A 239169-nucleotide genomic window follows, 5' to 3' on the forward strand; every position below is an offset into this window, starting at 1 on the left:
ATAGGTCTCAAATGGGGCTGGGAACATGGCAGTCTCCCTGGTGGCAGATGAGAACCCCTTCTCCCAGGCAGCCCTGAACACAGATGACTGTTTCATTCTGGATCACGGCACAGATGGAAAGATCTTTGTCTGGAAAGGTACCGTAGCGATGCAGGTGAAGCTGGTTATGCATACGTAGGATTTGCATCCCATTACTGATCCCTGTTTCTTTTGAGCTGGGTAGGGGAGTGGACACTTGATGATGGTGGTGCTTTTCAGGGCAAGTTCAGGTAGTGCAAACAATCTCAGAAGAGCACTCTCACCTGAAATGTTGGGTGTTAAGATACAGCATCTTTAGTGTACAGAATTAAACAAAGGGTTTTTGGAACCAGGACGAAAAAAAAAGAAATGTCGTAAGTAGAATGGCAATTGTGTTCTGTCATTGCAGAAAAGGAAATCAAACAATTTTCCTTTGCTCTTTGGCATCATCTTCTAGCTGGCAGGCTGTGCACTTCAGATGTTGCAAAAGGATGAAGTGCCTGTGACAGTTTTCTCTCTGGGTACACAAAACTTCGTAAAAGTTGATCCCTCTTCTCTCCATTTTCATTAAAGGCAGGAGTGCCAACTCTGAAGAGAGGAAGGCAGCCTTGAAAACAGCTTCTGAGTTCATTGATAAGATGAGTTATCCAAAGCATACCCAGGTAAGGATTTATTTATTTATTTTACCTTTTCCATGACCTCTCAAAATGGTGAAAAAGAGAAGATATAGGTAAACCTGCCTTTTTTGCTCTTAAAGTGATGATTCTAAGGGTCCCTTAGTCTTCCCTTCAGTCTTCCTCAAAACTCACCTTAGACTGAGTCTGAAACCTATAGCATATTCTGAGACCCAGGCATAGTTACACAAAGGCTTAAAGACTGACTAACACTGGCATGGAAGAAATCAATTCTTTCAAACTAGTGGTTGCAAGCAGCAGAAAACAGATGGATTGTGATGTCTCTCAATAAAGAGACATCAAAAATTACCATCTATATGGTAATAACTGGAGATTTTATTGATAGCTGTGTCTCAGTGAGACCTGACTTGGCTCTTAGTACTGCTTCTTGGCACCCAGCACTTCACTGTTGTATTGTCAGAAGGGTTGTACCAGGCAATTCTGCCAGCTTGAAACCAGAGCTTCTATGAAGCAAGGAGTAGCCGGAGTCAGAGCTCTGTGGGATGCGGGGGAAGGCTGCTCGTGATGGGCTGGCTCATTTGTTTCAGATCCAAGTCCTCCCTGAGAGTGGTGAGACACCTCTGTTTAAGCAATTCTTCAAGAACTGGAGAGACAAGGACCAGACAGAAGGACTGGGACAGGCTTACATTTCTGGTCATGTTGCCAAGATCGAGAAGGTTCCTTTTGATGCCGCCACTCTTCACACTTCCAAGGCCATGGCTGCCCAGCATGGAATGGAAGATGATGGCTCTGGCAGGAAACAGGTGAGCTGCCTCAGAATCCTTTTGGAAGGTTTCCAGAATTGTCTTTGCTACTACTGGAAGAACAGTGAGACAGATAGGACAGATAGGAGCCTGAGACTCACTGCGGTTTCGTAAATACTGAGGGAATTTTTAACATCAGAAATACCAGCAAGGTCTTGAGAGCCCTACAACCATGTGGTGTAGATGAGCTGTTATTTTCACTCCAAGATTGCCCTGAGGGCAATGTTTCACCCAACGGTGTGTAGCCAGACTTTCTCATTCCACCTCCTCCCTGTTACTCTAGCTGTTGCCATCACGCATGGGATGGGTATCTTTGAAGCAGTGGTGAAGATGGGTTTGAAAAGGCACCTGGGCTGGCGGTGTTAGTAGTTTGGTTGGCTTTTGTTCCAGTGTTTCTCACTGTTCTGATAAATCTGATCGAGGTTTGAGAGCTCACAATAAAGTAAACTAAATGTACCTTGCTTCAGGCCCGGCTGCAGGCTGTGGAAATCTGATGGGCGGGAATGCCAGGCTTGTAGTGGCTTTCCCCAGCAGGTGGGGCTGCAGGACTGTAAATTTTAGGAAGCCAAATTAGGGAAGAAAATGGAATACAAGCTCTGTTCAGGAAAGTCTGTTTATTTTGCTTTCATGTTTCACTCAGAATATTTCTGTTCCTTTCCCTTTCTGTTTTCTAGATTTGGAGAATAGAAGGCTCAGAGAAAGTGCCAGTGGATCCTTCAACATATGGCCAGTTCTACGGAGGGGATAGTTACATTATCTTGTACAATTACCAGCACGCTGGAAAACAGGGACAGATCATTTACACTTGGTAAGAAGGTTTTCCTGGTGCAAGTCAGGAAACACTGGGCCTAAGTGGTGCTCTGAGTCTTCTTTGGAAATGGATCACTGTTGGTTCCCATTTATAGAGGATCCTTAGGAAATAAGGTTTCACTTGGGGTAGTATTCCCTTCCAAAACACTACCAGAACTCTGAAATGTTTTGTTTTAAATTTTAATGGGTGGAATTACTGTGCTAACATCTTCCTCCTCCCCCCATTTTTTTTCTCCCTACTAGTAGTTACTCCCTTCTTTGGATCACGCTGTACACTTTTTGCAGAGTTTCTACATATGAGACCACTGTGACTGTCTTTTGTTATTTTGCCACCTTGGTTGGTGGCTTGGGACTCTTACAGTTCCCAGACCATACACTTAAAGAGGGCTTTTTCAGTGGTTAGTCTCACAGTGGTGAACTTCTTGCTTATCAGAGGGGTCACAGGCAAGCTCCGTAACTGAAATCAAAAAGGGTGCGGTCTGTGTAGGTGCTGCATGTGTATTTCCTGCTAACAATACCAACAGGAATGTTTTTAAGCCAGCTGCTAGAAGGATAATGTGAGATAGGTGCAAAGGTACTAAATAATCTGTGCTTATTTTCTAGAAAATGTCCCCATCTCCCCCTGTAATCAGTGTTACAATGTAAGAGAGTGAATTTCTTCTTCATGTTGAATGAGGTGCTGCAGACATTGGGTAGCAAAAGTTTTTCTTCTGCCTTTGTTTTTATAAGCTGCATGTGTAGGGAGGGAAAGCGTTACAAATACAACTCAAATTTTGCCTTGTCTTTCAGGCAGGGTGCTCATTCCACTCAAGATGAAATTGCAACCTCTGCATTCCTTACAGTGCAGCTGGATGAGGAGCTGGGAGGCAGCCCCGTGCAGGTGAAAAAAAAAACACACTAAAACCAACAACCAAACAAAAATCCAACAAAGCAGAAAAGTATACACTGTAGGAATAAATAAGATATAACTGGTTTTCTTATACCTTTTAAGTGGCAGTGAGCCTTCTGCTAACACCAGGAATTAACAATCTGCATTTCATACCAGTTAGTGCAACATGTTGACAGACAACAGAGCTTGGTGAGAGAAGAAGGAACACCTTGGATATATTTAGCAATGTTTTTGCAAAAGCAGCTGGATTGATGAATGCAGCAAATTTCTGGAGTTAGCTAAGTTATCTATTTTTCTTCTTAACTTAAAGTGAGAAAAAAGGCATGCAACAGAAAAAAGCCCTTGGCATTTGAGAGAGGAGTGAGAAGCAAACAAATAGTTCACAAGAATGAAATAATATTTCAGTTAGATTTTTCTAAAGTGAATCTGGAAAGAATTGAAAGAGTTAAAAGGCTGAGAAACAGTGAGAAAGCTGTTTTCTGATATGTTTTGGCAAATGAAAGAGGACATGTTTGTATTTCGTAGGAAAAGTGTAACTTGCCAAAATATGTTGTCTACCCTGATAACCATCCTAGCAGAAGGAAAGGGCTTTTGGGATCCTCTCTGTATCCTGTTTGATACTAAATGTCAGTGGAGAAGTCCAGTCACTAAGTTGTGTTGCAGGTGTTACGGAGAGGCAATGAGCAGCCTTTATAAAACAAGAGGTTTTTCATGGCTGTTACTTGTTACCTCTATGCCAGTCGATCACCCATCAATTAAAATGAAATGGCAACTGTGAGAGCTCAGTTTAAATGCTGGTCTGCTTTTGTGTGGAAGTTAATAGCTAAGTTCCAATGACCATCTGGATGCTATAGGAAGATTTTTGGCTGGAAGTATGGTGACAGAAGCCTTTTCTAGCATATCTGATGCTACTCTTCAGCAGCAGCTTAAAACTGAGTGTTTTTTTTTTTTTTTTTTTAATTATTTTTATTTTTATTTTCTCTAGAAACGAGTAGTGCAAGGAAAAGAGCCACCTCACCTGATGAGTATGTTTGGTGGAAAGCCCCTGATTGTTTACAAGGGTGGAACCTCTAGGGGAGGTGGCCAAACCACACCTGCAGAAACACGGCTGTTCCAAGTCCGATCCAGCACCTCAGGAGCTACTAGAGCGGTAGAGGTATGTGAAGAGCCAACTTCCATGTTGCATGCATTGGCTGTGATGGGGACATGAGCCCTTTGACAAGAACAAGGGCCAGATTGAGCTTTCTGATGTAAACTGTAATATACTTTGAAACCTTGATAAAGTGTTAAAAGATTTCTCTTTTCCTATGAATAAGTAGTAATAATCATCACCTTCTAATTAGTTCATAAATATCACCTTGAATAGGCTGACGTTGTTTTCTCTGAAGTCCACAACAGATGTTAACACCTGCATACAATAACGCTTTTCAAACACTGTTGAAAACCATTAAGATCTGGTGCCAGATGTACTGTTGAAAACCATTTGGATGGATGTTGTGCTGGATGTTGTGACTTGTTCTTAGCCTGTGTGACCATGCTGCTAACCCTATATGCAAATAGAACCTGTGCCAGGACACAGGTTAAGAGCCCTACTCCTTTGAAAAAAAATGCACGCACACACAAAAACATGCAACAACAAAGAAAGGGAATGAATCCTGGTCTACAGCTATCACAGAATCATATTATAAAATGGAGTGGGTTGGAAGGGACCTTAAAGTTCATTTAACTCCAACCCCACTGCCATGGGCAGGGACGCCACCCACTAGATCCAGTTGTCCAAGGCCCCGTCCAGCCTGGCCTTGAACTCCTCCAGTGACAGAGCATCCACAACTCCTCTTGGCAACCTGTTCCAGTGCCTCACTACTCTTACAGTGACGAATTTCCTCCTGTCTAATTTAAATCTATCCTCTCTTAGTTTAAGACTAGTTCCCCTTGTCCTATCATGACCTATCCGAGTAGAGCGCCCTTCTCCATCCTTTTTATAAGACCCCTTTAAGTATTGAAAGGCTGCAATGAGGTCTCCCTGGAGCCTTCTCTCCTCCAGGCTGAAAATCCCCAACACTCTCAGCCTTTCTTCATAGGAGAGGTGCTCCAGTCCTCTGATCATCTTTGTAACCCTCCTCTGGACTAGAGCTCCATGTGAGGCAGGAGCACTGTTCTATGTCTGCAGTAACTTCCTAAGTTTCTAGTGTCATGATGGCATGTCTTTGTTGATGTAGGGGAAATTACGTTAATGATTCATCAGCCTCAGCAACAGGGATGGTGCTCTCTGACAGACTCCTCAGCAAATTCTTAAGTCTCCTGTCATAACCACGAAGACTGGCAAAATGACAGCTCCAAGCATTCTTGCCATAGGTCATATGTATCTGTAGATTAAATGCAGAAACACAATTTGTTTACTCTTCTCACATGACTAAATCTAACTGATTACTCAGATATAGGCAAATATACAACATATCTCCTAACTTCACATGCTTGTGTGGAATATCTTATTTGAAGTGTGTTTCAGGACAGATGCTGATTTTTATTTTGAAATAATGGGCTCTGCATAGGGAGTGATTATACCTGACACATGCAATATTCTTTCTCTTCAGCTGGATCCTGCTGCCAGTCAACTGAACTCCAACGATGCCTTTGTCCTGAAAACTCCTTCTGCTGCTTACCTTTGGGTTGGCCAAGGAGCCAGCAATGCCGAGAAATCAGGGGCACAAGAGTTGCTGAACGTTCTGGGAGCTCGCTCAGTACAAGTTTCTGAGGGTAGAGAGCCAGGTGAGGGAGATACGTGAAGTCTGAGATCATTTCTGTGTAGCTGCACTTTCTCAATTATTATTTCATGTATATTTTGTCTCCCAGAACAAGGAAATGTACACATACATGTAGACACAGAGTGGTTTCTCTAAGCTAGTACCTTCGTTGTGTTTAACAGTGCACTCATGTTTGTAGGCCTTTGGGAATTTGACATAGGCAGAAGAGTGCTTCAAGTCCTACCCAAGCTATACTGCCACTGTGTTTTCCACAATCAGTTGAAGCATCAGTATATCACTCTCTTTTTCAGAGAATTTCTGGGCTGTTTTGGGTGGCAAAGCTCCTTACCGTACCTCTCCCCGGCTGAAGGACAAGAAGATGGATGCTCATCCCCCTCGTCTTTTTGCATGCTCCAACAAGAGTGGACGCTTCACAGTGAGTATCTGGGAAGACAGTCAACTCAGCAGTCGTCTGACAGAGCTGGGGGTAACTTCATCTCAGTCTGCTCTGAGTCAACTGATGGGCTGTTATACCTTATCTTCCTTTGCAGTGTAGCCTCCAGAAGGAAAGCAACAGCACCATTTTTTCTGCAGAGACAGCAGCTAGTTCTATAGCACTGTTGTCATCACAGCAACTTTCTGAACCATTAAACTGGTCCTCCCCTGGTTAATAACCAGCAAACTCCTCAGATTTTAACTCATGAATGTTTCTATTAACAAGAGGCAGCGTTAAAAGCCTTATGCATGAATTAAAGACGGTTTTACTAGGTAGACAGAGACTGATTTTGTGTTCTGTGGTGTAAGAACACTTCTGTAACATAGTCTGAGCTGCATGGTCAAAGACTGTGCCAAAGGTATGCACCTCATTGACGAGAGGTGAAGCCAGAGCCCACGTAACCTGCATTCTTCCTGTAAAGGTAAAGTGATGCTTGAACTATATTCTCATCTTTTAACTTTATATTTTTCAGATTGAAGAAGTTCCTGGAGATCTGACTCAGGATGACCTTGCTACAGATGATGTTATGATCCTTGACACATGGGATCAGGTATGTCATGTTTACCTCTGAGGAGGGAAGTAAATACGAACAGTGTGGCTCTAGATTAAGAGACCCAAATTGCAAGAACTAGCAGAGTTGTTTTACTGTGGAGTCCTTCCACCTTCAGGCCCGAGAACAAATCACCTCACTAGCAATGTTGAAGAGAACTTAGACCCAGAACCTTATAAAAGAGCCAGTGATTCAGAGATGAATTTTGTGTCTGTTTTATGTAAGAATGTTCAAACATTAGCAAATTTTCCTGATGTTAAACCGGTGTATAATTTGTTCATGTATCTAGAATTTACTGCAGATAAAGTGCAGTCAAAAAGCTTTTTGTCAACTACCAGTAGCTTTAGCCAAGTCAATAAGCCACGCACACCAGGAGGAATTTGTTCTTGTTCTGTGCCATACTCTGGTCAATGAGCCCTTATTCCCTCTTTCATAAAGATACTGACTGTTGCTGAAACAATTCACGTGATTATTTGTTTTTATTTTTTATTTTTAAATCTATAGGTCTTTGTATGGATTGGAAAAGATGCCCAGGAAGAAGAAAAGACTGAGGCTTTGAAATCTGGTACCGTTATGACATTTTATTCTCCGAAATAAGTGTTTGTTTTGTTTTCCCATTATCTGATCTTAAGGCAGAGAGAAACTTATCTTAATCATGACATGACATTCAATATTGTGATCAAAGAGACCACAGATAGAGAAAGGAGGATCCCAAATATCAGCATAAAGAGGTGCAGCATTTAGACACACTGTGCTCAAACCCCAACAGTGAAAAAATACTCTTGCATGGATAAGTGGCTGTAGACTGCCACTGTATTGGAGAATTTTACAATCCCAACATCTGCTTTCTACCTACAAATGTCACTCTTGTAACAGGTGTAGATAAAACCAGAGTGAAAGCTTGTTTTTTGTTTTGTTTTGTTTTGTTTTTTTAATGACTACAGATACAATCTGAAATTGTATCTCTAGCATCCATTAAGCTGTAGTTAATCTGTTTCCTCTGTTGCTCCATAAGCTTTGGACTCCATGTGATTTTTCTCCTCCTTGTGCCTTTTACAGCTAAACGGTACATTGAAACGGATCCCGCCAGCAGAGATAAGAGAACTCCAGTCACGCTCGTTAAGCAAGGGTTTGAGCCTCCAACCTTCTCCGGCTGGTTCCTGGGCTGGGATGACGACTACTGGTCTGTTGATCCTCTACAGAGAGCAATGGCAGATGTGGATGTCTAAGGAACAGTTTTTTTTTTCTTTTGAAATGGAGCAAGTATAGTGCCTTCAATGCCTTCAAGGGCTACTTCTTCTTGCAGGCAATGATGTTAATAGCCAATTAGCTGTGCAATAAGTACCAAAACAATCGTGACCAGTCATATTGCTCTACTCCTTGCTTTGATTATATTTAATACAATAAAGCTTCTATGGAATAGAAGAAGAAAATGGTGGGCTTTGTTACTAAGAGGCAAACAATAACAGACCCTGTAGATCCCACATTTTAACTTACTTGAAAAAAATACACCTTAGAAAAATAAACCTTGTTTGTGCCATTTCTTGCGAATGCACTTTTGGTAAATGTTTACAGAAAGGACATGTGTGGGGAGGGAGGGGTAGAGATAGTTTACTTTCTGCTCCCCAGGACTTTTGGCATTTAAGATCCTGAGAAATTCACAGTATCATTCTCTTTTAGAAAGTCATACGATAGTAAATAGCATTTTGTTTAACTCAGGATGAAAGGAAAAAGCATGTCCCTCTCATCAACAACAATTCACAGGGGTGGCCAGCAGCAGTGAGGAGATGCACTCATCCTCCCCAAGGATTAATGTCAAGCTGTGCAGTAGTTTTGTTCCTAACAGCAAGTGTGTGAAAACAATGATGCTAATTATTACATCTTTGTTAACCATATTTACTCCCCCGCCAAAAGTCAAGCTTATATTAACTGAAATACTAACCAACACCTGCAACCGGGTATGTTGATTTTCAGTACAGAGGAGGAAAGAGAAGTTCACAGCAAACAGGCCAGTGACAGAACAAGGGCATTTAAATAATTGATCTCAGCTTTTTGTTTTCATTCTTATCTCCCAATAATTAAGGATCAGATTACAAACTTGGGTGATAGCGGTAGCCTAAAGAACATCCCGCCTAAAGAACATCCCTGCCACGCAGACTAATTCTTACCTCATTTTAATCTTTAATTACATTTACTGTACAGGTGCAAAATATGAATAAAGTTTAACAGACTTGTAGCTCAAGACTACATGAACTGAAGATTATGCTTCTGGTATGAAGTATAAGCCTTTGCATCACAGCTAATAGTACAAGTCTGCTCACATCAGCATCAACAGGTAAATCACTTGTTTGCTTAATATGTATGTGGTACAGAATCTTCTGTTAAACAACCCCACTCTAATTAAGATACCATGTTTGCTAGGCTAGCAGGTTTTAGACTTGGATAAAATGCAGTGTTTCAAGTATGTTTAAAGTTAGGTCAAGAAAAGAAGTCTAATTACAACAGGAGTCACAATTTTGGTTATTTTTCTTTTAATCATTTTTTTGAGAAGATGTACAGATAAAGGCAGACACAGTGACTTTTCTAAGAGTTAAAAATCTATATAGGTACAACACCGTAACAACTGTACAGCCCATCAGTAACTGCAAGCATATTGTATCCTTAACTACAGCATGCCTATGCCTTCCTGTGTGGCAGAACAGAGCTGGAAAGCTCCGTTTCAGGAACATTGGCTAATAATGGTTTCTCACAAATGGGGGACTATCTTAGGGAGCATGAGCCTGATTTTTAGAAGTACCCAGTATTCACTCCTATGTCAAATTCTCTTCTTTCTCCTAGTGTAAACTAGAGAACAAATTCGTATGACAACACTCAAGATGACTTCATCACATATAGCTACACTCTAAGAGAGTGCAGTTAAAGCTGTTTCACTTCTTTTACAGAAGTGCAGACCCTTTTATTAAAAGGAATACTTCTCTTTCCAAATGGTGGATCATCTCCCCATCTTTACCACAAATGCTTTTATATACTTGTTGAAAACAGGATTATAGAATAGATTATAGCATAATATCCTATAGCAGATTATAGGATGTAGTTTTCTCACCTAGTGTAGTATGGATACATGTTTATGTAAGATCACAGCCTACTTTTACTAACTTGGAGAGATTTTCAGTTTCAAGTATTTTGATTGTCCATATTCATAAACATTGCATATGCATTTTATCACACAGTATAACAACAACAAAAGGGTTCCTCAACAAATCCCCTCTGCTAACATTGCCTTAAGCTGTAACAAACAATTCAGTGCTGCAAACATTCACTGCAGCGAAAGAAAAAAGAATTCCTTCTTCTCACTGTATCTCTAGCCTCTTGCGCTTATGATGCCCTTCAGCAAGTCTATGGGCAATGGAAAGATGATGGTGGAGTTCTTTTCTGCAGCAATGGTGGTCAAAGTTTGCAAGTAACGCAGCTGAAGAGCAGCAGGTGACTCTGTGATAACCATGGATGCCTCTTTCAGGGCCCTGGAAGCATTCATTTCACCCTCAGCTGCAATTACCTAGAAATGGAATTAATTAAATGGAATTATGACACAATGATAAACTATAAGTTTGTCAGATGACTTCAGCCTTAAGTCATAAATAAAAGATATAGCTTATCACTTTGATCAAGTGACCTCCCCTTACTGTCTTCTTTCATTGGTTCTGCCTTTTCTCTCCCTTAGATATAAGCTACTTCTGTTTGCCTTCAAGGCCCTGTATGCCTCTTTTCCATTCCATTTACAAAAATTGGCAGTGTTAAGTCTTGAAAATGCAACACGTTGAATTTGGTGTATTTTCAGAAAATCCCTGCTTTTGTGCTTCTTTCAACACAGCCTCCTAAAAAAAGAAGGTACTCCCCATACATCTCTCCGAAAAGGGCTTGATGGATGAATGGTGTGGTTCTTTACTGGGGAAATACCTTTTTATTCCCTCATTATTTTTTAAATACGTGCTCATCAGGAACAGATATGTGGCCGTGCATTTCTTCACAAGCAAGGCTCTTCTGCATTGGGACGATATATTCTGAATATTTGTAAAGGACAGCTAGATAGTGAATAGCACTTTTAACAGGTAAGTTATTGAAGTTATTGGTGCATGTCAGTGCTCAAAATTGTTCTGTTTAAGATGTGATCTAGGAATGTAATAAAGAATTGGAATTCTGCGTTTTTAAATGATAGCCGCAAGTTCAACATGAAACTGAACAAGCACTTAACAAATCCACACAAATCCTACCCTGCATTCCTAGTTGCCACAAACCACTTTTGCAGAGAATCTGCACTTTCCAAAATACCACATTAAGTTATCTATGAAGGAAATAAATAAATAAATAAAAGTATTGATGTTATTACCTTAGCTCTTGCCTCCCGCGCAGCTTCTGCTTCTGCAGCCATTGCTCTCTGCAGCTGTACAGGTAATTTCACATCCTTGATCTCCACACGTTCCACCTTAATGCCCCAATCATTTGTTGCGTCATCAAGCGTAACCTATTTAAAGCATGACAATTAACTTAAGCCATCTAATTGGCTGCAAACAAATGTCCAAATTTGAAGAAAGACTATCAAACCACATGAACTGAAGAATGAGAATTCCTGGACTGTCTATTTAATGATTTTAGTATTTATGGTATGCTTTGATAACTGTAAAAGCATAACTGTTGTAAACAACTACTTAAAGGACAGCTTTATGAAAGGAATTTAAAAGCTTTATGAAAGGAAGTCTGTGGTGTAATTTCCTTCAACAGTAGAGTATAACAATCCAGAAAATGCTTCCTCTCATGAATTCCTCATTCCCGTTTATTAGCCCCACTGGTCCATTTTTTTTGTACTCACTCATTTGTGTTTGACTGACTGCCATCCCAATAGCTGTGGATAGGGTTTTGCCTAAAGCTCCAAATCAAAACTTGACTTATCACTTATAAGGTTAAGAAAAAAAAAAAGTCCCGACATGTAAGTTATCCATGGGATTACTGTATAACTGATTGGGTAACTGATTGCTTAGATAAAGTTCCTCATACCTGCATGCTGTGTGCAATTTCTTCACGATCAGAGAGAATCTGAGAGAGATTTTTGGTCCCCAGAACATTCCTCAAGGTAGTCTGTGCTAGAAGACGCGTGGCTGAGCCGGCATTTGTGACATTTGCTACAGCAAGGACAGCGTCCTGAACTCTGTAATAAACCACTCCGTCTACATTAACTGTCACAGAGTCCTTGGTCAAGATCTAAAAAGCAACGAGAGAAGCATGTAATAATTAAGCATACACTTATTGAACATAATGTTAATTACATATTTATTTTACTGGGTAAATGCCTAGTTTTTTCCAGGGTAAAGCAATTATCATAAAAACCACAGGTCTTATACATGTATGGTACATATAAACATGTCTACATACCGATGCACAAACCTTCCTGCACAGCTCTTTCAAGCTAAGACTAAATATGGTACTGGAACACTCCTCACTGAAAAATTAATTCCATTAATTTTCCCTTTACATTTTTTCAAAGTCAATTCTCCAAACTCACAGAGGGATTTACAACTCGTAAGAAACAAACAAAAAAATATCGAGGAATAATTTGCATCAAAACATGTGCTTTTAGCTAGGCAATTTTAGCCTGTTATGCTGAAACTAACAATGTATCATATCTAGGTGGGAAAAAAAAAAGTAAACAAAAAAACAACCCAAAAACACCCCATTTCAGTGAGGCTTATAATATCAAATGTATAAAAGTGGCAGATTGTAGAGGAACACAAGAGGTATGCATAATGTAGGACCAAGCTAACAGGCTCTAAGAACATTAGCAATCCAAAAGTTATTTTGTTTAAATGCAGAGATAAAAATACAGGACCATTCCATTCAAAAAGTGTTCAAGTACTCTAGTTAAGACCACACCCTAGAAACATTTTTGAGAGGGGCTCATTTTATGTTTCTGTACAGGGAACAATAGGCCAATAAGTATCATTGCAAATACAGGATATATGAGATCTTTACTTGTATTTAACTTCAGTCACAAGACTGAAGATTTAGCAGGCACATTTGTGCAGGTGTGTCAGCTTATAAAACAAGGGCAAAACAGGCAACCTGTTTAAAAAGCAGGTGAGGGAAGAGGAAGTGTATTTCAGCTGTACTTTTGAAAGAAGAGCACAAATGAGTTTTCCATTCTACAGGTGTGACTGCAGCTGAAGGCAATTCAGGGATCATTCCATAGGAACAGCCAAGAACAGAGACTCTTAACACCGCAGTGACCGTGTAAGTTAGTTTATTGAATTGCAAAAGCTTTGTGAATGAAAGATGTCAGTGTATCACAAAGCCCAGAGAAACAAAGGGCCACACCCATGAGATATTTTAGAAAACACTGTAAGGTTTGACTGAATTATGTCTAGCTACTTAAAAAATTGGTTTTGCTTATCCAAAAGCAATACATTTCAGCTGCATGGCTGTCAGCCTTACTTCTACATTTCATTAGAAATGTTTTTATCTAGCAGTTCATTTTCCTTCTTGGAGGTGCTTCTGATTGAAATGCCACCTTACACTACTAAATTATAAGTGGTGATACGTGTTGATTTCTAGAAAAGTTGTAGAGAAAAATCAGACTTGTGAACATCCTCAGAGCTAGATTCAAGTGATTTACTGAATTTAGCACCTGCATGTTAAATAAAAGATGTACTTGCACAGATAAAGACAGATATTCCTGACAGTTTAAAAGAGGGTAAGTGACTGAAGAAGCTATTGTTAATATTAATTATATTTTAGTTTAGTTATAAAGATACTGAAATAATGCACATGACCATGAGAAGAGGTGTTCTAATTCTGTGTTAGAAGATTAGGATCTTATTATTTGACAAGAGTGGGGAGTGAGATACTTAACCTTCAAGAGTTTTGTGCTTCCACAATCTATGTTAGCAGGCTTTTCATAATAGCATGTGAAAACAAAGAATGAGTAGTGTGGACAGAACTCAAGTACAAATAAAAATATATTTTTGCTTTCACCTACTGAAAACAAGCAAACCTGAACCTCCAAACATAATTTAATCAAGTCAAAAGAAAAACCGTAGAACTTCACTAATGGTACATCTGCAGTTGCAAGCACATTATGCCTGCCATTGATTAGGTTTCTACCAATTACCCTTTCGAGTATGCTATGACAGCTGCCATCTGTCTAAATCTACAACTAATGATGAGCAATAAACTGGCTGGCAAACACGACAGGAAACAGATGCACTAGACAGGTTGCGTCAAGTATCTTTGTCTTGCAAAACATACCAGATACATAGAGGATACAGTTATAACAGAAACACACAATTGTTCGATGACATTTTTAGAAGGCTAGTTTTTTGTTCTTTTGCTATCTGTTGGCATCACTTAGTTCAGCTAGGTCGCTACTACTGAGAGATTCTGCTACGAGATTAAGATGTCCAAGTAAAAACAAGCAAGTAATGACAAGAAACTTTTTGTACTTTAAAGCCTCCAAACTGGAAGATACCAGACGACATTAGGTGTAGTCACCTTCATATGTTCCTGCATGTAGCAGGACATGGAAGCAGCGCATACACAAAACCCATGTAAGAGAGTGGACCATCACCTTAAGTTTCTATTATTAGCTTTTGGCAATATTTTCATGCCATTATTTTAGCTTCTTCATACAACTAGTTTAATTGGCAAGGAAAAGATCACTGCTTCTTTTGGAAATTGTTCAGATTTTACAGAAATGACTAGAGAATGCTGCGTGAAGTCTAGCACTCCTGATTCTAAACCTCTCCCATTCTAGCTCTTAGGCAGTATTAAGTTATCTTATTTGCTCCTTAGAGGACAGCATAACTTGTTTTCTTTCAGGGATCTTCTCTCATGGCCTTTAGTAATACCACTCAACATGTATTCGTCACAATACATTTTCCTTGTACAAATAGAAGCAAGAAATCTACATGACAACTACATGCTACCCAATACTGACAGGGCAAAAGGAAAAACAAAGGAAAAACACTTTAGCAGATACAAAGGCAATTGCAAACTTACCTCTTGGGGTGGAATATCAAAGGAGATGGTCCTCATATCAACTTTGATGAAGCTGTCTGTGCAGGGCAGGGCAAAAAACAAACCTGTACAAAAAAATCCATCAGACAGGATGCAAAAATGGGTCATTAAAATAGATGGCACTAGCTACAGAAATAAGCTTCAGTCCAGCCACTGTAGCTGTACAGCCCTCTTCATAATGAGCTCAGCAGCATGTTCACTGGTGGCTTTCATGCCAGGATAAGATTTTAAGAAAAGTATGCTGAGAAGCTTTAATTTATTCAGCTCTAACTTATTTAGAGAGCTTTAACAACAACAAAATCACCAAACACCAACCCAACCCAAAAAATAAACAAAAAACAAAAGAACTGCTAAGAGCTACTTTTCAAACCTTGTCCTACATAGTTACTTGTGGGGCCTAAAATTATCAACCTCCTTTTGTTCTGGTGGGTCACTATTTCTTCAACATTACAGCACTATGAAAATATCCCAAAATCTAGATTAAAATGAAGGGAGAAGTTATTGCCCCTTTTAATCACTTTGAACATCAGGAGCAATAGCTGAAAAACACATTCTTTCTCATGAGAATTTTTAATATGCACAGAAAACTTTTCAAAATTAACATATAGTTTAATTGCTTCTATTTCTTTTTAAGAATGATATGGCTTTCAACCCATTTTGGCTTTAACTGAAATGCAAAACTTTTGTTTTTAAAATGGCACACTTGATGCCGCTATTCCTCACTTTCTATTCTGTGCTTTTAATTCTACCTGAAGACCATGCATTAACTAAGGAGATCTGGGTAAGGCTCACAGATAATTAGCTTACTACCTTCCCCATATAGATAACGTATCTTGCCACTGAAGTTACAAAATGCTTGAGAAACCCATTCAGAAGCCTAACTCCATGTCTCCAGACAGCTATTATTTTGCCAATGACTCAATTAGCACAAATATTAAGAATGCTCTCCAGGACATACCCGGTCCCTTTGCTCCGCCTCTGATGCGTCCAAGTCGGAAGATGATGGCTCGCTCATATTCCTTTACAACCTGTAATAAATAGTTGGATATCATGCAAGAGTTTCCAAAAGCTGCATCACGAATTACAAACCAAATATACAGCAACCTAAGACAGTCTTAAGTCTCTTATCTAATACGCATCGCATTTCATTTCTATACTGGCTGCTTTTGAGAGTTTTAGCCTAACCCTTACTTTTAAAAAGCAAACAGAAAAAGGAACAATGAGAAAAATGTTCCAGAAGAAATATTCTTCAGACTATAGCACCACCTGTCAATAGCAGAAGCAACAACACTTCATCTGGGCAAGACCAAGCACTGAAAGCAGCCATCGGAAATATCCTGGCAACAAGAAAACAAAGCGCAGTAGATGTGATCCAGCAGAGATTTTCCAATTCTAATTCTGATGGGGTATATTGGGAAAAACAAAGCAGGAGTTATTCTCTCAGGTCTGGAAACATCAAGCTCGAGGTGTTCACAATGACACATTCTCTAAGAATCTGTCATGTACACACATGCATATATATGCACATATTTATATACTTCATATGTACACACATACATATATAGAGATCTTAATACTAAAACAAACAAAAACAAAAAATAAAAACAACAAATAAACAAACAAAACAACAATCCTCCAAGATTAACTATGAGTTCTTACAAATTATTTTGATATCCCAACTAGCTTATGTACAAATGACAACTGGGTAGACAGTAAAGATGCCCATGCAAAAATCATTTTGACTAAACACTGTAATAGCACTTTTCTCTTTGATCTGAAGATTAACATACAGAAACATTTCTGCTATAGTCCAAGAGAGAATAGATTCACTTGTGTTTAAAATAAATATGATAGTGAACAATAATAACCACTGGGAAGCACCTGTACTGCTTAAAGTTTTAATCCAGCTTAGCAGTGAAAAATTTTACCTTGATGCACATCCAGATCGATATGGGAAATGTAGCAAGAATTAAAATATAAGAAATTATCACCAGAATCCATCCACACACACCAAGGCCAGCATTGGATTGATCTGGAAGAAAAGAGCAGAAATTTTCAGAGTTTTAAAACAAAGAATGCTTGTTAAGGAGAGCACCTACACTGGGATATTTACTTTGAACAGTCCTTGAATAAGTCACTGCTAACATTACTCTTACTGCCAAACTCATTAGGTTTAGATCAAGCCAAATTAAAAGGCAAATTCTGCTTTTGTTTGCACTGCTCTCAAGTTGCACAAGGTAGCAGAGGACAGGATGTGCTTCAAGTCACATTCATGCAGAATTAAGTATGCACTTTCACACCCACACCTGGAGCTAACAGATTTCAATACAAGCTTTCAAATGCTTCCTTCTTCCTCAGCATTCTCTAGCAGAATGACATACAGGCAGCAGTAGAAATCCTGTTCCTTTAGGAGCTAAAGAAGTCAGAGCAACACTTGCTTCATAATGAGTGAGCTTGAAATACCCTGTGGCCCGTCTAGCAATAGGACATTTAAAATTTGGTTTATATTCCAATTGTCATAGATGCAGATCTGAGAAAACCTGCACTCTCAGTATTGCTTGATCTAGGAAGTAGCATAAGAGGTAGTGAAAGACTACCTGACTGTAAAATAAGGTCTCTGTAAAAAATTTCTTGTCCAAAGACTCCTATTGCTTAGAAAATAGACACGCTAGTGCTCTGTCAGGAATGACACCGACTGAAGGTATTTCTAGAAACACCAAACAAGAGCTAGTGGTATCAAATACTATACAGCTAAAAAAAGCAACGTGCCACGATTTGTTGTCAAGCATTCATGAAGCGATAGGAAGTTTCCCTTCCTGCCAGTTAAAACTCCCAACAGGCTGCCAGGAGCCCACTGCCAAGCGGGGACATCCCAGGGTGAAACACACAACGATCACATTCCTGCTAGAGATACTGACATCCATCCTTCTCACCCCAGCTGCTAAAAAGCCAAAGGTATGCTGCCAAAAAAATCCCTGCAAAGCTCAGAAACACACAGCTCACATTTAGATAAAAGAAAGTTGCTTTGGGGTCACTCTTCCCAATTTTGCTGAACTGTAAATACACCTTTACAGTGCTACAGATATGTGATCATTATCCTAACTTGATCAACACCACAAAAGGCGTGGAGTAATTACCTACCTCACTGCATTCAGCAGCTTGCTTAGCACAGAAATTCAATTAATGAGCCTGCAAGTTTCTGTTTAGTTCTACCTGGTATTATACAATAAATTCTGCCCTGTACTCACCAGAAACAATTATAATTCCATTTTTACAACAAAACTTGCCAATGGTAAGAAATAAGTAAGTCTCCAAGTCTCTACCCTAACAGAGATTCTGGGCAGAACCCATTTTGTTATAAAGCAAAATCTTGACTTTGAAAAATTCTAACAACTCCAGGTACGGGCATAAGCACTTTGTGGTGCCCACAATTGAATTCAGCCTTGAATGAAGAGGGAAGTGAGACAGATGAGTCATTAGATAACCCTGAATGCAAATAATAGCAAATGCTTTGCAAATTCAGATCCGCAACACTTGACTGAAGTCACAGAAGTCATCAAAATAATTGGGAACCGATATAAAAGTTTCCATTCCTCTTTTTCCCAGATTGTGAGCCTTTCTGCCATTGAGCCTTTCAAGTAAGACAGAATACGGAAGCGGTGGAAAGTAACTGTTGTCTCACGTGGTATCTTCAACTCGACAAAGTTACTCAGACCTGAAGGCCATTGGTATCTTATCCCTTTCACATGCCAGTGTAATAACCCTCAGGGAGGCATGTCATGTTGTGTGTCACTTTAAAGTTCCTCTGTGGAAAGTTACCTAAAGATACTGCCCTGCAATTTCCTGTTACGTAATGGAAATTCCAGCTTAAAGGAGTCATTTCCAGGTCTTCTGAGGAAGCCACAGAAATGCATTACCTGGAATACTTCACACCCATATGTACTGTATAGGTAGCTGTTGGCATTAAGCAACATCTATAAACTCACTACTGCAGGGAAAATTACCTCTTGCTTTGCAACAAGGTGTTAGCTAACCTAAAACCATAAAAAGCCCACACTGATTAAAGAGGAAAAGTTTCCTTTTCTCTTTCATTTGCTAATTTTCATAAACCTAAAGGAGCCAAGGATCCTGCTTCAGTTCTACTCTACAGCTTACCATCAAAGCTTCACTGCACCAATTATCTGCTCATACTTGAACCACACCGCTAAAAGAAGTATTTGTACATTTGCTTCCCTGATGAACCCAAAGGTGGAAGTTACAACTCAAGTAATGTACAATTTCAAGATCTCAAGTAAGCACATTTTATTGAGCAAAAATTATTGTCCAATCATCCAGTATATTTCACAACATGTGAAATGCTGTCTCGTGAAAAACCATATGAAATACAGGAAGCGTGTTTGGAATCCATGCAATGAGCTTATTATTGCAATTCTTGAACATCTCATGCATGGAATTTGGATAACTTCAGCAACTGGCCACTTGTCAGCTGCTCTCAGTCAGGCCCATCAACACAGCACTCTACATAGCAGCAAGTTCAACAGCACCAAAATGAGACTGACAGGGACAATGCAGGTGGAACGCACAGCCTCAGATGCACCTCTTGTGCATGATGCATATCCCTGATCACCCAACCTACTGAAAAAAAAAAAAAAGATTTTGCACAACACAAAGTGCTGGCTTACAGCAGACTTCCTCCCAGCCCTCCTTCACTTTTTGCTTTCACCCATTCCATACGGGCACCCTTCAGTGGAGATAAAATGTGTCTTTGTTTTGGCAGGCAGTGACAAGCAACAGCTCGGGGAGATGCTCTTTTCATAAAATGTCTGCAAAACAACTACAGAACTACTGAAGACAGACTTGCAGTGTATTTTGCGATCTCGAGGCAAAGCAACAATAAAAAGGCCTGTCTAATTTCCTAGCTGCATCTGTAGAATTCAAGATCAGCAAAAGAGAGCTAGAATGAGAAATAAGGAAAATTGGTTCTGTACTGGGAGTTCTGCTTGGGAACACTAAAGAACTGGGTTCTGCTTCTTGACAGATCCCCATGTGAGATTTCTGATACTGTTATATGATTAAACTCATAAAGGGGAGATGCAATTTACTCCTTCCAAGGGGAAAAAACAAACAAACAAACAAAAAAAACCACCTTATTTAACATCACACAGTCCTTTTTTTTTTTTTTCTTTTTTTTTTAATTTCCAGTGACTTTAGCTTCTCAACTTCTCTTCTTTGCTGCTTGATTCTCCCAAGTGCTGAGTTACACGCCCCACAGCTTCAGTTCAAATGTTATCCACTTTTTCCGGACTCTAACAATAGTCTTGCTCTTTTGTTATCAAGAAACTCTAAACTCAGACATGAATTTTATCAAAGAATCCTATTTGTGGACAGTCTGCAATAAATTATGTATCTTTAGGAAATAAACCACAAGGGAAAAAAAAAAAAAGAAAAACATCTTAATTGAATTAGCCTTGGACCCCTTTAAGGCTGACTGGAACAGTTACTGCTGCTGTATCCAGGAATCATCACTTGACTCATCAAACAGTATTAGCAATTTATTACAAACAATTAGTTCCAGGAACTGAGATGAAAGGGCGAAGTTCTCCTATGACCGCTTTAGGTGTGGCATGCCCTTCACTGGAGATCTATTCCCTTCTGCAGAGCCTGAGCACACACAAATGGAACAAAGGCATCCCTGTCCAATTGCAAGAATGTGTACAACTGCGTTGTCCAGGGAGGTGGGGGAGTCCCTGGGGTGTTTAAGGAAAGGTTGGACCTGTTGCTTAGGGACGTGGTCTAGTGGGTGATAGCGAGGCAGGGGGACAGTTGGACCTGAGGTCTTTTCCAACCTTAATGATTTTATGACTCCCAGGTGCTGTGGTGGGAAAGGACCTTCCTCCACAGCCGAGCAAGCACCACCAGACACAACAGAACACACACAGGGCTTGGAGCACCAGATGGGCACTTCCACTTTCACGCTGCTGCTCTGAAATCCAGGGCAGTACGAGAATGACTCAGTACTGTTATTGCGTGACAGTTATTCCAGGATTTGCTAATTAGCAAACAACAACTACTGCTTTCAATGAGAACTAATCATTTTTTTTTTCAAAGCATTTCAAAGCTTTTTACATGGGAAACAGCCAAAATCATCATGTCTCGTTAACCGAAATTACGTCTATTGCCTACTTGCTCTGTAGATACTTTATCATGACAAAAATAACTGCTGGCCAGCCTCAGCCTCCAGAACAACGCAGCACACCACAGAAGAAACACTGGCAGCAAGGCAGGGAAGGGCTGGCAGAGCCCAGATGAGACTGGGGTCAGAGCAAGTGCTGCTTGGTATCCTAACCAATGTAGCTATGGGATGAAATGCGAGGCCTCGGCATGGATACGAGAATAAAACGTGTGCCATGAGGCACCGGGCCACAGAAATCTACGGGTATTTATACACCATGGTCTGCCTAGCCAAAGCCCTTGTACACAGGGGGATCTCACACATGTGCTTCCTTCTCCAGTTGCAGCTGACAAAAGTTAAATTAAGTCACCCCTCTTCAGCAGTATGAACATAACAGGAAAACGCTCCAGCTTTCGGTGAGAGAAAAACCACCAGCTGCATCATTTGAGCGCATCACCCGCGAGGCAACATCCTCTAGCACACCGACACCTGACCGTGCCACAAAAACGCTATGGTTCGGGTTTTTTTTTTTTTTTTTTTTTTTTTTTTTTTTTTTACTGAAGGGAAAGTTGAATGCAGCGCAGAGGGTTTACTAACGGGGTAAACAAGCCGTCCCCCGGCCCTCTGGGGCTCCTCGGGGACCGCGGCTCCCCTCCCGTGTGCCCGCTCCGCTTCGCGTCTCAGCGGCCGGAGCCCCGCTGAGGGGAGCCGGGAGCGGGAGGGCGCGGGGCCGCCCGGGCTGAGGGGAGCGGGGGCTGCCCCGGGGGCGGCGAGGCTCTTCTGAGCCGCTAACTTCGCTCTGCGAACTTCGCTCAGCGACAAACGGGAAAGAAAGAAAGAAAGAAAGAAAGAAAAGTAAAATAATAATTAAAAATAAAAACGAAGCAGATAAACCGAAAGGGGGCCGTGCTCCCCTCCCACCGCCCCGCCGTTACCTCGATGTCGCAGCGCCTTAGGCACCGACCCCATCTCGCAGTCCGCCATGGCTGCTGCCGCCTCTCCTCAGCCCGGCCCGCCCTGTGCTGGGGGTGGCCGCCACCTGGGTGGGGCCGCGGCGCGGGCGGTGGCAGCCGTTGGGCCGCGCGCTGCCGCCTCAGCGCCGCTCCCCGGTGCTGTGAGGAGCCGGGGGGCACCGACCCCAACCCCCGAGCCTCGGTTCACCCCGCCCGCCCCTCACAGGCAGGGAGAGGGGGAATTGAGGTGTGAGGAAGGGGGTGAACGGCCCCCGGAGGCACGGAGGGGAGGCAGGGGTGTGAGGGACGAGGGCCAGAGGCAGGGGGTGTCCTGAGGAAAAGGGGGAGTCCTGAGGGGTGGTCGCTGTGGGGGGAGGAAGGTTTGAGCCCGGCCTCGCGTTCAGGTTGAGGTGGGAATGGGAGCCTCTGGTTCCTAGTGGGTAAAGGTGGGTCTCGTGTGAGAGGATGAGTTGGGAGTAGTGTGCAAATTCATGGGTTTTTGCTTTTATCCACTCCTTTTAAGGAGTTATGCGCTGGTGCATTCTGTGCCTCCTTCTGAGGCCCAGCTAAAGCGTGTGTCCAAAATGAGGGGGGAATTGAAACACTCCTAAAGAAAATAACCATTTCTGAGAAATACACCTCAAGTTTCAGGTATTACTGCGGTTCTGACCTGTGTCAGGACACTGACAGTTTCCCAACCTATTGCAGGACACTGGTGGAGAGTTTGGAGCTTGAGTCCCCTTTCTGAAGACACCAAAGCTGTGATCCCCGCTGTTGTCCCACAAGGCTCATCCCACAGGAACAAGGTGTGTGTAGAAACACGTTGTTACACATATGGTCTTACACACCAGTTGCAACAATAATATTATAAGGAAGATGAGGGTGTCAGCATTTTTCTCTCTCTCGTTTGCTGACCGTTGGGTCTTCTGGCAAATAGATTGCTTAGAATGCCTCAGAATGATAAAGAAGGAAGGATGAGTTTGAAATGGGAGGAACAAGTTCTGTGAAATCACAGAGCAGATGAGCTTTGGTGAACTCTTGTCACCAATGCCAAATTTGGCACTAGAAAAGTCTAAGCTAGTGCCAACAACAAGATCAGTGCTTTTAAAATTAATATGAATTGAGCATTAAAAAAATGTGTCCTTCTTGATTTACTTAATTTCAGCAAAGAAAAGGAAGCATCTGTTAATTTGCCCTATCATTAAACTAAAAAGTCTGCAAATAAAAGGCCTTTTATCCTACATGAAGCTGGTAACCTTGCTTCATTTGAAGCTCCAATATCTCAGCAACATGTTGTGTACTTATGTACAAATTTATGTTGGCATTTTGCTCAAAAAAGAGAAAGCCTTCTGTCTAATTTTAAATACGCTCTCATTCCATTTCTTTTGCTGTCTTAAGACGTTTGCCAAGAAAGTTTGAAAAAACACAGGGTGGTGGTGGGCTGATACTGTTCTGTGGTTTGTTACTGCCATCTACTGTTTTTTGCTGTGTGCTTCACACGGTATTTAATGCAATTTAATTAGTCTTTCCGTAAATACTGAAGTAAAGAAAAGGATACAGGATTACTGACAGGTAGGTAGTAACTCATAAGTGCACACAACAGTGAGATGAGTTAAATTAGATGCGTTCTGTGGGCAATGAAGTCATGTGAAATACTATCAGACAAAGCCTGAGAAGAAAAATATGAAAAAATACAACCTTTACCTAATAATAGCATCTGAATGTCTTCTATCCTCCTTGTAATTTTTGTTTCGATAAATAAAGGAATTAGGGGATTTGATTTTTGTTTGGCTAGAAGACAACAGTGGAGTTGAAAATGGATTTATTAATCTTTAGGCTTTATGAAGAGAAAAACTTCATTGGATTTTGCCTTTATCATTTCTGTGAGTAATTTTGATTTCAAACACAGAAGTTCCAGTCAATAATAATTCCTCAGTATCATTCTGTTCATTTACATCATCTTTCCTTGAATTCTAAGGTATCTGTAGACTGTTAATTAAACCATTTGTGTGAGGTGTGCCAGCCTTGGAAACTCCAGTTCTTTGTCTTGTGTGGGCAATAGCTGCAGCGTTCTATTAGCCTTCAAAAGGGAAATATGGTACACAAACATACTGATTGTAGACTGAGGTGTTTGTAAATGTGATTTTTGCTTTCTTAAGGTGCAAAAACTGAGTGGTTTACAAAGCGACCTGTAGATGTCAGCAAGATACTAACCACAACTGCTGCCAATGGTAGTCTTTTTGAAGCATGCATTCAGTGTCTTGATTTTTGTCATCCCGGGCTTTTTTTTTTTTTTATTAAAAAGAAACTTCCTTATAGAAATGCATTAGTCCATAACCATTATGAAATCATATCAGAGGCTTTTCCCTTAAGTGTCCTTGTGACCTTAAAGAGATGCTGGATGTGGAATGTTTAATTTACAAACCCCATTTGGAGCTGCTCATACTATGCAGAATTTTATGGGAAAACTTACTTAAATGCTTGCTCTTCTAAGCTCATGAAGTGTTGTGTCGTCAGCTAACCACAGGGATTACACATAACAATTTGGTAATGAGGTGTGTTTTTGTGCCTTTTTTGCTGTGTTTATTCCCCGTTTGCAATACATTTGTAGGGACACTTACAGGTGTTGTTTTCCATTGCCGTTTATCATTCAGAGTTTTTAGGAGTGAACTTAATGTTAAGTATGTTAGGACATTGACTGTATACTTAGTTGCATATGTGTTTAAATACTCTGTTGAATTTTGAATTGGAGCTAGGTCTCTGGAGGACTTCCGTTTTACTTCATGTAATATATTTGCAGTAAGTCTGACTACATATGCTTTAGTTTTATTCTGAAGAACATTAGTTTGAATCAATTTCTCCTAAAACATCTAAAACTAAGCAAAACCACAATACTAATTCAGCAACATTTCCCACGTTGTAGAAGTCTGTGTTTCATTTAGTTGCCTATTCTTATATCATGGGATTATTTGTTTTCCGTGGAAACAGAACATTCATATGCTGGAATCAATAATCCCAAAATAGGAATCTGTTAAAATCAGATTTCTTTAAACAGAATAATTTTTCCCACGTTAAACAACACATTGTCTAAAATATCCTCAAGTCTGGGAGGTTAATTATCATTATGTTGTTTACACTTACAGAATATATATAAAAGAACGCTCAGAGCAAAACTTGTCCTGAGGGAATCGCAGAATTGTTAAGGTTGGAAAAGGCCTCCAAGATCATCTGGTCCAACCGTCCCCCTCTCACCAATGTCACCCACTAAGCCATGTCCCCAGGCACCATGTCCAGCCTTTCCTTAACACCCCCAGGGATGGGGACTCCACCACCTCCCTGGGCAGCCCATCCCGATGCCTGACTGCTCTTTCTGAGCAGAAATGTCTCCTCATTTCCAGCCTGAACCTCCCCTGGTGCAACTTGAGGCCATTCCCTCTAGTCCTATCGCTAGTTACCTGTGAGAAGAGGCTGACCCCCAGCTCCCCACCCCTTCCTTTCAGGCAGTTGCAGAGAGCAATGAGGTCTCCCCTGAGCCTCCTCTTCTCCAGACCAAACACCCCCAGTTCCCTCAGCCGCTCCTCACGGGACTTGTGTCCCAGGCCCCTCACTAGCCTCGTAGCCCTTCTCTGGCCATGCTCCAGGGCCTCGATGTCCTTGTTCTGAGGGGCCCAAAGCTGAACACAGCACTCGAGGTGCAGCCTCACCAGAGCAGAGCACAGGAGGGCGATCACCTCCCTGCTCCTGCTGGCTGCACTACTCCTGACACCACCAGGATGCTGTTGGCCTTTTTGGCCACCTGGGCACACTGCTGGCTGGTGTGCAGGCAAGCATCGACCAGCACCCCTGGATCCTTTTCCTCTGCACAGCTTTCCAGCCGCTCTGCCCCCAGCCTGTAGTGCTGCATGGGGTTGTTGTGGCCAAAGTCATAGCATACAAAGGAAGGATGAGGTTTGTCTTGGTGTTAATGTGTTGTAATGGGAAGAGGAGCAGGCTGCAGCAGGCTCTCTGCACTTGTTTTGCTGCTGGCAACATCTGAGCTTTGAATGATACATAAGACAGTATGCATAGTATTATTTCTGATGTAGCATGCTTTCATTGTTAAAATATAAAGAAAATTTGATCAGCAAATTATTTAACTGCCGAACTATCTACAAGCATTATAAATATTTCAGAATTCTAACAAATCCTACAAAAATATATCCCTTTAAGTTCTCATATACATGTACATCCCATTAAGGGATATTAGGATCCACAAATACAAATCCAAAGGAGTCAAATTGTCTTTGCTGATGATATTTGCACTAAGATAATATCCTGAATTTTTTGATGTTCTGGAGCATTTTTTATGGTTCATAGTGGTTGAGGCCTGAGTTTTTGCGACTTGCTGGCAGTTTCACATCTCATGTCCTGGCCCTGGAGCCTGGTTAGAGCAGGCTGTTGCTCCTCACACCTCACTTCTCTCATTCTTCATCCTGATGCTGTGCACAGAGGGATGTAGGAGCCAGCTTTGGTGTTGTGCTGAACTTCCCTTTCAGAAGGAACTATCAGCAGGAAAAAAAAAAAAAAAAACAAAAAAACAAAGAAAAAATGATGTAACAGTTGGTTTTAACGTTAAAAAAAAAGTCCAGCTCCACATTTTCTTATTGTACTGAATGAATATATTTTAAAGCAAGTAAGAGACATTGAAATTTCCCAGTGCTCTCAGATAAGTTTCTTGTGAAACCTTTTTCCTATTCCCTGTGCCATTTCATATGCTAGTCGTGTGTGCAAAAGGTTTTACTTGTCATTTCTGGTCTTACCCAGAATTCAGCTGGCGAGCCAGTGCTCTTTTTGAATTTTCAGTATAATGATTTCTTTGCTTTTGTAGGTTTTGCAAAAGAAAATTCGTGTTTAACAAAACAGAAAAAGCCTTAGGTAATAGGAGAAAAAAAGACCACTAGAACAAGTTGAAGTCATCAAGGTGCCCTTAAAGGAGCAGTGGAATGTCAGTTTAGTCTTCAAGAAACCCAGCCTCAGAAGAAATCGTCCTGTAGTGTGTCACTGAAATTACAAGTTTGTCTCGCAGTCGGATGGCCTGGAGGTGTTGGCACTTGTAGCTACTGCATTACTAGAATTTAGGAGCAGAGCTGCATTTCCAAGGAACTGGCATTCCTGAAAGAGTTACTTGCAGAATAAGAGAAGATGGTGTTACTGAAAAAAAGGATATTCGTGTTGCACGTTTCAGTCTATTTAATATATATATTTAGTAGTTCTGTATTTTAAAATAGAATAACTGTAAGATACTGAAAAGATTTCAGGACAAATCTTAATCTGCTGACAAAAGCAGCAAAGCCTCCAAGGACTTCTGTTGCAAATGCATTTCTGACAGCAGTGATTCAACTGTATGGGATTCGTAAATGAACTGACAGAAACGTTAAGGAAACAGAGCTAAACATTTATAGTACTTCACTCGGTGTTCACACCGAAAGTGACTCTGAGCAGAGGGTCAGTGGCAGGAGGATTTGGTGAGTAGTGTTAGCCGGGTTGACAGACTGCATGCCAGTGCAGGTGGCCGTAGTTTCGTACAAGCACCCTGTACTTGTGGGCTTTTGTAGAAGGAAACCTGTGACAACAGCACGCAATACGGGGTTTTTGGAAAACTTAGGTCATCAGTTTTACATCTTTTTTTTAAACACAGCATCATTCGTCTTCGGATTTTTTCATATATAAATATATATTTTAATACAAAATAAGATCATGTCAGAATATTCATAAAATGTCCCAGACCTGCGCTCATCATGTGCATTGCATCATTTTTTCCATAGCCAGGGTTCGTGTGAGGCTCAAGCATCTATAACAACCTTTTTGATACAAGATTTTAAGTCAGATGGGACTTGACTGACATTCAGAGATTTCCACAGATTACCAAAAAATATTATTTTTCTGGTTACTCTCATGTCCCTGGCAGCTGTTTTTCTCTTCCCTTTTTTATTTTCTTTTACAAGGCTTTTATTTAGCAAGGCAGATCCGTGCCTCAGATTCACACTGCAATTAGAAATAGTCATGCAGGTTTCCACAAATAAAAGCTTATCATCTCACCAGAACAGCGGTGACATAGTTCAGATACTATCCTTAGGCTCCGGGGAACATAAATTTCGAGGTCTCAGTCTAGATGTGAGCGAGTGAAGTCAGTGCCCTTCTTCCCTTTCCATATTGCTCCTCCACCTCAGACATGCCCTGTAATGCTGAAGTTGAACGCGAGGAGCTCGCTGCGACTGAGCCATGGCTGAGCTGTGTCTGACTGTACTTCCTTTACTTAAAGTAAGCACAAAGGCCTGGAAGAGCATTAAATATAAAAGATCTAATTGATATTTTTGAAAATGTAGTATTAAGTAAAGCTGAAAGTTTATGAACAGGTTTGATAGAGACCCGTGAGACCCATGATGTGTTTCTATGGAAACTACGGTTTAAGGTTTTTATCTGATGAGATTCTAAAAAGAGAACAATCTGTCTCTTTTCTGATTTGGGTAGTCAAAGTATAAATACAGCAAAATCAATCGCTAAGTGGTCTTTGGAAAGATAGCTAATGAAGCGCATCAGGATGAGAACTGCTGTGTAAATGTAAGGTGACATTTCTGTCTTAATTATTGCCGTTAATTATGTGATTTTTGGGACAGATTGCTGATGAGAAGCTGCAGCTTAGCAGTCAAAATATTTGTGCATGTTTCCATTCAGTTGCTGTTGTTGAATTATGCGATTATCTGTACTTGGTCTGAATGTGAGAGTGTAACACCCTGCTCGCGGTCGCTCATGGGTTGTGGGAATCTCTGGGGTGCATCTCTGCTGGTTCCCAGCCCTGGCTCCTCGTGTTTCTGCTTTCCAGTGCTGGGACTGGCCTGGGCCCGGGCTCTTCTGTGGTGGTGGCTGGGCTGAGTGGCACCTCGTATTCCTCGTGGCGTCAGTCAGACAGGCTGGTCGGAGCTGAGGGCTGTGATTCACCAAGGCGTTGTGCTATTTCTGTCCATGCTTCTCGTATGCACTTTGATTTTACTTTCTTAATCAGCACAGATCAGTTCACAGCCACCGAATTCATTACGTACAATCTATTCATCCCCCCTTTCTACCAGGGCTTTCGTAATTCACGACGGAGACTGATCCTCACTTAATCAAGTTTTCACCCAAAGTCAGCGGCACCTCATGCCAGCAGTGATTAATTCCTTCACAGTTCCGCAGGCCATACAAATAGCTTCATTAGGAAAGTAGCATATGGTCACGTGGAGAACTGGCTGAAGCTGAGACGTTTCCGTCTTTGATAGTCTTCTAATATCGAGTGCGAATGAAATAACATACCTATTTGTGCTCTCATTGTAATGAAGACAAATACTGAACTGAGGGTATTTGAATACTGATCTGTAGGGTCTCGATGCTCTAACACAGAAGGAATCGTTCCCTTCTGCATGGTGGGGGTTTCGTACATAGCAACAGATGGCTGGAACAAAAGCCCTGAGACTCAGTTCTTACCTTTTGTGTGTGTTGCTCCTTCTGTATGTATTGTAAACTCTCAGTAGAGCTAAGGTGTCTGTAGAGGTTATATTAGTGGAATAAATAAATTTGGAATACAGTGTAGGTATGCAGAAAATAGCCCGTTTTACTGAATCATATAAACATAAGCAAATTATTAAACAACTTGACCCAAAATGTAAGGGAAACTTTTTTTAAAAAAGCATAAATGAACTTACATTTTTTCAGCCTCAAATTAAAATAGGAAATAACATATTATACCAAAAAAAAAAAAAAAAAAGCAAATGGAGTACTTGGAATTTTAGAAAAACCCTTCTTGAGATTTGAAGATTGTTGTTACAAATCTAGAACGATGTGGATGGTTTAGGGAGGCACTCTGAAAGCCTCCGTGTCTGTGATTTGTCATTGGTTTTCGGGAGGTAATTAAAGCCACTGTTGTATTCGCAGTTCAGTTCTGGAGTAGCTTAGCCTGATTAGGAACTCACCTTAGCCCTTAGTTTCACAATAAATACAGATTCTTCCCTGACTTGATGCTTAAATCTAAGAGTAATACAGAAAACAGTAGGAGCTGGTTTTCAGTTTAAAGACTTCTTTTTTGCCACCTCCTCACAGAACTCGGAGGTGCCTGTGTTACCTTTCCTCTTGCTTTGGCTCTTCATCTTTTATTGAGCTGCGTTTCACGTTTGCTGTTCTTTTCCTGTGGGTGATATATGCAATATTGTTTCACAAATATGTGGAAAATGATGCAGAGAGCACTGTTCCCTACAGCAGCTGCCAGGCAACCCTGAAGTTCAGAATTTTTTATTCTGACACAACTTCTTGATATTGGAAGCAAAATGTTTATGCTTAGACGAGTCTGACTTGCTACTGTAAACTTACTGGGTGCAATACACCAGGCATTTGGAGCTACAGAACAATATAAAAGAATTAATTAATTAGTCTGTAGATAATTTTAAAGATCATGACAGTGGTTTATTGGGAGAAAAATTTACTGTTTCCATTGTACAAAAGCAGCCAGAAATAGGCTGGAGCCAGCAGTTAAACAATGTCTGTGAAATAAGGACGTTGCATTAGCTCTGTGAGACTGCTTAAGCTAACCGACTGAAATTATCTCTGGGACAGATCCACCATTCAAAAGGAAGAAGCAAACCCACACGAGTATCGTCCATTCCTGGCTTTCATGATTCCACCCTCAGTTGACTACTGTATGCCTTCTCCCCAGAATTTAGGATACCTGTCCTGGATTCTGGAAAGTTAAATTGCTGGCAGGGGGCTCGAACATGATTAATTACCACAATGAGAAATTTGAAGAGATTTTTTTTTCTTCCCTGAGTTATAATGTGATTGCCGATACAGAGAGTTTAACCAGTAAAACATCCCATATGTTTGTGAAGGTACCAAGGGCCTCAAGTAATTCTTGAGAAAGAAGAAAGCAAGGAGCCAGAGTAGAAAGCAGGCACAAGCTCCCAAACCTTAATCTGTGCAGAGTTTCTCTGCTAAATCTTTCTCTGCAATTAGCATCTCTGACATGTTAAGACAGAGGAAGAAATCTACCAAGTGAGGCAGTTGCTTTTCAAAAGTAATTTGCTCAATTACTTCTGCCAAATCAGTTAAGAAACTCAATAGACCAGAAGCGGAGGTCATGAATTATTTCACGGGTGCTGGAGGAAGCATGAAGGCAAATGTAAAGGTGCAGCAAGGGGTGAAATGGATAGCTGAGGTATAGTGTGAGGTTACATTTCATTGCCGTGCAGAGAGAAACAAACCTGCACAAGGATACGTCCTGTCACAGGATGCAAATCTGTTGATAGAAGAGAAGCGAGATTCCTGACATTTGTAGGAAGCAGACTTATTTTTTAAAGAGAGTTTTAGAATTAGGCAATAAAGGCTTTCCTTTCTTGTACTTCTGTGTGCTTTTTAGCTCTGCTGTGAAAGAGGAACCAGTGCCAGATTGCTTTATAAAAAAAAAAAAAAGGTTACTGGAAGTCAGATTTAAATGACTGGAAGCAAGGAGATAAAGGGTTAAAGAAGGATTTTACATTGATTTCAGACACCTACTATGAATTACTGACAAGGTTGTATTAAGCATATGTTTTAACTCTCCCCCATGCTTTACACCTGGCAGCTCAGACCTTGCCTTTTGATGCAGGGTACAGCTCCTTAGCAGCTAAATCTCCTGTGTTCACCTCAGCATGGTGTAGGAATGGTATCTGCGCCATCAGGACGGTTAACTGCAAGTCCTGAGTGTGCTGAAGTTGCGACAGTAATTCCAAATATATTGCGTGCAGTGTTTTATAGCAGAACAGGAGAGTTGTAACAAAATGTTTATCCCATGGAGCCAGCAAAACATTATTAGAAAGAAAATAGAAATGATTAAACTGCCATGGCCTCTGTCTGACTTGGTTGACAAGATCTCATTGGCCAGAAGGTTAGATAAATGTGATGACTATGTTTAAATTACTAGATATGAGGATAAAGGAACTTATTAAGGGAAATTGATGTACACAGTGAATCTCTCTAATAAAGCACTGCTTCTGGAAGCCCTAACACAAACTTTCTTTGGAGCTGTCAAGTTGGCTCTTTAGTCAAGGACTTTCATTGCTTGCCTCTGTGCAGTGTTTGTTGGGCAGCTGATTATGTGATAACAGAACAGCTTCCAGGATGCTATGTGAAATAAATATTTTACTCTTATTTCTACTGTTTCAGCAGGACAATTTAATATTGATTACATTTGTTCTTACTAGTTGTAGCTACAGTAATGTGAGGAGGCCCCAAGAAGCTATACGCTAGTGAGATTTTGTCTGGAAGTTCTGTTAAAGATATATTGCTTTGTCTGATTCCCTGCTGGCCTGACTTGTGCCATTTTCTGAGACTTATTTAGAGGAAGCTTTTTATTATTATTATTGTGTTTGATTATTACTGTTAATTATTTCACTTACAGCAACAAAAGTTGGTCTTTGCATTTATAGCATGAGAGAGGCTTGGTGTGTACATAAATCGGAATGATCTGACTTGAGTGCCATTTTGGCATCTCGTTTTTATCTTTGGGTTGAGCTAGATGAATTGGGAGCAATTATTTTGTCTGTAATATGCAGTGCAGATGTTCCTGGAAAGTGGCTGTTTCTCTGTGTATGATCGCTTTCCTTGCATTTCGCTTACAGCATTTCCCATATTCTGTGTGGGCAAGGCTACTGAAACTACAGAAATTGGAAACTGAGCTAACAATAAGTCCATTAAATTTCTCATTGTTTGGACCCTACTGATATTCCACATTTTTGTTCTGTTTTGATGCCTTGTATCTAGGAAGTGGACATTGGTTTGCACGTCTCTTCTTATACAGCAGCTGAAGCTGTTATTTCCTCCTAAGCCTGCAATCTATTTCCTAAATGACTATTTTTGTTTATGGAGCCAATTTGCAAAAGACTTTAGGTCTTGTTCTTTATTAAGTTGTTGGTAAAACTCCCTCTGCCTCTGGTTAGAACGGAGTCAGCACTGACAATGGGTGAAATACCACTGCTTGCCTCTCCTTTCATCTACGGGACTTTGTCTTCCTAATGGGTTGCAAGCTTTCTCAGCAGAAATTGTCTAGCATTTGGAAGGGATTTATGTTTCCATTTCCTGTTGCATAGATTTCTTCTTTGACTTTTTCATGTAGGTTAAAAATATGCTGGAACCCTGTGCACAGAGATGCCTTTTACACTGAAGTAATTAAAGTCGTGCCAGTGTTTCCACTATAAACTGCATTTCTCAAGGTTTTATTACCCAGCTTCAGTGGTTCATTCTTGTAAACAAGATGTACACTCAGACACAAATTGTTTTGAAATGTGTTTTAAATGTCCATTTGCACATTTTTTGAGCTATAAAAAAAAAAAGGGGAGAGACCTGAACAGTCAGCTGACTTTTGGTTGTCATAAATCAGAGAGAAATATGAAATGGGGCAGTTTGTACCTAATGAGCCTCACTGCTAATGCGTGTCATTGTCATTGGCTTAATATTTGTTTCTACTGCGATTGCAGAGAAAGATAAAAATGAGGGATGTTTCAGATAGACTTTCAGCCTTTGTACCTCTTCTGGCAGTATGTGTACCAGGATGTACTTTAAAGTAACCTATGACTTTCAGCCCCCCAGCATACTGAATATCCCTGTCTGATACATATTTTCCAGTTCAGATTTTACAACTTGTATTTTTTGCTTTGCTTATAGTGTATCTGAATCATGGGTATGCACCATCGAATTTTCAAACTACTTCAAGCAGTCTGCAGAACGCCTAATGATCCTCACCCAAGGTTAAATATACGAACTTCCTAGTTAGTGCACTGCTTAGAAGCAACATGCTCATACTGCTGTGAGAAGCTCTCTTTGCCCTGGACACTTCTGAACTGAGCTGCTTTGCCCAGTTGGCTTTGCCCAGGAGTGAGGAGAGCAGCTCCTGTTTCGCACTGGCTACACATTTCTGTGATCAGATTTTTCCTGGTAGCCTCCTTGTCTGCTGTTTTTTCAACTACAGTTGCCTAGAACAAGAAAAGTACTGTGTAATTTCCTACTGTAACAGAAACATGCATTAACAGGAGAAGGAATCAAAACATGGAGCAGAATTGTAACCTAAACTTCCAGTGCATGGTAGAAAAGTAGAAACAATTTCAGTCTACTGTACACACAGTCACATATATACATACCTAGATAGCTTTGCTGTGATATCCCATAGTTTACCACCTCTTTAATTTGAAGGTTTGTAATCTCTTTGTACTTGTGCTATTTCTGCCATACCCAGTAATTTAAGGAGAAGTCAGTCAGGAACAGCAATTAATTAGAGCTTGTCAAAATCTGGAAGGGTAAATGTTTGTTAAATAACTGAAATGATGCAGTAGAAAATACCCGTTAAAAAATGATGTCTGTTTTTAGGTGCATCATTCTGATGTTCCAGATCCTAGCAACCCATGAGCAAGTGTGTTGGAACAGTGGAGAGGATGCTGATATCTGGCATGGAACAAGAAAAAAGACTCAGGAATGAAGAACGTGAGCTGATGGCACCTTCGGAGTTGGTATGTTACACGTTATCTGTGCTTTGAAAGCTGGTACAGGCCTGCAGTAAGTGCTTTTGAAAGTCTCAGTATTACTCTAGAACAAAATATATTACACAGGGATTGTTTCTTCTACTTTCCGTTAAGCAAGCTGTGTGCTCTCTTGATGTATTCTTTCTATTGAGCTGTTGCCAATACTACCGGGAAGAGACATGAAACACCATCTTTATGTACAGGTACTCAGTTTTCCTTTCATTAAGGGTAAGTAGCAACTTGATAAGAGAAAAATATAGGAACTTTAAAGTAGAATTTTTACAAATAAATGAACATACATTCAAATTGAAAAATGTCCAAAAAAGCCATATTCTGTGGTTTTCCTTTTAATATTGAGTAAACCAGACTTGGTTATTCCTGTCCAATCAATTCACGTTTTTTAGATGCTGGAAATAAAAAGGAAGCCTTAGAGAGTATGACAAATACTGTTCTTTTAGGGAGTAAGAAAATGTATCAATAAAGGGAACCATGATGTCTGCATGTAATTTATGAATAGGATACAATCTGAAAGGATCTGGATACCTTCTGTTCTTTTATTTGTTCATATTGCAGAATTGGTAAGCATGTGCTTATAGTGCCCCTTGCCCATAGTTGCAACAAGTGCTGGATTGTTAAAAGAATTAAAAAAAAAAAAAAAAAAAAAAGAGAGAGAGAGAGAGAGAAGAAAAGCAGTTGACTTCAGTTGAAAAGATTTGCAACAAAGAGGTCTAGCTGTACTGGGATAGCATTTTGACTGCCATGGCCTTGGTATCTTGTTGATGGTGCTATAAAGCTTCATTGTTAGAAATGACTCAAATGCTCTTTTTATTTCTTGAGCTTATTCTTACATATAGGCTTTCAACGTGAGTATTTTCTGAGTGATAAACTCTGGTTTGTTTGCCTTTGTATCTTCTGTATCCATCTCTGCCATCTCATAAAATGTTCATTATATTTCATGCAAAACAACTGGGCTGAATTTTCATTAGATGATTTGAGCTGGTCTCCAGAAACAAAGCACAAGGATCCAGTGCGCTTTCCTGATCTCACAGCTTTAAACAAAGGATTGTAACCTCTGTAGTTCTGTAGTTCTTCTCTCATTTTTCTAAATTTTTTTTGAGACTTTTGGATGTAAAACACTATGTACATGTATTGTTTTGTTTATTTTTAGAAAGTAAATATTTATGCTTGTAGCTACACAAGTATTTTAAGAATTAGGCTGTGGTGCATCATGCAATTTAGCAGTGTGTACGTCTGAGATTAACAGTTTGTGGTTATTTTGGGGTACAGATATAAAAAGAGGCTCTTGAGGAAATATTTTAGGTGCTGCTGTCTATATCATATCTGTATCTATACTACCCTGCAGGTTGTCTCAGGTGGAAAAATGATTAATTCTTTATTTGTACTTCTGTTCATTGTTAGTCTCTCTTCACTTGGTTTGGCAGTTAGGACAGTGCAGTACGTTGCCATGTTTCCTACAGTAGTTTGCTGAAAATCCACAGCAACAAATGATGACATCAACTACATTTGGAACTAATGAAATAAATAGTATGGAGTTCCTAATATACTTCCTTTTTTTTTTTTTTTTTTTTTTTTTCTTCTATAGCAACTGTTGGGTTCTCTTTAGAGTATGTTTTCTCCTTTTTGTGTGTAGTGTATAGGATCAAAAGAATGTAAGATATAACTCAGATTAAAGGGGACAGGAGGGGGGGGTCTCTAATCCAGCCTCCTGCTCGAAGCAGGGTCAGCTGTCAGGTCAGCCAGGTTGCCCAGGGCTTTATCTTGGCTGGTATTGAAACCCTCCAAGGGTGGAGACCACACAGCCTGTTCTGGAGTAGTCAACAGAAGTAGAAAAGGGAGAGAGTCATCCTGCAAACTGCTGTGGTTTCTTACAAAAAGGATTTTCTCCAGTCACCCACAAGAGGGAGTTTAAGCTTCTTCTGTAGAGAAACAAAAGGTAGTGCTACAATGTGCCATTGGTGCTGGCTGTTTTCTGCAGATACCACAGTGACAAGGGCTTAGGGCATTGATACCCCTCACCAGAAGTCACACGCTGAGGGAGCCGGTGTCTGCCTCATTGCTGCACCACGGGATCAGTTAAGAGAAGCTGTTTTCTTTATTTTGTCTCCAGGACAAGGAGACAAGTTTGGGTTCTCTGTTGTAACTTAATTGGAGTTGTTGCTGGTAAGTTGTGCGTTGAAGAAATGTGGAATGAGAGCAAGGTCTTGTGGTGCTGCAAGTGCTGGTCTGCAAAGGCTAAGAAGCCTCCCTAACACTGGTGAATTTGGAACTTTTACACTGGAGGCAGACTGCATGCACCAGCTGTTGTTCAGGTATTTTTTCATCCTCTAACTAGAGAGAATCAGTCCTAGAGGCTTAGCTGCATCACAAGGAAATACAAGGATGAATATCAGATTGGTCTGCGGCCTTGAACTGACAGCCCGAGTGAATGATGCTGATTGATACTGAAAGGTTCGGCTGCAAGGAAGCCAGGAATGTTCTCGCTGCTCACCCTATAACTGCAGCTGTTCCCCACGTCTGGGTGCTTCCAGAGCTCACCATGCCTGAGAAGGTGAAAAGTGTAAGGGCAGACTTTGAAAGTTATTCTGTGCAGTAGCCTGGGTAGGTAGGGTTGCTGTTCTCCTTGCAAAAAATATTTTTACAGATAGCAAGACAGAATACAGTTTTATCATGCAAGCTATCTTTTTCCAGTTCTGAGCTGAAAGTTGATAAAAATAAAAATGAAGAAAATAAAGAGCCTTGAAGTTTAGTGAATTAAAAAAAAAAATCCTTAGGAAGAAAGTAAGGAATAAAGGAAGAAGTCTGTCTATACTAAACTTCTCTGAAGCATTAGGTCCAAAAAGGGGCTTGCATTAGTAAAAGCTAACTGCTTTTAATCTATTGTAAGACTGCGCTGTTACGAAAAAGCTTCTGGCTGAATTATACGTTCACTTATGTTTAAGCAGAAAATCCATTAGAGGCATAGAGGCCACAGAATAGATCTTAATTTCAGATCGGATAAAAGGGAGCCAAGGCTGAGAAACCAAGAATATGTGGTAGAAGCTTAGAAAACTAAGTCAAGGGAATCAAATTAAAGAATTCAAAGAAATATGGAAAGATTTGAAGGCCAAAGGAGGGCTGACATGAAAACCTTATATTTCTGATGGCAGTGAAGAGAAACGACCCATGCAATGTTGTGCATTTACTAGTTTAAAATATCAAATACATTATTTTCAGGTAACAAGTGTGATATGGAGAACAGAGGTTTGATAGCAGCTGTGTGCTCGGGAAGGCCTTCACAGCAAATGCTCCGTTTCCACATGCAGAACAAGCAGTGCTTTCAGCTGAGTGCCCTTCCTGCTTCAACAGCTCAGCGTTGATTTAGGAGAATGGTTATTACATATCAAATGCGTGCTCCTTGAAATCAAAACCATGTTCCTCTTGAGTGAAGATGAGTGTGGCTTACTACTACTCTGCAGGGTAAATCTCACCATTGGTACTCCTGTATTTATCTGAGGCTCTGCTCCGTGGAAGGGATTGGGCCCTCTAAAGGGGGCTTGTGCAATGGGGTTTGTTGGCATGTCAGAAGGATCTGGCCTGTCTGAAACTTCTGCTTCTGTTCTGATGACTCTTTCAACAGCATTATATATATGTATTTTTTTTAGTTCTTTCCATTTTCATATTTTTAATAAGGGAAAGTAGTACACAAGCAAAAATAAATGTATCTAAACAAATTTAGGAATTCTTGTTTTGAAGCATAAAGCATCGCTGTAAGTAAGTTTAGAGAAAAACCAGAAAAGCCAGCACAGATTCTGTGGTAAATCAGTTTATGAGGTTTGTCCAAAGCATTCTGTAACCCTGCAGTCAGTGTAACTCAACATCTATTCTCTTTGTTAAAGAGAATACTCAAATCCATTAGTTAATTCAAGCTGAATAAACTCTATGGTGTTTTCCTGCCAAATACTATAAAAGGGAATATTGAATTGTTCCTTGGAAAGGCCCCTAGGATCTGTCATGTCTATTCAGTTTTTTTTTTGTTTTGTTTTGTTTTTTTTTTACTAAGATCAGATTTGCTCCTGCATCTTTATGACCCATCATAATCTGAGGCTTGTTCCGTACACTGAAGTAAGGATATGAGCCTTGTGCTGCTTCAGTTTACAAAAATGAGTGTGGTGAATCCAGTGATACAGCACTGGAGCCTGTTTCGATTCAGTCTGATGGTCATGTACGTGTTCATGTACTTTCCCATGTACAGATGCAGTTTTGTGTATTTTCCTGGTCTCAGCTGCTTTGCTAAGAGAGGAAGTGAGGAAAAGTTTTATAGAGCAATATTGGTGGCTGACCCATGATACAGTTGTGCTCACTCCTCCATTGGCGTGCTACATGAATGTGCTTGCCCTGCTTCAGCAGTAGTCTCTGGCAAGAGTAGCAAAACATGACCCACCTTCTCTTGCAGCAGTCGGAGGATTTCATTACCATTGGAGTTATTAATGACACTATCACACCAGCTCATTTAGGTGTCACTTGAAAACTATGCAATGGCCTTACCAGGGAAAGGTGAACATATGAGAAACTGTGCAGGAGAAAGGAGCGTCACTGAAAATGCTGAAGCCTTTGAGTGTCCCAGCACTGAGCAGTGAAGCAGCGCTCCTGTATGCTTCAGTACACAGGGCTTGGCATCTGCTTCGAATTGCAGAAAACAGATTACCCAAGCTATTTGCTCTAGCTAGTTAAAATGTGGTGAATGGCTGGAATATGGGCCAGAGAAACATTTTGGGACATGCATGAAGGAAAATCTTGGCAGTGGCTATTATACTGAGGCTGTCAGAGCTGATCAAGCAAGAGCAGGATAACACTTCTCTACGCAAAAGACACCAGAGAAAAATAAAGTGCGGCGAATACGGGAGGGTGTGCCTCTGACACCTGTAGCCTCTGGTATACTGTGAAGCTGTGAGGTGAATATTGCCACGTGTATCATATAATCTGTTTGTAGAACAAATCTATCTTTGCTTATGCTTCTTGTTTTGTATGTGTTCTGTTCACTATGGATAATCAGCACATCACAGCACAAAAGTTGTCCTCCAAAGCAAAGCACCAGAATAATAAATGATGGGTCTTCTTTACAGGGTAGCAGTGTAGGGACATTGGCACGTATATGGAGAAGAGCTAGGCAACTGTTAGAGCAGTTGCTGTACAGTACGGTATATCATTTCTAAGCATAGCTGTAATGAGATTTTACAGATACAATTTCTCCACATTTAACTTATGCTGCATGTATTCAGAGAGTGAAAGATCATCCAGGGAGACCTTTTTGCCATTGGAATAGCAATGCCTTTTCTTTACAGCCTTCTTCTTTGCCTTTGTCCTGTTTTGAAACTTTATGCTCTTTTTCTATAACTGTGTGCTATCTTTATATAACCCAGGTAATATTTCACAAGCATTTCAATGGACAATGGTGCTGTCAAGGACTGTGGTGCTGCTTCCCACATTACATTGCTAAGCAACATACAATATAGCAGCATGATACCCTGCTGCTGGTAAGAAGTCAAGCTCCAATGTTCAGTAAAATTATTCTGATCTACTTTCCCATCACACAAGAATCAATTGTTTCAGAACATAAGTAAAGATTTGTATTAATAGTAACAATTTCATACAAAAGTTAGATTTTTTTTTCTAATTCCCAAGTGCTAAGTACATATACATTAGTATTTTTTTCCTACTCGGCCCCAGAGAAGTTGGTCTTTGCTGTTTTGCCAGTTAAGCAGCTTTCACTGACTTTGACAAGACTTGTTTTAATCAAAGCATCAATTAAGTAAAATGCTTCTACTTGGAAACAAGCTTGTTCTGCTCATCAGCTTAAATTACACATGCTTGAATGCCTTGCTAAACACAGGTCAACTTGAGAGCAGCAACTGGATGTCAAGTCTATGTTCAGAAGCAAGCCAGATAGTTTCATGTATGACATTTCATCCTGGAGATCAATTTTGCCAGCTGATATCATCTCTAAAGAAACAGATGCATATTTCAGTTCCATTCTTGTTCATATTTTTTGAAGAAAAAAGTAAATAGGATTATCACTCAAAACGTTAGCTCCTTTTTGAAAGGATGATGTCTATCTAAAATATTTCAGTAGATCATGAGAGAATTCACTTGCAGGTTCAATAAAGCCTTTCCTATCAGTTGTTTCTCTGATGGCTTTTAAAAGACATTAATACCAGTTATGCTTATTGTGCCTGAGTGTGGAAAACTTTCATGTTGTTGCTATCAAGAGTTGTTTCAGCATTTTACTGTTAGCATTAGCCACTGATAGGGATCAAAGTAGCTATTGTATTATTAATTTGGGATCTGAGGGAGTTGGAACACAGGTCAAAGTTGGCCTTATCTTCAGTAATGAAATCAGGAACTGTGTGATGTGGAGTGAGTCAGTGTCAGTGCAGACGGCACTGCGGCACAGTGGTTACTGCTAAGAAGGGCTAGGCTGGTCCTGGGGGCGGGAGGAGTTCTGGCCCACCGAGAAGGTATTTCACAAGAGAAAGCTTGTTCAGCATGGGGATGGTCTCCCCTGGCTGGATGTGGAATCTCTCTGTGAATGCTGCTCTTCTGGTAGCCAGGATGGTGTCAAGGCCTTTTCCTTCTCGTGTGTGCCAGCATGCCTAATGCTTTACGGCTGCCTGGCAGCGAGAGAAGGCCCAGCTGTGGACATCTCTTTTCCACAGACTTCTGTTCCCATATCTTAATTTAAAAACAGACAACATTTTAGGAAGATTTGTACCTCTGGAAGTGTGGGTTACTGCTCTAGGTGATGTAGGAAAGAAAATACAGGCTTGGAGGATCCTAGTAGTGTGTATGGGGTGAGACAGAGCAGCTTAGTGTGAGAGAAACGGTCTTAGTTTGAACAAGAGCAGGGTAAACAGATTGGCTGATAATGCTGAATACCATGCAATTTCCTTTTAAATTACCAGATGGGGAGAGAAAGGAATATAAAAAGAAGTGAGAGAAAAGGCAGCTAATGTTGAACTGGAATAAAATGTTGCCAAGACATCACGAGAGAATGAAGAAAGGGAAATGAAGGGAAATGAAATTGTCACTTCACACAAGAGCTCAAAGAGCTTTGAACCCCCGACTCCAGTGCCTAAGGTGCACTTTATGTAATCCTGCGAGAGTCTCGGTTTGCTGCCATGCCCGGTGTGCCTAGAGAATCAGAAGTGGGGAGGATCTGTTTGATGATGACAGACCCACAGCAGAAGAGAAGCCTGATAGAGGATATCACAGCCTGTGCAGACTGACAGGCATTTCCTAGAATCAGGCAAAGCTAGCTTCATCTGACACTAAAATTATTCTATCAAGTGTTGGGAACTGATTATAGAAATCTGTTAAATCTCCTTGTCAGAATAAGAAGGCAAATCAGGACACTGCTAGATCAGATAAACTAGGCTGCCAAAAAAAAAAGGAGGAAAAATGTTCTTTAAGTTCTTCTAACCATTCTAATAGTCTCAGTTACTTTAACAAAGCCAGAAGAGAGTCAATTCTATAGTGTCTGAAAATGATAATTCTGCGCAGGGAGAGGAGTATATATACATGTATGTCTGCAGATGATGCTGAACAGTCGGTAGGATCAGCAGCTGAATCTTAATGCAGTTATATACTGCAGTAGGTCAGACTTGGTAATTCCAGTTAGATACCTGCCAATTATTGCATATATGGTATTCACAGGGCCCTGTGTTCACAGGAGTAGCATAGAAAGGCTGAATGGAAGAGGTTTGCTTTTGAATATGCTTGAAAGCATGCAGAGATATAATAGATGTTTACTAAAACCTAGCACATCTCGAGTAGTGTTTCCTAACCTGTGTGGTCCGTGGACTGTTCATGGTCTGTAAACTAGCAGAAAATGGTGTGTGAAATAATAACAAAAGACAAAATTACAGCCAAAGCAACATGCACCTTCTCCTATATGCAGGTTTAGAAATGAACAAATGAGAAGGAAAACAAAACCATAAATAGACACTGAATGTTTGGATCAAATTTTTCTTGTTTGTAAATGAAGACTGTTGATTGGACTACATAATTTGGTCCATAGTTTTTTCCAGAAGGGCTACATCTTCCTTAAATTTCAAACAGATTGTGAAGCAGGGATCTGAGGGTTACTTACATAACTAAACACTGAAATTATTCTTTTGGCTGGAGCATTAGCAGTCTGTGCTTTAATTGTCCCTGGTAATTTCTGAGGCATGTATGTGTGTGCATAAACATACGTATGGCTATTACATGTGGCCAGCGGGTAGGTTAAGCTAATTTCCTGCAGAGCTGGAACCCAGGCACAGATGCACCAGGGCAGAGAGCAGAACTGTAGGAGCTTACTTCAGCTCCACCCCATGCATCTCTGGTGCTGTGGGTGACGAGGAGGTGACAGTCACAAAGTGGTGTAGACCTCTCCTCCCCATCTGCTGCAGGGCCATGTGTGGCCTTACAGCACACACTCTGGCCTTTGCACAGGTCTCGGTTATCTGTGTACGAGTACACAGGAGGTCAATCCAGCATGATTAAGAGCAAAATTCCTGAAATATAAAGGGCCTAATATGGAAAGTCCAATATGGAAAGCAATCCTAGAAACTCAGATGCATTGGAAGTAGAAAAGAAAGAGCATCGGGTAAGAGTGGTTAAAGTAAATTAGAGAGAAAAGAGGTGAAGTTTTGGGAAGAGACAGTTGTTTGCATTGTGGGAAGTGACAGTAGGAATATCAACAGAGGGGTAACCTCTGCAGAGTGGAAAACCACTGGCTTCTTTGGTTTGGCTGTGGGCAGGTTTCGAAAACCTTGGAAAGGGGAAAACTGAAAGAACATAACGCACAGCTAACTTCTAAGAAGCAAGTTCTTCACAGTACCTGGGTGATGAATGGCAGAAGTGCTGTCCATTATTAACAATTTGATCTTTTTTTCTTTTTTTGTTCTGTTAAGTTTGATTTATATGGAAGCTTCATTTCATGGTATCCCTAAATTAGAGGATAAAGTGTTATCCCAGAATGGTTTCACATACGATTGAAGTCAAAAACTAGTGCATATCTACATTTGTTTATCCAATGTAGATGTTTGTATCAAGTGTTTGTGTTGCAATACAAATCTAAAATAAAAATTCCGCAATTAAAATTGCATGCTGATACTCTAAAGAGGAGGTGGAAATTTTTTTCCTGGCTTAGACAGGGAGTTAATTTGCCACTCAAGCATAGGCAGTGACTCTTGGTCTAGCTAAGTGATATTTACATCTACAAGAAAGAGATAACTCAGTTTCCGTAGAGAAGGATCAAGATTGTGCCCTAAATAACCAAAAAAATATCTAGAAAGTATATATTTTGTGGAGAAGGAGGAAAGGGAAAGGATAACATAGACAAAATGAGTAAGTCTGAATGGGAAAAGAGGACAAAGCACTGTACACCTCACTGGAGCTTCTAGAGGAGATTAGCTATAAAAGATTAGTTATAACAAATACTTTACTGAGTGGAACTTGAAATGTAAGCTATGCAGAAAGAGTGCCTATATGTGAGAAAAACAATTACCTCCATCATCTTCACACAGGGAGAGGCAAACTTTTGTACTTTATTTTTGCTTAATTAATTAAAATGATTGTCTTTAATTTCTTGGCCAGTGTCTTTGTAGCTGTGTTGCCCAAAATGCTGCAGATAGATGTTAATTCTGTTTTACCTTAATCTGTACTGACTTGAGAAATATTTGAGGGTAAGTGGAAGAAGCATTCCTCACCTGAGGGCTAATCTGTGGTGTACCTATAAACCAAGATAGTGGGAAACTCTTGTAGTTTCCCCACACATTCTGTAGATAAAGCAAAGGATAACCCTCACAGGAGCAGCATGGACTGATTGGAGGAGTATTATAGGGGTCAGGAAAGGAAGAGAGTACAGATGATAGATTATTCAGGAATTTTTATTCATCAGAGTAATGAATAGCAGGTTTGAACCTTGCAGTCTTTTGTCACATGCCAAGATGAGTATTTATTTTCTGCCTTTTCACTTTATCCTTCCTTTTTCCGTTGATTTCAGTGAAGTTTCTCATTTTCTGTCTGACTCTGAAATGAGATTTGCTGTTATGTACTTCATACCCACACCAATATCTCAACAATTCCATGGAAACCTTGGGTTAAAAAAAAAAAAAAAAGGTTTATCTATGTCATATGGTTAGATCTATTTCTGAAGTCTTAGCTCAGGCAAAACTAATTGAGTAGGAACAGAGACCGTATTCTCATACTTTTATTCTGCCTAAAGCAAGAAAGAGTATTGAAAAAGTGAATGTGAAATCAGAAGTTAGCGGACAACAAAGAGGTAGAATGACAATAATATGCCAAAAAAAAAGAAAAAAGAGAGATGATAGAGGCCTATTTTATCAGAAACAGATTAGAAACATGAGGAAAGTATAAGATGTCATTTATCTTGTGTTTCTCTCTTCGAGTGACATAGAAAGAAACAAAAATTAGTTCAAAATCTTTGCTTTTTGTTATGTGGATTTCACATAAAGCAAAAGACCATATGGAGTAATTTATCCTAAAAAGCTATTAAAATGAAGAGGCTTCTTGATATGGAAGGACAACAATTAGCTGAATCCCTAAACAAAAAGGGAGAGAGTGAGGAAATGACAGGAAACAATACGGGAAGGAAAGAAAGGAAGAACAAATAAGCTCAGAGCAAGCAGCCTTGACAGCCTTTGAGGACTCAGAATATGTCTCTTTCTCAGTGCAATAGCATTTTTCATGTGCCTGTTTCTGTAGATAACTTGCAGACAGAAAGAAATACATATTTTGATGCAATATTTCTATGTTGTAACTATGGATGCATGGGAAAAATTTACTGATCTGCAGAAACCAAGATTTCAGAGGAAAAGATCTGGATATGGGTTTTTTCCCCAGTTAATACTCAGTGTGACATTAGTATTCATCTTTACGGGTCCATTTCTTTACAACATTCAAAACCTTATTCATGCCATTTACCTTGCTTGCATCTGTTTGGAGATCACATAAACTGGATGCATCTGAACATTGTACTTGCTTTTTGTAACCTTTCATATTTTTGTAGGATTTTACAAACTTAAAGAAATGGATAATTTACTACAAGCCCTAGGTAACAGGGCCCTAGGATCCAGGCTGGAGAAACAAATATCAGTTAGTCTTTATCCCATCACATTCAATGCAGAAATAGTAGCAGAGCAGCCCACTCTGAAACAGAGATTATTTTCAGTATGTGAAAAGAGATTTATATATTTTAAGTGCTCAACCAGGGCTATTTTTCCATTAGATGTTGTTAAGGATATGTTAATTTATTTGGTTCGTATGTTATTTTAGCCTGAACCTTCATAGAAAACTCAGATGAAACTTCTGTCCACGTTTTCAAGGAACAGCACTTCATTTTCACCATTTTGCTGTTTGATAAGATGCACTTCAGAAGCTGTAGTCATTACGAATTTTGTTTGATGCAAGGAGGGACTGTGTAACTTTTCAACATCTTCTCTTTTAAGATTCTTATCCAATGTTTGAGCACCCTCAAGTATCCAAAGATTCTGCTAAGCATTCAAATGTTTGTATGGGTATTTCTCTGAATTGCACTTTCCATTGCTACTTTTTGTCCAAGTTTTTATTAATGATATATCATTATGCCAGTTGCTATTGTATTACATTTACATAACAGGGTATCAAAGAACAACCCATTCTTTAAGGCCGTCCACTGATTAAGGAAATATATGTTGGTTAGTGAATGTGAAGAAAGCTGTTGCAGACTTTTTTCTCAGCTCTTAAAAAAAAACAGAGAATGCTTCTTGTTCCTGTTTCTAGGAGACAACTGCAAAAACATAGTTAGGAATCTGTAAAGTCAGCTAGGGCAGAATCTCAACAGACAGCTTGGTAAATTGTGCACAGAACTCTGCCTGTTGTAGACCTTTTGTTATTTTTGCCCAGGAGTCCGTTTAGTTTTATTTTCCTCCATTAAACTGCCAGGAGGATTTTACTGAAGAAGCTCAAAGATCCTTGCATCAGTTTGAAGCGTACAGTAGCAAGAGGTAATGTTATGTTCTGGTTACTGTGAAAGAATGTCCAAATAGAATTATTCATTTTTTCGGTCTTAGAAACATTGCATTAAATTGATTGTTGGCATATTTCATGGTAGAATATTCAATGAGTACTCCTTGCATAGCCATAATTTATGGTTAATGTGTTTTCTAATCATGATTACAATAGAATCTGCAGCTCTGAACCATTTTGTTTGGTAGTTTGTGGCAGAGTTTTGAATAGAGATATAAAGCTCAATCTTTTCAGAATCTGAACTGACTTATTTTAAAACTCTTGGAGCCAAAGATGGTTCAGTAAGTTACATGTTTTGAGCACATATCAGATACTGAACTGCTCATGCCCCAGAATACATCTTACAAACCAAGCGTCCTAATGGTTCACAAAAACACAGAGAGCATTGAAGGGAAAGATGTGACAGACACAGCCTCTTGCATTGAAATCCTAGGGAATGTCTTTCACAGACTCTTTCTTCAACTCAGGTCTTCCAGCATTTCATGCTCCATTTAATTGTTACACCTTCTGTTTTATTTATTTATTTATTTATTTATTTATTTATTTTATTTCCCTGTGGTGGGACTTTGCTTAGTACTGGATGAAAAGTTGCCACCTTACATGTGTGATTACGGAGCATCACTTTCTTGAGAAAATTGGGGTAAAAGTCTGGTGATTTAGTAGTATAAATTTCCATCTCCCCAAATAAAGAATCCTTAGAGAATGTCTCTCCTGTTGCTCCAGATTAGGATTCATATTCCAAAAGAGTACCCAGCTGAGAAAAAAGGCTTCCTTATGGCTCTGGATAGCTCAGCAGACAAATATCCCTTTAAAAGTTGTTGAGTACTAAGCTTAAAATAGGTTATAGTCTTCTCTTAACAGGACTTGTGCTAGCAAGAACATTTGCATGGATAGAATGGCATGGTTAGAATTAGCAACTGGGGCTGCCCTGCTACTGGGGCTTCTTGAAGATCCCAGTTATAATCAGATTTGTTAAATTAAATGGTTGAATTGCTATCAGTTGCTGCTGAGGCAGGGGAATTCTTCCTACCAACATGAAGTAACCAAGGATGTATCATTTTTCAATTTGTGCTTGTGTCATCTACAAGCACATTTACGACAGAGTTCAAGCAGCAAAACAGCACAATAGGACTTTGGCATGAACTTTTGGAGTATGATCATCCCTGCATTTGCTGTCCTGGGCAAGATAAGCTGCATCTCAATGTGAACAGACCCAGCCATGAAGAGTGACTTTGAAAACTTGCCAGGTAAAGCCAAAGAAACTGTGAGGCTGGTTACTTGGTATGAATTGTTATTCAGCCTCACAAAAGAAGAGGCTTTGACAACACCCCCAGTAACCTTGGCAGACTGTTTTGTTAAGCAGGTCTGTGCTTCATTGGCTTTTCAACTTGCATGCATTCATTGCTCCCTCCTACATATGAATTTATGTTTCAAAGAAGGATTGTATGGTGGCGGGCAGCTGTGGCATCATGCTGATCTTTTACACTGGCTAGCAATGACTGCATCAAAAAGCAGGCAGCATAATGTACCACGCTTCCGTTTCTCAAGGGGAAAAGCAACTGAACCTCTTCTCAATTCTTTTTCTAGATGCGCAGCCTAAAATGTTTTCTCTTTATTTTAAATAATGGAGATCTTTCCATTTCCATCTTGGTCCTCTCCCATAGTGTGACACTGCTGAAGTGACAGACTGAGAAGGAATCCACAGGAATTGGTTTTGCACACGTACTAGCAACTAAAGTGTAATAGATGAATTTTTTTACCTGCTTGTGCTCTAACAGACTCACTATAGGGCTATTAGAACTTTAAATAGTTAAGGCTCTTCCAGTTTTTGTAGCTTTCAAACTAAGTCACGATCATGATTGCAAAGAAGGTGTCCTGCAGCTTTATGTTTCTGTGTCTTTATTTAAAATAGCGGAGTAATCATGTTTACTTGGCACAAGCAAGATGTAGTCAAAGTTATGACGTACTTCAGGGTTGTCCTGGGGCTGTTGGAGATTAGACATCATTTTGCTAGCCTAAGGTCTATCAGGAACAAAGCAAAAATTATACCAACATGGTTTTCTGTAAGAAGAGTATGTTGTTTTCAAAATGTGCTTTGACTCTACTTATTTATATATACAGGTATTTCTACTTACCTTTTCCTAGAGATCTTTAAAACATCTCTTAGAAAATAAAGTAGTTTTCATAGTCTTTTCAGTTGACTGTAACTCATTGTCACTATGCATAAAATAACAAAACCTGGTCCAAAAAGACTTAGGAGACAAATCCTTTCCCTGGAAACAAATTGAAGTTATATCCCCAGATCTCTACCAATTCAAACTTAAACTATATAGCTTGATGCAGAAATGTTAACATACTTTGTGAAGAATAACAAACAGGCTAAATATAGATTCATGTAGCTGATAACAGAGAGATGAGCTGATTTGCCCAGAGTTTTACAAGAAGTTAATAGCAAACTAAAAGCAAGTAACGTCTTTCCTGTTTACAATTTCAAGTTACGGCATGAGCTAAAGGCAAATGTGAACTAAGATTCCCATCTTTACTGAAAAGAAAGAGGAGTTAAGTAGTAGTAGCTACCAATTCCTGTGACAAAATCTTACACATTGAACACAGCTGGAGTATGGCAGGTAGATGGTGTTAAAATTAACATCATGCAGACATTAGGCAATTAGAACGTCCTTTTTTTGTCTCATAACTGCCTATCTAGGGGAATGCAGAGATGCTCTGATTAGACAGAAACAGAGTACATTTAATTTCCACTTCCTTCCAACCATTTCAAAATTCCTTCCTTGAAGAGTCAGCTTTCCCAAACTCTAAATTTTGTGTTCTGCTTAACCTCATAGGTATTCCAGAGAATATGCTAGCTAGACTTCTCTTTCCACACTCATTAGTTCAGTGTGCTTGGCTCTTTTCCTAGGATTTGGTCTAGCATAGCCTCTGACCATTCAGGCCATTTGTCTGAAAATCATTTCCCTCTTCTGCAATTTTCCATTCAGTGCCTGAGCAATTAAAATCCCTAGTGATCAAAGCCCTGGTCTTCCAACTGTCCCTTTCTCTTCAAAATCATTGCATGAGCTACTTTTCTGATGGCATGAGCTGTGCTCAAGCAAAGAGTGCATGACAATAGCTTGGTTGTTAGAAACTGTGAGTACTGCCGTAGCCAAAATATTGACATCATTCTGACTGGCACATTAAAGATTAATTTTTACTAGGACCGTAACTGCAGAGGAGCAAATCATTTTGATGACATTAAAGTCAAATCAGTTCTCATATAGAGTCATTGAGGCCTAAATAAGTATTATTTCTCACTGTTCCTGTCTCACTTTCTTGGTCTTGGCTGTTTGGTTAGCGTTACTGGCTTATTCTTGATTCACCACGAGGAAGAATTTCACAGGTGTTTATTCCTTCCTGGTACTAAATTGTCTATGAAAAGTACATTATGTATCCACAGTTTCAGTTTCATGGAAAAATACAAATTCTCTCTTTATATAATTCCTGTCAATTGCAATGAGCATTACAGCACTCTGTACTGCTATACATGGATGAGCGCGGAGCTCTCAGCATCTGGAGTTCATCTCCTGTGACCTAGGCAGGCCGTGTTAATGAGTCACCGTGTGTGTGTTGGTGCAGTTCCAGACCCTAGGATGCAGGGTAGCCAAATGGTTGGGACTGCTCGCTCCCAAAATTAACCTAAGACCCTTTTATTCCAAAATTTCCCCAAGTCCCTTCTATTCTTACCATGGTCAGCTTTTGTTACGTCAGACTGGAGGGATGTAATGGGTGTGTGTCAAGAGTTAACACACTTTTTTCTCTCATGTACTAAATCCTAGACTGTATATATGACCCTGAACAGGTGGAGGGCTGCAGGCAGACAGAGTGCCGTGTTCCTGTAGTCACAGAGTAGGTGGCTTTGTGGGGAAGGTGGAAAGAGGGAGGGTTTTTGTTTTGTCAGTGAGGGGGAGAAGTAGTGAAGTTGTAAAGAACATAGGGAGCGTAGGGTGCTAGGAGAGAGAATATAGGGTTTGCAGCACTGTAATTTAGACCAAGGCAGAGATCTCAGAACATTATTTAATAGGGACTATATACTGAGCAATACTTAAAACAAATACATGGAAATGAGTTTTTCTTCTATTAATATGGCATAATTCTCAAGAACAGTACTAAAGTGTTTTTGTAAGGTACAATTACAGCAGAGTCATATCAACCTGCTAGGTTAATTTCTCCATACAGAACTGCATGTTTTTCTCCCTTCAGCCAGCCATTCATTTGTCCGCCTACAGCTTGTAGCACCAAGCATGAATAGTCAGCTCTAAAGCACAAGTTACATGACTCTGTAAAGAGTGAGCTAGTAAGGCAGAAGCATTACCCAGGAGCACCAAAATAGAAAACCCTGCGCTCTGTTGTCTGCCTCTGAATCCTGTGTCATCAGCCCTGACAAACCTAAAATGCACTAAATCTTTTGTAGGTGTTTAGAGTGATCCTTGCCTTAGATTTAAACAAAAGCATGCTTTTTTTTTTAGTGAGATAATCTTAATGCCTTTACTGGAGTATTAAAAAAAGAGTTTGAATAACACATTCAAAATAATATTGATCATGAAAGTCTGGATTTGGAGAATTTTTCCAGGGTTGTTGTAATGGCATAACTTCACCTTTCAGAGAAACACCTTGGTTTATAGTTGCACATTGATTGATACTTTTTTTTTTTTTTTTTTTTTTTAAGATGTCTTCAGAGAAAGTAAAATTTTGTATTTCCCAGTGATGGGATGGGTCGTCTTCCTCAGTCCTGCTTCTGTATCGTTTATCCAAGAAGTTCAAAGCACTTAAACTTGGGAACTTTCAGCTGTATTCTTGTGAGATAAGGCACATTTCAATGTCTGCTGTAGAAAATTAAGGCACAAAGAAGAGTTCTGAATTCTGTGAGGTCTCAGGGACTTAGTGGCAGACCCAGCAGTACAACAAAGGTGACCTGACTCCTGGTCCTGCGACCTAACCGCCAACTTACATTATCTCTGTTTTGAGGGTCTGCAGTTCCAGAATCTGGTGTCGTGTACTGTATGATTCTGTCAGAGCCAGTGCTTGCCCCCAGCTCATTTGCAGAAGGTTCCCAGAAAGCCAGCTTAGCAGCAGCTCCTGGCTTGGCAAAGGAGGGAAATGCGGGACAAGGTGCCCAGCAGACGGCTGTTGCTGCAGCAAGTTGCAGCTGCCCAGCGCAGAGTCCCCGAGCTGCCTCCCTGTTCGGCAGTGGCTGGTCTATTCATTCTGCAAACAGCCTCTTTCCGTTCCAAGACAGCCCTAGGGACACAAGGGAATGGCAGAGTTTATTATAAACTGAGTAAAGGAACAGACTATTGCTGGAGGAGATCCAGGGTTATAAAAGATTGGAGCGGGGAGGAAGGGGAGGAGGGAACAGGACATAATTTGTGTTTGTGTGGGAGGGGGTGGGTACTGGTGGCTTCAGAAGGCATTCCCCAAGCCCTCAAGACCTTTGCTGGTTTTGGTGCGATTTTCTGCAGTGCGTACCGTGCTGTGTCAAACCCCACTTACTTTTTATTGTATCAGTCATTCTATTTATGCAGCAACACGGATCGGAGAGCGCTTGCAGGTCCTGTTCTGAATGAGCTCCGCTCTCTGCCAGCTCAGCCTAGTTACATTGCTGTAACTTATTCTGGGGGATGGGAGAAAAAGGTTGCTGCTACTTTAAATATAATGCATTAAGAGGATGCTGGAAAAAGGCCTGCATGCTGTAATACCCAGCCATCTAGTTGGAAAAGCAGCCAGATGTAATACAAAAGAAGAAACACAGCCTCTTATGGATGCAGCACTAATTCATAAATCAGGTGAATCAGCTTAGGCAACTGCTGTGTTTTTATGCCTCTGCTGCATGGAGAACTGCATGTTGGATGCTTTTATTTGAAGTAATGGAACCAGATAATCCCTTGGACCAGGACAACTCCAATGGTAAGAAGTAGAAAACATAGGAAAGAGGAAATAAAGGATTGCGAAAGAGCGTCTGAGTTGCACATCCTACTTAAGGCACAGGGTTAGGCATGTGTTTTTACTGGCTTCTGCATGGATCAGTAGAAATGAGTGCGGTAATGTGCTTCACATTATCTTAAAAATCACTCTGTTTACAGGGTTTCAAGATAGGCATGTAGTAGACAGATAGAAACAGGGTGTTGTAAGAAGTAATCCAGCAGGATTGGCGCTCTCCTCATTAACCTATCTCCTGGGCAGTCTTTGCAGAGAGGACAGTAACCTATTTATTTTACTTTATTCAGTTTGGGGGTCTTTTTTGCCAGTGAGAAAAGAATGTAACTTTATGCTGTGTGTCTGTCAAGCCTAGCATTTGGAAACAGTTTCTTTATCTGCAGAAAGCTTTCCTAAAGGCAGTTGCAGTGAGTAATTTGCTTAGAGGGATATATTTAGCTGTGGACCACATAAATTCACCCTGGAATTAAAGTCTGTGGTTAAAACTGCAGCTATTCCTTGGATTTATAATGTTCCACATGCTGATGTTCTTCTATCTGGTCTGTTAGAAGACATACAAAAGGCATAAATTGGGGTGAAAAGTTATTTGCAGTTGCAAATCTTACCTTTTTTTTTTTTTTTTTCTCTGTTAGTACAGTGGATCGGCTGCATTGAGGACAACAAATTGTTTACATTTTTAAAAACCATTTAAGATTGTGTTTTTCAGAATACATTGATTCTTAACTCTTTCATATGTATTTAGTGCTATTCGGTATGCAGTCTGAAATCCACAAAGTATTCCACCTTTACATAGATAGGGTTCAAGAGCTACCTCTGGAATTCCTGCAGCATATTTTCTGCTGATAACCCGGAGCTCTTAGTACAACGTAACTGCAGTGTTAAGATCAGGGTAGACCTGAAGCTGTGCGGAAGGAATGTGGTTAAGGGAATGAAGTAACATTGAAACTATGTGAACAGTTGACTGGACAGATGTAAGTGGGCAGCGCTGCTTTACTTCGGGCTCTGTGCCGTGCTGAAGTTGAATTATATAAAATAATCAAGGACAGGATTCAGTGTTTTTCAGATGATAATATTTACCTGAAAAAGTTAAGGTAGAATCACAGTTATTTTATTTATTATTATTATTATTATTTATTATGTAGTTCTATTAGTTTCCCTCTAGAACAACAGCATCTACCTCTCGTGTCTTACACCTCCTCTTATGCCACTATGACATAGAATTGAAAGTTGTTTTTTTTTTTTTTCTTTATAGCAACAAGTTTTAGCATTATCAGAGCAGTGCATGCATATTTTGGGCTGATGTTAACAAACATATAAACAACTATCTTTGCCTGTCCCAACATTAGAATCTGGATTTTAGGAGTCACAGAGAGAATGTCCTGATTCTTTGGGAAATTTAAGTGTAACTTTGCTTTCTCAGATTTGCTAAAATGGCTCACTAAATTTAGAATGTATATTTAAGATATAGAACTTTTTCACTCTTCTCCCTACAGACATGTGAAGTTTATTCTGTCACATTCTGTAGTAACTTGTGTTTCCTACAAAATATTTGACTAAGTAGATAGGCACTGGAAATGTTCATATTGTGAAATGAGAGAAATAAGCACCCATGGCACCAAGGACCAGAGAAGAACTTCCCATGGTTCCCCCTTCCTAACTTTCTAAATCCCTGGCTTCCTTTTAGATATATATATTTTAAATTACTTTGATTTAAACAATCCCATGGTTTAAAAAAAGGTTGAACCATTTGTTGGTTGGATCAATTGCATAAGGTGTTCTGCTGCTGGAGCCGCAGGAGCAATGTGCAGAATCGATGCGTTAATCTGCTGTTATGATATACCATGCATTATTTTGCATGAATTCATTAAGTAGAAAGTTCTCAAAAATATGCCAGCAGGGTGCTGGTGAGAAAGGTTTTCTGCTTTGAGGAGGTTTTCTGGTAGCTGTCATTCATGGAGCAGCCCCTTTGTCCCTTTTATTATCAGACAGCAAATGAGCTGCTCTGGCCACACGGGTAACTATTGTGTTTATCTTACTGTACTGCCCACGTGACAGACACGAACGCCCTGGGAACAGACTGTAACTTGAACTGCTTTCTCTAAAAGTGCCTTTTTGCCTTCAAGAATGTCAAATCAAATTTATTCTGCTGGCAGAATGAAAACTGCTAGTTCATTTTTGATTTAGCAGGTAGTCCTTCCTGGTTTGCCATAGACCTTATCTTGGAATTCAGTGTCAGTTCATTCTTAGCTGGTCGCGACCAGCCCAATAAATAGATCACTAATGATAGCAAAAGCTGTTCTGAAGGATATGTGGCAGTAATATACTTTAGATTTGCTCTTTTTGCCTCTTGCAGCCCTTTCATTTGCTTATAGAGATGTATGAAATCGTCTAGAAAGACCTTAGTGGAATATTCAAGACTGAGAAGCTGTGTGGCTCATTTTTCCACACAGTTTTTTACTAATCAGATTAGGTTGCCAGCTTTTTGTGGAGGATACCTCATGGATTTATTACTGCTTGTGACTGGAGCAGAGGACGAGCTCATTTATTTGGGGGCCTGCAATGAGATTTCATCTGTGTTAGTTGCTTTGACACAAAAAACCTTGGAATAAAATCATAACCTGTGGGTGAAACGGTTATGGGGTTATTTTCTATGATTCCTCATAGAGCTGTGGTACTTGCGCCACTTTGAACACCAGCTTGAGAGATTGCTATCCATTTTGATGCTTGTGAAAGGAGACAAAGTTCTGCAACTTTTCTCCCTGTGTACCTAGGATAAAAGCTCACATAACGATACAGATTCTTGTAAGGCTTTTAAAAGTCATTACAGCACCCCCAATATTTTATTTCCATTTTCTGAAAAGTGGGAATATAAAGAAAGATTATTATCATTTTATGGTGGCTCACAGTTCTGACTTTTTGATGTGTTCTTTTTAATGTACCGAATGAATTTACTTGATTCTTCTCTCTCTTTCTGTTACACACACAGACACACGCGCACATACAAACCCACAGCCTTTTCTTGGAAGAAAAGTGCTGAAGAATGTGCTGATTCGGAAACCATAACCCTAAATTACCCATTTCAGAGGTATGACATATCAGAGCTGCAGATTTCTCTTTGTGCTATAGCCGCTTGCAGCTATAAGAGTAAAAGACAACTCAGCAGTTTTTTTGTGAGCTGGCAAAGATTTATGAAATGCTGTTTTTGTGTACAAACTCTTGAGTACAAAATATCTGTGAATTGTGCATTCGTTGTGTCTTCTAATTGCTTAGAGGACAGTTTTGTCACTATAGTGAACACTGGTATCACCTCTGAGTTTATTCTGGTGTGTAGCCTGGCAATATTTCTCTGTGAGTTACTTATTAAGCTTTTAGAGGCATGGTGGATTTAGAGGACTTTCTGAACAACATTGTAGAGCAAATCTCGTCTACTGGTTTTAGTGGAATCATATTCCTTACACAGTGAGGGCGAATCACAAATGCAGATTTTGTACCACAGAGGACTGGAGTTAAACCATTGTGCTTTGATAATACAAGAAGTATGGCATGTGTTTTTCAAACTCTGACATACGTAATCAGCCAGGAGGATTGCATGGATGACAGCCAGGCCTGAACTTTTCCTGCTGTTGGTAATTCAGATTCTTTAAGCAATGGTCTAGGGAAGTAAGGAAACCCTAACCTCAGCACCTTGATGTGCATTAAAGATTGCGTTTGGTAGAGAGGAAAGCAGAAGCAAGGACTGGGAAAACAGAAGCTTTTCTAGATCAGATCTGAAGTTCAATAGCAGAGTTGTACAGGAACCTGAGACCAATAATTTATGGCTGCTGCAGGTGAAGAGTGAGGTGTTTTATTTAGAGAGAGAGAACAAAGATCTGCCATAGAACAGGTAAAGGCCATGAATGTGGCTACTGGGCTGCATCCAGCAGATGCCCTCATTTGGGGTACCTCACCCAGCACCTCAGCAGACAGAGCCGTGGGCTCATCAGCTCCCTGGGCTCTTCTGTTTCATGGCCATGAAGTTTATTTAACTGTGTGGACAATATATGTATGTTATTGACCTCATATGATCATCTTCTTAAAAGAGGATTTCCCATCATTGTCTACAGGACCGAAGACAAATGCTAATGCATAGTTTGGAAATTAAACACGTTAAACTATCATTAGGTGATTAAGCAGTTCTGTACTGTGGCCTGTGGCATAGGTCATTTAAAAATGATGCCTTCATCTGCTTACCTCAGCCAGCATTTATGTTGTTTGCTTGTTTGTAAAGAACTCCTTGGATTCGATAAGTTAAAAAACCAAAGTGTATATTATTAGTAGAGATAGTTATATGGTTACTTAGAGATGTGTTACATAAGCAAGGTCTCTCTTTTGATTAAATAGCAGTTATTTAAAATCATACTTTCTCATCATGAATGTCAGTTTTCAAGGCTGAGCTAGCTGAGAACTATAGAGCATTGAGACATTTAGCCATCATTCTTCTCTTCTTTGCAGTCCTTACACCATGTCTATCTTCATGGTTTCTGAGAAAAGAGAGGTAAAGGAACATGTGCTTGATGGTAGGAAAAATTGGAAAGAGGAAGACAAATGCCAGTGTAATACGTGCAGAAGATAAATGCAGATTGAATTCCTGATGAATTGTGCATAAAAGCAGCAGGCGTATTTTGGGTGGCAGTCCTTTTCTTACAGCATGCTGTAGTTTTCTTCGTTTTACCTATACTGCATTCAGGTACTAACTATAACTCATATGTAAGATGTGCTGCACTGAAAGGTAAGACTGAAAGGAAAGGAGTGAATACATTTTTCTGGAAAAAAAGTTTTAAATCTTGGTGGGCAAAGACAAAGTGGAATAAGAAATACTGCTGACAAATTCAAATATGTCCTACCTGAGGGCATTATTTATTGGTGAAAATAGCGAAATGCTGAAATAGTGACAGCTTAGCCCTGGAGGTAACATTAGGCCACTGTTCCACGTTATTTGCTGAGGAGCCTCTAAGTTGTATGACCAGTATGAGACGTACACTAAAGATATGATCCAAGTATGTGTAGTGATCGTTGCTGGAAAAGAATCATAAATAGTCTGCCTCAATTGGCAGTGAGTGTGTGGCGAGTAGAGTAAACACAGAGTTTAAAATAGGTGGGAGGGTATAATTGAATTTCTTTATTGTCCCCAGAACTTTTTGGCAATGAAGAGAAAGATTTAAAAATAGATATAAGCAATATCTGGAAACTTGAGTATAATTTAAAGTATGTGGTAAAACAGAGAAATCCAATAAAGCTTTAGTGAAGTGTCCAACAGTATCAAAAAGGCAGAAAGCTCTGGGGGAATAGGAGACCAAAGATTAACAAGATTACTATATAATGATTGGTAGAATGCATTCAACAATTTCCAAGTTTATAAATGAATTAGGAACTAACTTTGCACACAGTCTCTTTCTTGCTCTCACTACTAAAATCCATAGAAGGTAGAAGAAGGTCAAGCCAATCAAGGAGCAAGCACCCCACCAGCCTTGGAGCCCGCAATAAAAGAGAAACATCTACATGAAAGTACCAAGGGATATTAGATGAACAGGGCATAACCATCCATACTTGGAAACAGTTTAGGTAGTGCCTTCATTTTTCATAATGAAGAAAAGGGGCTTTTCATAGTCAAATATTTCCAAAGCCTCTTTTATTTTGCTTCCAAAAAGATCAACTCCAAAGCATGGCCTTGCAGCAAAGCCTTCTAGTTCTCTCTCTAAAGAATGACACTGTTGTGAGTCTCTCACAGAACTTTGTACAACCGATTTTTAATGTTATATTCATGTGCCTCATTTGGAAGGAGAAGGGATTTCATGGAAGTGGAGATGACATATCAAGGTATTTGTAGGTCAGAAGCTTTCAAATTCATAAGGTTCTGGGTAACAGATAACAGAAACTGGAGAAGCTGCAATAGAAATGTAAGTCTTCATCGAGACCTTTTCTGTGACCTTTAAGCAAGGGTTGCTGTGATCCTGTACATGAAGCTACTGAGGTGTTGGACAGCAGCGTCCTGTTCTGGTGGTGCCCAGAAAGGTTGGCAACAGCTGATGCTTTACATCCATGTCTAACAAGAGTGCTGTGTGCTTAGGGATGGAAAGAATAAATAGGTGCTTACCTTTGGCCACTTCACTGCAATGTTCTTTAGTCTGGTTGTCTGCTTTGGATGTTTGTCAGGGAGGTTTCTTGACACATCCGTGCAGTTATCGTGTCAGATCGTTATGGTAATAAGGTTTACATTTAGGGATGCTTCCCCTCTGAGCATCTCCAAGGAACTAGCACATGCAAAAGATTTAATTGCAAAGCATCGCTACTGCTGATACAGACTTGGAGGCCGACCAGCTGCCTTGCTTGGTGAGTCAGTAGTCAGTGATTTTGGCAGCCCCAGAGCTTAATGCAGTGATCAGAAAATGTCTGCCAAAATAAAGTTTCAAGTTTGTTTTTCTACCAAATCTAGATATGCTGCTAGTTGGTTTACGCCTTTAAATACTTTTCTAGAGGTAGCTGGGAAGTTGGTAGACAGCTGTGGCAAATGCACTAACACAAGGCGTTGTTCTTTCTCCTGTGGCTCTATGTGTGGGCTTGTTTGCTTAGCCATTGGGTGGGCATGGCGTGGCGTGTGGAGCAAATCGATGCTTCCAAATCCTACAGTTAATCCAGGCTGGAGAATTCCCAGTGCTCAGTGTTTTGAAATAAGGAAAGTAAGATGTGAATGGAGTTCTCTTACTTGTTCCAGAATAAATAAATACATATATTTGACTTAAAATAATAATAGTAGAAGTTAGACCAGAGTTCACAGTATTTCATTGTCTCTGCAACTGGTCTTATATTTTGCAGAAGTGCTGTTAGAGTATTACTCATGGCACAGAGAATATCCCTGAAGAGTTTTTCACAGTTCATGTGTCAGACAGGAATGCAAAGGATCAATTTACCGCCACAGACAAAGATCTGAAAATATCCAGGGGAACCTGGGAGAATACTTCCCACCCCAGATAGTTCAGCTGATTTAACTGACTCCACTTGTCTGACTGCAGTGTGTTGGCCAACCCAGAGTTAATTTCTGGTGGCAGCAATAAAGGCATTCTATGTAGACTGCAGTGAGAGCTGGCACAGGAACATTAAATGCAGCGTTATCTTCTTAGAGTCTTCTCTGCTGTAAAAAAAAATAAAGAGAATTTCAGTATGTTTTGGAAGGCTGACGAGGGCAGTACTTTATTCTAGGGAGAAAACTGTCAGTGCTCTGCAAGTCTGCTTCCAGGAGTAACTTGCTTTGTTTAGCAGCTCGTCCTTTACTACTCATTTGCAGCTGTCAAAAAAGCCGGACATGAAGTTGAGCAGTTGGATTTAAGAGTGATCCCTGGATGAGACAGTTGCAATGGTGTATAAGCTAAACAAAGCAGTTGGAAATAGTTTACTGTGTTGGCCAGCTTTTGGGTAACATAGTTCCCCTGAAAGGTGGGTAGTCGGTAACTCATTTGCTTCTTAGATGTATTTGTTTTATTGTAATTTAAACTTTCCTGGTAAATTTAGGTAGAACCAGTGGAAATATTGAGAGCTATTTATGTAGGTTTTCAGCAAGAGATGGCATGAGAAGCTTCATCGAGTTAACTGAGAATTGTTTGTCTTGAAGAAGATGCACACAGCTCATGCTTTTTCGACTCTTTCAAATGTTTGTAGTGTTTAAGACTGAAGAAAAAAATGCAGAGATTTAATTCTTCCTGTGACTTCCAACCCAAGATTAAGTTGACAACACAAATAAAAGATACGGAAAATGTAATCAGCATTTAGGATTTTGGGAAAAAACAGGTGCATTCGACTCGAAGCCAATGCTTAGTACATTCGGGTTGCTGAACTGCCTGCCTGTGCCTCTGACTGGGAGAGAGGCGTGTTTTATTTTCCCTGCTTATTCATTTTCTGAGTCATTCATCTTGTGCTATAGCTATTGAAAACTGTAACAGAGTCTGGGAAGCGCTTGGCTTTTGAGTGCTGCCTCCTGATTGGCCTAGGGAATGCTGCTGTTGGGGAATAATGTGTGAATACCATCTGCTCCGAGGAGCTGGGAGCCTCAGTGAATTTTGCTTGGAGAGGCACCTTTAGCCAGGACTACAGGCAAGGGGAGCAAGCTTGCTTTTGCTGTTTGTTAGCCAAACTTAGTTGTGCCTGTATTTCCTTTCTGCTTCCCTGTTAAACTTTTTTGTGCTTTGCTCGAGGGTGAAGCTGAGGTGCTTCTTCTGGGGGTTTTGGGGTTGTTTTTACTTTGCTTTTTTTTCCTGCATGGGATTTCTTCTGGGGTTCAGAATGCACACAAAGTGGGGGAATAAATCAGCAAGTTTTGCAGCTGTTTATTGCGGTGCAGCAGTCAACATGGAATGTCTGAGCTGCTTTCAGATACTACTTCTAAAAATTTGACCTGCTTATAAAAGGTAAGCAATTAAGGACTTCTGCATTTCAGAGACTGACTTTTTACTTACACAGAGGTTTTGTTTTGTTAGAAATGAATGTCTGGTTTGAAATGTACAGTTGCCTTGTAGCAGTGCCTGAGATCAAAAACTGTGTTTTGTCTCAGAATGCCTTTAATGAGCCTGAAGAAATGAGCAGAGTTGGAACAATGCTTGTCTTCTTTCTTTTGTAGGTTTTTAAAACAAAGTTTTTAGGTTTTAAAAACAAAGTTTGTGCAATGAGAGTGTAATTGAAATTCAAGACTGCATATACATTTGGGTTTGCATTTTTCTGGAAGAGAGCTCTCCCAACTCATGTTTCCCTGAGTGTTATCTCAGACAAAACACAGTTATTTTCCAGCAGTCCGGATTTGCAGTCAAATGGTGCATTCCACTTCAAGGAGACAAGATATAGTTTGTGAGCCTATTAAATCCTGCGCACTAATGACCTGCTGGTGTAGATTCAATCACTGGAGAGAGAACTGTAGGCATGCCTTTAACCTCAAAACAACAGGCCTGCCACAAGCAGACTGCTGGCCACCACTCTCTCCCACCACTAATTAGCACATACTTAACTTTATGATATTGTTCTAAAACATTAGGTTGTTTTTTTTTTCTAGAGGTGACATTTCAGTCAGGCACTCGTATCTACGCAAGGCAAAGTTAGCTGGAGGAGCACATGAAATACTGCTATTTTACAAAATGCTAGCCTGCCTTCCAGTGAGTCAGATTATTCAATTTGCTGTCATCTGTTCCAAGGAGAAATCTGCAAAGAATATTTCTAAGACCTTATGTTTGCTGAAGGCCTCCCTGTTACTTATTTTTGACAAATACCTGGGTTTTAGCTTTCTCTTCAGTGTTGATATGTTAATTGTAACTGTATCTAAACTAAATATGTAAGTTTCAGGTCCCCCTGTGTATTCTAAGAGAAATATATGCAATAAATAGAGGAACGGTGAATTTATATAACTGATACTTGATCCAACCTAAACTTTCCATATTGATTCAATTTTAAATAAACAAGAGAAGAGCCTACATCTAGCATGCTTTCTTAAACTTGAGCCTCTTGAGGTAGTGCTCTTGTAATAGAGAAAAGAGCTGTAGCTGTCTCCAGTTTCACTAAAAAAAACATAAATAAAAAATCAGATTTCATTTCATAGGATCCTCTAGGCTGGGAAAGACCTTCAAAGTCATCAACTCCAGCCATCAACCTGACCTGCTGGGTCCCATCCCGTTCCAGTGCTCCACCACCCTATCCACAAGGAAATTCTTCCTGATGTCCAACCCAAACCTCCCTTGAGACCTTTTCACTTAGTCATTTTTGTGGCAAAATGCCAGATCATCAGAAATTACACTTTTAATGAGGAAAGAACCTTCTTTGGTGAAGCCTGAATCAGGAAAATAGTTGGAAGCCAGAAAAGGAACACCTGAAGCACAGAGAGGTGCTGCAGCAGTGCAGGCTGTTGGCTGGTAGCCACTGTACTTGCTTAGGGCATAGGATATAGGATTAAGGTCTTGCTATGTCTGGTGCAAGCCAAGGGTGCCTCTCTCACTTTATGTACATTTAGAAACCTTGAAAAGTCTTGCATGTACCAGTGCAAATGACGTTTTCCAGTAATTGTCACACTTCTGGGGATAGAAAAACTATTTCTCATTCATTGCTGCTGATAATAATAATAAATGCTCACCCAGGTCTTTTCTGGTGGAATTATATTGGCAATTAAAGATTTCCCAGGTGCCCTTTATTAATCTGTCATTGGGCCAGATGTGATGATGGTAATGAAGGGGCATGGGGAGTAAAATCCTGACCTTTGAACTTCAGGGGTGAAGATCACTTCCATTCCAGGCATAGCTGAAGTTTTTTAGCCCTTGGCAGCAGAGCCTCAGGAGAAGCTGTAAATGATAGCATAAGGGACAGTGCAATCAGAGCTTTTTAATTCAGTGCTACGTTCATATGCACATTTAAATCAAAAAATTGCTGCCAATGAGGGCATGTTTCCTTTTTGCTCAAAGTGTACAGGGTTCTTATGGTTTTCCTTCATCAAAAATAGTAGTTCCTTGATTCAATGGTCAAACTGTGCTCTGTGTGTTTTCATGGGGTACAGTTTATTGTTTAAGGACAGAACATGCAACCAACCCCTTTGTAGAGGGTTGCTACTAGATCCCTCAGCAGAACCCTCCACAACTTACTGCTGCTTAATATTTCCCCTGAATGTGATTCTGTGCAGCTGCAGAGCACTTCTTGTTGGCCTTCCTGTTGCTAGTGTGCTGTTATGATCTTGAATGCAGCAATTTCATCTGCTTTTCAGTCCCTAATCCAGCTATCCTCATGCAAGTTTAAACGTGTTCTTGTTATCCCCTTCTTGTAAAGGAGAGCTGAATTAAAAGTGGCTTGCTCACAGGCGTACACAGGGAGCTTTTAGCATTGCATTATTGCTGTGTTGTAGCTCCTTAGCCCATTTCCCTTTCTTCTCTCTTCTCTCCTCTCTCTGTCACCTCCATAAATAAATAAATAAAAGGTAATTTGCTGGAGACATTTGTCCTTTTACTGTGGAAGGCAATATCCACCTGACATGCTTATGGGAAGTTGGAAAATCTTAGTGCAGTTTGTAACCAGGCCGGAGTTTTTGTTTCCTTGAAGATGAAGATTTGTCGTTTTCAGTATAGGAAAGTGTTTTCCTGGTAAAGTGGCAATCTGCCAATGCAAAAACACAATTGTGTATTTACAGCTTAATTTCAGGAATCCACATAGACTTCGTTCCTCTTTCCTCCACTGCAACTGCTCCTGCCAGCCTTTGTTGCCAGACTTTCTCTGGGAGTTCAGCCTCACTTAACTCACAAGGAATGTGGTTCCCTCTTCCATACTTCGGTGCTTGGAGTCAAGATTTTTAGTGAGCTTGGAGCAGATTTTTAGTAAGCTTCACAGATCTGACCTCCCTAGAGTAGAGGCTGCCAGGCTGCAGATGTGAACCAGGGCGTTGAGGTGCGGTCATTAACATAAGAACTTTGCATGCATCTGTGATAACTATTTCTTTTGCCTTTTTATATAATACAATTTTCCTTTGCCAAGGAAATGTAATAGGAACTATTTTTGTGTTCTTCGGAGTATTTTTGCTGGCTCTGAGCTCCCCTGAATAGATGCCGCCTCCTGCTATGATGTCATTGCTGCTGGTGCTTGCCAGAAGACTATCCAAATGCAAAAAAAGAGAGAGAAAAACAAGATAAGGTAACAAAATCAAGATAAAAAATGGCTACCTTGACTTCATTTAGCTCAGATGAAGCATAGAAACCAGTGTTTTAAACAGAAAAGGAACAGCAAGCAAGAAAGAAGGGTTCCAGAGAAACTGGAGTAGTCTGGTGGCAGGCAGGGTAGAGCGGAGAAGTCCTGGTCTCTGTTTCAGGCTCAGTGAAACCATTTTTCAGAACAGCTGTGGAAGTGAAAATCAGCAAAAGTAGGTTTGATTTGGATTTTCCTCTTGGAAACGTTGAAAGCCATTCTCTCTTGAGGTCTTTAAAACTCCATCCACTCTTTTCTCACAGCCCATGCCAGCTGCCTGGCTCTGGGGTGGATTGCCTGTAGTTCCCTGACCTGGGACCCCTGACCACTTCTGCTGTGAACAGGGTGGAGTGGGGCTGCAAGCGGAGGGCTTCTCTTGCCTTCAGCCTAGGGAATTTAGTTGTGAAAAAATACAGCCAGAGCTGTATGTGTGAATGGCTTTAGAACAATCAAAATCTGTTTTTCAAGTGAATATATTATTTTCCAAAGAAAATTCAGCTAATTTCATCTATGCCTTTGTCCTTCAAACGTGTCTTTTGGATAGTATCTCTTTACAAAGCTGCAATGTCTTACTCTTTGACTTTTATGATGTCTAAAGCAGTGCTATTCCTGTTATATGGCTCAAAAAATAAAACAACTTCTGAGCTGTTAAAAGAATATCAAACAACGGTGGTATTTCTTCAGTTTTATTAGTTTGGCATTTAATTCCCTAGAGTTAATGCTTTAAAATAGTTAACTGCTACATTTAAATCAAACTCAGTCAGAACGGGAGTGAGTTTGTATGTGTCCTTCTGCAAATTACCAAGAATAACAGCGCGTTGTACTGTGAGCTGGAAATGAATTCCCCAACCTACGCCGTGCTACCTGCTGGCCTCCTGTGCTGCCTGGCTGCCCTTCCTGGGGCTGCCGTGCTGGAAGCAGAGGGCTGCTACCTGACCTCCAAACACCGGGTGGGTGCCATGCCAGGAGCTGCTGTCGGAATAACCACAGAACCACAACTGCAATCCTCTCAGCCGTGACCCAGGGACTCACACTTCCTTTATAAGAAGTCGTTCTGGCTTCAGGGCCCTTAGTTCTGGGGTTCTCATTACTGGGAAGTGTTACTTGGCAAGCTGCTGTGGTAACTTGGCGTCATATGCCTTCAGCAGGCTAAGGACAAAGCTGAAAGAGCCATGGGTACTTTCATCCAGGCCTGTATAATAGATAGAAATACCTGCAGGCCAAGTAATAAACAGTAATGTGAAAGGGACAGCGTTCAGTAGGAGGACAACATGTGTATTTCCAGGCTTTCTTGTGGAAACCATATGCCGCATCTCTAGCTGCTGATCCTGACCACGGCTGCCTCACGGCAGCAGAAGGAGGTCCCTTGGTTGGAGATTACAGCTTTTACTTAAGTGGCACAGAACTGGAGGCAAAGAATATTGCCAGAATATTGCCACCAAAAATGAGTCTCGTACGTCTCTTCACTTTTGCAGTTGCAGTTCTAAAAGAACTAAGATTAAATGGTTTGTCGACGGCGTAGAAATACTGAAGCTCTAGTTTAAAATCAAGGTCTGAAAATAGGTGTCTTGAGAAAGAGAAATGTTTGAAGAGAGAATGTTAATTACCTTAATGAAGAACGTGCACATTTCCTTTCGCTGTGCATAGAGGATGAGGTTTGGGTTAGGGCAGTGTGTTTTTCAAACTGCGGTATGTGAATTGGCTGCTGGCTATGTCTGGAGTTTATAGATTTGCACAGAAGAATTTCATGATAATATTAATTGGAGAAATGGTAATTATTAATAGGATTAAAACAAAATGGAGAATACTGATAATATATGCAAGCTTGTGCTTTTAATACAGTTTGTGTGGGTGAATTCAGGGGGGAAGCAAGGAGCAAGTCTGTTCTTTAAAAAGAAATCCTTACAGAAAGTTTCATACCTTAGTACATATGGGTTTGTCAATTTTCTTGTAATTTTGTCCACATGGTTTTATCTCTAAAAGCAGAGACCCCGTCCTCTGAGGTGTCCCCCCGAGAAGAAGCGTAGCTGCTGGTTTCAGAAGATGACACTAACTTTCCTTCTGACAGTGCCTGAGGAAGATGGGGAATAAGGATGTTCTGATAGCCAGGTATTCAGGGCAGTGAAAAATACCTTTGTTTATGGGTGGAATTAAAGAGTCAAGAAGAAAGAACAGGTTTACAACCTGCTGGCCTGCTTGTCGTATTGTCGTGCTAAAAAGGCGACGGTCTCTTGCAGTGTTAAGAGCAAACCCCTTCCAGTTTTCAGGCCACGGGGCTAACCAGCTGCCTGGTTTGGAAAGAGCTGCCAGTGTTCAGGTCTAAGACACTTTCCTCAAGGGAACATCCAACACAAATTTGTTAAAATCTCCAGCTTTGTGACAAGAGGTTTTTCCTTCCTTTGTAAAGAGTCTCCAGTCCAAATAGGTCATTTAGTTTTCTAAAGATATTTACAAATTATCAGGGAAAGACTTCAGCCCTCGTATTACAAGTCTAAATTAGATTTGGGGTAGGGAAAATAAATTTGCATTGAGCTTCATCCAGCATTCAGTCAATACTAGAACAGTCCAAGAAAAAATCAGCTGGATTGTCTTATTTTATGTTTTTCATTTATGTACGTTAGGGATGGGAATGGAGCAGACAGTAGGGGGAAGTGCTGTTCTCCAGTACTGTATTTTTGTATTTTTGGTGAAAACGGACAAAAAGGCTTTTGTCAGACCCCAGGACCTAGATGTTTTGATATCTGGCTGCCTACCACCTTATTTTTGGCCATCTTCATTTGAGCCTTTTCCAGTAACTCATCCTCATCTACTTTGTTGTTAACCTGTGCTGCTCTCTAGGCCACATAGCACAAACGACTGAAAGCCATGGAGCTTTTTTTTGCCATTTAGCATTGTCTGTAAATATCTTCTTGTGATGCCACAGTCCTAGTCACCGTTGTTCTGGCTTTCAGTCGTAGCTTTTAATTCAGACCAAATTAAATTCTATTACGTGAAGCTTATATTTGTCACAGCTTTCTTGTTGATATGTGGGATTTCCACAGGCAAACATCTGTGCTTGCAAAATAACTGTGAACAGGCACCTTGACTGCTTTGCGTCCTGAACAGGCATGAAAGCAAGAAACAAGGATATGTCTGCAGCAGAAGGGACACGAGCTACTCAAGAAGTAGGGACAAGGCATTCCTTTTTCAGATGATGCAGTTTTGCTTTGTGTTTTTGTTTTGTTTGGTTGTTGTTGGTGGTTTGTTTTTAGCTATTGGTAAATTGCCATGGATAAAGACGAGTGATTTCTCTTTTACTGCGTCAACATTTTCCATATATAAATATGTCCTGAGGTTGTGGATAAGCTCACCTTTATTTTTTTTTATGAGCCATTTTATGTTTGCTGCCTGACTTTTTGACCTCTGGCATTTGGTGCATCTAAAAGAAATGGTATATTTTTAAGCTCCCCCTCCTCAACATTTTGTGGATGGCTGATCAGATTCCTGTCCAGCTCTCATTGCATTTGCTCTCATTCAAACCCTGCTTTTATGTGCAGTGGAGTAGAAGTGATTTTGGGGTGGTGCAGATGGGAAGAGAACCAAGACTTGCATCTTCTTTATTTCCTTGCAATCCCATCTGCCCAGTAACTACTCCAAGTTGCAAGCCTCAAATCTAACAAAAAGGAGAAATAAAGTCATGGAACACCAATGATCAGGACTGACTCTGTGAAGAGCACTTCTGAGAGCTGCACGGACACCAGGAGCGGGCAGAGCACACAAGGAAAGCTGTGCTGTCCCGGCTCCTTCCTCTGCCATGGCTGCTGAGAGCCAGCCTGATGAGGATCCCTCTCTCACCTGGAGAAGTGCTAATGCCCAGCACAACAGTTACACCTCTGGCTAGTAAAACAAAAAACTGGTGGAACTCATGCAAACATCTACACAGCCCATTGTTAGTGTGAGTTCACGCAGCACTAACTTGCTTTTTCTTAAAACCGGGAATGTTCCTTCTCTGGTAAAGGGTCCCATCAACGCTTCAGAAAGGTGTTACCATTGTGTATGGAATTACAAGAAAGAAGTCTGAATTTCTTTGCTATCTTTAACCAGGATGGCCAAGAGGGAGTCATTAATAAAAAGAAGCAGAATTGCAGAACTGTATTTTCTTCTTTCCTCAACGAAGAAAATTTTCATAGAAACTCAGTTCCTTGGTGAGCCAACAATTTAGTGTTTGCATTTTCTCTGCTCTTTCTCACATTGCTGTGTTGTTTAACTAAATTAAGAAATCATCTCAGCTAATAAAGTGCTCTGATTTCTTCAAATGGAAAGAGTTTGTATGAAGTCTGCTCATGTTTGAAGAAGTGCAGTGTGATTTTACTTGATATAATTCAGGTTGAAGACCTTGTGTGTTGTCAACTTGCCAATATTGTAGAGATTTGTAAATTAATCAGATTGCCTATTCTCTACAGTATAAACATTTTTGCAAACATGGGTTCTTTGTCAGTAAATCATTTCAATTTGGTCTTGGTGTTCAGTATCATATTGCTTGCAAATGGATCCCACATCAAAAAAAGTTCTTAAATATTTTAAGCTAATTATATATGCACATATTTTGGTGAAGGATAGAGATGAAATATAAATCAAAAACCAACACAGAGAGCTATGTTTCCCATTGGATTATGATTAACTTCCTCCTACCTTAAAAATACTTGTATCCAAGTGGATGTAACGTGGATATTTTGAAAACCCTATAACATTTAGGAGCTAAGTGTTTGTGTCTTACAGATGCTGTAGATATGTTCTCTGGAGGTCTAGCTGTGGAACAGTGTTTTCTCTGTCCTGATTTCTAATGAATTAAAATCTAATTTTCAACTAGCGAATGGGTAGATGTGCACCTTAGAAAAAGATGCTGATTTTCTGTTTAGGATTTTGCCAGGAAACACTGAAAACCATCAGCCCTTCATTAGTTGTTTCTTTTACTGCTTGAAAATTTTCTTGAGAGATTTTATCTTGTCCTGTTAATTGTTTGCATTTAGTTAGCTTCTGCTTGCCAGAGTTCCTACCAGTCAGAACTCATTTCAATAAATCATTCTAGCTTTGAAAAGCCTGGGCTTCCAGTCATGGTAATTTAGAGGAGAGGAGGGGTAATAGGAACACGAGAGCTGTGCCAGCTTGGTGAAGCACAAACTCTCAAAAGAAGATAAATGTTTATCCAGGGAGGCCTGTGATGGGAGAAGACTGTGGATATCATCGTCTTGTAGCTGGGATTAGTATTTCATCTCTGAGGATGGAGCAAACGTTACTGTGGTGTAAAGGGCTTTCAGCTCCCTTTGCCGATTCTCCTGCCTATCAGTATACCAATGTGCCGCGTAGCATTCCTCTGGCCCTGCAGAGCCAGCGATCCAGCTAGAGTAAGTTCATTCAGAGATGCTGGAGCAAGCTGCTTAGCACTCGTCTCTGATAAGTGCAGTTGATCACTGCCTTGCTTTTTTGAGTAGTAAAATTCCCACCCTCAAATTTCAATCTGTTTGTCATCACTTCGGGCTTGCATACAGTAGATTTATTTCATTCACAGATTTATTCCTTTAGTGGTTTCAGATAACCAGTGTCTGCAAAGGTTTGAGGTAATAATCTTCTTATTTTATTAAATCCTATAATATGGAACTGGCTTCAAAGTTCCTTGCTATTACTACTGCCTAGTGCACAACAAACTTGCGCCTTTAAAATACTTCTTATGGCAATCAGGCATCAGTGCTCGATGGTAAAATAGAGTTTGGCTGGAGACTTAGTTTTTCTAATAGTAATCCATGAAATATGATGGCAAAATTGTTTCTTTTTTTTTTCCTCCTTCTTTTTTTTTTTTAATCGCTACTGGGTATCGTAAGCCGTATGATGCGTTTGATAGCAGTCATCAAAATTTACAGCTATCACTATAATCTCCTCACTGCTGTCAACCATCTGCATCACTCCTCATGTTCTACAGAAACTGAAGAGAAAGCAAGTACATAGAGTTAATTTTAGACAGCACATCACTCCTGTTAATGGAGTTTTGTGTGCTAAGTGTCATCACTGTGTAATGTTGTGCAAATAATTCAGTAGAAACCAGAAAGAATTGGCACGCGAGTGGATTCCGTGATGATTTATAGCCCTTATGGCTGTGTTACAGGTATCTGTGGCCAGGCTGCACAATGTTTGAATCATACAAAAGCCTGGGCAATTACTGTTGTAACCTCTGGCTCGAATATTTTCACTTCATGGAATCTGAACATGATGTGATCTGAACAATGAAGTCAGATGAGAGCCCACAAGTAGCTGGTGATTATACACAGGGGTGTGCACCTGCTGGACGCACCTGGTGAAGTGCTCCCAACAGCTGAGAGCGTGTGGAGCACCCCCTGGCCTCATGAGTGAAAAAACCTGATGTGATTCAAGAGAAACCTTGGCAAAAAAGGTGCTGAAGCACTACTCTGTAAAAGAGTCAGCATTTACTTAAGGCTGTGGTACTTTTGCTTTGGGCTGTAGAAAAGGCAAGACCCTGCAGACAGAGCAACCCTGCGGCCAGCGGGGTAGTCTGGGTCCTATGGCTGAGTCCTCTTGGTAATGTAATGGGGTTGTGTTCTGCGGCGTGGGGAGAGTCATTTCCTCCGTGCTTCTCTTCATCCATCTGTAAATAAGAGTTGCCAGATGTCTCACCTAGTATGCGATTTCCTGTATTTCACCTTCAAATCCCGTGATTTGTTTAAATCCACATGGAGTATTACCTTGCCTGTGCTCTCCTTGTACTTCAGTACAGAACCTGGGTTGAAATAGGGGAAAGCAAAATTCTGGCCACTTCATTTAAGCTTCACTTGAGTGATCAGGCTTGGTGCTTCAGATGACATCTGCATATAGCAAAGCCTCCCAGCATTATATTTAATCTTTATGGAGAGGTGAAAGGTTTCCCACCATAAAAATGATGCTTTTGATCATGGTGTTTTAACTTTTATATTACTGATAAGCAACAGATGAGTGAGTGAAAGGAAAGTCCACTGAAGCTGTCATTGTACATCTCCCCAATTTTTTTCATTGGGAATCCATTTAAAAGTACACGGTAAACCCCTCATCATCTCCTGAATGTATCTGATTAGCATAACTTAGAGCTAACTCTTGTGAATGAGGGGATTGTACCCAGGTGACTGCAAAAAGGTCTGCTGATCTTAGCTTTATAAATATTATTCTGAATCTAACTTTGTTAAAGTAATTTGTGTAACATGAGTGAGTGCCTTGCAGAGCTCTTCAAATGCAGAGACCACACACTGTGTAATCTTTGGAGCCAATCCTAATCTTGGCTTTGCTTTTCTTAGCAAAAAATGTAACTTGGTGATTATAAAATTTAGCTAATACTTTATCTCTGCAATTGGCATCTTCTCACATGAGATTGTTCTACCCACGCTCCGAATCTTGCCTACATTATCTATCACACTTTGCCTCAGAGAACTAGGAAACTGACTTTACAGTAGATCAGCAGACCAATTATGTTCTAACATAGTGAGGTTTTGCAGGAAAATACTGGTGGGTAGATAAAGCACCTTTCAGGCTGCCTCTGACAACTAAAAAAATATCCAAACCCTCCTCTTTGCGTAATTGTTTTCCTCCCCAGTGGCAAGGCGCTCCAGAAAGCGAGCGAGCTGCTCTCCTGGCAGGCACGCGGTGACTAAAGGTCAGCAAGATGAATGGGGCTGCCCGTGGCCACGCAGCCGGCTTGCCAAAGACCCCGGCAGGCTCTCGAGGCTCCCACCCCGGTGCTCAGATGGAGCTGGGGCCCGGTGGCCAGGCTGGGCGGTGGGAAGGGGCCAGGCAGGGACCCTCCGCATGTGGCCCTTGGGCTGCCGGATGGTTCTTGTGCTGGTCGGCTTTGCCTCTTTTCTCCTGTTTTCTTCCTACTATTTTGGTTGCTTGACTGAATCTCCAAAATTGACTATTCTTTATCACAGATCCAGCTGGAGAAATGAGCCGTTTGCCATCAATCTAACTGTTTCAGTAGGAATGTTGTGACTAGAGATTTTGCTGTCGTCTGCAGGTTCTGAACAGCTACTTTGGATTGGATATTTCAGAGACCTGAAAGAAACCTGCGCGTGGTGCAGCTGCCTTTAAAGAAATAACTAGCAGTCGGTTTGAGGTTACCACATAGGTTAAAAATAATAATAAAAAAAAAAGCCAGCATGGTGCACTGGTTGACTGGTTGGGCACAGTTTCAAGGCTGCTATTATTTTGAGCAATTAATGTTGTGTTTTATTAGTAATGAAAGCCGGGGTTATTTTGTACAGTGCTGGAGCAGTAAAGTGTGACTAAGCAGAAAGTTGAACTCTGGTGTGACATTACTTCTGCAATTTATAACCTGCCAGTGCTGCTTGTTCGGTATATAAACCACATTTATTGGTACTCAGGCTGATTGTGTTTTCAAGTCACTTAATAATTACATCTGAGAGACAGATAGCTTCAAACAACTGGCTGTTCTATAAGTAACTGCAAAAATACCTAGTGTGACATCTCTTCTTTGAGGCAGTCTAAAGACAAGCTCTTTTTCTGGTGGTCTGTTTTGAATAAAGTGATTTCCTTGAATAAATACATGCTCTGCGGCTTGAGGGTGGGGTATCCAAGCGCTTGCAGCCTTCTTACAAATTGGTAATGTTTCCAGCTGTTTTCTTTTTGATTTGGGGGATGAAGAATCTATCAAAACTAAACTTGAACTTATTTAACTGTCAGACATTAAAAAAAAAAAAAAAAAAAGAGAGATTACACGTATTACAACAGATCTATGTATTATCTTATGGTGCATTTTGAAATGTCTTTGGAGAGAAGCAAAATGACTCTTTCAACATCCTGCAGCAGACCATGGTAGGGATAGAAGAGTGCTCCTGTCACTTTATCACTTTGTCTTGTTTAAAAACCTCAGGCTTCGCAGTTGTGTATTTTGTGTTCATTAAATATATCGGTGATCTCTTCGGTAATTGTTTCTTGGTGAGCCTTAGAGGTTACAGTTTGCCTTGATTTCTCCACAAGAGCTTTGAAGGATATGATGCCAAGAAGCCACTTCTGGTGACCAGACTCAGGCATAACAAGGTCATATCCAGCAGCTGAACAACAAACTAACCATCAACTCTCCAAACTTTTGCTAAGCTTTTATTTTCCCAATCCTTTCCTGCTTCTCTATGTGTAGAAGCCACTTTAACCCGTGATGTTTCTGCAGCCAGCCCCCGAGGGCCCAAGCTGAGCTCTAATTGATTGTCTGAATTGTTCAACTTTAAGGGTCCCACAGTTACTGCTCAAGCTCTGCTGAGTTACTGCACAGCTTTAGGCAGCAGAGTTTTACTGACTGCAGCAAATAAATTTGCTGTGCTTTATGGAGCACGGAGAAGCTTGTTTTCCAAATTTTAATCGTCTCAATAAATTGTCTTAAGATTGTATTCTGTTAAACCCCGGGAAATTAATGAGAGCAATTAAAATATGGACATTATTGGGAAGGTGTGATGGTAACAGTGCAGTTAGAAAAAGTTGTAAAATTTGGTAGAGGGAATAATGAGGACAGTGAGGATTGTAGAGATACACAGCACAGCTACCCAGGAATCCCCTTCAGTCATGCTTTTTACCTCCAGAGACTCTGACATCCCACTGGGGACTAACTGGTTGTGCTATTTGATAATAATTTGTCCCAATCTTTATCTGAAGACACATCCCAGAATAGTCTGTTCTGTGAGCAGAAGGCCCCACGTGCGTGTAGTTCAATCTGAAAGCTGCATGGAAGACAAAGCGTTGGGGTTTATTTTTGTGCCCTCACTTGGGTGTCACTGCTGGAATCCGGGGCTCTGTGTGTACCCAAAGGGAATGGGAGGTGAAGCACCCTCTCTCCCCCGCAGGGCTGTACGTTTGTACAGCTATGCACGTAGGATGAGGCTCTTCCTCTTGCAGGCACTTGAGCTTGTTCCCCACCTGCTCTCTATCTTCCTGACACTAGGGCTGTTGATACTCTGAGTTTGTGAATTGCTGCCTGTCAGAGTGCAGCGCTCCGACTTCCCTTTGGCCAGAGACACCACTGTATGCTCGTCGGTGCTTTGCGAGTCAGAGTCCCCATTCCCTAGGCAGCACCATAATAAATGTGATTAATGACACCACGGTGCTGCAGGATTCCAATTACAGGCTACAATTCTGTTATTCTGGGACAGTCCCTCTTAATCCTTTTCTTTAATTACAAATGCACTGAAGATCAGTAGCAGAGTGAAGATCCACATACCAACGTACAGCTCACCGAGTGACCTGTGCAGAATTCAGTAAACACCAGCTGATAGCATGGAATGAGACAAACGAGAGTCCTTCCCTGCTTGTTCGATCTTTTTCCTTAAAAGCGACCATGATCAAGAAGTGCCCTGAGCAGAGTAAATGAGGCTCTGATACCTGGGAAGGATTTTCAGCTTACACGTCACAGAGGCGAGGAAACATTGGTAATGGTGATCAAACAGCCATGCCGTTTCTTGTTTGTTCACTGACTTGTGTATTACCAACAATATTCAGTGTGAGGAGTGACCGAAATGTTTGCATTCCAGGTTTGTGTCCGTCTGCCTTCAAGTGTGTTTTGGTTCAACAACCCCTGCTTTCCCTTAAAGTACTTGAAGGGGTGAGCCTTCCAGCTCAGTGCAGTAAGAGAAGCAACAAAGGAGTACGATTCTGTGCTATGTCAGTGACACTCTGGTTTATAATGTTACTTTTTTGCTTTTGAAATGTCATCAGAGTTTTAGATGTGGTCGCCTATAAGAATTTGTGTGTCTGTGTACGTGCACGTACCCTGATGCAGAAGGACACGGAAATAGTGCAGAAGCATTTGTAGAGGAAGGCTGTGTTCAACGGGGAAGTGCAGTGGGATTAAAGGAGTGTCCTCTGACACCCACAAAGCAATCAGACCAGCAGCATCAACAAAAGTATGTTGATTCCATGACTTGAGAGTTCGGTGTTAACGCTTACAGTGGTGAAGATTTGTTCATTTTATTTTCAGCCTCTTCTTGCCGATGCAGTAAGCGAAGGGAGCGCTCGTTCTGCTCTCTGAGGGAGCGGCTACATTCCGTGGGGTCAGGCAGTGCAAGCCCTACACGATTCCCAGCCTTCCCCAGACCTGCTCTTTGGATAGCTTTCAGATCTTTATTTGAAAGATTAGAATGTTTTCAAAAAAGATAGGCCAGGTTGAAGCCTCTTCATTGCTGTATATCAAAACGTTGTATTAGGAAGCTCCGGTGATTGATCAGCCTTCCCCACTGCAATTACAGATGAGGAGCAGCAACCAACAAATCACGCCGCATGGCTCTATGAAGTACTGAGGCGCTCTCTGTGGTCTGGCCAGCAAATCATTAAATCGAGGAGAGGAGCAGGGGGCAGCCTGGCTGTTCTCACCTCAGCACAGCAGCTGAGGAAGCTGCTGCCTGTCTAAATCAATCCCGCTTTGGGAGCTGAAGCACTGGAGACACGAAACCTGCCTGTGGCCACAGAAATGACACATTACGGCTGCAATCTCGGGGGCTGTGCCTAAGGCAGTTCTTGGAGTTCCCTAGTCCTGTCAGCCTAGAGGGAAGGAAACAGAGGCCGTGCTTAGCTTTGTCAAACTTTTCTTCTGACCGTTAGCTGAATCGGGGGGCTCTGGCCTGCAGTTAACCAATGGATGAGGAATTTATGCGCAGTGCGTGTCGTAATGAGATTTTACAATGTGGGTCTTGGCAGATAAATTTAATATCTGACAATTAAAATAGCTTGGCTGCCAAACACACTGAATATGGCCAGATTTTTACAAGATCCTGTGAATTCCTGGCCTTGATGTTCATCGGAGGAAGGAATTCAAGAAGAGGAGGGAAGTATGGAAAACAGAACTACTTACACCGTACCCATTTCCCTTATTCTTTCTGAGTAGTAAGAATCCCTAACCTGCAAAATGGGGTTAAAGAATTATTTAGAATGGTCATAAGGTCAGCTCACTTTTAGAGTTGTTCCAGTTTTGGTCTTTATAGAGTAATTTACCTTATGCTTGCAGTACTGAGTAATGAAAAATCTAAACAAACAGAGCACTAAGCCTCAATCCTACATGGAAATCTGTGCACATGTGCTGCAAACAAGATAGCACCCATGGACAGATTTGTTTGTGTTTTCATGTGAGCCAAATGCTATATTTTTGCTTCTTTTAATTATTCAGTCCTGAAAGAATTTACTGTGAAATCCCAACAGGCAGAGATAAGACTGAAAACCTTGTAATCTACAGCTACACAGAAGGGTCAGTTTATGGCCTGAATGTGCTGGAGAATATAGATGTGGAGAGGATCTCGTAGTGAAATGGAATGAAAACCTGCGTTATTTTGGTGCTTTGCAGCATGTAAACTGTTCCTGCTTATGACAAACCTAACGCCTGGAAAAATCAGACGACTAAATCTAATCCAAACTTGCTATTCTGATGATTTTTTCATTCTCAAATTAATTCAGGTTGTCAGATTAATTCAGTCCCAGCATGGCAAGGGAAAGACAAATTAATTAGCTTAAGGTCCAAGAGAGGGGGATTTTTGTCTCTGTGCACTTGGTGTGAGGTTATGCGTGGCACTGCTCTTGGGCAGATCACCAGCAGCAGGGGCAGGGTCCCTTCAGCTCGTCCCCTGCCTTTAGCACCACTCCCAGCCAAGTGAGGAGAGCGTCAGTGAAAATCTGTGAATGCCCTTACGGATTGGAGGAACTGAAGGCCGCCTTCCTAATGCAGATACATTTTAAAGCTATTTATGTATTCTCCTGAGACTGCTCAGGAATCATGAGTAATGCTTTTAAACAAAATAGAATATTTAGCTGTAGAAAAAATGGCCAGGTCTGGCCTCATAAGAAAAACAGCCTTTTTTTTTTTTTTTTTTTTCCTTTTAATGTTGGACTCCTCAGTATCTGGAACTCCTGCACGTAGTAACCTTGTTACCTGTAAGATAGCTATGGTAAGTGGGCTTACTGCAAGGGAATCCCCTGACATTCCCACTTTGAAGGTTACCTCTCTGCTGATGTTATGTACAGATGCACCGTCAGATCGAGAGTGAAGTCTCTCTCACCTCCTTTAAAATATCAGCAACCAAAGAGAAGACAACACTTAATTCTTTTTTTCAAAAGGAAAAGAAAGTCTTGTCTTGGGAAGAAGGGAAATCAAATAAAAAATTTAATGCTAGAGAAGAAAGGCAAGAAATGCAGTTGCCGTGGAAACCAGAGCATAAGTAGAAAGTTTCCAGCAAAGAGCAGAAACTAAAAATGAAAAACCAGAGTGTAGAGACTTGGCAGGTAGCCAGCAGCTCCACCAGCCTCTTTTCTCCTCTTCACTTGGTGAGATTTTTCTTAGTCATCTTGTGCAGTGTGCTCCACCAGGACAAGTGGGTGATAGCATTGCTCGAGATGAGGCAGGCTACGCCAGAACCGCGCTGCGTGCTTCAGCTTGGTGCCCCTTCTTCCACTGAGCAAGGGGAAAATCAGCAGGGGCTGGGTGTAATGTCCCAGCAGGGCTGGGAGGTGACTTGGAGTCCGGCAGCTGGATCGTCTAATGGGCCCACGTCCTTCTTGATTCTTACCCTGTTCAAGGCTCTCAAAGGACGTTGCAGCAATAAGCCGTGTAACTCGTTAGAGCTAAAATACTTCTCTGGTCCCTTTTTAGTAGGGAAACAGGCACCCTACGGCTTGCTCCAAGTCCTGCGGTGACTGGGGCAAAGCTGGAGCAGCACAACTCTGGTCTCTGTCCTCTGCTTGCCTCTCGAGTCAGGCTGCTCCTTTACAAAGGCCTGGCTTGGGCACAGGGTGTTTGGCATCTGGCTGTTGCATGTGATGCATCTCTGAAAGCAGAGGCAGCTTTTAGACATCGAGTTCTATCTAGGACTCCGGCATCGTTTGTTGCTAGCACATGTTTAAGGCAGTTGTATGCAGTAAAGTATTACAGTCATTGGATTAGCAATTATTAATTCCTCATGCTTTGTAGCATGCCATGGAAAAAAAGCAGGTGGGGAAAGCTGGGAAAGTTACCCTGCAGTGCTGTAAAGCCCTCGTTATGGCCAGGAACTGATGTGGGTGAAAGATTTTGAGCATATTTAGGACTGTGTGCTATTACAGATGGAAGTAATGAAACCTATAGTGCTCAGGCTTTATTGAGAAGAGTCATATTCTGGAAATTAAGCACGTGTGTGAGAGTTTTGCTAGCTGAATTCAGACTGCTCAGCATCCTACAAGATCGACTCCTTTTTCATGAACAAAATGAAAAATGCAGTGCAGGCCAGATCCCGGCTTTGCCTCTGTGTCTGGGATGTGTGACCGTCCTCCCGCAGGTACAGCACCAGGGAACCTGCCCCAGCTCCTGGCCGACAGCACGGGAAGGATCTGAGTGCTGCTGCTGCTTCCTGCTGGGCTGTGCCGTGCCTCTCACCTGGACCTTTTCCCTGCCTTTCGTGTGTCTTATTTAGTTATTACTGCAAAACAAATGTGTTTGTTTTCCTTTCCTTGGAGCTGGAAGTGTTTTAAGGAAATGCAAGCCCAGCAGTGGGTAAAATTCCGCAGTGGAAGCGATCAAATACCGCCTTGTTTCAGGGCTGGAGCAGCTCAGCCGGGGACCCCTGGGGGGTTCCTGCAGGTAAACCAGAGGCAATTTTGGGTGAAGCGCCTTTAGAACGTGGGTATGAAAATGCCTGAGCAGCAAACGCAGAGCGCGACCTTGTGTTTATCTTCTAGGTGGCCTTTAATGCCAAAGGCAAATTTTACTCAGCTAAAACAACACGTGCGAGAGGCCTGGCCCTGGTATTTCAGTTCCTGCTTTCTGGGGGAAGAAAAATGATCTCTCAGCTCCGCCAAGAGCTCTTCGAGGAGGGCTTTTAAGGGGAAAACAGATCTCGGGAGAAAACGTGACCTGCCCGCTTAGGCTGTGTTCTGGGGCCGGTGCAGACAGCGCAGGGGGTGCCCATGGAGGGGGGTCCCGGGGGTTCCCGGGGGCTCCCCGCGGAGCCGGCGCTGTGGGGCCGGCGGGGGGCAGCAGAGCCCCGGGGCTGCAGCCTCGGGCTGGGAGAGCTGGGGGGTGACCGGGGAATCTCCGCTCTCCGTCCTGTGAACACTGCTCTCTCCTCTCATCCTATCAACTCTAACAGCCTTTAAAGAGCCTCTAGGCACTGAGCGAGGATTACCATAATGTACCTCCTCCCTCTGCAAGCTGCTCTTGGAAAGAAAGATGAGAATGTATTGGAAATGATTTGCTCGTATGTAGTTCATAGCCCAATTTTTAACCCTCTGCTTGTACCATTGCCAAGTACCACTGCTAGCTGCCCTGCCCACCTCTGTGAGCAGCCTGCACTGTGCGGTTACCCCTACAGCTCCGGAGATCTCAGTGCTGAAGAGCTACAAGTGGAGGATCAGTGTCCCTGCCGAACAGTCCTGGTGCTGCTGCTTCTCATCCCGTGGAATTCCATTCATTCCCTTTCCAAAGAGCCTGTAAGACTCACCCTGTGCCGAACTCACAACAGCCTGTGAATAGTTTGGGATTGCAGCTCTGTGGCCTCTGTACGTTCCTTTAATGCGTTCACTGCTCCTCTGGGAGGACTAAGCCAGGAATAACCAACACTTCCTTAAGCCAGGCCTCCTGCTTTGTGGCTCTCTGTTTCTTTTTGGGCCCTGTACGTACTGCTCTTCTCCCCAGCTCGCACTTCCTCATGCTTTTACACGGCCCATAGTGCAATTAGGTGTTATCGGCATCTGAGAGGAGGGTGCTGCATCCAGTGCTTTCCATTTTGCTGGCTGAAGGAGGACAAAGGACTCTTAACATTTCTCTGCAGTCGCCTCTTGGCTTGGCATACTGTTCATTTCAATAATAAAGTGTTTCCTTTCATTCTCAAACAGTCAGGCCCCTGCCAGAGCCATAATTGTTCACAGATGACTCATTTTGGCTGCAGGATCAAAACGAGGGAAAAGTGCTGTTTGCACAGTCTTTGAAACGTACAAGATGGGAAGAGATGTTCACGCTTGATATTTGTACCATATGTTGTTCCTAAATTTTATTACAGAGCCTTTACATTTCAAAAGAGATTCTGCTCTTGTCCTGGGGATGATTTAGAAAGAAAAAGATAGGTAGAGTTTGGAGTTAGACTGGGGTTACCAAAGGCTGACGGTATAGTTTCTGTAAGGGCTGTGCTGCAGTGGGCAGTGCAGCAGGGCTCTTTGCACTGTCATGTACTGATGAACTATGCATTGCTTGCGTGCTGCAGGCTCCATTGTGATTTTTATTAAATTCATGTTGAATATCTCATTCTTTGTAGAATTTGTTTGGAAATCTTGCGTTTTCGGCTGTAGCAGGTGTTTGCATTTCCTTCTCTGCTGAAAATAATGGATGTAAGTACCTGTTGTTGTGAGGCTCAGCACACGGGCTGAGGACCAAGTTACTTGTGTTAAGATGGGGAATAAGGAAATGATTCCTGCATTGCTGTCCAGGTAAACCAAGGACAATGATCTGTGTCTCTTAGGCAGAGTGTTTTAAGAAACCCAACTATTTAAAAAAAACACACCATTTCTGACATTTTAGTTTGGAGTGTCACTTATCAGATCATCAACCAGATCTCTGCACAGGGCTTGTGAGGTGCTTGAGACCTAGCCCTGGTGGTGTGACCAGTTGCAGAGGTGGATCGTGACACAGCAGAGCTTGGGGACTGGAAAGGTTAGCTGATTTCAGCACAGTTCCACATTCACAATATCCCGTCCCTGGTGCGGCCCTTAGATTGTTTATCGTGTCTGTGCTGTTTTAAGGAGGGTCTTCGCTTTCTGGGATATACTGAACTTGAACAGTAACTTCTTTCAGACCAGTACTGTGTTGCTGTGCTTAGACTTCATGCCAGAAGGAAGAACGTAAATTAAAATGAGCTCCCAGTGGTATTTAAAATTGATTGAAGGATTTCCAGTTGGTTTTGTAAAGCAGTCTTTAAAAACAATAGCTACATTTTATTTATTTTTTTAACTTGTTAACAGGGTAAGCTTTTAAAATGGATGGTGTTTTCTGTGATACACTGTCATGTAAGTCTGATAAGGAAGATGGCTAAAGAGCATACTTGCCAAAAACATTCCTTAGGAGTCTATTCTGGTGCCAAAAAACAAGTAAAACAAGCAACTGTAGTTGTAATATACTTTGCAAATGATGTGGCAAGGAAAGGAAGAAGATAACCTGTCACATGGAAAATGAAGTTTGAATTGTGTGTATATAAATCGGAGATTTGTTATAGGAGTGTACGATCATTATCAGGCATTTAAACTTGAATAGAAGGGTCTCATCTATTAATGAATCAGGAAGTAAGCTTTACGTAGCATGTGTAAACAATTTAATCTTTCCTTCCACTTGTCAACAGAGATGTTGCTTTCAGTGCGATGTTACCATGAGATTAAACACCCCAAGTGTTGATTCACACCGCTGTGTAAATCTCACGTGCCCTTATATAGCACTTTGGAAACATCTGCACAGCAGTAGGTGAGTAGGAAAGTATCTGCTTCCCTCGCAGCGAGCTGGATTCCTCGGATAGGTAAATGCTGTTTGTGCACAAAGTCAGCTACTAAACGGCCCTACCACCTGTAAAAGTCTTCTCCCCACCTGGAGTTGGAACAGAGCAGATTTCCATGCAAACAAGGATAATGATGCCCTGCAGCAACTTTCTGAAAGGTTGATCAATTTTCCTGGCCTTTCAGCACACCACATAGGAAAACCACTATGTCAGAACACGCAAAAAATAGCTGATGCTTCTGCTTATAACAACACGTTTGGCATACCAAGCCAGTGATGCCAGACTTCTATCACCTTAGGGACTGACGTAAAAGAACTTTTATTGCCCATTGAAATCATAATAAAAACATTTTTGACCAAATATTTTTTCTCAGTATTTGACTTGAACAAAAAATCTATAAAATAATAATAACTGCAAGGAAAAAAATCACACTGCCATATGGTAAATGTGGTGGTTAATATTAGCACAAATCTGGGAAAAAAAATCCCATCATTGTCTGTTACTGTAAATACAGAATTTCTGAGCAGTTGTATTATGAGGCTGAGGTGAATCATCTCTGAACAAACCTTACAACTTTCTTCCTTCTCCCATTGAGAAAATGTCTTGTGCTCGTTTGGGTGTGCATTGCGTGGCTCCCTCTGCTCTGAGTGAGAGTTGCTGTTGGCTGTCGGGGGGGATTCTGTGTGGCTGGATCCTCCTGCTAAAAGGAAGTCTGTTTGTTTTAGTCTGGCTAGCGAGGTGACCCCTGTAAATAGCAGTGCTAGCTCGACTGTGTTCAGACGGAATAAAAGCAGTTCAGTGAATACATTTCAGTTGGCTGTAAGCTGAGTTCACAGCAGACCCCACGGGTCAGCTTGCAGAGGTCATAACAGCGTAGTGCTTTAATTTTGTCTTGGAGGAGGAAATGGGAGATCTTTGGAAACCCAGAGCTGAAGTTACTCTGTTAATCACTCAATGAATCATTGTTAACATTTTATTTTAGTAATAAGCTTTTTGTAAAGAATAATCGGGCTTAAGCAAATATTTCCTCCGAGCAGCTACTCATGGAGGACGCATGGTGCTAGGAAGTGTTGTGCTGTTCCCATCTCTGTATGGGGGGCTTTGTTCAATGTGTTACTTTGTACAAGAGTTTTCGTTTTGCTGGGATGTTTGCTCTGGGAATTTTTGCTATACAATGGAGATTGTATGTTCATGTGCTGTTTTTTTGTTTTTCTCTTGAGTTATTTAAAGCAGCAGACTCTTTTGAGGCATTGGATGTGTGATTCTGGCAAAAGTTTCTTCATCAATTTGTGTTGGACTTCATGCATTAAAGTCCTTAATGAGTTCTATGGGAATCCATAGCACAAATCTTAAGAGAGATTTGGATTTCCTAAATTTTATTAGCATCGCTGCCAGTCAGGTTATAAACCAAGTTACCCGAGTAGAGCATCCTTTGTTATTAGGAATACATGTCAATAACTTTAGAGTAAGTTAACTGATTTTATTTTGGTCTCCCCCAGCTAGCTGGAAGCTGCTTTGGGAAGGTTTGTGTTCTTTAGCTCTATTGTTCTGCTGGGAAGTGGTCAGGAAGCGCTCAGCTCTGAGGTCAGGCTCTGGGCTTCTTCCCTGTTCCCTTGCAGCACCGAGCTCGTTGCGTGGCGCAGGAAGCGCCTCCGATCGGGTTCTCGCTGGCGTTCCTGTAACCTGCCTGGGGACTGAGCGGCCCTTCCTACGTGTTTTTCACCAGGCACTCCACGTCCCTCCAGCACAACGAACAACATGTTTGTTGACCTTCTCTTTGCCCGTTCCACACTGCCAGAGCTGGTGTGTTGTACCGAATCCCCACTGTCTAGAAGCTGCCTGCTCTATAGAGAAATGAAATGGTGTGGTTCAACACTCAGCTCCTTGGTCGGCAGATTTGTTGGGAATTAGAGGTAGAATTCCTAGGCTCTGGTTTTATTTCTCGTGCTTCCGTCTTTGTGCGTGATATTTGACAAACTCTGTGTTCATATTTTCTAAATATATGACAAGTATTTCTCAAAATCAGGACATTATGCATTAGAAACCAAATAATTGACTTTACTGCTTAACAGTTGGCACTTTCATTTGAGATTTATATTTACCTGAGTGAAGAAGAGAAAGTCTGTATGTTTTAAGTACATGGAAGAGCTGAGCAAGTATTTGCAAAAGCATCAGTGCTCTGTTGGATGAAAGATACTGTAGAAAAAAAAAAGATATTATTATGCTTAATGCTTATTCATTACGAGGGGATTGTCTTGAGAGCGCCAGGAAGCTCCTTTAATTCTTTGGGCGAGGGCTGAGGGGTGCACGCCTGGCTCTGCCACAGCCTTCCCAGTGGCCCTGCCTGAATCCCTTGGGGCTGCAGTTCTCCATTCATGAAATGGGCATGGAAATTATTCTGCCTCCAGGGCGTGCAATGATGTGTGCATTTAGCTAGGATAGGAGTGCTTTGGACAAGGAATGTCTCTCATTTGGTGGTGTAGCAGATCCCAAAACAATGTGACACTGATCTTGGGATCTCTGGGCACCACCGCAGTAAATATATAGCTAAGGATTGTAAATAAGCCTGTATCTAGGGAACACTCATGCTAAAAGAATTCATGCCCTGATTTAACTGATACAAGACCTCCTGTACTCTTATTTAATATTACATTATCCACACACAAATTCTTCCTCTTGCTTTTTTAATGTTGGCAGTGCCGTTTCTACTCATTAATGTCATTAAATATCTATATTAGATAAATTAACTTGCCCACTTCCATTTGGATTTCATCACCATACAGACAGCGAGAATATTCCATGGAGTAGCTACCTCATAAATAAATGGAGAACAGTTAATTCAATGTTTAAATTTAATATCTTTGTTTCTCATTCTGATTCCAAATCTGTGTACTGCTTTGTTGCAAGGCTATCAAAAAGCTGCTGCAATCCACCTAAAGAAGTAAGGAAATTAATTTGTCTCTGCATGGTCTTAAAATAATCGTTGTTTTCCATTAAAATATTGAAAAGAAGTATTTCACTTTTATTGTGTGTATGAAATTTCCCTTGTTAAGTCTTCAAGTATGTCACTGTAGATTCTCTAATAAGTGGAGTTAAAATGAGAAAACATTATATTGTTTCTTTTATTAAAAAAAAAAAAAAGAGAATTGTACTTTACAAACTTTTAAATCAAGTCCGTTCTACCTGAACAGAAGAATTTTAAGAGTTTTTTTCTGACTTTTAATTTTTTTTATAAGTAGCTGGCTCCAGTAGCTTGCTAGGTTAAGTATAGTTTACTTATTTCCCTGATGCATTTCTGAATATTCTTCTGTTTGGAGGATGTTCTTACCTGGAATCGCTTCAAAATATTGCTTCTTTTATTGTTGTTGGCTGGTTTTGTTGTTTGTTTGCCTTTTTTTTTTTTTTCTTTTCCTTGAGGGGTGGTGTAGGAGCATGGAAGCCCCCGCTCAGATTGCAGCAGGTAAACTTTTCAGGGAGGACCCCGTCCCCCTGTGCTGATGGGGTAGAGAAGACCTTTTGAAAGCCAGCCTGCTGGGAGGTTAGGACATGGACAAGGATAGAATTGAATAGTTTCAATGCAAACTTCTTTTCCACTGCTGCTTGAAAACCAAAGTCTGTTCTACTTCTCTTTGCATGTGTATAGCTGAATTGAAAGTTAAGTTATCCTTACACAAAGGAAATTACCTTCCTCTCTGGCTCTATGTAGAGCTTATATATCCCTAGTAGCCTTGAGGCAATAAGCCTGGAAATCTTCCAGCTTCATACTGTGCTGAACTGGAGACTGCAATGAACTTGTAAGCAAATTCAAGCAGGCAAATTTAGAGGGACTAAGATCCAGCAAGAGCTTTGCTGTATTTCTCTTTTGTTTAAAAGTACGGATACTTGGTAGAGATTACTCCCATATTACTTTTGCCTCAGATTGTGAGAGAAATATAATCGCTCTCAGAAGTAGTGGAGTTACATGTAACAGGAAAATCAGGGCAGCAATCGGACTTTTTTTTCAGCATCTTGATGATGTGCCTGCAGTTCATTGACCAATTGGAAATTAGAAATCCAGCTGATGTCCACTATTCCTCCCTATACTGGCCAAGGCAAAAGAACTTTTTTATTTGATTATTTTAACTTTTGAAAGCCTCAGTTCAGTTCACAAGTCAGCATATGCCATACCTTTACAAACAGAGCTTTTGGGGCCGGGCTGGGCCCGTGACAAGCATGAAACTTTCCCTCTCAGAATAAGGAACCCAAGCTCCTTGCCTTAACGTCTGAGGGAGTTAAGAGGAGTGATTGTTTCCCTCTAAAGCCCTTTGGGAAAGCAAGAGGTTTAATGGTAGGGGCTGCCTTGGGAACGTGCATTCTGAAATGCAGTCATTATTTTCCCAGCACTAAGCAATAAACAAATGATAAAAAAGCCAAGTGTTAGCCACTGGGGAGGCAGGGCCTCCGGCTGCCTCCGCGGACCCAACAGCCCCACTGTAGCTGCGCAAACCCTCAGGCAGCAGCCTGCGCCTTTTGATGTCAAAGCAAACAAGTCCATGTTTGTGTAGCTCTCTGTCCCAGAACCTATTTTGGTCCTAATTAAAAATTTATTCACATGCTGTTAGTTTTGGTAAAGGAGCGAAATAAATCCAGCAGTAAGAGGGCTTATAAGCAGGTTAACAGACACGGATGACAGCGGATGCGAGGTTGCCTGTGGATGCTCTAATTTTCCTCTCCATCTCAGTGGTGTATGGGACTGGATATCTTACCGAGGCGTTATGCTTTGGTGGGTATTTAATTTCATGGGTTAGGTTTCTGTTCGGTGTTTGGGGGGAGGAGTTACCAGCCCCAAAACCACTGCTATGTTTGGCTCTGTTTGCTCTTCTTATGGAGAGATTCATCGGAGCCCAGCAACTGAACTCATCCTCCTGCTTTTTAGAGGGAACAGCCAGACTGTGATGCGTTATTTTAGAGACAGAGACTTTAATATTGTCAGCTTTCCTCCAGAACAGTTAATATATCTAACGTTTGGAAGTGGTAGATTCTGCTAGACACAATAGAGCATTTGTATCAGGATGTGGCTTTCAGAAAGGAAAAGAAAAAAAAAAAAAAAAAAAGAAAGAAAAAAAAAATAGTGCTGGATTAATTGGAAAGGTCCAGACCAGTCACATTCCCTCCCAGATGGGTCATTCATTTTGGTGCCTGCTGCTCTGTAGCATCTGAACTTAAAGCCTTCAAAAACTTTGTTGAAGTGAGAGAGACAGAGGCAAGCTGGCTCAACTCGCACCAAACTCCCAGCCATTTATGCTTTTATTGTAGGGCTGCTTTCTCTTGTCATGATAGTTTATAGTCCCTCATTAACTTCTCCTGTTTTATGGTCACCTGCGTGAACGTTCCTGAAGGTACTGTGTTGATTTTAGAAAAATAACGCCTAAACATGGAACAGATGCTGAAGTACAAGCGAGTGAGCACACAATGAGCGCAGGGCCACCATCCCCTGCCTCCTGATCATTTCCACCTGCCCACAGCGGGCCGGAGATCACCGCTGTCTGTGCCTCACCGCATCCCAGGTGCTTCGAGGACAACTCACCTGGCTCCAATTAGGCAAAACCAGCCCAGGTGACCCTGGCCCTTTGAGGTCGTCTGAATTTGGGTGAGCTTTGTAAATGGTTTTGTTTAAACTTTCATTTCCATCAGTGCCTTTTTTTTTTTGCTCTTGGGAATGATAAAAGGGCAAAAATAAATTGGATAGGCTCTTTTAAAGACATCTCTAATGATAAAAGCGTGATAGTAAAAAGCTTCTCTTAAGAGCCAGCAGCTCAGTTATTAGGACACAAAAGCACAGAGAGAGACCTGGATATTTGGCTTCTTGTCTACAACAGATCTGTCGTTGAGCCTCGGTGTTTGCAGACCTCCCAGCCTTAGATGTTCCCAGCTCTATTTACGAACTGAATCCGCTGCACAGGACGAGTCTGGTCACTTGGAAAACGTTTTTGGTTGTTCCTGTGCTTTGTTTCACATGTAGATCTACCCAAATATATATAAAAAAAAATTATTCTGGATAAGATGAGGGCAGATGCGTAGTAACTGGAGCCTTTCCCTTTTTGCTGCGCTCTGCTGTGCGATGTGGTGGCTGCTGGTGCCCTGGTGGACGGGCAGAGGAATGTGGGGCAAGGTCCCCCTGCCAGGCCTGGGCGCCTCTGCTGTCCAGCTGGGAGCTCCCTCCTTGACCTGAACTTGTCATTGCCCCGGTGATTGGCTCCTTCCTGCGCTGCCTAAAAGCTGTTGAATTCCTTACGTGTGGCCTCAAAACCAGGCATGGACTTTGCTAAAGGCTGAGGCTTGTTGCGTGTCCTGGCAGGGTCTTTCTCAGCTGAGAAATATCACGTTTCCACCACTCAACGTCAAAATAAGAAAATACAGATTTTGTAAACTTTGAGTGTTTTTCATGGCTGCGTAAGTTTATGAAATCCTGCAGTGAAGGTGGATGGTTGGTGATGAGGAGGGGCCTGGTCTTTGTAGAAATATGGGATTTTGTTTCCCCCATGAAGCACTACGTAGAGGTGTCACACTGAGGTACCCAAATCCAGCAGTTCCTGCCTCTTGCTGTTGAAGGTTCAGCCCGGTGCAAGCACGGGGGGCTTACAAACCTCCGAAAAAGCTGCAGCTGAGCGGGGATCAGCTCGTTCTCAGCCCACCTGCCTGGTCCTGCAGCTTCACCGGACACCGCAAAGAACTTTGCACAAATGGCTGGGAAAACCAAAACCAGGACACAATACAGAGAGCTATCGTGCAAACATTTTCCAGTTTGTACCGCCCTGTGATGAGGTTTCCCGTTATCTGCCAACTGGTGAGAAGTGGCTGACCTTGGGACGTTGTGAAGTGCCCTCTGCCGCCCGTCCCTCGGGGCCTCTCGTGCTGGCTGTGGAAGGAGTTCAGTGAAAGAATCTGGACAATTCATCTCTTACCTGACCTTTTAAAACTAAAAGTGGAGTGAGTTTTTTTTTGCCTGGGTAGTCTATTTTTTATTTTCTTTTCTTTTCCTCCCTGCCATAAAGCGTTAATCCTGCCCATCGCGATGTGATTTCATTGAGCAACGTGAGCCAGAGCCGGAATCTTCCCGGCCGTCGGAGCCCAAACGCAACTCGGCTCGTCCCGTGGCTGGTGGGATGTGCTGTAACTCAGCTCCAATGCTGAAAGGAAACGGGCCTCCAGGGGAGTCTGGAGCTCTGTTCATTCAACTTCTAATTAAAGTTTTCCCCTCTCAAGTTTCACTTTATTTTCCGGGGCTTTTGCTCCACGATGATTATTAACATGTGTCCCATGGCCCGGAAATCGTTATACCCTTCCCCAGCCCAGCCTTTCTCGATACCTCCTGCTGCAGAACGAGCTGCCTGAAACTTCGTCTCCGAAGCGATGCGATGGCGATGACGATGGCTGATGGCTGATGGCCGATGGCCGGGGCCAGCAACAGCCGGCTGTCCCCTGGGGCTGCCCAGCCGCTTTCTTGCCTCCGGCTGTGCGCTTCCTGCCGTGCGGGTTGATCAGATGCTGCTGTCCAGCGGAGACGATCCAGTCCAGGATTTCTTCCAGCCTTTTCTTCATATTTCAAGAGCCCAGGCCAACTCTGGCTTCCTATTCCAACTCCAGCACGCTTGCTTATCTTTTTGGGGGCAGGAATTGTTAGCACAGTTTATCTTGCTCGCTGCAAGTCCTCCCTCTGCTGAGACATGTACTCTGGTGCTGCGCTCTCTTTTTTTTTTTTCTCTGTCTTTTTGTTTTCTTCTTGTTGTTTTTCTTTTTAAATGTGTAAAGTGAAGAGTTCCTCTCCCCCCCTCTCCCTTTCCACTCCACAGAACCAACCTCCTGTTAATTACACGCTGGAACTGTTGCTGCTTTGCCAGAGGGGAGAGTGAACCTGTGCCTGCATGTGTGTAGTGTAACATAGCTAGAACGATGTCAATGAACAGCAGGAAAAATTCTGGGAGACCGTCCTACTACTATCGACTGCTCCGGAGGTCACGACTTCAGAGACAGCGGAGCCGATCCCGGAGCCGGAACAGGCCGCTTAGTAGGGGTAAATGCAACACCACTTCTGTTTGCTTGACAGTGCCAGACACGCGTGCTGTTGCTTACAGGTAGCTTCCTCACAGGAGCTCAGAATGACCAGTGCGAATACCTGTGAGTGTGCCTGCTCCCTGGGCAGCTCGTGTTGAGCTTTCCAGAAGGTCGGTGGCTTGTGCAGCGCTGCAGGGGTGTGAGGGGAGGGCGAAGTGTCTGATTTTCAGAGCTTAGCTCTGGGAGTCAGGCTTGGGCGCTGTTCCTTGTGGTGGCTGTAACACCTCGTGTATCTGTAACTAACCCAGGCTTTTCAGTTATCCCTCGTTCTGTTTTTTCAACTCGTCTAATTAAGGTAACTGCTGCTTTTAGCTAACTGGGATGTTTGGAGGCCTAATTGATGATTACAGAGATTTGAAAACCCTTGATTAAGAGATGCTATCAATATGCCAAGATGAATTGCCAGAACTTGTTCTTCATGAGCTGAGTGTCACCAGGGGGTTCAGAATTACAAAGCTGAATACAGTTTAGGGGTACAATTTTAGAAAGAGCCTGAAGACTGGGCTCCCGAGGCACTGTGGAAACCTCTGGGACTTGTATTCCCAAATCACTTTGCGCTTTTAAAAATCCGGCTCTAAAAGGGCCTATTTGTCCTCATCAGCAGGAGTTAGGTCCACAGAGTAATGTCTCTTTAGGGCATACTCACTCATGCAGCCCATTTATTCTACTTGAGGCAGCTACTGACCCAGTTGCATTTTTAAAAATAAGCTATTCTGGCTCTCTCTTCTCGTATGAGATAAATGTTTATTGATGCTTGTGCCTGTCGGTAAAGCAGTCAAAGGAGCGGGTGTCTTGGAGTCATTTCATGTTGAGCTATCTTTGCAGAAAGGAGGGAAGAGGGTTGTGTTTGGCCTCTGCTATGACAATCCAGTCCTATTTATCAGGTTTTGAGCTTAATCAAAGCCATTAATTAAAAATAATTTCTTAGTTTTGGGGGTGAATTAAAATAAAAAACATAGTAAAAAAGCAAAACTGCAACAATTCCTCCTCCATCAGGTGCTTGTACAAATCCAGCCTTGTTCTTGCGTCACTGGAGTTGATTCAGATTTAGCCGGCACTTTGTGAAGGAGGCAATCTGGGAATGCAAGATTGAGCTCAGTGCAGTGTCCTCTTTCTTCCTTCCCTGACATACAGAACTTGTTTCAGGATTTTGAATCATCACTGGGAAAACAATAGGAAGCTAAATCAGTCCCCGAGCTTCATCCTTTCCTTTAAGCAGACAGAGTTGTTCTTTCCATATTTTTTTTTTCTGTTTTGCCTGTCAGAGAGGAGTGTTTGTATATTCACAAGCCTGTAACAGCTCCTTTCCCCCCTTTATTTGTATACTGCTCAAAACCAAAATATTTTACTGTCATTTCAGTGACTGCGACAAACGAAATGTGTTAGTTTCTTTTAGGTAACCCAGTATGAACTTGTCGGCATAATTTGTCATGAGCACAAGGAATATGCAGGCAGATTTGATTGAAATGGAAATGAACCCTAATGTCTGTAAGAAATTGGATTTGAACCAAATGAAATCTTCTTGCTGTTGATCTCTCCCTGAGTATTTTGTGTTTGTCACATGTCTCTAGGATTCCTGCCTGCTAGGAGAATCATTACACTCAGCACTCGTTTAGCTCTTCTCATCTGTAGATCTTCAAGGGATCTGCAAGTCTGGATAAGAATTTTCATTTTCTCTCTGCTTTTGTAAGAGATGCAGGAAGCAGGTGGTGGAGTAACGGTGTCAAGCAGCAAGGTCCTGGGCTGGGTCAGAGTTAGGGCCCGGTGCAGTCTGGAGGCAGCCTGCACAGAGCGAAGCGAGTGCTGGAATGAAGCAAAAGGCAGCACTGCTGGTCCTGGTCCCACTGGAAGGTTTGTGTGCAGGACTGCAGGGGTGCAGGAGCTGTGGAGAGTGCAGGAACCAGAAGGAGGCTGGAGGCTTTTTGGGTTTGATGAAATGTGAATTGCCAAAGCCTGGATGAAGGAAGGAACTGAGGGTCACTTTCTCACGTACTGATCTGTGGCGTCATTTGCTGTTTTGCTCAGATACCCAAGCACCGGATATCCTTGGTGGAAAGTTAGCATAAATCCATGAGCACTGGAGTTATTTAGGGGAATTGGCTATGGGCTGTGTTGCCAGTTGGGTGTTTTCAGGGCATTCCCTTGACGACTTTTGGCTCTCTCCAGTCTCAGGACCCTTTGCCAAGATCTCTGCAGAGCACAGGTGGGCCTGAGGAGCTGGTGGAGCCACGGTACCTGGAGGTCGAGCTTTTCCAAGGTGTGTCACTTCAGCAGATGAGCAGCACAGCAGCTTTCGGGCAGGGGACTTGCTGAGGATCAAGCAGTTGTTACACGTTTACCAGGGAGGAGGAGATCTCTGCTGGCACACAATCCCCTCTCCCCATCTGGAACCATTCAGCGCATTGCATCAGGCCTGGCTGATAAATCCCTGATGCCTGCGCTGCCCCGGAGCACCCATGCGATGCAGGTGCTGCCATCTGCTGCCAGCAGGGCTCCTCGGCCACAAAGCTGCAGCACGCCTCTGCTGTGAGTCAAGGGACAGCTTTCTGCCCACTCAGCTTACATCACTCCGTTTCTCTGAATAGGGGAAAGGATGTGTTTAAAAACAGGTATTTATATCCTGCCACTTCCCACTCCCAGCCCCTGGGGGGGCGGTGCCAGCCCCCTGCCTGCTGCTGTGCCGGGCATCGCCGCAGGGATGCTGCTGGTGTGCAGGAGGGCCTGGAGGAGTGGGCTGGGGCTGCAGCTTGCACAGCTCCTAGGTGGTGGCTCTCGGGGAAATGGGTCTTGCTTCCTGAGCTACAAAGAGAGAACCACTCCCTCAGGAAAGCGCTGCTGAAGTGCATCTCAGATAAGCAAAGCGAACAGAATTTGCATTTTCTGTGCAAATGTCTAAGGAAAGTAGGGGATTGCTTTCTGTTGGGACTCCAGATGGACACAATCTGATGTAGCAGGCGGAAATATCTATAGCACTTTCAGCTGTTCTGAGTGGCAGACGGCTTATTTGATGTTTCATGTGATGTTATCCCCTATTCTTGGAGTTTAGAGTTCTCCACTTAGCCCTGGTGCTTATAACACATTCATCTCGTGCTTTAGGGTGTTTGCCTTCCTGTTCATGGAGAGGTCCAGCCCTAGAATAGTTGAAGAACAGTAAAGCTGATGGGGATGGCAATTCAGACCAGAACAGGAATGCTACCAGGAGACTCGTGATCGTGCCTCCAGCATGCTTAAGTTACTGCTGTTTGATGGTGGATAAACAGGACAGGTTTCACCCTGCTGTTAATCTTTGTTAGAATGATGATAATGTCAGAAATCTCCTGGCTCTGCTTTCCATGGGGATTTGGGAGACACTGCAGGTACATTAGGTAGTTTAAAAAAACCTGCAGAAATCCCCATTTCTTCTGAGGACCATCTGTTCAGCTCAGAGACGTGTGTAAATATATGGAATCATGGCTGTAATTATGATTACTACCAGGTGATCTGTCTAATGCAGGGGAAGGTACTTGGGAAGCAGAGAGAGTAGAAGGAAAATTCTCGATAGAAGCACCACCTGCCTCTGCCTGCGGCATGCTGCCCTATGGATTTCTGCATGGTGTCCCAGCTTCTCCTCAATTATGGACACAGCAAAGGAGCAGGGGCAGTGGCAAGTGTTCTGGAAGTCCAGTTTGCCAACAGAAACTGCTCGCAGGTGCTGCATTCGTGGGCCTGTGTCTGCACCCACATTCACTGCCGGGATTCAGCTGCGTTGTTAGTCATGGAGAACACAGTCTGTGTGCTCTGAGATCCCAGAAAGTACTGTATGAGTATGAGGTTCTGTTTCTGATAATTTACAAGTAAATTGCTTAATTACAGAATCATTTATTGTAAAACTGGAAGCTTTGACATGTTTCGTTTCATGGTAATAACAGTTTTTGTTCCAGCATGCAACAGAATGACATGAGATGCACATACCCAGGCTGCCTTTGTGCCTAACCACATTGAAAATTCATGCATTCTGCTCTCATGTCCTAAATGAAAATGTGTTGTGCAGCATCCTAGCATGTTCTCCAGAAGGAAATGCCATGGAAATAGGGAACTTCTCCGTCTCTTATTTATGTCATTTGTTAGAAGGGATTTTTTGTCCACAGTTAAACATCTCTGCTATGAAACAGCTTTCTGTTGCTGATTTTTCTCAGTGGGACCGAGGCAGGAGGCTGTGTAAATTCTTAGTAAGAAGAATTAGAAATAGCAGTTTGAACCAAATGCAGCTTTGGCTTCAGTTCTTTCTTCTGTAAAACTCTGTAGGCAATCAGTTGTCTTCAAAGCTCCAAGAATTTGGTAACATTCCGAGTTCCTGGTACTTCTGTCTCTGTTCGCTCCTTGGACGCAAATGTCTTGCTCCAAGGTCTGCTCATCACAAGTGCTTTTCAAGGTGTTCCACAAAAAGGATTTTTTAAATAGGTTTTCTTTTTCTTTTCCTTTGATGGCTGCTATGAAGAGAAAACCGACTGATCTTCTGCAAAGGCCGGTATTTTAGTCCACCAAACACCGAGGGCTTGGAGGCTACGGTTAGACTGTTTTTTTCTCAGCATGGGCTATTCAGATACACAGCTCTTAAAAATAGCTGGAATTTAGTCTTTCTCTCTCTGTTTGATTAAATCTAAACATTTTAAGTGATAAATGGGAGATAATCCTGTACCCAGAGTGCCAGTACCTTAGGTTAAGGCACTTCCTTGGGACGAGGGAAGCAGAGACTTGGTTTGTCCCAGCATGTAACTGAATGACATAACAACAAAGGAGGCTTTATTATATTTAAAGCTAACTGAAATTTCATCACTTCTCTCTAATCTTTCCTAGCTAAAAATTTACTTCGCAGCCTGTGAGCACAAAGTGATGCACAGTGTGGAACTTTTCCCTTTCCAACTCTTCAGGACTTTGTCCTGAAGCTCAGAGCAGCACCCTGGCCACTGTTGTTACCAGATGTTGGGGGGCAAAGAGATAATCTATTTAATTTTGATGAGAAATTTTATCCTCACTGAAAATTCTCACTATCCTGTTAAGTAAGACTCAGGGTTTTGTATGTAAATAATTCACATGAAATGTTGAAACAGTACTTTTGCTCTTCTCATGGTCCACAAATAATTTTTCATTGAGTTACACTTAGCTGCATGCCTTTCTACTTGTTGAAAGCGTGTGTTTTCATGACTGTCTTTGGTCTACGCTTACTCTAAATGAAGCTTAGCTTAGATACTACCGACTGTGACAAGAGCTTGGGTATCAGAATACCTGCATCACATCCAAAACTTCTTGGGAGATCAGCATTGGCCAGACCTATCTCAGAAGTGCCCGAATGGACTAATGAATAAGAATACCAAACAGAACACCTCCATAGACTTGCAATGCCCTCTCTTTCTTGCACGCCAAACCAGTATGTGCCTCTGTGCCTTGATCTTTCTTTCCGTGGTCTCTGGTTTTAGCAAATTGAATAGTCATTATGAAGACAATGCCTCCATCTGAACTCCATTTGCGCACCTGCCTATGCAGGTGCTGTTCCTCTAACATCCTCTTTCATACTCCCATCTTTTACTGGGCTGTTGCTCTGATCTTTTGGGTTGCACCAGGAATTGTTTATAACAGATTTGTTGAGAGGGACATCATCTCTCTGACAAACGCAGAGCAGGTTTTGTAATGATCTGTGTGACTAAAGAACATGATTTTTTATTAAAAGGAACTGATTCTGTATCAGCGTGTAGAAGTTGCAGATACGCAGTGTTAGCCTCGCGAATACAAGTATCCCTGCATGTTGCGTGTATTTATTTTGGCAGGCAGAAAGCTGAGTAAAATGATCCTGTTTCCCCGTTGTCCTCTGATTCATAGCCTACCAAATTTGACAAGATGAGTGGTTTTGGTATTTGGGCACATCTGGCTGTACCAGTGGTTGATACCAAACAAGGACGCTCGGTAGGAGGCAGGTCTGGGCTGCATGGTGAGCACAGTGCCTGCACTGGGGCGGGATGGAGTCCTGGTGCCCTGGGGCTGCCTCAGCAGGCACCGCCGCAGGCATATCAAATGCAGGATTGCTCTTCCCCTTCTTACTGAGAATTTGCGTGACTTCAGTGGGATGGTGTCCCCTTCACCTGTCTTCTGGGGGGGGGATTTCTTTAAAGAACCCAAACTGTGTGCCTTAGAATCCCTGTTATTTTCCTAAAAAAACATTGTACAAACAAGCTTTGTCACGGAAGAGCTGGGAGCAGTGAGTGACAAGTTCAGTTAAACATTAGTGATGGGTTGTTTTTTTTCCAGGGGTGGCGCCTCTTAAATGTCAGGAAAAGGAGACCTTCCTGCTCCACTGTTCTTAGAGCTTTGCTTTGTTTTTCAAGCCTCTTTGTGGCACTTTCTATCAGAACTCTTGTGGTGTTTCATTGAAATTTTAACAGCATGGCTGACAGATGCCCAGAGAAAAGCTATGCAAAGTTCTTTAAGCTGTGCTGTTTGTAAGAAATACTCGCTGGCAGCCCTGCTATTTTTAGCAGTAGCTCTCCAGCTGAGATGCTGCTCTACGTGTTCGGTGCTTAATTGTCTAATAAAAACCCATACTCATTTGTAACTTGGGAAGCAGTACATGATGGAGGAGTTCTTGGCTGTGTGTTGTTGTGATATTAAAACAATTGATAAAGAAGTCTAAATATCCCTTTAATAAACAACACCTCTGAGCAGGTTTGTTGGCTGTGGGGGCAAGGTGAGGCAGAGCCGTCAGTGGGAGCACAGGGCAGGACTGCCCTGAGCTGCTGCTTCTCCTACGGACAGTGCTGGCGATGCCCCGCTCACAGATCACAAACACAGAAATATCAAAACTTATTTTGTGCGTTTTTTGTGACAAGGTGTTCAGGGGCAAGTGCAGGGAATGCCATGAGTGGCAGTGAGTGAGTAATGGCACAGACTCCAGTAGCTCTGTTCTGCTCTCAGACTTTCCTTCTGCCCCAAGCTAGGATGAGAGCTCAGGAGTTCTGACTCATGTTCTTTCTCTCAAGTCTTGACCATGGCCCCATACCTGAAAGTCCCATGGTCCCAGAAACTGCATCCTTAAGAGTAACTGAGCTTAGCACCAGTCTTGATAAAATCGTGAGAGTTGTCAGTCTGCCGAGGAGTAAATGGAGAAATTATTTCCTTATTTAATGCCGTGACAGAAAGTTGGGTATTTTCAGCAATTTTCAGGCAGCTTGAAGACTGACAATTGTCTTTTTTGCTCGTCTATGGCTTATCTCTCTCTTTCTTTATTTTTTGAAGTCCTTTCCTTCTGGTAGGAACCTCCCTTTCCCCTAACAGTGTTGCTAAGAGAGGCTGATCACTCTGAAAGGAAATAAGCAGCGGAGTTGCTCCCAAGTAATGCAGGGTGAGTTTTTATCTAAAAGCCATAGGTAATAAATGACAGAGAGGTCAAAAACCCTGGTCTGAGTCCAAAACAGAATTGCTTCCAAACGAATGCTTAGAGGGGTTTCAGCAGACTTCACGATCTCTGATGTACCAGAGTAAGTCTGTGACCTTACAGCTGTGGCAGTCCAAATAATTTAGATACAGAGCTGCCTTTTAAAGCTTTTAAATATATATTTCCCTTGAAGGTCTTCTAGCGTGCCACTAATCCCTTAAGTTATTGCACTGAAGGCACTCTGTAATCCTTTAATTTACTCTCGTCTCAATAGAGATGGTGAACCAGCTGGGTCACTTTCCGTATTTGGTCTTTATCATTTTTGCTTTTTTGTCTCAGACACTAGCTGAGGGTAGTGTGCTTTCCTTTAAAACACTGCAGAGAACAGCTGAAATTCCAAGTTTAATTGCTCATGTGTTTGTGTATATGTCTATTTTAAAAAATGCCCAAACCCCAGAGCCTCCTCACCCATTTCACTGTTTTATACAGCCCTAGGGTCAGGCTTCTAGCTAAGTTTCCTCAGGCCCCTTGGAAAATCAACAAATGTGGAAACTGATGAAGTTTTAAAAACTGAAATAATACCCAGTATGGGAGAGGTGAGGGTCAAAAGCCAGTGCTCTCCACAGGTAATTGCTGGAAGCTTCATCTCCCAGTCCTATGGGGGACTAAGCTTTTGACGTAGAATTACTTGGCGGTGCTGGAGGCAAAGCCAAGTGGTAACGTGGTAAGTGGCACTAACCAAGCACCGTGCTTTTTGAATAAGCAGAAATACTACCTAGAGCAGCATGTTGGTTGTCTCAATTTGGCAGTTTTGTCCTGTCCATTGCTTCTTGCTTGCACGAGGGACGCGCGGGTTTGTTGTGGGTTTGTCCCCGAGGGCTGGGCTGGAAGTCCTCCTGCTGCTGGAGGTGGGTTTTGCATACTGGCTACTCAGCAGTACTTGAGAAATTCATTTTAAGTTGAGCGTTGAAGCGTTCGTGTTGGAGAAAAACATGCCCTGCAATTGTATAGACTTTAAGAAGCATCGGCAAGAATAAGGAAGGCCAAAGTTGTGCTTCATTAACATTTACACTGAAAAAGGAGTCCTCAGATGTTGAGCACTTAACGTTTCTTTTTGAAGAAACCAATTTATTTGAAGTGCAAGTTTCTTTTGTACATTATGTGCTCACACTTTTGATTTCTCACAGCACTTCTGCGCCAGTGAATTCCTTGTAGTGTCGGGGATCAAGCTTGGTCTTGTTCTGAAGTACCCAAATGTGGTAATAGGTGGACTGTTGGAAAATTTGGCATCTGGAGTTAAATTACAGGATGCTTCTTAAGCTTCTTGGTTACTATGGTAACAAATAATAGTCATCCTTCGTGATTAAGCAGTGTCCATGGTAACCAAATGAGCAAGTTTTAAGTGAAAGATATTTTCCCTTTACATTTTTAGCAGTCAAAGGTTAACAGTGATTACCTTTATACCCTTAGATGAGAACAAACCTTGATCTGGCTGGCATATTTAAAGTGAGAACATTTGGTGTTCATTTACATAACTTTACTTCTAGGACCGGCTGAATTTTGGGTGAATTCCAACACAAAATTTCTGAGAACGGGGTGTGGCGCATTAATCTTCCTAAGAAGAGTGACTGTTGTTCACTACACGTGCTAAACTGTTCCGCAGCGTTGCAGTGTGTTGTTAAACAGCCTCCTTCCTCCTCCCCACAGTGACTGCTGGTCAGCAGGGAAGGAACCAATCCCTTTGTACATCCAGTGTATTTTTAGGGCAGAAGATGCGATGTTAATGTAGGTAAGAACATCGTCCTGCTTCCTCCCACCTCAAAAACGGGATGGGAGATGTACAAGTGAATATAGCCCTGCTTGATCCTTTTTGTTACGCACATACTTTTGCCTGTGGGTGGACGGTGGGTATCACTTAAACACCTAGCGACACAACCACCAAGGTAGCACAAGTTCTATAGGATAGTGGGATAAAGGCTCAGCGTAGTTTTAGTGGTGGTTTCTGTATGTCCATCTGGGGCACACAGTTACTTGTATGAAATAAGGAAACGTGACTGCTTTGTGACCGCTTCTTTCCTGTCTCTTCCATCAGCACTGGGGATGTTTGAAGTCTAACAAGAGAGCTGGGGGGAGCCGGGGGAGCTGACGCCTTCAGGTGTGCTTTCAGAGCACGTGTGTGTCTTTGAGTTGTTTCATCAGGAAAGATGCTGTATTTGGCCAGCGGCTACCAAAACTTGCTGCTGTCCAGTTAGGTAAAATTTGTTCCTCTTCTCTAAGTGTTCACAGTGAAACTGCATCCTCCATAGCCAGTGTTAAATCCTCACCTGCTGCTTTCCTGAACAATATTAAAGTTCCTGCAATGTTAAAGCAATCCAACTCAGATTAATTGGCTCTGGGCATTAAGACTCTTCCAGGCTGATGTAAGAGCTGCATGTACTATGTGGATTTCAAATCTTAATGTTTGGTCTATTATGCAGATGGATGTGAATGGAGATATGTATGTGACCCCATTTATCTCTCTAATGAAGTGCCATCAATGGAACATCTGTTTCTTTGCTGTAGAAGATGAAATCTCTGATGAATCATGCTTATAAATTAAGTATTTATTTATTTAATTTGCATTTTGCCAGTACAGACCTGTTACAGCAGCCACCATTCCTAACTGCAAAAATGGCCCAGCAATAATTAAAGTGCACAAAGTTTTTATTTGTGCTGCTGTTTCACATGCAGAGATGGCTGTCCCGAACAGGTCTGTAGCTCACCTCTCCGAGGCAGCTGTTAAAAAAGCCCCCAAGCAGGCAGAAGAACACCATATGCAGGAGACAGACCTCACTGGTGGGAGGCAACACCGTGGCTGCAGTCTGGATGCAAAACTCCCATCTCGTGGGGTTTGCCACTGTGGCACCTGGGCAGAAGGTGCCTGCGGACTTTTAAGAAAAGCTGTGAGCTCTGATCCCGGCCAGGGGAGCACACGGCTTAAGAACAAGCGGGAGGAAAGGGGTAGCTAAAGTGAGGAGCAACTTGCAACTCAAACTTCTGGTGAATTAAAAGGAAAAGAGAGGAGAAAAAAAAAAAAAAAAAGAAAAGAAAAGAAAAAGAAAAGAAATCTGTTCTTGTGAGTTTCCAACTCCCTTTTGCATCCCAAGGAGCTGTCACGAGATGGGAGGCCTTGCGGAACCCAAGCCAGCTGCCCTGCAGCCTCAGCCAGACCCCGCTGCAGGAGGCACAGGCCGGTCCCCAGCCAGAGTTTTGCCCCGCTGACCGGGCAGGTGCCCACGGCCAGCCCCAGGACCACACACTGCTGGGGCCAGCAGCCTGGGGCAGCGCTCCAGCTCCCTGGGGCTCCCGGCAGTCCCTGGAGAAGAGGGTTATGTTCTCCCTGCCTGGCCCTGCTGATGCGTGTAGGTGGCATAGCTGACGTCTGCAGGGCCAGAGATGAGGGAGTGTGAGAGTTGCTCCTTGGTTGTGTCTGCGAGCAGGCAGCCATGCTGATAGAGAGCTGCAAGAAAGCCGTGGTAACAGTTCTGGGGCTGTGCAGGAATGGTAAGCGTGATGGATGAATCTAATTTAAATCTCCCCAGAGCTGACTTCTTGTTCTCCGAACTCCGCGTTGCTTGTCTTTATCATCGCATAGGAGGAAGCCGATGTTCCGCCTCACTTTATCATCCTTTCCAGTTTAACCAGAGTATTAGCAGTCTCCCCCAGCTGGTCTCCAGCTAGGCTAGAACTTCATCTTTTTCTGATGTATTTTTTAAGTCTGTGCTTGATTTCAATTTTACCCTGGAGAAAAAGCTCCTAATGATATGCCGTTAGCAAGAGGCGAATTTGTTCTCTAGGCTTCACACCAGAGAAAGATAAATATCATACATATTTTATTTCAAAGACTGATAAATAAAGAATAAAAATACCAAATATGTATAAATACACGTATCTAATTAAAAATACAAGACAGTAAAAATGGAGTTTGTAATAAAGACGCCTCAATCAGCATGATTTGCTATTTATTTTTAGAAAGGGGGGTTAGTTTTCAGGATGCCTTGTGTACCGTCCCTGTCACCGCTCTGGCAGCAGGTCTGGGGACATGCAGCTATGACATTTTTTCATTCATGGGTCTGTTTCTCCAGTTCTGTAGTGCACAGAAGTTGGTGTGTATGTTTTCAGACTCCTCATGTTGAGACTTATCAAAGCTTTCCATCCCTGTGCCTTCCCATTTGTGCTATTTTCTTTTTCCTTCCTGTCCCCGGGGGTGTTTTTGCTCTGTGCCCCGGAGGAGAGGGCCGCCTTTCCCTCAGTTGCTCGGGGAAGCCCCCGTAGCCATCAGTGGTACCAAGCATGGGCTGAACAGACCACAGCGGGGCGAAATCCCCCAGCCCTGGTGGCTGTGCCAGAACCCAATTTCTTCCGTGTGGATCCCACCTCCTTTGTCCTCCTGCTCCAGCGGTGCCTGGGGCTTCGGCTGGCAGCGAGGTGGCTTCAGCTCCCCTGGTGAGGCAGCAGCAGGACCGCTGCTGGCCTGGAGCTGCTGGCTGGTCATGGGCACGGCTAATGCCAGCTTTGGGCATGTGAGGATGCACCGAGCTTCCCAGGAAAGGAGAGGCTGCAGGAATGGGCAGCCAGACCCCCAGGAAGACAGCAGGAAAGGGCAGCAAGTCCCTCTTCTGCTTGTGTGCATCAGAACCCACCTTGGCACGCTGCCGGGGAAAGAATTCTCTTGCTGGGTGGTAGCAGAGAGAAGAGGAATAGGTGCATATCATGCGTGCAGAAAAATAGCAGCTTTTTTCAGTGCTAGATTCAAGAGCCATTAATAGCACTTGCTCAGGAGCGGTATGAGGAATGTTAAATACTACACGGTGATATCCCAGACCCTGGCACAGAGATGACATGAGATCTATTAAAGTGCACAGCATGCTATGGCAAGGGTCAGTGTAACTTCAAATCATTATTTAACAAAGGAAAAGAAAAAACTCTTCTTCCAGATATTAGTCCTACTTTGAGAGAAGATGGTGATAATCTCTGACTGATGGGGAGCTGTTTTGTCAGATGTTTTCTGTGGGTTGAATTGTTTCTGTTTTCCAGCCAGTCCTAATGGGGATCCTCAGTTTGCACAACTCTCCAGCCACCGTTCCTGTAGCTGCAGAGGACCACATGGCGCTTACTGTTGCTTTGGATATGGTTTAACTTCGAGGTAGTTGGGTGTGGAGCCAGGACTTGGACTCGATGATCCTTGTGGGTCCCTTCCAGCTGAGGATATTGTATGATTCGGGTGCCTTAGGATACTTCAGGCAGGCGCAGAACTGAGGCAGAGATGGCATTCCACGTTTTGAGCTGAGTGTGGTGGTTTTGTAACAGTTAAGTCATCTGTGAGGGAAACAAAGCTAAAGGTAAGAAGCTTCAGTCAGGTGCAATCACTGTGGACAGCATTAGCTATACGCATGACCAGCCTCTAATTATTTAATCCGAAATGCCTTGTGCCAGAGTGTAGCACAGAAGGCAGATCCCAATCCCAATTCATTTATTTGTTTGTTTTCTACCTAAATGGTTAGATAAGTAAGAATTTATCAACAAGGTACAATTCTATAAACAGTATCCTTAATTGTTTGTAAAGGTAGGGAAAGCATGGGAACGCAAGCAACTGTTTCTTCTCGGAGCCTGAAGTGAAGGGGGAGTAACTCAGTGACTGATGTGAGGAGTCCTGGGTGCAGCCGGCTGGGTTGCTGGGCTTTAGAGAAGTGTGTGTAAGCAAGGGATTCTAGGATCTGAAAAGAAATAATTTTATTCTGATATAAAAAGTGGTGGTGACACAAACTTTCATCAGCCTGGGGAATATCCATTGCGGATGTTCATTAGCTTTGCTTTTAGATGAGTTGGATTTTTCAGAGGGCATCATTACCTGCCCTAAACTTTTGCTTCTTGACCATTTTTACTTAAAAGTCAATTTTACTGCCTAATAAAGGTTTGACTTCGAATTAATTTTGTGCGGCATAACGATCATAATGTTGCTGTAAGGGATCAGCTGGTGCTCACCAGGGGATCATTAGGACAACGGGTGACAGGTTGCAATGAGCAGTTCTGCAGGTAACTGCACAAAGGAACTGACCTCGCCTCTCTTCTTGTCCAGCCGACTGGGCTGGGAAGGGGCTGTGTCAGCAGGCACGTTCCTAACCCGTCGCTGGCTCTCCTTGATCTTTGTCCATTGCAAAGTGGATGTTCTTGCATCTCTGCATCCCACTCGAAGTTATTCTTGCCTCTTAATGGAGAAAGTTGGCTGAAGTTGGTGTTTGTAATTTTCTCTCTTTGTTTATTCCCAGCGTAATACTCCACTCTTAAAATAGTGCCACTGTCCTAACAGCATCTTGGAAATGCCCCTTTGGATTCGGATGAGAGATCCTCCTTCCTCCTGGACTCCTGTGGCCACCTGCGGCTGTCCGAAATGGAGGCTTTTCCCCAGCCCCTTCTGGGTGTTCTGAATCACACCAACACTGCAGACATCTCCTCTCCAGGGATTGTTTTTAATTCCTATATGCTACCGTGAGCCACGTTAAATAAATCACTTCTGTCACTACGTGCCTCCTCCTCTCCTCTGCTGGGCATGCAGTGAGGAGCTCTTAGATAATGCAGAAATTAGAGAAATAACAGCTAAATTCATTAAGCAATAAAATTAATTCACCAAGTGTAATTGTATGAGCCGGAGACCGGTAATTCCTGTTCCCTCTGGTTTCACAGAAACCCCACCCTGCCCAGCTCAGCTCCGAGCCGGCACAAACCCCATGGGGCCGGGCAGGGGAGCACCAGGGGACGGCCCCGAGCCTCCACGGGCGGATCCCAGCCCAAGGCCGGGGGCATCCTGACCTCCCCACGCCTGGCGTGCAGGGTCTTGCCGTCAGCTTCTGGTTCTGGTGACCTCCTAGTTTTCTGAGGAAACTCCAGAGGAGCTGGTGAAGTTGCTTGTCCTCTAACGTCTCCGTTCCCTAAAGCCCGTCACTGCGGTCCTGCTGGAGGAACCTGGCGGTTCCCAGCCTCCTGCCGCGTCTCCCCAGCGCTGCTGGCTTGTCCGGCATTCCAGTCATACTTCTCCTGCTTGCTGCCTCTGATGAAGTCATCATCTCCACTTCTCTCATTCCTGGCTTGTTCGGAGTGCCATGGCATGTGTGCTGCTGACAAGCACAGCTTCCTTTTGGTGAGTTGAGGGAGATGGCTTCTCATCGCTAACTCCTCATTCAGATTCGCACCTCCCTTTCTTGCTCGGAGTTGGAACAGTTTCATATCAGCAAATCAACTTGCTGGGAAGTGTCTGCTTGTTAGCTATTCATTCCAGCTGGTTCTCCTTGCTTTTGTTTGTGCTGTCTCTTCCACTGGCTGATCCCTGGAGTTGTGTGTCAGAGGAGAGCAGGAGAGGGGGAGCGTGTGAAGAGGGATGAGCGAACAGAAGGAGTTAATGTATTTCCTTGATGCTAATGGGAGCAGAATCCTGATGATCTCTTGGACTAGCTGTGATTCACAAGAGCAGGTAATGCAAATGTAAAAACATCTCACTTGTTAAGTGAAAAGTAAATAGTATTAACGTTTGTTCCATGTGTGTTACACATAACGACCTGCTCGGTAGCAGTGTCTGAGGAGGTGCAAGGAGGAAAGCAGTGATACTGAGTGGATTAAGGGAGCTTGGGTGCCAGGAGCTCCCCGCTCTGTTCTGCTGCCGGTGCCCTGGAAGCCTGGGGGGATTGCTAGGCTGCTCTGTAACTATTTCTCAGCACTAAGAACGGGCATAGAAAAGTAGTAAGGATTAATTATGCTGTTAATTCAAATGCCTTGAACTAGTTAACAAATCAAATGCGTTTATTACTCTATAGAAACAGTTTCAGAAATATTCATAAGCCCTAGGTCCTAAATTAACATGTAATGTTTACAGTTAGTGTCCTTCTGTTGGCAGCGAACTCAGTGGGATGCGTTTCAACCCTGACAGCTTAAAAACAGTCCTAGTGCAGTACGCACCAAAAAGCATTTGGGACCCAAGTATGTGCGATAACCTCTGGGAGGTCTCAGGTTTTGTTAATTGCAAGGAAGTTTCTCTTTGAAGATCTTATCCTGCTATGTGGAAAACCCAAAACATTGCAGCCTTCTGTAAATATTTGGAAAAGCAGGAAGCACTTCTGTTTGTTTCTTCTCGCTTCGGTTCCTCTGCAGTTGTATAACGTGGAGGCACCCCAGCCCCGCGTCAGTCGGAGCAGTGCTGTGTACGGGGAGATCTGGGGCATGGTCGTGGGACAGAGCTGGGAGGGCCAAGAGCACGGTTCTGCAACGTGCACGGTGGAACTAAACCTGCATGTGAGTAGAAACGCCTGGTTATCGCTCTGCAAGCAGGGAAAAGCGCAGAAAATGCCATCAGTTAGAGGAGAGAAGTAGATGAGAAATCTCCGTGAGAACAGCCACAGTTCTCAGAGTGATCCATGAACCTTTTCTAATCTAATGTTGAGATATTTAAGAGCATCTAAAGAGCCAGCTAATATGCTTGGGTGGACCTGAGTCAGTTGTCAAACAGTAATTAGATGACTTCTTATTGCTTATCTGTATATATCCCAGATTTATTTGGGCATTGCGCTGTCGGCCAGTGGAGATGGCCGTGAATCCAAAAGCCATCCGTGGGCACACGTCCTGAGATGCTGCACGAACAAGTCCCTGGATCAGATCTGATCGAGAGTAAATAAATGGCCAAATGAAGGTATAATCCTGGAACTGTGTGAGCGGAGGAAAGTATTCAGCTAACAGAGAAATCCACTGGCTAGTGAGGCTGTTATCTGCTAATACGAAGTGCTTCTGGAAGTGCCAGTCCGCGGCTCGCTGCCTGCAGAGATAGCGCTCCTCGTGCTGGGGCTCTTTATCGTGGGACGCACGGGGGATGGCAGCCACTCGCTGAGGAAACCTTGCTGTGTTCTCACGGCATCTTCAAGACTTTTATCAGCTGTGAGTCTCATAAAAGGCATTAAAATGTCGAGGGGTCGCACTGTGGTTCTGCAGTGAAGTCGAGTGTAGGAGCTTGGAGTCCTCGTGCTGGGCTGTGCCGTGTGGACTGCCAGCAGGGCCCGCCAGGCTGAAACGGTGTGGGGGTGTGAAGGGGGACGATGTGTTAGAGGTGGCCGAGGTCAGGTGCTGAAACTGCTCTCTTGTAGCTTGCTTGTCTTGTGCACAGGTGGGCAATGTGTCAGAAATCCCAGGAAATAAGGCCTGGAGGAGTAAAAAGGGCAGCTCAGTCCTTCACGTAGCCTGACTGTTCACTCTGCGAGGCTTTAAAAATGGTTTTAGCTTTAGCTCCTGACCCTTCTCCATGTTTTGGTCTGCTCAGAGGGGTGTGTTGGCTGGCTCTGCTCTGAGCAGTTTGTAATCGTGGAGGAACTTCAGAGCACAGTTTGTGACTTCGGTGCGGTCCCGATTAGACCCAGGTATCAATCAGCCCTGGGTCACACCACACTCTGCCTTTCTCTGAGGAGCTCTGACCCATGGGGTTGAGAGGAAGCAGAAACGTGGGCACTGGTGGTGCCACATCACCTGTGTGGAGCAGCGAGAGCTTCCCCCTGTGCTGGAGGTGAGAGGTGGGTCTGATCGGGGAGCCCAGCACTGCTGAGCTGGGCAGGCCTTGGGGAAGCGATGTCTGGCGGCTGGGTTTGTGTAATCCCATTGTTCGTGTTGTCCAGCCACGCATGGGAGAAGTTCTTTAAACAACGTTTATTGGACTGGTCAAAAAGAAGTTGCAAAGCAGCTTCTTCAGTTGTCTCGTCATGTTGAGCTCACTTTCAAAGTGCTGGAATTAAGTAGTTTCTTTATGAATATCAAAAAAAAAAGAAAAAAAAAAGGTTGCTGTTCAAAGGGATGGGAGCCTTAGCGTGGAAGGAGCTGGTACCCAAAGACCTGGTTGCTCCTTGAGGTGCACGGTGCTGCACTCTGCAGAGACGTGGCCAAGCAATTCGAAGGCTCGGCTGGAAGTTCGGAGGGCAGTGAGCTGCTGCTTGGGGCTGCCTCTCTGCAGCAGGTTACGTGGCTGCTGGTGAGGCGTTTTGGGTGGGATTTCCACCCAAGGAAGGTGTCTCTGAAGAGGCACTTCACCCAGCCCATGGGCAGACTCTTCCAGTCGGTCCCTTTGCAGTAGTTGGGGACACTTCTCAGGAAGTGCTGAGTGGAACCGCAGCTATTAGCTGTTCCTGACAGCCGCTGGGTGACAGCAGGCTTTGGCAAGGGGAGAACCTTGCTAAGGGGACAGCCTTCCTTGCCAAGACCTGATTGCAGCAAATTGCCTATTGCAGAGGCTGAGAATTGGCAAACAAACGACCTTTAAGTTGTATTAGTTACGAGAATATCATTGTCTGAGACATTCTGAATATAGGTTGTTCCATCCTTAGATGTCTTTGCATACTAATTTGTAGAAGCCTCCCTCTAGCAGTGTCTGCTATCTGATTTCCTTTTCCAGCAGGTATTCTTCTTCAGGCTACCTCTCATTCATAAGAATCATAGTAACGATATAGTTCATGGGCTTTCCTGTTGCTTGTGAAATTCTGTGTTAGAATGAGTTCCCCCAAAGTTTACTTCAGCTCCGTTTTTTTTGTGGTAGTTGTTTTTATGCTCATCATTTTTAAAAATGGAACAGCTGTGTGAAAAATCTGCTTTTCAGTGTCATTCTGAAATTGCTGTTGATTTACTGTTGCCTTAGCTTGAATTCCATATTGTTTAGTAAATAAATCAGTGTTACATATCCCTGCTGTCCTTCAAAAGTGGTCAAGAAGAAATCACTAGAGGATTAGAGAGGGAACTTTAGCATCCTGTGCCTGTAACCCCATGAGCAGTTTCCCTTAGGAGTAGCAAGTCCACATGTGCAAAGATCTGTACTTTGCATATAATTGTCACTCATCTCGATATGTTTTCTGTTTACCCATCTGCAGCCAGGAAATAATGATAATGCCAACCTGTCAGGCATCATCTGAAGCTAACAGTTTTGTAAAAAATGTTAATTGTTGAAGGTGAAAGTCTTGCTGATTGAACATTGTTCTAGGTGGCTGTGGGAAATCTGATTGTTGTGCTGGCTCATTTGCAAGGGCACCTCAAAGGAAGAAGCTGCATTTTGCATGGCCTGCTGCCATTTCTGTACTGTTCCTGCGCTGTGTGTTGTAATTCCTCCCTGTTTTCTCTACCATCCGCAGAGTCCCCCCCGGAGAGGTGCGGGCAGAGGCGCAGCATGCCCAGCGGGGTCCCTGAGAAGAACCCCACCATGGAGCCTGCAGCCACGACACCTTTCCGGGTCACGGTAAGTGCCTCTTCCCAGCCTAGTGATCCTTGCAGGGTTTTGCCAGAAGGGAGAGGAGCTCTCTCATCCTGAGGGAAGAGGTGGTATATGTGAAACACTTTGGTTACCTACTACTAAATAAACACGCTGCTGTTAGGTACTGTTAGCAACAAACAACTAAAATATGTCTTGGTAAAGCAACAAGATTTGAATTTGAATCTGAAGCGGGTTTGGGTAACTTGTTTCACTGGGGAGACTTTCCTGGTGAGGTTTCAGTTGTGAATCCTTCAGTTGTGCAGCATATTCACAGACTTATTTCCTTGTACGCAACTGTTCAGTACATCCTCATACTTCTGCAGAAGCTTCTGCAGAAGAACCTGCCATTAATTAACAGAAGAACTGCCAGGCTGATGGTTCCCCAGAGCCTGGTATTCTCTCCCAGCAGGAGCCTAGAGGAGCCATTCACTGTTTTTCATTTCTTCAATCGTTTTGGTTTGTGGCTCTCTACTAATATTAATGTTCTGTTGTGATAACAGTAGGTAAAGAATGGGAAGTCATTTCAGAGTGGAAAGGAGCAGTGCTAGTAACATCAGTAACAGTGGTACCAAACATGAGGGGCATGAACAGGGTCTTTGAGCTCCATAAAGCATACACAGCTGTAGACTGATATACCAAGTATTAGCAATAGCCAAGGCAACCAAAAAGTTGTATTTTCAAGAGAAAAATGTCTTCTGTATGTGGATTATACATTTGAGCACAGATATTTTTATTTAGGGAAGAGGCAAATGATATTGGAGCTGGTTTGCTTGACATGTGTTTATATGTTTTCTCTGCAGATCACACCTACTTTACAGGCTCGGCTACCTCATAACAAGCCTACATAGGTAGAACCAGAATTTCAAAGGAAAGGCAATTGGTGCAATCTATAAAAAATCTGAGCACACCCAGTTCACCTGAGAACATTTGTACTGGTGAATGAATCACCAGCAGCAGTTTGTCTAAGTAGTTTATTTTAATTCTATAAACTGTAAACTATTGAATGCATGGCATTCGCTGTGGACTTTATATTCTGGAGTCACTGTATGCAAACACATGCTGAATATATAGGAGTTTGTTTTATGATTTTTTGGTACTGTCCTGTTTGCTAAATGAAAGAGGAGGAAGTGTTGAAAGCAGTGAGTGGATGGCAGGAGTTGAGCTCTGTTTTGAAGCAGTGTGTACAGTATATGGTAAATACTGAAGACAATGAAACAGAAAAACAACAGAGGATGAGATGTCTTGAAGCATTTGCTATCAGGGCATGTTTGGTTTTCTTTTTCTGGTGTTGATGGAAGTTTTTCTCCTAACAGCTCCCTGTTCTAACAGGTCAAAACACAGAGGGATCATCCTTAGGTCTGATCCCCCTTGTGGTCTCACCTTCTTGCTAAACAGGGTGCATCGTGTTTCAATGCCAAGAGGCAAACTAATTTTTTTTGACTCTAATCCCCTCATGCCATAAGCCATATGCCATCTATCTGAATTGATTGTCAGTTATAAATGCTCCGAAACTCTGAGTATAGCAGGCAGAAACACATTAAAACCAACTGAATAGGCATGCTTTTGCTTTGTGTCTGTCTTTCATCGGAATGTCTCAGCAAATGAGTATCTTTGAACCTTAAGCATTGTACTACTGGTGAAAGAGGCAAAGAAGGATGGGTACATCTGGATTCTTCACAAGACAGAGGATTTGGGAGTGTTCTTCTTAGTGTACCTGTGGCCAGTGAAAATAAAATGCTGTGTAGTCCTCTTCTAATGGTATATCTCCTGCTTTAGGCTTTTAGAGAAGTTATTCCTGTCTTTAAACAGGTTAGCTCAGGTAGTGAAACAGCCTATATGGGATATAGTTGCTTGCTTTGTCTGGCTAAGTTGTTCAGTATGGATTAAATAAGGGCAATTGTCAGGTGGCTAATACCCAGCATTTGTCTCCTCTGAGTTACAATGCGCTATCATCTCATTTCTGTTTCTGCTCAGCCCTCCGAATGTTATTGCCATTAATATGAATGGCTTCATTACATACATAGTTTTTATGGCTGCCCAGATTTCAGCAGATGTCTGACTTAAGAAATATATTCCTCCTCACCTTCCTTCATTAACCAGAGAGGATCATTAGCAGTCAGTCCACTCCAGCCACTGGGAATAGTAATTAGTGCTTTAGTTTAGTGGTAATGGGATTATTACTTTTGAGTCTGCTGTGGAAGGTTTTGATGTTGTAAGCTTTTCATATTTTACAGATCATTGTTCTTCCCTGACATCTCCATCCTTCTGCTGCTGAGTCTCCAAGGGGCTACTAAGCTCAAGAGCCATTGGATTCAGCTCTTTTGACACTGTTACACTCCCAATTGCTTTCTCTCATTTGAAAACTAAAGCATTCTAGAGTGGACGTGTCCTCCTCCCATACAGAAGTTTGCATGACAAGTTATGGTTAATTGAGTGTTACATTTTTTTGCAGCAACTTTGGAAAACAACAGCTTATGCTAGTTTTTCGAGTCCTAAAACATAACCTTGAAAATCAAGCCTTAAGTTTTCTGCATCTCAATACACAAACTATTCTATGTGAACTGTTCTTATCCCTTCCACATGAAGTTTTTAATAGAGCTTCTCAAGCATTACAAAAACTCTCTTAATCCTAGTCATCTCAAGTTGTAAAATGTTTATATTCCACTTCAGCCTGTCTCACTGAACTTCTGTGCTATCAGAGCTTTGTAGGATTAGGAGAGCCCTTTCTGACTGCTGCATTGGTGCCTAGGAACAGCGGTGATTTGGAGCACGTCAGTATAAAAACTAGATGTAAGCAGAGATGTTCTGGTCCTAATGAAAGGGTTTGCTTTATCGTATCTTATGTAATCATGGAAGAGACTGACTGTCCTCACACACATCTTAGCAGGAGACATCTTTACAGTTAAGTAGTCTTGTTGGGACCCTTCTTAATTGGCATGATTCTGCCTCTTGAATGAGGAGACCTAATTAACAAAGGCTTTAACAGTATCTGAGGACAGAAAGACAGACTTGACTCAGCATAGGGTGTTAGTTAAAATGCTGCCTGCCTTGGCAGTGACCTGGAGTTGTCTCCCTGACAATGGGTAATTGGTAGCAGCTAATAGTGCTCAAGAGCTGTGGACACCAGTGTAACCAAGGGCAAGTGCTGGACTCCTCTCCAAGGGAAGATGTTTGAAGTCTTGCTGTTGACTGACATTTGCTGGTTACAGGGATGCAGAGAGGCATTTAGCCTCTCAGCATTGAATTCAAATAGCTTAAGCTGTGAGATGGGTTAAGCCTGGAGTTTAGATTGTATTTTAACAAACACAGGGACCAGAAGATGAGAAACTCCGCTGAGTATGAAACCCTCCTACACTGCCCACCTTGCAGGGGAATCACGAGTAAGGGTGAGATTGCCGAGACTTGCTGTGTGATGACTTCTCTCCCATCCCATTGGAATACTGCCATCTATTGACTGCTTTTGTTAGAGCCTGGTTCAGTTCTCTGCAAATATCCCAGGCCAAGCAGAAATCCAAACCGACAAAGAACTTGTGCAGAACAAGTGGACTGCGTGATTGGATCAAGAAACCGGCATGATTCCTTGCTGTTAGTCTGCCTCACTGATTATGCAAGGAGCCTCCTGACAGACTGAATTAATATATCAGGTAGTCTGATTTTAAGCAGTTTGAAAATGGTTCTCTGCCTCCCTTACTGTGTTTGAAGAAGAGTCTGTGTACTCTCTCTTCCCATCAAACTGCCAGAGAAGGTTTAGAATTTTCTTCTCTCCAGCCCTTTAATCCTCAGTTCTAGTACCAATCATTTGCTTTCCATAATCTGGGAAAATGTTTCTGTGCTTCTTGTAGTTGAAGTCACACTGGCTCCAAAAAACAGAATCAGAATATCATTCAGGTTGGAAAGACCTCTAAGCTCATCCAGTCCAACCTTTAACCTAGTACTGACAGGTGCACGACCAGAGCATGCTACCAAGTTCTACCTCTGCACATTTCTTGAAGACCTCCAGGGATGGTGACTCGACCACTGCCCCGGGCAGCCTGATCCAATGCTTCACAACCCTTTCAGTAAGGAAATTTCTCCTAACATCCAACCCAAATCTCCCCTGGCACAACTTGAAATCCAACCATGGAATTGTGTAACTTGGTTTGGAGGGGAATGATCTTCAGAGAGGCTTCAAAGGACAAACTCAGTGGTGCAAACACTCCTCACCAAGTGGCTGTCAGTCACGAAGCTGACTGCCATCTCCCCGTTTTCTCATGTTCCTCGTTGTCTGCAGGTTGTCCGCTCTGCGCTTCCCGTGAGATGTCTTGGAGCAGGAGCTGTCCTTTGTGGTTTGTTTGTACAGCGCTTCCCAGGTGGGCCACAGGCCTGGATGCTGCTTCATTGCAAATTTATCTGTACAACTGCTTGTTCCGTAAGGATGAGGATCATCAGAGGAGGGTTTTCTGTTTCCTCTGGGAAGCTTTTCTGAGCCAATGCAGGGGCTGGTTGTAGAGTCCCTCTCTGCCATGTGACAGCGCCCTGAGCAGGAAATCTTTTTAGGTTTCAATTCTTCTGCATGTAATGTTACCACGTTTTCCAGCAGCTTTTCTGTCTGTTTGGGCTGAGTATGCAGCTGAATTTACAGTGCTACATTATGCGCTATTCTTATGGCATTCCTCCATCTGTCCTGCTTTTAATCCTTGATAAATGAGGTATTAAGTCCTAATGGCATACCAGTAAATGGAAACTCCTGAAGAGATGAAAAGTAACCCTTCTACCATTCTTCTTCACTGAATGCAATCCTAAATAATGAGATCCTAGTTCAAGCTGCTGGGGATGATACAGCAAAAGATTTTTCCCAAGTTTTTCCAGTGCATAATAAACTCTGTTTTCCATTTTGTTTCAAGTATTTTTTTTTCTAAAGCAGTCATGTAAATTGTATTTTAATAGTTTGACTTTGGCAAATTTATCTTCCTGTATTATGTGAAGAGCTGAATGGTGCTTCCCTCGGCATGAACACCCCGTCTTTAATTGAAATGTAATTGTTTACCAAACCATTCCAACTAGAAGGGAAAATTACTATCATTTTGGTCTGTGGCTGCATACATCAGAGCACCCCTTTTACAGGAACTGAATTTAAGGAGAATAGGAACATTATCGCAGATGATATATAAACAGAAAGCTATTATCATTAAACTGTCAACTGCAACCGAATTTGGATAACCAGTGTTAGTGGCAGCAAGAAATATGTAAATTACTTTGGGAATGTATCTGTCAGTTCAGACACTGCTTGTGGAACAGGGCATGCTTGGAAGTTTTGAGTTTCCGAGCATTTTAGGGATTGGAAGAAAAACGAGGTCATCTTGAACATTTGCAGTTATTTCTAGTCTCACTGGTACTGTTTTGCAAAAATTAGCAGTGCTAACCTGACTGTCAGATTCATTTTTGTCAGGTACAAGAACAGCACGCAGACTTTGACCTCTTCAAGCGTCTTTGGTTGATAGATCTCCAGGCTCCCCCCAAAGGTGGCTACTTACTGGCACCCGCATTTTACAGCAGGGAGAAGTTAACTAACTGAGATGGGATCGTGCAGCAAAGCCAGGAAACGTGTCCTGAGCTGAATTTCTTAATTTCCAATTCCCAATCCTGATGTTAACTACTAGTTAAGTTACTCTTAATTACTTCTCTGAATCCTCCTTCAGTTTCAAGAGAATTAAATGTTCTTCTCAAAGTTGATGCTACCATATGAAAATGAGTAAGAGTTTTTTCTGGCCTCCACATCATTGTTTCCAGGTCAGACAAGCCTGTCTTGCTTACTTTTTGTGCCAGTGTCCCATGTTGTCAATTTTCAGCTTGTTATTAAAATCAGAGCCTTCTGTCTTAATTTTCTAAGTCACATTGTTAATGTAAATCTGACAGGTAATGTAAATATCTGCTCTGTAAGTGTTGAGTGTACCTTATGAGACGTAGGATAAATTCTAGTTTAATCCAGAAACCTAGATTTTGTTTAAAAAAAGGAACCCTTTTGTCCCTGCTCAGTGCTAGCTAGCACAGGAATTGGAAAGTAAAACTGATTGTAAATATAATATTTTAAATTATTTGAATCTGACCTTGTATATTTAAAATTTTCTAAGTAAACCTGGAGGTTTTAGCTGGGGGATTGCTGGGAGGCAGCATGGTTAAAGATCCGTGGGATTGTCAGATTTCAGCACGGAGCTGCAGTTCAAACCACTGTGGATTTATTATGTGCATCAAGCAGGAGACAGGAATGACAGGATAAAAGACATGGTGCTATGACCTGCTTCACTGAAAAGGACTCAGCAAGGCAGGGAATGGACTTTTTTCCCTTTTTGAACTGAGTGTGTTCCAGGGAGGTCTCTTTTTCAGAGCCTGTAGCTGTCTAAAGGATGGTTTTACAGAAAGGAAGAGGCGCAGGGCTCCTCAACGGCTTAATTCACATGCTGAGGCCGCTTCTCTTTAAAATTGTCAGTAACCCTATTTTGGGTTTTGTGGAGTGGAGCATGGTTTGGCCTGCTTTTGATTGCTATCAAACCGACGTGGCTGGACAGCAAAGTCCTCTTCCAGCAGGGTCTGTCTGGGCAGCAGCAAGGCTCGCTCTGGTGTGTGGCAGTAAGCAGGGTTGGAAGGTGACCCGCTATTGTCAGCTTCTGTTTGATGCTGTGTCCAAAAAGAATTAAGAGAGTTTGGTTCACTCCTACACACAGCCCTCAGTCAGATCCTATTTAACCTGCAGCGGTGGCAGCTTCCACCATGTGGGAACTGGCCATGAATCCCAGCAGTGCTCTGCCCCAAATGCTGCTGAAACATGTTCAGGAATACAGGGGAAATCACTTCATTGCTTCTCGTGTTTGTAAGGAAAATAAAGTCAAATACCGTGCATTTGCCAGGCGAGAAAGGGGAAAGCAAACATTTCAGCATGTCTAGCAGTGGGTGCAAATTAGCTTGATTCCATTCATTAAGCCATGCTAAATGTACACACTTCTTTCAGCCGAGCAGGGCCCACTCCCTGGGAGCGTTCAGGGCAGAAAATCCTTGGGGCTGCAGCGGGTCACGGCCTTGTGTCAGGAAAGAGACCAGAGATGGACAAAGAGTGAGAGGAAGAGGGCAGCACCATGGTTCCGTGTCCCGTAGAGCCTGGGCAGGCTTCTGTGGGAGAAGCTGCGTGGCTCCGTGCCATTTGGACTCTCCGAAGCTCTCCCCACTCCTCCGCTCCCGTAGCAGCACTGTAGTAGCTGTACGAGAAATACCAACAGTTCCTCTGTGTTTTCATGGAGGGAGCCCATGGGAGGAATATTTAACATTTAGGCTGTAAGTAGGGCTAATAGGAAATGCTAATTCACATTTCATTCTTTTGATCATTGTATATTGAATGATAATTACAGTGATAGTAGTTGGCACTTCTGTAGCACCTTTCATCTGAGGCTGTTAAAGTGTTCTGCCAATCTCAATGAATTCAAGCTTGCAGTCACTGTGAGGTTGCAAATTATCATAATGCCTTAAACTGAACGGGGAAACTAAGGCTTGGGGGAAACTAAGATTAGGAGACATTCCCCATCTTTCATAATCAGTGTAACAGGGTTGGGCTTGCATAGTGGTGGTGCTAGTCATCTTGTGTAAGGAGCAGAAACAATCAAGGCATCACTGAAAGTGGTGAAAATGGTAAAAACTCTCCAAAACATGTTTGTTTTTTGTGACAGTTTCACAATTTAGTATTTGCTTGGGTGCTCTGTTGTGTTTTGATCTGTTGCAATTGTCTGAATTCCCCCCGCAAAGACAAACAATGCCAAGCTCTCACTGGATTTTCCAGCAACAGACTTGGATTTATATCAATGTTTTTCAGTCTTCCATTTCCAAAGAATGATTTGAACAGAAACAACTACCTCCAAAATTACTTTAAAAATAAACACATGAAAATGTTTAAAACTGTTTCCTGGAAGTCCAAATGCAAAATGCTAATTAATAGGCTGTAGGAAGACAAATGAATCTGACTAGCTTCACTTTTGTGAAATTAATGAAATGCTAAAAGTAAACAAACAAAAGCTTTAATTTGTTTAAGCCTCTAGGCACTGAAAAATTCTCAGACTTCTGAGAACAGAGAAAAGAAGAGCATTAAAATGTACAGCTTGCCAGTGTCCCTTTAATTTGTTTATGGGTCACAGATAAAGAATTGTACTGCAGATATAAAAGGTAGGATAATAAACACATTCAGTTTTCCCACTTTGAAAAGCATTGATATTGTGCTTTCAGAAAACAATTCAAGAAGAGCAAGGTATTATTTGAATCTCTTAGAGAGCTCCAGCAGACCACGAGCATTCATTTAATCAGGACCTTCATCTCTGAACTTTTTCCATTTGGAAACAAGCATTGCTTTAGCTCATGGATATTAAATACTTAGATATGAAATTGATTGTAATGGAATTAATAGAAAGGTGTGTCATTGCCGCAGTTATCATTAAATATTTTCCAAGTTTGTACTTAGTTTCTGAGACAGATGTATGCCATGTTTTGAGCCATCATTTCTTGGACTTTGGTTGTGGCAGGTGGTTCACGTGCCACCTGTGTCCTCTGCTAAGAGCTTGGGGTGCTGGGGCAGGAAATTGGGTAAGTGTTTGCTCTGCCCCTGTGGAAGCGCTGACTGAACATTACCAGGCATGCAAGAGCTTACAGCACTTTCTTTGGAGTAGGGCTGTTACTTTAGATCATTTGTAAGTTGTTTTGGAGGTTTCTTCTTTCTATCCAAATCTCAGGCTGGTGCTGCTCAATGCCAGGAGCTTCCTCCAGGTGGGGACACTGTTGTTCCAAACCAAGCACGGCTCCTGCGAGCAGCAGGTCTCTTTGGACGGTCAGATGCTGATTACAGTCTCGTGATGCTTGCAGTTGAATAACTTCATACTGTGGGTCTGCACGTAAACGTACGTGTTAAGATGACATTGATTTCGGGGTACTTTTTTCAAACTTCAGTTGCCATGGAAACAAGATTCACTTTCTCCTCCATGCTGCCGCTGTTCCTCAGCACTGCACTCTGATAAGGAATAGGCCACATTTGTCCTCCCCACCCTCTTTTTTTCCTAGTGAGCAGTGATAGTAGAGGCTCAGGCATCAAGGGCAATTTGTGAAAGAGACGGTGCGAGCTGCAAAGCCTTTCCTGAGGTATTCAGGTATTCCTGGGCCCTGGAGCTCTGCCAACAACTTTCCTGTCTTTATCTTCCTCCATAATTACAGTGGATCATATCTTACCTGCAACACTCTTCAAAGCACCAAGGAAATTAGCTCCAGAACTAATCATGTCTTTATTTCCTAAATAGCTCAGTGTAGTTATGTATATACTGCTCTGCAAATGGGATTCCCGGTGCTCAGCACAACCTGCCTCTGCTTGCCCCGCTCTCCTCCCTTCTCTCCTGCCAATTGCAAGATAATAGCCATGGATTTCCCATCGTATGGCTAGGTTGTAATAAATGGTTGAGTTCCCATGCCTCCCATGCAACTGGTGGGAGATTTGCCCCTGTGTGTCCCGGGCTGTGATGCACAGAGCTGGGTCAGCTCGTGTCACATTCCAACAGCAGTGGGAGCCCCGAGGGGCTGCGCCACGGCTCTGCCTCCTTGCCGATTTTGGGGAGTTTCTGCTTGAGCTGCAGGGACCTCGGCAGTCCCCTGTTCCAGGGCACAGGGGCAGCGTAAGGGAAGGTGTGGCCAGGTCTCTGCTCACCTGCTTCATGCAGATGTTGCAGGAATAGGGGTGAATCTAGGATTAGGTTTCTTTCTAGAGTAATCTTAGATAGCAGTTTATTGTGTAGCTTAATACTGAGAGCAGAGATGGCAATGTCCGTAGATATACTTGGGAAATAGGGATGTGAACAAGGCAGGAACTCAGCATGTCCAGGTAACGTTCCCATGTCCCTGCCTCCAGGCACTTCTGGGCACTGTGACCCCTTTTGGGAAGAACGGTGAAAAAGGCGTCCATACACCTTGCGTGGGGTTTTGTACATCTGGGTCAAATCTAGAATTTTGTAAAGATTTACAAATAGTAATTCAAGCTGTGCTAGCATGAGGAGGAAGGCAGACACCTTGATAGGAAATGAGACTCAAAGCTGCACAACTGGAGTGGCAGCCAGCTTAAGCAGAGTGCCAACAGGCCATGGTGCCTCCTCGTGTCAGACTTACTTTGAATGCTGCCTTCCTTGATAATTAGCAAGCGAGTCAAAAACAGTTAAGGAATAAATGAATGAGAATTAAATCTGCCTGATAGAATTTAAATTTCCTGCTGGGTGACAAAATTCTGCTTTAAAGATAGTAAATCTACTGCTAATAACTAGGCAAGAAATAATCTCAGCTAAGACCCAAAAATAGGCTCTGCCACTTACGATGTCTGTCTTATTTATTTTGCAGAGGGATAAAACAACAGTGAACATCATTTTTGCCTCCAGTTCTTTCTCTGTTGTATCTTTGACAAACTTTCAAATCGAGTATCCTAAGAAACAAAGCTGTCTGCCATGCTCTGTACTGGTACCTTGCAGCACATTCTTCATTGCCATAACCCAAAGGTCAGGCACAAGGTACGAGCTTAGGAGGAAAAGAAAGCAGTAAATATTGGTGAAATAGAAGGGAGTAGTCTTGGACTGTTTTTCATTAAAATTTAAATTGATGATTGAATATCTATGATTTCATCTGAAAAGTAGAACCACTGGGTGATTTTCCATTTTATTTTGCATAGAGAGGGCAGGTGGAGACCTCACTTCCAGCCTCTAGATGGAATTGTGAGTTTCTGGTCTCTGGTTTTATTTTAACTAGGAGGGGACTTACAGATTTTGAGAACTTTTTGACCAATTTAAAAACAACACCTGAAGTTCTTGTGGTTTTTGCAGTATAATTCCAAGTATAAAGATTCCTTCTACTTGATCCTAATTATTATCGCCTGTTACAGTCTTAAGCTTTCTTAAACAAAAAACGGTCTGATCTGCGTGTCATTATGGACAGAAAACTTCATGAAATCAAGGCTGGTCCACTTCTGTAAATGTCGTATGTGTGTAATATTTATGCCTTCATTGTGATTTTTCTCCTTTTATTTTCAAAGCTGTAAGCAGAAGGTGAATCAAACTGAAACACTCAAAAGATTTTCATAAATTTTGAGATCAGGACAAATGAGCTTCATCTTAACTGTTTTCTCTGTGTCTGGAAATTAAGTTGTCTAGAAAGGTAGATAGGGGAAAAATGCAAGACTGATGTATTGTCTGAATTATAGTAAGTATTCACTGTACCTTTGCAGGAGTTAACATTCTTGTTTGATTGCACATGTAATTATTGCTGAATACAAATGTTCCAATTTAAGCTTCAGAAATGTCGTGAAAGTCTTTGGAACCAAGACCATCTGCCTGAAACACCAGTTTCATATTTGAATGAGTAACTTTTACTGAAAATTACACAATGAATCCCTACATTCAAAGGATAATAATAATTTTTTATTCTAAACATATCATCTACCAACTGCTTTTTAAATTTTATTAGTCTAGCAGCTGGTTTTGTAGAAAATGTGTTATTAAAACTAAACGGGATTTGTCAATGAAAATGCCGTGACTTGAGGCTGATGCCTTTCTGTAGACCTAGAGTTGGTCATGAAAGTTGTGGAAAAGTAGGTTCACTCTGCCAGTATTTGCTCTGCCTGGAAGATTTCAAATAGAAGTGAGTAGGAAGAAGCCTGATGATTAGATACAACATGATATCCACAAGCTGCCCCAAGGCCATAAATCAAAGTAGAGTAAGCACATATCAAACATGTTCGTGAAGCGTTTTATTCTGTATCATATAGCAAAGGTGGACTTTAAAAGAGAACACTAATGTAAACAGATTTATGGAGATGATTTTCTCATCCCCCCCTGTGTGTTTATTGCTCATTTTGGAGAGCTTTGATACCTGTTTTAACACGAGGCGATGTATTTGAATAACTAGACTGCTGGCATAGGAACGAAGCATTCCTGAGAAGTGATCCTGGCCTTGCTGCTTATCTGCTGTGTAGTCGGTGTAGCAAATCACTTAGACACCTCTTCCTTCAAACTCATTTCCTCTGTGACCTGCCCAAAGAAGCTGCCTTGGCAGTATTTCCTGCCAGCTGTCCCACCTCTGCCCATGCTCCCTCATTTCTCTCCTTGTCAGGCAGTCAGCTTGTTGAGCCATGGATCTTCCTATGGACTTCTAGAAGGCGTATTTGCATTTCTGATATTGTAAAAGAATTAAGGTAATCTGGTTTATATGAAAATGTACCTTCTTCCCTTAAATCAAAGGGCAGAGTGATTTATCATGACTACATGCACAGGGTAAGCGTCTGGTATAAATGGGCAGAGCCCCATGGTCAGCCACCCACTGGAGTTCTGCCCCGCAGTGACCGTTTCAAAAGCGCAGCTCTTGAAAGCTGCTGGGCTTCTTAGATCATGGCAAAAGCACCAGAGGATTGGGGTCAGGATGTCTGCAGCCGTATGCCTTGTGCTGACTTCCATGTCCCAGCACGCAAGACCCTTTCTGTAGTTGTGTCCTTGCACCTTGTGCTCACGCTTGAAGTCTTAAGAACCTGCAGGTGTTTTTCCTTGGATGCCCTCTATAAGAAGTCTGAGTGATAGGAACCATCAATCTTTGCAGAGTTTGGTTGTTTGTCATGCCTGAATGGGATCACAAAGCATCCAAATATACAGTCCTACCATGTCCTATAAATTCTTTATTTTATCTTCAGTGAAATCACAACTACATTTTAAAAGCAGGATGAACATAATGATTCACAGTCAATATCAAGTGTTTAAGTCATTATTAAGCTACAAAAAGTATTGTAAAAGTTTAAATTTATACGAGTGTGAATAATTTTCTGTCAGCTGGGGATTATTCCTTTTAATCTGAACGACACTCATTCTCTCTGTATCTGAGGTTTCAAAAATAGTTGCCAGATTGAAATCTGTTGCTCTCCATTGTAAGATAAATCTTCTGCGTATACAATGCATGGGAGACTGTAAGTGTGAAGCTAACTACAGTTAATGGAAGTCAAATACTTAAAACTCTCGATGTCACAAACAAGTGAAGTCTCTGAACTCACTGGATATCAGTTCAGTGTTTTTAATAACAGTTTGGCTGCGTATCTCCTGGATTTGGAGATTTTGTTTGGAGTCACTTAAACTCTCAGGAGGCTAATCCAGTGAAGATGGTTCTTTAAAAAATGAATAGAAAATTGCTGTGGGATTTCTTAGGAGTCTAGAAATTAGTTTTCTACCTCTGGCCTTCTGCCTCGTGTTGGGTATTTGCTGACAAACTTTGTCCCTACCAAAACAACTCATGGCTTCTCCACATCACACGATGAAGGGAACCAGCTCCTGCAAGGGGTTCTGGCACGGCTTCTCTTCACCCTTGGGAAGCTGGCAGCCCTCAGTGCTCACAGGAGGTGCGCTGCTTCTCTTGGGATTGTTCCTGCTAAAGAACAGAGAAGTTCTGTGTATGAACAGTTTGCCCTCTTGGATGTTTGACTCCATTATGTAAATAAGAAGGCGGTTTCACCCCACTGAACATCTTTCCCAGGTGGCACCTTGCTTGGTCTCATCTAGGCAGTCTTTTTCTCCTTGCTCCTCTACCTGGGTAAACAACGGGTTTTGTTCTTCAGGGTTACTTGTATTCTACTTGCATCTCTGTTTCTGCATCATTCATCCCTGATTGCTCAATTACCCTTCTCCTACCTTCCTAAGGAATATTTATCTGTCTTGTCTGGATATGAAATGTTGACAGTGTGATAATTACGGAGCTATGAACAAATAATCCAGAATAGCAGGGTTTTGTTTTAACAGGAGAACAAAAGAATCCAAATTGAAGAATTGGGTGATCCCTGAATAGCAATGTCTGTCGAATTGCAGGTGTGTTCAGGATCCTTCCCCATTCCTTCGCTCAGACTCTGTTAATGCCCTCCCTGTTCCCCAGGCATGTTACTTCACCAGAGCCTTGCCTTGCTGAATGTTTTTGGTAGTTGTCTCGGTCAGGGACTAAGGGTGTGTGCTGGCTGAGGGGGACTATTTCAGAGACTAGGAAAGGAGTCTTTCTCTAATAGAAAAGAGCAGAAAAGGAACAGAGTGAAATTCTGCAAAGAAACACCTAGCTGAGGAAAATGACCAGGAAAAATGACTTGAGAGAAGAGGCGTACCCAGCAGCGAGAACTGCCAGGCCAGGCAGTTCTTTACCCGGGCCAGTGGGAGAAGACCCCGTGACCAAGACATTTTCAAGAAGATAGGTAAAATCTTCACAAAAATAGAACATTAGCAGCAATCCTTTATTGGCTAGAGATGGAAAAGGGATGAGATGATATGCACTGAAGTTACTACTTCTGTCTGTGATGTGCTGCTACTTACATGTATTACATTTGCCGTATTTTTAATTAACACTCAGTGCCTCTCATTTGACATAATTCCAGTTTTCATGACCTAGACAGACCCACGCTATCCCTTTGGTGACCTCTGAGACTTCAGTGCATCTTCATCTGATTTTCCAAATGGGCTGAACCAAGTATTTCCAATGACACTGCAAATTTGATTAATCCTTTGCCATAGAAGGGCAGTGTTGCTAAGCAGCACTTACCAACACGAGCTGTTTCTCACATTCCCGGACTGCTTTATGGCCTGGCTCACAGACATACCCTCATGAGCACTTAAGTGCTCTGTCTCCGTGTTTATTCTCAAACTCTGGATGCCAGAGCCCATGTCTGACCACAGCATGTAGCACAGTATGATTTGAGCTTTCATTGCCATCCATCGCTGGACACGCAATGTTTTTGCAGCTATTTTTTTTCATTCTTTTCTTTTTATCTCAGTTCCAAGATGCTTATGTCACAGAGGGGCTTTCCTTACCCCTGTGGAATAATGCTTTAAGAGGCCATCAGTCAGAGCAAGCTGGTGCTTCTTGGATGGATAGTGTGTATGCATACTCTCAGACATAAAAGTTTCTGCCTCATCTGCATGTTTCTTCAGGGGCTCATGGGTGACTGGGAAGAGTCCTGAGGTTTACGAAATAAAACAGGGAAAGGTAAACTAAGGGACTTTGCACCCACTTGAACAAAGTTGTGCATTTAGCCTCCTCTAAACACAAAGGGTAATACATGTTAAGCTGTGTGCAAATTTCTGGGTCGAGGAGTAACAAACTGTTTTGGTTTTCCTTTTAAGTCCATATCTCTGTTGCTGTGCTGACTTCTGTAGGATATTTCTCTTCCCTGCCCTTGCCCTGGGCTCGCATATTAGGCAGGTCTTGTCACTTGAAACAAGCTGGTTTTTGCCATGTAGCAGAATTTGTGGTTGTTGATCAATAAACTTGCAAGAACATAACTTCTGAAGGTTAATTCAGCAAGGATTCTCATGAGTCTGCTGATGTCCAGCTTCAAACGATGCTCTGGCTGACCAGCTCCTTCACACCATATGCTCAAGTGCAAACCAGATCCGATGCCGGCACTGCATATGCAAGAAATGCACTCTTCAGGGAAAGGACTCTATAGAGACTGTCTGTTTGGTCACCTCCTGAATGGAGCCCTTTATCACATCTGACAGGAAGAGAATTGGATGATAGGAAAATAACTTTTAACTTACAAGTTCAAATCAAAAGACCCGACAGTAATAAATTATAGATGAAGTGTTTGAAAGGATACATATACTTACAGGCACAAGCCTCTGAACAAATAAAAAGTATTTGATCCATAAAGGTCAGTGCTGTACATGAAATTCCCTCCTTCCTTGTATCGATGCCAGGAGACCACTCAGTGGATTACTTCACTTCTTGGGCTTTCAGGATGCGCATTTGATGCCTGAACTCACCCTCAGCTTCTTATGGTCCTTGTAGTAGTTTAATGCAGTCATGCTCTGCAAAGAGAATAGGAGAGCTGCACACTTAGATGGCTTTACCTGGTAATGAGCAATATCAGATACTGCCTGAAAATGGCTTCCATTTTATTTTGAAAGCTGAGGCTAACATGGGTAATTGTAGAAACAGGTAAACCCGCTGTTTCTGTACATTTATGTCTCTAATACAGTATTAGCATTGGCAAGGTTCTGCTTGGTTCACAAATACAAGTATAACTTGTCCATTCTGCGGAGCCTCAGTAAAAGGGTAATGCCATGGCTGACAGATACTGTGCAAGAAAAAAAAAAAGATCTAAAGTAGTTAATATAAAGTAGTTAATATTATCTTTAAAAACAAGTGAACAAAAACCTAATGTTCTAAAGCCCAGGACAAAGACAGCTCTGCTAGAAAAGATTTGCCCCCAGTTTTACTATAGCTCTAAACTTATATCCCTGATATACTAGAAAAAAAATGGACGCTTGATATAAAACACTGCGTTACACATTTATACTTGCAGCAAGTACTTATTTATGGCAGTTTGATTATGAGTAGCGAAAAAAATTCTGACATCCTCTCATATCCCTTGTAGTTGAGATTTGCTTGAACAGAAACAAAAAGCTACGGAAGAACTATAAAAATAACCCCATCTGTTCACTGGTTCCTCTGATATGTCTTTACAGTTTTTGTTCTGTCTTTGGATAAGGACCTGAGCCAGGACTTCTGCCTGCTTCTGCAGTGTCCCTGCTCGACCAGCACGTTGCAGGTCCCCATGGCTCGGCCCCCTCCAGATGCTCGTGCTTTGCCCCGTGCGTGTTTGGCCAGCCCTCCGTGTTCTGCTGGGTCGTTGTGCTTAGCAAATGCTGGGGGATGCCAGGACTCTTCCAAACAAAGCTGCACTTGAAGCATCCAGCTTGATTTATCATCTATCTGTCTATCTATGTAACTTCACATATATTATGTTTCCATGGTGCTGACTTTTTACCTTTCAAACTTAATCATGTGGGTTCACTGCAAGTGAACATTAATGGTGTGGGAGTCAGCTCCAGATACGTGAGACTTGCATCATTACTTGATATTTAATAAAACAGGAGATCAGGAGACAGACTCAGGATTTTGCTGTCTTCTGTGCTATATTCATTTTAGCAGCCCTCCCTTTTTCTCTCTTTCCAGTTTTCTTATCCTTGGTCTGGAGTACATGGAAGTACCCAGTTCCTGCATCTCAAAGGCACACTGCTCTGATCGGTTTGCACATATGTTTTTAAGTATTGTATAAAAAATATTCAAATATAACAAATATTCTTTCAGGGTCTAGAGTAATTGGAAATGCAAATGTTGATAAACAGGAAAAATTAAAATGGAAATCTTACCTTCCTCCATTTGCAGCAAAGACAGCGGCATCAGATTTGGGGCTTGTCCAAATATGCATGAAACAAAAAAACAAATCACAGCAGACTTAATTGTCCTGCTTTGAATTGTGGCTGTCCTGTTCCGGCTTACATAGCAGTGGCTGTGATTAAGCCATTCCTCTAAAGGATTTGTTTATTTTTTTCTCTGCCCCTTTTCTTTCCATCTTATTATAACTTCAGTCAGCTCTTCTGATTAGAGCGATTATATTCTGGACTTGAGGATGGCAGAGTAGGAACAAAACAAGAAAAGCAAGGCCCTTGCACCCAAAGAAGTGAAATCATGGGGCTGCACAGTGAGAACTCTGTGCATCACTATTGCTGGGCTAGCTGAGCTCAGTGCCACGCTCCTCTGTGCACTTTTATGCCTGGCAAACTTCCATAGGACCGCGCAGCTTTGCCTGGTGCTGGATTCTGGACTGGAATGGTCTCTTTTCCAATGATCCTAAAATATCTCATCTAGTGCAGAAGAAATTAGGCTGTGCACAGGATGAATTTCTACAGTTAGTAGCCCTGCTTGCATCTGAAAGGATTTTGTGATTGACTTTATGGCCCCTGCCAAAAGGCAGCTAGTATTAACCCGAGATTTGCTTCTTCATATCCCAGCAGAACTTGAAAAGTCTTCGGGGCTAACCAAAGACAAACCTGTACTAAACGAAGCAGAAGCATTATTCTCATTTGTGCAAATTTTGCACTAGCTCTGAATGCACTGACGTGTGCAGTGCAGCCCAGTAGCAGAGGGTTGGGTTGTGCACTGCTGGCAGCGCTGCCCTGCTCCAGCCTGGCTGTGCTGGGGCTCAAGCAAGGGCCCTCGGCACCACAGCTGCTGGCAACTCGTGATTTGCTGCTGCTGCAAATTTAGAAGGGATCCTTTGGCTCTTCAGATTTCTGTTTATTGTCATTGAATACAGTCTATTATCTTCTGAATTAAACTTCCTGAGTTAGCAGTTGAATTTTTTCTAAGATGTTTTTCCTGGTGGTAGGTGCTGCCCCCACATAGGAAGAAACAATTCTGCCATGCAGAGCTCGCAATATAAACTTAAAGGAACATAAAGAACATGTAATATGAAGTGCAGCACTTTAATTACTAGAAGTCACAAGAATGTAATGAGGCTAGAGGAGTAGGCGATGTTCATAAGTTAGGATTAGCCTCACTTATGTAGAGATCAGAATCAAATGTTGTTTAAAGTCGTAACCAAAGAAGAAATGGATGATGTACTTATGATCTCACCAGGCAAGCACGGCAGTTACACCCCAGCTTGGACTCTCTCTCCCTTGTCTTGTGGAGACCAGCTCCTCTCTCTTTTTCTCTTACCCCATGTACAATTACAGAAGGCAGTAATTCACACATGAGAGTTCCTGCTATCTGGCATGCACTATGGAGGTGCAGAGTATTGCTACAGCATTATAATTTATCAGCATTAAAATGTCTGACATATCATTCTCTCAATGAAGCTAGCAATGAAAACTGAAAATGGCACAGTGTGATCTCCTTCTGGTAGCAATGAATGTAAAAACAATGCGAAACAGAAGGAAAGTAATGTCTTATTGCAACCCTAAATTCTAATTTCCAAATCCTGCACGAATCATCTAACAGTTGTCGAGATGTGAAATATAAGGTAGTGAAAGAAAGCTGTGATCGTTTGTCACAGAAAGTCTTTGCTTTTTTCCTTCTCAATTCCCCATCCGGAGCTGAAAGACTTTAAGAAGTGACTTGATAATACTGTGACACATTTGTGGCTGAGCTGGCGGCGATAAGGGGCGGACACTGCTCACCAGTGACATTTAGGGACATGTTGCATGGTTGGCCAGTTACAGATTTTTGAATTTTGGTCTTTTCCTTCGCAGGAAGTTTTGGCTAGGCTCCATAGCAGGCAACCAATGGCCGGTTCTAGCCAGAACAGGAGTATGAGGAGTTGGTATCAAAAGTACGAGGCTGGCTAAGGTCCAAGTACAGAGGGAAATATCTTAGCGGTGTTGGAGGTAACAGAGGGCATCCCCAAATCTGCTGCTTTGGAGTCACATTGTTCTCTCTCTTTTTGTACCCTCTGATGTTTCTCTTTAGCATAAAAATGATTTTCTGTAAAGGGTTTTCTCACAGACAGACACTTCTGAAAGGCCTTTGTTATCTTTGCTGTTCCCTTCGTGTGAGGTGCGCGCTGCAGCGTGTAACTGGATGGCCTGCGCTGCACATCGGGCTTTTCCAATCCAGTGCATAGCTCCAGAGCAGTACCCAGTTCACATAAATGCATGCTACGCACCTCATTTGTAAGTAAAGTGGCACTTAATAAACGTGAAACACCTTTGGTTATCTAGATGTTTCAAATTCTTGATGCACTTACAAACAGGAAAGCTGCTTCCATAACAAGAGCTGCCCAGACTGCCCCGGGAGATTTTGCAACCTGAGAGAGACACAATGTGAGCTATGAATATCCGAGGTGTGGAAGGAGCATTTAAATAGCACCAACAAATGACAGGCTAGGTAGTCAGACTGTGATTATCTTTCTGCAAAACATATAAAGGAAATCAGCTTATAGAAGGGAGCTGCCGGAGGGTGTGTGACCTATATCCCTTCCGTAGGGTTGATGGGAGGAACTGCTGGGACTCGTGGCAGGAGTCAGAGGAGCGCTCTGTGGGGACGTCTGGGATGCTGGGCAAGTACCCAGTGGGCAGATGCTGCTTCTTCTCACCTTGCCTTATGCCTGTCAAAATCGGTGCTTTTTCCAGTGGATATCTTACTCCCTCTCCTGGGGACGGGGAATGGAAGAGGCGTGTGCAGAACCTCAGGTTGTGTGGGGATTTGCCAGGGATCGACCTGATTCAGTCTGACAGGGTGTAAAATGAGCGCTTCTTTGGGCTTCACCACAAAGTCCTGGTTTGCCTTTAAAACACCACCCATTTTCCCTGGCTGACATGCTTGACCTCATGGCTGTCCTCACATGCTGTAAGCGCTGGACACCACAGCAGCATTATACTTTTATTGCCTTATTTAGCCAAAAGATTAAATGTAATGTTCCGATCATGTCGAACATTAACTCCTAACAAGAAGCAAATACAAAATTAGAGCCTTTGCTACTAAAACACACAGTGCTGGCGGCGTGGCAGCGCCCCACGGGAGCCACGACTTGAGCTCCGGGAGGCAGCGGGGAAGGCACCGTGTGGTCAGTGCAGGGCTCCTGTCCTCCTGCCAAGGTGCTGCCCATGCCTGACAGGACATCTTTATGTGTCCCTGACACCAGCCCAGTCCCACCAGCCAGGGCTGGGAGCCGGGGGCCCATCAGGCGATGGAGCTGGTGCCCGTCTCCCGCTCGCTGCCTGGGTGGTGCCGGCAGCCGGAGCCCCAGCCGCAGCCTTCCTCGCGTCGGGTGCTGCGATGTGCTAACCTCGTCTTTCAGACAGTATTTTTATGTGAGCTGATGGTTGCCAGGGTAACAGAGGCTTCGGGGAGTCTCGCGCCGACGCAGCGCCCCGGCCTCGGCGGGCGCTGGGAGCAGATGCTGGCTGCGCGGGGAGCCAGGCGGGCGGCGAGGAGAGGCGCTGCCAGCGGGCACGCAGGCAGGGGCTGCCCGGAGCCAACTGCCCGGCCGCGTGGGTGCAGGAGAGCAGGTCGAGGGCTCGCTCGCTCATTCTCCTTTTTTTTGTTGTAATTTAGTATTCTTGTCTCACCCCACAGGGGTTCCTCAGCCGTCGGCTTAAAGGCTCCATCAAAAGGACAAAGAGCCAACCGAAGCTCGATAGGAACAGCAGCTTCCGGCACATTTTACCTGGCTTCAGGAGCGTGGACAATGAAAGGTAAGGGGACGTTCCTGCGGGGTGGAGAGGAGAGGGTGTGGGAGAGAGAGAACCAGGATATTGATGTGTCCAGGGCTTGTTAATATCTTGCTTATCTCATTCAGAGCAAGGGCCACGTCCCTGACAGAAGCGGACTTGCTGAATTGTGGTGGGGTAATTTTAATCTGTTGGCGAGTGCCCAGTGCAAGCCCTCCCTTCTGGGGTTAAATAGCGCGTACCGAGAAGCCTGTGTGATCTGCTGTCTTTCCCCCAGTAAATCCTAAGTTGATGCACCGGCATATAAATAGCACGGAGATGTAGCAGCCAAAGCCGAGCGATGCGGGTGAAGGCGGGAGGAGAGGGACGCTCCCACAGCGGGTGCATTGAGCATTGCCGGGCTGCACGCTGTACGAACAATAACAACCGGAATCTGCCCAGCTCCCTGTCTCCCTTCCACACACACGTCTCCAGCGTAGCCCCTGCCCGCCGGCATTACGCTGCGATGGATGCCCGGCATGTGGCCGGAGCTGCCTTTCTGTCTGAGCCCCGGCAGGATCTTTCAGTCCAGAAGGGATGTGTTGCAGGGAATATGCAGATGGATCGGAGGAAGCTTTTGACATGGGATGGCCAGTATTGGAGTGAATTGACAGCAAAATACAGGGGAAATGAGACCTTGTTTTTGCCATTCAGCTCAGCTAGAAAGTAAAGCTGTTTAGTGGATTTCTGTGTATTTATGTGTATGTACATTTATGTCAGGGTGTGCATGAGGCAGACACGTTTCTAGGTAAATTTGTGTGTAAATTCACATGCAGATCAAGGTCAGGGCTGGGTATGACAGGCTCCATTACCAGTCACAGAAACAAACTAGTGGTTTGCCTCCAAAAGGAAGATCTTTAAACCTTACGTGAATCTCTTCAGAGAATGACTCAGAAGTATTGGGGTGCCAAAATAAGTCTTTGTCTGAAAAACATGCCAAATAGGAAGTGCAGTGGTGTTATCATTTTGTAGCAGTGGTATTGTAAAATATCAGGACAGCACGTTACAATCCACTGAGTGCATGCTTCACTTCTAGACAATGGCAACTTCTTTTTAGCTATGTTCACTCACTGGAGGGGCAGGGAATTTATGAAGCCCGCATCTGGATTTTTCCTGAGATGACCTAAGCTTATTCCTTCTGGATTTAGAAAGTAAAAGGATTGTGCTGGTCAGCGTAGAGTAATATTCCAGGGGTTACTATCTGAGCAGGCAGAGTTGGTGTGGTTTCTGTGCTGCAGTTTTCACAGATGCTCAAAGTAGGGCACTGTGCTCCGTGTGGAAGGCGAGTGAGGGAGCCGGGTGGCCAGGAATCTGCCCAGAGTGCTGCTGCTTCACCCCAAAATGGGCAAGCTGGATGATGTTTCTCTCTATGTAGATGAGTTTTGTTTCTTTCTGTGAATTGGCACTACAGGACATGGGAATGAGCTGCTTGGCCAGCCCTGGAGCCAAAGTCATTTTCCCAAATGAAGCCTTGTAATTTCCCTGCCCTCCCAGCTCAAGAACCCTGGCTCTTGCTGGGCAGTGCCCTTTCAGACAGAGCCCCATTTACCAGAGCTTTTCTTTAAGGAGATTCAGTGAATGGCTGTAGTGCATGTTCGGTGTGGAGTACACAAGGTGGGTTGGAGGAGAGGTAGCATTTGGCAGCCTTGAATAAACCCCAAGGATTTGCTCATGTATTTAGAAACTGAAAACGAAGGGCTTCAGGCATCACTCATAAACTTGATCTATGGTACGTAGACGCGGCCTGGTCTGGAGGAAACCATCTGGCACTCAGCAGATTTTGACAGCGAGCTGTTAGCTCCCCAGCCTTCCTAGCAGTGTCAGACCTGCACGTCAGCAAGTACCTGCTGCAGAAGGCCTCGGCCTTAGGTGCTGCTCTCAGAGAGGTGAAAGAAAGCAGCAGCTGGGCTTCTCAGTCACCCTTCAAGGGTTTGGTTATGGAAGATAATTTTATCTTCCTGAACATTCCTGTATCTATTAAAATGCACAATGCATGCAGCTCTGTGTACGAAGGGGCTTGAGTCTTTTAGATTGCTCTCATTTATTATTATTTTTTCTGCTGTGCTTCCTTGTCTTTCTCAAAATCCAAGAACTACTTCAAAGAAGCATCTGGTAGCAGAATAGTTACTTCTTAAATATTTGATTCTTGACTCCATCTTGTATTGAAGCTGATTGCAAACTGCTGCTTTTCTGCTGTTACCCATTGTAACACCGCTCTGCTCTGGGGCTTTGTGGAATTTTTGCAGGAGATACCGTAGCAGAAATGAATAGTGCAATAAATGCAGACAAAACACTTGAGGTTGAAGTACTGGGCTCTAGTAGATCGTAAATGATTCTGTTTCTTAGCTTCTGCATATCTAAATTGGTGCTGTGGTCTATCTCTTAGTAATTTTATTTTCTTTGCTTTTCTTGCATGTCCTCTTTAGCATGCTGTGTACAGCAGGTGCATACAAATACCTGCAATGTGCACACACATGCACAGACAGCTAACTAGATGGACGTGACATGTACGTAGAGCAGGGAAGAGGCTATAAACAGGCGCTCTTTAACCTGTGCTTGATTAATGTATGCATTGCAATACTTCATGTAAATTTAAAATGGCAAGCGGTTACCTCCTTCCGCAGTGAGAAATTTGTACAATGTGCGTTTTGTAACAAAGCAAACCAGGAAATACCTTGAAACATTGGAGGCATCACACAGTGTCTCAGTGGCATCAGACCAGAATTGCCCTGTGGGATTTGGGTCAGTAGGGGCTGGTGTTCCCATCTTGCAGCCACACAAAGACGACAGCCAGGTTTCCAGCGGAGTCGTGCCGAGCTGCCCATACAGAGCGTGGTTGTGGCATCCCAGAGAGGAGCTGCCAGTCCTGAAGTGTGGGGGGTTTGTCTCTGCAGAGCTGCTATACCACCTGCCAGGGGCCCATCTCCACTGCCAGGCACCTGCTTGTGGTACTGCCACGGGGTGTGTGCATGGTCAGAGCAGCTATGAAAACTCTGAGAATTCTGTCTTAGCAAAATTTGGCCAACTATGTTTTGTCTATGAAGAACATCTGAGGACTTGTTCAAAGCAGGGCATTAGAGAAATGCACTGGTTGTAGTCAAGCAGAGCTTACCTTTGTACGAAACACGTGGTTGTTTCTTGTGGTATTGGATTTTACATTGACTGAGAAGAAACTTTCGTTTGAAAAAGGTGCAATAAATTGGTTGTGCTAACTCCAGTAAATTACCACGGGGTTCATGTTGGTGCAGCAGGCTGGATTTTACCATTCTTTTACATGCTGATTTTTTTCTTGGAGCCCCATTACAGTAATAGTGATGCAATTATTGACTGTGAACAGAAGCAGCAAAATCGGAGCAAGTCTAACTAGTGTCTGGTATGAGAGGTGCATTAATCTGGTACAATCAGTTTATATCAGCGTGAGATTCAAAGGAGCATTGTGGAATGAGCGCCTTTCAATTTGTTGGCTAGTCAGATTGCTTGTTAGAGCTAAAGAAGGATTCTGTTAAACTGCCTTTTTGCTAACAATGTCTCCTGCATCCTGATTTATTACAGCAGCTAACGAAGTTTTTATCACGGAGCTCTGAATGTTTGTCTTTGTAGCGGCCTCTCTGGAATCAGCCACAAATCAAGCATTTGGCAGATGGATTGTTCTTAATTGGTCCAACATTTCTCCTGAAGCCTGTGTGATGGAGCAAGCTCCGGGGCTGGGCTTTGGGTACCCAGAGCGGGACCAGAGTTAAATGTGTTGTTAGGGCATCTGGGATTGTGTTCTGGTGGTAGTGACCTGTTCCGTCACTGCTGGTGCTCGCTCACAGTCATCTTTTAAAAGTAATTTCTGAAAAAGAAAGTTTGCCAGGAATTTAGAAAGTCCATTAAATGGGGGTTGTTGTTTTTAAACCTAAATACATGAACGTGGTCCCATCTCCTCTGAAACTGGCAAAGGCCACCATAATTTTACACTAGGACTGAGAGGAGAGGGACACAGTCACTTTTATGGGATGGGTGCCTTCTGACTTCCTTGGTGAAAGATGAGTACTCTGAGTAACTAATTACTCTGATGTAATCCTGAAGTTGATCATTCCTAAAGACACTTTTTCTCAGCGTGCTTAGAATTCATTTAAAGCTGAGGGACACTCAGTCAGTAACATTTGGGATTATTTTGCAAGGTTTTTTATTTTGTTTTTCATAATTCCAGAAGATAACATTCCATTTATGTTTTTTCTTGGCACTACAAAAGTCTGAGCATATGGCTGATTGTTAAATGAGCCTCAGCCTTGGAAGGGGAACAGCCATGCATCGGTAACACCAAAGACCTGCACTACTGTGACTCCCTCTTTAAACTATTTTTTTTAAATCGCGTCAAAAATTTCTGCTTATAACCCACAGAGGGAAGAGAAAGCATACAAGTCCTGTACTGCAGAGCATTTAATTCCTAATATGCTAACTCAGTCTGCACTAAGGGTTTTCAAGTGTTCCTAACACATTTTTTTGATGCAGTAGGAGAACATCAATAACTTACCATGCTCGTAGAGTGAACTTAGCTTGTGACTTCTTACTAGATCTAATTATCATTTGGTTATTCCCAACAAACCTGATGTGCCGAATATTTTTAGTTATGATAAAATTGGTGAAGGTTGAGGAGAACATGGTGACCGCTGCATCACAAAGTACGAAGAAGTCACTTTGATTCCTGTGGAAAGAGGAGTGACTCATCCTGCAGGTCTGGGGCACTGGCACAACGCACGGGGGGCTTTCAGATCTCTGTGAACATGTCCTGGAGAGCTTGCTGGCTCTTCTGGCTCCTTGCTTAGATGGCATTAGCCACTGAAGCTTCCTAAGTTAGAACGGTAGGTGCACACTGCAGGGTTTTCCTGATAATGCAAATATTTGAGGAAGCACCGCTGAGTTTGGATATGGAAACCATTCAGAGCCATCAGCCATAACTGAAAAGCAAACTACAACATCCTGCAAGGGCAGGAGCAGCTGGCAGGTACCGATGTCTGCGCTCCTGTGCGGGGGAGATCGGCCGGTCCCGCTCCATCCTGCAGCCGGGGAACAAGCGTGGGGAGCTCAAAGAGGAGCTCATAGATTCAAGGACGGTCTGAGGATTGCTGGGCTCATCTAGTGCCTGCATTTGTATCAGGGCAACCTTGTCTGGGAATGTGCAAATCAACCTTTTAATGGGATTCCTTTGCAAAGTATTTCATGAACCAGAAAGTTAATTACTGATCTCCAATTAATGGCTGTGTTAGGAGGCTAGAGTAAAATCAGAGAAACGCTTTGAAGAAGAGATGCAGGAGGAAATTATCAGTTCTCCACAGAAACTCGTGTTACTCACCGCCTTCTTCATGTAGTAGGAAGTTTAGGAAATAATATTCAAATATTTTTAAAGGGATAAAGCTTTTAATGGAAAGAGGGGGGTGGGGAGTTTTCTTCCAGGAGACACTGAAGCAAAAACAAACAATTCTTTTTAGGGAAGAAAGGGTAGTAGTCAGCTTTGTAAAAATAAGGTACAGTTCCCTGATACAGGCGGTTTGGGTTTCCATCATGTTAACAGGGGCGCTTACTCCCTTCAGAATCAGCCGGGTGCTGTGGTACGTGGCCGATGAGAGGCAGTAAGAGCGAGAGCACCTCCAGGTCCAGGTGGGCATCTCCAGGTCCAGGTGGGCACGAGCGCTTCCTCTGCTTCTCTGCAGCCCCAGCAGCTGCAGCCAGGGCTCAACAAAGCTCAGGCGCTTCCCCATCAGCACCATTTGCATGACATTTTTTTAATTAAGGGGGGTAGAGCTCCAGTAAACCCGCAAGGTTGCAGATCAGTTGCACTGCTCTGTGCACACACAACTATTTGTAGAGCCCCATTCAGCAATTTGCTGCTCCCCTCAGCTAAAGCCATTTAGCAACCCCGAGAGGGGCAGAGACAGCCTGAAACCAACGGGGTGCTTTTCAGCTTCTCCCAAGGCAAGAGCAAGGTCTCAGCCATTTCTCCTGGTAAATTAATTTCAGTTACTTACATATATATTTGGGCTTCTGCACATGGATGTGAATCTGCAATTTGTATCTGAGGCTACCTGGGGTAAATGCATTTGTCAGTCTCAAAAGAAATACATAAACACCCTTATCCTGCAAGTTCAAACATCCTAATTTAACAGGGAAGTCATCTAATAGTAAAAGACTATCTTAATTCCTCGAAAATTTTCAAGCTATTGTAAAATGTCAAGGGAAGAGCTAAGAAATTGGAATTACTTTAATAGCCTTACTCGCTTTTCTCTGCTTCCTGGTTTCCTGACCATCTAAACAAACCCACAAAGTGCCCCACAGGGGTGCAGCGAGGACTTTGACTCGACTCGGAGTCACGCAGCAAAATTATAAAATCCTTCCTACTTAGGCATATGCAGCACTAGTGGGATAATTGGCTTCATGCATCTTACAATTAGCTTGCAAAAATATGTTTTGCATTCCTGACCTTTTCTCTATAAGCAAGGCCATTGTTTCACTGTCCTGCTTAATTACAAAATATAGTGTTGTGTGATGGTACAGATGACATCGTTGTGTCGTTGGCTCTAATTTGATGAGACATCATAATGGGGAGTTTTCATACTGAGGGCACTGAATTAGTGTAGCGTGAAGCCACATTTCTCTAAACCTACTAAATAAGGAGAAGTTAATTTTATGCTCTATCTTTTTGACGTTTGTAATCAAAGCATTGTATTGCAGCTGCAGATGGTTAGCATTTGAAGAATGTTTGGTAAATGCGGACAATCGGAAGGCATTGTCTCTGCGGTGGGAGCTCAGGTTGATTAATGGGTGGAAGGATGGAAGGAGGCTGGCTTTGCTTTTACTCCTCGTGCAGGCTGATCAGACGGCGTTGGCTCATTTGGCTGCTGCTTGGCCGAGGTGATGGGTGCAGCAGTGGGCACCCTGGGGTTACAAGCACACGGTCCCGTTCCTCTCCTTTCAGCAAAGCCTCCGAGCAGGGGTGGCAGCGAAGTTGCGTTGTGGCTGATGGTGTCTGGGTATCCTTCAGATGGAAGGCAGATCCTGCTGCGCCGCCACATTAACATTTTGTTTTCAAACAGACCATTTATTCTGACTTTGCCCTGTTGAGATTTTCATGTGCATGAATTTCAGTGCAATTACATTAGCATTACTCTTCATGTCAATAGACTCATAGAAAAAAAAAGAAAGGAAATGCCATCACTACAGCTTTTCTACCAGAAAAGGCTTTCTGTTAGTTCAAGGCCCTTCTGCTATTTTGTTTTGGTTTGGTTTTGTTATTTTTTGTTTATGACAAAGCTAAGATACTTCTTTCCCAGGCTTAAACAGTTGAGCACACAATGAAAACTGCTGCTGCTGAAAACAGTATGTTAAAACGGAAAGGATCAGCCTTCCTTTCCCCAGCCCACTGGCTCCCCTCGCAGCAGATCCAGCCATCGCAGCCTGAGGAAGGCCAGCGGGTCGATTCAGTGGGAAATTATTATTTGGGGCGGGGGTGTGAGTTTCATTAGGGCACTGAGCCAAGTTGTGTAACTGCAGAGCAATGGGAAGGTGGCAGAAAAAGCCCTTTCCTTTCAGTGGCAGCATGCAATTGCATTTAATTAGCCAGGCCATCAAAGTGTGCCCCCGTTTGTGCCCCTTGCACCCTGCAGCAGGGCAGGGACACCCACCTGGCATCTGCCACAGGTTTCCCTCTCTCAGAACAAAATTTCCCATCTCAGGGAAGTGACAGTGCTGCATGCACCAGCTTCTTCCGTCCTCTCCTCATCACTTTTGTTGGCAATTAGTGTGAGCAGTCGGTGCCTGTTGGAAGGAGGAGATGTTTGAAATCAAGTTTAGCCGGGTTCTTTGTTGAAACTGCAAGGCTCGGATTTGAAAGTCTGTGTGAGGGGCAAAGACGGAGTTGTGAGCGAGCATATAGCGGAGGTGGGCAAGGTTTTCAAGCCTTTGTTCCGAGTGCTGGAAGACGCAGCTGTCTGACATGTATATCTTGTTATCCCGTTTCATATTGCAGTGGTGCTGCACAGAAATCCGCTGATTGTAGCTGGAGGCAGCCCGTGTGCCGAGCTCGCTGCCAGCAGCCAGTTGTACGGAGCACTGGATGTAATGATGTTCAGGACTTGTGAATACGAAATAACTATGTCAAGTTCATCCATCAGCTGTGAGGGGAGAAAAAAACAGGCAGAGGAAAAATGGGCTCCTCTGTCCTTCCTCCTCCCCGCTCTGTTTAATAATGCCTTCTGATATGGGGCCTCTTGTGAAATGACTAGGAGGGAGATTTCAGGAACGTTGTTCACCTGTGGGTATCTTCTTATAATGCCGGCATTATGGTCTTGTTTACCTCATTGGCAGTGTGTATAATTTTAATTTTCAGCACAATTACAGAACATCTCGCTTAGGTTCACTTCAGCAAAATTCAGGTCAGGTGTGATGAAAAAAAAAAAAAAGAACTGATTTTAATTGAATTAAGGCAGAGCATTTTAGCTAGAATTAGAATATAATTTGTTTTAAAAAAATACTTAGCTGATTTGAATAAAAGCCAGAAATATGAATTTAGTTTTAATCCACGTGTGTTACGTAAGTAACTGTGTGAGACGGGGATGTGGCACGCGCTGCACATGACTGATGGTGTGCGGGAGGGTGGCATTCGTTCACGAAATGATGCCAACGTATTAGTAATTACAAAGCCATGGGTATTATATCAGGCTGTCCCCTTTGCTCACATTTACAAATATCTCTGGGATTACGTTGGCCCTGTGCAATAACCCCCATGCTCCACTGCTGGTACATGAGAGATTACACACAGCCCCGATTTGAAGCGTTCGGTGCTTCTTCCCCATAGGAGTCCCTCTGCAAAGCAGTCCTGCGGTAGTTAAGGGATGATTTACATAACTCTGTTGTATGCACCTTGAATAATTAATATTTTGCTTTCCTTGCTGCGTGGGGAGCTTTGTTCCGTTATGGATGTGTGGCTCTATAGCAGTGCTCTCAATGCCACACACTTATATATGGACATAGGACGATTCACATGTATTTTGGAAGAGGTATTTTGGCAGAAAATTAGAAAAAATCTCATTGCTTTTGAGCACTGAAATGAAGGGCTGAGGGCTGCTTGTAGCTCACCGTGGGATCTGCTGCTCACACTGCCTGGACATGCAGACCAGCCTCCTCCTGCTGTCACCTGGCCCTGGTGAGGAGCAGCACGTCCCTGGGCTGCCACCCTTCAGCTCCCACATCGGCACCTCATTTCCCTCCAGGCCCAGGAGGAGCAGTTCTGCAGGTAGGGCAGGGCGAAGCACCCGCACTTTGACTGCTTTTCTCGGTTCTCCGGTGCTCCTGAATCTGTAGGATGGAGAGTCTGGAGCAAGAGATGTGTGTGGTATTCTCAGACACAGCAAAAGATGTGTCTTGCTGCCTTGTGTCATCTGAACAGTTTTAGTCCCGTATATTGTTAAAAAAGAGAAGGAAAATAATGTGAATTCAAATTTTGAGTTCCTTGAATTTGGTAGTACTCGCATCGAGAGGTTTGGTTCCAGACTCTTGTAACAGAAGGGACATGTGCAGTGCAGCGTTTCCGCCACACACTCACTTTCAGTCTGAATCAATAGAGAAGGCCGAGGTCCGGCATTCGGCTCTTTGGGAGCTGTCTTTTGTTTTAACTTTTGTGTTTTCAGAACCAGCTTGGCGTAGTTCTACCCCCACACTGCAATATTTTTTCTTTCTTTTGCTGTGAGCTGAAATGCTTACTTTAAGACTGCACCTTACCAGGTACAATCACTGACACGTCCTTGTTCGTGCTCATGGCACCTCCGCCACAGCTTTTAGTAATGCCCCATGCCCACACAAAGCTTTTGTTTTTGGCACTGGCTGGCTGGGCAGGCGCAGAGGGTTTGACCCAGGAGCTGTAAGGAGCAGGGTGCCACCAGGCTGCGTGTGTCGGAGAGCCCTCGTGGTGCGTGTCCCGTGCTGCCCATGGGCTGCCCGAGCTGCACAGCGCGCCCGCAGAGGCTCTCTGTGTGAAGTCCCTCTCGCTCACCCAGAATTAATTATTCACTGATCATCACTCAGACCTCATGGATTAGGGAGCAGGGAGGAGGGTTGGCAGGGGGTGGCTAGAAGATAGAGCAATTTGGATTGCAATTAGTATTTCATTTCTTTCCTTATTCCCTGTTTGCTTAAATTGGAGATTGCATGTTAGAACCAAGCAAGGATTGATGTCCCAGCAGTGGAAGCTCCCTGGGCACCAGAAACTAGCAAATCCACTGCAGTCTGTAAGCTCCCCGAGGAGATAAAACGCTCAGTCAGTCTGAGGAGCTGAAACATTAGGGGAGCAAGTTTTGTATAGGAAACGTTGCGAGGGAGCAGATGTGCCCAGCCTGCCAAAGCAGGAAAACTTCACTGGCAATATCATACCCGTTTAATAACAACATTCAGATGTTGCCTCTCTCCATCCATTACCTGTCTTCTTTCCTGCTTGAGCTCCGTGAGTGTGCTCCTTGCTAGGAGTCTTTTCCAGGGGCTGCAGCTGTGGCAGGTCCCTGACGGACACAGCAGCCTGTCTGGGAGCAGTCCCGCAGCAGACAGCGTGACCCCAGCCCACTGGGTGCATCGTGGAGTCGTGGAGAAGGAAATTTTACATTTAGCCATTACAAAAATGTTAGCCAGCAGTTGGAAGTCTGCTTTGCTGGTGAGATTGTGTCTAATGTTGAAACCTCAAGGGGATTTTTTGATTACACCAGTAACCACTGTCTGGGTCACACTTTGCAATAATTACCCTGATGTCTGAAAGGTTGTTAGGGAGTCCCTAGGGGAAGGGGCCCAGATGCACTGCAGAAGAATTTAGAGGTATATGCTGGCAAACCTTCAGCACTTAGAGATTTATTTAAGTTAGCTCTTTTAATTGCTTTCTTGCATCCCTCTTCTATTATAAGCTCTATGAGCCATCTAGGGAAGTAAGTCTAGCTAGCATTAATCTCCCTGATCCTTCTTCCTTTAACTAGTTACTCCTGGCTTCATTTACACAGGCGTCAGAGCCCTACAGAGCGGGTGATAATTCTGTTTTAACGTGTTCTAACTGAACGTGTAACTTAAGGAGAAGTCATCAGCTGATTCTGTGTGATTTTTGTTTAACTCCCATCTCTTAAACGTGGCCTATGGTCTGTGTATAACGTAACTGCTTCCCGAGACTGTTGGCAGCTTCCTCGATATGTATTCATAAAGCAATTCCAGGGCCTTGAGTGAGACCTGCAAGAAAAGGGCAAGGAATGATTTGTCTTTGTTTCATTATCCCGGCCCTTTTGTACCTGATTCCGACATGCACTGGAGAGCTTTCCGACTTGATGCCTTCATATCTACAGCTCGCTCTTTGTGCAAACCGAGGCAGGGGGTTTTGCCCTCCTTAGATAAAGTCACTCACGTTGAGGTTCTCGCTCACCTGATTACCCTCATCTCCAGCCCTCTCACAGCAGGCAGAGCCCCTGCGTACCCCTCGGTCACAGCAAATGTTCTGGTAGCAGGGAGTGACAGAGCAGTGACGGGAGCTCGTCAGAGCGATGGCCCGAGGAGCCCAGCGCCTGGTGCCAGTTTGTGGCTGGCTTATTCCCTGGGTTGAGAGCTCGGTTATCTCTTTGGAATGCTGTTAAAAGGCTCATTGTCTTAAAAACTAAAAATCCCATTGCAGCCTTGTGAAGTTTTTGTTCTCAATTACATCTTGTATCAGTGAGTGCTGCAAACACAGTGAGATATCTGATACATAAATTATAACACTAATATTTTTAAATCTGTTGTTAGTTGCCTTTCATCTTTGTTATCTCTTTCTTGGCTGTTCTAGTAAAAGGCAGTAAGTAGAGAGAGTCAGTTTCTTTCTTATTTCACCATGCATTATTTGCAGATAATTCGCTAAGAGGACATCTGTCGTGCCATCTCGCCTTGTCTTTTCCAGCTAAAGGGACGCCTCTTGCTCCCCCCCAAGCAGTCCCCATGGTTCCTCTCACTTCTTGAGGCTCTCCCCAATGAATCCAGTGCACATCCACGTGCAGGCTGCAGCTGGAAGAAGCACCATTTCCCTACCTTTTTCGTTGAAAGCACTGGCACGTCTGTTCTGTGCATCCCTAAGACAGGAGCCCTGGGGGAGCCGAGTGTGAATGTGTGTGTGAGCGTGTGTGAGCGTGCATCACCCCTTCAGGAACACCCTTCTTAGCTTTGGAGCTCCTCTGGGGTGTGCACCCAAGAAGCACACAGGTACCTGGCCCAAGCAAGGCACAACACAGCACAAGGATGAGGGAGTGCTGGCAGCTTTTCCCCTGGACACCATCTCCAGGACCCCCAGGGGACACCGGCTGCAGGGCTCCAGGCCACCGGGAGCTCCCTCAGCCCGGGCACAGCGCGACCTGCTGCCTTCAGGCCAGCCTCCTCCCTTCCCATCACCGAGGCTCCTCATCCCTTATTGCCTCAGAGGAACATATCTTTTTGTTAAAATGAAGTGATAGAGAGTCAGCATTACACAGAGGAATGAGTTATAAAATAATGGGGCTAATAAGCATGTAAAATAACCTGACTGTACAAGAGTGCAGGCTGTGGAACAGCAGCTGCCGCAAATATATTCAGGTTATCAGTGTGTGGCTATTTTGTGCTGAGAGGGCTTAGGTGTAATGAGAGTTACTGCATCACGGGAACTCTTGACAATGAATAGTGACATTTTCCAATAACAACTTTTAGAAATGAAAAGGCCCTCTGTACAAACGCCGGGCTGACTGACAGCCCGGGGAAATCCTCTCCCTGCCCTTGCCCCCGGTGCAGCGCACGCAGCGCTCGCAGCTCCTCCTGCGCCTCCGGACACAGCGCCTCGAGCCCACAAGGCCCCGCGAGCTGCAGCCCGGCTGCTTTGCCCCACTGCTCCCTGGCCTCTGCCCACCCTGGGGACACCCCGGGGAGCTGGGTGGGTGGCACTGGGAGCACTGGGTGCCCACTGGTGGGACCTGGGCTTGGGTCACCAGGCTGCTGCCCGGCGGTCACCTGCTAGCTCCTGGTCCTGCTCTTTCCTGGGCTTATTGTCCTGGCCTTGGTGTTCTAAAATTCACATTAGATTTTTTTTTTCCCCTTTTTATTTAATTAAAATGCAAAAAAAGGTTTCGACTTGAATAATTGCACCACCAACCCAATCATAGGTCTGAAGGTTTTGGAAGATTGAAGTTCCTGTTAAACATTTAAGATAATTCCCTGGTTCCTCATCTCACTGAGCCCATGGTCCTGCTTTGCTCCAAATCAGCATGTGCCATTCTTGCTCCTGACTCCAGCGAGTTCCAGGTGGCCGAGAGCAGTGTGTCAGTATTCTCAGGATCAGAGGAGTGCTGTATCACCTGCATCCCTGGCAGTTTTCTTTCCTCCAGTGTGATGTGTTGAAACCACACACCTTGTCACCAAGAAGCTAAAAATGTGTCATTCAGCTCTGGGAGTAGTTTCTCTGGACACACTTCTTCCTCTTGTATTTTTTTTTTTCTTTCTATAAATGTCAGTGCGTAAGAATATAGGATTAAATTTGGTTCGTGCTCTTGGCATGTAGTGTAGAAAGAATAACTGAACTGGTTGGTACCAGTTAAACATTGGAGGAATTGAGTTCTCCTAATTGTATTCATCCTGATAATTGAATAAAATACGAATAAATCTTCAAAGCCTATTGTATGATAGAGTTTAGGGCAGGCCAACTGTTTCAAAAAGTGGTTAATAAAAACCCTAATAAATGTTGTGAACTGGCTTTGCAGCTATTGCTGTGATCTGACCGTTGTTTCACAATTATTTAACACCCATTTGTAAACCTTCAAAATTATATTCATTTTGTATGGTCTCTCATGAAAAATGTATTCAGAATTCTTCATTAATTTTTCATTGAAAAATTGAGTGAGTAATCACCTGCCAAAAATTAATAAGTCTACATCCAACACTTTGTGAAGATTACTTAGGCTGGGCTATTTCGCCCAGCGATTTTATCTACCACTTGTATCCAAAAGTACCCTGGAAAGTGTTTTGTCACAGCCGAGTGTCCAGCTCGGAGGTCTCAGAGCTCCCGTGCAGCGGAGTCGTGGCCCCTCTCCATGGGTTCTCCTGGAGCACATCTTTGTGCTTCCTGTTCCTGAGATGCAGGAGCCCACCTTATTCCTTGGCAATAAGTTTGCCAAAAAATCTGGCCGTTCTGTTACGATCATAAGCTGGTATCTGTTGCTGAGCTGAAACAAGCTGAGAATCTGCTCAACGGTGAGTGGTGAGATTGCATAATTATGGCTTACACAACACACATGCAATCAAGGCAGGGAACTGGGATGTAGGATGGATTGGGGAAGTCTGCTTTGTACGGCTTCCATCTCTGGTATTCCCCACTGAAGGAATTCCTGCTGCCGCATTTAGTAACACATACATGTATATCTGGGTTGTTTTCCGGAGAATGTGGGAAGGAACACGGCCGTTTTGCTCTGAGCTTAGGGAGTTGTTGCTGTTACCCCGCTGGATAAAGACTCGCAAAGGTGACGGCTCCCCCTGAGCCCACCCTGTGCCTCACCGGCCTCCTTCCCCTGCGTGCAAGGGAGCGGTTTCCCCCACCAACAATCGGCAACTGCAGCTCGTGTTTTAAATACCGTGCAAATAAAGCAGGCTGCTTCCAAACACGCTCCCACTCCGGAGCCTGCAGATGGGCAGCGCTTCGCCTCCCGCCTGGCTGCTCGCTGCTGCTAAATATAGTGCCGGGGGAGCCGGCGGCTGCTGCGCAGGGACGGGGCTGCAGCGAGCGCGTCTGTGCCGGAGAGTGCTGGAGGCTTTCAGCACAGCCCCAAATGCAGCAAATCAGAACAATTTCTCCACTGTGATTCCTGCTTTGTCTCTGCTTTTTCTTCCCCGTTCTCCGTCGCTGCCCTTGCTCTTGCAGCCAGGGAGCTTGGAACAGCAACGTGGGAAGCGCCTGGATGGCAAATCCTTTCCTAGCAAAGAGGACGGGATTGTTATTTATTTATTTTATTTTTTGTTAATATGACTGGAATACGAATGGGGCTTTAATGCCTGGGGGCCTTGCATTTTTGGAGTAATTCCTTATGACACGTGTCAGACTCTGTTTTATTCAGGTGGGTGGTATGATATTAAACAATAAAGCAAGCTTGCATTTCTCCGCAACTGGATTTATGTGTGCGCTCTGGCACAGGGGTGCTTATTAGTAGAATGTCATACCCACGCTGGCTGTACCCAGCCCGAAACATTCTGCAAATACCACGTGGGCCTTAAGAGAAATCGCCTTAAATCAATCAGCAGCCTAACGCCAGCGCCCTTTCTGCCTCACCCTCCGTCCAGGCAAGGATGAGGCTGCAAGAGACGTTCCTTAAGTAATGCTCCAGATGAAATGCTCGTGTCTGGATGGAATATTGATTTTCTAATTGCTGTGCTGCTGTTAAATGAGTCGTTAGTGGAGAGCAGAGGGAAAGCAAACTCGAATGCATTGCAAGCTAGCTTTGGTGTGCCTGCTAAACACACGCAGGGTGTTAATGCGTGAAACTCAGCAAATGGAGTAAGGTGGGATTTGTTTGTACGGCACAGAGAGGGCAGGCGAGACTCAGCGGTGGGACAGCCCTGTTCCCACACAACACACGAAGCAGCCTCTCAGCTTCAGACGTTCCTGCTGCAGCCAGGGAGGAGACAGACCGCAGAGCGGTGAGGCCTCACGCAGCGGTGCCAGGAGGGGGTCAGTCACTCTGCATCATCCCGCATGGGCGCCCCGCGCCCCTCCGGGCTCGGCAGTGCCAAATGGGGTTATCTGCTCCTCACACACAGGCAGGACAAAGTATATTTGCTTCCGTGGTATGGATTTGCTGCCACATGAGAGCTGCCAGATGGACAGTCCCTCGTTCACCCTGTGGCAGCAGCAGCCCCAGCCAGGAGCCGCGCCGCCGACAGCCGCAGAGCGCACGAGGGCGAGCACGGGACCACCCCGGCAAAAGCGGTTCCGAGCCCTCAGTGGGGTGCTCACCGGCTGGGCAGCAGCTGCGGGATGCGCCCCTTGCCTCGTCTGCCAGCTGAGCTCCACTTTGAATCGGTGACCTGGATCTTCCTTGTGGCGCTGCCTTTTAGCAGTCCCTAGGAGCAATCTGTGAGAGCTGCTCTGATCGGGCTCTTTGAAAGCCTCTTGTGAGGCCCTGGCTTTGGAAAGTCAAATACAGTCTGCAGGGTGAGATCTTTATTGCAAAGACACTTCTTGCAATAGAAACAACTATCAGCTGTGCCACATCTAGCCAATAAGTTATATTTCTTAGTTCCATTTCAGCAAATACAGCATATGTTTACGTGTTTGAACATATCCTCGGAGGTGAAAAATAGCTTCTTTATTTTTCTGTCAATTAAAATGCCAAATCAACTAATTGCTTTTCTTTGAAAATGTCTACTGCATAAAGCACATACTCTCCCGGTGAACTAAATGGATTTATATTCAGCCATTAATTCTTTATAGCCCATAATTTGCAGAACAACAAAGCTAGCTGGAAAATGTGTCCTATTAAGGGGCAAAAAGCTTCCTGAGCAAGAAGAAAACATGTTGGTGTGGAGGAGAAGTGGGGTGCCACCAAGGCGCCGTGGCTCTGGCACCACGCTGGGCATGCACAGCCCAGGGGACAGCTCCAGGAGAGCACCATGAGCACCGCGCTGCCCTCAGCCTGCTGCCCGGACAGAGCCGTGGCCAACGTGATCCATTTGGGTGCCACGACCTTTCCTTCTGGGAGGCTGTTCCATCAGCCTCAGAATATTTGAAATTTCTCCTAACGTCTCCACTGGTCTCATTTGCATTATCAATTGAAGACCTTTTTATTACTAGGAAAGTTTAGCAAAGTGGTAAAATTACATTAGTTTTTTTCCAGCGTGTGCGTCACTGACTGGAATTCAGAACTTGGTAATGAGATTGGAGTTCGCCTCCCTCTGTTTCAGGGTTGTAATAAGATGATGATAGCATAAGCTGGACATTAGGTAAAATCTGCTAGGTTTTTGGCAAATGAATGAGATCTTAGATTGCTTCTGACAGGAGGGTGCTTCGGCCTACATGTGCAGATGGGAAGCGGTGATGGTGCTCTAGGCAGGGCTGGTGCAAAGTGGGATTGTTAACCTGTGCTGGGGAGCGATAAAACACTAATCAAAGTTGGGAGACAATTCCCCGTCCTTCGTTCTGTGTAACGTTTGTCAGCGTTCCCTTTTTGTTTTCCAGCCCAGGGTATCTGAGTCTCATTGCATCATTCTAAAGGACACGATTCTCTTCTTGGAATAGAGACAGTTACTGCAATGAAATCAGGGCATCCTGCTACTATAAATGTGCATAAATAAGAGGGAAGAATCACCACTAAAGCAAAACCCAAGATATTATCATGTGGGATGTTCCTGTAAATTGGAAATGTATTTTCTTATGCTTTTCTTTAATGTTACTCTACGTGCATTGAGAGTGCTGAAATCTGAGAGTCACTGTGCAAATGTATGAATTATATCAGGGACTCCTCTCTTTCAAAATGAGTAAAATAAAAACCAGAAAATACTCAAACAAAAAATAAAAATCTTAAACAACAACAAAACCACAGAACTCTTAAAACCCCAAAAGCAGAACTCCCTTCCAGGAGCAGAAATTTCACCTCTGGAAAGGAAGCGCGGGGCTTCGCTGCGGTCTCGGTGGCTCTGGCTGGCGGTGAGGTTTCTGCAGGGCGGCTCTGAAACCCTGCAGTAGGGGTGGGCACATCCAGTCCCACAGTGGAGGGAAGATCATACCGATGTCATTAGTTCAGTATAAACTAAACTTCCTAACAAAATGGCTATTGTAGTTTTAACAAAGCGGTGTTTGGCTAGGCTGTCGGTAAAAATTACCTCTCCAAGGAGCCGTGCGAGGCTCAGCCCCAGGGAAGGCAAAGGGCAGCTCCGCTCCCCGGGGACTGGCGGGACCTGGAGCAGCTGCAGCAGGGTTCTGGGGTGGCTGTGAGGGCTGCCAGCCAGGAAGGCTTCATTACTCCTTGGTTCTTCTCAGCCTTAAACCCCACCTTGCTGCTGGAGAGGGTTGCGCACATCTGGGACAATCGGGGAGCTTTGGGAAGTGCCCCCACTCGCTGCGGAGCTGCCCCAGGGTGTGCAGCAGCTGCGGGAAGGGGAATGAGGCTGGGGCTCCTGGTAGGGAGTGGGAATGATAAACCCGTGCCTTGGAATGATGCTCCTCTCGCCTGTCGGGCTTTAGGGGAGGTTGCTGGCTCTGCCTGCAAGGCTCCGTTCAGTGTGGGGTTTTATGGGAATCTTCTCGTTGCCCGAAATGGGAGTCTGCCAGACACTGAATAAATGCAGGCTGAGCTAGCAGGGAGGTGTTGCAGCAGAGAAAATAGAAACATAGACTTAAACAAATTAAAAAGATGGTAATTAGCCAAATGAATTTCATCCTGGAGATAATCAGATGAATGCATTTAGAGGGAAAATAATCCCAATTCTCAGAAAACAGTAATTAAAAAATACTCATTTTTGGGAATGGTTAACAAGCTAGATTGGAGGCAAACAGTAGAGGAAAGTGGTGATTGATGCTGCTTGGGATGGCAGCTGATGAGGCCCTGAAGCCCTGTGCAGAATGTGGTGAGATCAGCTCAGGGTTTGGGAAGCATCCCCGCTGGAGTAAGTTCTTGGGAAGCTGAATGGAGCACGGAGCGCAGCCACTTCTGTTATCTGGGTCGGCTAGAAGATGATAGAGGCTGGATTTCATAACCATGTGTTTAAAGGGTGTCAACAGTGGGGAGGTGAAAGAATTTAGGGCGGGTAATTGACAGATAAACACAGGACGAGGTGGGAAGATGAAGGCATCCACGCATCAGGGAATTATCGGAGTACACCGGTACATCCGTCTGCAGCTGCCCGGAGAAGCAGTGAAAGCGCTCCCGTTACTGCCACAGCCCGTGAGGATGTGCTGGAGGAGGCAAGCGCCCACCAGGTCTCGTCTGCTTTCCTGAGGACGCCCGTCAGGGGCTGAGCACAGAGATTTACGGGGGAAGGGAGGCCTGGGGGGACGCGTGGGAGAACGTACTGGTGCCTCTTTGTTTCCATCCTGACCCAGGTGCTGGGTTTTGGTCTCTGGCAGATGTTAGCTCGGTGCAGTGGTCGCTGTGATTTCCTTGGGGGACTCTCAGATGTTGTCTTCCATGGCCAAAACTAGGGAGGAGTCTCAGCCACAAAATACTGATTCATGCCAGTATAGTGAGTGCTACAGAATTTGCGGAAGGTTTAGGCTTTCTTATAATTTGATCTATTAAAAAGGAAGCACTTGGAGAGAGCACAGAGATGGAAAAAGAATAAAAACTCTATTTGTTTCTCAGAGTATAACCAATTCTTTGCAGGATTTTGCCCACTGAAGAGGTAGTGTCCAGGTCTCGTTAGGAGGCTTATCTCCTTTGGGTTCTGGACGAGCAGATGCACTTTCTCTACCAAATGTGGATAAATAGTGTTTTGCTAGGAAATACCCATCTGATCTGATCGTAGCGTAGCGTGGTTTGACATCTGTTCGCACACACAATAATTCATATCGATCTGATTTTGTATTGAAACTGCCAGTAGGTGGATGGATGGATTGATGAGAAGAATGGTGCCTGGGTATTAATTTTATTTTGTTATCAGAGTGCCCGCGGAGAGGACAGATGAGGTTGGTGTCTGGGAAGCAGATGTTCCCAGGGCTGCCCTGCCTTCCCCTCCCCGAGAGCTGGAAGGGGGCTGCTCATGGCACAAGCTCCAGCCCGGCGGGGTGCCCGGCACGGGTGCCCGGGGGGTCTCTGAGGTGCAGGGGTGGCCGCATCCAGCCTCGCTCAGGGTACCCAGTGCCCTACAAATAAAGTAGGGCACCCACGGTGCTCCTAGGGTGGTAATGAACCCGAGAGCCTTAAATTGCGTATTAGGGAGTTTCTGCTGGATTAAGGTTTTTGCACATCACAATGCTCTTATCTAGGATTTATCTGCATGCAGAAATGAATAAAAAGTGAATTAGAGAGAAAACATCAATAGAAATCACATAAATAAGCATGCAAATTTATAATCTTTAATAATTACTATATTTTCACACAAACTTCAAATGTTTCATTTTAAATTTACATTCCCAGTCTCGCACCATTGAAATTTATGGCTCAGCCTCACAGTTTATCTGTTCAAGTGCCTTACCACGGCCTGTGTTCTTGCTGAACAACAGGGAATTATCGATCTTTTTATTTTTTAGGAAGCAAATGGCCTTCTCTTTCATGTTACATTTGCTTGTAGGCTTGACAGGAACACGGCGTTACACGGTGCCTGTGCAGCCTGCGTGCCAGCCGCGGGTCCAGGCAGCACCAGCACCGGGCTGTGCCCTACAGCTTGGCTGCTGGTTGTAAAACCTCCCAGCCTTGAGCGTGCTGGAGACTCCTCGTGGCCTGGATGTGTTAAAATGGAGCATGTTGTCTCTTTGTGGTTGTCTCCTACAGTGTTCAGCACCCCATCCAGATGTTCACCTGCTGGTGGGGCTGTCAGGAGAGGGCTGCTCACCGGGAGCGGCTGGGCGAGCATCCCGGCTGGGCTGCAGACAGAGGAAATGTCCAGGAGGATCAAAGACATGGGGAACAAAGGAGAGAAAGAGCATGAGAGCTAGCATGGAAAAGTGGGCTGAGAGCTGCCTCCACAGACAGCACTACCTAACAAAGCCAGCGCTTCCCATTTCCTCCCATCCTTTCCTCCCAGCTACCAGTCGGTTGGAAGGCTGTGGAATACTTAACAGCTTAGAACAAATCTAGCTCAAAAGGAGCATGTAATGAATAAGAATTCAGTGTTTAGGAAATAGATAACTAGCCTGTTTTCTATCTATATCTTCAACACATCGCTGCTTGCAACCCTTTGTCACAGAAATATTTTTCGTTCGGCGTGTTTCCTTTCCCAGCTAATTATCTTCGGCTTCAAGTAGGTGCTCTGGATTAACAAGTGACTATCGTTTAGGAAGTCAAAGTCAGGAGGAATACAGAGTTTTGTGAAACCCTTTGTGACCTTGGGATGTAGCAGACACTTTTCTTATATATATTTTTTAAGTTTGACTTCTTCAAAGGAAGACCTTCCGCCCTTCTCAGACTGAGCCATCGCTATAATGCAGTCATTAAAGATTCAGTAGTACCTTTAAAGTCCATGTTAGGAAATTCAAATTTTTCAATTTAGTAAAGTTGTGGCTTTTTCAAGTACTATGCTAGTCATTTTTGAAGGTCTTCCAGGATTTCCAGTGGTTTCTCACTGGAAGAGAGCAAGAGCCAGAATATGTTGTTGTAGCTGAAGATCCCGGTGTGGCAGGACTGTGCATACTCTATGGCTGGGCTGTCTACAAGGGTAAAACCATCACGTAGACGGAGAAGGAGCCCCTCAGGTGACCAGTGCTGCATCTGCTGTGCTGCTGGAGTCATTTTTGAGCATGGCTTGGTTATTTGACTCCTATTTATTTGTTAGGGATTGGAACCGAAGCTGGAGTCCCTGATCTCCAAGGGCTGGCTTAGAGCTTGTAAATGTTGAAGGTTGAACTTCGTAGTCAGGCTGAGCTAAACTGCAGCGTACTTTGAAATCTGCATCCAGATCTCAGCTTTTTTAAATGGCTGCTTCCCTATTTAATGTTAGAGAAGGCAAAATCTAAGCCTCTGAGTGGATTCATAGTCACACTTTAATTAATCATATTTTTACAGCATGCTGCCAGCAACTGTCAGGAGCAAGGAGATGCCTCTAATCCAAATTCACAACAAAAAATAAATGCACTAGAACTATCCCCAGCCAATAAACAGACTCGTCCTTTAAGAAATAACACCCTTCCCGCAAATCAAACCCAGAGAAACTGATGCAAAGCAGATTTCTTCCACTCCTAGTCCCGGTCCAACAAGGTCCGTTTGTAAGCAGGAATGAGGCCAGCAGCAGCGCGCTCCAGGGGCTGCAGATGAGCACAAGTGGGAGTGGAGGTGATGAAAAGGAAAACTCTTTGGCAAGGAAATAGGTTGGGGTTTCAGCCTCCCCCGGGGATCACTCTGAAGAGCAAAGGGTGCGGTGGGGAGCGGGAACAGGAACAGGATCTTGGAAAGGTCTGACACATTTTGAAATCCCATCTTAGGCTACAGAGAGCTAAAGAAATTCATCGGCCGTTAGGTTTGTGAGGATAGAAATAGCTCCTCTGGGGCCACATGCAGGGCTGTGTGTTTCTCGGGACAAGTACTTCTTAAAAAAAAAGTAAAAATGGAGCAACCTCAGAGCAAGCGAGGCTCTTGGCAGAGCTGGCAGAGCAGCGGCTGGTGCCATGCTCTGGATGATGGGTTTAGAAATGCACAGGAAATGAGAAGCGCCTCGCGTCCCTGCCTGGCGCACAAAGGAAAAGTACGGACTCGGTAAATGATGAGGAGCACAAGTTTGTGCGATCAACAGGGTGTGTTTTGCTTCCCTGTACTTTGGGGTTGCATTTTTTTCTTTCCTAGCTAGTTTTCAAGCAGTTGTTTTGAGGATAGCTCATTGCTCGTCTCTAAATAAGGCATTCCTCTTGCTGTTTAATTCCTTCTTCTTACTGATAAGAGTGAGTCAGGGTGAGCACAAGGCAGCTGGGAAAGCAGAGTTGGGAGAGTGAAACCAGCCAAATACCCGTTATTTCTTTTCCCTTTGAGGCGTCCATGGAGTTACGTGGGGTGCTGGGCTTCCCTGCAGCTCGGGGTGGGATGAGCTGCCCCACGCGTGCTGCAGGTAGGGCAGTTCCCAACGTTGATCCTCCAAGCCCGGTGCTCCCAGGGGAAGCCCCAGGTCAGTGCGGGTGGGAAGAGCTGGGGCTCTCAGCCTCCGAGCTGGGTGATGGAGGGGAGCGGGTGCACAGCCTGTGGGCAGCCCGGGGTGGGAAGGAAGGAGGACAGGACGATGCAGGCAGCTTCTTCAGCACCAGCAGCTTGCTGGTGCGAGGGTTGGTGACACCCCCATCTGCCTCAGCCGGTGTTAATGGTGCGAGACGAGGGGAACTGGAGGGATGGAGCAGGAGGGGAACTGGAGGGGTGGAGCAGGAGGGGAACTGGAGGGATGGAGCAGGAGGGGAACTGCAGGGATGGAGCAGGAGGGGAACTGGAGGGGTGGAGCAGGCCGTGTGCTGAACAGAAGGAAAGGAGGAGGATGCCTGGATCCAGCCAGGACGGGCTGCAGGGAGGGGTGGGCGAATCACTTTGTAAGTTGACTACAAAGAGGGACGTTACCATTGTCTGTGGCTGACTAAGCACAAGTTACCTCTCTCTAGGGCTTTCATGAGCGCCAAAACCTAATTAAACCACGTTAAAAGCAGCATCCCCAGAGCTGACTGTGCAAACACACTGCCCTTCTCCAGCAAGTGTTGGCACTGTCATTGTAACCCAGCTCTCCTCCTGTTTTTGGGGTGCCTGGTCCCCCTGCCCCACAGGCACTGGGTCTGGGCACCGCTGGGTGTTCAGCCCCCGGGGGCAGCCGGCAGCTGCTGCTGAGCGTGTGGCTCCCTCTGGGCTTTGTGCACATCTCCAGGACACCGCGACGCTGGCAGTCCCCAGAGCTCGTCCTCTGAGACTTTTCCTTTGGTGCCTGTCACTGCCACTGGCCTCTCAGTGTGCTCCAAAAAACCTGAGACACGCTTTTTCTCCCTCTTCCTGAGTGGTTTCATATATTATTTATTAATGACATCCAGAGGACACAGCAGTGACAGATTCTGTTACGATGACTGCAGTAAAACTCTGCACTTCCCTGCCAAGCTGCTGGGAAGCTGGGGCACTCGGTACAGACTCGGGGGTTAACTCAGTGTAGCCGTGGTCTTCCTTGTCTGAGGGGGATATATTTATGTGAACTTCTAAAAAAGGATAAGGCAGGGATTAAATTGGGGTGCAGGCAGGGGCCTTTGAAGCGTTGATATTGGGAATGTGTCTGGGAGCCTAATCCTAGCCACGGTAGACTCGGACGTCTGTGCAGACTGTGCAGGCTGTGGTTCACCATCCCCAACACCCAGCTCGTTTGCTACAGGGAGCAGCTCTCCTGCAACACCAGTCTTACCCCGAGCAATGGGGCCGTTCCCCTTGCAAAGCCGTGGGGTGCCCGTGCTCAGAGCAGTCCCGGGGCACCAGGAGGAGCGCACGTGGGCTGCTGAACCTCCATCAGCAGGCACGAGGCCGGCTGGCTGGCAGCGTGCTGGGCGTGCTGGAGCAGTCGTTCAGCTTTCCAGAACCCGCCGTGCTTCATATCAGTGCTAACAGCATCCCTTATTTTCGTAAAATTATGTTTTTATAACTTCAAAATGCTTTGAGTTTTTGCTAGTCAAAAGCCATTTTATTTCTTTCATTCCTTCTATTTTTCCCATTTTTGTGTAATGAAAAAGTTGTAAAATGTTTTGAAAGGAAGTCATAGAATAGGTAGAGAGGGGAAAAGGCCTGCATTGTCAATGAAAATAGCAGCAACAAATTTTTAAGATTTTTTTCATCCAGTTGTAGAAGTAAGCATCCTAATCTCTTTGACAGTGAAATATGCACAGGGTGCGGATATTGGTAAGCTTTTGGTTCTTCTTCTTATTGCTTATCTAGTCCTTGACGGTGTGGTAACAGCGGTGTCAAACAGAAAGCTTGCTCTGCATTTTCCCCCACAAAGAGCAGCTCTCCCCGGTCAGTGCTACGTAAATTGTATTAACCCTGAGGGAACATTGCTCGGGAAGATGCTGCTGTGATGTTCCCTATGAGAACTTGTGCAGCGCAGGGAATTTCAAAGCCTTGGGCTGTCCCCTGGGGCTGAGCTGTGCCTGTGTCCGGGGCACGGAGCTGGGCCCTTTCTCCTTCCAGAGCTGGAGCTGAGCTGGGCGCTGACCACGTCTGCACAGCCTGGTGGCCATGGCTCACTGCTGTCTGGGCAGGGGAGAGGGGCAGCTGCTGGGAGGGAGTGCTCACGGTGCCTTTCCCTGGCTGGCAGTGCTGCGGGCAGCAGGACTCTCACCTAACTCACCTAACTCCCCCCTCTTCCATTTATAAAATCGTCTTTTATCCGATCTGGTTGCCCCCCATTTGTCTTTTCCCGTGCAGCTGCAGTTTAATGAGAGCAGAAACATCCATAAACTTTAACATCTCCGATGGAGTTTGAAGCCAGTGCCTCGCCTTTCAGGTGTGAGGATACCCGTAAAAGATCCAGGTGACCTTTACAATATTTCCTTGTTGTTAAATTAACTCCGACTTGTACAAAAGTAAAGATCTCGTGTGTCCTGTTTTCAGGATGAGGATGTTCTTAGGTTTTGCTTTTTATATCTCCTAAGCTATGTACCCGTGTCAGTTATGTTTTTTAATTGGTTTCCTTGTCTGAGGACTTCTTCCTGCCTGACTTTCAGCGCTGGCTGCGTCAGCTCCCGTTAGAAATACCGAGTCAGGCACACGCCGCGTCTCCTCAAACTGCTTTACCTCGCAGCAGACAGCAGCGCAGTATCCCGATGCTGGCAGGCATTGCCAGGAGCACGTCCTTCCTCTCCCCTGCCCCTAAAGCTGTGGATGTGAACCAGCTCATTTGGTTTTGCGGGTCCTCCCTGGGCATTTTTAAACCTCACAAAGCCGGGTGTGCTGGGACCTGGTGGGAGAGCAGCGGGGAGAGGGGAGCTGTGATGAGGACTTGTTTGAGAAGCCAAGACTGAGGGGCTGCAGTGCAGAGCCTGCCCTGCCACGGCTTTTACTTCATTTGCACCTGTGGGTACCTGTCACAACGTTTCTGCGGAGAGCATTTCACTTCATTAGCTTGTATTGTTAATGGCAGAGAGTCCCGGCAGTTGCTATCTATTGCTTCCTGCCAAGTGCTTTAAACAATCAGAGCTGAATTGTACAGCGATTTCCTTAAGCACCCAGACGGCAGCGCTCTGATAGCCACTCACTTGCAGAGGATTAAAATAAAGAAGTCTGGAGGCAGGTGGCAGGTTAAGGAGCTCCCCTCGCGTGCAGCAGCGAGGCTCGCAGCCCCCAGACCCCGTTGCCTGCTGCTGGCCGCCCAGCTCTTTGCAAGGTAAGTACCAGGAGATGTTCCAGCCTGTTCCAGGCCACACAGCTCTCAAGGCCGCCGAGCAGTTCCCATCAGGATCAGAGGTTCTGTGGGCACACAAAGCTTTGTTCCCTGTCCCAGCCCAAGGGATCGGAGCCTTGATTCAGCAAAGTGCTTCTCTTCAGGAAGGCGTTACGCTGCTGCCCAAGTGTTCTGCTAACTAGAGGAGACCTCATTGCAAGCAATTTTAAAGGCACATTTACGGCTTAAGTCTACCTCTCAAACGAGACTGGCTGGCAGAAATAAAGGGGATAACAGACCGGAGCACGCAGAGTCATCTCGGGGTTTTTAAAACTTAAGGTCATCGCTCTCAGCCTTGGCTCCTGCAAGTTCGGCGTGCAGATGCTTATGTAGGGACATAAATAAGCGGCCTACTTTTCTGGGATGCTGAATCCATTAAAATCAATGGAAGTTCTGCATCTCCCACTAAAATGTCACTTACTTTGCTAGCTAATTTTAGGTACCCAAATACAGAAACTTTGATCTAAGAGCAGATTTTTAAAACACTGCGGAATTTTTGCCATGCTTCTGGGATACCAAAGCGTGCGGCACGTGGCTGATGCCTGGTGTTCAGGACGGGACCTGGGCTGAGCCCTGCCCAAAGGCTTCGCCCACGTGGCTGCAGAGCGGGAGGGAAGGAGGATGGATGTCGGCAGCAGTAGGTGCATGGGCAGCTGCCCTCTGGCAGTCCGCAGCTGAGGCTGAGGGCAAATTGAAAGGACTGGGCAAAACAACGAGTCGAAGCACGCCGTACAAATCTCTCCCTGGGATCGGCAATTCCAGCAAAGGCATTTTTGAAGCTGGGGCAGATACAATCTGTGTGCTGTCCCTCGCAGTGAGGCTGCCAGGTCATGACTTGTTTTCTTGCCGGGTCTGAGCAGTGCTGTTAATGTCAGCGTGGTCTCGGTAAAATGAAGTGAGAGATTTGTCATGTGCTTTAGTCTTTACTTTTATAGCACTACATATAAAAAAGGAGAGAGACAAACGTCCTTTTGTCCTGTGAAGGCATTGATTTTCATTGCCTGCACTGGTGTGCCTGGTAGCTGCTTGGGCCTCTGCTTTGTTTTGCAGGACATTAAGTCTGAAAGTCAATGTCTAGGACTTCTACCACATCCTCTGTCCTGAACCAGAGCGCTCTGCTGTTCAGCGTGTGTGCCTTGCATTCAATCACGAGTTCGTGCTGCTGCTCTGACCGTGACATAGGTACCCCTTCTAAGGGCTCTCAGGCTAACAGACTTGTCTGGCATCACCTTCAGGTTGCCTTTCCCTTTGCTTCTCCAGCCTCGACGTATTTTCCCCAGCATGTGTCTTGAGCTCCTAAGCAGCATTCAGTCAGTTCCCCATTTTCTTTCTTTCCTTACCTGCCTCTGGGTTTTGGGTTTTATGTCACCTTTGTGCTTTTTTTTCCTGACAATGCTTTGCCTTTTCCTGCTTGCAAACACCGCCTGTGAACAGCAAAGGCCATTAACGCCATGTAGCAAGGTACTCATTTGCTGCTGCAAAAATTCTCTATTGGTGAAAGGCTTTACTGATGTCAGCACTAAAAGTTTTCAGCAAATTCTTAATTTACTAAGTACTTCCAGATTAAGGAAGAGCACGGAACGGCTTACATTCACAAAACATTCAAAGGCCAGAGGGACTGTGCAAAAAGTATTCATTTGAATACAATTATTTTTCAAGAGAACAAAAAAAATCCTCCTTTTTTTTTTAAACTGGGTCAACAGTACATCTGCAGCACTCAGCCATTTTACATATGACACGATCACCCACTCTGTTTATCTTTAGGCAATATGCTCTTGCAAACTGCCAATTAATTGCATATTTGGTGCCTGCTCTCTCCCAGCATCCTGGATAAACACAGCGAAGCCAATCAGAGGGAGCTGCTCTTGGCTGCGAGGGGAAGGAAATCTGTCATTGTCTCAGCCTTGTTATCTGCAACCACGGCAGACTTTTAGCAGCGTTCTGCTTGTAAACACCCTCTTTAGACACCTTCTGATTTACATCGATGGCGTGTCAGCCATTGTCTAGGCACTACCTGAAGGTTTCTAAATAATTGCTTTCCAAAATATTAGATGCAGATTGTCCTTGATAAAAGGCAAGGGCCATCAGCAGGACTAGGGAAATGTGGTAAGCAAAGTCCTTAAAATGAAAAGATAAAGCCAATTCCAAAGCAGGGTAAGAGAGACGAGAGGGGAGCAAAGGATGTCGGGGCTTGGTGTGCCCTGCTCAGGGAGTCCTGGGGATTTGAGCTGGACTGCCGGGTGCATGGTTTTGGAGACAAGTCAGGCTGTGGCACAGCCCCTTCAGAAAGCTGGGATCTGTCGATGTCAGCCCAGGGGCACATCCCTCTCCTCTGCTCTAGGCTGGAAGTATTTCCTACTCTGTGTGAGACTCGCGTTATTTAAATCTGGACAAAACAATAAATTGTAGGGAATGATCTCCATCGCACACAGGGTTTTCTGATCACCCATATTCTGCCTTTCTGTCTCCAGTTCCTCTGGCTACTGAAATGCCACAAGAATGCACTGGAGGGATGATCCCGAGATGGGTTTGGATGTGCACTCGCTACAGCCTGGCAGGTCTTCTCTTTATTTCTATCGTGCTCTAAAACTCAGTGACTTAAAGAGAGGCTCAGCTGAATCTACAGGGGCTACAGATAGCCAGGACAAAAATCTTCTCCCAAGGCAATGCTCAAGAGGATTTCAAAGCTGCCATCTTGACATTGAGTTATTGTAAATTAACTCTTGCTTCCAGGCAAAGACTGATGAATGGTCTGAAATGAAGAGATAAGTGTGCATATGGATTCATGCTCCCAGGCTCTCACGGACCTTCTGTGGTGCTAGCAGATGGAAATAATTCCTAAAACAGGGAATATTTGATGCTGGGTCAATTCTTATTCTATTATGTCAGCGTATATAGACTATAAATGAGTGGAATTAGTTTGAACTTACACCAGTCTAATATAGGAGAAAAACAAGCTCCATGTGTCTTTTAACAGTGCAGATTTGTGTTTTTTTTTTTTTTTTTTTTGTGTGTGTGTGTGGTGTTTTTTTTTGGTCTAGCTGTTCTTTTTTACCAGTCTCAGTTTAGGCTGTCCACGATTTAATCCCGTTATTTAATATTTGCCTACCAGTAGTGCTGTAAGGCCGTAGGGAAGGTGCGTTGTGACCTGCCTACCTGCCTGTCTGAGAGCCCGTCCAGCCTGGATTTGGTGTCAGCAGGAAAATGAGGAATGGGATTTAGCCTGCTCCGGCTAAATCAAGGAGGGTGTAAGCACTGGACTTCAGTGGAGGTGGGATTTGGCCTGCAGACAGCAAACACATGATTCATCGTGGGTATTGCAAAAATGGTTTCGTTTCTTGTCTCCCGGATTTGGATACGACAGGATTTCTGGTGCAAGGACAGGCTGAAAGGAGTGGATGTCCCCATATCCTGAGAGCCAGCTGTGCACATTGCACGTGGTAGGTGAGGAAGATTCCTGTTTGCAATGCAGTGACAGTGAAATAGTGTTGTGATCGTGCACAAGTTGCAGCCAAGCTGCTAGCACAGCTTCAGGACATGGAACAGAGATGGAATAGAAAACATCCTTGGTGTTCTGCCCCCCCATGCACTTGTTTCAGCAAGAACATGCTCAGAAGAATGCCACATCCTTCCTCGGTGCCCTTCTGGAGCATGGGGAGCCCTGGTTTGCGGCAGGTGCTCCTGGTTCCCGTTCCCGTTAACTCAGGGAATGGCACAAAGAGATGAAATAGATAACGTGACAGTTCCCAGTGCTCGTGGGCAGCACCAGAGCATGGAATTTAAACATTTACCCTCAGAAATGTCCCTGCTTCAAGCAGCTTGTGTTTCAGGAAAGGGCAAGGCGTGGGGAGTTGTGGGAACTCTACCCAAACATTCTTTTTTTTCCCTTTTATTTCTGTAATTTGTCAGAATTTTCTAATTGACAGGGTGAAGTAAAACCTGTTGGACTGAGGCTGCCCTCCAGGTCATTGTACAGAACTGGTGTGCAGTGGAGACAAGATCTATTCGTTGCTGTCAGGGACTAGAGTTCATTATCACACGGGCAGTGGCTAATGATGGCAGTTTAAATTTCAAGAGGATTTGAGGAAAATGTCCTTTAATTCCCATATGCCTGCACTGTGGACTTACTCCTCCACGCCTGCACTTTTATATATATATATATAATTTAAAATGTGAATTGTAAATACCGATAGAAGGAGGCTGCAAGCTAAGCCAGCAGCATTTAGAGTTGCAGCTTTAAAGACGAAATGCCTGCAGGAAGAAGGAGCGGGGCTGCCCGCAGCAGCTGCCGTGAAGGACTCCAGCGGTGGCAGTGGCGGCGTCACCCCGGGCACGGCTCAGGAGCGGGCACTGCTCTGCTGCCCCCAGCATCACCCAGCCCCATCCAGGCCTGGCCGGGTGCCTCCCGAAGGGCTGCTGAGAGCTTTGGAGCACCCAGGAGCCCACTGCTGAGTCCGTGGAGAGGAAATCCCAAACTTCTTCAGAGACATAGACCGAGGAGCCTGTGCTTATGTGCGAGCCCTCTCCCTTTTTTCCGGTACGTTAGCTGTATTGCGCTAATTATAGACGTGAGAGAAGCGTGCTGGATGAAGTTTAATTAGCAATGAGCTGCTTTGTCATGTAAACCCGGAGTGCAGCGCAGTTCGCTCAGCCTGGATCACCGCCAGCACCTGCAGGAGCGCCCAGGCAGCGGGAAGGGGCTGGGAGCAGGGAGCAGATGCCTCCTCCAGAGCTGCGAGCCTCAAGGAAGGGCTTGAATTACAAAGGAAGGGAAGGGGCTGAGCTTCCCTCCCCCCCACCTCCCGTCACAAAGGGCAATAGTCAGTTTACTTTAATAATCCCACTATCAGCTGCAGAGGAAGTCTCGCAGTCCGGGAGTCTGCAGGCAGCTCGGAGCCAGCTGGGTAGCACGGAGCGAGCCGAGGCCGAGGGAGGGCAGCGCCGAGGATGGACTCGCACTGCTGGCTGAGGAGCTGACTTTCCCAGGGATCCCAGAACTCCTTTTCTATCCCGATCTTATTTTTCTGTCCTGTGAAGGCTTTGGTAAGTGTCCAGTAGCTTTTCGCTTACCTCTCATGTCTGTGGTCACTAGGACTTGCCAAATGGCGATGGAACTGCGGTGGCGAAGCATTTCCCGCACCTTCGTGAGCTTGCTCTGGAAGTGGATGATCCAGATTTTGAAAAGCTGGACCTTTAAAATCTTTTGAATTCATACACTGCTTTTTTTTTAAAAAAAAAATAAAGCCGGGAAGCAGATACGGAGAAAACAGACTTGCCAGTGCATTGTTTCAGCTGGTGGGGACTGCTGGGGCCACGGCGTCGTGCAGTGTGTTGGATTTGCAGACGTTGGACTGCTCTGAGCAGAGCTCTCCCGAGGTCTGTGGGTCGGTTCAGCCGTGCAGATGTTTGTGCAGCTTCCTGTGAAAGCTGCCGGTGGGGGTCGAGGCAGCTGCGCCCGCAGCCAACCTCTGCATTCAATCAGCCCCCAGGAGCGGCGCGTTCAGCGCCTTCTCGGCACGCTGCTGGGGAGGGAGCAAGATGCAGGAACCGAGCGGTGAAGTGGTTGAAGTGGTTTTGCTCGCACCGCGTTTGCTCTGGGCCCTGAAATTCGTGGAAGGGAGCCGGCGAGGTGGGAGCACGGCGGGCAGCGATCCCCTCACACCCGCAGGGAGGGCAGCAGGCAGCGGGACCGCGGCGCTGAGTGCAGGATTCATGTTTTTTTTTTTCAGAGAATGGAGAAGTTCTGTATGACTGTAAAAAAAAAAGGAATCGGCCATGGGCTAGGGCAGGGTGTGTTTGCAAGCAGTCCCGGGTGTGTGTAGGCGGCTGTCTACGTGGTGAGAGTGCAGGATAGCTAACTTTAAAGGGAGATGTACGAAATCTTATGTAATTTATGAAACCGAGCGTCCTTTCCCAATGTCCGTGCTGTGAGCCTGAAAAGGCTAACCCTGAAATGATTTTAAAGCTGTCTTTGTTAGTCATCCTTTCTGCAATTTGTTTCTTTTCACGTTCCGTTTTGAGTAAAAGGAGCCAGGCTGGTTCCTCTCCCCTCTCCACTCCTCCTCTATTGTTAGGCTCTGCCAGCTTCCCCTACAATTGTCCAGCTCTGCTCTTTTCTGAGCCTGGCAGAAAAGGATTTTGTTGAAAAGGAAAGAAAGAAAGTGTTTCAGAGTAAAGTCTGGCAAGCGTTTGTGTCCTCATTAGGCTCCAGGCACACTTCCTCCCTCCCATCTCTTTTTCCCTACAAGTAGCAGGGTGACAAGCACCAAGCACTGCCTGCGATGCCTTCAGCAGAATTTCCCCTTACCCTTCGGACCGCTCGCTGTTCAATAAACTCAGCAAACAATAATTGCAGCTGGAAACCCAAGCACATTACATACCCCAAGGAGCAGGTGCCTGTAACTGCGGCAGGGTGTTTGGTAAGAGCCTCAGTCAGCCCCAGGGCTGGAGGCAGGGCGCTGAGCATCCTCCCGAGGCAGGGTCGGACGGGCGTGAGGAAAGCGGTGTGTGAGGGGAAAGGTCAAGACGTGCCTGTGTTTGTTCTCATTAAATCGTAGCTTAATGTAGCAGACTGTAATTAACGGTCACGGTAATGCTCAGAGGTAAGCCGATGCGATTCTCCTCGCTTCTTTTTGATTCCCAGCCATCGTTTCGGTCTTTTCCCTCTGACGAGCAGAGATGGAGCAGGGGCTGGCTGTGTTTTGGGGGCTCCCATCCCGCAGCACCACGGCCCTGCAGCACGCTGACACCCCGGGGTGCCCCCACGCCACGGCCGGGCTCCTGGCACCGCCACGCCGCGGGTGGCAGGGGAGCCGTGCCTGGGGAAGGGGGCTGCCGCGGGGTGGTAAAACCAACACAGACTCCTGTGAGGCTGAGCTGCCTCCTGGGCCTCGTTAGCGACAATATTAGCACAGGAAGATGTGAGCGGAGTGCTGCAGGCAACCAGGAGCCTCAGATCTGCGGGGAGCGGGGCCCAGGGAGCCCCCGGGTGCGGTGCTGGCCGCAGCCCTCGCGTGTTTGGCCTCTTGGCACAGCAGCTCCCCGGGCCTTTGTGGCCCCAGGGTGCGTATTTGGGAAGCCGGGAAGGTAGTGAGTGGGATGAGAAAGCACTCGGTAATTTTGTGAGCTTCCTTCTGCTGGAAGTGACAGGAAAAACACCTTTTCACGTTTAAAAGGCTCCCTCGGCTCCCCTGGGTGTTGTACAGAAACACCCCCCTTCTCTGCTTCTCCTTGGCTTTCACCGTTTGAGACCTGCAATTTGATGACAGATTTAATAATACCCGACAGAATTGTCGTTTGTGCTGAGAAGAGCTATTCAAAGGCAAGTTGTATCACCTGGGATAACAAAACGTAAAGCCACCGATTTGTTCAGTCCCCGTTTTAGATGCTCGAGACCCAATTTTTCAGACTCATTGGGCACGGATGTCTGCTGGAGCCGAGTTAAATACCAGGCCTAAGCTGCCGGTTCTCCAGTTAGGGGCTGCATTGGCATATTTCGGCTGATTCACTCCTCACAGCTGAAGTCCTGTTCCAGGAGGCTCTCCCTGGCTCAGGAGATGCTCGGTGCCGGGCTGGGACCGCAGCGAGGAGAGGGAACCGTGCCGCCTGCTGCCTGGGAAGGAGCAGGAGGCAGGTTGGGCTGCAGCCAGGAGGTTTACAGCAAAGACAATAAAACCAAGAACTAGACCGATAAGTGGTAAAAGGGCTTTAACAAAGCCTCTGAGCAGTTGGTCACATCCTGCAGCGTGACTGACCAAGGTGCGGGTGGGAATGTCCCCGGAGGTGGTGCACGTGCTGCTGCTGGCCCACAGGAGCGAGCAGAGCTCCAGCAGAGAGGCTCAGCTCAGCCTTTCCAGTGTGTGTGTGTGTGCCTGGGGGTGTGTGTGCCTCTGGGGGTGTGCAGGCAGTTTGGTACTGAGCCTGTGTCCTTGGTTCATGGGGTTCCCCCAGTCGGATGGCATCCGTGGCTCGGGCTGCTTGCGCTCCGCTGGCTGTCCCCAGGTAGCTCTGCAGGACGCCTGCAGCACGAGGCAGCCTCCACCAGCATTGCCCCCTCGGCCAGGACAACATCAATAAAAATGAGAATTTATGAGCTCTGTCATGTACAGCAAGCAAAGTGTCTTGCAACAAATTAATCACTGATTGCAATGCAGTGCTGACCGGGAGCTTTCTGCTTCTCTCTTGGCATCGTTGCAAGGTTGTTAGTTACAAAACAAGGCTGATAAAGAGACCCTTGGCTGCCAGTGCTTCTGTGTGCTACTACCTGCTCACCAAACACGAGGCAGCGTTAGCCCAAAAGGTGTTTTTACTGCTCAAGTTGCTCCAGCTTTAGTCAGCAGAATGTGCCGGCACCATCTCAGTGCTTGTTGCTTCCTGTGCGATTTTGGGATCGCATCACGGTCTGCTTCCAGCTGGGGCTGAGGAACTGGGTACTGCCGGTCTGCTGGAGGACCAAGCTGCACAGGAGCTCCTCTTGGGCTTCAGTGAGAGGTTCCTGGGGACCACAAGACCTTTGCCTTAAGCTCTGTTTCTTCATTTCCATGTTTACAGAGCAGCACCAAAGCGGGGCTCAGCTCTACTCCCAGCTTTTAAAGCACTCCCAGGTCCTTTAAAGCGACTGTGCAGCAGCAAAATGAGTTAAAAATGGCTCTTGGCTCCTGCACTGATGGCATTGTCAAGTCAGCTGACATCCTTTTCCCTGAGCTCCAGATAGCATCCTCTGGCTTTCTGTATGAAATCGTGTTCACCTGTCTGCGTGTGTACAGAGACAGCTGTACGTGTGTGTGCCTGACTTCTGAAATGCGAAGCACGGAGGGCATTGTGTAGCGGGAGCACAAAAACCTTGGTATAATTCAGACGTCTGTTAGCAGGATTTAGTGAGGAGATCTCAAAGCCTTTTCCAAACACGAGCCTGCAGCAGCGTGCGCCCTCCCGGTAAGCAGGGGCAGGGCAGAGCAGCGGGCGGGTGCTCCATGGGGGCACGGGGAGAGACCGAGGCTCCTGAGCACGGCCGGCTTTGGAATCGGGCGCCGGCTCCGTGTTCCCCTGCTAGGCTGCTTCCCTTTCCCACCGGGAAAGGTTTTGCCCATTGTTCTCTAATTTGAGCAGACAGGAAAAAACCCGGCTTTGAATTCTGCTGCCTTCCCTCTCCCCACAGCTGCTGCGAGCAATTGTCCCAGCGTTCCTACCCAGAGCCGCGCTCTTTGTTTCCCTCAGGGTGGCTCTGCGAGGTTATTGTTTTTGCAGTCATTTTATTCCTCCCTGCCTGAGACCAGACCGTTGTTTCCTCTTGACTCACATCACCTGTGGATGGCCTCTTCCTGCCCGGCACATGAGCACAGAGCGGGCTGGGAGATGGAGGCGGCGGCAGCAGCCCCGGCAGACACCCCGCAGAGCAGGGAGCAGAGCTGCAAGGTTGGAGCCACGAGTCCTGCTGGCAGCCAGGGACACATGCAGAGACCTGGAACGGGGAGATCTGCAGGGCACATTGCTGTGTCTTTGGGATGTTTCGCCCCTGGGCACAGCGGACTTGCATCAGCCGGTCCCATCCTGGCGGGTTTGCTCACGGCTGCTGTGCCCGGAGACCCTGCGAGCACACACAGCTCCTGCAGGTGGGTGCTGAGCACCACGTCAGACCCACCAGTCTTCAAGGCGTTGTCTCAAATGCTCGCTGGGTCTGTGGAACGAGCTGCCAGCAGCTGTTTTTGCTACAGGCTCCGTTTGGTTCATCAGGCTTGGCACTGTTGGTTCCCCCCCTTCCTCTGTTCTTTTTCAAGATGCTCTCACAGCAGAGCTCAGAGGCTCGCTGTCACTTTGCCCATGTCGGGTGCTGGGGGTGAGCCGGCCCCTCCGCAGGGCACGGAGCCCCCCCAGCGCTGTTCATGCTGATGGCAATTGCCCAGGCATCGGGGAGGGAGGAGGGCATCCCGCATCTCCGATGGCACATCAACGTGAAATTTCATCACCTAGGCTGCAGGAAAAATAAACTGTGGCTGGACTTAAAACATCGCGGTGAGGAGGAGTAAGGGAGAGAGCCTTTTATGAGCATTGAGAATATTTGTAGCTAAGCAACCAACATCAGCAGGAAGAATAAATCAAAAGTTTCAGGGCTCTGCCTGCCTGCCTTCAAGGGTCAGGAACTATATTTTCCCTCTGTTAACAAGATTGCCTTCCTCTGAAACATCAGCTATTAGCTCCTGCTGGAGGCAGGATACCATATTAGATAGACCAGAGGCTTGTTCTGGGATGCTGCGCTGGAAACGTAAATGAAAGGACAGACGATAAGCATCTTGCCAAAGGCCATCGAGTGAGTCAGGCTTCCCGGTTGCTCGCAGGAAAATGCTTTTGGAAGAGCAATGTCAAATACATAGAAAATATTTGCTAAATATTCTCGTGGAAGGTCTCCCAACGACTCTTGGAAGCAGCAGCTACAGACTCTTCCCTCCTTGCAGATGGCAGAAGTTAAGTGGCTGGATGGTGCTGTAGGTTTGAAGTTGTAACTCTGCAGCTTTGCTCGTTCGGTGTCTCCGTGCAGTTCCTGTTGCTCTGGGGCACTGATCCCGGCTGCTGTGACTGCAGCACGGACCCGAGGCCTAGCAGTTAAAGTGGCTGGGCTTCATTTTCTGAGTATCGGGCAGTGTTCTTCACCGGCTCGCTCCAGAAAACCAAGAAGCGTGACATTTTACTTTAAAATGTTTTATTTATAAAGAGGAATTTTCTCAGAAATGCCAATGGGAATGGCAGCAAGTCAAATCCCAGCAGCAGTTTCTCAATGGAACTTCTTTTTTTAAATACCATCTTGTAACCTCAGGGTATTTTCCATCTCTGCCTCTTTCCTCGTGCTTAGTCAAGAGCCAGCTAGAAGTGATGCTGCGATCTTTACCCTGCCTGTCAGCCTCACTGATCGTCGAGAGGAGGGCTCAGGCTGCCCTCTGCATGCAGGGAGATCCCTTTGGAGAGCCCCAGAGCCTGGCTGCTGGAGCCCCGAGCCCTGCCATGCACACCACAGCCATCACTCCTGGCCCTAAATAGAGCAAGTCCCTGACTGAGAGCCCCAGAGACCTCTGAGCCTCCACAGACACTCGAGTCGGTGTTAATTATAAGGCTGAGTATATTAAGGCCAGATCCCCTGGCACTTATAGGGAGCTGTATTCCTACCCCAGATTTATTATTTTGATGGGAGCAATGAACTGTGACACGGGATAACCCGTGTGCTTGTGGCCTTCCAGGAGCCCTCCTCGTCCCGCTGGGGTGTCCAGGGCCGGGCCCGAGCTCACGGGGAGGTCTCTGCACGAGGATGCTGTGAGCCGGCTGCGGGCACTGCCTCAAAGGCACCCAGCCCCAAAGGCACCTTTGTAAATACAAGGCTCTCTTCCTCAGCTCAGGGGAAAATTATGTGATTTTGGTTTTCTTTTTCCATTTTTTTTTTTATTTTTTTTTTCTTAAGGTCTCAGAATATTTAAAGACTATTTGGCTCCTCACTCGTACAATATTTATTTAAGGTATAACCGCTTATATGCCAATTTAGCTTTTCAAAGGGACTGTCCACATCTTTTAGCACTTTGTAAGGCATTTTCCCCACTTCCTGTGGCATCAGGCATTTCAGAGGAGTGAAAAAAAAGCATCTCCATTTTTATGGATTTGTGCTGTCGTTTGTATGCTGACCTCTCTTCAGAAGTCACCCTTTTACAGACAACAAATAAAACAACTTTGGGAAGGAAAGGGCTCTTTTTTCTCACATTTACTGATAGAGCTGTGAGGCTGGCCAGGAGTGGCTGGGGTTACTGAGCCGTGAAAAGCACTTGGCTGTTTGGAGCAGGGGTGTTCGTGGCCGCTGGCACCAGGGTTTGTGGGAGCTCAGCCGGGTGCGGGCTCCGTTTGGTCCCGGTGCCACCGCCGGGCTCGGAGCAGCAGCGCGAGCTGGCAGGGACGGAGTGGCCACTGGGTGTGTGTGGCTGTAATGCCGTATTGCTGCCACCGTGAACAATTTGGGGGCCTACATTGACATCAACATTCCTTCAGGAGGTGTTTTTTATTTTATGGTAGGGAAACCGTCACTTTGGGAAGTCAGGCAAACGCGTTTTGAAGCAGCACCAGCTATTTGGAAAGAAAAAGAAGGAGTTGGTGGGCTGAGCAAGGTGTCCTGGAAAGAGAAGGTGCAGCTGGGGTTAATGCCCTCCTGCATCCCAGCTGGCTCCCCGTTGTCCCAGCCCCCAGCTCTTTCAGAGCACTGCCCAGTGGGCTGCTCAGAGGTGCTGAGCTGGGCTGGCTTCACCGAGATACCCCCATGCAGCTCCCTGAAGCCAGGGCCCTTCACACGGGCTGTGGGGCCGGGGGGGCTGCGCTTGGGTCAGGTCTTGGGGTGCTGGGAGCTGGGGTCTGGGGCCACCGGGGCCGCTGCCATGTGGGGAGAGTGCCGGGCAAGGGTACTGGGCAGTGCTTCTTGTAGCGGCGTGGTTTCTGCATCTCCCTCTGTGCCCTATAAATCCCTCTTTTTCATTATGTTACCGCTTCATTTTCTCTTCCAAAAATCGCACCCTCTTGTCTTTAGTTTAATTTTTGCATTTAATGAAACAGCCCTGTAATTAAATATTCTTCCACAATTCCCTGGGCAGAGCATCTCATGACAAAAAGCACCAATTTTATTATTATTACTAATGCAAAGTAATGAAATGCTCGAATCCTTATCAGGTGTAATTCAGGGGATTAATCATTTCAGGTGGAAGGAGAAGTTAGCTCCAGCGTTTCCACCGCACCGACCTGCTGGGTGTCCTCTCGCGTTCCTCCCTCCATTCAGACCTTGCAGCTCCGCTGTTGTGGCCGAGAGCATCCTGTGCGTGTCATTGCATATAGGCTGGGGTGAGCGTCTGTGTGTTAGCACAGCGTGCCTGAATATATTTGGTTTTCTAGTTCACTGGGCAAACAGTTAGCAATAAACTAAATACTGAGAAAGCTAAAAGAGAATACTAGACTTCCGCTGTCCACGAGGGCTGGCTCTGCAAACCCACCGAGCACCTCACAAAGAAAAGCAGACCGAGCCCTAAAAAGCTCTGAACCAGCTGAAATGCTCTCATGGAGAAATATTTTTGCTTCTTCAATCTGAAGTACAAAACAAGCAACTGGGTTTACTGTGAATCAGTCGGACAATCCCTCACTTCCCTCTGACTTGGCCAGGCCACCAGGTCGTACGCTCTCCTTTCCTTTCCTGCCTCCTGCCCCGGGCTGGTCTTGTTAATTATTTCCAGACTCAGCTGAAGGCAGAGGAAGCCGCCCGGGCAGATGTGCGCCACCTGGGTGCTAGGAACAGGGTTTCCCCAAAACTGGACAGGTTGGGGTCCAGGGAATGGCAGCAGCCCTGGTCTCACGGTGCAGCCAGTGAGGTTAAATTCCCTGCTCTCCCATGTGGCCTGCTGGCCAGCAGGGCTCGGTGCTGGTGCTCAGCTCTGCTAACACGCCAGGAGGCCTGCCACCGAAGGAGGCACCCAGGAACAGCAAAGGTGCAGGTGTGTTTGGGGCAGCTCTGACAGGGGAAGTTCAGCTGGGAGGAGGAGGCAGACGGTTTGGGCTTGTCGGTCTGCATGTGGCCGGCTGAAACGTTCCTTCCTTCTGAACATCCTTCATCCCCCTTTGATCCGAGCCGTGCTTTTTCCTGGAAGACTTCCAACATTCTTGGGGTAGCTACGAAGCTCCTTTTTTATCCCTTGTACAAGCCACATCCCTCAAATTTAGGAAAGACGCTGTGATGATGAGGTGGGACTGTTGTGTGTAAAGTCGGTGCTGGATAAACATGTTTGACTTCTTCAGACGTTCTTGATCTCTCTTTGTTCCTAAAAGAAGCACAGCGCAGGCTCCTGTGTTCAGCTGGTAGTTTGACTCAGTGCAACGTGGAAAATCTTCCCTCTAAAGGCTTCGAGCTGCGTTGTGGGTCCAGGTGGTCTTTGTCCAATAAACGGAGAAGTTTTGTGACCATCATTTCTAGAGTAGCACAGCAGACAGATTCGCGTGGCTGGAGCACACCGGGAGGCAACACTGGGATGGGAAGGATGCCAGGAGCCAAGGTGCTTTTATACAGCTCCGGAGACGCAGCTTGGCCGCCTCTGGCTTAGGCAGCAGGCTGACAGAGAGAGCCCCAAGGTGGCTAGAGGGATAATGAAGTTGCTTCTAGGAAGGACAACAAAAAAAATGCCTTGCACCTTGCTCCTTCTTAGTAGGCTCAGAAGCAAAAGGAAAAAAAGGCTTCTTTCTCTAGAGGTGAGCAGTAACTTCGCTTTCCTACAGCAGCAGAAGCCCGACGCTAGATAAGTAGCTGTGAGATGATTCATAAAAAACTAATTTATAATTTGCCAGAATATAATCCTATTTGATCAGTGTTATTCAGTTCCTCTTTCTTTTAAAATTCAGTGCACTTAACTGTTCTACGAGGGTTTATGAATGTTTAAAAATTGCTTTGTGGTCCCTAAAGTAATTTGACAAGTCTGACAGCTATTGATTAAAAACCTGAAATTATTCAGACTGTGGGATGACTTGGGGGATTAGATAGAAAGTTTTTTCAAATGTGAAAGGAAATAAGATGTTGGAAAGTAAATATGTTCTTGAATATTTTTGAAAAATCCATTACAACTGTGAAATTAAATTGAAATGAGATACTTCGTGTGGAGATGAAGGAACTAAATGCTGGCTTTACCAGTTAGGCGTGGGGCAGAGCTCCCCGTCCCGGGTCTGGATCACCTTCCCTGGATGATGCAGGTGAGCGGGGACCTGGGGAGCCCCTGGCACAGGTCAGCGTCTGGCCAGGCCCAGGCAGCTCCTGCCGTGCAGTTGTGCACCGTGAGGCCAGGCAGCGGGCAGGGCTGGCAGGAGCGGGGCTGTTGCTGTCCGATGCCTGAGCTGCTGCCCGACTGCATCCTGCCGCAGCCTCCCGGCTCATCCTGGTTTGCACAGCTCGGGCAAGGGCTGCTGTGGGAGCTGGGAGCAGCCGCTAGGCCAGATTCCTCTGCCTCAACTTGTCCTTCTTCTCCAGCCCTCCGGGAAGGGTATCCAAGACTGGCTGTGCCGTCTCTGTGCGTGCCAGAGAGGCTCTGCTAGGAACTGTTAGACCAGGGCCATATTGCACATGACCAGAAGGGACCTCTTCGTTCAGCAGGTCCAGACCTGATCTCTTCACCACGTTTTAGAATATCCTTCATAAACACATTTCCTCCCTGTTAACATCACTGAGGTTTTCTTCCCCATTCTCCCTCCCTCTGGCAGGCTAATCTCTAATCTCACTTCTCTCGTGGTTAAAAGCCCTCCTCTAATTGTCAGTCTGAATCTCCTCACAGCCAGTTTTAGCCGCTTGTTTTACCAGTGCAGCTCTGCAGCTTGACCAGCTCTCGTCTTCCTCACACACTCTGCAGGCTGGGGATGGCCCCCAGGCGCCGTGTCCCCTGCTCCCATCTCGGAGCCGGGACTCGGGCTGGTCGCACAGGGCTGTGCAGGATAAGGGACGGTCCAGAGCCATTGAATTTCTTCAATGGCTTCAAAGTGAAGAAAAAGATTTTGCGTCATTTTGAGGATTACTTTGCTTCAGGTAAATAGCGTTAACGTTTAGCGAGGTCAGTAACAGCCTGCTGACGTGCCTTGGCATTGTGCTGCTCAGTTCTGTGCTTGGAAGATGGGAAAAAGGTGCAGATTGTGCTTGTGCCAGGAGCCTGTGATTCTCAGGAGTTACCGTACAGTTTTTGTCGTGGTACCAAAGCAGGGTGGCCGGTTCCATCCGAGTCTGACAGGTAGGACACGTCTTTGGAGGTAGCACGCTCTTGATATGCATTCGCTGGAATTCCCAGCAACAGCTCTGTCATTGAAGTGGGATCTGGCCCTACATTTCCATATCCCTGATCTGCGAGAAAAGGTTACAGAGGCAGGAAGAAGGCAAGAACTGCTGAGCTGTCATCTTCAGCTCCAGCTCGTGCGTGTCCTCAGAAGGTTATACCAAAGCAACAAGAAACGCCTTTGGCTGCAACGTGGAGATACCACCCGAGCAGCTCCCAGCCTGCTTCCTTGGCCTGCTTCCCCCAGCCAGGGACCACGCGGCCCCTGCTCGGCTCCAGCAATTCTCCGTTTTGCTGGGATCCATGCAACCACCTGCCCAAAGGCCGTACGTAGTGAGGGGAGCCTGCGTGGTACTGCCCGGAGCTGGTGCTTGGTGTCACGGGACTGCGCGTGGTATTTTACACCCTTGTACTATCTGTGCAGCTCAGGTGTATCGCAGTGACAATATTAAGCTTTAAAGAGATGAGTGGAAAGAAAGGGGACCTCCAAACGTAGCTACTGCCAGAAATACCAGCCATCACCTACCTGTCGTTGTGCAGCAGATGGGAATTATCCACAACCCCCAGACTCCAAACGAGGGAGTAGTAACGCTAACCCCAGGCGCACTCTGAACTTCGCTACCTCTGATTAATTAAGTTTTCCTTTCCTTGAGCCTGATTTAGGACTTACGCTCAGAAAGAAGGATTTAAGTTAAGAAACTGTTGAGAAATTGAAGGGCAGTGCTCATCCCCTCATCTCATCCCCTTCACTGCCACATGTGCAGTAGAAGGCTTGATGCTGAGAAGTCAGTCTCCAAGGGCATTCCTGCCCCCAGATCCTTGCCGTTCCCCCTGCAGTGGCACCGCTTTCCTTGTCAGCAGGATCTTCCTCCCTGCCAAGCCTGAAGTGACCGCGGGGTATGGCAAACTCTTTGCTAAGGCTGGCGTAGGTCTCTGGGCAGTGTGGAAGGTGTACGAGCAGTTCTGCATCCGTACGGAAAGGAGGAGGGGTTCCATGCAGCTGTAGGGTATATTTAATTAATTCATGGAATAACTGAGCTTGCCAGGATGTTTAAAACCCATCGGTGTCAGGGCTGAGGCACAGGGCTGCCAGCCAGGGCATCACGTTTGGAAAACTGCTGTGCTCCTGACAGGGGCTGGGAAGGAAGGTGGGACACGGCTGGGTCGGCAGCTCTCGGGGCCCTGAGACTTCACAGCCCGGGGAATGGCTGTAGTGATTACAGGAGGAGCTCATTAGCATGCTGGTATTTACAGCCTGCTGCACGGGCAGGAAAATGTTGAATAAAACATAAAGAAACCGGAGTAGGTGCAGTGAAAGCGGTGGGTGTAAAGGTTTGGGTTGTCCTTGCGACGACTCGCCTGGTGCGGCAGGCACGACAGCAGGGTCCGGGCAGCGGGGCACCCTGCAGCACCCTGCTGCGGGCACCAGGGCTCTGTGCTCCTCTGGTGTCACCACTGCCTGTGTCACCACTGCCTGTGTCACCACTGCCTGTGTCACCGCCGCCTGTGCCACAGCCGAGCGACAGCGCTCAGAAGCGCCTGTCCCCACCTGGGCTGCGATGACACCGGCTGAGCTGAGAGCTGCTCCGTGGGCACCCTGATGCCTCTACAGGGAAGACAGCCAGGGTGTGGACGCAGCGTTTTGTAGCCCAGGTGACAGCTTGGTGACTGCTGACTGTCACTTGCAGTGTTATTTCCACTCCGTAATGAGCAGGGCCGTAGTATAAATCACGCCGCTGCGGCAGGCAGACAGCGGCTTTAAAAAATCTGCTCTGGTGTGATTGGTGATAAGGAGAAGTGCAAAGATGAGGCAGAATGGCTCGATTGCATTTTTTCCTTCCTTTCCTTGACATTTGGCGACCACGATAGAATTGTTACAAGGAGTTTTGCAGAATGTAGCTGGGAATACATTTGCTACCCCAACGCAACGTGAAGCTGCTCGTGTCCATTCAGCCACCGCTGTCCCAGTTCGATGGCTGCGTTGGAGTGCTCCTGCCAGCGCTGCTGCTACAGCCCTATAAACGGCCAGGGACATAGGGGGGTGGAGGTTTCACCTGTGCAGTCAGATCTGAAAGAAATCGTCAGAAATGCTGCTGCTGATCCCTGGCTCGGAATTCTTTAACCCACTTTTTGGAGGAGAAACAATTGTTTACAGTAATGAGGGAGTGTGATCTGACTGAAGGATGTACAATAATCTGTCCCGAATCTGCTCTGCTGAATTGTACCAAATTAACTTATTTCTCTATATTTGTTCATATTCAAAGCATAAATAATTTAGCATTTTGTCTCTCTCCGTGAATGTGAGAAGCACGCTTGCTGATTTCAGATCAGATGGAGAAGTGATGTTTATTACTCTGATGTTGGGGAATGATTGTTGCATATTTAATATCACCATAAATAAAACTCTGTAGCTGTGTTCCCACTTGTGGGATCGGCATGTGGCTCTCTCCTAACGCATCGGAGCTGCAGGACTCAAAGCTTTTGTGTGAGGAAGGTAGAGGCTTTGCTTGCCTGGTGAGGCAGGGCACGAGCCCCCGCTGCGTTTCCCCACGTGCCCCGGCTGCCTGACGTCCCCGGCTCCGCCACGGCCCCCTCAGCCTCCAGCTGCTGACGGAAAATAACCGGTGCTTGATAGAAACGCTCGGAGGCTGACGCCGTGTGACAAAGCAAATACCAGAAGAAGTAAAGCAAACCTCATTAAAATAAAGTGGCTGGCAGATAAGGCAAATGTTCACCGTGCCTTTTAAAAGCAATATTTCTTTTCTTCATTTTATCTTGCTAGTGCCTTTAAAAAAACTGCCTGGAAATATGTTATAGTGATTGCCAAAGTAGCTGGAGCTTTTTGCATCCTCACAATGAGTAGTGAAGATCTCTGGTTTTGGCAGGTGTATTTCAAAGTCTGGGGCACGTCCTGCGCAGCAGGGGAGTATCAGGGCCATGCCTGTTGTTCCCATTTATAATTAAAATTTCTCTGAAGTGTGGCACAAGTCCTGCAGCGTTCTGCAGGAGCAGGCCCAGATGTTGGGCTGGGCAGCAGCACTCTGCAGTGTTTCGGTCTGTTCGCTGCCGGGCCTGTGCATAGGATGCTGGTCAGGCCCCTTGCTGAACTCTGGCTTGTCACCCAGCGCCGTTCTCAAGCTTCTCTGCTAGCATTCACTGGCCTGGAGAGAAATTCTTGTGCATTTCACCTAAGACACTTGCCAGAATAAAGGGAGCAAGGCACTGCTTGGCAATGGTGAAAAGCAAGGGAGAAAGAGCGAGCTTTGTCCACGAGCCATTCGCAAGCCAAGGCAGCCCCGCTAGGTCACATTCCTGTTCCCTCCGCCTTGGCATGGCTCGCCTCTTTTTACTGGAGTCCAGTGTTCCCAGTGTTTCCAAACTCGTTGTAGTGTTTGCAGCAAGCTGGGATGGTCTCCGAGAAACAGTTTGTCTGGATCTCATTTAGAGCAAGTCAGCACCACTGCGGCGGGGCTCTGAGAGCCTCCGAAGGGCTGAGCTGTGCCGTGCTCTGCAGGGACGGGCTCTGCGCCGCCCGCAGGACCCGTGGCTGGCCCCGAGGAGCCCCACCGAAGCCAGTGCTACTGGACAGACGTGGATCAGAAGTGGTTCAAGCCCCTTCCTTTGCTGGAGCACGCCCGTTTTGCTTGGTTAGTATTCTAGCAGCAGAGCTAATAACTATTTTGGTGTCTCTTCTCATTTCTCACGTACGTATAAAGTCTCTGTTGATGTTTAGCTTGACAAGCCAGGCTGCAGTTAGGATGCCAAAAATCTCAAAACTGTCATGGAGTGAGGCAAGGATAAAGGAAGAAAACAACTCAGATAAAAGAGCTATGGCCTCAGAAATGCAGGCTGTGGCACACTTCCCAATCCTCAGAGAGACTTATTAATTTGCATCGTGGAAGTCTTTATGGTGCACAACTCGAGCGGCTTCCTGGCTCCACTTGGGATCTCGCTGGCTTTCAGAGGAAGCTGCTTTCGCACTTCTACACTCAAAGGCATTTAAAAGCGTTTTTGTTCCTTAAATTATAAGTGATGCTGTAAGGGAAGGCACATGTCAAAGGTAGGCCAAGACTGTACTCAGCGATTGCACATCAGCCTAGCGGAGGTTTTAATGGCTTGTTCCAAACAATAGTGCTCAGACTTAGATTAAACATTAAGTCCTTTGCTGCATCCTTGGGGCTTTCTGAGCAGGAGGATGGCCCCAGTTAGGCTCTGACTAATGGTACGTCGCCGCCGCGCACTTGGAAGGCGCGTTTGGGTTCCCTCCCCGAGTTTCCTTCCAGTTCTGTTTTCCTTCTGACAAGACAATTACATTGCTCGTTCCTACAATAAAAACATAAGGCGAGTAAAATGATTCATCTTTCCAAGCAGTTTTGCTAAAGACTATCATTAATTAAACATCGGGAGGAATGTGTACGCTTTGGAAACTGTGCTTTGTCCGAGACGGCGGGCTGCTCGGCAGCCTGCATCCTTTTCCCCCGGGAGGGCTCGGGTGTAGCCCAGTGCTAGTGCCCAGGATTCCCGACTGGGGGCACGAGGTCGGCGTTTGCCCTGGCCCTGCCGCCCCCTGGGGCCGCTGGATGGGGGCTGGCAGACATGTGGGGCTGTCCTGGCCTCGTTTTTCTCTCCCAGAGGCTGGGCTGAAGCCTGCTGGCAGCACACTGCCATGGGAGCCCCAGCTGCTGGCTGCCCGTCTGGGAACCGCCTGCTGCCGGGGGTGGGGGGGACACTGCCCACCAGCTCTGATCTCGTTCTTAGAAAAACAACATAAAAACAAAGTTATATCCAGGCACTTGCAAACATGGATGTGTGTTGTGGGCACTTCAGAGGGAAGGTGCTGGGCAGCTTCTCCAAATTTGCCTGTGTGCTGCGGGGCTGCTGCTGGTGCAGTTTTTTGGTGCAGAAGTGAGTGGGTGGGAGGGTGCAGGGGGTTGAACCCCTCCACCCCTCCGTACCAGGCACGATCGGTTTGTATTATCCTTGTTTCCCCCCTCCAAATAACCAGCCAAGCAGAGCCTCGTCGCTTGTGTGTTTCTAAGCGTCCAGAGAAGTGAAGAAATCATGGAACATTTTTCTCACTTGGCAATTGTTTGAATTTCTCTGCTGCCTGCATTGTGTCAGTGCTCTCCCCGTCCCGCCCCTCTGCTGCGGGATGTGCCCAGCGATCGGAGCTGTTGTCCTCGCGCCCTGTAAATGGGACATGACCAGGGGTTACGGAGTGACTCAGTCACCGAATGTGCTCAGTTACTCATAAACAGCCAGGATCTGTCCGGGTAATTCCTGTTGACAAGCTGATGATTTCCTAATGGGAAGAGAGCCCTGACACCGCAGGCATGCGCACAGCCTTGCAGCCAGGGCCTGGCTCCACGTCACCTCTCCGCGTGCGTGCCTGGCTTCCAGCAGCACTGCTGTCGGGCTGGGGGATGAAGGCAGGGAGCCACGAACACAGCACAGACAGCGAGAAGTCATTCTAGGGGCTGATAATGGGAAAAGGAGCTTTTCGCCTCTAGCTCAGCAGTTTGCAGGCAGTCAGGGCTGAGGCAGCCGGTCAAGGCTTTGGGGAGCCCTGGGGCACCTGCGGTCCCGTGGCAGAGATGCCTGCAGATGGCTGGGGTTTCGTCCTCTCGAGGGAAAGCAACACGGTGCAAGCCCTGGCCACCCAGCACGTACATTGTGAATGGCTCAGGTTGTTTCGTGAAGCATTTTAGGGGGCTGTGCTGCTTGTGCAGGCCTGCTGACTGCAGGGGCTGGCAGCTCCTGTGCGTGATGGCAAGCGGGAAGCGGTTGTGGCTGGCTGGGCCGGGCTGGACTTTGCTTCCCGGTGTTTACAGTGCCATTGCTCATTTGGGAACCAAGCTGCAGCTTTCGGTTTGATCTGCTGGAATGGTATATAAAGGCATTCAGCTGCTCACCGGCAGGGAGAGGTGGCACGGCCGGGCAGCTGGCTGCTGCTGGAGCGAGGTGAGTCCTGCCCACTGCTGGCACTGCCCACCCGACACCCACCCCAGCTCACCACCAGCCCCGTGCCTCCCTGGCTCCTTGCTCCTGGGCTGGGCCACTGCACGTGGGAGCGAAGGGTGGGCTCCAGCTTCTCCCTGCCTCTGCTCTTCCCTGTGCTGGGGGATGCTGCAGGAGCCGCTTTGCTTTGGGGAGCTTCGGGGTTCCTCCAGCATGCTTTTCTCTCAATCCTTCTGCCCGTGCTCCCTTCTAAGTGTGTCATGGGCAAGAGAAGAGGTGGACGGAACGAGGAGGGGAAGCGGCAGGCGCAGGGCACTGGGCACTTGGTCCTGGGAAGCAACGTGCGGGGCCGGACCCCAGAGTTCAGCCTCGTGCTTTGGGCCATTTTGGTTTAACCTTGCCGTAGCGTTATTCAGATGGGAGCTGTCAGCTCTGGACAGGCTTGCTTGTGTCTGCTGTCTGCGTGCCCTGCCTGCCCGTGCCCGGAGCCACCAGCAGCGCCCGCGCCGTGCAGCCCAGCCGCGAGCAGCAGGGAGCAGCAGCTGCAGCCCTGCACCGGCACGTGGCAGCCGCCTCCCGCACCCAGCAGTGCCTGGTTTACTGATTTACCCCCTGGGATACCAGAGGAAAAGGCTGCTAGCAACCCACTGGTGGCAGCCTGGCACCTTTGCAACCCAGCGTATCGGAGACGATGAGGCTGGGATGGGGGCTCTCTGGCCCATCGCGCCCCCTGCCCCTTCTCTTTGTCTCCTCCTGTGTCCCCTCCCAGGAGGCACGGTGCCCCCGGACACACGTCCCTCCGAAATGGGGTCTGGGTTTAGCTGTGGTGGTGTAATCCGGGGCAACCTCGTGAGCTCAGGGGCAGATTGCAATTCCATTAATGAGAGCATACGCGGGCCCCGGCCAGTCCCAGGGATTTGAGCTAAGCCTAGCATCTGTCACGGGAGGGAAAAGCGGTTCGTGGCACTGGCACAGCGGTGGTTCAGGGGATGGGCAGTGGGGCAGAGAGGGCTCCTGGCTGCTAGAAAAACTTGTGGAAATCGGCGTTTTAAGGAATCAAATTTAACAACAAAATCCAAACTATGTCTTTCCATATCAAAATTTAAGGCTAGAAATGCTTTGAATATCCTTGGAAGAAGGTGGAATAGGAATTTCTGTTTCCTGCTGTGCAGCTGTAACCCCCGGAGCTGGGGAACCACAACCCAAAGCCATGGCAGGGAGTGGAAAAGGCAGGATCAGGACTGTGGGCAGGGAGCAGATCCCAGGCTGGATGTGCAGGAGATGTGTCCGTGCAGCTCCGTTCCTTTTACCTCCACCTGGTTCCACCAGCTCAGGCTCTCGGTGCCGTGTCCAGCTGGCTTTAACTCCTCGTCTTAAAGCCCAGGCCAGTGCGCCAAGGGGCAGGCTGACACCTGAGGAACGAAGTGAAACCGCAGGTGAGACAAGGCACAGCACCTCCAAGGAGGGAGCTGAGGCCAAGCCGAGTTGTGGGGAGCCCTGTGCTGACCCTGAATACCTGCCCCAGAGGAAAATCCTCCCAGATTCGGTCTCTGTAAAAATCCTGTTCTGGCACAACTATCCCCATAAAATCCAGCCGTTTTTGCAAGGAGGATGAGCTGGTGTTTCATTTGGTTAATAACCGAGGCAAGTTAATCCTGTTCAGGCAAGGCTGAAACCAGTTTCAGTGCATCTGTGTCAGTGCTTTGCATCTGTCTAACTAGATAGGTTTAAAAGAACTTGGTTATAAAAGGAAATTGTTCCTACTGTGCAGCTACTGAGCCAGGGATCAGCCCCAGCTCTGCTCCTCGCAGTTCCCAGCCTACAGCTCTTGGTCAAGGGGCCTGTGTAGAAGAGGACGGGGCTGTTTGTACACCAGGCAGGGCTGCTCACAGAGCGCATTCAAGAAGCTCTTCGTGTCTCATCCAAGAGGTGATAAGAAGTGTTTCTGGTCAGCAAGATCAACTGGGTCTCATTTCATCCCTTCGAGAGAAATGCGGTAATCAGAAGTTAGGAAAACAAATGTTGGTGTTCTCGGCTTGAAGCTCGTACAGTGATAATGGCAATTAGGGCTTGTTAAACTCGTTAGCTTTTGCTATCACACAACTCTTTAAAAAGACAGCTGAGACCAAACTGAGATTTCAGCTTTCATCTCTCCCAGGGAAGATGAGATCCCTACAGCCCTGTCTGCTCTCTGGGCTGGGGGGCAGATTGGAGCCGACGTGTGTCACTGGGAACGCGGCCCGGGACTGAACCTCTGCAGCTGCGGTGCCGGCCCTGCAGCCCCTGCTCCTCCGGGCTGGCAGCCCGGCTCCAGGTGGCCCTCCCCAGGCTCCTGGCCCCAAATCAGGCAGGAGCAGGGGCACGGGGCCGTTCCCAGCCTGGGGAAAGGGCAGGCTGGAGGTCTGCAGCCCCCCGAGCGAAGGGTCAGCAGCAGCGGAGCTGCCGTGCTGCTTGGTGCCTGCTGGTACTGGGGTTACTCAGCCAGGTTTGTGCTTCTGCAGAGGCTTTGTGCTTCTGAGGTCTGACGTGGATGTGCAGAGCTTGCTGCCCCGTGGCTGGCTTTGTCCCTGGGGTACCAAAAGGTGCACTTTAGGGAGACATTCACCCTCATCAGCACATGCAGAGCCTTCAGTGCGCTCACCTTGGCTTTGATGAGAACCAGGTCCTCCCTTCCCTGGAGAGAGCCGTCCTGACTGCGTTCTGAAATCACAGAACTGGCCGTGTTCATGGCCTGATCCTGTCCTCGCCCCTGTGTGACCGTGACCTCAGAGGCACGGCAGCCTCTGCAGGTTCTCTGGTGTGCCAGCCCGAGCCCTGCGCTGGGACAGGCAGCGTGGTGGCACCACGCCGGTGAGAAACTCAGCCTCTTTTCCAGTCTGCACATGTTCTAGGAATCACTGCGATACTTCATCTGCTCCTGCTACACAGAGATTTATATGAAATCATTTCCATTCCATTGAAATAATTTTCAGAGATTAATCTTTTAGGGTATTAGCATTGATTCCTGCGTGTACGTGCCCTCCTCCAGTCTGCACCCAGGGAGAGCTGCATTGTTCGAGGTGGAGGCAAGCTCGCTCATCTTAATTTATTGAAAAAAATAATTTTAGCTTTAAAATGAGGCTGTCATTATGTACCCTGTTCAATCTGTTCTTCACTCCTGAGTCGTGGCTCTGACCTTTTCCATATCTTAAATCCTCTGGGCTGTACACCGTGTTCAGTAGTTAAACTTTGGGGAGGGAGCAGCAGGTGTGGGTTTGGATAAGGACCGCGTGCACGCTTGGCTCCGTTCTTATCCACGTACCCCTGGCAGGCGGCGGCTCTCATTTCATTTAGGGTAGTGCCGGGATTGGACTTTTTAGGGGGTTTTCACAGCGTATAAGTTCCAATAACAATTTTTACATCACCTCTGGAAGTAGCGGCCTCTGGCATCACATGAAGTAGGCAGTAATGACACTTGCACTGGTAACGGAGAGCTGGGGAGCTGATGCAGTGCACCCCAGCGGGGCACAGGGTGACTGCTCGGGGAGCCTGGAGCGGCTGGGATGGGGCCGGCCAAGGCAGAACCGCGCCGCTCGGCCCTGGGAGCGGGGTCAGCGTGAGACACAAAGAAATGTGCAGAGACCAGGGAAAAATACTGAGGGGGTCTTTTAAAATACCCGTCCTTTTCCTACCTGCCACTGCCCTCGGCCTTCCTGCTGCTTTCCAAATTCCTGCTATGTGCAGATGCTGTGTACAAGAGGGCAAAAACATCCTGTGTCTTCCAAGGGCTCCTGTCCCCTGGAAGGTGCCGGAGGCAGAGGAGAGCAGGGGAGAGTGCTCCTGGAATGGATTGCCTGCAGTTACCGCTCTGAAAGCCCTAGAAAAATCACCAGCTTCATCAGCGTGAATCTCTCATTCCATCTGAAAAGAGGGCTCCTATGAGAAGGATGTGTTTTATATCCCTAAAAGACACTAACATCTATCTGGCTAGAGGGCAGATAGCAATTGGAAGAAATTAGCTTTATATCCTGGTGCCATCTCTGGATAAAATACACACAGCCAAAACAAACTTTAAAGTGCTTTGAGCTTTTTTTTAAAGGAAGAGTTCAGCAGTAACAGAAGAGCATTGTCCTAACTTTTTATTATTATAAACTTGTCGTTGATTGAATTTTGGTTTTTAAGAACATCATTTTGTTAAAACCATTATTCAATCAAACATTATTCAATCTCCGAAGTCAGTTACCACCTGTTAACCTGAACCTTTTATGTGTGCCAATCTTGTTAGACAGAAGGACAAATCAAAATAAAATACCGTTTAGATGCTAAGACGTGTATTTGCCTTTGCCAAGCTCAAAGTTGTATGCTGCTGGCACCTCTGTGGAGTTTACATTTGAAATTCAAAACTTGACTCCTGCAAATGTTCTTGGCTCAAATTGTCATCGAATGTTAAGTAGTGTCTCCGAAGCGAGACTAATAGCACAAAATGATATTGAATGTTTGCAGGAATGGGACTTCACACAAAGATTTTTATAAATCTGCTAATAACAGTGTTAGGTTTTACATAAAACCTCCAAAACCGATGAGTGGCACCTCAGTAAAGGCAGATTTCCTGTTTATCGGTGTTAAATTCCTAAGTCTAGCACTTGTTCAGGAGAGCAGCAAAGGAAAGCTAATTGCAAGCAGGAAGAGAAATTGGCCAGTCCAGATCCGCTGTCTAGCCGCTATGAAATACGGAGTAAAAGGCAGCATTAGTCAGAGGTTAAATATTCCTTCGGTGTAAATATTATGTGATACGGAGCCTGATTTTTCAGAAATGCTAGACATCGATTCTGCTGAGTTCTGTGGACATCAAGCACGTTTTAATAAAGCAGGTGAAGAAATCTTTTAATAATCTATCAGCTTAATTTTGCCATTGTTCCCGTTATCTGCAGTGCTTGGGTTCTTTGTGCCCTTCAGCTTCGCATTAACTTTTTGCCAAAACTGAACTGAAGGACAAAGGAAACACGGACGCAGTCAAGGTTACGGGCGGCTCGGTCGTGCTTCTGCAGCGCTCGGCAGCTCCTGTGTGGTTTGATGGAGGAACGTCGGGCGTCCTGCGAGCTGATTTAGTGGTACCTGCAGTGAGCTCTGTGTGCTGCTCGGTGGTGCCACGGGCTGTAGCAGGCACACTGAGAAGTGTTTCGGCAGAGGTGCACAATGATAATTATCCCCAGCCCCAACACTTCAGCAGCAACCCAGTGACAAGAAGCCAGCTGTGCAATTACACATCTTACAACGTTAATTATGCTTAAATGTGGGGTTGCTCGAACTTTCTCAAAAAGTGCTTTCCACGACATCAACAGGCTTTTAACTGTAAATGTGGAGTAAAACTGGGTGAGCACAATGCCTTCCATTTCCTAATCTTCAGGGTTGTTAGGGAATTTGGCTTTCCTGAGTGAAAGACAGCAGGACCATAGAGAACCGGCTTCACAGTCAATAAAAAGAGAGAGATCCCTGCGTTTAATAGCTCGAAAAGGTAAATGCAGTAGGAGGTTGGGGCAGCACCTGGTGTGAGCGCCCTCCCTGCCCAGCTGGGCAGCCAGGAGGAGCCACAGAAGGGAAAGGGACCCGCGAAGGCAAATAACAATCCCTGGGTCCAGCTGTGACCAAAACACCAATAACCCACGGAAGGCACTGTTTTATGTGCCCTCTGATGGAGCACAGCGATTTCCTTCAACAAATGCCATTTCTTAAACAGTGTGGGTGGAGGCTGGAATGCCAGAAATAACACAAGGTGCAAACGCAGAGAAGGGGGAGAGGTCAGATGCAGCGCTGCAGGCAGGATGCAGACATCCGTGAGCACGATAACAGCTCCCAGCCTGCTCCCAGCCTGCCGGTCGCCCCCTGAACGCAGCCGCCCTTGGGGGATCAGCGATGTGCAGGGAGCCCCCTGAGGCTTTGACATCCAGGCTTGGTTTTGGTGCTAGAAATGCTCACAGCAGCAGCATTTAAGCACTGAGTTGAGCATGCAGCTTCTTCACTGCCTGGCCCTCTTGGGCAGGGGAAGCAGCAGCTGGCTGTGAGGTTTTCTGCTGCATCTCCCGGCCTCACAGGTGTGCTCAGCCCAGAGGCTGGGAAGGGCGAGGGAATCAGTGCCCTGTGCGGTACAGACGGCAGCTCCCAGGAGCCGTGTGCTTGGGGACATCAGCCCAAACACAGAGCAATCGATGGGGCAGCCCGTGGGGACACGGGCACGGCAGCACATTACCTTTGGGAAGGAAACACTCGTGCTTTGTGGAGGGGAGAGTGTGGGGAACGAATGTGCAGCGGGATGGCCACCACAGGGCTCCAGGGCTCTGGGCTCGTGCACAACTTCATCTCGATGCCCGGGTGTGCACAGACAGCGACCAGGCAAAATTCCAGGCCCGGCACACCGGAGTTTGACCGGTGCTTCCCTCGGGCCAGCCCTCGCTGCTCTCCCCCTGGCCACCCGGCAGCGGCACGGGGCCACGTGGGGCCCCATCCTCAGCCGATGTTCCCAGCACATCTGGCTGCCTGCTGAAGGCCAAACACACGCGTGCGTTGCGTTCCCTGCGTCCTTCCAGCTTGTCCTAATAATGTGTCTGAACATGCAGAGGGAATTATTCCTGCGCTGGGGTGCAGAGAGGAGCCGGCTTCGCTCTCTTCCTGCTAACTTTGGTCTGCTCCGCTCTCCACCCAGTGCAAGTGCGAGGGCTCGTTCCAAAGTTCACGTTCTGCATTTTTATGCCGTGCCAGAGAGATAAAACACTTGGTAAAACTGTAACTTGACCTTAACGCTTTGCCGCAGCCAGGGAGATAAGGTGCTGAAGGAAACGTGGGGAGCAGAGCCCGGTGTTCACCGATGGCGGCGGGGAAGGGCCGATGGCTCTGTGGCGAGGACCCCGGGGCTCTGCTTGGGAGCTGCGGGTGAGCCCAGCCCACGGCACGGAGCAGCCAGGGGGTGCTGAGCGGGTTCGGGCTGGCACATCCCAAATTTCTTCTCCGCCACACAAAGGACCCCTGTGCTGCTGCTGCTGCAGATTTGAGAACGAAAAGATTGAGTGAAGCTGCCCGTTATTATTTTTGGCTACTCCAGCGATGTATCAAAAACCTGACGCTGGGTTGATGCTGGTGCCCTACTTTATAGAAGCCCTGAAAAGCAGATCGAGGACAGCGAGCTTCTCTTTGTGCGTGGCATCTGCCAGCAAACGGTGAGAGAGCTTCAAACTGCTGGTGGGGGGAGTGGGGGAAGGCAAAAAAAATGTTTTAATCCAGATCCCTGCCTGCTGACTGCGAAGGGAAGGGGTCTGTGTGCGCTCCACTAAGGAGCCAAGGGGGGAGCCGCGCTGAGCGGGGCGTTGTGCTGCCCACGCTGCTCGTCCTGGTGTGGCTGGTGAGCTGCTGGCGTTGTCCCCAGAGCACAGCGGGGACTGGTTTGCCCTGGAAGGAAGAAAAGGACCCCAGGGGCATTAGGTGACAGCCAGGGCTCCGTGTTAGTGAAGCCCAACGGTGCTGCTTTTCTGCCAAACCTTCAGGATCCTGCAGAGCCGTGTGAGGCTGGAGCCCACCTCGCTGGCCGCGGAGGCAGAGGGGCACAGCGCTGCGGGACGGCGGTGTCGGGGCTGGGCAGAGGACTCGGGGTGCCCACAACCATCCCAAGAACAGCCCAGCAACCCGGCCTGTGGGCCAGCACCTGCCTGTCCTCCTGAGACCCGCTGGCCCCCTGTGCTCTGGGGAAGCACTTGGTGCTGTTTTAATTAGGGCTGTTCACCCTTGTGCTCATTTTCCCCTCCAATGCCGCCCAGGTGCCCGCTTCATCCCCGGAGCAGCCGCGCGTGAGCCGCAGGATTTATGATTTGCTGCAGCCACGGTCGGTAACCTCCAAAAAGTGGCCAAAGGAAGCAGCCAGAAACAGCAGCCGGTGCCGCTCGGGGCTTTTCCATTTGCCTTTTAGTCCCACTTCGCTCCCCATGAGCCATGGAGGCGTTTCGATGCGCCGGGCTGGCAGTGGCAGCACTGCTGGGGGAACGGGGGGGCTCCGTCAGCTGCCCGAGGCCGGGGGGGCCCCGCTGCGCTGCCTGCCCCGTGCCCCCCGGGGGGGTGAAGCCGCACTGAGCCCCCCCCGAGGCGCTCCGGGGCCCCGGCGGCTGCCACCCACCGGGAAGGGGTCCCCGGGGGGGGGTCCCCGGCGTGGCCGAGGGGTGCGGGCATGGCTCAGGGGGGGGCCGCCGGCTGCTGCTGCAAATGCTACTGGCTGCTGGGCAGGTCGGTGCCGGGGCTGGGCGCGGGGGGGGCACCGGGGGCGGGCAGCGGCTGCCTCCATCCCCGGTACCGAGCATCGCGGGGAGCGCAGCCGGGCGGCGAAAGGCTGCGGAGCATCGGGGCACCGGGGACCCGGGGCTCGGAGGGGATCCGGGGGGTACCGGGGGGGGGCCCGGGGAGGGCGGCGGCGGCGGCCCCGGGGCGCTCTGCCCAGCTACAGCGCAGCCAATCCCGCGGCCCCGGCGGCGGCTCCGAGCGGGGCGGAGCGGGGCGGGGACGGGCGGCGGCGGCGGCGGCGGCGGGGCCGGGACGGGCCGGGGGAGCGCGGCATGGGGCGGCCCCAGCCCGGCCGGGCCCGCGGGGTGAGCAGCGGGGCGGTGGGGATGGGGAGGGGATGGGGGTGTGCGGGGCGGGGGGGGGGTCCGGGGCCGTGCATGTGCCCTGCGGGTGTCCGCGCCCCCCGGTGCTGTCCCCGGGGTCCCCCCGCGGTTCCTGCGCCTCCCCCGCAGGCTCCGGGCTCCGCAGCCCCGTGGCGGAGCCGCCCGGTCCCGGTCCCGGTCCCTGCCCGTGGGGCCCGCAGCTCCCCGTGGGCTCCTCCGCGCCCGGCGTTGTATTTTTAGCAGCGCTGTGTGCGAGGCATTTTGTTCCCAGCGTTATTTATTAAAACATCCCCGCTGCCTTAGGCAACGGCCCGCGGCCGGGCTCCGGAGCTGGGGCCGTGGCGCAGAAGGAGGGAGCTTGCGACTTTGCTTTCCTTGCGGCTGATCCAGGAGGAGAGATCCTGCCCGGCTTTTTTCTCGCTCGGATCCTGCCTCCTGAGTTAGGCTGAGCACGATTTCATAGGCAAAAACCCAAAGCCTTCACCCCCACCCTCCTCCCAGCCCGTGGATGTGGGGTGCAGGTGGGGAGCGCCCCGACCTCGCCGGTGCCCATGGGCGGTGGCAGGGCACCGGGAGGCTCTGCCATGGTCCTGCTGCTGCTGCCTGCGCTCCCCGTCCTTGCTCCAGTGGCTGCCGCCGCCGTCCTGCTCCTCCTTGCTCCGGAGGCTCCCGGTGCCATGGGAATGGGCAGGCCTGGGGTCCGAATTCCAAAGAGCGGTGGCTCTGCGTCCTCTGTATCAGCTGTCCACAGATGTGACGCTATTAATAGATGCCGATTTAGCCTAACGTGGGAAGAAAAGGTCGTATTTTATATGGAAGCATTGGTTACTGTTGAAAGAGAGAAATGGTGGTCCCGCTGTGCTCTCGGAAAGGAGGGAGAAGTTGCTCCTCTAGCTTATCGTGCTTGAGTATTGAAAGTCGAGCAGCATTTCTGATCCATGTTTATTCCTTGCTCTCGAGCCATTTTGCTTGCTTTTGCAGCTCCTCTCATGTTGCATGTTGCAAACCCGCTGGTGTCCTTGCTGCTCGTACCCTGCTGGACTGACAGGTTGGCTCTGGCAAACCTGGCTGTGGCCACTGCTGGCCCAGCACAGCCCCTGCCCAGGTGAACGTCGTGAGCTAAATCACCCTTCAGCAGGGCAAAAACAAAACCTGGAACCTGGTCTGAGCTGACAGAGTCCTCCTGAATGTAATTAATCCTGCTGCCAGCTGAAACTGAGAACAGCCTAAAAACAAGGGCAGCCATTAATAAGTTTAATTACACGTCCTTTGTCTGGCTGGGTGAAGGTGTTGTGCAGTGAGGGCAACGTGACGCAGCTGCCGGTGGTGAGCGCCCTGGTTGGTGCTCCCTGAGCCTGTGCCCGGAGATCCCAAGGGCTGTGGGGCATCTGCTTCAGCCCACGGCGGCACATCCGTGGCACAGATCAGCGGCTGGAGGTCAGAGAGCAGAGGGGAAAGCTCGGATTAGCAGAACATGGACGTTGCAGTACTGGGAGGACGCAGCGCCGCATGCAGAGCGCTTGTGGGGACTTCACCCAGACGTACAGGGGAAAAAAAACATTCCCATGTCTTCTGGGAGCACACAAGTTCAGTTCTGCTGTTCCTCGTGGTGATTCCCATAACAACACTTGGATATTTATTTGTTAAATCGAAGCAACACTCTCAGCAGGATGAGGCACGAGGGCAGGAGTGGATGAGAGCTGCGGCAGCGGCCAAGAGGTTAGCAGGAAGCGGTGCCGGGCCCTGGGGTTTCACACGGGCACTGCTTGTGAGGCTGGGGGGGGCTTGGGAGACCGAGGTTTAGGAGAGCCCCGTTGGTGTCTGCTGCTGGAGGACATGGCACCTCTGAGCCTCTGGGGCTGTGCAGCAGTGAGGCTCCCAGCTCCAGTCCACACCGCACAGCTCCCCAGCACCCAAATTTGTGCCTCTGGTGAAGCTGGAGGGGACGGTGTGCCCGTCTGCCCCGCTGGCAGCCTTCTCCTCTCTGAGGCTGCAGATAGTTTGGTGCAGTCGCCCACTTTGTTCTCAGTCATAACACAGCCTAATCCCCGGGCTGGGGACAGCTCGAAATTGTGCCGACGCTGCAGGCGGGTCCCGGCTGTGTCTGTGCCCGCAGGACCCCTGCGGAGGGCGGCGAGGGGACGAGGGCTGCCCCGGGGGTCAGAGCAGAGCTGTTCGCCCCTGAAAACCTGTGTACGGTGAATGGATGTGACCTGGAAACGTGCCCAGGGTCACGGCTGTCATTTAGGAGATCCGATCCTTCCGGACCTTAAGCTGGGCGCTGTCGGCCTCGCTGGCAGCGGGGCGTTGATGTCGCAGTGGCCGACCGCAGCTGGTATTAACGGGACATCTTCAATGCGGGGCCTGGACTTCCCTCAGGATTCCCCAATCTGCTTCTGCTTTCACAGCAGAATAGAAGATTTAAGAAAGGTTCTTAGCTTTTTTTTCTTCTGCATTTTACGTTTTGTGTCTGCTCCCCCTCTCTGCAGCTAGCCAGCCAGGTTCCCGGTTCGCTTCTGTCTTTCAAAAGTATCAGGAAAATTTCCATCAGAAAACCACACAAGTCAGCAGCTGCGTGGTTTCAGGCAGGTGAAGTCCTGAAATGAAAACTGTTGGGGTTGCCCCTTTGAGGGCTTGTCTTCACAAGAAAGCAATTCTGGAATAAGAGCGTACGAGTTTCACACACGAGACCTATTCCAGACTAATTCTGTGTAGACAGGCCCTGCACATCTTCCCTCCTGGTAGCCTCGGTGAGGATCTTTGCTCTTGAGGGAGCACGGGGCCTGAATTCCCCAGCAGCCCTGCTGGTCCTGCTGGCAGACGGACGGTTCCTGTGCCCGGTGCTGAGGGCCCGGCCCCGCAGTTGATGAGGACGGCTTCTGGCCCCATGCTTCGTCCCCAATATCCAAAGTCCTGCCTGGGCTGGGGGTGCAGTCCTGGCCTGACATCCCTAATTCTGGCTGCTTATGAGGGAAGCAGGCAGAGGGGCGTAGCGTCCCCTCACGTGGCAGTGCTTTATGGCTTTTATTATTTAGAACAACAACCCTCACTCGTTGCTCTGGGGCAGTAAACCTCCTCCTTTAATAACCAGCAACGTCTGCCTCTGTGCGGGACTCTCCAGGTCAGTGCCAGTAGCAGGAATGTTATTTCTCTTTAGAACTAATGTGCTGTTTTATGAGATTTTTTTTTTTTTTCCCTCCTTCATTTCAACTGAACTTTAGGCATGTAGAAGGGGATTAAAATAAGGCCCACGGCAAAAGGAACTGAATGTGCTGGTTGGAAGGAGGGCTTCCTGCTGTGAGACATCTCCGGGCAGCTGGACGCTCCCACCATATTAAAACAAAGGTGTAGGAACTGAATTTGATCAGCTCCTGTAAGCCAGGATGTTGTTATTTTTTTTATTTATTTTTTTACTATTATTTCTGCACTTCTTGCCATCTGTCACCCAGTAAGTTGTCCTTGCCCCAAGCCCTGCAGGCCTGAGTGACCGCAGCAGCAGGGGCAGAGCTGTCGGTGCTCCGAGGCCTCTCCAGGGACTGCACAGAGCCGCCTCCTCCCCGTGTTTGGGGGGGCTGAAGGCTCTCAGAGAGGAGAATGTCCTCACCCCACAAGTCAGGGAGCAGCGTGTGACCTTTGCGGGACCGTCCCTGTGCTGTCCCTACAGCAGGGAGTGTGGGAGCTGTGACAGGGCCTGGCAGACGTCTTCCAGGAAATGGGATCGTGCCACGGATGTCACGTTCCTTATAACGGGTGGGAGAAATGCTTTCTCCTCCGGATCGGGGTGTTCAGAGTAAGGAGCGACACCGCGGCGCCAGGGCAGGTCTGGGGGTGCTGGGGGGGGATCCAGACGCTGCCCTGGGAGCCCCCACGCAGGCAGCGCTCCCCCTCTGCCAGGGCTTCCTCTGGCAGAAGGACCTCAGCCTTTCCGCTGCGATCTCCAACGAGAGCCTCTAATTAATGACATCTCCCCATTTAGCTCGTGAGACGCAGACAGATGCTGCGCCATTTAGGGCTGGTTTGAGACCTACAGCGCTCCTCCATGCAGCGCAGCATCTGGTGAGGAGTGCTGGTGGTGCTGACCTGGGTCGGATCTGATCTGCTGATCGGGAGGAAAAGACAGCCAGGGAACGCGTCCTGCCTAGGGAAGCACCCCCCAAATACTCCTGTGTCTAAGAAAATCCTGTTAATTTTAGAATACCCGGAGATACACAGCAGAGTACGGGGAGATAGAAATAAGCGTTTGATGAATCTGGTGAGAATGTCCTGAGAAACTCCTGCTTGGTGATACTTTGCCTTGCACATCTGCATTCCCACCCGTGGCCTTGCAGCTGCAGTGATTTTGAATAGACTTGTTTTGTTTTAATGTCAGCAAAAATTCTTATGCCAGCGTGAAGCAGTCCAGCTCGGTGCGTTACAGTACGTAGTTCCTCAGTTGTAGGTTGAAATTATCAATATTTATATGTGCCCACACAAAAAGGCAAGTCCCAGCTTGGTTACTTAGCTCTTCTAATTTCATCTGCAAATTGCAGAAATAAGACTTTCCATAAATGCCTCGAGTCTGAGGTTATCAGGTCTGTGTTGGCAGTTCTTGAGCTACCAGGTATCAGTCCTGGACTCAGCACCCAGGACAACTTGATCTATCTACTCTTGATCTATCTTCCCCTATTAGAGTTCACTTACAGTATCACTCAAAGGAAAAGGGTATGGATCCTTCTCTGTGAAAATAGTGCAAAATTGCCACAAAGTACTGGGAAATGACTGCACTCAGTTCCTAAAGATCAATTTATTTGCAATAGAGGTGTGGGGTGAGAAGGCAACTCAGAGAATTGCTAATGGGATGGAGAGCCTTGGTGCTTCTAAGCCACCGCTTCTGACCCCATACAGGTCTGTAGTAACCCAAGGCTTTTAACGTCTGGGGGCTGTTTGTCCCCTGAGCAGCTGCACGAGGGGTGGCCTGCAGCCCTCAGAGCTGTCCCTTTCCTATTCCCAGCTGCAGGCTGATCCTTCATCACCTCGGGATCTATCGATGGCCTGAATCTTAATGGCAAAGCTCGAGGAGCACCTTTTTATCTCCCAGCGCTGTTTATCTTAGACTTGGCTTTGGCTTTTTCTAGATTGAGCTTGGCGTGTGAGTCACTGGAAACTATGAATTTTGCATGCACTATTGACATTTCCCTGTGTTCTGGTCAGCTGTGTTCTGGAGACTGACAAAACTCAATACGCACAGGCAGAGCAATCTGATAGAGAATATTGGGAGCTTTGTTGTTCTGCTCGTAAAAGACTGCGCTGAGAATATCTCAAACTCCCCTTATTTCTGTCCTTCCGCGCCTCTGAATAAGGCAGCATACTCCTTATAGACAGACAGATGGACACATGTTCTCTTTGGAAGACCCCGAAGTGTTTGCCAGAGGTTTTAAAGGTCAGAGTTGCTGGGATCACAGCTTTTGTGGGCTGGCTTGCACAGGAACATTTTACACGGTGCAGACTATAGAGAAAGCAACTGCTCCCTCTGCTCTCAAGTTATTTTTTCCCTCACCGCTTTATGGTTGTGTTGTGTTTTCCCTGGGAGTACCTAGCTATCTTTCTTTTTTTTTTTTTTTCCCTCCCCTCGAGCTCTCTGATTTTGCTTTAAGAGTTACAGCACCATTGATTGTATTGGCTGTCTCTGAAAATGGTGTGCTGCTTGCTGTCTGTGAGCTCCCCGCTGCTAAATGCTGCCAGTGGGACTCCAGAGCATTTAGATCAATCGATAGGGCTATCATGGCCTTATTTTCCACACTCTCCCCATCCTGGGGATGTGTGTAACAATCGGATGGAGCGCGCAAGCCCTCGGATTGTTGGTTACAGAGCGTGGATCCACACTGTCTGCATCCATGATATAGCTGGATGTGTTTCTGGAGGGGGAGAAGAGTCCCTGCGCACAGGGGGATGCTATTCTGGGCCCTCTGTTATCTCGTGGCATAAAGTTCACAGGAATATTCTGCAGTTGTTGCTAACAGATGGGCTGAATCATTTCTCTGGGCAGGAAGGCATCCACTGATACGGCTGCATTTTTCCTCCAGATCCCATCTAATGCCGAGGCTGAAAGAATCGCGCTCCCACGAGTCTTTGCTCAGTCCCAGTAGTGCTGTTGAGGCTCTGGATCTCAGCATGGAGGAAGAAGTGGTCATCAAGCCGGTCCACAGTAGCATCCTGGGACAAGACTACTGCTTCGAGGTAAGGAGCGTTTCTGTACGCCGTGTAGCAGGGCTGGCTGGGGAGCCGGGTGCGGGATCACGTCTTGGGCTCTCGCTGTTACAAAACGCTTCTGCTCTGAATTGTTACACAGACACCGTTCCACGGGCAGAAAATTACTTCATAATTCCAAGGAGAAGCACACCCGCAAATCAGAGCAATGAGCTCTTTGCCTTATAACCATTGTCGCAGCAGGGCTTGCTCCTGGCACAGGTGCCGGGCTACTTAGAAACCTGCATTAGCAGAGCTTAAATTTGTAGTTTATGTTCATGCAGATAGCAGAAAGTGCTCGTCGCAGTTCTGTGTGTGCAAAGATCTTATACGTGGTCACAAAGATAGCCTACAGCTATTAGTGGGAGTGTTGAGGATTTTGTCTAGAAATCTCAAGCTTCACTTCTCTGGGTAATTAAAAAAATCTATATTTCAGTGTGTTTTTTTTTTAATGGATATTTGCATCTTTTATGGCACGTGGCTAGGTCTGTGCTAGCAGGAGGTTGTGGGACGTATACAAACAAGATTGTAGTTGGATAGCATAAGGCAGTGCCTCTTGGGAATTGTTTGCCCTGCATCATGGACAGAAAAGCCTTATTGCTTATGGCAGCACCTGCATATAGAACTGGGAAGTGGCTTTCTTACAGTAATAAGGTGGTTGATACTTGTGTTTCTGTGAAGAGAAGGTAATCTGTTTGTACTTGGACATCAGCAAGTAGATAAACCATATAGCCGTGCTTGGGTTGCACTGTAAGATTTGATGGGAATGCATTCCTAGGATGGGCAGAGGCATGTGAAGACAGCACTGTCAGTGTCCAAGAGGAGTCAAATGGGACAGATGAATATTTTTACATTACTGAAATTAGAACAGTTTGAAATAAATGAATTAAAATAACCATTTCTTAAAATACAAGTGCGTAATACAGAAGCAGTCTGACCAAAAAATAGCCCCAAACATGAACTCTGAAGTTGAGGGCGTGGGTTGAGATATAAATTTTCCAGTGCTGCTCATTCTCTGTAGAATTGAGCAAGTGTGGCAGGTCAGGAGGAGAACAGTTTTGTAAATTATATGGCCTCTATTACATTCCACTCAAGAAAGATAAAATGAAGCTAGATGGAAAATAGATGTGACATCCATAATATAAGAGTTGTTTACCAATTCTGTTCAGCACACAAGAGAAGGGGAAGGGATATGAACAGTACTTGTAGAAGTTGACTGAGAGGGAAATTACACAAGTCATGCACTTGTAAGGAGGAAGAAAATTCCATTTTTAAGTGAGAGTTGGATAAAGAAGAGTCATAAAAAAAAAAGAACATGTTAATTGCTGTTCTGCAAATCCTGCAGAGTGAAGGAAGAATGCTGGAAAACAAAAGGGGCATTGATTTGTAACTGATGGTTACTCATCAACAAGCTCCAGAGGGAAGCGCTTAGGTGAGAGCTAAATGGCACATTGTGTTAATGCATCGGTCTGGCATCTCCGGAGAGCCTCTCTCAAATACTGCGCCAGGTCAGAAGTGAAATGAGTTTGCAGATCTTTCTGGATCCCTGATGGGCAGTGGGCAGTGCCCGCAATCCTCCTTGCACAGCCGGTGGAGGCGGAGGGTAAGCATCGCCGGCGGGAGGGCAGCAACCAGGGTGCGGGCAGCTGAGCGCTGTGTGCCCCAGCGCCTGGTTCCCCACACCAGGCAGCACTGGAAGCAGAGCGACAGAACTGCACGGGCAGCTCCTCAGTGCTTGAAAGTTGCCTTTCGTTGTTTTGCTTTGGAGAATGCTTTAGAAAACTAGAAAGGTAGACTTCTGCTTGAGCCCAAATATCCCCTCTGTCCCGAGGGTCCTGTCCGTAATCCCAAATCCTTCAGCGTTGCTCTGTCAGTAAGTACAGGCAGGATGTGGCATAGGCCATTGCCACTTCTTAGTGGAAGCTCAGCAAAGAGCAGGAAACTCATGGCAATTCCTGCAGTGTGGAACTACGAAAGCTCTGGGTCAGGTCTGTGGGAAGCCGAGAGGAAAACTGAAGCAGCTGCTTGGGCCACGACACTGCCGTGTGTTGGAACACATAAGAGTGAGGAACTCATGCTGTTGTCCTGGAAAATGAGCCCCGGACAAGAAATGTCAAGTGAGAAGGGCCTGCCTGAGTCACGGACACAAGACTTTTTCCACACAACGGATTGCGAAGAGGCTGTGGGGTGATGCTGTGCCCGGTCCCGGCCCTGTGAAGCCCCAGTGGATCCGTTCCCTAGGGAGGCCTGTCAGGAACAGCCAATTCTGCTATCAGGGCAGCACTGCTGGTGCAGGGCAGTGCCAGCCTCACACTGTCTGAAATTGTCTCCTCTCAGTGGTGTGGTTGGGCACAGGACAGTGCCAGCAAGGCCAGCCGCCGCTCACCACCCCCAGCACGAGGCGCCTCACGCAGCTCCTCCCGCACCGCGCCACAGCGGCCCAGAGCCTCGGGAGCTGAACAGGAAAGGGCTGGAGATGAGAGAGAAGTGCTGAAACCATCTGCAGTGGAGAAAGCAAGTGGTTTGTTGAGGCAGCGTGCTGTATGAAGGTTATGGCAGGGTTGTTTCTCTCCTTCGGCCTGGCCTGCCGCTGTGAAGCCGTGTGGTGGCTCCGGCTCCGCCAGGGGCCAGGAGAGTCAGCACTCACACAGCGCTTTCTCAGTGCTGCATCGGGCTTTTTCTGCTTATTTAGGTCTGTGAAACTTGCTTTTTTTTCTGACTTGCTGAGTACTTGGAAGTCAGTGTTTACTTGTTTTCCTCAGTGATAGTTTTTAAAGTCATTCAGCACCGTCTTCTTTCTCCTTATAAGACCTCCAGTCAGCGTAATCATCTAGAGCCGCCGCATATGCTGTGTGTGCTAAATATACAGGAGGCAGCTTAGCCCCGTACAGGAGACTGGGAGTCCAGACTCCCAGAGCCTATTCCTGGCTCTGCTATTTGTGGGATCCCGGTGACCTGGGCCAGGAATGGGAATCAGGACGGAAGGGCAGCCCGGAGCCTTGGCCTGCTGCACAGCTCCTGCCCGGGGGCTGCGGAGCAGGAGGAAGGAAAAGCTACTACTGGGCTGATGGCTCTGCTACAACTGGAACCTTGGAGCCTCATCCTGGGCTTGCCTGAGCATGGGAGGATTTAGAGGAGAGGTTTAGTCCCACAGTGTAAGCAGTTGCTGTTTTCACACAGCCCTCCAGACCCCGGTCAGCCATCACAGGCTCTGCGGGGCTGCCCCAGGCTGTGCCCTTGTGCCGGGGGGTGTGATGGGGTTGTCAGCTCCAGCCTGAACTTGTAAAAATCTCCTGCACACATTGAGTGAAACAGCTTTAGTAACTCGGTTATCATCCTCTGTTGCTACACCAGTGAGATTCCTTGTGATATGCTCTGAGGATGCTGTGCCTAACACATTTTAGAAATGACAAGGTTTTGTCTGACTTAAGGGATCACCCACCCGTGTGTTTATCCTGCACCTTAACAGTTATTTAGCACATCCAAAGTCTTGTTGAGACAAGAATGCTCTCTTTATCAAGGTAATTAATATGTCATGAAGATCATCAATACCATATAATATTTAGGTCAGAGCTGAAAGCCAAAAGATTATTGCAGATTGGTGGAAAATGCCATTTTTGGTCACACATGGTAGATAGGACTTTCACCTCCCAGCAGATCCAGAAGGCTTCCTACCTGCCATGAGGACTTTTATCTTCTCTCACTTGGGTGAACAGATAGTCTTGTGTAGCTTTTGAATGATTAGTTGATCAGTAATTGTTTGGGAATTGAATCATAAATTTTACTGTGATAACTCAGTGCTAACCTATTGACTTAAGTGTGGCAAGAAAATATATTAGATATTCAGCTAAACAGGCAGCTGTTTAAAAAAACACGCACACATTTAATTAACAAAGCCAATAGAAGGACGGCTAAATTGCATGTTTGTTTATTTGGATATGAATGCTCTAGGCATCTGTGGGATCCATGTGTGCCACCAAGGAGAACTTGTCTTTAAGAGAGCATCTTTCCACAACAATCAAATAAGCCATAATCCTCTTTTTGGGGAAATTCATTTGTATACCAAACTCCCATCAAAACAAAAGAGCTAAACAACAGTGTGAAAAATGGCCTTTGAGGAAATGGACTAATGGTAGAGTTACTGAAAAGTATATTTGACCTATTACACTTCTATTAACTGATTTCTAAGGAGGACTGAATTCAGTGGACCTCACTCAGTGCCAGTGGGAGGGTTTTTTCTCACTCTGGGGTACAGAAACCCTCAGGGTGGTGTGGCTGTCCCAGCAGTGTTCAGGGCTGTGATGCTTTGGATTTGAACACAGCTGATATTGAGTCTTGCACAGCTGAATTTGAGGACCAAACAAGCCAGGGCTCAAGTTCTGCATTGTTAGGTTCTTGTCTGAGCAGTTTTGGAGCACATCACAGCGATGCAGCTGCGCGTGGCTTCTTCCTGGGTGTCATCACCATGCGGGTGTATGGCCGTGCTCATCTGGAGTGCTGTTGTAGGAGCTCTGCTGAGAAAAGGATCAAAATATGGAGCAGCCACACCATGGGCAGGGCAAGGTGTCACACACCATGGACAGTTGCTTTTGTGAGTGGTACATCTCCTGCGCCACCAGAAGCTTGTTTGTTCAGGGACAGAGGTTGACAGGAGCAGCAAACGGGATGAAACAGGCCACGTTTGTGATGGGAAACTTTGAAGAAATGGGAAACATCGAAGCGTGAAAGGATGCTGAAAAGATCATACTATTGTGCCTAGTAATATGGAGTCGTCTTTTCTTAGAAATGGAAGACAACGTGTGCCCCAAAGAATATTAGTATTGCAGGACAGAATGAATGCATTAAGGACAGGGAAGAGTGTCTGCCTGAAGGAGAGAACTTGGGGGATATCAAGCGTGGGGAGATTTCTTGCATTTGCTGTGAAAAAGCAGGCCAGGCCTCTCGCCGTGTTGTCCTGGTGCGGAGATGTCTTTGTGCACAGGGATGTGCTCAGCTCACGGCTGAGGTTAGCTAGTGATGAATGGAAGCGAGTGCCAGCCCTGCTTGTAAGGACAGGTTCGGGGAGATGTATGAAATTAGAGGAGATCGTGTCTCCCAGAAGCAGATAAGCGATGTGCAGGGTGTAAACACGCACACTGCCAGGCGATACGGCGCGCACAGAGCTCTGCGGCGTGCCTGCTGGCAGTGAAACTCGGAGGGAGTTCCTCAGGTACTAACCAGGCCCATCTGCTGGCAAGCCAGAGATGGACAGAAAGAGTATTTCTGGGCATCACCAAATCCAGAGGGTACAGAGAAGGGAGAGCAGCCGGCTGAGGGCTTTGTGGCTGGCTGAGGGGAGCCAGTGAGGGGAGCACAGGACTGCCTCCGGCCCTTCAGCAGTGTGGTGCGTGTCCTCAGCCCCATGTTCTTCACAGCAAGGCCTCCAGAGCAGGACGTGGAGGGGGGGACAGCAAGAATCCAGCCTGCCGGGGCCTGGTGTTCTTCCAAAAGCAAGGGCTGGGTTGTTCCAACTACAAGTTTTGGGCTGAATCTGGAGGGATGCCAAGTGGTTGCAGTTTATCTTTAGTTCATTTAAGGATTTGCACTCTTCTCAGTTGAGGAGCTTGGTGGTTTAAAGCATCACATGCACGGGGCCATTATCTTGTGTTTTCTGGTGTGGAAGAGGAGAAGTAATTGGAATTTGCTTCCATGATTATTTCTGTGACAAACAGAGTTGCCCTGTTTTCCTGGTAGCCTTAGGGGCTGTTGCTTCATGCTTGGGTAAAGCTGTTTACTTAAAAAAAGAAAAAAATCCACTAGCACCTTTCCTAACTCCCCCTCTCCCCCGTATCACAGTCTGCAGTGTGCTGGTCAAGACATAATCCTGTTCCTTTCCCTGTAGGTGACGACTTCATCAGGAAGTAAGTGCTTCTCGTGTCGTTCTGCAGCAGAGCGAGATAAATGGATGGAAAACCTGCGGCGTGCCGTGCACCCAAATAAGGTAGTGGCTTTGAGGAATTGCCTCTGCTGTAGTTCAGTTCCTCGTTATTACATTTTATAGCCCAGTGCATAGTAGCAGCAGGGGACGTATTGTCATTTTAGTGAGTAAGTGTAATTGTGGGTCAGCCTTTTTCCATATTTCCATTTCTTCCACAATTATATTTACGTGAAAGTGCCAATTATTTCTTTCCTCTTTTCTCAGCACATGCTGCTTCAGCTGTTGCTGTGAAATGATCAGACTTGAAGAATCTTCAGCCCTGCTCTGTTACTAATGATACTTGCCACTCAAGTAGGACTTCCCAGCTCCCAGCACTGCTGGGACAGATGGCCGGTAGCTGCCAGCAAAGTTACAAGGCGGAATAGTCAGAAGTTCACATGCCACATTCCCTGACTCTGGTAGTACTTGCAGGGTCTGCTCCAGTGATGGAGAAATTTAGGTGGCACACGGCAGCACGTTCTTTGAGGCAGTAGTGAAATGTAGCTTTAGCTTCTACAGGCAGTTGAGGGTGGCAAAACCATCCCGTGCAAGATATCCAGAAACAAATCTTTCTCTTCACTGAACACAGGGATGCCCAATATGTGTTTTTATGGCCCACTAAGACTGGAGTACCTCCTCAAATAAAGCCTACAGCTGCTTCTCCCTCTCTGCACTAGAATTAGCTAACAGAGATTGATCAGGACTAATCAGCTGCAGGATTTCACAGCTGATGAGCTCCATCAACAAGTCACTTTCTGCTGATCAGAGAAGACACAAATGATGGGATCCTGTAAATTAATCCCAGGCATCAGACACACAACTGTGTACAGGTTAGGTCTGGGCCTGGCAGGCTGCTAAAGGAGCCCTCTGTGTCCGAGCTCATTTCTCCTAGTCGGGATAAGAGATTTCCTTCAGTGTCAGCATGGGAGTGCCAGAGGGGAGAGGGGGCTTCTGCCCCTGCAGCGTGTTCCTGCACGTGCAGCTCAGTGACTCCAGTGCCTTTCCGAGCACAGCAGCCCGGCAATAATGTCCTGAACGAGCTGTGTGAGGTTTGGAGCATCACACCATGAGCAAAGTCCCGGGAATGTGAGGGAGGGCTGGACACGTCAGGATGGCTTTGAGATGTGGTGTTCAGTGGAAATTCATTTGGAAAGATGCCCTCATCTCGAAACATGCCATTAGCTGATGGCTAACTTTCCATCTTTGTTTGAGTTCGTAGACAATAAACTCTCAGTATCTGACTTGATATTTCTATTAGGAATTCAATGTTCTTGTGTAGTTCCTGTGTGTACTTCCTGAACCCACAGTACCCCATTGTGGGCTCCCAGCAGAAACGTTCCTGCCCAGCCTCCGAAGCTGCGCAGGGTAAGCCACGGTGTTGCTCTTTCAGTGAGGGCTCCTAGACAAAACAGGTTACTGCAGCCCCAGGAGCAGTTCAGCTGCGAGTGCTTTATCTCTGTAGTCGCTGCTGCAGCAGATGCCCCTGGATGTTCCTCCAGGGCGAGGTCAGCATGGCTGGGGAGCCGCTGAAGAGCCGCGGTATCCTTTGCTGCATTGTTGTTTAAATGATCTCAAGCCAAATCTCTATTTCTGAATTGTAATGAGTCCACTGCGTGACTCACTCTGTGTCCCATCATTCCTCTTGATGTTTTAGTTCAATGCTCTGGACTTGTGCCCTTAAATATTGTGAAGTTTTGCAAAAGCCTCTTCCCATGCCAGAGGTGGTTGTGTTCCAGCCACGGACGAGGAGATCCCTGAGTGTGCGTTCAGATCCCTTTGTTGTTGCTCTGATGCGGTCCAGAAAATGTACTCCAGTGCTGCTGCAAAGCAGCTGGACTGCGAGGGGAGGTGGCTTTGTGGTACCTGTAACGTAGCTTGTTTTGCAGCAGCCATTAGTTATCGGTGAGGTTCTTTCTTCCAGGTTTCTTTTGAGGTCCTCTTGGCAGTGAATTGGACATGGAACATTTATGATTTGGACGGGTTTTATCTCCCTTGTTTCCTTTATTAATTGGCACCAGCAGACATGGAGAGCACGGTGATATTTGGAAAATTAACATAAGTAGCATTATTATGCAAATTCCTGAGAGCCAGTATTTCCTTAAAATAAAATGTAATTAAGCTTGTGCTCATTTAGCCCATCCAAAATAATTAACTCATATCTCCAGTTTTGTTGTGCGTGGCTTTGTTGTCTTTTTTTTCTTGACCTTTTTTTCTTTGCATCTTTTTTTTCTAGGACAACAGCAGAAGGGTAGAGAATATGTTAAAGTTATGGATTATTGAAGCCAAGGACCTGCCAGCTAAGAAAAAGTACTTGTGTGAATTATGCCTGGATGACGTTCTTTATGCACGAACTACCTGTAAATTGAAAACTGATAATGTCTTTTGGGGGGAGCACTTTGAATTTAATAACCTCCCATCGCTCAAAAACATTACGGTGCACTTATACAAAGAGACTGACAAGAAGAAAAAGAAGGACAAGACCAATTTCATCGGACAGGTGAACATCCCTGTCAGCTCCGTCACGGGCCGGCAGTTTGTGGAGAAATGGTACCCCGTGGTCAGCCCCAACCCCGGGAAGGGCAAGTCCCCGGGGCCCATGATCCGCATCAAGTCACGCTACCAGAGTATGAGCATCCTCCCCATGGAGATGTACAAGGAGTTTGCCGAGTACATCACTAACAATTACATGGTGCTGTGCTCGGTGCTGGAGCCCTCGCTGAGCGTGAAGAACAAAGAGGAGATGGCGTCTGCGCTGGTGCACATCCTGCAGAGCACAGGCAAGGCCAAGGTAAGGCTGCGCCATCTGCACGCTCCCATGAGATGAGCAGGGGCAGGCTCCTGGGTTGGGCTGCAGGGAGTCAACATGTTAGTTGGGCTCAGCCATCGTTAATACTCTGTAATTTTTGCTTTTTATTGCAAAGAATTCGGTAGCGTGTGCACTGTGAATTGCTTAATTAGTAAAGAGGTCGATGGGACCACAAGATGCCAACCCACGTCCTTTTTCCCTACTTTGGAGGCTCAGGGGCCAGACTTATTCTATAAACCAGCACAAACATCAAGCAAGAAGGCAGTTTTGGGGGATGAAATGTAAGCAACGTTGGCTTAAGCTGAGCAGCCTGCAGTGCTGGGCGTTCCTGTGGAAACACAGCAGGTTCCCCACGGCTGCGCTGCGGCACCAAGTGGGAGCCAGCAGGGCCATGAGAATTTCGGAGCAAAGTGAGCCTCCAGGCATGCCTGGTTCTGAGCAAGCTCCGAGCCCTGGGGGTCTGTTCTGCTGCTTTCAGAAGGGAGACGTGATGGGGGCAGCAGCGCAGGAAGGGTTGTGGGGTGCTCCCGGGCAGGACGTGCTGCGGGGTTGATGCTGCCAGTTTGTGAGCGGTGGAAATTCAGTTTATTGGGCCACTACTCCTGGTAGTGGCTGGTTGGTGAGAGCAAGGGCAGTTGAGCAGAGCTGGAAATGCCCTTACTGGAGAGCACAGGCGAGCACCAAGCTCCCTGCCCCACGGGCCTCTCTGCCTCAGAGCATCCTTGCTGCATCCCCCTGGGTGGCACAGCGTGGCCACGTGCAGGATGAAGGGAGTGAGAGCATCACTGTTCCCTCTGTTAACATCTCCCTGAACTCTGCAGCGGGGCACTGGGGAGGAAGGAGGTTTCCAGAGCTCTTACAGCACTGAGCTGTGAGCTGCTCACCTGAGGGGAACTGCGAGGCTCAACGCTTCCCCTGCAGCCTCCACTGCTGCCTGGGATCGTGGCAGGGTTCATGGATTAGATTTAATTACCGTCTGTTGGACAGAGAAGTGCTCAGCCTCCTGCTCGAGTTCAAGGCAGGAAAAGCTCTCTGAGAGGATTGCGAGGCCGGGCCTGCTGCTGTGGCAGTGCCAGTAGCTGCCCGGAGCCTCGCAGAGCCCAGGACAGGGCCTCAGGGTGTGAGCAAGGGACACAGCACGGGGTTGGGACACTCAGAGGGGACAGAAGCAGCTCACGGTGTGCGAAACCCCGCTCGGGGGGCTGTCAGGAGAGCATCACGGGCGTGTGGGGCTGTCTGCTCGGCGCATGCCTGCTCAGCTCGGCCCTGCCTTCTGCTGGCACCGCTGCTCGCTGCATCCCGGGCTGCCCTCGCTGCAGCTCTGCCGGCGCTGGGGCTGCAGTGAAACTGCCAGGAAGGACCTGTGCGTTTGGGTGCAAAAGGGGCCCTCACCCTGATCTCCATCTCCATGAGTCTCGCTGCTGCTCCTGCTTTTTCCTCTCCTCTCGCTGCTGGAGAGGCTGAGGAGAGAGCAAGCGTGCTTCCAGACACGTGTCTGCGCCAGCGCTTGAGATCCCAGAGGCTCTGCGCGGGGGACACAGCAAACAGTAAACAGAGTTGATGAATTGTCCCCTAAAATGGAGCTTCTGCTCTCCCCGCCTGTCATCTGCCATCAGCATTAGCACAGGGTTGAGAGAGCTGTCAGAGCAGCAGGAGTCACTGGAGCATGGGAGCTGGGCGGCGCGTCCTTCCAGAGGGGCTGGGCGAGCGGAGAAAGGAAAAAAACAGCAGCAAGGTAAATAATAATAATAATAATAATAATGAATGGGAGAGGAAAGCACCCACCCACTGCCTGCGTGCCAGGGGTGTGCCCAGGAAGGCTGCGTGGGGGCGGTGAGGCTCGGCGGGGCTGTGCTGCTGTCACCGCACCCTGGGGAGGCTCCGGCAGCAAACTGGGGGCTGCCACTGCAAGGGTTTGGTTGTGTTGGCAGGAGGCAGCTTTATTTCACAGATACAGTAGGTACAGGTAGGTACGGATACAGGCTCAGGGGGGTGTGGGGCAGTGCCCCCTGTGCCCCCCCAGCCAGGGCTCGTTACCTGCAGCTCGTCAGAGCCCGAGGCAGGGCCGGTCCCTTGTGCCAAAAGGAGCGTGGGTGGCCGGGGCAGTGGCTGCAGCTTCCTTTTCTCCCTGAATACCTGCCTCATCCTGGGCTTCATTTCTGTATCACAATAGATTAAAAGGTGGGAAATGAAGGCAGAGAGTCCTCCCTGGAGACAGAGGCTGTGCCTGCTTTGATCTCTGCTTGGGAAAGGGAAAAGCTTCATCCTCACGGTGCCATGCGAGGGCTCGCTGTGCACCAGGGCACGCCTGGAAACCCCGGAGCAGCCACCGAGGCAGCGGGGTGGAGAGAAATGGGAAAAGCTTTCTGATAAAGCACAAACAGCCTGGCGGGGAGCTGCCCCAGCCCTCTGGAAAGTCTGACAGCCACCCAGAACCCGCCCAGCCCTCGGCACGGGGCCGTGTTTGCTCTGTTTGTAGGGCCTGGAGAGGCAGGGCTGTGCCAGGAGGGGCACCCGGGCTCTCAGCACCCGACCTCCCTTCGTTGGGTGCTCCCGTCTGATGAAATGTTACCTCTGAGGGTGTGGAGAGATGCTTAACTGCTTGATGTGTGTGCAGCCCACAGACAAAGCACACAAAGTCATAATTAAAGGTACTTCTGTTGCCGTGCGTGGCATGGGAGTGCTCCCCCTGCCATTAGCCCCGCTTGATGTGGGCTGTGTGATGTGGGCGTGGAGGGGCAGCTGCATCCTTCCCCCGTGGGACTGCCGGGCCCTTCAGTGTCTGCAGAGTGCTTCCCCTGTAGAGATTTGTTCCAGGGCTACCTCACAGCTTCTGGAGCTCAGCTCAGAACCATAAATACACTTTAAAAACGTTCTCGTCCAGAGGGTTGGTAGATGAATCCCGGCGTCAGACAAAGCTCTGACTAACCAGCTGCTCCCGTGAAATAAATATTTATTACGGTGTGAATGGAGTGAGGGATAAACATGTGTCCCTATTTGTTTATGCCGCAAGGATTTGCTTCCCCTGAGCAGATGCATTCACAGCAGATGCATTCACAGCCCGTGCGAGGCTGCTGGAGCCTCTGCTCTGCGCCGGCACCGCTGCAGCCGCGCTCCCCTTGGCCACGTGGGCACTTTGCTGCTCTGTGTGGGTGCTGCAGGGACCGTGCAGGGTCTGCAAGCGCCTGACCAGCTGCAGGAGAACTCCTGGAGACTCTCAGCTCAGCACAGGGAGCTGCAGGGGACAGGGGGGCAGTGCAGCACAGGGCTCGGGGTCCCCTCCTGGAGCACCACTCGCTTACCTGCACCAGCAACTGCAGAGCCAGGCAGGGTGCTGCACGCCTGCAGCTCTGGGTGATGCTGGCAGCAGCTCTGTTGTCCCCCACAGAGAATTTCTCTCTCTAATAATACTTTATAGCAGCCACAATCCAGCTACAAAGCTTTCAGTCAGATTTAAGAGCACATCTTCCCCTGTCCCCCTCTCTCCTTTGCCACTGGCACTTAGACGTGTCCGGGCACTCATCCGCCTGCAGCCCCGCCGCCTCCTGGTGCTTCCTTCACCCCTGCCCAGCTGCCCTCTGGGCTGCTCTTTGAAACCAGCAGTAATCTTATTACCTTCATCAACCCAATCCTCTTAAGGTTAAGGCAATCCTATTAATCAGGCTTGCAATGGGGGGAACCTCCTTTCCCCAATCAGTCGCCCCTCGGACTGGGGGGAGCAGCACCCCCCGCACACAGGTGCTGCTGGCCCCCTTCTGCCCTGCCCGTGGGGCTGCAGGGACCTTCCTCACCGATGTCCTCCCTGCACAACCTGCACGGAGCCCTCGGCAGGCTCTTGGCACTGCTTGGCCCTGGTGACAGGGCAGCGAAGGGCTGTTCCCGCGAGCAGCTGTTGGTTTTACACGTGTGGCCTTCACCTTCAGCGAGCCTTGCCAGGCTCAGGCTGCCTCTGGGACAGCTGCTCTGCCTGTTTGCTCCTTCCAGCCTCCTCGGGCAGAGGTTTGGTGTCCCCAGGCAGCACCGAGCTGACAGTCACACGGCCCCAAATGCAGTCACCCAGCCCCGATTGCCTGCGGGAGGGCCGGGGCAGGGGCTGGGGCAGGTTTCCAGCCCACGAGGGAGGATCCACCCAGCTGGGGCAGCAGAAGCAGCACCCGAAGCTCCCCTCAGGGGACAACAGAAATGTTTTCAGGCTACACCGCAGGGCTGGAGGACGGAGGAACATGAAAAGCAGCCGGCACGTGGAGCAAACCCGGCCCCGCCGGTGCCTTGGGGCAGGGTGTGGTGAGGCTGCAGGGCGGCACGGGGCGAGGGGAGGCGACCTCCAGGTGGGGTCTTTGAGCCTTGACCTTGGAGCTGGGACCAGCACTGCTGTGGGGCTGCCTCTGCGGCAGCCAGAGCCGTGCTGGTGCCCGTGGCAGGCTTGCAGCAGCAGCCTCAGCCGTGTTGCGGTGCCTGCTGCCTGGGTTCCTTGAAGCGCTGGGAAGCCACGCTCGGCGTTTCTTTAGTTATGCTGGAGCTGCACGGGTTCAGCGGTGTCCAGACTGAAGCAAATTTCCTTAAAATAAACACGGGAGCAAGCCTGAGGAGCGCCGCTACAGCCCTTAATTTTTACCGTAGACCTCTTCCTTCCCCTCTCAACTCGGATGTAATGAAATAAAGCATCTTATTTTCTTCCATTGCCAGGGGCCCTAACTAAAAACAGCCCCCCGCTGATCTCTGCTGCTCGGAAACAGGGAGTTTTATTGGCTTTAGTTATTGCGTTTTATTCAGAGCCGTGTATGTGGGTGAGCGAAGCCCCCGGAGGGATCCGACAACTATTTGCATTCCCTTTGTGTCTTCCCAGTGCTGGGGAGCTCCAGAGCTGCTGCGGCTTCAGTGTGAGGGAGGGCGAGGCCTGGAGGGCAGCCTGGGGACAGGGCCACGAGGCCCATCGCTGCATGGGATGGGGACTGCCACGGGGGGGGGGGTCAGAGGGAGCTCCCCTGGCTTCGTGCCGAGTCACACAGCTGGAATTTTGCCCCGTTTTTAGTTCTAGTAAATTCTGCAGCTTGGCTAAAATTGTCAGAATTCACCTGGCTGCTGGCTAGAACCTGGCACCTGGTTGTCCGCAGCTCGGCAGCCCTGCTGGCACCACATCCTCATGTCCCCATGGCCCCATGTCCCCACATCCCCGTGTCCCCCCCCAGCCCTGCGGCCATGCGTGTGGTCAGCGGGGGGAGGCAGCGCGGGTCCGCAGCTGACAGGGAGAGGAAAAACCTAACCCGTGGTAAGAGGAGCTGTAAAACCCGGTGTTCGGAGATAATTAGTATGTTGGGAAAGTGACAGGAAAGAGAATCAAGCAAAGCCAAGGTCAGCGGCTGCTAATTAAGAATCAGCACCTTGTGTCATCCTGAGCTGGGGCTTGGAATTGAAACGCACACTGGGAGAGACCCGGGAAGATAAAGGTGATGGAGGTACCCAGATAGCAGCTAAAGGGATTTGAGCGGGGGTTTAGAGTTTCATTCCAGCTTGGCTGATAAAGGAGGCAAAATGAGAGAAAATCGTGGCGGGAGGCGCGTGCTTGGCTTCCAGGAGGCTCTCGTGCCTCTGCAGCTGCCAGCGTGCCGCAGGCAGAGCGGGCTGCAGGGAGGGCGGTCTCCTGCTCAAAGAAATAATGCAAGTGACATCTTCAAGAGCTGCTTCTCTGGGCTTTTGGAGGCTCTTCTGGGAAGGTGGCGGCAGCACGGCGGTCCTGCTGCCGCCACCTTCCAGGCTGCCAGCCTGCCAACCCCCAGCGCGTTCCTGGATGGCAGGGGAGCCTGTGTGCATGCAGCCTGGGCATCCTTCGTCTGGGACAGAAACCCAGTAACAAAGGGCTGAAGGTCACTGGTTTGGTGCTGGGATGAGCCAGGAGTGGGTCTCAGCATGAGCCCAAGGTTTCCAGGGCACCCCTGTGGCAGATGGAGCAAGTGCCTCTCTCGCAAACGCCCTGGCAGGGTATGGCACCCAGCTGACCCCATGTCTCCCAAGGGGTTTGGAGCCCACTGAGCTGTGGCTGCGGTGCTTCGGGGGCTGTGGGGATGGTGAGGGCAGGGCCCACACCTCCACATAGCAGCTCCGGGTGCTCTTGCTGCCCGCGCCCAGCAGTGGGTTACAGCTTGTGCGCTCTGACAAATGAAGGAGAATTCCTTAGCGAAGGGTTATTACCCAGCAGATTATTGGGTTTGAGAGGAGGGTGGTGTAAAAAAGGTGCCCTCGGTTATGGCAGTGAAGCCGAGTGTCAACATCCCTGTCTCCTGCACGGGGACTCGGTGCGAGGTTCAGTGCTCAGGGCTTGCAGGGTGCCAGCAGCCCGCTCTCCCTCTGCCATCGAGGCGAGTGGTGCCGGCTGGGAGGAGGTTGTCCAGCCCAGCCCCTGGCTCAGCAGCCGATTTTCCCATTAGCAGCGCGGAGAACAGGAGCTGAATATGTATTAGCACGAGGAGCTGGACAGCATCTCGCCTGCATTAGCGCGAGCTGCGGCGCTGCGCCTCGCACCACGCAGTGGATTTTGAGCAGAATGCACAGGGAACTGCGGGACCCGCTCCGAGCAGTTAACACCGACACCGAGCTCACTCCTAAGTGCTGGTTTTCTGTCAGCATTTGCAATTCAAAGCCCAGGCTGGTGCACAGGGCAGCTGTGCTGCTCACCCCTCCCATTGCTGTGCGGCACAGATTACAAAACCGCCTGGTTTTTGGCTCTGTGCACATCAGACCCCAAATGTGCCCAAAATGTGCACTGTAGCTGTGCTGTTTATTCCCATGAATACTGAGGAAATGGGACATGGGAGCGTCGTGATGCCTTTTACGGGCTCGATTCCCAGCCATGGGGCACAGCCCGTGACATTGGGCATGACCCCTTTGGCACCCCGTGCAGCTGGATACCGATGTAGCCACGTTCAGCAGCGGAGAAAAGATTTCACCCCCAAAACATGAGGCTGAGATGAGCCCCCCCTGAAAGCTGTAAATGATGCGGGGACAAATGCGGTGCGGGCGTGGAATGGATCATTTTGGGGTGCAAAAGTTGAAACTCCCCAGAGATTGATTTCTCCTCTCTTCTCTGCGAGGGTCGGAGAAGCAGGAGGGAAGTCAGGCTGGCGGCGGTGCGGCGGGCACAGGGGAGAGCTGCCTGCCCTGCTGCACACAGGGACCTGCTGACCTGGTGCCCCACCGTGGGCTTTGCTTTCCAGGATTTCTTGACTGACCTGATGATGTCTGAAGTTGATCGCTGTGGTGAGAATGAGCATCTCATTTTCAGGGAGAACACACTAGCCACCAAAGCAATCGAAGAATACCTGAAGCTGGTGGGGCAGAAATACTTGCAAGATGCCTTAGGTAGGTACAGAGGGTTGGTGGGGCTCTTCGGGGAGCTGCCGGGTGCTCCGTGCGGTGCGGGGCCACAGCTGAGCCCCTGTGGCCATCCTGCCAGGGCTTCTGTCTGGGCTCTGGCAGTGTCACGGATGCTGATTGAATCCCTCCCCTGATTGCACAGCCCCAGGCGGAGACGCTCCCCCCGTTGCTCGCAGCAGTCAGATGAAATCTCCCAAATTGCAGTGATGAGAGTCGCCTCCCTGATGGCGCTGGGAACCCTCCCGGTGCTTTTTTGAAAGGGCTGGCTGCGCTTATGGCTCCAAAAATATTTCTCCCGATGCAAATGAAAATAATGAGAGGTTCCGCTTCTGGGCAGGTCAGGAAGGAATCGCGGCGCTGCTGCCTGCAGCCAGCACAGCCCAGCCCGGGGGGGCTGCCTCTGCAGCGTGCACTCGGCGAAGGCAGCTGGGTTTTATGCACGTCCTTGCAGTAGGATGAGCGGTGCCCCTATCGACCTGCTCTTTTTTCAGTGTGTTAGGTTCCTATTAGTGGATCTGTGTAATTTTAACAAGGACCGAAGGAAGTGTAAGTACTTCACTGAGGTACCAGCGACCTGATGGAGCTGGGGACGGGGAGATCATGGAGCAAGCTCAGTCAGGTGGCCCAGCAGCAGGGGAGAGGGGCTGTTACTTATTTCTGCCTTGTAATGCCTTCTGGTCGAAGGCAGGCCTGGAAGTAGATTACCTCACAAAATTTCTAAAAAGCCAGGAGGTTAATGAAGGCAGGGAGTTCCAAAACGCTTCCCTTTCAGGGCTCGCTGCCGAGCCAGCTCCGTCTCGTACCAGGAAGCCCGCAGTCCCCGCGAGTTGTTTGGGGCACGGATCCTGCGTGGCCCTTCTGTCATGAAATGATTCATCTCCGTGTCACGAGGCAGCACAATGCAGCGTGGTGCTTCCCTTCAAACCATGCAGCACAACCGAGTAATAGGGCTGGGTAATAACAGCAGGCAGCACCTGCAGGCAAGCAGAGAGGCTCCAGAGTTTCCTGGCAGAGCTGAAAATACATTGGAGAGGTTCTCCAGGACATAATTAAAATCTGTTTGGGCAGTGGAGGGGGAGGAATGCAGACTGGGGTGGACAAAAGCAGGATGGGAAAGTCCAGGCTGGTCAGGAGCTGGGAGATGAGCAAACCAAAAGGAATGATGAGATAACCAAAGCAAACCTTGCCCCAGGGCATCACCCAGCCCCACAAGTCCCTGTGTGAGGCCCTCCTGCTCCCCGCCATCCCCTCCCCGAGCCTCCCCTGCCTGCGGGGTGCAGCCCGGACAGACAGCTGCCCTTCCTGACAGACGGACATGTGCCCCTGACAGATGGACACATGCCACAGTGGGGAGCACCCCCAGCCCACACTGTGCTGTTCTGTGCCCACGGCACCTGGGGGTGGCACGAGAGCTGCTGGCAAAGCCCTGGGTGTGAGCCCACCAGGGCGAGGGGTGGCCAAGCAGCCAGCAGGAGTGCAGAGAAACTCACAGAAATACTTTAATTAATTAATTCAATTTTAATTTAATTAATACTGCCCAGCCTTTTGGCAGGGCAGCTGGGGAGCAGCAGCGCAGAGGCCTGGCAGGGCCTTTCTGCAGGAGCTGCACCGCTGGGTCAGCACGATGGGATGGGGCACGGGGCAGCTGCTCGGTGCTGGGGCTCACGGGCTGCCTTGCTTGCTGACTGCATCTCCAAAACACGTCACTGACTGCCTGTTTTCCAGGGGAATTCATCAAGGCTCTGTACGAATCAGATGAAAACTGTGAGGTGGATCCCAGTAAGTGTTCATCGTCGGACCTTCCCGAGCATCAGAGCAACCTGAAGATGTGCTGCGAGCTGGCCTTCTGCAAAATCATCAACTCCTACTGGTCAGTGCCTTCAGCTGCAGGGCAGAGGTGGAGCATCAGCCCCGTCCTCAGGCTGAGTCCCTCAGCAGCTTGTGGGAGCCGTGGGGGGAGAGCCCTGGGCGATGCTGCTGCTGCTGCTGCTGCTGCTGCTGCTGCTGCTTGGGGCCGTTTGGCTCCGCGTCCCGCATTCCTCCAGGTTAACCCCACTCTCTCCCGGTGCTCAGGGCGGCTGTGGGGAGCTCCCTGCCTCCTTGGCCCAAGGCCTGGTATGCAGTTGGAGGCATGTCCTCGCCGACTGTGCTCAGGGTAAAGGTTCTGGCACCGAGCTGGGACAGGCCTCGATATGCAAAATCGCCTGGGGGGAGGCAGTGGGGTGTCTGGTGTCCTGTGCTGGAGGTGGCCGTGCTGGTGCCCACTGTCCCGTCCTCGGGTCTGTTACAGCTGGTGCCTGCAAGGAACAGGAAGAATTGATCTGGTGACCTTATTACCTTGAGCAATAAAAATGTTTTCTTCCTGCTTCTTGCTAGCAGACCAGGAGATTCTTGTCCTGACAGAAAAAAAATATTATTACTGCTGGATTTGCAGTCTTCCTGGTTAAAAGTCCAGGCTTAGCTTTTATTATTGTATTTTGTAGCAACACTGTTGTTGCCAAACACCAACTAAGGCTCATTTTGGAGGAAGCAAGTCTCTGACAGTAAAAACTTCTCATTTTCTCCCCTACCCCAGCTGTTGTATTAAGGTCTGAAAACTCATTAGATGTAGTCTCCCAGGATTCGGAGTGTGCTGTCTTGCAAGGCCAGGAAGGAAGGGAATTGCTTCTCCTGATGTTGCTCAGCGAGTGACCAAGCAGTGAGAGGCTCACTCTGACTTCCTTTATCTACTACGAATAAGCAAAAGGGTAGATTTTGTTGGAGGTAGCCCGTATCTCATCCTGAGCCAATTAATAATTCTCTGACTCAGGAGTTGTGCTCTCCCAGGAGGAATCCACTGCTTTTAGTCACCAGTGGATAATAATTGTTCAAATTAGTGTTTTCCCCAGAATACCCAGAGCAGCATGAAAAGGTAAGTCTAAAAATAGACTTGGAAAGTGACCCAAGGAAAGTCACGAGTGCACGGGAAGTTTGTTTCTCCAGCCCTGCCTTTCGGAGGAAGGTTGGAGCAACGGAGCTGCTGCTCCGAGCAGTTCCCTCTTGCCTTTGTGCTCAGCAGTTCTTGGGGATTAATTGGGCTGATGATGAGTGCTCAGGCTTGGCCATGGTACCCTGACAGCTAACAGTCTTGCTTTAAATAGAGTGCCAGAGTGTGCATGCTCATCTGCCGGAGAGAGTCAGAGAGAGGAAAGAGGTTTACAATAACTGAAAATTGTTATAATTATGACATAATTTGGACATCTGGAAAGTTTCAGCGTAAGCAGAATTTCAGCATGTGGAAGCTCGTTACTGGAAAGTTGGGGAATGAATTACTGGCCCGTTTGTCACATAAAGCTGGCTAACTGAATCCCATCCGCTGCTCCACAATTAAACTTTTATGGTCTCCCAGCCCGTGGCAGCGAGCGGTGCTCGCGGGCTGCGTGCAGCCGGTGCGTGCGTGTTCAGGGGGCTACTTCCAGTAACTGCAACCTGTCCTGATCACTCAAGCCTTAAATTGCTTAAAGGATTCTCCTGTTTCTGGGCAAATACCGTGAAGTCAAAGGGCTTCGTCCAATTGTGTGGATCAAGCCAAAGACAGAGGAGAACCTTCCCAGCCAAAGGCACTGGTTAGTGTTATCTGTACAGCACGGGGCTGGGCAGGTGCCTGCGGCCAGGGCCGTGCCGGTGCGGTGCTCACTGGGGCAGGGGCACAGCTGGGGGCTTTGCCCTGAGGCTGGTGCAGTTCGGGGCCTCCCTCCTGCTCCTGGCACGGGTGGCGGGTGGCAGTGGCAGAGCGCTGTGAGGGCAGCAGGACGGGCTCTGGCAGCGCGGCTTTCTCTTCCCAGCAGGGGTGAGGGGCAGGCACAGGGCAGTCAGGCCCCGAGAGGGGCACAGGCCTGCTGGAAGCCAGCTCACGTTGCTTTGCTCACCCCACGTAGTCCCTGCAGCAAAACTGGCAAACCGTCCTGTGAAATGGCTGTTTGGTAAGGAGATTTATGGCCTAAAATGGAGGCTGCCCCCTCCTCGGTCTGCTGTTAAACCATCCGGCTCTGGAGGTGAGCAGCTCTGACTTTCAGACAAAGACGGTGGCCGTGGCCAGAGCAGGCTCTGGGGCGGAGGGAAAGGGCCGGTACCAGGGACTTGGTGGCCACTGGGGACCCATTGTCAGCCTGCTCCCGCGTGGGAGGATCCAGCTGAACAAATAACCCGTGCTGGGAACAGGATAAGGTGGGAGCAGGGAGCTGGGAGGAGAGCAGGCAGCCGGGTCTACGGCGATAAGGGCTGCTGCCGCGGGCATCTGCGGGGCACGGGGCAATTCTGGGGCCTTGGGAAGCCCGGCTGGGCTCGGTGCAGTTGTGAAACCAGAGTGACTCCTGTGGGGCTCTGCATTTGCCCTCATCCCCATGGAATTTGGTCCAAGAGATAGCCCAGGAGCACTGCAATTCACACAGCCGAGCACCAGCTGCGCTGGTGACCCCAGTACCCCCAGTGGTTCCACCAAGGGTGTCCCACGCTGCTGGGCACCACTCAGGTGGTGTGCCCCATCTCTCTGGGATGCTCCGCACCACCTCACGTGGTGGTGAGCTGCTTTGCACGGCTCGTTCCATATCTCTGGCTTCCCAGTTATCAGGGGTTTGGGCTATGCTTCTTGTCTGTCTGGTTTGAGTCTCCTGATGGGCACAGCAGGGAAAAGAGGAGCCTGTGGCTGGTGAGGGTGGCAGTGCTGCTGTGCAGGGTGAGAGGACTCTGCCTTGGTGCAGGTCAGGGCGTCACACCACGTGGCTGCTACACACCATGCTTCTCACTGCTTTGTGGCACTTCAAACACCTTGGCCTTGAACTTCACCATCCCTGCGTGTCCTTCTGTCATTTCAGTGTCTTCCCAAGGGAGCTCAAGGAAGTTTTCGCCTCGTGGAGACAAGAGTGCAGCAACCGCGGCCGCCCAGACATCAGCGAGCGACTGATCAGTGCCTCCTTGTTCCTGCGGTTCCTGTGCCCAGCTATCATGTCCCCTTCCCTCTTCAGTCTCCTGCAGGAGTACCCGGACGACCGCACTGCACGCACTTTGACCCTCATCGCCAAGGTCACCCAGAACCTCGCCAACTTCGCCAAGTAAGCGGGGCTGTGGCAGTGGGGGGGGGGCAGTTCTGAAGAAGGGGAAGGGAGGTCCCACGCTGGCCGCTGCTACCCTGGATGGAAAGGGCCTGCTTGTTTCCTGTTGTGTTTTTCCCCCGTCTCTCTCTGGGACCCATTCCCTCGCTGTTAGGTCAGAGAGATCAGTGAAGTTTCCAAAACAGCACGTGTTTTACGAGCAGGAAAACAGGCTGCTCTGACCACACAGAGAGGGCTGGGTTGCAGCGGGAACACCCAGGCACAGCCAGGAAATGAGTCCCGTGATCGCTGTGCTGGGAGAGGCTGATGGCATCAGCTCTGCCTCCCGTCAGCGGCACCAGCAGGGCCAGAACCCGCACAGCAGCAGTGGTGTGTGTAGCTCTGGAGCTGTTCTGTCCCTCCCAGGAGCTCTGTGCCCTTCCCTGCTATGACAGCAGGGTTGTTTGAACAGGGATGGCAGGAGAAGAGGATGGGGACACTGTCAAGTTCTAACTAAGCCCGTAGGTTTGATGGAAACAAAGCAAGAGATTTCTGAAAATCTTTCCACTGGCTGCAGCTCTGAGCTACTTATCCTGAGCTCTGATAACAAAATGGTGAGCTTTCCAAAACATGAATGGGCAGTTTCCTTCTAAAACTCCTTAGATTTGGAAACCAGCTCAGTGTACACATGCGCAGCCAGGAGTGCACGTGCATGCACACAACCGCAGGTGGAAGGCAAACAAGTGTTACACAAGGTGACAGAAATTCTCCATATTCCTGACCAATCCCTAACTGGACGGTTTCCAGATCTTCAGCACTTCACAGGAAGGAACCTCTAACTAAGCTGACGTTAGTCAACCGTGTGGCTGTGGCCAGCTTCAGGGCCTGGAATGCAGGGGAGAGTGTGGGACTCCCACAGCCATTGTTCACTGCACCTCAGCCGAGTGACTGGGCTTGGTTGTTTTGATTTCCTCATTTCCAGTGATGCGTCTTATTTCTGGCGGCTGTACCAGCAGTAAGATGCACCCATCACCAAGAACAGCTTCGTTTTTGTAGCTTTCACTTCCATTTCTGCTGCTGAGGTCCCATGCTAATGAGGGCTTAGCTGGATTAGGCTGGAGTTAATTTTGGTTCTGTGTTCAGTGAGGTGCCAGCTGCTTGTTAGCCACCCGGTGATCCCAAAGGCTCTGAAAGGGTTCAGATGCCACAGAAAGGCTCTGCCATTCTGACGTGTGTATGTACCTGCTCCTTCTGCTCACTGCACCTCTGTTTACAGGATTTAGCTGAGATTTCTGTTGCTGTCTTGGTAGGTTTGGCAGCAAAGAGGAATACATGTCCTTCATGAATCAGTTCCTGGAGCACGAATGGACTAACATGCAGAGATTTCTCCTGGAGATTTCCAATCCAGAAACCATCTCAAACACAGCTGGCTTTGAAGGCTACATTGACCTGGGCCGGGAGCTGTCCACTTTGCACTCGCTGCTCTGGGAAGTCATTTCTCAGCTGGAGCAGGTACGGGGGGCGCACAGGGACTTGGAGGGAAGCACGGTTGGACAGTGCTGGGCACAGGGGCCCAGCACAGCGCACACCTCCCCCTTGTGCAGCCCATACCCGTCCATTGCCTGTGTGGGTGCACAACACCACTGGTACTAACCCTCAGCACTTCCCCAGCCTTCCCCGTGCTGCTTCTTGTCCTGCTTGGGGGCAGGTGAGTGTCGCTTTCCCCCTCTGCTCTTCATCCCTGGGGAGTGAGCATGGAGGGGCTGCTGGGATGAGAAGGCAGAGCTGCTGAAGCCCCTTCTGTCTTTTTCCAGCAGATTCAAATGGTTCATTTTTAATGAAAAGGATTTCTGTCAGGAGACCTGGACCAGGCTTGGCCGCAGCTGTCTTCGGCGTCTGAACTATGCTAAGCATGCTTGCTGCCTTCTGCCCCGCAGCAGCGAATGGTTTCTGAAGCCACATGTCTGGGACAGCCAGTGGAGTTAAATTACGGAGAAAATTAATGTTGCTAACGATTCACTGAGGAGACTGTCCAGCAACTGGCAGAACCCACAGCTCTCTAGCAGAAACACAAGATGCAGGCAGTAATTCTGCTCTCTTTTTCTACCAGGGCACTGCAACAAAACTTGGGCCTCTGCCTCGGATCCTGAGGGATGTCAACTCGGCGCTCAGTAACCCAGCCTGCGTGCAGGTCTCAGTCACAGCCGATCACACTGCATCCACTCCTAACGCTGGCAACAGCATCTCTGCGGGGCTACAGAAAATGGTGATAGAGAATGACTTATCTGGGTAAGAGCCTAAGAGGTGGCCTGGCCACAAAGGAAATTCTGAGCATTCACCTACTACCAAACCCTGAACACCTGCAGGGACAGGCAGGACAAGGCGTGGTGTGGACTCACCTGATCCATTGGCAAGGCTTTCTGTTGCAAAATGGATACTGGGTGTGGTTCAGCTCTGAATCCAGACAAAGCAGAGGGCAGTAGGGCAAGCACATGGCTCCCTCCCGGGTCTGTCATGAGCCAGAGCTGGGAATGTGGTCTGGGAAATGGAAAGCTGACCGGTTCTGAGCTCAGTTCTTGACGCTTGGCTGCAGAAGCAAAATGTTCGTCCTTTGAGGGCTTGAGGGATTGTTCATACTGACCTCAAAGCACTGAGTTCTACCACTGAGTTCATTAGCTGTCTGAATTTGTAAGATTTATTGGTCTTACCCATCGCTGTAAGATGTAGGGAATGTGCTGCATTCACTGAGATCCAAATGCGGACATTTCTCTAACAGCAGCCAAGCTGTAGAGGCCTCACAATCAATTCCAATCCACTCCGTCCAGTTTTTATAATACTGGGTGTTTTTAACGAGCAGTGATTCACAGACACAGTCACCAAACACACTTTTAGGCCTAATTATGTAACAAATTTCATTCATGGGAGGGATGACTGTTGCAGACTTAAAATGTTTCTGTTTTTGGAAAAGTAGAGCCCACATAAATTGAAAGACACTGCTAATAAAATAGTTTGTAAGTGGAAACTACAGAATACTTAACAGTTTAATTAGGAATGAAAGGCAACAATGGAGCTGGACTTGCTTTAATCAGAGCTTTCATCTCTAATGATTCCCAGCTTGAGGTACAATTATTTAAATCTAATGCTATGGAAGATCTCTGCCAGTATGCTCTCACCCAAATACTTGCTTACAATGCACCATCTTTGATCGCAGAACATTCACATTAAGCTACTGCAAAGCTCTTTCTTTCTGTCTGCAAGAAATCAATATTGCTTGGATGTATCTGTTACGGCAGGAGCGGTGGGTGGATAACTTTCTGCCGCTAGGATTTAGCTCTGCTGTTACAGCTCTCTGACCCTCGGCAGCCTGGTGTGGATCAGCCCCCCGGTGCTGTACAGGTCCTGGCCAGCCCCTGGGAGCTCAGAGCCCAGGCACAGAGCAGAGGACAGGGAGCGGGGTGGGTTCTGCCAGCTGGGAGCTCAGCCCCATGCTGCCAGCACACTGCGGGCTGCAGCTGAGCCCAAGAGCGAGCCCATCAATGCCTCCCGCAAAGCACAGGCCGCTCCTCCATGTGAGGCACCTCCTGCTCTTCTGCCCCCCCCAAGGTGTGCCCAGACCCCTCCATTCCTCCGTCCCCCTGCTCGTGCTGCACCGTCCCCATGCACAGGCAGAGCTGGGTCTGGCCCCGTGCCCTGAAGGGGCTGGGCTGCGTCCCCTGCCCACAGCTGCGCCACGCTGATTTCTTCTGAGTGATAACGTTTTCCTGCTCTGGTGCAGCATTCACAACTCTTCTTTTTTTTTCTTCTTTTTCTTTTTTTTTTTGTTTTCCTCTCCTTTTCCTTACGCACTGACCTCCCCGCAGTCTGATAGATTTCACCCGGTTACCATCTCCAACCCCTGAAAACAAGGACTTGTTTTTTGTCACAAGGTCTGCTGGGGCCCAGCCCTCGCCTGCCCGAAGCTCCAGTTACTCAGAGGCCAATGAGCCCGACGTGCAGATGTCTAACGGCAGCAAGAGTTTGTCCATGGTGGACTTGCAGGACAATCGGCTCTTGGACAGCGGGGCCAACGCGCCCGGCGCTGCCGACTCTCTCAATGACAGTCAGTCGTCCCTCGGGCAGTTGCAGGGCGTGTGGAGCGCACGGACTCAGCAGAGCGGCGTGCCAGCCATGGCCACCGTGCGCCGGGTGGGCCAGACGCCCACCACGCCAAGCGGTGAGAGCGCGCCCGGCCGGCCCCAGCTGCTGGCACCGCTCTCCTTCCAGAACCCCGTCTACCAGATGGCGGCGGGGCTGCCGCTCTCCCCTCGTGGCCTGGGCGACTCCGGCTCCGAGTGCCACAGCTCGCTCAGCTCCCACAGCAACAGCGAGGAGCTGACGGCCAACAAGCACGGCTTCGCCGGCCCCACTCCCAGTGAGGACTTCGCGCGCCGGACGGGGGAGCTGGCCCGGCGGCAGCTCTCGCTGACGGAGAAGGGCGGCCAGCCCACCATGCCGCGCCAGAACAGCGCGGGGCCGCAGAGGCGGATAGACCAGCCGCCCCCGCCGCCCCCACCCGTCACCCGGGGCAGGACGCCGCCCTCCCTGCTGAACACGGTCCAGTACCAGCGCCCCTCCAGCGGCAGCATGATGTCCTCCTCGCCCGACTGGCCCGGCAGCGGGGCCCGCCTGCGGCAGCAGTCCTCCTCCTCCAAGGGTGACAGCCCTGAGATGAAGCAGCGCACGATGCACAAACAGGTGAGTTCAGGGGGGCTGCGATGTCTTCAGGGGTTGGTGGGGCCAGGCAGGGGTCAGGCCACGGACCTGGAGAAGAAATGGGCTGTTGGGGATCACTGCGGTGAGAGGGGACATCGTTCTGGCCACGTTGGGGTGTGATTGCCGCGAGGTGGCAGAGACACGAGGGCAATGATAGCCCTGCCCCTGTCCTGCGCTACCATCTCGTCACCGCTTTGCCTCTCCATGCGCAGGCTCTCATCCCATGCCATAGTCAACCCAGCCCCATCTCACAGACTTGGACTAGGCGCCAATCTTCTCATTTATCTACAACTCCCTGTGCTGCTGCTCCTGCCCCACCAAAGCCTTGGTGTCCCTGGACACTCATTTCTCTGTTAGACCCTCCTGGGAGCGCAGCAGGGGAGGCGAGAGCGGTAAGGAAGGAGCATGCTCCCCATCAAGAGTGAAGCTGCAGCTGTGCAGAGCTCAACAGTGCTTCGGGTCCCAGAGCTCGTGCTGGTCTGCACAGAAAGGAATGGGACTGGTCACGGTGCTAACACAAAGCAGTACGTCACAGACCCAGGGCCCTCCGGTTTCCTGGCATGGATAAATTGTTTGGCTAGTGCTCCTCTAGTCATTTTACATTTCAAATGCAGCCCTGTAGAAAATTAACACAGTAGGGCCTCTCAGTGCCCAAAGGAAGAGTTTTAGAAGTAATACAAAACCCAGAGAGTGCGGACAACTGGCACGAGCTCACTGCAGCGCAGCCCAGGCTCCTTTCCAGCAGCACAGCGCTGGAGGAGCAGCAGAGCTGCTGTAAGTACCTCTGCCTTACAAGGCAGCTGAGGAGGCCTTGTGTCAGTGCTGCCCATTAAAGGCTGTTTTATCAGCCCGATCTGGAGCTGTTCTGTGCATGCTGTATTGATTCATAAGCGCTGACATTAGCAAGCTGGCCATGTAGCCACATTTGTATAATGGGGATCGATCCTCGTTAGGTGCAGGGGGCACAGAGCTCTGCAGGCAGCAGCCTCGTCGGTAGCAGAGTTTCTTTGAGACGAGGAGCGCAGCAAAACCTTCAGACCCCAGCCAGTCGGTGACTGCAGAGCTTTCCTCCAAGAGCTGGTCCCCAGCTGCCGCTCCCAGCCCAATCTGCATATTTGACTTGTGCCTGAGCAGTGTCTGTGAATCACGGTGAAACTGCTCGCTCATCGCTGCTGGTATTAAAGTCCCTTTGAGACCAGAGGAGTCCCATGCCCTGGCCATTCCCGTAGAATTCCCCAAGCCCTGCTCCTGCCAGGCAGCAGCACTTCCCCTGTCTTTGTGAGGCCGTTTGCTGATCTGCCTTTGGAGCTGTGCCAGGCTGGATCAGGTGCTCTTTTTCACCTCTTTGGAGAAGGAAGAAAGAGGCAGAAGGACCTGTGCACAGCTGGGCTGAGCTCTGCTAACTGAGAGCCTTGGAGCAAGAGCCTTTAAGTTGCTGAAGTGAAGCTGGGTGGCCAGCGCTCCTCCAAGTCAGACAGTGAGCAGCCACCCAAGGTGCAGAGCCCGAGATGGAGGTCTAAGAAGAAGCAGAAAGCCATGAGCCAGGGCAGGATTTACAGCAAGTGTGCCATGAACAGAGGCTGAAACTTCTGATTTAGAACTGTGGAAATGAAGACCAGGCTGAAAGATGGCTTGGGAAAGCTCCCAGTGCCAGTGGGACAACCAAGCAGCCCCACTCCTGCAGAACCACTGGGTTCCTCCCCTGTCCAGAGGTCTGCATGGATGAGAAAGTCGCCTGCATTTCTGCCTTGTTAGCTTGAATTCACTTGACCAGGTCATCCAGATCCCTTGTGTTCCTCCAAGAAACTAATTACTGCTGTTTATAATGAGCCAGGACAGAGGGGAAATGGCTGGAGCTTCACTTCCTCAAGTTCCTGATGTGGTTGGAAACTCTTCAGGCAACGCCGTTCGGTCAGAGCTTGTGGTCCCTGCCCAGGCCAGGACTGAAAAGCCACAGCTGCGGCTCTGGCTGCCTGGCAGGAGAGCAGCCCTGTTCCGCGGGCACCCACAGCTACCTGAGCACACCCGGGAGCTGCTGAGCTGTCAAGGAGTTGGACCTCATCCGTACAGAAGCTCATCCTAGAAGAACCCTGTATTTTCCAAGAAGGCATCAGCATGACCAGGAGGAGCATTCATTTTGCTGGGTTTATCCGTACGAAGCCTTCCCAGCGCGCAGCCTTCCCATCTGCCAGCAGCCACGACCTGCTCCAAAAACCTGGGCCTGTGCCTTGCAGCGGGCTCCCTCTGCAGCACACCTCTGTGTTCTCTGGGGATGGCAAAGGGAAGAATTTGGCCTGGCAAAGGCCAATTTATTAAAATAATGTGAGGTGCACAACAGGAGTCATTCCTGTACCTCCCCCTGGCTGTTCCGGTAGCTCAGACTTGCTCATTGCTGTTTGAGCAGCACGGGAGAGGGCTTGCTTGGAAGGAAATTCTCTCTCTAGCTTCATGACCATTTCTGTTACAGGTTTTTCTTTTGTTATGGTTGTATGTTTCATTGTAGGCCCCTTCTCCTGTGAACCCCAATGCCCTGGACCGCACTGCTGCTTGGCTTTTGAATATGAACATGCAGTTTTTAGAAGATGAAAGCATTGACCCAGATTCCAAGCACAGGGATAAGCTCAGGAATAAGGACGAGCTCAGCCAAGCAGAAAAGGTAAAACCTGATTGGATTGAATCAAGTTTCTAAATAGAGAGAGGATTTCCTTGAATGTCATTCATCTGAGCAGCCCAGGGGCAAGGTGGGCTGTCTGGCACCTCCCTGCCCAGGAGAGAGGGGTGTCAGGCTCTGCGCCCTGCTGCTCAGTGTCACAGGGCACTGCTGGGGAAGGTCTGGGAGGTTTTTACACACTGACTCAAACTGTCCTCTGATGAGAGCTAGTGAGAAAAGCAGGAGCCAGGAACTGAGTGCTGGTGCTGCTCTGCGACATCATCTGGAGCCAGCTGGTGCCTCGTACTTCCCCCTGGCTGCAGGAAAGAAAGCTTAAAAAACAGTTTCAGCTCACCTATAGAAGAGATCGGAGAGGAGAGTGCAGGCAGCCTTCTGCCTCACAACAGGGACGTGTAGCAAGAAGCAGCTCCCATGTTAAAAGGCTGCAAAGAGACCTAAAATTAAGCCCAGATTCTGGTCTCAGCTACAGCACCGGGGTGCGGTGTGACACCATGGGTGCAGTGACGCTGCTCTGAGGCTGTGTCAAGGATGCAGCAGTCAAGAGCTGAGCAATCTTTGACTGGTGCTTCTGCGAGACGCTTTCTCAGCAGCCTGGCATTGCCAGGACACCCGCAGCTGGGCACGGTTAGCTCGTGGGGTGTCCCCTGACCGTGCGTCACGGTCCTCACACCAGACACCTGTTAGCACCGGGTCACGCACAACTCCTGACGTGTCCCTCCCCGAACATGTTTCCTGTTTCTCCAGCACAGACACGTTTCTGTTTTCTTGTAACAGCAGCCCTTGCCTGTTGTGTTGTATCGTTGTTGGACTCTCACCTGTTAAATTCAAGTGAAAGGTCAAAGGCAGGGACTTTAGACCCTATGGTAGGGACTGTAAGGTGGAAGGCGAAGGCTCCCAGCCTCCTCAGGAAAAGTGTGGCTATTGTTTGTGAGAGCTCAACCCATTTTTTACTGGGCCTTTCTCCTCCTTGGCTATTCCTGTAAGTACACAGCCACGTACTGAGCAGGCAGCATCTGACACAGAAGTTCTGTGGCGTATGCAGAGGCAGAGGCCCGAGCAGGGACACCAGCAGACAGCCAGTGACAGCGAGGGTGTTCCTGGATGAGCTCTCTGTGCCGGTGTCACTGCTGTGCTGGGTCACTGGAGGGCTACACAAGGGTCAGTGCGGGACATGCCAGGCAGGTATTGCCAGCACCTGCTCCAGGTGGATGCTGTTGGGGTTACAGATTCAGGCAGTACTGCAGCACACCGGTCCCCGTCCTCATGCTGGTGGTGCCCTGAGCCTGGCGTCTCACTCCCATGCAGCATCTTCTGTTACTTTGCTGTCACGCCCGTCACTGGCATTAAGGACCGTCATTAGCATAACCTCTCTCCCCATTGCTGTAAGCCTCGAATGGTAACCGAGAATGAGCCAAGTGTGCTAGAGACAGGAGCGACTTCTGCGGGCTCTGAGGCCTCTCCTGCTATCATTTGAGCTCATTTATGCGGCTCCTATTTTAAGGCTAGGGTAGGTATTTAATCTTTCCTCTTTGAGCAACTCCCTTCTGTCTGACTTCAGTGCTTCTGTGCAGCTCTACGGGCGTCCGTGTTTCCATCACGCTGGTTCCATGTGCAAACTGTCTCGTTTCAGTGCCTCAGTGAATGTTTTGCTAAAGGAAAAACACAGTGAGATGTTGGGCCTGTCTGCCCAGACTGTTCCCACTTGGAGACTGTCCCCACTCTGCCTGCCGTGGCACAAATACTGCGGCCGTTCAGGAAAACCCTCAACACCGTAAAGGTTCAGCCTGGAGGCATTAGGGTTATTCTGCCACCAGTCAGCAGAGCTGATTGTAGGAGAGCCGTGGGGACTTGTGCGAGCTGGGGCCCTCTCACAAAGAGCTGGCCTTTTAGTAAAACCCCACAGCAGGGCTCTCAAAACCGGGACACAACAAAGTCCGTAATTTGAATGCTTACTTAGGAGCTGGCCGAGGAGACGGCCACGTTTGCAGCTAACCAAGGCAATGCACAATGAAGCGCATTTCTGTCAGTTGGTGTATGACACCTGTGGCCTTGTAACAGATTTCATCACACAGGTGATCTTTTTTTTCCCATTTCTGACTCAAAAACAGCCTCAAATTTCTGACTCAAAAAAATTCTCAGCTGCATGTTAATTATTCTAAGGTTATTGCAGTTTAAATTGAAAAAAACAACAACAACAACAAACACAAATTTCAAGGCTAACTTTGAAATTAAAGTCTCGTTACAGAGCTTCACACTGCCCTTTCCTTTACCAAAGCACGTTGTACTGAATGCTGTGCTTCTGCAGTAGCCACACCCAGCCCTGGGTTAGGCAGCTCTCCGGTTTTGTAATTGCTTTATGTGGTTCTTCTACTGATGATTTTTAGCTTCAGCTGTGCAAGCTGTAGTCTGTGGGGTCTTGGCTTCACGCAGCAGCTCTTCTGGGATTGAGCCTGGGCTTGCCACCTGCCCACCTCGCTTAGCCCGCAGGGCGCAGCTCCAGTACCGCTCCCTGCCCCGGCTCACGGCGACGTGGTGTGACCGACGTGTGCCCACTGCCTGGCAGGAGGCCGTGTGGCCTAACAGCTCCTGCTGGGCTTTCGGCAGCTCCAGAGCGCACACAGTTATAGGTGTAGGCTGAAGAGCTCACGCGTAAAACCAAAATCCCACCAATTCAGCTTTTCCTGCCTGTGTTTAGCCCCATGCTGTTAGTGTAAGGGAGCTGCCAGCTGCATTTGCCATTCAGTCACTCTAACCTGCATTCCCCATGTGAAATGCTGATCTCTGCTAACAACCCCTTCTCTGAACCTGCCAGTGATGTGCCAGCCCCGCGGAACGCAGCGCAGCTCCTAGCACAGCACGGAGAAGACGGAAGAGGAGGTGTCGGCACATGGGGTTATCTGACACGGGTTTGCAGCTAGTCTGATGCGAGGACAGGGGCGTGATCGGGCTATGGGGAAACCCTGGCAAGGGCAAAGCCCTACTAGGTAACATGCTACATGTGTTTTCTCCTCCTGTGTCTGTCCTTGCGTGCTGTAGTACCAGCAGGACCTAGTGGTGCTGCAGGACAAGCTTCGCATCTCCAACAAGAAGCTGGAGGAGTATGAGACGCGCTTCAAATGCCAGGAGGAGACGACGCAGAAGCTGATGCTGGAGTACCAGGCCAGGCTGGAGGAGAGCGAGGAACGGCTCCGGAGGCAGCAGGAGGATAAGGAGATCCAGATGAAGGGCATCATCAGCAGGTACGGGGCAGCTGGGAGGAAGGCAGGCAGCCAGGGTGGCATTAGAGCTGACCCCTGCTCGGGGGGATCAGGTTCCTGGGCAGAGCAGGCAGCTTTCCCTTGTGGGTTTGCATTTACACGCTGCCCCTGGGGGAGTTTCAAGCCCTGACTCCTTGGGTTCCCCCCATCAATGTCACCTCACAGAGGATTTGCCCCCATTTCCCTGATTCACAAAGGCAAAAGTTCAGGAGGCAAGGGCTGGCAGGCCTCCCTGGCTCACAGAGGATCTGGCAGGCTCGCTCTTCTTTTTGTACGAGCAATTGATCTGATGCTCAGAATGAGCCTTTCCTGACGCTCAGTGAAGATCTCATCTCCCTCACATTGCTCCTAGCGATAAACCCCTTTCTCCCACCCAGACTGATGTGGTGGTTACATTTCCCTGGTACACGGGCTGTTCAGTCCCGCTGGCTGCTTCTTTACCTGAGGCAAGCCAATTCGGTGCTTTTAATCGGCCCTCCTAAATGGGTCTTCCTTCACTGGCCTTAATCACTTAAGCTTTTGGGCAGCCTGCTGTAGAGGTGTCTAGACAAAATTAATCACCAGAAAAAAGACTGGGCTTGAACTATTGTTTTTTGTGCAAGAAGAGGCAGTGGCAACGACTGTGTGTGTGTGTGTGTGTGTGTGTGTCTCTCTGTGTCTGTGTGTGTCTCTGTGTGTGTGTGTGTGTGTGTCTGTCTGTCTTCCTTTACGTTCGAATGCACAGCTGCGGGTCCTGGGAGCATCTCAGCTTCATCAGTTTCAGATAAGGGAACTAGCTCTCGTATGGATGCTGGGGGCTGCTACGTGAGGCCTGTCCCAGCTGCAGATTGTCCTTCTGGCATTTCATACATCCTCCTGCGTGCTGCAGAGATGTACAGCACCCCTTTGCCTCCTTGGTGCTGAGGACTAAATGAGGCCGTGCTCTCTATCACCCTGGGTGGCTGATGTGGGTGGGTGTAAGACTTGTGTCTGGGCAGCTCAGTGTGGCAGAGCCCAACAAGAGTAATTAATGTATTCCTGACACTCTGCGTGCTACAGAAGGCCGTTACTTCTCAGAGTAGCTTGATCCAGCCAGGAGGTGATCAGCACAATCTTGCCTTAGCAGTAGAGCAGCGGCCTGGGTCACTGTCAAGCTGTGCGAGAGCTGGGAATGAAATTGTCTGAATGAGGAGATGAAGAGATGTGCTCCGGGGCGCCCAGCCGTGCCCGAAGCTCCCAGCTTGGCTCCTTGAGCAGTACACCCCACCATACAAACAGGGGCTATGCACTCTGCAGCTTGAAAACGTGGCTTTCTTTTCTTGTCTGTTTGGCTACCAGGCTGATGTCAGTTGAGGAGGAGTTAAAGAAGGACCATGCAGAAATGCAGGCTGCCGTGGACTCCAAGCAGAAGATAATTGATGCACAGGTGAGTCCCTGCTGCCGAGAGCTGCAGCGCTTCTCAGGGGCGAGACTGCCAACAGGCAGCAGTGCCAGGTCAAGTGTGGCAAGACGATGTGCACGGGGTGAGTCAGCACGGAGCTACAGTCAGGGACGAGGGGGGACAGACCTCAGCAGGCCACACGTAACCTCACAGGAACATCATTTAAAGGCCTCAGTGCTGGGAGCCTGCCTTATTCCAGCCAGCCAGTAAGGTAGAGACAAGGAGCCTCCTTCCTCTCCTAGCAAGCAGCGTTTGTTTCATTGCTGAAAATCAGCCTGGATGGTGCTCAGCCCAGTAAGATCAGCTGGGTGGGTTCAGAGCCTGCAGAGTTCAGTAACGCTTGCAGGACCTGGCTGGCAAGGCAAGCGCTGGCTGGCCAGAGCAAAGCCAACACCGTTCAGACTTCGGGTTGTGGTTTGCAAGGTTAGGAAGCTCAGCTAGTGTTACAGACCAGAATGGCATCAGGCAGTGGGAATAAAATACTCTGCTTGGAAAGAACGATCTGAAAAAATACAGCCCATAATCTCTTAATTTGTCTGGACAGAGATCAGCATCTCCTCAGCAGCCAGGCCTTCCTTCAGGTTGTGGCTAGGTGCTGGTAAATTGTAGGCTTTCTCCTAATGACCGTATTAATCACTTGTGAGTCACCACTCATGACTAATTTACTGTCTAGCTAATTAAAAAGGAGATGAGACAGTCGTAACTCTGTAAGAAGAATCACTGTTTTCCTGTAATTGCCTCACAACTGGTAAATCAGCACCGTCCCTCCTGCACTCGAGCAAAGCCCAGGGGACACGGGGCAGGTGGGAGGCGTGCGCGGGGCAGGCTGCAGCCACCTGCTGCCTCCGTGGGGTACCTGAGAGGCTCCTGCCGTGCCTGTGCAGCCTGCTTTGTTCAGCTTTCCGTCATCTCAGGCTGTGCAGTGTCCAGCAGGCTGATGCACAGGCAAACCTGAGCCCCTCTGAGTCGTTTCTTATCCCCCCACTCACAGCAAGCAGAGGGAAGATGCAGGGCAGGCACAGCTGGACCAGGCTGCGACGCCACAGCTCCGGCTCCCGTCCCCACGATACTGGACAGGACTTCTTAGTGTAATCAGTAAGAATAAGGAAATTGCCATCACAGCCATCCCGGGAGGCCACGAGTCATTTAAACCATTTATTTACACTAACAAAATCAATTAAACACTGGCAGGAATAACCATCTTGGGAGAGAACTAGATTTTAGAACATGAGTCTTATCATCTTCGTAGCAGCTGCAGTTAGAGCAAACAATGCAATTAATTTCTGTATCACTGAAAAATTAGGAAAAAAATCTTTATCTCCGTTTCGTTCAGGACCAATTATTACATGGGATGATAAAATTAATTTAGCTCAGCTTCCATTTGTGTAAAAGCCTGGTGTGTCATAGCCTCTGTGAGACTGCCAGAGGAGAAGGGGCCAGGTCCTGGCTGCCTCTGGGCTCCTGCCCACTGACCGCTCCCCTCTGCTGTTCCTTCGCAGGAGAAACGCATTGCTTCATTGGATGCTGCCAACGCACGGCTAATGAGTGCCCTTACTCAGCTGAAAGAGAGGTACAGCATGCAGACACGTAATGGGATCTCCCCCACAAACCCAACTAAATTGCAGATTACAGAGAATGGAGAATTCAGAAACAGCAGTAATTGTTAACCCGTGGAGGGCGCTGCCGCAGGAGAGGAGGCCTGGCCAGAGAGACCGTGCAGCAGCAGGTGTGAGCCGCGGCTTCAAAGAACGGCTGCTCTCTCCCCCAGAGAAACCAGCTCCTTACTGCGGACGGCGCGCTTGACTGAGCCTTTGTGGGAGATGCTAATGCCAGCACATTGAGGGGACGGAAAGATCGAGTGTGAGATGAGTGGCATAAGGAAATAAGATATATTTGAGAATCGCTGTCACTGTTGGATTTAAATCAGTGTTTAATGTTTAAACAGAAGTAACCTTTTCCTTCCAAACTGCCCAAAGGATATGCCTCACCCCTCCCAGCAAGGAATAACGTCCTTGTCATTGCAGGAAGCGAAATAAAGGGAGCTGGGCAGAGCCTGCAGCAGGCAGCGGCCCCCTCAGTGCAGGTAGAGCGTGCAGCTGGCTGCAGCTGCCTGGGGGCGGCAGGAGAGCCCGCCCCGCTCCTGTGACTCCCCCTGGAGCACAGCCCTGTCCCCAGAGCAAACCCCGCGCCCGGCCGGCCTTCCTTACGTGGCTCTGTGAGGCCACTGGCTTTTACAGCACGTAGGTGTCCGCAGGGCATTTACATGGCAAATTAATGTTTAATTAACTCCGCCCACACATGGGGCACAGTCTAGGAGAACTGTCAGGGCTCCCTCGGCACAGTGCGGTACCAGAGGGGTGTTGCATGGGGCACTGCAGTGGAGAAGGGTCTGGTGGCACTGCTGGGGCTGCGGGGCCACCACGCAAGCCCAGGGAGTGGAGCCAGCCCGAGGCTCTGCACACAGGTGGAGGCAGGAGCTGGTACTGGCGATGGGCTCCCTGGGTCCCCTCGCCAGCTGCTGCTCGCTCAGCTAATGGGGAAGGTTTTGGTAAAGCAATAGTTCAGGGCGCTGCGTTCCCTGCCACACACCTAACCACAGAACAAAGTAAAGGTCGCCTGAGCTTTGTCCCCGAGCTGTGAATGAGGCGCAGGGTCTGGCTTCGGTGGTGCCCGTGGTGGCACAGGGGGAGTGACGGGCTTTGTGACACGGCCCAGCGTCTTGCTTGACGAAGGGTTCGTTACGGGGATGTAATGCTCGGTGCGGAGATTTTTACTGTTTCTGGGGAGAAAAACAGGCAAAGAAACGAGCAGCCCTGAAGACCCATGAAGATCGGTAATTGTATTTCTTTTCTTTCACAGTATGCATTAGAAAAAAAAAGAGCCCATTTTCTGGAATACTGTCCTCTTTAAATTGGGAATGAGCACTGCATGGAAATTAACCGGCTTGAAGAATGTAAAACATGGTCATAAGGGAGTAACCAACAGGAACAGCAGCCACCACCGAGAGCCCCCTTGTCAGGAGCACTGTGCAGGCATAAGCCAGGATTAGACTTTTCCTTGCTGCTGAAACACGCAGATTCGGCACATTCAGACACGTTGCGCTCAGCGGAGGGGTCACCTCCTTAACGGGGGATTGTGCCGCTGACCTGCCGCCACGGTGTGTTTGTTGCTTTGTGTTTTTTTAAGTTAGTCCTTCATGACTCCCAGTCTCAGAGCAGGTCCCTCGTACCACGAGCCCAGAGATTTGCTCTGAGATATGGATGACAGTGTACAGTGTACAGGACATCTCTGCCTTTTCCTCCCACTAAAGTTTAACACTGCTGACCGCCTGTCCTAGCTCCTCCTGCCATGTGTAAATGTTCAGACAAAGGGACTAGGACGCTCACTGCGCTCTGCACAGCTTAGGTACCGTCTCCAACCTCTCAGTACCCAGGCTGCCCGAGCAGGATGCTGTTTGCCAGTAAGCTCTGCATTGCCATGCCACCTCCCAGCCGTAAGGCTCATTAACAGCACTCTTCCACACGCAATTGTTTTCAAAATTAAAGCTGCTTTTTCTTTTTGTAAGCGTTTTTCTGTTGCCTGGAAGCCCTGGGCCAAGCCCGGCGCGGCTGCACCTGCTGCAGCTCTGGTCCCTGGAGGAGCGGACGTGTTGCTCTGCACTGAGGTCCCCGCGCCCAGCCAACGCCTGCAGAGTGGTGCAGCCACACAGCAGACCCCAACAGGAGCTCCTCAGAGAAAAGTAATCACTAAGCAGTTATGGCAAGTACAGTCACCTTTGAATGTGGAGGATAGCACAGATGGCTTTGAAGACCCACACAAAACTGACGAGGTTACAACTGGAGAAAGACCCAGACAGGTTAGGAATACACGGGGTACTGGGAACGGTTCGGTACGTACACTTACCAGCTGCCATTGTCTCATACACACTGTAAGAACCCTGCAAAAAGACTATTTTAAACTGCTGTTGCCCTGAGATGTATTTTTAGAGCTAATTGTTTTTGAGCTCCAACATACCGGTGTTGGGAGAGACGAAGTTTTTCAAGAGCCAAGTAACGTAGAGGAATGGAAACGCTCCCAGAGCATGGGGCCGCGCCCCACCAGCAGCGTTCCCATTCGTACGCGGAAGTAATGTTGGGATGCAGTCAGTGCTCTCCGTAAGAGCTGGAAAAAAGAACCACCCACAACACAGTTGTTTAGCACTGAAGCTAAGCAAAGTGCAACTTAATCTTCTGCTCAACCACAAGCCAAGGCACTGCTTTTAGAACCTTCTCCCTCCCCCCTTTTTTTCTTTTTTTTTTTTTCCCCAGGATCTGTCAGAAACTCCTGGTTAACCTCAAAGTTGCAAATTACTGAACACATTGTTCTGCTGAAGTAGCAGGCACACTTAAGTCCTTCCACAGTGAGTTATTATAAAACACAACTTAAAAGTTCCAGTGCCAATACCTTCTGGAGTTGTTGCTTAGTTTCCTGAGCCAGTACGAAACAAAACTCAAATCAGGAAGCGGTCTCGTTACAGTGGAGAGCCCCCCCGCCCCTCAGCCCTGTGTCGCCTTCCCCTGCAAGTGTCAACAACTGGACCTAACCACCACGCTCCCCCGCGAAACGCTGGGGATAGGGTTTAAGATCCAGGCTCAGCTCAGATCTGTTACTTCAGTTTGTGTTTCTGTTATTTATAAACTGTACATTTCTGTGTGTGTGTGTGCGTGCACGTGTGTGTGAGCGGGAGCCAGCGATGTGAGCAGGCAGCGCAGCGGGCAGGGCACCCGGCTGCGGCCTCAGCCCTGGGAGCTGGCGCAGCGATGCCGAGGCGATGACAGCGGAGTAAAGCAACCACCACGCGCAGTGCTTTGTGAGCGGCTCCGTCTCCTTTTCCATTCTTGCGCTTTCTACAATAAGAAGCTGTTCTAGTGCAAATTTGTCAAAGTGTAAACAACACTAAAACACACTCAGATTTTTATCTTAATACAAGTCTTAATATTTTTTTGTAAATGTTTTCAGTGTTTACTGTAACGTATCTATCTCACTAACGGTTGTATATAGTAATTTACTTCTGGTGCTGCTTATTTGGTCAGGATTTGGCTGTATCAATGCTGTTTAGGTGAGGTGGACTCGAGCTAGCAAATTTGGATCCAGCCACAGGTCATGACTCCACCTCTTCCCCTTGGGCATCCAGGGGAAGAGGGAAAGGAGAAAAGTCAGGGATCCAGATTTGGGGTTGGCCCACCTCAGGGATTCTGTTTTAAGAGTTATGATTTGGGGTTTTGTTAAACTGTAGTGAACACTGCTGAAAAAAAGTGAGCAAAATTTTGTGTAAACAGGGATGAAAAGGACTGAACAATACCCCAGCATCTCTGCAGACTCCAGGTACCATCTTTTTAGACAGGGTTTATGGCTCAAGTTCAGTGCCAACCACCTGGAGGGACCTCAGTCCTTCCCCACGCCAATTAACACTACAGTGTAGTCACCAGCCCCTTTCACAAAGCCTGCTGCCATCCAAAGAGCCCTTTGTCACTGCATTGTCATTTGAGTCTGGTTGGGTTTGTTTTCTGCTTTTGCAGCTGTAAAGCACTGATTGCACTGTGAGAACGCGCTGACCCCTCCAGCCTGGCAGGCAGCCCACTGGGGTTGTGCTGCTGCAGGGAGGCTGAATGGAGAAGGGACCCGGTGCGCCCGAGCAAGGCACCGCAGGCACTCCTAGGAAAGAAATGGGCAAGTAGTCTAGAGGCTTTTCCTGTTACTTAAGTCCATACCACGATGTAACAGAAAACATAACAAAGTCTGATCTGTGATCAACAAGGAAAGGATTTTTAGTGCCAGGAGGGGAAAGATTCACTGCTGTAGTCTGCCAGGAGAGCCCCCAGGTGCGGCTCGGATGAGATCTGCAAGGGGCTCCCTTCTCACTGTGCCCCCGAGGCCACCATGGCCGTGCCTGGAGCGTGCAGCAGCCAGCACAAAGGGCACAACCGTGACACTGCCCTCGGGGCGAGCGTGAGGTTTCTTGTGCAGCACCCCATCCTTCCCCCCGTAGTGGTTGTAGTGCTCAACCTAAAGGTTTGCAGTCAAAGCAATCTAGGACTGCACAGCGCCCTGGCCCTGACGTGGGGCAGCATGCGGAGGGCTCACAGCACCGGGAGGCTCTGTCCCTGGCCCAGGCAGGGGCACTGCCCCTCCGAGCAGGTCCCTGACTCTTCAGGGCAGTTTCAGAGCAGACTGCTCAGCCGCAAGGCTCAGCTATGCAGTTCCTGCCCTGCCCTGAGAAGCAGCCAAGCCCTGCGCTAACCCTGCACAGAAAACTGTTGCCTTTTCCTTTTCCCTTGTGGAAAATATAGGGGGGGTGGGAGGGATGGGATGACTGAAGCATGCCAACATCCAGCTCACAGGCATCCAAACCAAATCCAATTGAGGGTGTTACATGACATTCAAAAATAACCCTGCTTTGAAAAAGGTGTCATGTTGGAGCACTGACCTTCACCGATGACCTGAGCTGTGACACTGCTGTAAATTCCACGTGGTTCTGCATCAGCTGCCAGTACCCCGAAGTGCAGTCTCCATGTCCACATATTCCTTTCTCATACATCACTGTGTCTTAAGATATACCTCTCTCTGTATATCTGCTTAAGCTGATACTTGTTCCTGATAAGCAGTCGCTATGTTTTATATCCTCTTATAAAGAAAAATTTTTTTTGTAAGTATGTTTAAAAACAAAAAAATGCAAAGTGGAAGTGTTTGCTGAATCTCCTTCAGCTCCTTTTAAACTATGTAATAATGTACAGAGAAAGTTGTTGGTGTTCAAAGAAATGATGTGGCCGTGCAATTTATGTACATTTGCAATTAGAAATATTAAAGATTTATTTAGATATTTTATACAAGTTCTCCAGCACCTCTACTCAGTCATTCCCAGTCTCTGGCTCCGTGGCACACAGCAGGGCTGGGGCTGCCTGACGGCGCCTCCCCACCAGCCCTCTCCTCCCAAAGCCCTTCCCTTGGCTTCCCAGTAGAAGTGTCAGAAAACCTGGAGGAGTCATTAAAACCCTGGGTAGCATGAGCACGTCTGCCTCGTTAGCATCACCGTAATTAGCTCCTATGAGAGAGGGGGAAGACAAGTTGGCTGCATCAGGACAAGCCAAGATGTGGTGGGCACCCATGGCTGTCCCCGTGCACAGCAGCAGCTCTGCCCCAGGGGGGTCACCAGGCCATGCTGGCTTCCACTCCAAAGAGGGATTAGTCAGTAACACCTTGATATGAATAAAACCTCTCTAGCAGTCTCTGTTATGGCTTCATCAGAGCAAAGCTAAAGTCTCAGCCGAAAATACCCAGAGCAGCTCCCTGCTCCTGCCAGCTTTCAGCATTGAGGCTCCCAGCATCTGGCTGCAGCCGCTCCCAGCAGCTTCCAGCCCCGCTCAGCGGAAGGGCAGGGCTGGGAGGAGCGAGCCTCTGCATTGCAAATCAGCAGCCAGAGCAAGGAGGGGAACGCAGGGCTGGCAGGCTGGGGATTCCAAAGGGGTTTGCTTGAGCTTTTTAAATCTGGAGAGGCGTTTTAGCCCAAGACTCATCAGCATTAATAATGCTCCGGTAATTGCACGGTACAGGTTTGTGCCGAGTTCAGCTGTGTCAGTGAGGAGGCTGCAGGCTGCTCGTGGTGCCAGGCAGCTCCTTCCCCATCACAGCCCCGTGAGCAGCACAGCTTCTGCTCGGAGGAGGCTGAGGGAAGGCAGCCACGGAGATCATTATGAATCTCCAGCCTTCACTCCCGTCAAGCATCTTTCACTCGTGGTTTTCCAAGCCCTTCACACTCAGCCCCCAGCCTCTCTGCGGTAGCTGAATGTCATCATCCTCCTTTCCACACGGGACATGCAGCTGGAGCACAACTTTCCCAAGGCCTCTTGCATGCTAAAAACCCCAGACAGCTGATCTCCTTCCCTCCCTGTTCTGCACGCAGCCATCCCACGCACACCAGCCCCACAGCAAACATCCTCTGGGGAAGCAGCTCAAAGCCAGCAGTGAACAAACCTCCAGAGCCTCAGCCCCAGGGACAGGGAGAGCTCAGCCGCCCGCTGCCGGGGGAGTCAATAAGGACAGGCAGGCAGAAAGGAAGGGGCTGGAAGAACAGGAGTCATTAGTGGAAACTTGTTGTTTGTGCTAATTAGATCATTATCTGGGAACTGCTATCGATGTTGCTATTTCAGCTCCTCTCGCCGTTCACAACTTTATTTTATCCGTGCCTACCAGCTCCCTGCACTCTTCCCCATCCTCCAGGAAGGACACAAACCGGTGCTGCTGGGCGGCAGCTGACCCTGACTGGAGCTGGGCAGTGCTCTGAGCCCCGAGCTCAGCACCACGTGGGCACAGCACTGAGAAGCGGCAAACACTCATGTCATGCCCCACAGGAACGCCACCAGCCACCGTAGGGCTGCTGACAGCCCTGCTCAGGGGCACAGGCTGCAGCGCTGCCCAGCAGCACTCCCCTTGCTGCGTGCCCCCCAGCACCCAACCCTTGCAGCCTAAGGACTCACCCAAGGTTCTGCAAAGGGGCCTCTCCTGCCAGGACTCCTCCAGAGGCTCTTCCCAGGACGTGCAGCCCCTGCTCACCTCTCACACAGGTTGAGGACTCAGAGCACAGTGGGACGCCCCCACCTGCAGACCGAGCGGTTTTGGGGCTGGGAGGCAGAGCACGGGCTCTATGCCAGCACTGCCCCCCCTGTGCTGCCTGCACCACCCCCAGCAGGGGCTCCCAGACAGAAGCCAGCTCCAGCTCCCAGCACTACCCCGAAATACCAGTCAGGAGCAACGTTAGCAAAAAAAGAGAAGATGAAAGTTACCGAGCTGGCAAGGTGGGTGCAGCGGGAGGTCAGCAGGAGCGGGCTGCACGCTGCGTTCATTTAATGCGCCATGCTACTTCTGCCTGGCTTTATTAGGATCAAAGCTGCTCACAGGCTCAGTTTTGAGACACACTCCCCTCACCCAGGGGAAAACGTTTTCCAGTCTGTCATTACGTGCCCTGCTCCATTATTGATCTTAGAGAGACATAGATTAGGTTATTTGGTTATTAAAAAAGGAGGCAAAAGGAAGAGGCACAAAGATCTGGACACCTGTAGGATTTCCAGTTTCCTACCTGACGGCAAGCACAATTCCACTCACATAAATAATATTGATGCAGGCCCTTTACATTATCAGATTTTTCCATTGCTGGTGTGAGCTACAATTGAATCACCTCAACCATTTGATTTTTGTGCCGTATCTTCAAGAAATAAAACCTGAACAGAGATCCCAAGTTGATTGCTTTTGATTTATTACAGTACCATTTTCTCCACCTTGAATCCATACTCCTCCCTCATCTCTCTGAACTAAGAGCAGTGAGACCTGCACCAAGGAAAGGACAAACACGAGGCTAAACTCAGCCCACAGGCGATAAACCAGGGAGATGGGGCTTGAGCTTGTGAGGAGCGCTCCCACCTCAGGCATGGATGAAGTGGTGCTGCCAGGGGAGGCAGTGCTGGTCCATGGCACACCAGACCCCTCCCCATGACACCCCTGGAGGCACAGGTAGACCTCGAGCCCCCCGGTACCCGAGGGATCACCCCAAGACAGCCAGGCGAGCACAGCAAGCGCACCAAGTGCTCTCCTGGAGCTCCCGGCGGTGTGCAGGCAGCCGAAGCCACCCCAGTTGTTAATGCTCACTGTTGCCGGGGGTCATGCAAGGAGTGGGAACAGGAAAAGGTCGGCGCCAGCTCTGCTGTGCTCAGGAGGTGTGAAGCAAGCCTGCTTTTAGCTTCTCCTGCCCTTTTCCGCAGAGCCCACCTGCACCCTCTCGCTGAGCTCTGTTTAAAGCACAAACACACAACCCCTGCCGCACTAGGAAATAGAAGCGCATTCAAATAAATCACCTCGAACTTAAAAGATGGCATTAGCTGTTAACAAACACTGCAGGCCTATGGGTGAAGGTAATTCAATATGATATGCTTGGGCATGCAAGGTAATGGGTTTCAGCTGAATACCAGGTGATACAATCTCTTCAACAGCAGGTTAAATGAGGCTGAGACAGGGACCAGATGGATTTATTTGGGTAGTGGAGGTTTTTTTGGTTGTTTTGTGTGTGTCTGTGTGTGCTTAAGGTGAAATAAAGGCAAGGAAGGCAGAAATGATGTAAAAGAAAAGCACGAGCTCTGCTATATGTAACTGGGGCAGGGCTGGCACAAGGCTCAGGCCTTTGTCCTGCTGAGACAAACCACGCAAGCAGAACACTCCAAAGACGGCGTGCATGGAAGCATTAGCCAAAAAGAAACACTTTTTTATCTATTTACTCCTACTGATAAACAATGGTAGTGCAGAGCAAGAGTGGTCCAGCCCAGCTGAGGAGAGACAAGGGGCAGCTGGAGATACTTAAAGGGAGATTCCAGCAGGACTTCGGAGCCCAGACGCCATCCCTCACCCACACACAAAAGAACCACATCAGCCCTGTACCCAGCCACGGCAGCGCTCTCACTCTGTGCAGAGCAGCCCTTCACAATCCTCACCAAGACACAGGTGTTTTTTTCCCCACTGCCTCCTCCTAAGCTGCAAGAGAGCTGTTGAAAGGTGAACCCCCAAGCAGCAGGCACCCACGGCCAGCTCCTGCCCCTGCCTGGATTTTCTCAACACACCTCACCCATACGAAAACCCATCTGAAATCCAAGACAGGTATCAAAACCAGTAACTGAGCAGAGCAGTGCTAGAGACAGACACAAAGAGAGCACTCACAGCTTTTAGGACAGGTTTCTAACTACTGAACACACTCAAGTGCTTGCAGGCAGAGGCACCCGAGCAGTCATGCCAGTCAGCACCTCCAAAAGCAGGCGGCAGCTGTACAAACAGACATCACCTGGGAACTGCGAGCACTCAGCCAGTGCTCCCAGCAGCCTGCTCTTGCCCAGGTGGGCAGCAAGCACACTGCAGCCCCGCAGGACAAACAGCCAGTGCTGGGTGGAGGGAATGGGCTCAGCAACCTGCCTCCTCTGCTGGAGCTGCTGCGCCCAGCACAGAGCCTGGATGAGCCGCACTGTGCAGAAAGGTAGCGAGGGCTTTGCAGCAGTTAAAGCAGTAAGCAAATAACCCACACAGCTTGACAGCACAGCACGAGGAGGCATCAGGCTAAGCAGCTTGGGCCAGTGCCAGCCACCAGCTGAACATCCCCGTCCTTTGTATAAGGGATGGAAGGAGTCAAGTCATCACCTGCAGCACTGCAAGCCCAGCAGTCCCAGCCTACACAAAGAGAAACCTCGGTCCACCAGATCCAAGACAGGACGATGAGAACAAAGAGGATAAAGCTGACAGCCACCAGCTGAAGCGCACAGAACAGAGCACCTCTGAGCCTCCCAGCTTGGCCAGCTCGGTTGCAGCTTGGTGCTGGCAGTAGCTGGTACACGGAGGCTTTACCCAAGGCAGCTGCCCAGGCTGGGAAGTGCAGGCGTGAGCTGCAGGCTGGCACGCAGAGGGATGGGCACCAGGCTTGTTTCTGACAGCAAGCTGGCAAGAACGGCCACAAGGAGGCTGCTGCAGGGATGGCAGCGTGGGACTCAAATATCCACAGCCTCAGAAGCAGAGAAAGCAGCTATTCCCAAGCCCATTTAAAAGGCAGCACCATATAAATACCACTGCTTTAACTGCCCACATGGCTACCGAGAGATTTGTAGTCATTTTGTAAGCAGGGATAACACAGACTGAGGTAGCCACCCGCAGGCCTGTTTTTCAAAAACTGGAAGAGCCACAGAAACCCTTTGGATGGTAGCAGGTGCCTGCCAGATTCACCCACGTATCAGAAAGGCTGCAGGTAAAGGCACCCGGTGAGGCAGCTCTGTGCTGCCTTCCTCCACAGCTCTCCAGCTACGCACAGCACAAGGTACCTGCGTCCACAGCCCGCTACAAAGGAGGGCTGAACAAAGCCCTGCCAGAGGAGACAGGCAGAAGGAGCTCAACCACCCAATTCCCCACTTGGCTGGGGCCTGCCGGGCAGCTTTGAGTTCAGATAACCCTCTGCTCTACTGCAAAGCAATGCTCTCCAAAAATTGGTAACATCAATGAAACCACAGAGTTCAATAATCTAATTTCTGGGAAACACCAAAAATAAGCAGGATCAGGAGAGAGAAGGTGAGAGAGTTCAGTTCTTCTCTCCTCCTTCATAATGACAACAAAGGGAGAGTAGGAAGAAAAAAGAAAGGAGAAAAACACAGATGTTAAAACCTGTGAGAGTTTCAAGAAAAATAAATGAAGCTCTTTGATTAAACAGACTGCAAGAGGTGAGCAGAGGGGAGAAAAAAAAAAATACTTTTCTAAAAATCTGTTTGTGTTCCACTGAAGATTGCTGGCACTTTCAACTTGCAATAAGCCTCAGGGCCTCTGCTGTTCTCCTTCCTGCACTCCCACCCCAGCTGCTGCAACCCAATTCTTCCCCTCTACACCTGCACGGATTCTCCCAGTACAATTTGTCCAGGACTTGCTACTGGTGCATTTCCTAGCAGTACTTATAAATCACTACTGGATTTGGGTCCATCTAATAGTAACTTGAACAATATTAGCAAAGCCAGTTGTACACACAGCCCTGGATTCAGTTGATGCTGAGGAATTCAGGTCTGACAGCACACCAGCTCGTGACACCACGCCGTGCCTACAGCCTCCAGAGTCCCGCAGCGTTAATGCAACACTGAGGCAGCTCCGTGCTTTATGAGGCTTCGATCAACTTCTGCACAAGACGGACATCAGAGGTGGAAAAGGGCACAACAAGGAACAGATGTGCCAATTGCTTCAACCTTGCCTCCCTGTTTCCAGCTAACGAACTGCACGGCAGCACCGCTGCACGCTCACAGAGCTGGAGAGTGTCAGAAACCAGGGGGGCTGCCTGCAATCTGCCTCTTTGTCATCGCCCAAACACAGTAACAATTGTCATGGAAGTGACCTATTTCATTCAATGACAAACCTACCAGCTAATAAATGCTATTCTCATGGATCTTTGACACATTAAGTATACATTATTAAATAGTGCTAATATAGACATTGTATTCAGTAGTCATGACCCCAATTTAGCCCCCCGAGGGATATATGCTTCAGAACATCTCTCTCTGCAGAAAAAGAGGTGGAAAATGTTTACTAAAGCTCGACCTCTGCCCTTTGACTGGTTAAAACTAACTGCCCGTGGCAGAGCAGGATGCAAGCCACACACAGCTCTGATGCTGTCAGAACACAAAGTTCCTTCAGATTTCTTCACCATCTCCCACCACTTCCACCTCAGGCTGCTTAGAAGCTGCATGAACACTGGGAAAAATGCAGCTCTCTGGGTCCTCCTAATAATGAGGGCTTATGAAAGCAGTGAATGTGT

General features: G+C 46.8%; 3 protein-coding genes across 18 annotated transcripts in view; 2 read left to right on the forward strand and 1 right to left on the reverse strand.

Moving 5' to 3' along the window:
* GSN (gelsolin) overlaps positions 1 to 8471 on the forward strand; it is a 26165-nt gene extending 17694 nt beyond the window's left edge. For all 3 annotated transcript variants that reach the window (XM_027470781.3, XM_027470780.3, XM_005030036.6), the window contains 11 exons: positions 5 to 137; positions 592 to 680; positions 1241 to 1456; positions 2131 to 2264; positions 3056 to 3146; positions 4141 to 4311; positions 5750 to 5924; positions 6211 to 6335; positions 6868 to 6945; positions 7450 to 7510; positions 8005 to 8471. In XM_027470781.3, the coding sequence (XP_027326582.2) occupies positions 5 to 137; positions 592 to 680; positions 1241 to 1456; positions 2131 to 2264; positions 3056 to 3146; positions 4141 to 4311; positions 5750 to 5924; positions 6211 to 6335; positions 6868 to 6945; positions 7450 to 7510; positions 8005 to 8174 (1443 nt within the window). In that variant the 3' untranslated portion in view covers positions 8175 to 8471. The remainder of the gene's footprint in view (positions 1 to 4; positions 138 to 591; positions 681 to 1240; positions 1457 to 2130; positions 2265 to 3055; positions 3147 to 4140; positions 4312 to 5749; positions 5925 to 6210; positions 6336 to 6867; positions 6946 to 7449; positions 7511 to 8004) is intronic.
* Positions 8472 to 9453: 982 nt separating this feature from the next.
* Positions 9454 to 22277, reverse strand: STOM (stomatin). Its single transcript, XM_027470783.3, has 7 exons — positions 22117 to 22277; positions 16938 to 17041; positions 15968 to 16037; positions 14992 to 15074; positions 11998 to 12201; positions 11333 to 11467; positions 9454 to 10501 (listed from the first exon to the last, which is right to left on the reverse strand). Exons 1-7 carry the CDS (start codon positions 22163 to 22165, stop codon positions 10307 to 10309), a joined length of 840 nt encoding a protein of 279 aa, XP_027326584.2. The 5' UTR covers positions 22166 to 22277; the 3' UTR covers positions 9454 to 10306.
* On the forward strand, positions 22247 to 232690 carry DAB2IP (DAB2 interacting protein). 14 transcript variants are annotated; one of them, XM_027470777.3, is made up of 18 exons: positions 22247 to 22381; positions 22843 to 22940; positions 34537 to 34676; positions 108671 to 108774; positions 129703 to 129821; positions 192357 to 192510; positions 198401 to 198499; positions 200709 to 201263; positions 208493 to 208637; positions 210378 to 210522; positions 213506 to 213742; positions 215032 to 215233; positions 215832 to 216010; positions 217582 to 218455; positions 220977 to 221129; positions 224181 to 224383; positions 225719 to 225806; positions 227321 to 232690. In XM_027470777.3, the coding sequence occupies exons 4-18, from the start codon at positions 108706 to 108708 to the stop codon at positions 227486 to 227488; spliced, it is 3390 nt and encodes a 1129-aa protein (XP_027326578.2). In that variant the 5' UTR covers positions 22247 to 22381; positions 22843 to 22940; positions 34537 to 34676; positions 108671 to 108705; the 3' UTR covers positions 227489 to 232690. The 14 variants fall into 14 exon arrangements, 13 of the variants coding, with proteins under 13 accessions (XP_027326578.2, XP_071881628.1, XP_027326579.2 ...); XM_027470775.3 differs by lacking the exons at positions 22247 to 22381; positions 22843 to 22940; positions 34537 to 34676 and adding an exon at positions 89339 to 90041 and having other exon boundaries at positions 227321 to 227391; positions 228681 to 232690; XR_011804050.1 differs by lacking the exons at positions 22247 to 22381; positions 22843 to 22940; positions 34537 to 34676 and adding an exon at positions 89342 to 90041 and having other exon boundaries at positions 227321 to 227547; positions 228681 to 232690.
* Positions 232691 to 239169: the final 6479 nt, after the last annotated feature.

The sequence above is a fragment of the Anas platyrhynchos genome, chromosome 18 (genome assembly GCF_047663525.1).
Source record: "Anas platyrhynchos isolate ZD024472 breed Pekin duck chromosome 18, IASCAAS_PekinDuck_T2T, whole genome shotgun sequence".
Lineage (NCBI taxonomy): Eukaryota > Metazoa > Chordata > Aves > Anseriformes > Anatidae > Anas > Anas platyrhynchos.

Excerpts from the sequence above, each read along its gene's own strand:
- DAB2IP (XM_027470772.3), top strand. The coding sequence starts at position 89,921 with ATGTCAATGAACAGCAGGAAAAATTCTGGGAGACCGTCCTACTACTAT. Across the intron at positions 201,264-208,492 it reads AGAGCACAGGCAAGGCCAAG|GATTTCTTGACTGACCTGAT; the intron begins GTAAGGCTGCGC and ends TTTGCTTTCCAG. Across the intron at positions 215,234-215,831 it reads TCATTTCTCAGCTGGAGCAG|GGCACTGCAACAAAACTTGG; the intron begins GTACGGGGGGCG and ends TTTTTCTACCAG.
- STOM (XM_027470783.3), bottom strand. The coding sequence starts at position 22,165 with ATGGCGGACTGCGAGATGGGGTCGGTGCCTAAGGCGCTGCGACATCGA. Across the intron at positions 17,042-22,116 it reads TAAGGCGCTGCGACATCGAG|ATCAATCCAATGCTGGCCTT; the intron begins GTAACGGCGGGG and ends CTTTTCTTCCAG. Across the intron at positions 16,038-16,937 it reads CGATCTGGATGTGCATCAAG|GTTGTAAAGGAATATGAGCG; the intron begins GTAAAATTTTTC and ends TATTTATTACAG.